Source organism: Cryptomeria japonica, chromosome 7, assembly GCF_030272615.1.
Source record: "Cryptomeria japonica chromosome 7, Sugi_1.0, whole genome shotgun sequence".
In the NCBI taxonomy this organism is placed as follows: Eukaryota; Viridiplantae; Streptophyta; class Pinopsida; order Cupressales; family Cupressaceae; genus Cryptomeria; species Cryptomeria japonica.
In genome coordinates this window covers 828723768-829012125 of record NC_081411.1, presented here as the reverse complement: position 1 = coordinate 829012125, position 288358 = coordinate 828723768, and the positions used below count along the sequence as shown (strand labels likewise).

The 288358-nt window shown below is 38.0% G+C and overlaps 1 protein-coding gene across 4 annotated transcripts; it reads right to left on the bottom strand.

The window, feature by feature from the left end:
- Positions 1-94746: 94746 nt before the first annotated feature.
- LOC131038970 (solute carrier family 40 member 1) lies at positions 94747-234471 on the bottom strand. Of its 4 annotated transcripts, none has more exons than XM_057971597.2 (8): positions 233806-234470; positions 225989-226139; positions 225601-225794; positions 216363-216860; positions 216028-216199; positions 161937-162074; positions 96421-96531; positions 94747-95065 (listed from the first exon to the last, which is right to left on the bottom strand). In XM_057971597.2, exons 1-8 carry the CDS (start codon positions 234015-234017, stop codon positions 94919-94921), a joined length of 1623 nt encoding a protein of 540 aa, XP_057827580.2. In that variant the 5' UTR covers positions 234018-234470; the 3' UTR covers positions 94747-94918. The 4 variants fall into 4 exon arrangements, 3 of the variants coding, with proteins under 3 accessions (XP_057827580.2, XP_057827581.2, XP_057827582.2); XM_057971598.2 differs by lacking the exon at positions 94747-95065 and adding an exon at positions 95808-95954; XM_057971599.2 differs by lacking the exon at positions 94747-95065 and adding an exon at positions 136029-136163 and having other exon boundaries at positions 96420-96531; positions 233806-234471.
- Between the last annotated feature and the right edge of the window lie 53887 nt (positions 234472-288358).

The following is a 288358-nucleotide window of genomic DNA, read 5'->3' as shown; positions in this document are numbered from 1 at the left end:
AAAGAAAAAATAACTTGGTCCAAGAATCTAATTACCAAAGTGTGGCAAGTGCAAATACATACCAGAGTGTCAATACCCCTGATAGCTATGGTTACCCTAAAAGAGGTGAATCTTTGATGATTAGAAGAGTATTAACTACCATGAAGATGGCTGACAAAGAACCCCCACAGAGAAAGTCTCTATTCAAGACCATTTGCAAAGCGGGTGGAAAGGTATGCAAGGTTCTAATAGATTCTGGATCAACTGAAAACTTTGTGTCTCTAGAAATGGTGGAGAAGATAAAATTAAGAAGACTACCTCACCCTTTCCCCCACAAGGTCTCATGGCTCACCCAAGGTCAGCAAGTTGTTGTGGAAGAGCAGACTTAGGTAGAATTCCAGATTGGAGCCTATAAGGATAGGTTGTTGTTTGACATTGCAAAGATGGATGCTTGCCATCTCCTATTTGGGAGACCATGGCAATTCAATTTTAAGGCACAACATGATGGTGCTAGGAACACATATTCAATCACCAAAGATGGTAAGGTGATAGATTTGTTACCTTTGATGGAGAGTGAGGAGGAAACAAAAGCAAAGGAGGCCAAGGTGTTGGTGGTAGGAGGAAAGCAATTCATGAAGAAGATATCAGATGAAGGAATTGTTTGTTATGCTCTTATTCCTAGTCCCAAAGTGACAAAGGTGGAGAAGTTTGAAGACAAGAAAGGAGACAGATTGAGGTTGGTTGACCCTGCAGTGCAGCAGTTACTAAACAAGTACAAAGGTGTCATCTCTGATGGAATGCCAAGGACACTACCTCCTATGAGGGATATAAATCATTGCATGGACCTTATACTCGGATCCACCTTGCCTAACAAAGTATCATACAAGCTCACCCCGGATCAGAATGTTGAGATGAAAAAATAGATTGAAGAACTATTGGAGTCCGGATTGATTGGCAAAAGTTTGAGCCCATGTGCAGTCCCTGCAATCTTGGCACCCAAAAAGGAAGGCACTTGGAGACTTTGCATAGACTCAAGGACTATCAACAAAATTACTATCACGTATAGATTTCCAATGCCTAGGATTGAGGACTTGTTAGATTGCTTGGGGGATGCTAGATATTTTACAAAAATTGACTTGAAAAGTGGCTACCATCATATTAGGATTAGGCTGGGAGATGAGTGGAAGACTACATTTAAAACAAATGAGGGGTTGTATGAGTGGAATGTCATGCCCTTTGGCTTATCTAATGCACCAAGTACCTTTATGAGGTTAATGAATGAATTTTTGAGGGATTTCATAGGAAAGTTTGTCATAGTTTACCTAGATGACATTCTAATTTTCAGTCAAACCAAAGAAGAGCACCTAAAACATGTAGATCTGGTCCTAAGGAGATCGCATGAAGAGAAATTAATGATCAATTTGGAAAAGTGTTTGTTTATGCAGGAAGAGATCATCTACTTTGGATTTGTAATCTCATATGGTGAGTTGAAAATGGATCAAAAAAAGGTGAGTGCTATATTGTCTTGGCCTACACCTAGAACAATGAATGATGTTAGAAGCTTCCATGGTTTAGCCACATTCTATAGGAAATTTATAAGGGGATTTAGCCATATTTGTGCTACAATGCTTGACACCATAAAGGGAGGACAAAAGTGCAGGTTCAGTTGGACTAAAGAGCCAGATAACTCCTTTGAAACACTGAAGAAGAAAGTTGCAGAGCAGTTGGTCCTTGCCCTACCTGATTTCAACAAAATCTTCCAAGTGGAATGTGATGCTAGTCACATGGCTATTGGGGCAGTTCTTAGTCAGGAAGGAAGCTCCATTGCCTCCTTCAATGAGAAAATAAATGAGGCAAAGAGGAGGTACTCATCCTATGACCTAGAGATGTATGCTCTAATGCAATCCTTCCTAGCAAAGGAGTTCATAGTTTTCACAGACAATCAGGCCCTCAGTTTCATAAATAGCCAAGAAAAGTTGAACCATAGGCATATAAAGTGCGTAGAGACCCTACAAGCCTTCACTTTCACTCTTAAGCATAAGAAAGGGGTCAAGAATAAGGAGGAAGATGCTTTGAGCAAAAGAGTATTAACCACAAATCAGATCCAGTTGGAGAGTGTTGGAATAGACTCCTTCAAGGCCATGTATGAGGATGATGAAGACTTTGGAGAGATCTACCAGGCATGTGCATCTTTTGATGAGCGATTTCATGTTGATTTCTCTAAATTTCTGATATAAGATAGATTTTTGTTTAAGGGTGCAAAGTTGTGCATACCCAAGTTCTCTATGAGACTAAATATAATCAGGGAGAAGCATTGTGGAGCAATGGCAGGCCATTTTGGCCTTGACAAGACACTAGACTTGGTGAAGAGGCACTACTTTTGGCCCTAATTATAGACAGATGTCAGGAGATTTGTGGAGACATGTGTGATATGACAAAAAGCAAAGGGGAAGTCCACCAGTCCAGGCATATACCAGCCTTTACCCATTCCTTCAAGACCATGGGAAAGTATAAGTATGGATTTTGTTTTAGGATTGCCTAGGACAAGAAAAGGTTATGATAGTGTTTTTGTAGTGGTGGATAGGTTTAGTAAAATGGCACATTTCTTGCCATGTAAAACCACCTGTGATGCTTCTTATGTTGCAGATTTATTTTTCAAATAAATTGTTCGAATACATGGTTTGCCTTTGACCATAATCTCTGATAGGGATGTGAAATTTATTGGAGACTTCTAGAGGACTCTTTGGAAGAAGCTTGGCACAAATCTAGCCTTCTCCTTAGCCTACCATCCCTAAACAGATGGCTAAACTGAAGTTGTAAATAGATCATTAGGAAATCTACTAAGATGTTTGACTAGGCAATATGGAGAGAAGTGGGATAGCATATTGTCTCGAGCAGAATTATCTTATAATGATATAGTAAACATAAGCACTGGTAAGTAACCTTTCCAGGTTGTGTATGGCATCCACCCAAGGGGTGTGTTGGAGTTAAGGGAGCTACCTCAAGGAGAAGACATTAGTGCAGATGGAGAAACCTTTGCCACTGCCATAAAGGAGATACATGACCAAGTTAAATCTTACCTTCAACAATCTATAGGGGGTATAAGGCTCATGCTGATAAGAAGAAGAGGGATCTCCAGTTTGATGTGAGAGACTTGGTGTGGGTTCACTTGAAGAAGGAAAGACTTCCAAAAGGCAAATATACAAAGCTTATGCAAAGAAAGATTGCCTAGCCTTCTCTTTAGCCTACCATCCCCAAACGGATGGCCAAACTGAAGTTGTAAACAGATCATTGGGAAATCTACTAAGATGTTTGACTAGGCAATATGGAGAGAAGTGGGATAGCATACTGTCTCGGGCAAAATTATCTTATAATGATAAAGTAAACATAAGCACTGGTAAGTAACCTTTCCAGGTTGTGTATGGCATCCACCCAAGGGGTGTGTTGGAGTTAAGGGAGCTACCTCAAGGAGAAGACATTAGTGCAGATGGAGAAACCTTTGCCACCACCATAAAGGAGATACATGACCAAGTTAAATCTCACCTTCAACAATTTGTAGGGGGTATAAGGCTCATGCTGATAAGAAGAAGAGGGATCTCTAGTCTGATGTGGGAGACTTGGTGTGGGTTCACTTGAAGAAGGAAAGACTTCCAAAAGGCAAATATACAAAGCTTATGCAAAGAAATATTGGACCTTGTCAAATCTTGAAAAAATATGGACAAACTGCTTATGAACTCCAACTCCCACCTGATCTTGGTTTGTCACCCATTTTTAATCTATGTGACTTAACTCTTTACAAATGTAGTGTTGATGCAGGAGAAGAAACAATTTAGGTTGTAGCAGATGATGACATTCCCAAACATGAACCACCAAAGTTGCATAAAGTTTTGGACCCCAAGGTTGCAAAGAGGACAAGGAAAAATATAGATATGGAGTATTTGGTAGCCTGGAAGGGACAACCGGATTTTGATCCAGTCTGGATGACTGAACATCAAATCAAAAACCATAATGCAGACCTGCAAACTCTCATCTCAAGTGGACTTGAGATTTCTTCTTCTGGGGAGTATGGTGCAGAGGAACCCCTTCAACATGATCATTCAAGATTAGAGGAGGAAGGATAAGACCTTAAACATGTCTTAGGATGTTTTCCTTGTGTTTCAATCATGCATTTTGTGTTTGTAATAAAGGACCCCATCTTGTGAGCCAAACTCCTATTTTGGCATGTTGGTAAGCCAATTAGGACTTTTGGACAAAAAGGGACTAAGTGTACTTAGGATATGTTTGTGCTAGTGTTTTTAGTTTTTTTATGTTCTTCTAGTGTGTTTAGAGGTGTTAGTCTTGACCCAATTCATTTGGGTGCAAGAAATGACATTTTTGACAACTTTGTCAAAAGCTGTCATGAGCAACTTTTGTGCAAATTTTTGAATTCTTGTTGGTCTAACTCCTCCAATGGCTCTAACCTCTTGTTTTTGGTTGAGAGTAGTTATAGAGGGGTATAAACACCTTTAGGACACAATTCCCAAGGTTATACTATACAGAGAAAGATTTTATGATTACAAAAAAAAGAAATTCTAAGTTTTTCTTGCAAATGTGAAGTTTTGGCACAGGGTACGGAGTTGTACGGATTTGGGACCAATCCCCAATGTTGTGATTTTGTTAGTGTAGTGAGTTACCAATTATTTGATCTTGATTTGAGGTCTTGATCATTTATTTTGCTCCATATATCCAAGTTTTGTTGTAGGTACCCGAAAAACTAGGGTTTACCTACGGTTTTGCCTTTCCATGGCCATAACTTGCAACCTATCCATCTAAATTTCATGGCAGCAGGTGGAATGCAAGTGTGGCCTATGTACTCTATTATTCCAAAATAATTTTTCAAGAGGAGCAAGCGAGATGTGTGTTTGATCAGGCCCTAGGTAGACATCTCTATGTGGCTACCTAGCCCTTAGATTGCAATAGTTACCCTAGAAGATAATTGGCAATGATTCCAGGCATGTAACCCTAGAATCTATGATGGTTTATAGTTACCCACATTCTCATGGGGTTTTGGTTGTAAGGTATGTCCATTTTGATATAGTTGCTTCACAAATGGAGGCCTAATTAGCCCTTTAGGACAGTTGGTCATCAACGGGTTCAGACCTTTCCTTGGCAAATCTTGAATTCTCCTCTTGCAGGATTGTGTAAGACCATAAATGGTATCTAAATCAGTGATTTTTTTTCCAAGGTGTTTGGAAAAGTTTGTACTTAAGGTCCCATTACTCGTCTCCAAGGGCTACAAGCAAATAGGCCTAATTGTGAGGTGTCATAGGGAATTGGGTTAAATCCTTGAAATCAATGTTTGGTCTAGTCCTTGTGAGTATTGTATGATCCAAAATAGGTGTTGTGAAGTTCAGGAACCTTAGGAGGCTTCATGATACATAATAGAGCAAGTTACCCAATTTGAGTAGTATGAATCTTGGAGTGAAATGAGAAGTTGGAACTAAGATTGTAGAGCCTTGCTTTGTAGGATCCTATTGGTGTTTTGAGGGGTCAGTATCATACATCCTAAAGTGTTTGAAAAGATACAAGGAGGGCTCTACATCAATGCATGAATTTTTCTTAAGTCTTCATAATAACCCTGACAAATCTTTTAAGTTTTATTCATTGTTAATGCATATTGTCTTGTTTTATGGACAATACAAGGGGTTAGTTAGGTTTTTGTTAGTTTTAGTTTGCACAAATGAAAGGGTGTGTCCTTTCATTTATGTGTTTTGAGAAACATATATATAGGGAATCATTTTGTATTCTAATGGGGGACGATAATAATAATAGAAAAAACTATTATCTTTTAGATTGTCTGTTGGGACTAGTAGTGATATGTAAAACAAGTCTATAGAAATGAAGATTCATTTTGTGCAAGCAAGTGTATCATGAAATACATGTGAGTCTGTAGTTTTTTCATGTCCATTATTCCAAAAGTTAATATATGAGATTTGTTGTCTTTATCTTCATATCGCTTCATGTTATATGATGTTGATGAGTTAAAATCTTTTGGATAAACCTGAGTAAGGTTTGTTGCAGTGTTTTATCACTTGTTTTTATATAGATAACAAAATTGTTTTTGTTGTTCTTTTAGCATACATTTAAGTCATTGCAGTGATAGTCTTGCATACTTGTGAATTTTCTCAAACTGTCTTCAAGGACCACAAACATTTGTCCATTAAGTAACATGTAAATTGTCAAATAAGGCACTAGTCTGTTATTAGTTTTTTGTGAATAAATTTGGTGTACACAAAGTCCTCACCAGAGAAAAATATTTATAGTTTCTACTAGCATTTTTCTTTCATAATTTCTCATGGTTCCAATAGCATTCTTTTATAAGCTTTGTTCATATTCAATCATATTCAAATTTTCAGATTAAAGTAAGTTAAATTGCAAAAGACGTCTTGTTATTCTTGTAAACAGCTAAACTGATAAGTTTAAATTCACTATAAAGAAATCTCTTTGTGCTTTGGCGATTGAGGTATACCCACCTAAGTCTAGTGGAGCCTAAAGTGCAGAGGAATTTGGTCTTTGACCATTCCTATTTGTTGGCCAAGGCTGATTGAGAAATCAGTAGGAGAGGTGGCAAATCTCTAGGATTTCCAATTTGTGGTTTTGGGAACCAACATATTGGCAACTCTACTGGGGAGTTGTCATAGGAAGTGTTCAGAACCTTTGGTGGTTTGTTTCAGACTCTACTGGAGGAGGGAGCCCAAAAGATTAATAAAAAATATTGTTCATCTTAGGACGTGGCGACTCTACGTCTAGTACATGAATAATGATTGGTATTTTGAGAAATTAAGAGAGACCCCTAGGAATTTATCAATAAGATTAATGCGAGGGAGAAGGTCTCTCCACAAGGGACAAGATAATTTTGTTCAGTTGAGTCCAAAAAGGAAATACGAGCAAAAGAAATCAGCACCAAGTATGGAATTTGGGGCTTATAACAAGTTCCCTAGTAGAAAGGGTTGTTCTTCATCTAGTTATAAAGTTTATAAAAATATGGAGGAAAATCCTTTCTATACCTAAAATATAAAAGATAACAAGGACAACCACAATGAAACCCTAACTATTGAGGAATAGGAGAAAAGGCAATGGGATGCAGTGATACTTAAAATGGTTGACTTAAATGGAGATGAATCCAAAATGGAAAAGGCTCTTAAGAGACAACCAAACTGGATATTGCAGAAGCTCGGATTAAAAAGAAATACCATTCAAATCCCTAAGTCAAACAGGGTTGAAGAAGAGAAAGGAAGAGGTGAGGGAAGTAGACTAGCAACCCCTAGGTATAGTCCCCCTCACATGAGAAACATTGAACAACCATTTAAGATCTTTAATAATCCATTGTCTGATGTTTTGGCTAATAATTATGAGAAAAGGGATAAATGGAAAAATATACCCTACATGAGAATAACAGCCATTATAATAATAGACAATACAATAATCATAATGTTGAAAGAAGATCTAGTAGTGGGGAAATTACTGGTAACTAGAACAATAGAGATGGGACCAACAATGTAGGTAATAATAGAGGTAGCAACGGTAATAATGAAAATTATGGAAATAATGGTAATGAAAATAACAACAATCAAAATGGTGGTGGAGGCAACAATGGGAACAATGGTAATAATGGAGGAAATGGAAACTACCAAAATAACAATTATGGTTGCAGACCACCTATGACTATTGAAAGGTATAAACAGTGGGATTTTAGTGGGATAGTTGGTTATCCAAATCATATTTCAAGTGATTTAAGGTCAGCCATCCCTAGGTTTACATGCAATGAAACTGATTTTGCAGAACAACATGTGATAAATGTAAAAAATACCATTGAAGAATTTGAAGTCCCTTATGAAGATGTTTTTATGAAACTGTTTGTTCAATCTCTAAAAGAGGATGCTGGAGAATGGTATAGGAATCTTCCTCATAGATGCATTGGTAGTTGGCAGGTTTTTGTGACAATATTCTTAGAAGAGTTTGGAGAACATAATGATACTTCATTTGCATCTCATGAGTTGACTAGCATAAAGAAGAACCGGAATGAATTAGTCTCTGAATTTAATAAGTTTAATAAAGTACTTAATAGAATACCAAGAGATATTAGACCTCTTGATTCATTTTTTATTCATTTCTATTTGAGTGATTTTGACAGCAAGACTCATTATGAGATCCTATCTCACAAATTTACCACCTTGCAGCAAGCATTTAAGACAACCACTACCATTGAAAATAATAGAAAAGTTGTTGGGAGAATTTGCAAGAGAGATGATCCAAAACTATATCATCCCAAAGAAATGAAAAAGGATGAGTTTAGCCAAATCATGGACATGCTGAAAGATATGAAGGGTAAGCAAAATCACAATGAGAAGCCATCTCCATATAGAGGAGGTAAGCCAACTAATTATAATAGACCAAGATTACATGACATTCCATATAATACAAACTGGAAAGATGGTAAACCGATGAATGCAAATCTAAGCAAAGAAAATCTTGATCCATTGAAGAAGGTAAACAATTTTGTGGAAGAATATCCATGGTGTGAAGTTTTCAATTTACCCCATGTTGCAGAACAATGTATGATTGCTCGGGGTTTTACAGAAGAGAAGGACCATGAGACTGAATATGAGCCCACAATGAATGTACTTTCATTAGATCTATTTTGGGGTAGGGATGAGGATTCATCTGAGGATGAGCAATCATCAGATGTACAGTGGAGAAGAGAGAGTCAGCAGCACAGTGTACAACAATTTTTTATTGATGATGATGCGGACATCCCATCCCTTAGGAGATTGTTCCATAATGGACGGTCAGTGCATTCCTTGAGAAACTTAATAGATAAAGAAAATAAAGCCTATATTGTGGCAGGAGTAGCTTAGGAAAAAAGCAATTATCTGCTAAGGACCAGAATAGTGAACCCAGAGCAAGGTAAGCCATCCGGGATATTTGCAAAGGTTCCTAAAGCTAGTGGAAACAAAGACACCATCACTAACAAGGAAAAGGAAGGTGTAGTAGAAAAGGTCAAACAAACAAAACCTCTTAAATTAACAAAGCCAATCGAAAAGAAACATATTAGTAAGCCACTTTCAAATTGTGGATCATTTATGTCTCAGGGTTTATCACAAGTGAAAATGTATGTGCCCTTGCTTGAAGTAATGAAATTTCCTGATTACAAACATGAAACAATCAAGATTTTGTCTAACGTTGGTGAAGTTAATAAAGAGGATCATAAGCCAAAAGGTGAAGATCTACCTGTTGTCTATTTGGGAACTTATATCACTAAGAATCTTACCCAGATTGATCATTTTTATCTGACTTTGATGATTAACAATAAAATGGTTAAGAATTGTATGATATATTCAGTGCAGCCATGAACATAGTGCCAGAAGATGTCATGAAAGAACTTGGGATGCATGTAGACACTCCCTATGGGAAATGCTATTCTATGGATAATAGATCAGTCCCAGTTGTTGGAATCGTGAAGGATGTGGAGTTTTGATTTCTAGCATGCCCAGATACGTTATATAAAATAGACATCACCGTTGTGCAAGTTCCACCAAATTATGGGATGTTACTATCAAGGAAATGATCAAATTTGGTGGGGGGACATGTCCAGCTAGATCTTTCATATGCGACCATCCCAGTAAAAGGGGTGAATGTAAAGATTGATAGAGAGCTGAGATCATTCTACTTGATAGAGGAAGTTGATCCAAATGAGACAACATGTTTTCTCCAAATAGATATTGATAACTTTAAGGTAAGTATTTATAAACCCATTCGATGCAAAACTAATAAGCTTGAAAATACTATTGAATCACATGAGGATAAGATTTGGAAAATGTACTTTGATGGTGCTTGCAGTAAGGAAGGAAATGGAGTTGGTGTGGTTTTTATTTCTCCTAATGGGAAATCATTCAAATATTATTTCTTGTTAGCCTTTGAATGTACAAACAATGATGTTGAATATGAAGCACTCTTGTTAGGCCTTATAATGGCAAGTAAATATAACATTAAATTACTAACAGTTTATGGTGATTCAGAGTTAATCATATCTCAAGTAAGGGAAAAGTTTGCCACTAAGAATTTAAGGCTTCAAAATTGTAGAAATGAGGTGTAGGTTTCAATTGAATTATTTGATGCATTTTCTATAACATGGATTGAAAGATCTAACAATATTTTGGCTGATTTTATGGCTAACCAAGCAATTAAACATAATGATATTCTTTTTTATGACATCACCCAAGTTGAAATAAAAACTAGGCCTGCAGTACCAGATAACATAAAAATTTGGTAGATATTTAATGATGACAGGGATCTTCTAAAGTTTTTATTTTGTGAAGATCAGTATGAAGGCCAACATATGGATTGGAATGCATATGTGGAAGAGGAGAGTGGTAAGGAGTCTTTATTTGGAAAAAATATCTTACAGCTTAAAACAAACAAAATTCCAAAAGGGTTAGTGGAATTAGAGAGGATGTTTGACAATAAGGATATGACAAATTTCAAGCCCAACACTGGAAGTTGTGAAGAAGTGGAGAAAATAAAATTGGGAAGAGAAAACAATCCTAAAGAGGTTTACATTGGCAAGAAGATTACACCAAAAATTAGGACTGCGTTGGTCAATCTGTTAAGAAAATACAGACATGTTTTCACTTGATCATATGATGACCTCAAGGCATACAGAGAGGATTTGCTTCAACGTGAAATCCCACTGAAATCATATGCAAAACCATTTAGGCAAAAGCAAAGGCCTATAAATCTCACATTGGCTCCCAAGGTGAAAGAAGAGTTGATGAAGATGAGGAATGCATGGATTATAGAGCCTATAAGGCATTCTACATGGGTGTCAAACTTGGTGCCTGTTAGAAAGAAAAATGGTGATATCAGATTATGTGTGGACTTTAGGAATTTAAATATATCATCTTTAAAGGATAATTATGCTCTACCTAACATGGAAGCTTTCCTGCAAAAGGTAACAGGGAATGAATTACTTTCTATGATGGATGGGTTCTCTGGTTACAACCAGGTGAAGGTTAAGGAATCATAAAAATACAAAACAACTTTCACTACACCATGGGGCACATATGTGTATGTCGTGATGCCATTTGGACTTACCAATATTGGGGCTACTTTTCAAAGGGCGATGGATGTATCCTTTGAAGGCCTCATTGATTACATTTTAGTTGTATACCAGGATGATTTGACAACATACTCCAAGAAAGCAGAAAACCATTGTAACGACCTAGAGAAGATTTTCATCAGAGCACTGGAATATGGTATTTCTCTAAATCCAAAAAAGTGTTACTTTGGAGTCACTGAAGGTAAATTGTTGGGCCATATTGTATCTAAAAACGGAGTAAGGATTGACCCTGAGAGAATTGCATCTATTGAAAAAATTCAGATCCCTAAAATAGTCAAGGCTATTCAATCATTCTTTAGACAAATTAATTTTGTTAGAAGATTTGTATCAAATTTTTCTGAAATTGTAAAACCTATTGCAAAGATGTTGAAAAAGGGTGCAGAGATAAAATGGACTAATGAAGCAATTGAGTCCTTTGTGAACATCAAAAGGGCCATCAAGGAAGCACCTGTACTTAAATCTCTTGATTTCTCTAAACCTTTTCAATTATTTTCTTTTGTTTCATTTCATACTATTGTTGTAGTTATGTTACAAAAGAATGATGAAGGTCATGAACAACTAGTAGCATTTTTTAGTAAAACACTACAAGCTTCTGAGTTAAATTATGATATAAATGAGAAGCAAGCATATGCCCTAGTAAAAGCTATAAAATATTTTAGACCATACTTAGTGGGAGCTAATGTCATTGCCTATGTTCCTAATGTAGTAGTCAAAGATATTTTTAGGCAGACTGAAACTACTGGGAGAAGATACAAATGGATCAATCAAATTCAGGAGTTCAACATTGACATCCAGATTACTAAATTGGTAAGAGGTCAAAGATTGGCTAAACTAATGATAGAATCAAATTTGGAAGCAACATAGATAAATCAGATAGAGTTAGAGGAGGCTCAAGTAAGCATTGAGATGTGTCATTGGTATAAAACTATTGTCTATTATTTAAAACACATGAAATGTCTAAAGGATTTAAATGATAGTCAGAAAAGAACACTTAAGATTCAAGCATCTAGGTATGTATTGCTTGAAGGTGATTTATATTGGAAAAACAGTGATGGTATCCTCCTATTTTGTTTGGATGTTTATTAAGCACAATCTGTTTTAAAGGAATTGCATGAAGGTGTATGTGGGGGACATTTTTCAGCAAAAACTACTGCCCATGAAATGCTCAATGTCGGTTACTATTGGTCACAAGTCTTTAAGGATTGTCATACTTATATTAGAAAATGTGAGGCTTGCCAAAAAAATTCAGGAAAGCTTAAATATGATGGAGCTCTTCTACTTAGACCCATGCAAACTGAAGAACCTTTTCAGATGTGGGGTGTTGATTTCATACAAGAAATTGCAAACAAATCTAGTGGAGGAGACAAATGGATTTTGGTAGCCACTGATTACTTTACCAAGTGGGTAGAGGCAATTCCTTCAAGGCAGGCTACAAGTAAGGTGGTAACAAAGTTTATTTTGAAAAATATACTAACAGGATTTGGGATTCCCCACAAGATTTTTGTAGATAATGGGATGTGTTTTAGATCCAAATCATTTGCTGATTTTTGTGAAAGTTATGGAATCACTTTGTCATATTCATCACCTTATCATCCCCAAGGGAATGGACAAGAAGAATCTAGTAACAAAAACTTATTAAAGATCATTAAGAGGATGTTAGGTGACAACAAAAGGCATGGGATTCAAAGTTGAATTTGGCAGTATGGGCAGATAGAGTAACGATCAAGAAATCCACAAGCTTTGCTCCTTATCAGCTTGTTTATGGTAAAGAAGCAAGGTTGTTTTTGAACAACCTGCTCCCAATGTATAAATTTGTTTTAGAGGAAAATTTAGAAGATGTTCACTTCTTGGAAGACAGACTGATCCAATTGGTTGAATTGGATGAGTACAGGAGAGAGACTCAAAAAAAATATATACAAAGGCAGAAGATGGTAAAAGCATTACATGATAGGAAGGCTTCCGATAGAACTTTTGAAGGAGAGTGGGTACTCAAATGGAATGCAAAAGACCAGGACAGGGGCAAGCATGGAAAATTCGAAGCACTTTGGCTAGAACCATACATCATCATGGATAAAGGAGGAGAAAATTCATATTTCTTGCAGAACACTGAGGGTGAAATTCAGGAATTTCCAGTACATGCTCAATATCTCAAGCATTTTTTCTCTTAGGGAGCAGGGAGTATTCTTGTACTATATTAGTGTAGTTTTTTATTTTGTTGTTTGTTTCTATTTATTTTTAGTCTTCTTTCCAGAGATAGCTGAGATCCTAGTGTTAGCACATATTTTTGCAAAATATTATGTGCTATTTGTTTGATGTTTTATATGTACATTTTCATCATAAGAGCATTTATTGTTGGTTGCATGTGCAGGAGGTATGATGCACTATCAGAAAAATCCTATTTTGACCTGTTTTCAAAATTGGACAAGTACCGCTAGGGCATGCTAAGGGTTGGCACTAAATAGGGACTACATGAGAAAATTTCATCATGACAGTATTGGGATCCTTATAATGGCATTCTTTGGGCCTATGTGATAGATTCTGTCACTTATTAGCACATATAAAGTTTCCATAGAAGGTTGGAAGTGTAAACAATATATGAAGAGGAGCTTAATTAGAATAATTATCAAATTTGAGCTATCGGTGTAAGTTACCTCGACAAGACAGACTAGCCAAAACAATGAAAGAACCTATCGGCGTGACTCGGACTGACCACTCCGAAGGAGAACCAAAAGAAAGTTCAAAAGGAGGGTTAAATCGACATAACATTCACTATCGGGGGCATGAGAAAAGTGTTGCGCTGATAGCCGATGAGGCTATCAGTATAACCTACACCAATGAAGGAGAATGCGAAGTAAACAGCAGCAATATTGTCGGGTCATCAGAAAATGTCATAGTACACTACCCCGATACCTGATTGGCTAGGTGGTGAAGGCAGTGTTATCGACATATCTAACTCTGATAAGGAAATACCAAAAGGAGGAAAATACTCAATCATTAGGGTAACTTAAACCATCGTTGAGAGGTGTTTCAGGTTATGTCGATACCCGATGAGGAAGACAAGTCGGGCACAAAGAATGAGACTTCATTGGGATGAGTTACACCGATCAAAGATGAATTCATTGGGATATCATCACCTCATTGGGAGGAGACATCTTTCATTACACCAATAACCGATGAGAAAGCAGAGATAGGTGCCAACAAGGAGATCTCATCGAGGAAACATATGCCGATAAACCAGAGGAAGTAAAAAAGATACACAAGTGCGAAGGCGATGATGTCAGGTCATCAGAGAAACATAAAATGGGTTGTTTCGATACCCGATAAGATGACCCAATGTAACAAATGAGATGTGAACCACGAAGGAGGACTCATCAAGATAACTTCTAACCATCGAAGAAACATATTTGGAGCTATAACGATACCCGACAGGAAGAATGCCATGGAGGAATAGAAGGAGGGTACATCGGAATAACCTATGCCAATATGACATAAAGGTGAAAGTAAAACCTAACAAGAAGGCGGCATCATCGGGGAAGCTATAACCATTGGAATGAGGGAAAATGAGCTATGTCGATGCCCGATGGAGTGATCAACAAAACCTATACTGATAAAAAGGATGGGTGGTGCCAAGTAATTGAATCTTCGAGAGGAGTTATGCCGACTACCCGTTGCAGAATCTGATTTTAATGAATCCACCCACCATTATTAAATGCAGGCAATAGATAGGTCTGTGCTTATATGAGGAAAATCATAGCACCATTTCAATTGAGTAAATTCTCCTGATGTATTAAATCTATATAGGAAGTTGGTATAAAAAATGTGCATAACAGATTCAAGAGAACAGAGAGACTGAAGCAAAACAAAACTGCAAAAAATTAAATTTGAGAAAGCTTGAAGGATTCAAATTTGGAGTGTTCTAGTTCAAAGGGCAAGAGGAAGGCCATTGAGGTCTCTGAGAGCACTTCGAAGAAGTCTAAAGGTAGAGAATGTGCGCAGAAATGAAAGTTAAATCAAGATATGATTGACCAAATGAGCTCACTAGGAGCCAAATCCCGAAGATCTAAGACTAATTTGCCTATCTATGACCAGCTAGAAGATGATTTCAAGGAAATTGGTGATGTATAGACCAGGGTTAGAGGTCACAAGTTGTTCTTGTATCATTATTCATGAAGATTAAGCCGACCCCAATCTCAAACCCGTGGGCAACTGGATTTGGTAAACATGAGGTCCCTAATGTCTTTGTGAATATTCAATTGATGAAAACATTGGCTAGGGCTTATAATGCCACAAAAAGATGTATTCAGTTACCAAATGGTGATGCATTCATCCACCTTTCAGTGGCTACCATTCATGAGGTTTTTGGTTTGGGTTTCGAATCTGATGTGCCTCTATCTTTTTAGAAACTGGGAGAAGAATATAAAAATATGGACACTGTATACAATGGGTGGAATTTGGCCATACATAAGGCTAAGAAATGAAAGTTGACATATGAAGACGGGCCCCCGTTTGATATCAATATTTTCAGGCAGTATCTGCAGTATACGTATATGGTATGCGGACAAGTGGGAGGAGTTGAGGTTCCAGATGTAGCTCAGATAGGACCTTTGGTACTTGCTGCAGACACACAGATGCATGAGCCTAGACAATTCGATTATGTTGCTTACATTGTCGAGAAGATGCATGAGGGTTTCTTAAGTCTTCATAATAACCCTAACAAATCTTTTAAGTTTTATTTATTGTTAATGCATATTGTCTTGTTTTATGGATAATACAGGGGGGTTAGTTAGGTTTTTTTAAGTTTTAGTTTGCACAAATGAAAGGGTGTATCCTTCCATTTGTGTCTTTTGAGTAACATATATATAGGGAATCATTTTGTATTCTAATGGGGGACGATAATAACAATAGAAAAAACTGTTATCTTTCAGATTGTCTACTGGGACTAGTAGTGTTATGTAAAACATGTCTGTAGAAATGAAGATTCATTTTGGGAAAGCAAGTGTATCATGAAGTACATGTGAGTCTGTAGTTTTTGTATGACCATTCTTTCGATAACTCAATGATAAACAGTGAGTACCAATCCGGTACTGAGATGGGGGGGTGAATCAGTACAGACACAATATCTTCTCCTGAACCGGTTTGACTACAAACAGTGCACTTGACTGGAAAACACTAACACCGGTCTAAACCAGATTATTACCAGTTAAACACAATGAGACTGTGAAAAGACATAAACCGACAACACTTAGCTTTTCACACAACTTACACCTTCATTTCCACTTTATCCTTATGCATAAACAGGTAATCTACCATCAGAAATATAATAACTTGCTAGTTCAACAAGATTCACCACTTGACAGAAAATAACAAAGCATCACATGAAAAGGCATCACACATGACACACATATTTTTCACGAGGAAATCCAAGTAGGAAAAACCACGGTGGGGATGAATAGCCACAAGCTGTTCTTGAACTCTTTAGAAGTTTGCTCTGTTAGGAGCCTAGTCCGGTTAAAGACTGTTACAACAGGTTATGTTAGGAACCGATTCTGTTAGGGATCACTCGGTTAAGGGATGGCTAGAATGCCCGGTTAAGGGTTAAACCTTGTTAAAGGTTACCTTGTAAGAGGATTTTAATAACTCAATGGCTTTGAGTCATCCTTTTAAAGGATTTATAGAAACCTGGTTAAAGCTACCCTATTAAGGGGTTTTCCATCTATTGAAGTGGTTAGAGATCAACAGCTATTACAATGATCTGGTAATAGCACTCAATGCCAATGCAAATCCACTTTAGTTCCTTCCTTCTACGCACACACTCTGCAGGTATCAATTCTCTTATCTGGTCTGGCAAGAATCGTGTATCTCTGCACTTAGATACACACACAACATTTGCCAACAACCTCAACATGAAACACAACATCGACCTTATAGGAAACAGATAGGTCGGTAGCATAAACCCTAAACATTTAGTTTAAGCAATTTAATCGGTTCAATCCTGACCATTGAACACTTTGCATTGAATACAACGGTCTTGAATAGATCTCAAGACGTTCTCCATCATTCGTTTTTCACCACTTCATGGAGGCGATAACCCATCACGCATTCTCCACCATTTACAGAGACTTCGCACATTCCCGAAATAGATAGGATCAATCTCCTTCATGCAAGAACCTTCACGCGCACAAGGCTAATCGTGGCAACACAATCTGTTCTACATTACAATGCTAACTCATCACACGATGTCATCGGTTGAATCACACAAGCATAAAGCACTTCAACTGGAAACCCTAAAGCTAAGACTACCAACCAATAGTCATACCATATGAAAACCTTGATAGAAAACATTCCAAATACTGGTTCACTTGGATAGACATACCACTTCACCTTTTGCACATATACCAGTTCTCTTTGCCAATTGCTTAACTTCAATATACCGGTTCACTCCTCAGCATATTGACATCAATGACAACATACAATATCATCGTGTCATTATGTTTAGCACATATGCCAACAATCTCCCCCTTTGGCATTGATGACAATATACAAAAATATCACCCAGCATCACATCTTCTCCCTGTTGCTGTAGATATCTTCTCCGCTTCACATCTTCTCCCCCTTTAACAACAATGTCAAAGTGGAGGCACAACCTGCCATGTTCCATTATGTTGCTTCCCCTGAGGAGTGGCATCCTTCAACACATCAATCCTGAAAAGAGATATCAATGTAAGACCTGACTGATGTGGAGCACAAACCTTTATTTTACCTCTTGAAGGGGAAGCACCCCTAATTCACCTCTCAAATAGGTAAATGTAGTCTTCGGTAGAGGCTTGGTGAATATGTCTGCTAACTGCTCCTTACTAGAAACATGTTCCAATACCACCTCTTTGTTCTGAACCTTTTCCCTCAAGAAATGATACTTGAGTTCAAAATGCTTGGTTCTAGCATGTAAAATCGGATTCTTGGAGATGTTAATCGCACTTGTATTGTCACACAATATACATACCGGTTCAGATACAAGAATTTTGAAGCCATTCAATACATGCTTCATCCAAATAGTTTGGGTACAGTTCATAAAAGCTGCAACATACTCCACTTCTGTTGTAGACTGAGAGATACAACTCTACTTTTTACTCATCCATGAGACCAATCTTCCATCGAGAAAGAATGTACCACCGGTTGTGCTCTTTTGGTTATCCACATTACCAACCCAATCAGCATCTGTGAACACTCTCAGGTTGAAATCATTATTGTACGGATACCATAATTCAAGGTCAATAGTTCCCTTCAGATATCTAAGAATCTGCTTGACTGCTACCAAGTGGGATTCTCTTAGGCTTTTCTGGAACCGAGCAGTAATGCCTACTGCATGTGCAATGTCTGGTCTACTATGCACTACATAATACAACTTACCAATCATTGATCGGTATTCCTTCTCATTTACCAATGTTGAGTCATCCTCTTTTGATAGTTTACAACCGGTCACCATTGGTGTACCAACCGGTTTGTTGTCTTCCATGCCAAAGGTCATCAACACCTCTTTGACATACTTGGACTGAGTGATAAAGATTCCATCTTCCATTTGTTGAATCTGCAGTCCAATGAAGAACTTAATCTCCCCTATGAGTGACATCTCAAATTCCTTCTTCGTCTCATCTGCAAAGTCATGACTCATCTTGTCATCTCCAACAAAAATTATGTCATCTACAAATACTTCACAGATCAGAATCTAATCTCCTTCTGATTTCAAGTAGATATTGCTATCTTCACTTGTTCTTTCATATCCAATCTTTACAAGATGGGAGTGCAAGCGTTCATACCATGCTCTAGGTGCCTGCTTTAGTCCATACAAGGCTTTATGTAGCCTACACACCATGTCACTGTCTTCTGATATGGAAAACCCATCTGGTTGCTCTATGTGCACCTCCTCTTCAAGTATTCCATTTAGGAATGCAGATTTTACATCCATTTGGTATACCCTGAATCCTTTAAAATCTACATATGCAAGAAGCATATGAACTCCTTCTAATCTGGCTACTGGAGCAAAGGTTTCTCCATAGTATTCTCCTTCTTCTTGAGCATATCCTTTACACACTAGTCTGGTTTTGTTCCTTACCACTATGCCATCCTCATTCAGCTTATTTCTGAAGACCCATTTGGTTCCAATGACATTTTTATGCTCTGGTCTAGGTACCAAAGACCATGTACCATTCTTTTCTATCTGATCAAGTTCCTCTTCCATTGCCTTGATCCAATCTTCATCTTTATGTGTCTCTTTGAATAATTTAGGCTCAAATTCATAGATCATGCATGAGTTTTCTCTGACCTTTCTTCTTGTAAGGATTCCTGCATCCTTGTCTCCTATGATCTGCTTTGGATCATGATTGAGTTTGACATACCTAGGTATGTTCTTAACAGATTCCTCTTGTTATTCTTCTTCATCAGCATCAACATCCACCAATGTAGGCGCACAATTACTGGTACTGGGCTGATTTACAACCGGTTCCCAGAACGTTACTACCAGTTCACCTCCTACTTGGTCACTGTAGGTTTCCTCAGGTTTCTCAGAGTTTTCATCAACTCTAACATTGATACTTTCAACAATTCTCTGAGTCCTATTGTTGAAACATTTGAGAGCTTTACTCTTGGTGGAATATCCTAGGAATATACCCTCATCACATTTTGCATCGAATTTGCTCTATGTTCACTCCTCTTGATATAACATTTGCTACCAAACACTCTAAAGTAGCTTACCACTAGTGTCTTATCGGTCCAGTACTCATAAGGAGTCTTATCCTTACCCTTTTTGATGAGTAGCCGGTTCATTGTGTAGACTGTAGTGCTCACCACTTCTCTCCAAAAGGTGTGAGCAACCTTTCCTTGGATCAACATAGTTCTAGCTACTTCAACCACAGTCCAGTTATTCCTCTCTACTAAGCCATTCTATTGTGGAGTCTGGGGGGCAGACAGTTGTCTCTTGATGCCATTCTCTTCACAATATTTGTTGAATTCACCGAAAGTGAATTGCCCTCCTTGATCAGTTCTAAGGCATTTGATTCTTCTACCACTTTCCTTTTCTACCAGTGCTCTGAAAGCTTTGAACTTTCCAAAGGCTTCAGACTTGTCCTTCAAAAATATGACCCACATCATTGTTGAGCAATCATCTGTAAGAATCATAAAATACCAATCTCCCTGCACACTCCTAGTTTTCATAGGACCACACAATTCAGTATGCACAAGATCAAGTAGATTGTCTGCAGTGAAAGGTTTACCTGTGAAGGTTGAGGAAGACATTTTCCCTAGTTGACACTCTCTGTACAAAGGATTTTTCGGTTTGCTCAGCATAGGCAATCCTCTAACTGCCCTGATCTTACTGGCCTTCACAATATTGTCAAAGTTTACATGGTAGAGTCTCCTATGCCATATCCAGCTATCCTCAAACTTAGCCATAAGACATGTACTAACATTAGCATTTAGCTGAAATAGATTACCTTTGGTTTGCATACCGGTAGCCATCAGTTCACCATTCTTTCCTTTGATTTTGCACACTCCATTTTTTAATTCAAGAGTGAGTTCATTATCATTCAGTTGAGCAACACTCAAAAGGTTGTGTCTGAGACCTTCTACCCAATACACATTGTCAGCACTGCTCTTTCCATTCAGAGAGATAGACCCTCTGCCTTTGACCATACATGGTGCATCATTAAGAAAACGGACAACACCGCCATCATACTCTTCCAGAGATAGAAACTTACTCCGGTCACCAGTCATATGGTGAGAATAGCCATTGTCAATAATCCAATCATTGGAATTATCAAAGCGAGAGACAAGAGCCTTCTTGTCTGACACATCTTCCTTGACCGCTACAAACACAATATCTTCATTTTCTTCATCTTCTGATTCCTCATCAGTGACACCTTCATCAATTTCTACAAAACAGTTTCTCCGGTTTCCTCCTTTGAACTTCTTGAACCTCTCTGGTTTATCCTTGTTGGCACCATTAGGGCAATTTACAGCAATGTGTCCTATCCGGTTACAAAAAAAGAATTTCAAAGGAAGCTTACCTCTGTATTTACGGGTTCCCTTGGCAAGTCTCTTGGCAAGAAGAGCTTCAAATTCCATCAGGATCTCCTCATTATCCATTTTTCTACTTTGTCTTGGTTCACCACTGGTACTGGCTTCTTTGCCTTTTCTAGATGGTGTAGTAGATGCTCTGAAGGCTGATTCAGTCTTATGAATACTGCCATCATAATTATTTAGCTCATAAGTTGTTAACTTTGCAATGATGGAGTCCAGGGAGACCTTTGTCTTGTCTACAAACCTCAACTCCTGAATAGCAGCAACCCTTATTGCATAGACTAGTAGTAAGGATCTCAAAACTTTGCTAACCACAGTGGAATCTTCCATTTTACCACCTGCACTCTTGATATCTCCAACAACAGTTTTGATTCTTATTCCATATTGTTGAATGGTCTCTCCTTCAACCATCCGCATGTCTTCAAACTTTCCCCTAGGGCTTTCTTCCTTAGCTTGTTTCACATGCTCATCACCGCCATAGATATTCTCAAGGGCATCCCATACTTCTTTGGTATTCTCTTTGTCCTAAACATCAATAAACTCAATGTCAGATAAACTGCTAATTAGGGATTCCATGACTTGCCCATTCTCCTGAATCTCTCTCTTTTGATCATCGGTGAGAGTACCGGTAGGGATAACATAAGCATTCTCAACATAGCTCCAATGTTGAGCACCCATGCTTCTGATGTATATCTTCATTATGTCCTTCCATATTTTAAAGTTGTCTTTGTTGAACTTTGGACCTTCCCTCTTCATCATTAGAGTAGGATCTTTACCTCAAGCGGTCAAGCTTACAACACAGAGGACTTGGAGGATGCTCTGATACCAATTGATAACTCAATGATAAACAGTGAGTACCAATCCGGTACTGAGAGGGGGGGTGAATCAGTATAGACACAATATCTTCTCCTGAACTGGTTTGACTGCAAATAGTGCATTTGACTGGCAAACACTAACACCGGTCTAAACCAAATTATTACCGGTTAAACACAATGAGACTATGAAAAGACATAAACCGGCAACACTTATCTTTTCACACAATTTACACCTTCATTTCCACTTTATCCTTATGGATAAACATGTAATCTACCATCAGAAATATAATAACTTGCTAGTTCAACAAAATTCACCACTTGACAGAAAATAACAAAGCATCACATGAAAAGGCATCACACATAACACACATATTTTTCACGTGGAAACCCAATTGGGAAAAACCACGGTGGGGATGAATACCCACAAGTTGTTCTTGAACTCTTTAGAAGTCTGCTCTATTAGGAGCCTAGTCCGATTAAAGACTGTTACAATAGGTTCTATTAGGAACCGATCCTGTTAGGGATCACCCGGTTAAGGGATGGCTAGAATGTCCAGTTAAGGGTTAAACCTTGTTAAAGGTTACCTTGTAAGAGGATTTTAAGAACTCAACGGCTTTGAGTCACCCTGTTAAAGGATTTATAGCAACCTGGTTAAAGCTACCCTGTTAAGGGGTTTTCCAACTGTTGAAGTGGTTAGAGATCAACAGGTATTACCATGATCTAGTAATAGCACTCAATGTCAATGCAGATGCGCTTTAGTTCCTTCCTTCTGCGCACATACTTTGTAGGTATCAATTCTCTTATCTGGTCTGACAAGAATCAAGTATCTCTGCACTTAAATACACACACAACATTTGCCAACAACCTCAACATGAAACACAACATTGACCTTATAGGAAACAGATAGGTCGGTAGCATAAACCCTAAACATTTAGTTTAAGCAATTTAATCGGTTCAATCCTGACCATTGAACACTTTGCATTGAATACAACGGTCTTGAACTGATCTCAAGACATTCTCCATCGTTCATTTTTTACCGCTTCATGGATGCGATAACCCATTACGCATTCTCCGTCGTTTATAGAGACTTCGCACATTCCCGAGGTGGACAAGATCAATCTCCTTCATGTAAGAACCTTCACGTGCACAAGGCTAATCGTGGCAACACAATCTGCTCTACATTACAATGCTAACTCATCACACGATGTCATCAGTTGAATCACACAAGCATAGAGAACTTCAACCGGAAACCTTGAAGCTAAGACTACCAATCGGTAGTCATACCATATGAAAACCTTGATAGAAAACATTCCATATATCGGTTCACATTTCAACATACCGGTTCACTTGGACAGACATACCGCTTCACCTTTTGCACATATACCGGTTCACAACATCATACCAGTTCTCTTTGCCAGTTGCTTAACTTCAATATACCGGTTCACTCCTCAGCATATTGACATCAATGACAACATACAATATCATCATGTCATTATGTTCTGCACATATGCCAACATATTCTGAAAGTTAATATACAAGATTTGTTGTCTTTATCTTTAGATCATTTCATGTTATCTGATGTTGATGAGTTAAAATCCTTTGGATAAACCTGAGTAAGGTTTGTTGCAATGTTTTATCACTTCTTGTTATATAGATAACAAAATTGTTTTTGTTGTTCTTTTAGCATACATTGAAGTCATTGTAGTGATAGTCTTGCATACTTGTGAATTTTCTCGAACTGTCTCCAAGGACCACAAAAATTTGTCCATTAAGTAACATGTAATTTTTCAGATAAGGCACTGGCCTGTTATTAGTTTTCTGTGAGTAAATTTGGTGTGCACAAAGTCCTCACCAGAGAAAATATTGCTAGTTTCTACTAGCATTGTTCTTTCATAATTACGCATGGTTCCAATAGCATTCTTTTATAAGATTTGTTCATATTCAATCATAGTCAAATTTTCAGATTAAAGTAAGTTAAAAGCATATAATAAAGCATACTTGCAAAGGACATCTTGTCATTCCTGTAAACAGCTAAATTGTTAAGTTTAAATTCACTATAAAGAAATCTCTTTGTGCTTTGGAGATTGAGGTATACCCACCTGGGTCTAGTGGAGCCTAAAGTGTAGAGGAATTTGGTCTTCGACCATTCTTGTTCATTGGCCAAGGCTGATTGAGAAATCAGTAGGAGAGTTTGCAAAGCTCTAGGATTTCCAATCTATGATTTTGGGAACCAACATGCTGCTTGCACTATATCTGGTCTAAAAGCAGTAAGATACAATAGGTTGTCTATCAAGGATCTATATGGTGTCTGATCCACCACCGGTGATTCATCATTCTTGCTTAATTTGCTTCCGGTCACCATGGAGGTACTTACCGGTTTGTAGTCCTCCATTTGAAATTTCTTCAACATATCCTTTGCATACTTGGTTTGTGAGATAAAGATTCCCTTATCTTGTTGTGATATCTGCAAACCAAGTATGTTAATTCTCCAAGCATTGACATCTCAAATTCTAACTGCATCTGATTAGCAAATTCTTTGCAAAGGGTGTTCTTATTGCCTCCAACAATAATGCCATCTACATACACAACCACAATGATCATGTGGTTTCCATATTTCTTTATGTATAAATTGTTGTTAGCACTCCCCTTTTTGAATCCTTTCTCCTTTAGGTGCTGATCTAGACTTGAATACCATGCTCTGGGAGCTTGCTTTAAACCATACAGGGCTTTCTTCAACTGGCACACAAAGGTTTCATCATCATGTAGCAGAAACCCTTTTGATTGCTCCATGTACACTTCTTCCAAATTTTCATTTAGGTGGCAGATTTTACATCCATTTGATATTACTTTATAGCCCTTGTAGGTAGAAATGGCTAGAAACATTCTAATTGCTTCTAATCTAGCTACCCGTGCAAATGTTTCTTAAAAATCAATGCCCTCTACTTGAGATTAATCTTTGCACACAAGTCTAGCTTTATGCCTAACAATTTTACCTTCTTCATTCATCTTATTCCAGTAGACCCATTTGGTGCCAATGTTATTCTTGTCTTCCAGTCTAGGGACTAATTCCCAAGTCCTATTCTTCTCAATTTGTTGCATTTCTTCTTCCATGTCATCCATCCATTCCTGTCTTTTGTTGGTCTCATTGAATGTTTTAAGTTCTACTTCAGTCATGAGGCAGAAGTTGAATTGTCCATCATTTCGAGCAAGTCTTGTCCTACTCTACACACCATCACTCTTATTACCTAAAAAAATTTCTTCTGCGTGGTTCATTTGCACATACACGTTAGGAGCCTTTCTGGATGCTTCTTCTAGTTCATTGTCTGACTGAGCTTCTTCACCTTCATCATCTGAATCATCATACTGGTTTACCTGTGATTGTCTTCTTGTGTGCATATCCTCATCAACTCTTACATGCACACTCTCAATGACTCTTCTTAGTCTTTTGTTGTAGCATTTTTAGGTCTTGTTGTTAGATGAGTAACCAAGGAAGATTCCTTCATCACTCCTGGAATCAAAACTACCTAAACCATCCATATCTCTCTTGATAAAACACTTGCTTCCAAATACCTTAAAGTGTTTGACTGATGGTTTCCGGCCATACCACAACTCATAAGGTGTCATTTGGTTGTTTGTTCTAAGTTGAACCCAGTCCAAGGTATATGCAGCAGTATGAACCACTTCCTTCCAATATATGTCTGGCAAACTGGATTCATTTAACATGGTTCTAGCCATCTCCTTGACTATCTTGTTCTTCCTTTCTACTACATTTTATTTCTGGTGTCCTAGGGGTTAAGTATTGCCTTCTAATTCCATGTCTTTCATAGTATTCTTCAAACTCATTTGATGTGAACTCTCCACACCGGTCTGATCTTAGACATTTCAGCTTGCACCCACTGTCCTTCTCCACCATCTTCCTAAAAAATTTGAATCTGTCAAATGCTTGTGATTTATATTGTAGGAAAGTGACCCATGTCATTTTTGAATAGTCATCAATGAAGAGCATAAAATATCTTTCACCGGCAAGAGCTCTTGTCCTAGTCGGACCACACAGATATGTATGTACAATTTCTAGTGGTCTTGAGGTGTTGTGTTCTTTTATTTTGAAGCTCACCTTGGTCTTCTTCCCTTTCATACATTCATCACAAAACATGCTTACCGGTTTGATGATGGGCAGAATATTTCTTACACACCCCTTTTTGCTTACTACAACTAAGTTATCAAAATTTATGTGGCCTAATCTTCTATGCCACAACCAGCTTTCATCCACTTGTGCCAACTAACATTGGGATTCAAAACATTCTTTCAGATTGTATACATTACCATCTATCCTCTTTCCTTCGGCTACAATCTAACTAGTACTCTCTTTCTTTATCTATCAATCGGTAGAATTAAATGTGAATTTTTAACCTTTGTCACACATCTGACTCACACTCAGCAGCTTGTTCTTTAGGCCTTCCACATAATACACATCATGTGCCTTCAGTTTTCCATCAATATTTAGAGTACCTTTTCCCTTTATTTTGATGGATGAGTTGTCTATGAATCTTACCGAACCACCATTCTAATCTTCAAGCTTGATAAATTTATTTAATCATTGGTCATGTGGTTGGAACAACCACTGTCTACAACCCATAGATTTTTCCTTTCATCATGTAAGGCAGTCTGCACTATCAGACTTGATTATGCCTTGTCATTTTCTTTCTCAACCCATACTAGTTTGGTTTCCTTCTTCTTGTCAACTGCTATTTTGTGCTTCGGTTTAACTATCAGTTCTTGATCAGGGTTTGTCCTCTTCTACTTGATTTTTCTATTTTTACAAAAAATTTCTATATGTCCAAACTCTTGACAGTTATAGCATTTCACATTTTCATTTAAGGATGAATCTTTGAAACTATTGTAGGACACCGGTTTACTCTTCCTACATTCAAAACTGCTATGACCAGAACCATTGCACTGATAACAGACAACATTCACATGTTGGTATTATACACTCTTATGAGAATAGTTGATGTTGTCATTGATGGAAACCAACTGGAATCCATCTGGAAAACAACCGGCAGATACCGGCACCAGCAATAGATGTCTACATACACTGGCAGGCACTTCACCGACATCAACAACAATGCATACTGGCACTCAGGCAGACATGGAATAAACTTTTGTTTATTGTATTTTAATGTAAATATCTTTTGTAAGCTGACATGGTATATTGTAATAGACTCATATATGTATGAGATCTTATATAGGTCATTTTATGTAAGTAGATGGATGAGAAGTATATGGCATGAGAGATAGAGAAGAGCGAGATATGATGTATAATTTTGTATAAGGTGATATAGTTGACAACAAAAGTTTTAGTTATTGACTGAGCTTAAACCGGTACTGAACTTGGCATATGAGATGTTTTGAGTAGTACATTATATTGGATTTGATAATCCATTTTGTAGTCAGTGTGACTCCTATTTTGTGATTGAGCAGTGAGCTCTAGGCTGTTGATATCCCTACATGCGTAGGCCCCTCATTGTAAGTAGTATTTATTCATTGGTCAGTGAGTAAATATTGTGGGTCACAAATCCCACTGAGGTTTTTCCCACACCGGGTTTCCTCGTTAAATATCTTGTGTTATGGTGTGTTTCTATGATGTCTCTATTATTCTTATTTGCTGCATTAATTCTTATTTACCGCTACATTGTTTTGGGATGCAAAGTTTTAAATAAGTTTAAATATTATGTAAACTGATTAGACACTGATTAACCCCCCCCCCCCCCCTCTCAGTGTCTTTGGGATTGTCATTGAATCTAACAATTGGTATCAGAGCCAAATCCTCTATTTTCAAAAGCCTAACAGCTTGAGGAAGATTTTGACACTGGTACAGATGGAGAACTTAAGAAAACAGTAGGAAGGAGATCTTGAAGATTTTGATGCAGAGAAATTGAAGAATATCAAACTTGAAGATGATCTGAGGATTGCATAGGAATTCATTAAAGGACTTTAGGAGAACTTTTCTATAGCACAAAATAAAATAAAAGAACTTCATGAGAAGATATAGAATGATGATGATGAAAAAGAAACTCTTAGAGACATTGCAAACAAGTTGAGACAAGAAAACAATCATATAAAGAATGAAATGCAAGATATGACTATGAAGTTATGTAAAGATATTGAAGACAGGAAAAAGAATGAAGAAGACTCGACTAGGAGACTTAATGATGCTGGAAATAAAAATCTAAGACTTAGTCATGAAAATGATATGTTGAAGACAAACCTGATTCACATGCAACATGATTAAACTGAGCTTATGAGACAAGTTGGAATTATGGAAAATGAGTTGGCTACTACAAATAAACACAAAGACAAATTCAACAAAAGTTCAGAGGAACTTGATGACATGCTAAAGAAACAGAAACCTAATGGAGATACAAATGGACTTGGATTTGAACATGGAGAAAGTTCTGGTACTGCAAACAATCAAGATCTGAACAAATCGGTAAGACAACCTAATGCTTATAAATTTAATGGGAAATGTTTCAATTGCAATAAATATGGTCATAAAGAAAATCAGTGTAGATTTAGAAATAACCAGAATACAAACTCACCAACCGGTCAATGTTCCAAATGCAACAAAGTTGGTCATAATTCAGAAAATTGCAGAATGAATGTGAAATGTTATGTTTGTGGAAGATTTGGACATTTATCTAATCAATGCAGATCACAAACCGTTCAAGGATATGGAAAGGCTATTCAGAGGAATAATGTAACTTGTTATGCATGTAACAAGATTTGACATATTGCAAAATTTTGTAGAAGCAAGAATGCACCGGCAAACAATATGAGATCTAGCTTGAAGGGAAAAGAGAAGGTAGAAGAAGTAAAGAACGAATTTTCTAAACAGTGGATTAAGAAAAGAGATCAGAGAACTAATGAAATGATGAAATGATCTCTGCACCAGTAGAACGGATTAACTCTCCACCGGTAGGAGATTCTTCATCTAACTGAGGAATAATCCCTTGGGGGTATGACAACGAATTGAAAAACGTGCATTCTACCCTCGGTTGATGGTGAGAAGATACATTTCTTCTTTACCGGTAGGTGTGTTAAGTTTTCACTTAACCAGCGAGCACTTAATATTTTTTTAGAGAACATTTTGGCTATAAAGCACCGGTTGGGAAACCCTCATTTCAAACTCATCGAGCATTCAACCTTTCTCTGAGCGCAAAATCGAGAAAAGGCATTCAAGGCGAATCTGAGAAGTGTTATTCAAGCATTCAGTAAACATCTAGATAAGAGGTATTTTTCATAATGGCTGCTTCATCTTTTGTTCTTGAATTTATTCTGAACCCTACCATTGTGGAGAATGTGAAATACCCTAGGCCCGTATTCAAAATAATTCCCGAGATTGTGAAGCAAGACGACTCTGTAGGAGCTTTTTCAAAAATACCTAAGGGTGTACAATTTGCAGAAGACCCTAGGATTTACATACATTGCAATATAGAAGACCTAGCATCTAAGGAGTTAATGAAAATGTTTAACAAGGTCATTTGTGATGAACATGGAATTGTTAAACCCGAACATAAAATTGTGGAAACTTTAAGTTTTGTGGAGATACTCAATATCCCTCAATTTTCAAAGGAAGTGGTAAGGATTGTATTGAGTAGAGCACATGGAAAATTCTTATGGTTGGATTGTGTTTATAAGATAACCCAAGCAATTAGGGCAGTTATTGGTTTACCCTCAACCGGTAGTAGACCTGATAAGACAAAGAAGATTCCCAACAAAATGGTGACAAGCCTAATCGGAGAAACATCTAACAATAAATCACTTAGAGTAAATGACATTAAGGACATTAATGTGAGATATGTAAGTATGGTCCTTGGATACAAAGCCACACATGCTAACAGACTCAATTTTGTTTCTAGTCTTTGTATTTATAGTGCATATGAAATGATAAACAACAATGCTAAGATAGATGTGTGTGAATGGTTAAAAGATGAGCTTATTGATAACCTGAAAAAGATTAAGGGAGACAAAAAGGGTACTTTCTGCTTTGGAAACCTTCTGGTATGTTTGATGTTATATTTCACCAAAGAGATCCTTGGTACATGACAAAAAGACTTTGGTTATGATATACCGGTAGGAAAACAACTACATGAAGCTTAAACCAACAGAGAAACAAACTGAGGCAGAGGTGCACATGGAGACTGAGAAACCGGCAATCATAGAAACATTGAAATAGCCTGAGAAACCTTTAAAGGTTGAGATGCAAACACAGACTGGTCCACCAGAAGAAAACACAAGCAAAATGGACACATCTTATGGAAGCAAAGAGGTAATAAAAATGATTGGTCAGACATCTGACACATCTACAGGTGAATTCAAACCTACCAATGTTACAGAGGTACTCTTGGATTCATTAAGAAGATAACGAATTGCAATGCATTGGCTCATAAGGCAATTGACAACACTTTAACTATTCTTAAGTTGATTGCACCAAATTGTAAAATAGATCACATTACTGATTCTTTGGGTAAATTGGACACATTGTCCAAATTTATTGCTGATAATGTAATAACTATTGATACTGTGAATGAGGACACAATTAAGGAGAGAGTTGAAAAAGAGAAAAACACATTCTTTGAAAACACAATAAAGAAATGTACCAATCATGTAGATACATTATTACTGGTACTTAACTCTATAATTTTGGAGTACAAGGAGCTATATAGGGAAACATGCAAATCTCACCTTTTGATAGAGGACATAGATGAGGAGATCAGAAAAATGCAAAAAGAAATTGATGACATAGCTGATAATATAATTGGTTCATCCGGACATATATCAGTTTTTGAGAAGGAAATGGCAGTTTTTTAGGAGAAGTTAGAAAAACGTGAGAAAGAGAAAGCAAGGATAAGATCAAATGCCCGAGAACTTAAAGATAAACTCGGTCCTAAGTTGGCAATCTTATCACTCAGAAAATTGAAACATCTAAGGCATTAGTTCAAGGAGAGCAATCATCGAAGGAACACATGCATTATCTCACCGGCATGATCCAACATATTGAGGCAACTTTGAATGATAGCAAAAGGTTTATGCAGGGTCTAAATTTAGTTTTGGCAGATATTTTTCAGATTGTAACCAACCGGTTATAGACTTTGAGGTGAAATTTTTGAACTCGTTTGATTATTTTTGACAACCTTTGTCATTGATGTCAAAGGGGGAGTAGTGGAAAGAAAAAAACTTGTACAAAGGAAATCACTTGCTCGGGGGGAGCACATCTTTTTGGAATCTTTTTGGACTTCAGTTTTTGGAAACAGTTTTTGGATTTTTCTCATGAGTGTTGCCATCAATGCCAAAGGGGGAGATTGTTGGCATTCTACACTCTTATAAGAATAGTTGATGTTGTCATTGATGGAAACCAACTGGCATCCATCTAGAAACCAACTGGCAGATACCAGCACCAACAATAGATGTCTACATACACTAGCAGGCACTTCACCGACATCGACAACAATGCATACTGGCACTCAAGCCGACATGGAATAAACTTTTGTTTATTGTATTTTAATGTAAATATCTTTTGTAAGCTGACATGGTATATTGTAATAGACTCATATATGTATGAGATCTTATATAGGTCATTTTATGTAAGTAGATGGATGAGAAGTATATGACATGAGAGATAGAGAAGAGCGAGATATGATGTATAATTTTGTATAAGGTGATATAGTTGACAGCGAAGGTTTTTGTTATTGACTGAGCTTAAACCGGTACTAAACCTGGCATATGAGATGTTGTTTTGAGCAGTACATTGTATTGGATTTGATAATCCATTTTGTAGTCAGTGTGACTCCTATTTTGTGATTGAGCAGTGAGCTATAGGTTGTTGGCCTCCCTGTATGTGCAGGACCCTCATTGTAAGTATTATTGATTCATTGGCCAATGAGTAAATATTGTGTGTCACAAATCCCACCGAGGTTTTTTCCACACCGGGTTTCCTCGTTAAATATCTTGTCTTATGGTGTGTTTCTATGTTGTCTCTATTATTCTTATTTTCTGCATTAATTCTTATTTACTGGTACACTGTTTTGGGATGCAAAGTTTTAAATAAGTTTAAATATTATGTAAACTGGTTAGACACTGCTTCACCCCCCCCCTCTCAATGTCTTTGGGACTGTCATTGAATCTAATATCATATCCTAGAGTGCATTAAATGGATTTCTCATAACTTATAGTGGGCTTATTGGTTAATCTATAGTCAGCTATCCTATGTCCAAATTTGTTACGCTGGTAACAATAACCCTGAAATTTTGTAACATACCAGTTAGGTTGCCTTGGTCCTACAAACGAATGTCTCACCAAGCATCTTCCTTTCATGTTGCTAACTTTGGTGAATCCTTCATTATCAACTCTTGCATTTCTCCTTAGATCTTCATGTTTGTACATTGAGTGTGGCCTTCGGTTTATTGATTGTGTATACCGGTTTGTGTGGCGGTTTCTAACAACATCTGCATGTCTTCTTACTGGTATCCTTGCTTACCGTGAATGTCTTCTTCTCTTCAGCTTAACTTGAAGAAGTGAAATTTATCTCCTTATTGGATGTTTCCTTGTTGTTTGAACTTTGTCCTTCAAATCCTAAGCCATCGGTATCTTTAGATGGCTTTTGTTTGCTTAGCATCTTGTCCAAGGCTTCAGTGTTGCCTTCATATTTTCTTGTTATTTTCATTTCTTTCTTACTTTTTTCAAGCTCCTTTCTAAGCTTCATTGTTTGTTCTTTCATATCTTGATGCTCCTTTTCCTTCATCATCAGATCAGAGGAAGTAACTTCACATATCATCTTGTCTTCTTCCAACTGGAGTTTCAAGTTAGATATAACTTGATTGGACTCATCCAAGGATTTCTTCAAGAGTCCTTGTTCATCTACTGCAACAAGCTTGAATTTCTTGAGTTCTCTTTTTGTTTTACTCAGCTCCTCAAGAGAACTTATGAGCTCACCTTCTAGATCCACTTAGGCCTCAATATCTTCTTCTTCTTCCTCTTCATCAACTAGTTCATCAAGAGTCATAAAAAGATTAACTTCTCTTTTATTCTCATGGTAGTCATCTTCTGATACGCTTTCTTTGTCTGTGGCATCATCCTCAAAAATGTATAGGTTGTTTTTCTTGTGGTAGCCTCTTCTTCCTTGTTGGTAGACATTTCTTTCTTTGTCTTTATCAACATATCTGCTAAAACTTCTTGACTCATCTCCACCGGTTTCATTATAAAGATATTTTGCAGCAAAGTGTCCAACTTTACCACAGTTGAACATTTGAGTGGTAACTTTCCTTTATACTTGTCAGATACTCTCTTGAGATATTTGACAAAATTTCTACCTCTGCATCTGAGTCTTCACTATATCCTTTATGAGCAACCTCTTCCTTGTCGTTTTTGGTGGAGTTGAACGTTGCCTCTTTCCTTGAGGATGTTTCACCGGTTGTTCTCATTTCATATGTTGTTACTGAGCCAAATAGCTCATCCATTGTGAAGATCTTCATATTCTTGGCTTCCTCTATGGTAGAAACCTTAGTGTCATACTTAGGTGTGAGAGATCTAAGTACCTTCTTGACAAGAATCTCATCTCCAATTTCTTCTCCAAGTCCTCTGATGGTGTTCATAGTTTCATCTATTATGTGAAGGCAGTCTGCAATCTTTTCTTCATCCTTCATCTCGATGCCTTCAAGTTGACCCCTTAGTGCTCACAGCTTGGCCTCTTTGACTTTTGCATCTCCTTCAAATAACCTCTACATTTTAGACTAAGTCTCCTTGGTGGATGCACAGTGCATGACCTTGACAAACTCATTATCAGACAGCTCGCTTAAGATAGCATGTTTATCCTTTGCATTATTCTCATACTCCTTGGCATCCAGATTAGTGGGAGGAACACTAGGGATATTATACCCATTCTTGACAGACACCCACACATCAAAACCAAGGGAGGAAATATAGGTCTCCATTCTTCTTCTCCAGAAGGCATAGTTAGATCCATCAAACATGGGGGCTTTTGAGGAGAGGCTAACTCATTTCTTTTCATTGTGTTCTAATACCATAATCTACCCAATCTTTAATCAACCGGGAACCTACGCTCTGATACCAATTGTTGAACACAATGTACCACTAAGAGGGAGGTGAATGAGTGGTATATAAATTCTTTTCCTTTTAAACAACCTTGGTATCCCTGTTATCACCCTAAGCACTAAATAATTAAACCGGTTAGACAAATATGGATATCAAAAGAGGCAAAAACACAAATGCAACCCACAATACTAGATGTACAAGGAAAACCCACTATGGAAAAAACCTCAGTGAGAAATGTTGTTGGAATCTACTGTTCCAATCCAGCCTCACAATGAAACAATGGATTACAATGATTTAGGGCACCAACCCAATGAGCACCAACCCCTGCACCAAGCTCCAACTCAATGATGTATAATGAAATACAATTTTGATACAGTTATAGCACCTGGTTGGAAATGAGTACTGCAACATCTAATCAATAGATTACTGTTGATTAACAAACTTCTCTTCTTCACTAGTTCTCACACTTCCAGTTATCACATTAATCTCTCTAATCACTCATCGGTTACTCTTAGCCTCTCTTCTTTCTCTCTCGGCCTCATGCCACACTATGTCACACTCAGATGTCTTCTTGATCAATCTCACCTCACCGGTTAGCTTAACTGTTAGACCTGCAACAGTTTACCGGTTACTCTGTCTCTACCAGTTAGACCCTCTCACTGGTTTGCCTGCCAACTCACTCTACAACTTTCTTAGAATAAACTCTAAGGAGGATGATCTTTCTCCTTGCTCACGCTCTCTTCTCTGTCACTCTTCGTATCAAGAACCAACTCATTTCAATCTCGAGCTGACATATTTATCTTCTAGGTTTCCCGTCAAAACAACATTCAAATAGTGTCGTGTTAGGTTTTGCCTTCACCAACTCAATCCATATTGGATTTGATCCGATCTACTTTTCCAAAGAGATGATCTGCATGTCATCGATCAGCACCGCCAACACCTCGCATTCCAATGTGTGTTTTTTATATCTAGAGGTCTACACCATCCTTTTCTATGTTTCTTTGACACACACCATTAATGGCTCTGTTGTTTCCTTTAGCGAACGTGTATGAAGATCAGATCTTCTTGCAAGATAAGTTCAATCACTTGCCAACTTGTCTTCCTCGAGCCGTAATCTTCTGCCATCCTCCCATGACTTGCAAGTTCTTCATAAAAGTCGACCTGCTTGCTGACTGTTACGTCAATGCACACTTCACCGACCTGTTCATGATCACCACTTGGCTTCCAGCTATCATCTTTGTTGATATCCTCCTCTAATTGGTTTTCCATGTCGGTTTGACATTCTTTGTTGACCAAGATTGACTACTGGTTCAACTCACCTTACTGGTATAACTTAACTCCATCGGTAGGCCTTCATACCTACAAACCTCTTCTCTATCAGTGGATCAGCTGGGCCTTCCATCAAACATGTTGGTCCTACTACTCAGTCTATTTACCGACAGCATTAACCTTCTCTGATTATACCGGTTTACATTCTTCAGTTCTTCTTTTTCTTGCTTGTTTGCCTTACTGGTGAGCCTGCTTTACTAGTAGATGATGCATTTCTTGTGTAGCAGTAGCCTACCTTATATATGCTTACACACATATGGATTTACAGCATCATGTCTTCCTTCTCCTATACCAGTCACCACTTCTTACTCACCGATGACCATGCCAAACCTATTGATATCAATGACAACTTAATGCCAATAATGCCAACAATAACTAGCTCATCCCAATCGAATGTCAATGCATAATTTTCATACTTTACACTACCTAGTGGGACTTATGGAACACAACTACATGGTGAGTTTACATTTCAAAAAGCTCAAAGGTACTCCAATACTATCCCTTTTGTGGGAAACGCCCATCAAATCAATACACCATTGACGCAAACAGAGATTCTGACTCAACAAATGGAGAATCTTCATAGATGACCAATATGCAAACAGTCAATGATAAAAGAGTTATACAATGGACAATCTTCATCCATATCCTTTTGACAAAAAATTATACATGCCACCTTTTCCCACGCATTTTGAAACTCCAAGGTTCAAAAAATATAGCATGAAAAGTGATCCTCAAGATCATGTCTAGAATTCTTCATGGCATGTATCGAGGTAGCTCACGATGATACATACTTAATGAGGCTCTTTTCTAAAAGTCTTGGAGGGATAGCATTAGAATGGTTTTCACACCTCCCACCTAAGATTGCTTCATGAGGTGAACTGGTTGAGTTATTCATATCAAAATTTGCATTCAATATAGATAATCTAGTTACCTTGATGGATTTATGTGCAAAAAAGAAAAAGGAAGGAGAAACCTTCGCTACATTCTTGCAAAGATGGAGAGGTTTATACAGCAGATGTCTTAGTCACATCCCTGAGGCTAAGCAAGTAGACATTTTCAATGAAAATCTTGTACCTCCAATTAAGTATCCATTACAAATGCAATGCCTAAACAATTTTAAAGATATCACGGAAAAAGGCATCAAATGTGAAAGAGGCCTATTAGAATAAGGGATACTGAAACACCACAAAGATTGTTGGCATTTTGATGATGTTTTGATTGTCATTAATGGACACACACTTTCTTGATGTATGAGTTATGCTCAACCGGTAAGTGTTCCAACCGGTATTATGTATTATAGTCTTTAGACTATTGGTGTTTTGCAGAAGATGTTTACCGGTCACAAATTGACTGAAGACCTCAAGCGGTATGGAGAACCCAAGCGGTATGAAGACCTCAAGCGGTTCAAGGATCTCAAGCGGTACGAAGGAACAAAGCGGTAGTTAACATTTTCCAGTTTTCATTTTTTACAACCGGTAATCGGTATATTGTATGAACCGATATTGCTTTGTGATGAGTTACCAACCGGTATTTCTGTGATGAGTTATCATCCATCGACACTTTGGTAGTGATTTTGTGTCGTGTTACCAAATGTGTCTAGATGCACTGAACCTAGGAACTTGTAGTTTAATCCTGTTGGACCGAAATGAAATCAGTTTCCTTTATAAGGACATCATGTCTAGGGTTTGCATATGTGTGAGAGATGTATGATGTATGAGAAGGTTATGTGCGATCTTTGTAGAGAATATGAGGTCTGTGTGAAGAGTTAGAGTGTGGAGATATTGAAGACTAAAGTAATGCTAAAATGCATTAACAATGAGCTATCAAGGATCTAACCAAGCATATTGTGCTAGTATCTAGATCACTCACTTGTTGATTACTCACATCTTCGACAAGTCTGAAACCCTTAACCGGGTAGGCCCAGCAAAGCTTTTGTAAATCCTCTAACAAGGTGGTTCACAACTGTGGATCTGGAATCCTTTAACAAGGTAGTCTTTAACAAGATTTATCTCCTAACAGAGATCTAGATTCCTAACAGAATCTATTCTAGTGAAGAACATTGTATGACCTTAATCAGTCTGACCTTAACCGGTCTAGTTTCTATTCTGCAGATAGTTACTTGTAAGTTTCTACTCACCGTGGTTTTTCCCATTTGGGTTTCAACGTCAAATATCTTGTGTTATGGTGATTGTGGTTTTGTGGGTCAATGCTTTATTTGCTATTTGGTTTGCATTTATCTTGACCGATTTATTAGTGAATCTGTTATACTGGTTATCTGCTAAATTGTTTAAGGGTTTGAGTTCAGTAATTCTTGGTATACTTATTCACCACCCCCCCTCTTAGTATTCATCAAAGATAATGGGCCAAACACAAGTACAAATAATGAAAGGCCAAATGAGAATCTCACAAATGATGGAGTTGTTGATGCACATGTTGTAAACAGAGCTCAACGAGCAGTATCTCTGCAAGGACCAGTTGATTTTGCCAATAAGAATCAAACTCAGATAAACAACACCAATGCACTACAGTCAAGCAATCCAAGACCACCGAGGGAAAGCATACCCAGAAGAAGCTTTACACCCCTTGGTGAACCTATTCAATCAGCACTCAAAAAATTGATACAGAGAAATGTCATGACTTTACTAAAAGCTAGGCCATATGAACCAGGTCCATTCAAGCCCGCTTAGTGGAATGACAATGATTTCTGTGAGTACCACCGCAATAAAGGTCACAAGAAAGCCAATTGTTACAAACTAAAGAACCTCATACAAGATCTCATTGATCAAGGCAACATTACTGTGGATACCAATAAGGCACCAAACACAGATCATACCATCTTCAAGGATCCTTTTGTCAAGCATGACAAAGGAAAGGCTTCTAGTTCCAATCCACAAAATAGCACTGCCAATTATACTAATGTCGCATTTGATTATGTCATAAACACACTTAGTGCAGGAGATGACATAGTGGCTAAAATCACAATAAATCCCACAAAAAGAGACTGTGTTGTCATCACTAGAAGATCAAAGGTCACATTACAAGGGGTACCTTCAAATCCCCCTTCAACAACTAGCAACTACAATATGGTGGATCAGTTGAAGCAAACTCAACCCAAGTTTCATTTTTTGAGTTACTGTGCATCTCGCCAGCTCATAAGGCAGTCCTTGACAAAGCATTACAAGATTCAGTTGTTGCCAAAGATATCGATGAGAACACATTCCAGTCCATGGTTGGAAACTTGGCAACTTTCAAAGGTCGCATTTCACTGAGCAGGATGTACCTACAGACCGACCCATGCATAATGATCCCTTACACTTGGAAGCTTTGATTGACCAAAAGAAAGTTTGAAGAGTACTTATAGATGGTAAAGTCGGCCTTAACATATGCACATTACATTTGATCAAATCTCTGGGATATTTCAAATATCATATTGATTCTACCAAGAGAATCAATACCAAATCTTATGATGACGAGGAACGCCCTTCTAAGGGTGTAGTGAATTTGTCAGTACACATAGGACCAATTACAACAGACATCACCTTTCAAGTCCTACATAGAGAATTGGGGTACAATATGCTATTAGACCGCCATGGATACATACCATGCAAGAAGTACCATCAAATTTTCACCAATGCGTGAAGTTCCCATAGAATGGCATTGAGATCATCGTCCATGGTGACCCAAACCCTTTTCAACAATGCAATTATTTAAAGGCAAGGACAGATAATCAAGTACCAAACAATCAGGCAAATCCACTTCACTTACAAATGAAATCATTATCAATCATAGAAACAAAAAAGAATGCACCCACCACATCTCCTTTATAGATTAAGGAAGTTGGTTATGGGGAATATTCCATTTCGAGTACCCCGATTGGAAAACAAGCATCTCTTTCTCCCAGGTCTTTTGAGAAGCCTTAGAACATAGTAATGAATAAAGATAAAGGAAAGGAGATAGTGAAGTATTTAGATTCATGTTCTTTTATTAGATGGGGAGTCTTAAAAGAAGAATCCCTAGATGAAGATGTCAATCATTGGATATATAGAGAAGAAGACGACATGACAATACTCAGGTTACCTCTAGACCAGTATGGCAATGGCTTCAAGATACTACAAAAATATGGGTACGATGGTACCATGAGATTGGGATTACAGAAGCAAGGCAGATTAGAACCTGTTCTACCACATGAAAACCCAAAGAATCAAGGGCTAGGATATAAACATGTACCAAAGATAACCGAGGCAAGGCAACGTACACTAGATATACTAAAGAAGCCTAGGTTACTCTCAAATACATACCTCAGAATCAATTGTCAACACAAGAATTTCCCTCTTCATCTCATAGAAGCAAAAGAGAACCAACATCTCCTAGTATGGAATCAGATGGTGAAGATATGAGGCAAATTCTACAAGAAGCTAACACAGAATCATCTAGCAATATAGTACCAGAAACATTTGAACAAGCAAATATGGTAATAGATACATGCTTAGCACCAACAAATGAGCCTATCCTTGGTTATTGTCAATACTTTTGCCAAGAGAAACAACTCCAGCTCCTCGATTTGAATAAGATGAAGAAAGACTACAACGAATAATACCAGGCTTGAGAAGGGTATCCACAATACAAAGGAGGTCCACTAATCAAACTCAGCTACAAGAACAAGAGGAGATGAGTGACATAGTCTCAGAAAGTGAAACATACATAGAAAGTTTGAAAGATTCTCATGACTATGAATTCCCATCTGATAATGATGACATCCCACAAGCAATTTATGATGAGGACATATCAGGTCATCCAAATAACCAAGTATGCATGTTATCAGGATCTTCTATGACAGAAGGGAACAATGACCTACCCCTTATGCATCCATATTTGATTGACTGGGGACAAAAAGAAAAGCCACAATTAGATTGGTTCCAAAATGATGAAGCTTTAGCGGAATTATTGGATGCAAGGGATGGACTCCCTCATGATGATCACAAGATTGGCTTTGCAATAGATCTAGACAGAACTGCATACTTTGGAGAAGCAAGCTCCTCTTCTAGTCAAGACAATGGTAATGAAGCAGAACACATATCTCATAATAGAATGGATACTCTTCCTCTTGATAATGAACAATCAACATTATTGTTAGAAGAAACGGAAGAAATCAACATCGGTAATGCTAAAAAAGTTCATAATATACACCTAGCAAAGTCTCTGAATCCAATAGAAAAAGAGAAGTTTATCAAATTCTTTAAGAAAAGACCCATCAATTTTGTATGGTCTTATGAAGATATGCCAGGGTTAGATCCTAAACAAGTCTTACATCATTTGTTATTACTTCCAGGAGTAAAACCGTATAAGCAAAAACTCAGGAAGATGCACCCTCACATAGTTTTGTTAGTCAAAATTGAGCTACAAATATTGTTAGATGTGGGTTTCATTAGGCCAATAGACTATGTTTAGTGGATTTAAAATCTAGTCCCAGTATCCAAGCATAATGGAGGTATCAGGATCTGCACTGACTTTAGAGATCTCAACAAAGCTTGCCCAAAGGATGATTTCCCACTCCCTAACATAGACATGATAGTGGACTTGACAGCTGGAAATGAAATGCTATCACTCATGGACGGTTTTTCTGATTATAATTAAATCAGAATTGTACAAGAAGACCAACCTAAGACACAATTCACTTGTCCGTGGGGAACATATTGCTGGAATGTGATGTAATTCTGCCTTAAAAATGCAGGCGCTACTTATCAAAGGGAAATGACCACCTTATTCCATGACATGATACACACAATCATGGAAGACTATGTAGATGATTTGCTAGCAAAATCCAACACAAGAGATGGTCATCTAAACATATTGGCTAAAATCTTTGATAGACTTGAGTAATACAATGTATGGCTCAATCCAAAAAAATGTGTTTTCGGAGTAACATCTGGAAAACTCTTGGATTCATTGTATCCAATCGTGGCATTGAAATAGATCTAGAAAAAAAAGTAAAAGCCATTTTAGACATGTCATCACCCAATACACTCAAGCAACTCAGAAGTCTGCAAGGCAAATTACAATCCATAAGACGTTTCATTGCCCAATTGGTAGAAAAGTGCTACTCATTTCAACACCTTTTAAAGAAAGGTGTCACAATCAAATGGACACAACAATGGAAAGAGGCATTCTAGAAACTAAAAGAATATCTTTTGTCCACACCAGTCTTGGTTCCACCCATGCACGGGAAACCATTACTCATGTATATAGCTGCAACAAATTCCTTCTTAGGTGCTCTTCTATCACAACATGATGAACAAGGAAAAGAGAGAGTTGTCTATTACATCAGTAGAACACTCATTAGCTACGAACTCAATTACACACCAATAGAAAGAGTGTGTCTTGCAGTAGTTTTTGTATTATAAAAACTGAGACATTATATGTAAAGTCATAAAGTCTAGCTCAGTGCACACTTCGATCCACTCAAATACTTGGTGAATAGAGCAACTTTAACTGGAAGGCTTGCCAAGTGGGTCTTGATACTTAGTGAATTCGATATTGAATATATCAATAGAAATACCATTAAAGGACAAATCATAACAGGTCAACTTGTAGAAGCACCCCTACAAGACAGTCATCCAATGGTGGTAGATTTTCCAGATGAATCAGTATTTACACTGACAGCACAAACAAACTGGAAACTCTTCTTTGATGGGTCTCACACAAATCATGGAGCAGGAGCAGGAATTCTATTCATAACTCCTCAACGAGATTCAATTCCCAAATCATTCACGATTAGCTTCCTTTGCACCAATAACATCGCTGAATATGAAGCCCTAGTGGCAGGACTTCGTACTACACTACAATGGAAAATCATGGAACTTCAAGTCTTCGGAGACTTACAGCTTATTATTAATCAAATCAATTATGATTACAGTATAAAAGATGATAAGCTAACACCCTACAAACAATTAATAGAAGAATACAAACAACACTTCACCAAGGTAACATTTGAACAAATACCAAGAGCGCAGAACAAGGCAACCGATGCAATGGCAACAATAGGCTCTCTCTTGGATATGCCACATGATGGAACTCACTTTGCATTTCAAGTGGAACAACTCATTGTGTCAGCTCATAAAATACCATCCACTGAATATATATGTATGATAACAGGACTCGAGTCCCCATGGTACAGAGATATATATGCATACATGCATGATCAATATATACCTCCTGATCTTTCACAGAATCAAAGGAAGGCACTCATCCGACAATCGTCAAGACATTCAACCATTGCTGACACTTTGTACAGAAAAAGTATAGATGGCACCATACTCAGATGCCTCAATGTTGAGGAGGCACAAATTACCTTGAAAGAAGTTCATGATGGCATATGTGGGGCACATTCTTTTGGACCAGCCCTAGCAAAAACAATGTTACAAACAGGTTATTATTGGTCTACAATGGAAAAGGACACTTACAAGTGTCCAAAGATGAAAGCAATGCCAAATGCATGGAAACCTGATTCATGCACCTGCTCAAGATCTTCAGACAATAACATCACCATGGCCATTTTCACAATGGGGATTAGATCTTGTAGGGAAAATAAACCCTACCTCCTCCAATGGACATAAGTTTATTCTCACAGCTACCGAGTACTTCACAAAATGGGTTGAGGTAATCCCGATGACCTTCACAACAGGGAAGCAAATAGCTAAATTCATTTTGAATTATATCATTTGCATATATGGAGTTCCCATGTGCATTATAACTGACAACGGAAGACCCTTCAAAAATCAAGAAGTAAGTGAACTCTGCAACCAATTTCACATCCAACAACGTTTTGTGACACCCTACTATCCCCAAAGCAATGGTCAAGTTGAGGCAACAAACAAGACTATTCTAAAATTTTTAAAGAAAGTTGTCAATAATATTGGACGAGATTGGCATCTCCAGCTAAATCCATCTCTTTGGGCCTATCAAACTAGCGTCTGCACAACCACTGGTACCACACCTTACTCTTTAGTTTATGGTTCAGAGGCTATTTTACCTATCGAAGTAGAATTGCCATTAGTAAGAGTCTCTCTGAAAAACACTATCTCAGAAGAAGACTACAGAGTAGCAGGGTTACAACAACTAGAATTCCTAGATGAAAAACGGCAAAACACTCTAAATTATTTACAAGGATATAAAAACAGAATGAGAAGAAGCTACAATAAAAGAGTAAACCCACGTTTCTTCGATGTAGGTGACATCGTTCTTAAAGAAAATCAAAGGAATCTCGTTGAACGCAAAAAACCAAGAAAGTTCAAGCCTAACTGGTTAGGTTCTTTTGTTATAACCAAAGTAGTTGGAAATGACATTTATCATTTGCAAATGATGGAGGGAGATCCACTCCTCAATCCCATTAACAGCATGCACCTAAAAATATACTACATCTAAGGGTGGGTTCACTTCAATTTTCAGTACTGCATTTGCATATTTCTTTATTGCATTGCATATCACCATTGCACAACATATAGTTGCATACCATTATTGCTTTCTCATATAGTTGTACCAATAGATACACAAGATGATTGTCTAAGTTGTTCACCTATTTGCAATGAAAGGAAAGAAGGTGGACTATTTCCTAGATACTTGATCATGAAGTCTTTAGGAGGCCTTTAGTCATTCAATTTCAAACATCGCCTTGTCATTGAGCTTTATCTATGGTTGAGTAGAGGTTTCACTATTGAACATGTGAGATTTTGCCAAGATCAAGAGCTCAATGAAAAGTACAGAAGAGAGACAAAATATAGGACAAGAATAAATTGTATTCTCATCAATGAATGTTCATACAATGAATATGAGCCTGCATATATAGGCAAGGCTATATGGATATGCGAGCACACAAACAAGACATGTGGCTCAATAAGAAACATGGGTAGGTAGGAAATAGGTGTGGTAGGTAGGAGAAACAATAAAATATTCTACATGAGGTGGATCACCCACCAAAGGTGGAATGTAACAACAAGATCAACACCATACAAGGTGGAAATTCTCCTATACACACTATCCCAATGTGACACAAACACCCAAGTGTCTCATACCCAAACTACTATGAAATGCATTATCCTAAGTAAACTTAAGTAAGGTATAATAATATCCATGATGAATAATTATTTACACCAACATAACCTTGTTACCCAAAATCTATCATTTGTTATACCTCACACATCAATCAATGCTCTAAGTCATTACAGATACCTGGTTGGTCATGTGGCTAGTGGAAAATCCAAAAATCTACTTCAGCGTCGTTGTAATTATCATACCCACGTAAGTTTCATTACTTACAAGCCAAAGCAAGAAAATGAAGAAAAAGAAAAGAAAAATACTATGTCAATTTCCATCAAAAGACAAAATAAAAAATGATATATTACTAAAATACCATGCATACAAGTGTGATAATAAAAGGCTTGACTATGGGAACATACAAATAACTCCATCAAGGCTATGGACATCTGCTAGCAATGGAGCAATATTTGAGAGATTACAGTGCATAACCTCGTCGGAGCCCTAAAATCTTGCTCGTAGCGAGGCTCTATCCAAGATGCTTTTGAAGTTAGAATAACTTATGTAGCTAGCCCAATAGGGTTCCAAGGGTCTTTGATGGTTATAAGAGTCGGAATGAATTCAAATGCACACACATTGGCAAAAGAATATCAAAGTTTTAAGAATTGATAGAGAAGTTTTATGCGTCTCTGTTCATAAATCTTGGTTACACAATGTATTAGATTGGATGATCTAAAGCCTTCTGAGAACAGATTGAACTCCTATCTCTGAAATGTTTCACACCTTCAATTCAATCAGTAAATTTCAGAACGAGGGGCACACACATTCATCCTTGTTTAGGAATTGCATCTTCATATCGCATATTGCATTAACATAATTTGCATTTCAAAAATTTATTGTCTCCACCACATTCTATAGATCATCATGTCATCACAGGTTTGCATACTTGGGGGCATAACTGAAAAAATCTTAAACACTTAGATAAGGTCTTGAAAAAAAAAACATTCAGAAAAAGTCCTGAAAAAATCTTAACCATTTAGATAAAGTCCTAAAAAAACCAAAAAAACATTCAGATAAAGTCCTAAAACATCTTAAACATTTAGATAAATTCCTAAAAAAATCTTAAACATTCAGATAAAGTCTTGAAAAAATATTAAACATTCAAACAAAGTCCTGAAAAAAATCTTAAACATTCAGATAAAGTCCTGAAAAAATCAATCCAAAAATAATCAAATATTGTTCCACAAAATCAAAAAACATTCAAATATCAATTAAAAAACTTGCAATAAATTGTCTCACAAGAATCAAACACCCTAGCAAATATATATTAAACACTTCGCACGAAGTTAAACAAAGGATACAACTATCTTGTCAAAACATCTGCAATCAAGTTGATCAATTGTCTAATCTATCGAATCACTATCAAACTATCGATGTGATCACCATCTTGTCTTAAACAAAATCGGTACACTCGAAGCCAGACAGGTCAGTCTTAAACGGGGTCCAAAACTTCTAAAACTAGACATTATCAAAAACACATCAAACATATCAAAGCAAAGACCCAGTCAGTCCAACTGCTAAGTTTTGTCTATTTTGGTTGACGCTTATATCAAATTGGTGAAAATCATTGCTTTTAGCTACTCAAAGATGTCCAAAAAAGTGACTAGAGGAGTCATGATGGGCATGATCATTTTTCTTTGTTTCTTATTTGTGGTTTGAACCAATGAAGTTCTGGAGCAATTTCTCTAGCGAGTGTCTATGATAGGAGCATTCGGCTTGTGAATGTCACACATACCTCGACCCCTAGCGTAATTCCCAGAATGGAGGGTTCAATCCTTGTCTGCTACTTGTTTGTTTCTTTCAATGAGATATCTATACATCTTGGTTCCTCATACCCTGGTGTAATAAGCTTCATTGTTACATAATAAGGCTCAATGATAATAATGTATTACACTACGAATAAAGCAATGAAGACTTTTTCATCAAAATCTTATCAATCAAATTGTTTCCATCATATCTACTTCTGAAATAAATAAAGGTTGGTTCAATTGATTTATCATTTCATATCATTTCTTCTAATCTATTCTCCATCTAACAACTAACAATTCTTCCAATTTCACCTATTTTGACACAACAAAAAATTTCACTTTGCATTATGTATGATAGGACGAAATATAGCCATGTGCTCCCATGCCCATATCTGGAGCAAGGTAACACCACATCCAATGGATTTCTGTTGCAAATATATAATCCCATGAATCTGATGATATAAAGTAGCAAGAAGACGGGGACCCCAAGCAAGCACTTGTCTATCAATAACCATATCGTGAATCACTCGTCTCCATCCAATAGGGAAACCATGGGTACATCTATCAGGGATCAATAATCCAGTAACATCGCAACCAAGAACAATGGTGAGGTCATCATAATCAAAATCATCCCAATGAATCTCATAACGACCACGGATATGAAGATCATCCTCGGAACACTCAAATAGCGCACACAAAGTAGATACCCTATCACTGCAGTCAAAAGTAACTCAGGCACCAAATATGGGAATGTGCAGAACACACCACACATCCTCAAGTGTGATAGACGCCTCACCTATTGGAAGATGAAATGAACAAGTCTCTAAAAGTCACCACTCAATCAAAGCAGTAATCATGGTCGTGTTGGTTGTAACCTCAAGCAAGTGCACTATATGATACAATCCAACCCATCGAAGCAAAGCAGTATCCTCTGCATCTAACTCATGACGTCGATCAAGACCATCTGGCCTAGACTATCTCGCCATCAAGACTAGATAATTCTCCTGCATCTTTGAAAAAACATAATGAATAAGATACGTCATTCGCATCACGAGAAAACACAAAAATAAATTCATATTATGTCAAATGCTAAGTGATATAAGCATATGTGAACTGATATAAGAAAATGCGAATTAATATTTTCAATTGCAAATCAATTAAGGCAAATGCGAACCAAAATTAGCAAGTGTGAACTAAAAATTTCAATTGTGAATCAATTAAGGCAATTGCGAATCAAGAAAAGCAATTGCAGCCAATTTAAGCAAGTGCGAATTTACTATATCAATTGCGAATTATTATTATCAAATGCGAATAAATCGATCATCAATTGTGAATTAGATAATTTTGACTCTTCCAAACAAGGATGAAAAATTTGGAAAAAAACAAACAAAAAATGACATAATTTTTTAAAACTCACCATGTCGCCAGTGCCAGGTCTTTGATACGATCGCACTCGCTCGAACAAATGCAAGCTCGCTCTATGACCCACCATCTCACTCCAAGGACACAGAAAGCACTATAATCTTGAGGAATTCTTACAAACCAAATGAGTGCAAATGAGCTCAAATCAATACCAATTTTCAATATAAAGCTCAAAATTAGGATTTTTGTCACCCTAATGGTCGTGGACCCTTGCAACTTCAATGCAGTTGTAGCCATACCAAATAAGATTCAATTTTTACCAAACTTCACATTATCGAGTACTAGCACAATTTCGAAAAAAAGGTCTTTGTTCCATAAATTTTCGACCACTTTTTCCGAGGGGGCATATTTTTACCCTAAATGTCGTCGAAGCATACTAGGGCAGAAAAAATTTCGTTTTCTTTGAAACAACATCGTTTTGACATTGTGTCAAAGAGGGGCAAATGTAAACACCTAAAGATGTCTTATTAATTCTACACTAATTATTCGTCTATTTAATTAAGTAATTCTTTAATTATTTGATTAAATTAAATATTTCTTCTAATCATCACATTTAACATTTCTAATCATCAAATTCCTATCATTTAATCAATTAACCCTATCTCAGTTGTTAATTAAATATCAATTATTTAATTAATTGCAACATTTTGCTTAGTTACATAATCTTTATTATTTAATTAATTTAATTTCCTATGATTAAATAATTTCATTTAAATTATTTAATTAATTAATTTAATTCTTCCAAATCCCCAAATTATAATTCCAAATAATTCCATCTAATTTCATTTCATTTTTCCCCAAATTCGAATTTCACTTCATTTCATCCAAATTCATATTTCATCAAATTTGAATTTCAATTAATTTCATGTGCATTTCAGCATTCGAAAGACCAAATTCAAATCCAAATTGAAAATGAAAATCAAATTCAATTTCAAAATCCTACAACACGTGCTAAAATCAGAACTGATTGATCAAATCAGTTATCTAATCAGTCAACTCATCAATCTCCCATTTTCACTCAAAATCAACTTTTTATGACTAATCAATCATTTCAGTTTTCTAATCCATCTATTTAGTCTACTGATCAATCAATCCACTTATCTCTCCAATCAATTCAATCATCTGATTCATCAACTGAGTCAACTAACTAGTCTATTCAATTCACTAGTCAATCTATCTTGTTGACTCCGCAATCAACCTTGTTAACGGATCAATCAAAATGAGTAAACAAATCAATCAATTTCAGTTGTCTATCAATCAACACTTGACTTCAAATCATCCCTCCTTCTATGTTGAAAAACTATATAAACAACATCATTTTATCAATTCAATCTAGAATCATAATCTTCAAAATTGTTGTCCATCTTATGCTGGAAATCAAGTGCAATACCTGAGAGTCACCCACACCAACAACAATGGAGAACAGCAATGGAAGCTTCAATCACATCAATTGAGGGAGTTTAAATTAGATTTAATTTTATTATACAATTGATTTGATGTTATTTCATTGTAATTTAGGAGTAATTTGATTAGGTTAGAGTTGGTGATTCGCTCTGATAATCTAATTATGTTATTTACGCTTCATTTACCCCTTGATACAAAGACATGTGTCAAAGTGTTGCAATTATTTCATTGGCCAAATTGAGTTTGTTGTAACAAACCCTAATTAGGGTTTTTATTGTAAAATATCGATCATTGATCTCAAATTGATCTGAGTCATTGAATTGTATTGAGAGTATTATAAAAGGCTCAAACTCTTCATCTCTAAAGGTTAATAGTGCTAGAATAGTTAATAGTTAGAAAATAGTGAATTGTAGTAGGAGAAGAATAGGAGATAGATTTGAAGTTACAATAGATTAGGAGAAGGAAGAATTGTTGTTATGACTTGTAAATGAGATACTGTTTTCATTGAAGTTGTGGTGAAATTTGTTATTTCAACAAGCCTCATGGTTCTACTTCTCAATTTGCTTTCATGTTGATTAAAGAGGATGTTTAGAATTTGTTGAATGTATTTGTATGGGATCCGTTTAGTCTATACCACTAGCCTCTTGCTGATTGTAAGTGAGCCTTGTGTGGTCAATTGGAGTGATATGAGATTAAATTTGAATTGTTATGTGTCCATTGTTTATGCATTAACTTGAATGGTGAGAACTATTTGATGGTAATGATTTGAACATCTTTTAATTGTCCTTAGAAGATTGCACGGAGCTTGTGTCAAATTGTTCAAGTTGATGGTGAGACCACGCCCAGTAGTATCCCATCTAATCATTCACTCATCTTCTTTCATTCTAGGTCTTAGAATAGACTCTCTCGACCCTTCATCTTTTGTCATTTTTTTAATTCAAACTAGTTTAGGACAAAAGCATCACAAGATTGCAATATCAGATGATGAAGTTCCAACGATTCAAGCATTCAACAATTCAATGAAGTCCCTTTGTGATACCAACAATCACATCAACCAACTGTGATTATCCACAAGTCATGACATGACATACCAAAGCCTTGGAGTTGTCTCAAGTGATCCTTAAGCCAATCTTCAGCATCTGAGAAGCTTTGTTCAAGAGAGGATAAGATACTTTTGGGTATTTTATTTTGCGTTTGCATGTGCATAAAAAACACATCAACAGAAAGTATTATGTTGCAATTCAATTCCATTTTCATTTCAATTATTATTTCAATTTCAAGGTTAATTCCTAAACTAAGGTTTGACCCAAGGAAAACCCCTATCCACAATCATTTTCTCTCTCATTGTGTAGGACATTGATTTAGGTGTTGAGATCGAAGATTCCTACAAAAATAGATGTCAACAAATAGGTTCAGTATTTTGAAGCACAAAAGCAAAGGACCGAGTAGCTCCCACCGCCCCAATCCCAAGAATCTTGCTTGATCTTTTGACAATAAATTTTGTCTCCCTGTCGGGAAAATATCTTGCTTGTATGCTCGGAAAATGCAGGACCAGGGCGCCCCACCCTCCTAGTCTTGAAAATTTGGCTTGAATTTTCAACTACAGGTTCCAATTCATTTTCCCTTCTCAAATCTGTCTATAGCTCTATTTGAAATCTAGAACACTCTGTCATTGGTGTTTTGCTTCAATTCCCCATTATTTACACTAGATCCAACTTTACAATTTAAATACAACTTCAACTCTAAAAGAGAAATCAAATGCACGAATCTAATTAGCATCTCAACCATTTCTTTAATTGAATTGTGTACATGTAAAGGGTTAACCTCGTGAATTTAGTGGTTTTACATACATTTTTGTGAAGCCTTAACTTTCCACCCTTCACAGGTACCAAAACTAGTACTAACATGTTGAAGCCCAAAAAGAAAATAAGTGGTCATGTTTCTGTACAAAAACACTTAACACTAATGAGAGGAGAAGGGTCATTATCAAGGGGTTCATCCTACCCTTTTGGAAGTTCCCAACCATCAAGAATGGGCTCCCAAACTATAACGGTGTTATATTTTTCTTATTTTTCTTCTTGATCAAGAGGAATTGTTTGAGCACGTGAAATATAGCAAGGTCTAACTAGGGGAATAGTTAGCAGAGTAAAGAACACAACAAATTGGAGAGCAAAATTTTACAATACACTAGATTAGGATTGCATGACAAGGATTAGAGCCATGCAATGTGAAATAAACCAAAGTTAGTTAAAATCTTGCACAAAATTCTAAATATAAAGCATACCAAATTTAATGTTTTTTACATAAGTGTAATTTGCATTAGATAAAATTTCCATCTTCATTATTATTCCATCAGCTAAGTACCTAGTTCCTTAGTTTTTTATCTTCTAAAATGGGATTTATTTATATGCTTTATAAGCATTTTGTGTTGTAAAACTAAAGTCACCTTATTTTGGAAATAAAATAAGATAAAAATACAAATAATTCCAAACATATTAGCATTTTAGTCTTTTTCAAGACATCTCAAACTGAAACGCTATGTGAGGTGAAACTTTTCTTCAAATTTTTAAGGGAAACTTATTCAGAAACTAATCCTAAGCACTATGTTATTGACAAAATACATAGTTATTAACACTAAACATTATTTTTGGGGAGTCTTGCAATAATAGAATAAGGAAATGATGTTTTCCCTATCATTTTGTCTTGTGTATGAGCACAAGGTTGGTAACAACTCATCTCACAAGTGAGTATATAGATTTGTAAATTAAAAAATTTAATTTAATTTTACAAAGATAAAACATACCTACCAACTAAATATAAAAAATCGATAAATAAATGCACATTATTTTAAAGGAATAGCAACATTAACCTAGAGATGATACATTGATTATCAACCTAGGCAAACTAATGACCTCTATACAAAGCTCAGTTCCATTATATGTTTTTAACATAATCAATGAAATCACATTAAAAGAGAGAAACATATAATGTTTTTAACTCGTGCTATTGAAAATCAATGTTCAATGAGAAACACTCATGAGAGATCTTTCCTACATAGAAAACTTGAAAAATCTTGTCAAATATATTCAAAGAGTAAAGAACTAGAAACATAATCGATGCATGTGGGTATCTTTCCAAAGTTGCTTTTGCCACTTGAACCGTGACAATCAGTTGCCTGGTGCGCTTCATCTAAAGTTTCTTTTGCCACTTGAACCATGGCAATCACTTGCTTGATGTGCTTTATTTAGGCCTCTATCACTTAAACATGGTATATTTGTCCTAGGTGTACCCCTAGATGATGATTGACACTTTTATTTTGGTCCTATGCTCGTAGATGCACTTCAAGAGGGTGCTTGCCACTTAAAAGTGGGTTAATTTGGTTTACACACCCTCCTAGATTGTATTTGCAAGCTTAAAACATTGATATGGCCAACTCGGCACACTTCTCGACTCTCTTTACCACTACTCATTTGTCCTCATCAAGAATCATTTAACTTGAGAAATAATATCTAAGGTGCGCTTCATCTAAAACATTGACACCTAGACCTTGAAAATTCACTACCAAGCGCACTCCTTGATGGATATTGCCACTTAGAGACATGAGGAAAACCTTCAACTATAGTTATCACTTAGAGAAACACAAGGAGCACTCTTCAACTATATTTGTCATTAAAACCTTGTTAACTACCTCCCAATCTTGCTTCTAAAAAATTGTAGCCAATTAAACAAGCAAATTGATGCCAAACATGTTTTGATCACCTTGACACTTGAACTCTAACAACATCTACCCACATGTGCTCCAACCCCAATATTGCCACATTGAACATTTTCTTCCACCCATTGAGAGCACTTCACACTTGTCTATGTAAACTATGTTACTCAGTTTCACATGCTATCTAATTTTCATCCTTCATCCCTTCTCTAGTTCTCAATCACTAAGACAAATCTTCTTCCATTTAACAATATTACATGGCTTCTTGCCTACACACATAGCATGACAAATATAGATAGAACCCTAAAAATTGCATGCCACACAAAAAAACAAGATTAGTGTAATGTCTCACCCTTTCTGGAACACAATAATCTGCACTTTTTGTGTTTTATTTCTTTCTTTGATTTATTGCTTACATGAAATATATTAAAAACAACTTATGAAAACATATACTAGTTATCTAGAAAAATTTATCATCTAGAAATGTTGGGAATAAGTGCAAACAACAAAATACCACTTTCAACAATAATTTTCTAGATTTATTGTAGGTCTAAAATTACAAGATTTATGTATATTTGAGTACCCCAGTTCAAAAAAGTGTTCTACATATCAGATTTTAACATACCCAAAAAAAGCCCTTTGATAGTTTTATGAAAGAAGCTTTGAAACAACCAACTGTAGGTCTGAAAATAGAGGTAGCAGCCAACTAGGTGACTCGGAAAACAAGTTCCAACAACCTCAAACTTGTTGTCTCAACCCAAAAAATTGTCTTAACAAGGAAATATGACTTGGGCGCCTCTAAAGCATATAAATAACCATCCAAAACCTAAGCGATTTGGCTTAGGAATACCATGCCTTGAAGAGAAATGTACGGCCTAGTTATAGGCAAAAAATTGTTGATAATGATCTCACAAACCCTTAAAAACTATAAGAACAATTGTCTTCTCTGTTGTCAAGAGAAAAAACTTAAAACCCACATTGATAGAAGTAGATATGACCCCTCCAGCACTCTAAAATGATGCCCAAATGGTGTGGCCAGGAAAGGAGGCAACTCGCTTAGAAATCACAATAAAAAACTCCTCAAAAGTGGACTTTCTTGATGCTCAAATGAAACCCCTGAGTTGAGATTTCCACAACACCCTAGAGAGATCTTTCACTCTCGTAGATGCACTTCTTCATGAAGGCTTTCATCTTCACAGAGTGCTGCTATAAACCCTAAGGCTCGGTCAAAATCCTTGCGAGGAAGAGAAATAATAATCAACATAGTCTAAAATGAACTCCAAATGTCTTTTAAATAGCACTTACATTCCTTATGCCCTAGCTAGGGTTTCTCTCCTTTCCAACGCCACTTTAGGGTTTCCCACTTAAGTTGGTTTTAATTTATCCTTTCAATATAACTTTATCTCACCAAAAAAGAGGTATCCCTATGAGGGTTAAGTGACTTAATATTATAAAGTCACTTTAGAAAACATATCTAAGTTTAATATTAAATAAACTTAGTAACTTTTGGAATATTACAAAATAATTTCTGAATTTTCTCCAAAAAACTTTAAACATGTTGTCTGAACCTCGAGACAAACAACCCAACATGGGTACTCTAATCATCCCTATTAATATATGAGAACCCAGAGATAGACTAACCCTAATAACTAAATTTGGTTAGGAAATGGACATTACAGTCCACCCTCCCCAACATTGCTTGCCCACTAGCAATCTCAACTCTAGAAGATGCAAAATCGGATTGCTCTCCCATGTTGCATCCTCCAATGGTAAATTCTTTCACTTAACCAAATACTCTCTGATGGTTCTCTTCCACAAAGTGTACTCTCTAGTGTTAATGATAGCCTTAGGTACCAAAACCAATTTCCCTTCTTCATCAAGAGGGGGAAGCTCCACAAAAGTTATCACATTATATCCCAATGCCTTGTCGAGGTGAGACATTATCCACACTACTCTCCGCTAGTAACTCTAATCCATAAACTACTTCTCCCACTCTTCATGAGATCCTGAATGGGCCATAATAACGTGATTTAACTTCTCTGCACCACTCTTCTTGAGAATGGATTGTATGTATGGTTGCAGCATCAAATACACCATATCCCCTACCTCAAAAGAATGCTCAACTTTGTTTTGATCTACATATTGCTTCTCTTGGTTCTACAGCTTTTGTATGTTTTCCTTTGAGGTCTTCAATATATCCCGACTCTTTTGAAGCAAGTCCTTCATCTTAGGCACTCTATTGTCCCCAAATAACAAATCTAGGAAGTTGGTTGTCTCATACCCATAAAGATCCATGAATGATGTCATCTAAATAGACATATGATAAGTGGTATTCTAACAATACTCCACCAAATGTAACCACTTAACCCATGCCTTTTTCTTCCCTACTATGTAATTCCTAAGTTATCCTTCCACCCACTTGTTAACAATCTCAATTTGCCCATCTATTTGTGGGTGATAGTTGGTTCTTGGAGTGAGCTCAGTCCCACTCAATCTAAAGAGTTCCTACCTAAAATGACTCAAGAACTTACTGTCTTTGTCACTAACTATGCTCAGTGGCATCCCATGAAGTCTAAATACCTCTTTAAAAGACAAATCTTGCATTGTTGTATATGTGGTTGAAACTACAAAGAAATGAGCAAATTTTGTTAATCTACCAACCACAACATAGATACAATCCCTGCCTTGGGCCTTGGGCAAAACCGTGATAAAATCCATGAAATTCACTCTCATTTCCAATCAAGAATGGGTAAGGGCTACAAAAAAGAAACTGGTAAGGAGTGTTCATGTTTGTTCTGTTGGCAAGTAGAATACTCCCTTACATACTTAAGAACTTATGTCGAGTCGTTTCCAAGTAAACCGCTCCCAAATCTACCTATATGTCTTGAAGTAGCTTGGGTGACCCTCCATGGGAACATCATGAAAGGCTATCAAAAATTTCTTCTTCATTGTTGATCCCAGTACCAACAATATCATCCATTTGTAAATGATAAGGTTCTTTACAACTGTATGCCTATCATCCTAGATGGTATTGTTCATGTGATTATACGCACGTGCGAACACAGAATAAAATACCCAAAAGTATCTTATCCTCTCTTGAACAAAGTTACTCAAATGTTGAAGATTAGCTTAACGATCACTTGAGACAACTCCAAGGTTCACAAATATCGGGTCACGATACGTGGATAAGAACAATTGGTTGATGTGATTGTTGGTATCACAGAGGGACTTACGTGAATTGTCGAATTCTTGAATCGCTGGAACTTGGTCATCTAATGTTGCAATATGATGATGCTTTTTGTCCTAGACTAGCTTGAGTTTGAAAAAAGGGCAAAAGATGAAGGGTTGAGAGAGTCTATTCTAAGGCCTAGAATGTAAGAGGACGGATGAATGATTAGATGGAATCTTACTGTGCAAGCTCTCGCCATCAACTTGAAAAATTTGACACAAGCTCAGTGCAATCTTCTAAGGACATTTCAAAGATGTTCAAATCATTACCATCAAACATTGCTCACCATTTGAGTTGATGCATAAACAATGGACGCATAACAATTTGAATTTAAGCTCATGTCACTCTAGTTTACCACGCAAGGCACACTTACAATCAACAAGAGGCTAGTGGTATGGAATAAACGGATTCCACATAAATGCATTCAACAAATTCCTCCATTCAAACTAATACACATGAAAACAAAATGAAAAATAGAACCATGAGGCTTGTTGAAATAACAAATTTCACCACAACTTCAATGAAAAGAGTATCTCATTTACAAGTTATAACAACAATTATTCCTTCTCCTAATCTACTCTAACTTCTAATCTATCTCCTATTCTTCTCCTACTACTATTCACTATTTGCTAACTATGAACTATTCTAGCACTATTAACCTTTACGAATGAAGAGCTTGAGACTTTTATAATGCTCTCAATACAATTCAATGGCTCAAATTAATTTGAGATCAATGGCCGAGATTTTACAATGAAAACCCTAATTAGGGTTTGTTACAACAAACTCAATTTGGCCAATGAAACAATTGCAACACTTTGACACATGTCTTCTCTGGAACATTCGACCAAGATGATAGGGGTAGGTGTCTCAAAGTTTGTGCCATCATGGGTGAGTCTGGTACATTGAATCTGGACGTGCTGAGGTGTAATTCATCTAATTGGTGGGATGATGACTAGGATTTCACCTTTAACTTCCACTTTGTAGGCTTGATAGATCATCATGAAGGAATTATGAACTCAACATTGTCTAGCTTTTGTGATGATGATGCTATTCTAACTTTAATTAACTCTTTTAAAACTATAGTGATGCAGGAGCATCCCCGGTTCTTGGCAATCTTCCATCAACCAAAAACATTTATTTTCAGTTTGTTTTTTTATTTTGCAATTTCAACATTTCTTTCTGTAATTTCTTGCATTGGCTCACCGTATCTTGCAGAGCTGGATTTTACTTGAGGACATGATCATCTTCCTTATTCCTAAACCGCGGAACATTTGGATCATTTTTCAGCAAGTTATCAATTCTAGATTCCGAAACAGTTCTCTGGATTTGGACACAGGAACCGCCTGGACCTATTTTTCTTTTGGAGAATCTTGCAGACCCTTTTCGTAGCTTGCGGAGCCTCAGTTCGTGGATTCCAATGTTTCTTGGCATGTGGCAGACCTTCCTTTGATCCGCACTTCATCCTTTGGATTTTCTGGAGGAATCTCTTTGGCGGAGGCCGACCTGTTGGTTTACACGTTTGATCTTGTTCTTCGGCATTTGATCCCTTTTCGGTTGACCGAATCTTCTTGGATCACATAAATCATTGTAATTGAGCATTAGAGATCAAGTCAGATAGAACATAGAAGATATATCTTAGGATTTTGGGGTCCGAAGTCAACCAATTCTGTAATTGAGCATGTATGTGGTAGGTCAGTGAGTTGAATCTTGTAACCCGGATGCAACCGATTATCTGTAATCAGTTTTTATGATTTAATTCATTCAAATCTGCATTGCCTCCATCATATCTTCTTGTTTCTGTTGTGTTTACTCTTGTTGCCCAGTCCGGAATGATCTCTTTGAGGTCCCTCCTTAACAGTTATTGCACCATATACTCTTGACATTTTCAATAATGGAGGTGGAAGGTATAGATCTTAGTTTCAAAGTATTGAAGTTGCCTTAGAATGAACTTTTGTTGTCACCACTGTCTCTCTCCTTCGGAATTCCTTCTCTTGTGACTCCCTTCATGTCGTAGATGTTGTGGATCATGCCCTTGTTTAAATGAATGCGTCTTGTGTAATCACCTTCTTATATTTGTCTATCAAGTTCCCTTGAGGATATCTTCCTTGCATCTTAATCTTGACGTTGAAATTTAAACCTCGAGCGACTTGTTTCATTCCTCCTCCAATGCGATCTCCTTGATTTCTTTGTTCATCTCCTGCATAGCAAACAAGCAAGCATTAAAACACATGATATTCCTTCTATTATAACCTCCTAGTTTGATGTAATTATGCGATTTCATGTGATTTCCAGGTTTACCAAGGGCATCTATAGAGGAGGCTGCTCCTTGGTTTGAGAAAATTTGTTGTCTCCTTGAAGAATTCGCTTCTTCCTTTGTGAATTTTGCTGTCACTATCGATTGGAGTTATCGCTTCTGATTCAAATTTGATGTCGATGTTTGATTGAATTCGTTGTAGCTAATGATTGAACTCACTGGCTGGCTGATAAAATTCACTAATTTGCTCCTGAAGTTCGTTGATTAGAGAGGAGTTGGGTTTGATTGGTGTTTGAAATTATTGCTTGAGCTTCCTCTTATAGGCGATTAGGCGAAAATTGTGTATTTTCTCATATAGGCCACCTTAGTATAATAAAATAAAATTAGTAAATATTTTCAAGTTGGCCGACTTACTATTAGATTATTGAGAGAATTCGCTCATCTATCTTAATCCCTGAAGTGCGCTCATCTAGGTTCAAACATAAAGTTCGCTCGTGCATCAAATCTTGAAGTCTGCTCATGTGGCTTAATTTGTGAGTTTCCCTCATATAAGTCAATTTATGAAGCTCGCTCATATAGGTCAATTTATGAAGCTCGCTCACCTCCCTTGTTTCTTGAAGTCGCTCATATAGCTTGAAACATGAAGTTTGTTTCAAATTAAATCAACTCACGGCAAATGCTTTCAAATCTCCTTTGCCCCTCAAATTATAACATGAATTTCGCTCATCTAACTCAGATTATGAAGTTAGCTCATGTAGGTGTGTTTATGAAGTTTGTTTGAACTTTTACCTTTCATCTTCTTAACTTAAAATGACTCTTCCCAAACATTCAATCTTCTCAAGGTAGTGGTCTTGCAATCTTCTTTGCTCTCCTACTTCCAGACATAAAGTTGAAATCCAAACTTGAAATTTAATAAATTATTTTCTCGCTCCTTTCAATTCATCCATTCAAGTGCCTCAAATGTTGCTCAAGAAGTCCACATCGCTCCCAACTATGAGCAATGGAAGAAGATTTCACTCCAACCAAGGAGCACTTGAAATTATCATGTACTTAAACAAACCTGTCCTTTCAACCGACCTCTCAATGTAAGTGCAATCAGATCTCTTGAATGGTAGAGGAAGTCATTTCTGAACAGCTATCTTCCAGCTTGGTGTTGTCTTGAAATGTGAGTTGAATCTCAATGTGACTTGTCTTCCATGCTTCCTTGGGTGCTCATCTTTCCCTTTTCTTCTATCTTCATATCAAACCTAGAAAGCAAAAATATTTTGCATCAAAACATTAGGAATGAGAATATTTTTTTGCAAAAATCAAGCTTCCTACAACCCATTCAATTCTAAACATGGATTTCTAAGGTTGGCCATGATGTTACTGATTGAATCATAGACAGGATGTATCTAAAAAAATTGCCAGAATCAGGTCTGATCTTAAAATCAGAATTAGGTCTGCTAAAATTGCTGATACTTTACATCAAATTAGAACCTTGGAAAATGATCTGGAATTCCTTCAAAATCTGCCCCTTTGCCTTCAAAAGACTGGACAACAATGTCCTTAAATCAAACAGCATCTTGAAGAAGCATTTGATCAATGTGATGATCAAAATCTTGTTGCCAAAATCGTTGATCTCTATCACTAAAACTACTTTCTAAATGTCTAATCAGAATGTTGTTAAAATGATGTGAAATACTCCCTTTATATAGGCGTTGGAGGTTAAGGGTTTGTTTTACTTTGTTCTTGTCAAAGTGACACATCCTCATTCAAAGGCTAGCTCCATGTCTTTTTTATGCCACACCTTGCAAGGAAATGGTGAGGTGGACACTTTCCTTCTTTAAAAAAATATGCCTTAAAACTTTTTTCTTCAACTTAGGGTTTGGTGGGGCCCAATCAAGGCTACGTGGTAAAGGAAGTCAAAGGAAATATTATGTCTTAAAAAAAGCTTTCTAAATCTCCATTTCAGATTTTGAGGGGCCCAGCAAGATAGTCCTTTAAAAATCTTATTTAATTCTCCATCTTGAGTTTAAAGTGGGGCCCAACATGTGATGTGGTAAGGATGGATGAAGAAATGTGAGGTGTTGTGGGGGAAGGGAAGAGTGGTAGGGGAAATGCCACGTGAGAAAGGGAAGGAGAGGACGTTTGGGGAAGGGAGACATAAGGAGTATGAATGTGGGGAAATAGGTAGAGTGAGTGCTACACAGGGGTAGGGAAGTTTAGGATGTGGGAGGTACAAGGGGTAATTGAAAGTGGATACGGCATTATAAGAAGTGTTGCGGTGGGAGGTAGGAGTTAGGAAGGAGAATAAAGGGGTAAGGAAGGCGGTAAAGGGGGTAGAAGGTGATAAGGAAGAGTTTGGGTGGGAAACGGAAGGTATGCTAGGATAGGATAGGGATAGGAGGTAGAATGGTAGGTAAGGGAAAGTGTAGGTTAAGGGAAGTAGAAGATTAAGGGGTGTGAGATGGAGGGTAGAGGATGTAGGTGTAAGTGTAGGTGAAGGGTAGTGGATGAGTATACTAGGATGGGGAGAGGGTTAGGTAGGTAAAGGTATAGGTTAGAAAGTGGGATGTAAGGTAAGGGAGATGTGGTAGGTTATGTAGAGATGTGAAGGAGGTTAAGGTATGGGGGTATGAAAGGTGGATGGAGGATAGGAAGGTAGGTGAGTTAGAAGGTATGGTAAATGGAAGCAAATAATGGTAGGGGAGGTGGAAATGGAAGGAAATGGAATGGTGGAATGGTGATGGTAATGGTGAGGGATGAAAATGAGTGTGATCGGGTTTGGGCACCCACTGACAGTGTTGGGAGAAGTGGAAGGGATTATGCCTTCGGTGGGCAAAGGGAGTGTTGAACCTCCCTTCATTCTTAAGAGGGAGACTTGACCAGCTCTTGAACAACTACAAACAAAAGGTTAATAGAAAAGACTCTACAACAACTAACAACTAAGCTAAGAGGACTAACCTAGAAAGCGAAAAATTGGGGGTCCCCATTTGCAATGGGACGATGAGTGAATACATCACAACATCTAGAGCCACCTTGAGTAAATTTTCTTGAACACTTCAAAGATAAACATTCAATCCACACTTAGAACCTCCGGAAAATTCATCCCAACTTATCAACAAATTAGAAAGTACATTTCAAAGTGGAAGAAGAATCCTGTATCGGATCAAGCCACCTCGTCTTTGATTACCTATGTGTGTGCGAGTGTATTCATTTCGCTCAACAAGAATATTATGACTTCCAAGTTCCATTGTGATTAGCTACGTAGTTTGTCTAAACTTCATAAGCATCATGGATAGAGCCTCAGTGCCAGCCGGACGTCTATAGCCCCGACGAGGTTATCATTGTAATCTCACGAATATTGCTCCATTTCCAGTCGGGCGTCCATAACCCCGATGGAGTTACTCGCACGTTCCGATAGCCAATTTTGTTATTTCATTTCATTCTACTTTTCTTTTTCTCTTGATTTTTTTATATTTTTTTATGTTCTCATTTTCTCTCTTTTGACATTGCTTTCTCTTCTTTTATTTTGCCAATTCCTTTGGCTTGTAAGCAATAAAGCTCACTTGGGTTTGACGATTATAGTGGCATTGAAGCTAGACTTTGGATTTTTCACTAATCACAGCTTCACGTGGAAACCATAATGACTCGGAGTTTATTAACATGTAAAGATATAGTAATCAAAAGATGTCGATATCAAGACATAGAGAGTGATTCTCTTCCAAGTCAAGTATAAGTCCTAACCAAATGATAAAGTCGGAGAGGAACAACCTCGAATTCAAAACACTTCATTAATAGATATCTAGGAAATGAACTAAACATAAGCTGCTAAATGTTGCTAGTGCGTGAGAAAACAACACAAATGTCTTTCTCACAAATGAAGGTTCCCACTTAGGACTCCTAAGCTAAGCAAACCAACTGACTCGAAAGAAAACCAAAACTAAAGCACACAAAGGCAAACCAAAATCAAACGAACCAAAGAAAACAAACAACTAACTATTTGAGCCACCCAAGAATCATGAGTCAAATGACCCAAGGCAAATTAAGAATAAGGCTCAATAAGACCTCTTAAGCTAAAACACACGAAAGGAAAACCTACTCTAAAGTTATATACAAGACTCCTAGACTTGACATGACTTAAATAAACGAGATATGTACATGACTTTACATGATTCCTCAAGGTATGCAACATGAGCATGGCAAAAGTGATAGTTCGCAGTCAAGCAAATTCATCTTTAAATACAAAAAAGAAATCTTTCACCATGCGTCTCTCATATTCAAGCAATTCTTCACATAAGATAAGCAATTGAGGCAACTCATTAGGACCATGATCTATCCAAATGCAAGTTGTTTTTCCTAACCCTCCATAATCAAAATTGAGAGCAAGGAAGGAGACAACCTGGTGTTGTTCATGCTCGAATAGAAGTGCTTGTTCAAATGGAAGTGTTTGTTCGAATGGAAGTGTTTGCTTGTCATTCAGTGTATTGTCGGAAGCAATATCATCCACTGCATCAACAAGTCGCCATTGGTGATGTACCATTCCATGAGCATTGACAACATGTTGATCTTCGCTTGTGAGCTCTTCTTGAAACAAGCTTAGCACCCCCTCGAATAGCTCAATTTTCTTTGCTTTCACCATAACATCTTGCTCATCTCTATGCATAAACCATGCATCTTCATGAAATTCCATGAGCATATCTTCAAAAATTAGGGACTCCTTGATAGACTGAGCTTCAAAATTTTCCTCTAGTTGATCAAATGCAATCTTTGCTGGTATTTTATCCTCAAGCACTGTCTCGGGAGGCCAAAGTTGATGATGAATCACATCACTTGCAATAACTTATTTGTCTTGAAAAAAATTTGGCAATGATTCCATTTGTACTTCTTCCATAAGATCTTGCAGCACACCCTCGAATAGCATTATGGTAATTATGTCTTTGAGCGTCCAGTCGAATTGATCTTCATACTTGGGCTCACTTATGGTGATTTGCAATTCTTCATTCAACATTTCTATATGATTGTTTTCTTCAAGGGTGCTATTTGAAACTTCTTGCATCTCATTCTCAATGATCTCCTTTTGTAGTAGGATTGAAAATTCCTCAAGGAACTCCTCTTCTTCTTGCTTGATTGTTTGCTCAACACTTTGATCACCACTGTTACTGATTGCACATTCTTAATTTTTTCTTCAACTTTTATTCCATTGTACTCCTCTTCAGGTGCAAGGTATGGCGAGTTATTTACTGCAATACATTGATCATCAGGTGAACTTGTATTATCGACTTGTAACTGCCTTCCTTCATTGTCTGGTGATGTAGCAATGTCTTGTTCATATGTTCTTCTAAATTCAGCTGCAAGGTGTGCAATCCAAGATCCATTTGCAATACACTCCTCAAATAAGGTTGGCATTCCAAATTGATATCTGACTTGGTTGATAGCTATCTCACACAATGAGCAAGTAAATTCGGAGTGAGGTGCATTGTGAATACTACACCACAATGGTAGCAATATGTCTTCTAAACGCATTTCACCATTCAAAATAAGTTGACTTTCAATCATCCACAAAAAGCTCGAAAGAGGATCTTTTCTCTCTGGGACACTGAAATTGTTTTCTTATGTTTCTGGCTTGGAGACATCCCAAAAGAAGATGTTTCCTTGTGTTGTTGATTCTATCTTGGATAGGTATGTCAAGCAATGCATTTCATCATGTTCGTTCGTTTCATGGATACTATAATGTCCTAGCCTTGCAAACTCGAACAAGCAACGCAGGTATAGTTGTATATTCAATCTCCACCAAAGTTGAGGAATATCAACTAGTTGTTCATCATGAAATTGTTGTTGATCCATCAAGAAATCTTTCTTTTTTTATTTTCTATTTTTCACTTTTTTTTATTTTTTGGATTTTTTCTTTTTTTTTTAATTTTTGGAATAAAAGAGATCTTGCAAATCTTAAATTCAACTTGAAAGCTCAACTGGTTCCAACTGCGCGAACTGCTTCCTTCCTTCGCAAATCCAACGTTCTTCTCTTATACAAATTTTGTTGGTGACTACTATAAAAGGGTGACTTCCAACATCAACTACTTCATTCATGTATCCGCAATCATGCCTTCCTTGTACTTCGTTTTGTTGATCACGAAAAGGAATACGTGAGTCCTTAAGATTAAACCTTGCAAATATGAATTGAAGTTCAGCTGTTCAAACTTGTGCAAATTTTGTTGACCGTTGAAGATGATTCTCCATTGATCTTCCTTGGATTCACCTATTCAAGAGTTCGCATTTGTTGTAAAGTCATCCTTCTAGAGCCAATTTTGTTGATGTGTTTTTTACACACATGCGAACACAGAATGAAATACCCAAAAATATTTTATCCTCTCTTGAACAAAATTACTAAAGGTTGAAGATTAGGTTAAGGATCACTTGAGACAACTCCAAGGTTCACAAATATCGGGTCACGATACGTGGATAAGCATAGTTGGTTGATGTGATTGTTGGTATCACAAAGGGACATACGTGAATTGTCGAATTCTTGAATCGCTGGAACTTGATCATCTGATATTGCAATATGATAATTCTTTTTGTCGTAGACTAGCTTGAGTTTGAAAAAAACGCAAAAGATGAAGGGTTGAGAGAGTTTATTCTAAGGCCTAGAATGTAAGAAGATGGATGAATGATTAGATGGAATCTTACTGCGCAAGGTCTCACCATCAACTTGAACAATTTGACACAAACTCAATGCAATCTTCTAAGGAAATTTCAAAGATGTTCAACTCATTACCATCAAGCATTGCTCACCATTCGAGTTAATGCATAAACAATGGACGCATAACAATTTGAATTTAAGCTCATATCACTCGAGTTGACCACGCAAGGCACACTTGCAATCGGCAAGAGGCTAGTGGTATGGACTAAACGGATTCCACATAAAAGCATTCAACAAATCCCTCCATTCAAACTAATCAACATGAAAACAAAATGAGAAATAGAACCATGAGGCTTGTTGAAATAACAAATTTCGCCACAACTTCAATGAAAAGAGTATCTCATTTACAAGTCATAACAACAGTTCTTCCTTCTCCTAATATATTCTAACTTCTAATCTATCTCCTATTCTTCTCCTAGTACTATTCACTATTTGCTAACTATTGACTATTCTAGCACTATTAACCTTTACAAATGAAGAGCTTGAGGCTTTTATAATGCTCTCAATACAATTCAATGACATATCAATTTGAGATCAATGGTTGAGATTTTACAATGAAAACCCTAATTAGGGTTTGTTACAACAAACTCAATTTGGCCAATGAAATAATTGCAACACTTTGACATATGTCTTCTCTGGAACATTCGACCAATAGATGATAAGGGTAGGTGTCTCTAAGTTTGTGCCATCACGAGTGAGTCTGGTGCATTGAATTTGGTCATGTTGAGGTGGAATTCCTCTAATTGGTGGGATGATGACTAGGATGATGACTAGGATTCCACCTTTAACTTGCACTTTGTAGGATTGATAGATCATCATGAAGGAATATTGAACTCAACATTGTCTAGCTTCCGCAATGATGATAACCTTCTAACTTTAATTAACTCTTTTAAAACTATACTCTTGAGGTTTTCAATAATGGAGGTGCAAGGTATAGATCTTAGTTTCGAAGTATTGAAGTTGCCTTAGAATGAACTTTTGATGTCACCATTGTCTCTCTCCTCTGGAATTCCTTCTCTTGTGACTCCATTCATATTGTAGATGTTGTGGATCATCCCTTTGTTTAAACGAATACATCTTGTGTAATCACCTTCTTGTATTTGTCTATGAAGTTCCCTTTAGGATATCTTCCTTGCATCTTAATCTTGATGTTGAAATTTGACCCTCGAGCGACTTGTTTCATTCCTCCTCCAATGCAATCTCCTTGATTTATTTCTTCATATGTTGAATAGAAAACAAGCAAGCATTAAACACATATGATATTCCTTCTATTATAACCTCCTAGTTTGATGTAATTATGTGATTTCATGTGATTTGCAAGTTTAACAAGGGCATCTATAGAGGAGGTCGCTCCTTGGTTTGAGCAAATTTGTTGTCTCCTTGATGAATTTGTTTCTTCCTTTGTGAATTTTGATGTCACTGTTGATTGGAGTTGTTGCTTCTGCTACAGATTTGATGTCGGTGCTTCACTGAATTCGTTGTAGATGATGATTGAACTCATTTCCTTGCTGATAAAATTCACTAATCTGCTCCTGAAGTTCATTGATTAGAAAGAAGAGTTGTGTTTGATTGGTGTTTGAAATGATTGTTTGAGCTTCCTCTTATAGGCAATTAGGGGAAAATTGTGTCTTTTCCCATATAGGTCGACTTAGTGTAATAAAATAAAATTAGTAAATCTTTTCAAGTTGGCCGACTTACTATTAGACTACAGAGAGAATTTGCTCATCTATCTTAATCCCTAAAGTTCACTCATCTAGGTTCAAACATGAAGTTCGCTCGTGCATCAAATCTTAAAGTCCGCTCATGTGGCTTAATTTGTGAAGTTTGCTTATATATGTCAATTTATGAAGCTCGCTCATATAGGTCAATTTATGAAGCTCGCTCATATAGGTCAATTTAAGAAGCTCCCTCATATATGTCAATCTATGAAGCTCGCTCATATAGGTCAATTTATGAAGCTTGCTCACCTCCCTTGATTCTTGAAGTCGCTCATATAGCTTGAAACATGAAGTTTGTTTCAAATTAAATCAACTCAAGGCAAATGCTTTCAAATCTCCTTTGCCCCTCAAATTATAACATGAATTTCGCTCATCTACCTCATATTATGAAGTTAGCTCATCTAGGTGTGTTTATGAAGTTCGTTTGAACTTCTACCTTTCATCTTCTTAACTTAAAATGACTCTTCCCAAACATTCAATCTTCTCAAGGTAGTGGTCTTGCAATCTTCTTCGCTCTCCTACTTCCTAACATGAACTTGAAATCCAAACTTGAAATCTAATAAATTATTTGCTCACTCCTTTCATTTCATCCATTCAAGTGCCTCAAATGCTGCTCAGGAAGTCCACATCACTCCCAACTATGACCAATGGAAGCATATTTCACTCCAACCAGGGAGCACTTGAAATTATCATGTACTTAATCAAAACTTGTCCTTTCAACCTGCCTCTCAATGTAAGTGTAATTAGATCTCTTGAATGGTAGAAGAAGTCATTTCTGAATAGCTATCTTCCAACTTGATGTTCTCTTGAAATGTGAGTTGAATCTCAATGGGACTTGTCCTCCATGCTTCGTTGAGTGCTCATCTTTCCCTTTTCTTCTACCTTCATATCAAACCTAGAAAGCAAAAATATTTTGCATCAAAACATTAGGAATGAGAATAATATTTTGCAAAATTCAAGCTTCCTACAACCCATTCAATTTTGAATATGGATTTATGTTGGTGTAAATAATTATTCATCTTGGATATTATTACACTATACTTAAGTTTACTTAGGAAATGCATTTCATAGTAGTTTGGGTATGAGACACTTGGGTGTTTGTGCCACATTGGGATAGTGTGTGTAGGAGAATTTCCACCTTTTATGGTGTTGATCTTATTTTGTTGTTACATTCCACCTCATGTGGAATATTATATTGTTTCTCCTACCTACCCACACATATTTCCTACCTACCCTTGTTTCTTATTGAGCCACATGTCATGTTTGTGTGCTCACATATCTATATAACATTGCCTATATAAGCAAGCTCATATTCATTGTATGTAACGCTTGATGATCCAGTTGATCAGTATTTTCATCTTGATAGAATACAGTTTATTTCTATCATCTATTTTGTTCTCTCTTATTTGTGTTTTCCATTGCCTCTTGATCTTGGCAAAATCTCACATGGTATCAGAGCTAGTCAAATTCTCACATGGTATCAGAGGCATTAGAGTGTCATTGGTTTGCCAATTGAGAGAAATTTGATGCTACTTGGGGTTTGCATTTTGGAGCTTTCTATTTCAGGTTATTATTGAAGTTTCAAGGGTCAAATCTGAGGTCACCATTGGATTGAGGAGGTCCAAGAAAGTTAGTTTCGCCTTTTGTTTCATCCCAATTGAACTTTGGAGGCCAAATCTAGAGGCATTTGAAGTTTGAAGACGTGGCGGAAATTTTCTAGAAATTATAATTTTGCAGGCAATTTTCAAATAGCGATATCTCACTCATCTGGACTCCTTTTTTCAAGCAATGTTTTTTGTTTTGGGGTAGAATTTCGTGATCTGTATAGTGGTGCAGGAGTTCCCTGATTTTCAGATACATGTTTTTTTTAAATCATGAAATCCCGATTTTTACAACTTTTGGAGGCTTCGTTTGGGCTCATATGGACTCTTTTTCAGGTGCTGTTTTTTTTTAAGTGCATAATTTTTTGTCTACTTTCATAATCTGCCATTTGTTTGCAGTGATTTTGAGTAGAAATTGTACTTTCAGTATTTTGTCATTTTTTGGCCTATTTGGTACTTGTATTTTGCTTGGATCTCAGTTTAGATCACTAGCAGTATTTGTTGAAGTCTCTTATATCTCATTTTGAGAAGTTGTAATCATTGAAATTAGAAGTCCACTTTGCCATTCTTTGAAAGTGCCAACATGATCTTTTTATGGGGGGTCAGTTGTTTATTTATATCTCTCAGTGAAATTCCATTCGGAGGCATCTTCATCTGCAGTATTCTACAGGGCTTCTTTGTTGGTGGCATCATTTTCATGTTTCCACATCTGAATATTTTATCATGATGTATGCTCTTCCTTGAGCAATTTTGTACTCGCACTATCATAAAGTGCCACACCTCTTTGTATCTTGTCATTGTTGACTATTTGATGTAATCCTCGTGTACAAGTAGATTAGGAATATCTTGTGAGACTTGGTGCATGGCTCCAATTGAGATTTAGATTGTACACATTTGTGCATGGCTCCCGTGAGACTTTGATTGTACCAGTATTTCTGCTATTTCTGAGTATCCAGATGATGCTCACAGCAAGTTGTCTCCATGCCTGATCTTCATTTTGTTGCAACGAGTGATTCCTCGTCATCGACATTGGTACCTGGTTTTGTCACACTTTGACATTTTTGGTGCCGCTTGGCTCTCTTCCTTCCTTATGGGGAGGTATTTTGGTCATCATCATTGGACAATCTTTCCAGGAGATTCGACATTGACGGGGGGCTTCCTAGTCTCTTCTTCTCTCTTATGGGGGGGGGACTTTTTCCTCTTTGAGGTTTTGTCCTTCTTCTGTGAGAGTCTTTTGTACATTCATCTCTCTTTTGGGGGGGGTTTTTTTCCCACTGGGTTTTCTCCCTTTCTCTATTTATGGGAGATTGCATCTGCATTTGTACATGGGTACCTAACATGGCCTCGTAGCTGGGACCCATCTTGCATTGCTTAGTTGCATTGTAGACTTAAGTGCATTCCCCTAAGTTGCACTTAAGGGGGGGTGTTGGTGTAAATAATTATTCATGTTGGATATAATTACACTATACTTAAGTTTAGGAAATGCATTTCATAGTAGTTTGGGTATGAGACACTTGGGTGTTTGTGCCACATTGGGATAGTGTGTGTAGGAGAATTTCCACCTTTTATGGTGTTGATCTTATTTTGTTGTTACATTCCACCTCATGTGTAATATTATATTGTTTCTCCTACCCACCCACACCTATTTCCTACCTACCCTTGTTTCTTATTGAGCCGCATTTCATGTTTGTGTGCTCACATATCCATATAGCCTTGCCTATATAAGTAGGCTCATATTCATTGTATGTAACGCTTGATGATCCAGTTGATCAGTATTTTCATCTTGATAGAATACAATTTATTTCTATCATCTATTTTGTTCCATCTTATTTGTGCTTTCCATTGCCTCTTGATCTTGGCAAAATCTCACAATTTCTAAGGTTGGGCATGATGTTACTGATTGAATCATAGACAGGATATATCTTAAAAAATTGCCAGAATCAGGTTTGATCTTAAAATTAGAATTAGGTCAGCTAAAATTGTTGATACTTTGCATCAAATTAGAACCTTGGAAAATGATCTAGAATTCCTTCAAAATCTGCCCCTTTGTCTTCAAAATACTGGATAACAATGTCCTTAAATCAAACATCTTGAAGAAGCATTTAATCAATGTGATGATCAAAATCTTGTTGCCAAAATCGCTGATCTCTATCACTAAAACTGCTTTCTAAATGTCTAATCAGAATGTTGTTAAAATGATGCGAAATACTCCCTTTATATAGGCGTTGGATGTTAAGGGTCTGTTTTACTCTATACTTGTCAAAGTGACACATCCTCATTCAAAGGCTAGCTCCCTATCTTTTTGATGCCACACCTTGCAAGGAAATGGTGAGGTGGATGCTTTCCTTCTTTACAAAAATATGCCTTAAAACTTTTTCCTTCACCTTAGGGTTTGGTGGGGCCCAATCAAGGCTACGTGGTAAAGGAAGTCAAAGGAATTTTGTCTTAAAACAAGCTTTCTAAATCTCCTTTTCATATTTTGTGGGGCCCAACAAGAGACTCCTTTAAAAATCTTATTTAATTCTCCATCTTGAATTTAAAGTGGGGCCCAACATGTGATGTGGTAAGGATGGATGAAGAAATGTGAGGTGTTGTGGGGAAGGGAAGAGTGGTAGGAGAAATACCACATGAGAAAGGGAAGGAGAGGATGTTTGGGAAAGGGAGACATAAGGGGTATGAATGTGGGGAAATAGGTAGAGTGAATGCTACGAAGGGGTAGGGAGGTTTAGGATGTGGGAGGTATAAGGGGTAATTGAAAGTGGATACGAGGTTATAAGAAGTGTAGTGGTGGGAGGTAGGAGTTAGGATGGAGAATAAAGGGGTCAGGAAGGCGGTAAAGCGGGTAGAAGGTGATAAGGAAGAGTTTGGGTGGGAAATGGAAGGTAGGTTAGGATAGGATAGGGGTAGGAGGTAGAGTGGTAGGTAAGGGAAAGGGTAGGCTAAGGGAAGTAGAAGGGTAAGGGGTGTGAGATGGAGGGTAGAGGATGTAGGTGTAAGTTTAGGTGAAGGGTAGTGGATCAGTATACTAGGATGGGGAGAGAGTTAGGTAGTGTTGACGTGTATTTTATACACAATCATACACAGAATAAAATACCAATAGGTATCTTATCCTCTCTTGAGAAAATAGTCTCTAACTGCTGAAGATCTGCAAAAAGGATCAGTTAGATGGACTCCAAGGTTCTTTTAGTGGGGTCTCCACGTGTGGACAAGCTTTTTAGTGGTATGATGTGATTTGCTGTTTCCTCCAAGGCGTCTTACGGATTCCAAAGGCTCGAAGATTTTACTAAACTAAAGGAACTTTCAAAAAAAAGCAAAAGAACAGGGTTTAAGGAAGTCTAATCTAGCCTAACCCTATGAACGACTTAGCATGAATGAGATTTGGCAAGACTCAACCAACTTCAATTTTGCCATAAGATAACAACTCAATTGAAATTAGTGCGATCTTCTAAGGTAATAATGATGTTCAATGCATCAAAGACCAAGGACACTACTACGAAGGTACATATCCTAGATACGAAAATGCTTGAAGGTTAAGGACTCAAAATGTTCTCCAGTCGACCACGCAAGGCGTTCCTACAATCAGCAAGAAGCTAGTGGTTTGGATAGCGAATCCTACCAAATATCAAATCTCACACTTAGTCTTTCAAATTAACAAACTACTTTGATTGAGCGTGATTCAAGTACATCCAACAACCATGAAGATAACTTAAGAAATTTGCAACAAAACACCATAACTTCAATATTTTATTGATTTCCAAGTCATCATATACAACAATTGCTTGAATTTCTCTCTTCAAGACTCAATCTTGCTACAAAATAAAAATTGCTTCTAACTCTAATCTCTCTATTTCACTCTTATCTAACTATTCGACTATTAACTATTACCAAATGAAATGAAAAATGGGGGTATAAATAGCATCCCCAGTTACAATGAAAGGTCCAGATTGAAAGTAAATCAACGGACAAGATCATGACACCTAAACCCTAATTAGGGTTTGTTACAAATGACCTCCTTTTTACTGAACAATATTAAATACATAGCCAAATATTAAATTTGGCACAAAAATCTAGGAGGTATCAACCAATGAGAAATAAGATGTCATGTCATCTGTAACAACCTTTCATCTAGAATCTTATTCCCTTTCCAATTCTCTTTCTTAGCATATGCAATGAATTTTGTCACGATTCCTTCGATTTCTGTGATTGGAATCTCGGGAAGATTATTGATACTCTCTTCTAAGTGGATGACCTGATCGAATGCATCTAGAAGAGCTGCGTCCCAAGTAGGTTCAAGTTCCTTTGTTCTATCAATCAGGAGCATGGTGGCATACATCTGATCATACTGCTCATCTGTAACATCTGCGTCCTTGCGAAAGATGATCTTGATTCTATCCTCAAATTCTTGTATATCCACATCTGTCTCGACCTCGATCCTTCTGCCAAGAATGGTACGAAGTACCTCAAATACTCTGTCCTGGATCGGATTGATCACCTCCTCAACTTGACCACATCTAACACTGATGTCCTCGAAGAGAACACTCTTTATATGGAGTAAGGTTGACCACTGAAACAAACTGTGAGAATCACCTTCTAAGATCCTCTCCTGCGTTAAAATTCTTCTGGATGTGTGTCTTATTACTTTCAAGACAGGGATGACAACGTCCTTGGTATGGGCAAATGCAGCTACTGTTGCCATCAATCTGTGGATTATCTCAAGAACTTGGATAGCCTGATGAATGATCTTCGACATCCTTGTAACAAATTCTATAGCCACTGTATGAGATCTATCCATCCAACTACATGTACGCTGGACCAGGTTCCTGAATCTTTCTGCTTCATTGATCGATTGAAGGGGCAATGCCTGCACTGGTGATCTAACTAGATCCTGATGTCCCAAAGGTTCATTGATGTGACTGAAATATGTCCTCCATGCACCGACCTCTCTCTCAAGCTTTCTATTCTTTTCCACCTCTTCTCTAAACTTGTCCTTCAATGCCTCAAATGTGTCGGTGGCATCATCTAAAGTCTGCTCTGCTGTGGATGGTCCTAACTCAAAAGTCTGTATATCATAATCCTCTGCTAGGATCTCACCCTCATATTTATCTGCTGCCGGTGTAGCTATCTGCAGTTTTCGGGATCCAGTCTCATCTCGAATCATCTTGGACATCTTTGTAGCCTTCTTCTTCTCTGTTGTCATATGTGAATGTCCAACAAGGCTCTCTAAATCAATTGCACTGTCCTCGTCCTCAATTACGATCACCTTAGTCAATCTTTCCTTCAACCAATCTGGGATATTCGATCTTGTCTCTTGAACTTGAATTTCTTTATGTACTATTTCTTCTTGTCTGGGAGGAGATGTTACTTCATTATCTTCTTCTAAATCATAGTCTTGGAGAGATCCATCTGACGAAACATGTTGTGCCTGTCCTTCCTCCTGCCTGTCATTTTGTACCATCGACTCCATGGACTCTTCCACTCGAACTGTTCTATTTTCCGGTCTGGAAGAAGTACCTGGTGTTTGATCTTTGCTGGCACCTTGCTTTTTCTTGGAAGACTCCTTCTTTTCTGATCTTTCCTTTCTTTTTGAACCTCTCGAATGGAGATTGCCCTCACTGGCACATCGAAGGTTACCTTCACCTGAATTCCTAGGATTAGGATTGCCTTCACTAACACTGGCTCCACCTTCGGCTGGTTTTTCTTCCAAAGTAAAAGACATAGCTATGCCTTGTTCTCTCAGCTTCTGATGCTGAACGTCTACCCATCTGCGAGTACAAGACAAGACTGGTGCCATCAAATCATCTAAATCCACGACCTCGGGCTCATTCCAATTCAAACTTATTGTTTTGCTTTCTCTATCATATGAAGACTGGATGTGCCTGCCATTGTCCTGAGCTTGGTCGGCCACTCTGTAAATCCTACATTTCCTGATGAAATCCAAAGGCAATCTAGAATGTATCTTACGTTTCACTTCAAGATCATCTAGGAGGTTCATCATAAAATCTTCAATTTGGTGCTCATGTCTAAATCTTCTACCGACCGTCTCCTCTAAATGTCCATATGGATCAAAGCTCTCTCTCCAAGCAAAAGATGAAAAAGAATAAAAGGCTAACTCCTTCTCTGCGTCATCCATGGCTAAGACATTAGGACATACCTCAACTGAATTACCCAAAATAATAGGTACCTGAACTCCATTCTGATGTCTGTGTCTGAATGCCTTCACATAAGCTGCCAACTGCCTTGTTACTTCAAGTAACACAATTCTGTCTGTCGGGTACCTCGGCAACATGTATGGAGGTAAAGGACATCCATGCACTCTAATGTAAGTGAACTTGGGAAACTGAATGAACCAAGCACCGTACCTCTTGATGAACTCCTGGGCATCTTGACATAATCTGTTGTGAATTCCACCTTGCAACGTCCTCGTGATGTTCATCGTGAAAGTATCATTGACTAACTTGTAGTTCTTCCCTAGCGGATGATGCAAGTAGGTATAGGATTCACAAGCTCTGACCTCGCCGGGTCCTCTTCCAATCACTCCTCTGTGAGGTAGTCCTGCGTACTCAACGCTCCTGATTAAGGCATAGATGACGTATGAACTCATGTGGAAGGACTTAGTAGCCCTGAGTCTCCTCAACTGTACGTCTAAGCAATGGCTAATTATCCTAGCCCAATGTATTGTACCCTTTCCTTGAACAATCACCTTGCTTAGACGGGGACGACTCTTGAGTAGCCAGTTCTTGTTGATTATGCTTAGGCAAGCATCTGGATCATCATCGTACACTGATCTGGCTCCTTCAATGCTCTTGTATATCATGTCCCTGTGCTCTGGAAGATGGAAGGCTTCACTTATGGCTTCCTCTGAAAGGTACGCCAAAGTGTTTCCCTCATTGGACACAATTGTCCTGGACTGTGGATTGTAGTGACGGGCACACTCGATCATCAACTCGTGGCACTGAATAGCTGGAGGAAAACCGGCCGCCTTGATGATGCCACTCTCTATTATTCTCCGGGCGACAGGTGATGGCTTGCCAATGTAAGGGACCTCTCGAAACTTCTTCGTGCTAAAGTTCCCCAAGTTGGTATCTCCAATGTTGCTCCATTTAGACACGATCTTGGTCTCCACTTCTTCGGTCTTCTGATCTTCTTTCATGAGAGCCGAGCGGCTGGTGGATGCTCCCGCCTTCGAGGTCGCCATACCTACACAACATTTCATTATAAGAAATAGATTTTGCAATAAATAACGTAAATAAAAGAGACAAATTTTTTAGGAAACATCATGATAAGTCTCTAGAGTTATCATTTCCTAAAAACAACGATTGAGCTAAGAGAAATTCAAAAATCAAAATTTCAAAACTTGAAATACGACGATGAATGAATAAAGCAATAATAATAAATCGCCATACCTCAATAGAGAACTAACTCTAGAATGCAAAAACAAAATTTGCCTAGGCAAAAATTGAGGTATAAAATAGTCTTCAATGTGGTCTCCTCAAAATTGACTTTGCCACCCTTGGAGTGAATGTGATCTTCAAGTATCACCTTAGACATGGTCTTAAATGATCTTCAAATTTGTCCTTGACAAATCGCTCAAACAAATCCTCCAAGTCTTTAGCAAATTCGCCTTAATGTATCCTCAAGTTCGCATTTGATGTGGTCTTCAAATTCGCACCACCCTTGATAACTAAGCGCCACCCTTGGTTTGAATTCGCACCACCTTTGAACACACTTCGCACTATATTCGCCTCTTCTTAATTCGCATGAAGAAAGGTAAAAATGATTATGTGAAAATGAAATCTCTCACCCTTCATATATAGCGCGCTCATCCTTTCACCCCTTAGGCCGACTTGCTTAATAAAACCATTTTTTAAATGATTTGCAATAAAATAACAAGGCCGACTTGCTTAATTGAGCGCTCCAAATCGATTTTTATAATTAATTAATTAATTAATCATTAATGCCTTGCGTTTTTTAAATGTGAATTTCGATTTTTAAATAAAGGCAAAAAATAATTAATAAAAGATAACGCCATATTAAATGCTAAATAAAATGGATATTCAATTTTTAAATTGATTTAGCATTTGAGGAAAATTCGAATTGCTTACTTGGCGCCAAAATTGGAAAAAGGAAGGGACGTACCTCATCGCTCTGGTCCCTTGGAGAGGGACAGGAACGATCTATGATTTTGGTCTTGATTTTGCATTTCTTACGTCCAACTCCTTCATCTTCGCGTTGAAAATTGATCATCATGATGAGTCCTTCGAATTTGATCATCTTGCATGCGTACTTAAATGTCTTTTGAGTGTTCATCGCCCTTGTCCCTTGGAGAGGGACAGGAGCGATCTCCAAATTTCCACGTTCAATATGCATCTTTGCTTCTCGATCTTTTAGCGAATAACATCTATGCTCATTCCTTTTGCGCTTATTCGATTTGTCTTTATTATGTGTTTGGACGTATTAAAGGGACCATCGCCCTTGTCCCTTGGAGAGGGATAGGAGCGATCCACGTTCTTTTCCTTGACCTTGGCAACTTTACACTTTGATCTCCTTTGCAATGTCCTCTAGATGTCGTCCTTCACTTTACCTAACTTCGCTTTGCTTTGATCTTGAAGGAACGTAAGTATTTTGATAAGATCGCCTTGGTCCTTGTCCAAAGGACAGGAGCGATGTGAGCTTTTACCTTGATTGGCAATGTTTGGATGTTCAACACTCTTGCGAATTATCTTCAAACGATGCCTTGGACCATATGCTATCTTATGACGTCTTGACTTAGCTTGAACTTGAAGCAAAACGAGGAATCCAAAGCAAATCGCCCTGGTCCCTTGGAGAGGGACAGGAGCGATATAGTCTCCATGCTCAAAATGATGATCATTTTACGTTCAAAACCCTTGTATATCATCTTTTTATCATACCATGGACCCTCTAAAACATTGCAACATCTTGTCCTTATGTAAATTTTGCATGAAATGACCAATGCATTCAACATCGCCCTGGTCCCTTCCTGAGGGACAGGAGCGATCTAGGCTATAGGGTGCGAATTTCATCATTGCGACGACCCTTGAATGTTTGTGCTTGCTAAAAAGGTCTTAAAGTGTCCCTCGCCACCTTGTCCTGACTTGGATCGACCTTGAACTTGCATAGGAAGTAACATCACCATTGTATCGCCCTGGTCCCTTGGAGAGGGACAGGAGCGATCCTCCTTTTGTAGCCTTTACCTCACTTTGCCAGGTTCCAAGTTTATATTCAACGGACTCGTCCTTCTTCACTCCATTCGTCCATGCCTTGACATCATCTGTAACTTTGCAAGAAAATCATTTATATCAAAAATCGCTCTGGTCCCTTCCTGAGGGACAGGAGCGAACTAGGCATTTAGCACTGTTATGGACGTCCCAAAAATCTTCAATTTATATTCAACGCATTTATCTCATGTTTTTCCTTGTTTTTGAACGTAAACTTGCCTTGACCTTTGTCTGGATTTTGCATAATGAAGGAAATCGCTCTGGTCCCTGGGAGAGGGACGAGAGCTACAAGGTACCTCGCCCTGGTCCCTTGGAGAGGGACAGGAGCGATTTGGTCAATATAGGTCATTCTCCTTCGTTTTTGCATCTCAAATTATATTCATTTGGCAAAGCATCTTCCTTTTGTCGTCCTCAAATTGTTAAGTCATCAAAATCTTGCAAGGACAAGGCGAAATTTGAATTGTAGCTCCGGTCCTTCACTGAGGGACAGGAGCGATTTTCCTCCTAGAGGCATTTCTGTGCTCATGAAAATCTTCAATTTATATTCAATGGAAAGATATCGCCGTTCTCCATCACTTCCAACTTGAAATTTGTCTGGACTCTGCAGGGATGATGAGATATTTGAAAATGAGCTCCTGTCCTTCACTGAGGGACAGGAGCGATTTTGCTCCTACAGGCCAAAATAACATGATTTTAAACATTTTAACACTTCACGAGGTGAAAACAAATCAATTCTAATGCCCAGGATCAAAATCAAAAAAGGTCAAAATTTGGTCAAAATATTCAATCGGACAAAAATTCACATTTCACTTTCAACACTTAGACAAATTTAAGCTCTGCATCAACATTCCAATTGAAAATAGACCATTTTGGCGAACTCATTGCATTCAAAATTTGCATCCTAGAAAAGGAAGCTCAAAAGCTCTCAAAAACGACTGGATTTTGGCTTGACAAGACAAAATTTAAAACCCTAAGGCTTGACCCTAAATCCAGACGACCAACTGACTAGCAAAATCCTAAAAACGAAAGCAAAAGCGAGCGAAAGACAAGCAAAAAGAGGGGGTCCCCATTTGCGATGGGGCGATGTGTGAAATGGTCACAACAGGTAGGTAAAGGTATAGGTTAGAAAGTGCGATGTAAGGTAAGGGAGATGTGGTAGGTTATGTAGAGATGTGAAGGAGGTTAAGGTATGTGGGTATGAAAGGTGGATGGAGGATGGGAAGGTAGGTGAGTTAGAAGGTATGGTAAATGGAAATGAAGAATGGTAGGGGAGGTGGAAATGGAAGGAAATGGAATGGTGAAATGGTGATGGTAATGTGAGGGATGAAAATGAGTGTGATCCGATTTGGGCACCCACTGACAGTGTTGGGAGAAGTGTTAGGGATTATGCCTTTGCTGGGAAAAGGGGGTGTTGAACCTCACTTCATTCTTAAGAGGGACACTTGATCATCTCATGAGCAACTACAAACAAAAGATTAATAGCAAAGACTCAACAACAACTAACAACTAAGCTAAGACGATTAACCTAGAAAGGTAAAAAGTGGGGTCCCCATTCGCAATGGGGCGATGTGTGAATACATCACAATGGGTACCATCGATAATACCTGAAGACCATTTGTCCTTTATCATACTTAGTTGTATTTCACTCTCTCCAATCAGTGACAATCTCTCCCAAACAACACAAGTTAGGTCTTCTTGAAAGTGCATCAACAACATTTGACATATGCAATGTCTAAGTCATAGGCTCAGAGCTTTCTCACCCACTTATTTTGTCTATCATTGAGGTCACGTTGATTAAGGAAATGCTTGAGGTTGTTATGATCATTCTTAACAACAAATTTTCTTCCTACCAAATATTGCCAAAACTTAGCCAAGGCGTGCATTATGACTAACATTTCCTCCTTGTAGATATTGTAACCTCTCTCTACACCTTGCAATTTCTTTCTCTCAAAAGATTTTGGGTGCTTGTCTTGCACTAATACTACTCCTATTGCCTCTCCTAAGGAATCATCACATTCAAGCTCAAAAGGTGTAGTAAAATCAAGTATAGGCAATATTGGGCATTAACTCATCATTTGTTTGAACTTGTCAAAACACTATTGTGCCTTACTAGAGCAAATAAATGCCCCCTTCTTCGTCAAGTTTGTAAGAGGTGTAGCTTGTTGTGAAAACCCAAAGCGGTGGTAAAATCCACAAAGACCAAAGAATCCCTTGAGCTATGTGAGATTTTTGCATGGGAGGCAATCAACAATAACTTTGTCATGCCAAAAACACACTTGGATTCTTTGTGTCTCCAGAATGCTCAACACCTCAATATGTGTGAGGTGCTCCTCCCAAGCCCTGCTAAAAATTAGAATAGCATCAAAAAATATGAGGACAAACTTCCTCACCGGATCTCGAAACACCTTGTTCATACAAGACTGAAAAGTAGTTGGTGTGTTGGTTAAACCAAAAGGAATAACTAGAAACTCAAAGTGTCCATAATGGAAGTGAAATGTAGTCTTCTCCACATCCTTCTCTCTAACCTAAATATGATGATATTTGAATCTCCTATCAATCTTGGAGAAGAAGCATGCTCCATGTAGCTCATCAATGAGCTCATCAATATGTGGGATAGGGTACCTGTTTTTTATGGTCTTTTTATTCAATGTCATGTAGTCGATATGCATCTGCAAAGTCCCATGTTTTTTCTTGACCAACACAACTGAAGATGCAAAAGGACCTTTGCTTGGTCTAATATGCCCTATCTCTAGCAGCGCCTTGATTGCCTTCTCAATCTTTTCCTTAAGCCTCTTAGGATGTTTGTAAGGGGTGATAATCACTGGTTTAGGCACTTCCTCTAACTCAATAACGTGCTCTATTCCTCTATCAGGTGGTTTCCCAGGTGGAATATTACTAAACACCTTACTGTGTTTAGTCATCAAAGCTTGAATATCATGTCGATAACTCTACTTCTACTAATTCGTTGTAGGCATAACCAAACATTATGTTGCCCATTCGATTGAGACATTCTTTTAAATGAGACCATACACAAACCTCCATCTAACATTCCTCTAAGCATGTGCTTTCTCCCATTTACCTCAAACTTCATTTCCATGGTCAGCAAGTTAAGGTAAAATTCACCAATAGCATGAAGTCATTTCATGCCTAAAACTACGTCCATCTCTCCCATAGTAACAATAGAATAATCTGTTTGAAACCCATAATCACTTAGCTAAATGGTTAGAACTGGAATCCACCTTGTGCAAGTGAGAATAAACCATATGCAACTCTCACTCTAAATCCCTCAAACTATTATGTTTTAAGCCTCTTTTGGCAACAAGTCCTTCATCAATGAAATTATGCACCTATATCCAACAATTTGATCACCCACTATCCACCTAAGACTCCACGAATCCTAAAGGAACCCTCTTTCTAGATACTAGAGAGTTGTGCCATGGGTCTATTATCTTCTTGTTCTTTCTCGAACTCTTTAGAGGCACTTCCTATTTCTCTTTCTTTTGAATCAGATTGTTGGTTTGCATTTTTTGAATCTGATTCTTTAGTAGAAAAGTACTCCATTTGGTTGGCTTTTCCCTTCATAGGACATTTATGATTTGGGTCCCATGGGCACTTGCATGAAGCATAGTTTCTTCTTGCTCAAGTTTTTAAGTCTCATCATCAAGTTTTGAGGTGTTTTTCTTTAGCTTCTTTGTTTCTTTATGGGAATATTTCTTGTCCTTCTTGTGGGAGAAAGACTTAGGTGGAACTTACTCCTTGGGGCAAGATCCATAATTCTTGCTTTCCTCATAACCTCCCATAAGGCGGGAGAATCAAATGCCTTGAGCCATACTCGTAAGGGCTCCATGAGTCCCTCACTGAATAACACCACTCGTCTCCTCTTTATGATGCTAGGTACCATAACTAATAGTCTCTAAAACTCTGATATGTATGCTTTGTTTCTTTATGGGAATATTTATTGTCCTTGTGGGAGAAAGACTTAAATGGGAACTTACTCCTTGGAGCAAGCTTCATGCTTCTTGCTTTCCTCATAACCTCCTATAAGGTGGGAGAATCAAATGCCTTGATCCATCCTCGTAAGAGCTCCATGAATCCTGTTGTGACCTAATTTACACATCGCCCCATCATAGATGGGGACCCCTATTTTTGCTTTTTAGGGTTTTGTCTTAGCTCTGCATTTTCATAAACCTTCATTTGTAGAGAAATAAGAGTTAGAGTTAGAGTTTTGAGGTCATTTCGGGCCAAATTAAGAATTTATGCTCAAAATTGCATTTCAGTGTCATTAATGTGTTCAGAAGGATCTAAGGACGAGGATCGCAATTTCTTTGGGTCATTTATGACACCCTGCTATTTTTAGATTTTTTTGCTTTTTTTGCTTTTTTGAAAGTGACATCTGGAGATTTTTCTTTGAGCTATTTCATTACTACCCATTTAGTCGAAATTTGAAAATCTCGCCTCTAGATATAAAACTAGGGCTTCAAAATTTTTGCTTTTTTCTGAGATTAGGGTTTTGTTCTTTAAGTCATTTTGATCTTGCCCATGTCTTCAAATTTGAAAAATTTTGCTTCTAAGTGTAAAAAGCAAGAGTTTGAAATTTTTGTTTTTTTTTAGATTAGGGTTTCAATCCTCATGCCTAAATATTCCTACCCATGTTCTCAGATTTTGAAAATTATGTCTTTAAGGGCAAAAAGCAAAATGCAAACCCTAATTAGGGTTTTGTTCCAAAAGATCAGCCATTTTATCAATACCCATGTTCTCAGATTTCGAAAATAAGGTCTCCAAGTGCAAAAAGCAAAATGGAAATCCAGATTAGGGTTTTTGTTCAGATGAACCAGCATGGTATGAACATGGCATGAATATTGTTGATCAAGTTCAAGGTTAAGCAATTGGGAATGGCACATTAAAAACTTCGCCCAAGTTGAAGAAGTAAAAATAGCAGATAAGTTCGACAAGGCTCAAAGTTGGGCAAGTGGAATGGCAGATGATCAGTCAAAATCGTCCAAGGATGTCAAGCATGGAAAATGTTTAAGTAGAATCAATGTCTGCTAAGGCATAAGAGAGTTGTCCAAGTAAAATTGTCGAACAAATGTTAAACTCCTACCAAGGGTTAACCGATCCATGGCACGAGTTACTCAAACTCCTACCTAGGGTGAGGCTCATTCATACACAAAAATGTCTGACAAATCTTCCAAGTGCACCTCATAGCCAAGCTAAAATTGTCCGACAGATGGCAAACTCCTCCCGAGGGTCAACTGACTCATGGCGAAAGTTAACAAACTCCTATGTATGGTCAAGCTTGGATCAAAGAAGAAATGGCTAAGTGTATGCAACTTTCATCATGCCTTCAAAGTACACCTAGACAAGGTTGGCCATGGCACAAGAAATATGAACAAAGTTAGCTAAAACTTGAGGAAGAATGTCTAAGGCAATGTAGGGCCTACTTAGGCAAAATTGAAGATGGCATGGCAATAAAAAATGACATAGCATTCCAAAAGGGTTGAAGATAGCAAAGATGAAGACTTGGCAACTAAAGCAGTAAAACATGTGACATGTCTTCCTCAAATTCGAACTTCTAGAAGGAGATTTAAAACAAATAAAACTTTCTAAAACATGATGGAAGCTTCTAAGGATAAAATTTGAACTTCTTAGAGGATGGAATAAAGCATTAAAACTTTCTAAATTCTCAAATTCCTTTCTAGAAGAAAGCAATGAAGAGTTTGAACTTTCTAAAGGAGCACTTAAAGCATTAAAATTTTCTTAAAATCACTTTCTTGTGTGTCAAATAATGAAATTTGAACTTCTAGAAGGAGGAATAAAGCTTCTAGAAGCCACTTAGGAGGTTATAAAAGAAAGTTCCATCCCATTATCACCTCTCTTTGCCAAACAAGTTCGAACTTCTCCCAAAATTGCTAAGGGAAATCAAATTAAGCAGCTTTCAAGCACACAAGATTACCAAATTCATGCCAAAATCTGATCATATTATCAATTTGGCCTTGCAAAAGTAAAACAAATTCAAAGGTTTTGAGGAGAGAAATTTGAATTCTTCCTTGAATTCATCTAGGAAGCTGTTCAATCATCAAATTTTCAGAAGGGTTTGCCATGAAGATGAGAAATAAAACAAATTCAAGGATTTGAAGAAAATAAGTTTGATATTTTCTTTAAATTCGCCACTGACAACAGTTTGAAGGTGTAAATTCCACCTTGATACTCTCCAGAATTCACCATAGAAAGGAGAAGTAAAGCAGGTCCAAGGGTTTGAAAAGGGCAATCAAAAGTTCAAAGTTCGCCATTAACAGGGTTTGCTGATAAAATTATGAGTTCACCATTAATCTGCCTTAGGAGAAAGAATCCAAATCTGCACATAATAATCCTTCAAATCTGCAAATTGAGGGTTTACTAAAGATAAAACTTTCATCACTTATCATATCCAAAATTCACCTTATCTGCCAAAAAAGAAAAACTTATGACAGATTATGTGATGATCTTTCAAATATGATACAAACCTGTCCAAAGCCTATAAAATTCGCCATGGAGATGAGAAATAGAGCATTCCAAGGGTTTGGAAACCAAGCAGAATTGTTTAAACTATTATCCAAAGCAGCAATCAAAGAAAGTTAGAAGATTGGAGATTCACTGGACACAAAGGAATACACATGTTTGCCATAAAGAAAAGTATGAAAAAACTTAAGAATGTGTCCAAGCACAAAACTTGTCCAACAATGTGGAATGTCCGCCCATGTCCAAGGAAGAAAACTCTCGAAATTTGCTAACAAAAGCATTTAAACTTCCTCCAATCCTGCCTTAGCAAGGATTTTGTCCAAAGAAACCAAGCACAAAATTTGTCCAATAAATTGAGAACTTCGCCTTGTCAAGAGGAAGACATTAAGCATGAAAACTTTTCCATAAAAATTTGACATAAGTTCACCTAAGTTCACCAATCAAACATGACAAAAGAAGAAGTATGCCAAATGAGCAAAGATCAAATGGTCTGATTTTGTTCCTAAATCTGCTCATGACAAAAGACATGTGACTGTTCAAAAGATCTTCCAAGAACTGATCCGAGACATGACTGTAAGCAAGACAAATTATCTGACTGTTCAAACCCCACTAAACTCCAATCAGCAGTCAGTAAAGATGGCATTAGTTAACCAAGCTCCTACTTAGAGTTTAAAAGGATAACATATTGAAGGATAATTGTCCAGACTCCTTCCAAAATCCGATCCAAGACATGAAATGGCAGGACAAACAAGATTCAAGTTCAAGAAAGTTAAAGGAAGGTGATTGTCCGATTGATATGAAACATGCCAAACCCAAAGGCATGAAGAAATTGTCCAAACCCTTGCAAGTCAATCATACATTGACACGTTGATTCATCCAGGCATAAATGGAATATGTGAAGATACCTAGCCAGAGACTTAAAATTGAGAATAAATTTGCCATGCCAGAAAGATGAAATTATGGTCATCATAGTTTTAAAACACATGGACTCGCCACGGACTCACAAGTCCATGGGAGCCACGAGTTGACTCGCCAAGGACTCGCGAGGCGAGTCTTGGCGAGTCAACTCATAAAGACTCGCAAATCTTTTGCAAGGACTCGAACGAGTCTTTTGCACGGACTCGCGAGTCTTTCAAATGGACTCGCGCGACCCAGGAAAAACGTCATGCAAGCTTTAAAAGTGAGTTTTATTTTTATTTTTTTACCTTCATTTGGCGTAATTGAGGGAGTGAAATATCTCATGAAGGATTTTTTTGCCAATAGAAAATAACACCCGACGCCAATATAAAATAATAAAAGTATTTTTGGCGATGCCCCTTGACCCCAACTTGGGGGCCTTGACCCCAACTTGGGGGCATTGCCCTCAAACCCCTGTCGAAAAATATAGAGGGAAACTGCACTGATGGAAGTAGTGAAAATTTAACCTCCAAGTCTGATTAGGCTCCATATAACAACATAATTAGCATTGAAGAAATCTGGGTATTTAGATTTAGTATTTCAAATTTCAAATATTGCACGTTTGTAGATCATATGACATGTGTAATGTTTCAATTATGGCTCTTATGTTCTCTAAATGCATTATTTCTTTATGTTTTTTTGTAAAACTACGGGTTTTTTTTTTGTCGAGTCCTTGCCGAGTCTTTCGCGAGTCTTTCACGAGTTCGAGTCTGAGTCCAAATTTTTGGTTTGCCGAGTCCGTGGCGAGTCTGAGTTTTTAAATTTTGATGGTCGTAATTCACGAAATATTTTTTGATTCTCAACACTAAGAAAATTTTGTCAAAATTCAAAATTTCTAGAAAGTTTTAGAAGGTTCCTCGATAAAATCGAATTTTTGAGAGAAGAAATAAAACTTTCCATTTTGGAAAGATTAAAACAAAATATATATATATATATATATATATATATATATATATATATATATATATATTTTATTTTTTATTTTTTTAAAAACAATAAAACAAATCAAAAACTTCTAAATTTAAGAACCCTAAACTCTATATATTTTCAACCAATTCACTTTCACAATTCATTATTCATGTTGAAAATTTTGGAGAGCATCGAAGAGAAGTTTTCTCTCAAAATTTATAAACTTTGGATTTTGAAGAATAATTGTCCAAAAGAAAATTCTTCTAAGTGTTAAGGGTCTAGAAATTAAATACTTTTCTCTAATTTTAAGGCAGATTTTCAGAATCAGAGGTAAATTTCAGTCATAAGAGGATTCAAAAACTCAATTTGACTGCATTTCTTCATCTTTTTGTCTTATTTTTCATTAATTTCTTGATCAAACCCTTCAAAGACTTAGTCTTTTAACAGGCTGAAAGTAAAATTTTCAGAAAAAGAATTTAAAATCTAAATTAAAATCTAAAAAATAACATGGAGTTTTCATGTGTTTTTACAGGTAGCAATGAAGTTCACCAGCAAGGGAGCGCAGTTGAAGTCAAACTCAAGTCCAAGTGAAAGAATATCACTGACACAGATCTCGGGCATGTTGATATGGAAGAATTTAAGAAAAGAATGTATGGACATGATGGACACGTTCCTACACCTATTGCACGCAACATGATGCAAAAGCGAATTGTCCAGGCATCATGATTCCCACCAACCAAAGAGTGTGTCGAGCTGATTGTCGAATGTGCCTTGCACTATAAAGAACAATCTAGAGAAATCATTGCACCAGATGGAAGAGTCCTCACAAATCTTTCAGAATTGTCCATCCTAGAGACATTTGGTATACCAAAGCACAGTAAAACCACCTATAAAACTAAGGAGCAGGCCCAGAGGGTCTATGATAGTCAGTCTGAACTCTGTGTTGCAAATGTGAACAAGTTTTGGTTGGAGAAGAAAAGACCTCAAGGAAAAGTGTTGAAGTATTTGTTGCATCCATTCTTCAAGGAAGAGTGTGGTGATATCATCCTACTGTTGAATAGAATAATGGTCAACCCTAAGGGTCATCTATTTGAGAAATGGATGTATTATTTCATGGATGAAATCACTTCAGAAACCAAGTTATTTAACTAGTCCCGCATAATCAGTGATAACCTTCATGAACAGTTGATGAACCTGGAAAGGACAAAGACATTTCACATGAGTTCTTACATAATTTATCTGTTGGCCGCAACTTATAGATATTCAGGACTGATTTGCAAAAGCATAGTAGGAGGAGGTGAGAACGAATTCCGATCATATGATTGTTATCCTCAGCTATAGCTTAAGGAGAAAAAATTTCGAGCCCGTGATGCATTCCTGATGTATATAACAAGAACACTGCAAGGAGGCACTCATAACCGACTTTCTCATGAATCTAAAAGTTTGATCAGCCGATATGGATCCTAGTTTATCTAGTTTCTAAAGTTCGCCTATATCAAAATCCAAGGTTTCACTGACCATCCCTACCGATTGCCAATCTACCCAACCAATAGGATGGTCCTGTTGAAAGTTCTCAGACAGTTGGAAACATATTAGTTTCAAAAGAGTAAGGCAGAAGGCAGCCATATCTTTTCCATTCTTCATTGGAAACATGGAAGAATCTTGTTCAACTACACAGGCAGTTGAGGGTGCCAAACTTGAAATGCAGTGGTATCCTTTTACCTTCTACCAATCCAGAACCAATTATGATCCTCACAATAACATCAGATCAATAAAGGAGGAAAGATTTAGACATAAAGTAGATATAGAAGATTTCTGGGCAAATGCTGCTGATGAGTATGAAATCATAAAAAGGCTATATTCCAGGCTATCTGTAAATTTCATCAAAGAAACTCAACTTTTTCTCATACCATATTAGTTAGAAGATAATGAAGAGCATACTCAACCTGGTTTTGATGAGCATGCACCTCTTCCTCCTATCAAGTGGTCAGAGCTAGATCATGTAGACTTAACCACCCTAATGCGGCCAGTCATGAAATATACCAGGTGGTGGGTTAATCAGTGGTGTCACAGGTTGAAGCAGAAGAATATAACTTTGACTTATAGTCTAATGGGAGTAGCAGAAGGATATTCTTCAAATGAAGAAGCAACACAAAATGTCAGACCAAGCGAGAATGCTAAAAGGAAGGGGAAGGCGGTTGAGAATGAAGAACCTATTCAGGAGAAGCAGAGGATGGAACCATCTTGTTCCGCCACTTCAAGGAATGAGAAATACATATTTAATATTGATGAGTCATTGGCTGAAATAGAAATTCCTTCTTTAGTTCATGAAGAAAATGCAGAATCAGTCCATCAGGGAGATGAACAGCGACCATCTCCTACTGGCACAGAAATCCTAGAATCAGAACATGACACAGATATTGAAGAGGAAGAGTTTCAAGAAGGGATGATTTCTTCTCTCCGAGGAATAGCACGACATAGAAACAAAGGATGACCAGGAGGTAGAAGGCATTGAGCAGCCCACTGTTCCGGAATGGCCGAATGAGAGATTGAAGATGAATACACCAGTAGTAGAAGAACAAGAAGAGGATGACATGGCAGATTTCTTGGCCAGATTAGAACAAACTGTTGTGAAGAAACCAGCAAAGAGATTTTCTACCATCTAGAGAGATGAGACAAGCAACCACACAGTGCATATAGTTGTGCCTAAGGTGAACAAAGCAAAAGGAGACATTGCTCCTCATGAGTTTGAGATCACCACTTTTGACTTAGGCCCAATCATAAAGACCCAAGCAAAAGATGACTTAGATAATTCAGTTGCTTCCATAAAGGCAAAACTGGATGAGGAGACAGAAAAGAAGAATAAGCATAAGAGAGAAGTAGAACGCCTGAAAGAATATATTCAGCAGTTGACCACCAAGCCGCTTAATCAAGCTAACCCAGAAGTTCTCTCACTTTTATATTCGCAGCAAACAATCAAAAGTTCTGAGGAAGATGCAATGACAGCCAGAGAAACCAAGGATTGGCTAGAAAGTACAAAAGAAGAGGCAGCCAAGTTCATGGAATAAATATCATCAGCATATGAACAAACTTCTTCTTTGCTTTCCAAGATTGAAAACATGTCAGAAATGTGGGTTGACTTCCAGGACGTCCAGGAAAGAATCATTTCGTGCCTTTGAGAACTCAAAGGAATCTCATACCAAGAGTTGGTTAATCAGAAGATAATTGAAGCAGGGGCTGCTTATGATTTCCACAGTTGGCTCTGGACATTGGTTGCACGGAATGAGGTCTTGGAAAAGGTAAAAATTGATACTGATAAAATAGAAGAACAGATAAGGGCCATTCAGGACAAGATTTTCCTCACAGTTGCAGAAATACTTGAGAAAGAAACAATCCGAGAAAGGGATATGCAATTGGAAAATTTGAAGATCAAAACACAAGATACCTTCTTTGCCATCATAGGACCGATCTTGAAGAGAAACCTGGGTAGAACATAGAACCTCCTTTCCATCAGAGATGCCTTTCAAAAGCAACAACTAGATTGAGAATTCACCTTTGCTCCTTGTGTAGATGACTTAGAAGGATTGGAATTCGAGGTCAACCTATTGCCACATGTCACGATGGAGGAAGTGGACCAAATTGTGTCTAAGTTCAATGAATATCAGAAGAAAGAGATACAATCCTTAAAAATAGCATCTTGTGTCACTTGTCTCTTTTGTAATTGATCTTTGATATTATTTTGGGAAACTCTATCCAAGGTTGGTTTGTTTAGATCTCACTCGTTGATCTTAAATCGATCTCGGCTATTTATTTTTCTTTCAAAACTCTATATAAACCCCCATTCTCTCATTCCATTGTGTTGTGGAGAGATATATGAAATTATCGCACAAAGCTATTTGAGTAATAAAATATTCATTATTAGTATTGTTTTGAAATCTTTTTATTGCTAAATGGTTGCATGGTTACATACTCCCTTCAACAATTAGATTAGATTTTCTTAAGTAATTTGTTTTCAAGTTGTTAGATGAATGATACATTTGATAGTGTTGATTGGTGAAATCTTGCTCATACTTTTGTTGGATGGATGATTTCCTTTCAATGTGCAAAGTTAGCCTGAGCTTTTAATATGGATGTTTAACTTCTACTTAGAATGATATTGTTCAATTGTTGGTATTCTTCCTAAGTGTGAAAATCTTAAGCATAACCCCAGAAGATTGCACCCTCTTTGCGTAGTTGTTTGAGTGGCGAAACAAAGCGTCGTTACCAGTTTCACCTAATCTTTACCATCTCTTGGGTTCATAGGAATAGCTTAGAAGTAGCATAGAATCCCTAAACCCTCATCCTTTTTTATCTTTTTTTTTAGTCCTAAACCAAAAAATCCAAAAACATAGAGCATAAATTGTCAAATCTGCCTAAGTTCAACTCGTGAATGATACCAATAGATAAGCATAAGTCCCCCTTGAGATTTTCAACATACACTACCCAAGAAGCTATCCCACTAAAGTTGCTTGTTCGCACATATAGACCTTGGAGTCGCCTTGTGGTCTTTCTCGCAATCTTGGCACAAGTAGTGATTTTGTTCAGGAGAGGGTAAAGTATCCTTGTGGTATTTTATTTTAATGTTTGGTAGATGATAAAACAGACACCAACAAGTCCCTCACTAAATAACACCACTAATATCCTCTCTATGATGCTAGGTACCATAACTAATATTCTCCAAAACTCTTATATGTATGCATCCAAGGTACCATATTGTATCAACTATGTGAGCTCTAGAAAATACAACTTTAGATCCTTTTTATCAAAATGCTCGATGAGTTTGTTGGTGAACTCATCGTACGTGGTGATCGAGTTGTGCCCGAGTATTAGTGGGCCATAGTACCACCACTTGTGTGCCAATCCATCTAAGTGCACAGTGGCAAATTTAATCACCACCTCCTCAAGCATACGTCTCAAAGATAGGTAGTTGTCAATTTTTTGCACATGGAGTACACTTGTCACTACCATCTAAGTGTGTCAAGGTGACCTTTCCCACAACTTGCTATAAATCTCTATGCACATGCAGTGCCATGTACTTTGTTCTCCCAACTCCACCAGGTCTCTATCTCTTTTGGTTCATGAGTTACTCCAAGGTTTGTATATCTCTAGAATCAAGTGGTAGAGTCATGTACTCTGTATAATGTAACTTGATCTCCTATACCATGGATATCTGCACCTCCTGTGCAAGTGGTAGTGTAGTGACTTCCCTTCGTGTGAAGGTAGGCTGAAGGGGTTAGATGACTTCCTAACGTTGTGCCCATCATTCTTATCATTACTGATAGTAGACTCACTTGCCTCACCTTGGTTGATCGGTTGTCCCCATGGCTATGATATGTTTTGGTCCATTCTTGATAACAACTATGACATCATATCCAACATTGTATCAAACTTCCTCTCTTCTCTGCTATTAGGCTAAGTGAACTAGTTCGTCCCTTGTCTTTTTCTTCCATATTCTCAACTAGGTCAGTATTGTCACTCGGAGAACTCAAAAGGATCCCAAGAATACTTGATGCAATCTCACCTTTTGGGATCTATGGGGGTTGTCAATGCTTCTTGAAGTCCTTGGTGAAGTAACTCCATTCTCTTTTGCTCATAAGCCAAAACCACACCTAATGTCTGGATTTTTTTTTGAAAAAAAAAAGCTGGCAGGAAAACCAGCTCCAATACCATTGGAATGTCCCACCCTAATCAGGAACACTATAATCTACAAATTTTGTGTTTTTTTTTTTTTATGTTTTCTGATTTATGATGTGCTTACATGAAATATATTTAAAATTCATGAAAAGATATACTAGTTACCCGAAAAATCTTATTAGCTAGAAATGTCAGGGATAAGTGCAAACAACAAAATACCACTTTCAACAATATTTTTCGAAATTTTATTGCAGGTCTAAAATTACAAGATTTGATGTATATGACAGTAACCCAATACAGAACAGTGTATTACGTATCAGATTTTAACATACCCAAAAAATGCCCTTCGATAGTTTTCTTAAAGAAGGTCTAAAACAGCCAACTGTAGGTCTCAAAATGGAGGTAGCAGCTAACTAGGTGACTCAAAAAAGAAGTTGTGGTAGCCTCAAACTTGCTGTCTCCACCAAAACACTTGTCTTAACAAGGAAATCTGTATTGGGCACTGCCAAAAGGCAAAATTAACCATCCAAACCCTAAGCGATTTGGCCTAGTAATACCATGCCTTGAAGGGAGTTGTACGGCCTGGTTATGGGCAGAAAACTGTTGATAATGATCTCACAAATCGTTGAAAATCATAAGAACAATTGCCTTCAATGCTGTCAAGAGAAAAATCGTGCAAACCCACACTGGTAGAAGTAGAGATGACCCCTCGAACACTCCAAAATGATGCCCAAATGGTGTGGCTAGGCAAGGAGGCAGCTCACTCAGAAATCACAGCAAAAAAACTCCTCAAAACTGAATTTTCTTGATATGCTCAAATGGAACCCCTGAGTTGATATTTTCACAACACCCTAGAGAGATCTTTCACTCTCGCAGATGCACTTCTTCATGAAGGATTTCATCTTCACAAAGTCCTATAAACCCTAAGGCTCAACCAAAATCCTCGGGAGGAAGAGAAATAATAACCAGCATAGCCTAAAATGAACTCCTAAAGTCTTTTAAATATCACTTTCATTTCCTACACCCTAATTAGGATTTCCCCCCTTTCCAATGCCACTTTAGGGTTTCCCACTTAAGTTGGCATAAATTTATCATTTTAATATCTTTATCTCACCAAAAAGGAGGTGCCCATATAAGGGTTAAGTGACTTAATAATCTAAAGTCACTTTAGGAAATATATCTAAGTTTTATATTAATTAAACTTAGCAACTTTTGCAATATTACAAAATAATGCCTAAATGTCCTCCAATCAACTCTGAACATGCTGCCTAAACCTCGAGACAAACAACCCAACATGGGTCCTCTAATCATCCCTATTAGTCTACGAAAGTCGAAACCCAATGATAGAATAACCCTGATAACTAAAGTTGGCTAGGAAGGGGACATTACAACTAATGTCATGACACTCAACCTATTTGTGGCACTGTAATAAATGGACATGAAAAGGCATGAAAAAGGTTGTGTACCATTAAAAGATTAGTAGGGATGCAATGCATTCACCCCTCACAATTGGAATGGATTCCACACGCTTGACTCACCTTAATCTAGGTCGGCTCTCAACCCACGTTTGCACTTTATTACATACTCAAGTCGGCCCATCTTCACATTTTCAATACTTGCATTGCACATACTTTGAAGGGATTTTATACTTTTAAAAACAAGTCGGCCCTTTACATGATTCCACCTATCCCACACATTTTGGAGGCCTATTTAAACAAGGTTGAGCACTTTATTTTCAAGCAAACACACTGCTTATTCATTTATTTCTGCCCTGCCCCTTCAGAAATTTGGAGATTTTGGGTGATCAAGAACTAAATCTCATACTGATTTCAGAATTTTTGGGTGCTCTGTAACAGAATTCTTACATTAATTCGGCATGGAGTGGAAGTAACTTTTTTAATGGTGACTACCAATAGGTCCAGCATGACAACGATCCTGATCTACGTAAAGAAATCACTATCTAGCATGCAGAAATTACATTGCCAAACACGCAATGTTGCATTTTGGACTTCCTACATCCAGATATCTATGAGAGACTCGTATTATCAACAATGTAAACCTCGTGGACACATTCCACTGAGAGATAGATACATGGTACGTTTGTATTGCATAGAAGTCTCCTTCAAGGTATGCCCTGAATTTCATCCTAAGGATTCTTTGGAAATGAGTAGCATTATTGATTATACCAAATAAAAAAATAGCAAAAGGTGTACATCATAGTGACCATATTGAGAAAGTCAACCAGATATAGGGAACCTTATTATAAAGAATGAAGGTAGCACAAGCATCATACAAATGTGCCAGTCTTTCACTTCCTTCCTTCCGGAACTTTGGATACACCTTCCAGTTTGATATTCACAAGACTAGATTCTAAGATAGGGTTGATCTTCAACAAACTTGCATATAATAAAGAGAATGAAATATGCCTTGGGGATATCTGCTCCAATACTTCTAGATATCTACCCAGTCTTTCGTGCCATCAGCCATAAACTATACAAACTTTCAATGTTCAATAAAGATACAATCAAGTGTGAAATGACCACATGTTCATAAAAGTTCAAACCCAACAAACAAACGCTTCTACATTAAGACACCATTTCCAAACAAAAGAGCAAGAAACCAAACAAGGACTTGATCTATGTGGCAGCTCAGCACAGGAGCCTTTTCAGTGTGTGCCATACCCAGTCAAAATTTGATTTCCTTATGGATGTGGACACCTCACAAGCAACACTCATGCTTGACATCTATAATCAGAGATTGGATATGCAACAGATAAGTTGCAAAATGGGAGTCTATATGTTAAACGTTACATAATAATTTGATTACGTAAAGCAGCAGAGGGTTTTCATATGTGAACCATAAAATCTATTCTCTTTCATGCATGACCTATATAACTTTCAATGGATTTAGATTCCAAATACATTGTCTCAATGAATATTACCGTCTAGATTAGTTTGGAAAAAGAAAAATGAATGCTAATGCTTTTTAACCAAGGCACCGATAAAGGTGCAAATACTAAATCATTTGTGAGACTTATGATGCATTTTATCTGAGACTTGTAGACAACAGTTGTTTTAGTTAAATGTCTATATTGAGACAGCTTAATTATGGATTTCAATCAGTAACTGAGAACATACATAAGCGAGAAAATGTCCATCCACACACCATAAATCTCTTCGATTGCATAGAGAAAATTTGTAACAATAGGATAAATTCAAAAGTTTAAACTAAATATTGAAATGACAACATAAATTATGATGACATAAAATTTTAAATAGGGAAAAAAAGTTTTCATAGTCACAATATCGCACACATTGAAGCTCTAACTACGTAGATTTTTTATCCCTATCATTGCACAAAGGCGATCAAAGTGAAAAAGGTGTCTTCTGACTTGATATGTATGAATAGAATAAAGTATTGCTGCACATGTCACTGACAGGAAAGAGGCCAATACTAACACTCCGAAATCCTGCACAAGAAAAATATAACCAAAAAAATATGCACAAGTTATCCATCATATTTACTCTTGCAAGGAGCTAAGATCATCTATGTAAATAGTATTTGCAAAAGATGTGTAGAAGGATATATATTAGAAATATTAATATATGTTACTGCCAACATGTTACTGCCAACAATACCAGGGAAAATTACATTCACTATGAATATGTGGAAATAGAAATCTATTTTCATCATATTTAAATCAACAAGATAAGATAAAATATAATATAATTTGTCATCTTTCCAATCTCTCCAAAAGTTTCTTCAAAACAATATTTTCAATATAATAGTCAAAAAGAGGCAAACTACAAGAACAAAAACTGGAAGAGTACTAAAATCAGTTGCAATTTATACTTGTCATCTAATAAGGGTATTCCCATAGATTTGATTTAATGATTATTATGCATATGATCCTCATTATACTACCATGCATATATCTTCAAAACCAGTTGCATCTAAAGCTTAAAAGGAAATGGCCTCATCAGCAAAATCATAATATTAAACAACACAGGAAGTTAATTTTTTCCAAGAAGATTACTAGTTGTAGGAATATAAAATTGTTTCCAATTATATTAGTTTGATAAGGATTGATAGATGATTTTTTGTCATCATTAAGAAATGCTTATAATCCACACTTCGTTTGTAATGTTCATTTTTTGTACCCATTTATTTAGCAAATGAATTTGATCCATTTGCAAGGGGAAATAGGATATTTCATTTTTCACAGAAGCCAAAAACATCAGGCTTCATGAAAACACTTTGTACAATCAATGTAGATGTGCTCTGTGTCCTTCAGCATCCCCATTGCCATCTCAAGGATGCTAACAAGGAAATGTGTTTTACTGGTCTTGAAGTTGCATCTATCAAGTAAAATGGACATTTGTGAAAGCAACCATGTTGTGAACCCTCTACATCCTAAAATATAATAACAAACAATGATGACCTATGCCAGTTGTATTTTTTAAACAATGGGTTAGTAAGCAATGTTAGGATTTTTGTCAATTTAGTCCATTAACTTCTTGTGTTACATATTTCATATCGGTATGATACTATGAAGTAGGAAGAATCAAAATCCAAGAGCACTACACTTAAAAAATTAAATGATAGTTAAATACAAGTTAATTAATATAATATCAAAATGACAAAACCTTGGTTTGATAGTAAGGCCATTAGATCATTAGGATTATGACAAATTTGAAAAACTACAGTTTTTTAAGAAAGCAGAGCAAAATGTGCAATTTATGTCCTCCTTCATTAATCATCTACTAATATAGATCTTCTAATGGCTAGATCGCTTAGAGGAATGTACATTACAAAGAATCTTACCTTGGGATCTGAGACAATGATTCCCATGATATAAGTCAGCAAGTCCATGAATGATTGAACAGAGTTTTGAACACCTCCCACCACCCCACGATCTGATTCTGGAACAGAGTCCTGCATCCAAATTCCACAAGTTGGTATGGAAAAAATGCAAAGTGTAAAATTACCATGCTTTATCTGCAATGACATCAGGTATTTAGTCCAATTTGATGACGCATGTAGGCAGAAAACATGACTATTTATTATTCTTCAAGTTATCAGGACTTGGGCAGATGTTGGGGCTCATCCAAAGAAATATAACCAATTAAACACAAATAATTGTTATTTATGAAAGTGTAGAGAAATAATGAAAAATTGTAATGTCCCAACCCTGATATTTTTTTTTTTGAAATGTTTTTCTTGCAAGTGTTTATTTCCAATGAAGAGGTTTGCTGATGTTTTACTTTCAGTTTTGCAAATTGATGTATAAGAACATAAACATAGATTTTTGCAACAATACATAGAAGTTAAATTGCTGATTGAAAACAAGCCTTCATTCAAACTTCAACATACACTTACAAATCATTATAAATATGCTATAAGCATAATCAGACCTGAAAATAGCCTCCAAAGACAAGAAAGGATTGTTCAAATATATTTCAAGCTCCATGGCAAGACATAAAATGAACACAGGCAATTTTTATGAGTTCCTCCAAGTCTCCAAAACACTACCAAACTGTTTCCAACTTCACACAAACTCCAACAGTAGTCTGAAAATCCAAAGTCGGGTGATTTCCAGCCAGCCAAAGATGCAGGTCTGTCATTCACTTTGCCACACGTGCTAAATGCAAGTGTACAGCCCTCTAGAATAGCGCGATTTGCATTAATAAATCAGTACTTCATCAAAGCTTCCATATGAATGCTCTGTTTTGGACACCCAGCCAAGAGGAATACTCAGCAAAAATACCCAGAACAACATCTATCCATCACAGAGAGTCATGAACAATTCTTTGGTTCCCAGGTACTTAGAAAATAACACTTCTAGAATTCAAGAAATCACCAGCACTCAGAAATTGAAGCTAAACTCACCAAAAACTAAATCCAAACATCAGTAAACCACTTGGCACACCAAAACCAACAAAACCCACATCAAAATACTGTAAAGTTCTTCATCACACCAAGCCAAAAACCACCAAGAAGCTCCAAAAACACAGAAAAACCTGCAACTATGAGAAACAACCAGCTAGGGTGGGTCTTTCACCACTGAAACTAGTAATCTAGATGAGGGATTTTGTCCTCAACCCATCAAATGGTGAACTCTAGAACCATTCCAGCAGCATAACAATAAGTTGTCAATTCCAGCATGTCAAATGAGAGCTCAAAACATGAATATATAGAGTAAAACGGAGATTAGGGCAGCCATCCTTCAATTTGAAACCTTTTCCCTCTAAAACCAAAACTTGAAATCCCGAGAAAAGTCCAAACTTTTTTGAGTTCTCAAATAAAACATTTAAAATTCACTTAATGTTTTATTTTCTTCCTAGACATCCCCTTTGGAAGCATAATATTATCTCAATAAAATACATATTTCTCCTCTTCCTTATGCATCCATTTTGGATGTCAAATGGCCCCTCTTTTGAAAACAACTTCATGTTACAAGGGAGGAAATTTTTTAAAAGGGCACTTTATAAAGTCTTATTGAATTAAATTAAATAAATCTCTTCTGAAAGCAATATAACTCACCAAGATCAACTGAAATCCATTGCGCTGAACTAAGAGAGGAATTGAGACCATAGTCAAGTGCTAAAAATAGCACTTACTAAAAAAAGAAATATGCCAAAAATAGAAAGTTTGTTAAAAACTCTGGAAAAACACTACAAGAGCTCACATCAAGACAGTGAGTCCCCTAACCAACATCCACTTAGCCTACAAGAACCTTGGAATAAGCTAATGGAAAACTAATGCTGAGCTAGGCGCAAGAAGGGGACATGACAAAAATATGCGCAATATTATTGGAGGAACCTGCCACAAAAATAAGCATTTTCCTTTTATACTAGATTTTTTGGAGCTATAACTAACTACAAATCACTTAACACAGTTATTTCTATGACTCCAAGAAGACCTTGAACACAAGACAAGCCATTCAAACTGACCAAAGAAATTCTCAGATCAGATACACAAGAAAGAGCCAATTTAGATCCTTTAGGAAGCAATAACTGCATGATAACTCATTCATACTCTCATTATCACATCTCCACCCATCTAAGATTAAATTTCTAGTATTTTGAGTATAAACTTGTGTACTCTTCTCCCAGTTAACATGGTCATCTAAACAATTTTTAATTATCCTTTACAACACACTAGGTTGATCTATGCCACATGAGAGCAGATAAATCACATTCAATATATTAATGCATATAAATTTCAATAAATGAACCCTATCAAATACTCATTCAAGTGAACTTGAAACACAAGGAAAGCAGAGTCAGAATAGGAAATTAGGATTGTTGAACTTGAAACACAAGGAAAGCACAGTCAGAATAGGAAATTAGGAAGTAATCTGTAGTTGTGCTGCTTTATTGGCATAGCTGAGGGTGACATTTATGTTGGATATTTCATCATTTCCACGTAGATAGTTTGTTTAGATAGATTGTTTAGTTGTTATAATTTGTTATTGTTTTTAGGATATTTGTTTCTAGTTGGTTTTATATTTGTTTCCCGTGGCACGGGTTTTCTATTCTTCCTTGTATAAATATTTCACATAATGCAAAGGAACGTATTTGATTGCTCTGCAAATGATAATATGGTATCAGAGCCAGATATGTCTGCAGATTTTTTGGAGTGGCTTTAGGAATTAGGCATAGGAAAGAGATATCTCCGATTCATATGCGGAATAGTGATAGTCGGCCCTTTGCAATGTTTGCAAGCAATGTATTAGCTGCTTAGCTTGTGTTTCGCCAATTGATTGGGCGGTATCTACCTTGGGTCACTGTTTCTTTTGTCACAATCAACCTGTACATTCCATATTGTGTGAGGCGGCTTCTCTGTGTAGATTGGGTGTCTAACTACCAATCAGGTTGGCAGTGATTATTGATAGACTCTTCATATTTCTGTGATTTGCCTAATTTGTATGGAATTTGACCCATGTTTGAGGTCGATGTGATCAACAAATTAGCATCGATCAACATTACTGGTTTTTTCTTAGTTTGTGCCGCAGCCTCCCCTTCATACTTGGCAAATTGATCTTTGCAATATTCATTGGATCAAGTGCTTATTTGCCTTGATCTTACTGTTCTCAGCATATCTATCATTTATTGGAATCGGTTTATGGTTCTTGGATCAACGTTTGGACTCGATGCCATGGTATGAGTGCCAACCATTCTAGGAAGAGGTCACATCATTGTTAGATCATGCCGTATCTATTTTTGCAAACCACCTCATATCGAGAAGTTTTGAGTGATCTATGGGTTCAATATCAGTGAACCTTCAATTATTGGCATAGTTGTGCAAGTAATGGAGCCTGCTCACGACATCCAAGGCAATCTGTATTCTCAGCTTCCAGCTCAAGCAAATGGAGTGGAGTGAAGGTTGCGTCTTCCACGCTCACTTGGCATTACGGTGAATACCTTTGGTCATTACCCTGCAAAATTTGTATTGGCCAGTTTGTTTCTTCTTACCAGCATAATAGTTGACTTATTCATCCATGGTCATATTGGTGCATTCGCAGGTGAACATTGCTACCACTGTTCCATTATCTCCTTTGGACTGTCTTTGCATGAGGATTCGTGACTTCACCATGTCGTTACCTTCAAAATGATGGTATATCTCATTTTGTTTAGAACGGTGCCACAGGCAGCTTTCCTCAGGTGCAATTGCAGGTCAAGTACCATTATAATTAGAATATGTGGAGGGGTCCCACAATTTTCGGTTGGTAATTTTTATTTTTTTTGTCCATTTTATTTTATCATAGCTGTCAAAATGAGATATACCGAGGAGATATGGGACAAGGTCTCAAGCTAGATTTGTTGGCATAAATTTATAATTACACAATCATAAGTCTGAATTTAGGATTCACTATCAAGGAGAGTTCAAAAGTAAAAATTGTACGTCTATGTTTTAAACAAACTTGTGTAATTTACAATTCTTCAAAAGGGGGGGTTGTTTTTCTTCCTTTGTAATCCAATGGCAAGCAGTTCTCCTAAATTTCTTCTTCCAGACTCTTAGCTACTGCATGGAAATAATTACTCCACTTAGAAGATCAAACTCAAAACTCAGCCCGAATTTGAAGAAGTTTGGGATGTGGTCAATGGAACCACAACACGCCATAAAACTGATGCTGATGAACAGAAAAAATTTGATTAGGCCGACAGAAAGGGCAAATTGATCATTTTATTTAGTGTGTCTGATGATGTTCAGGCCTTTATTCGCGATTCACCCTCAGCCAAAGATGTGTGGGACAAACTCAAGACGGTGTATGAGGCGAAGAATCAGAATCAGATCCTGAATTTGCAGAGTCGGCTACATAACCTGAAGATGAAGAATGGAGAACAATTAGAATCCTTTCTCAAAAGGATTGCAGAGTTGAGAGCTTCCTTACAAGCATTGGAAGAAAAGATTAAGGATGCATTTTTTATACCTATTGTTTTATAGGCACTGCCTCCCAAATATAAAGTATTTGTGACGACTTTGAATGTCACTAAGACAACACCCACTTTTGACAAGTTGGTGAATCTTCTCCAGAAAGAAGAGTCTATAAGCCAAGAACATGCTCAAGATGATCATGCAATTACCACACGACATAAAGGCAAGAAGCCTATGAAGCAGTCTAGTGGGCTTCCCAAATCTGGTAATTCATCCAGACCTCAAAAGAAATGTCCAATATGTGAACGAATAGGACATGATGTAAAAAATTGTTGGTACAACTCCTTCAACAAAGGGTCATCCAACAAATCACATCAAAAGAAACCATTTCCAAGTGAAAAACCACAATGGGAGCAAAAGAACAAGCAGAAACCACAAAGCAATGTTGCTGAAGCAAAAGATTCTCCAAATGAGGAATACGTGTTGTCAACCCACACTTCAAAAGATGGTTCACAATCAACCTCAATATGGTATGTGGACTCAGGTGCTACAAAGCACATGACTGGATAGAAGGAGTGGTTTCTCACATTGAAACTCCATTATAGTAATATCACTCTTGGAGACGATACCACCCATGAAATCAAAAGTATTGGTGACACCTCTTTGAAGTTTGGCATCAATCGTTGTAGGCTTGCTAATGTCTTATACGTGCCAGGACTTACCAAAAATCTCCTTTTTGTTAATCAATTTCTTGACCACAACCTTAGGATTAAGTTTGATAGCAATCATGATAAAAAGATTTGTCTAATCAAAGATAAGTCTAAAAATGACAAGATTGTTGCCAGTGCTACTAAGATTGGCAAAATATTTAGGCTTGATACAACTGCTAACAATCAAACCTTAGTGACTAAGTAAAATGATCTCTTCTCTACTTTCACATCATAGATTTGGTCATTTAAGCACAAGTTACTTGTTAAAACTCCATGTAAAAAGCATGGTCAAAGGGCTTCCATCACTTGATAAGTTGAGTGTTGTCTGTTCTAGCTGTATTGCTGGAAAACAAGATAGAGCACCCTTCTATCCCTGTGAGCATCGTGCAAGCCAACCTTTGCAGCTGGTGCATGCCGATCTATGCGGTCCCCTGCCACCTAGTCACAATGGATACAGGTACTTTCAGCTTTTTGTTGATGATCATACAAGGAAAATGTGGGTATATTGCTTGCCGCATAAAGATGACGCTCTTTCCTATTTCAAAGAGTTTTGCACGCAAGTGGAGAAAGATGTTTGCCCTCTCGAGTGAATACTTAAAGCATGAAGTACGTAATGCAGAACAATGCCATAGATATTAGACAAGTATCAAATATGTTATTCCATTCCTAATTCGTCTCCTTTACAAGTTACAATGAGGAGTATATAAAGACACCGAGGGGGTGCGAGCGCCAACCGTCGCATCACAACTGCCACCCCTCGGGTGCCAACTAACAAACCCAATTACGACTTAATTAACTATTTGTATTCCCGTATACAATAATGCGGCTAACATCATCCCCCCCAAAAAGAAAAGTCGTCTCCAGGCGACTTACAACAAAATGGAGAATACATGGAGCTCGCAAAATCCAGAAGAAGAAAAAAAACTAAGGAAGTGCAAAAGGCGTCCCTGATGAAGAAGGCATCGGTGGTGGTGTAGCAGTGGACGCCAAGCGCCCACGGAGCTCATACACCTGCTCCGTCCTCCTCTTGAGATCCCGTTCCGCGACCATCTGCCGCTCCATAGCAGTCTTTACCATGTAGGCTGCCTCGAGCACCTCCTTATCCTTCTTGTCCACATTTTCCAAGGCACTGACCAACCGAGTCTCCAACAGCTACCTCGAGGCCCTCTCCTCCTCCAACTGTATCAGCAAGGCAGACTTCTCTGCTACTAAAATGTCCACCGCTGCCTGATTTTGTGCCATGGTAGCCTCTAGCTCGCGAAACCTGGTAGCCAGCTCCTCCCGAGCTGTTACTGCTGCCACCCTCAAAGCCTCAACTGCAGTTGCCGTCTGTTGTGACCTCCGAAGCTCCAGATAACCTTCACGGAAGGCCTGCTCTACCTCTCTCACCAACGACTGCATCTGGGTCTCGCCAACCCCCTCAATGAGGCACCAAGCCTCCAGCATCGCCAGGCTCTCCGTGTCCGGCCACCCGGCACACTCAAAACACCTCTCAAACTCAGCTCGACATCCCATGCGAGCAAAGGTCAACAACCCTTCCATCCGCTCAACCATGGTCGCATCGGCCTGGAGCGTGGCAGATGACACAAGCCGCTGTGCTCCCAGAGTCATCTCAGTAATAAACTGATCCAACTCTCCACCCTGCTGACTTCCCACTGGTACCTCCTCTGCTCTGTGCGAACTGGTTACTACCACCGCAGGGGGGTGAAGCAACCCTCTGAACTGCCCTGCTGCTCAGGGAACTCCCTTCCTCGAGATCAATGACATCTAAGGAATACGTGGTCCGCCCTGGGGATAGAGTGGCCTCTCCTGGTGCCACGGGTGCCATTGGTAATGGCTCAACCAGCTAGTGAGGTCATCATGAAGAGTGCCTGTTGTCGTCATTGCCTCCTGCATATATCTGGGTAACCCTGGCACATTCTGTCCTGTCACATCCGGCACCTCGTGCACCATGGAAGCCTCTGCACTCGCCAAGGTCTCCACCCGTAGTGGTGTCATGGCTATCGTCGCCCGAGGCTGCCCGAAACTAGGAACTGGTACCGTGGTGACTACACTCACTGTCCCGAAGGACCGCGGCACCGCCAACTGACAAGTCTCTGGTAAGCGAGCTGGTGTAAAGTGGACCTGCACCTGTGATGCTACAGTAGACCCTACTGTACCTGCAGACTCCACTACCCCCTCTTCAGGCAACTGGTCGCCCCTTCTCCCTGTCAGTCGGAAACTCCCTCTGCTTACCTGGGAGGTGTCTGCAGATTCCTCCTGCCACTGTCTGCATCCTCAGCCGCGGACTCTTCCGTGTCGGACTCCGTATCGGACATGGAAGCCTTCTTTCGTTTTGTGCCCAAACGTGCCATGTGCCAAGACGTCTTTTTACCAATAGAATATGGGCGGCTGGTCTGGTGCAACACGGCCCTATGGCTCCAATGGCTGTGAGCCCGGGGTGATCTGTGTGTGGACTGCGTCCAGGAACAATCCAATGGCGTGATGCGGCATGTAGAACTTCTTGTATTGCAGCGTCATGAACTCATCCATCCTATCCGCCAATAGTGACGCCCAATCGTATACCACTCCATTGTGCAGCCTGTTCATCAGTACTATCTATGCAATGGCTATGTCCAACGCACGGGTGGCACCTGTGAGGCGACTCTTCACCTCTGACAACAGGCATCGCCATACTCCCTTGGCAAAAAATTGTTTCTTCACTCCCCGACTCTAGCCTGCACTCTTGAGGCTATCTTTCTCGCCTTGGGTAAGGTTATCACGCAACATCAACTGGAGCAGTGTGGCACGATTCTCTGGGGATATTTTCTGGGAGGCGTCTATTTTCTTTCCTTTTATCCCCGGTATGCCAAATACCCTAGTGAACTCGCCTACCGTGAATGACACTATTATCCTCTGATGTTGATAATCAAATACCGACTGGTGGCGATGTCTGTCATAGCTGCCAATCATGGCACGCAAAACCACCTCAAAGTACTTTATCGAAAAAACTGGCATCTGGACGGCCCAATGTACCTGTGCCTGGCGAAGGCTTTTCTTTATTAAATCATCCTGAGGTGTCTTTGCTCACCAGTTCCGACAGTCGATTCCATTCAAACCCTCGAACATAATATTATCTGCTGTTATTTCATCTCTGTCCTTTGTCGCCAAGGGTTTGGGATGATGCTTCTTGCTTTTTTGACCGGTGCTCATACCGAGACTACTTGCAATGCGCACCCCAGATGGTAGAATCCGTTTGCTTGTGTCTACACTGGTTCCTTTTTTCCCTCCCTGCAACTTGTCTTCTAATGGTTGCAACCGCTTCCGCCAATCTGCCTTGTTCCTGTTTGTGTCCATTAGTACAGATTACTTCTTCAATTCTGCTTTTATAACCCTTTTTTTTTTCCCAAAATGAAAACAGTTTGCCCGTAACGGCACAGACTCGTGTAGCTTGGTGCGTGCGGGCTTGTGTCGGCTGCGCGTGTGGGGTTGTGCGCGCTGTGCGGCTGCGCGTGTGCGGCTGTGCGGGTGCGGCTGCGGCTGTGCGGGTGCGGCTGCGGCTGTGCGGGTGCGAGTTGCACGCTGTGCGACAGCTGTGCGACCGGGGGTTGCGCAGCTGTGCTGCTACGGGCTGTGCGTTGTGCGGCTGCGCGGCTGTGCAACTGCGGGCTACGCGCTGTTTGGCTGCAGGAGTTGCGCGGGTTGCCGAAGTGTGCGGCTTCGGAAGTTGTGCGGGCTACGGAAGTGTTCGGCGCGAGTGTGCGGACGGGAGTTTTATTTTTTTTGTTTGCCATTGCCGCGGGGTTTTATTGAGGTTGGCGATTGGCGGTTGGCGGTGTGCGGTGACCACTGCACGGTGGCATCCACCGCCAGTGGCCCCACCGCATGGTGGTTCCACCGTCGGTGGTCTCACTGTCGGTGGTCCCACCGTACAGTGGTCCGGTGGGACCACCTTTTTTTTAAAGTCTTTTAAGCATTTGTCATGGTCCGGGCTCCCTCCATTCGTGGTAAATTTTTAATTTCGACCCGTTGACGGCATCTGGTATCTCTTGCCCGTCCAGCGTCCACAACTTAATTGCCCCGTTGGTATTGACCTCCCGTACCTTGAATGGTCCTAGCCAACGCACTTTGAATTTCCCAAGTTTGATTTCTTTCCTTTCGTTGAATTTCAATACCAACTGCCCAAGAGTAAATTTCATTCGCTGGAGATCCTTGTCATGCCAAACCTTCCGTCTTTGTTGGGCTGTCTCTGTCGCCCATTGAGCCATCATCCTTCGTTCGTCCAATTTGTTCAAAGCATACAGTCTCTCCCTCAGGCTTTCCATGTCACCAAGTCGATTATCGATAGCAATCCAGAGGCTCGGCACCATGAATTCAACTGGCACCACGGCTTTTTGTCCATACATTAGCTGGAAGGGAGTTTGTCCAGTAGTTACCTTGTAAGTTGTTCGGTATGCCCAAAGTATTGCCGGTAGGCGCTCCTCCCAGTCATCCTTCTCCACTCCGCAAGACTTCTATATCACCGACATTATTATTTTATTGGTCGCCTCGGCCTGCCCGTTCACCCGTGGATAGTAGGGGCTTGATAAGGAGTGGAAGATTTTAAACTCCGTTGTTAACAGTCGGATTATGTGATTTACAAAATGGCCTCCTCTGTCACTCGTCAATTGGATTGGAATCCCATACCGCGTAATGATGTGTTCATAGATGAATTTTGCTGTGTTGACCGCCAAATTGTCGGTAAGACCTGTGCCTCCACCCACTTGGTCAAGTATTTTGTTGCCACTACAATGTATCTGCATCGTCGAGCTCTACTTGGTTTTAATGGTCCGACGAAATCCAATCCCCATCTCTCAAACAGTTCCTCGGCATTCGATGGGTTGAGGGGAATAAAATCCCTCTTTAATGGTCGTCCGGCCCGTTGGCATGTATCACAGCTTGTTACCCACTCCCTGGCGTCATTATGTAGTGTCGGCCACCACAGTCCTACCAACAGAACTTTCCTCGCCGTGGTGTCGGGCCCCATGTGTCCACCTGCGGGCCCTTCATGTGCTTCCCTTAAGACGCCCGGAATTTCCTCTTCTAGGACGCATCGCCGTAGGATTTGATCGAGTCCCATTTTATACAATAGGCCATTAATGAGTTGGAATGTCCTGCTCCTCAATACTAATTTCCTTCTTTCTCCTGGTGGCATCTCTCTCGGGAATCGTGATGTCGACAAATATTCCCCCACGCTTGCGTACCAGGCGGGGAGAACCGCGATGCGAAATAAGTGAGCGTCTGGAAATTCTTCGTTCACTCCTTCGGCTGGTTCTCCTGACTGGATTCTCGACAGCTGGTCAGCTATCACATGGCTCTTCCCAGGTCTTACTATAATGTTGAATGTAAATTCCTGCAGCAATAGCAGCCATCGGCTGATTCGTCCTTGGATAATTGGCTTGTTTACCAGATACATTAAAGCCTGGTGGTCCACATAAAATGTGAACGGGGTGGCGAGCAAGTAATGTCGAAATTTCTGGACGGAGTACACCATCCCGAGGGCTTCCCTTTCTGTGGTGCTATAATTTTTCTTTGCCTTCGACAGGAGTCTGCTTGCAATGTAGACCGGGTGATCTAGCTCATGGTCGCCAACCTGCGCTAGTGTGGCCCCTATGGTAAAGTTGGATGCGTCGACGTGTACGTGGAACTCTTTGTCCCAGTCAGGATATGTTAGGATTGGCGCACCCACCAACCGTGACTTCAATTCTTGGAAGGCCTCCTCCTGAGTCGTCCCCCATATATACCGTTCACCGTTCCTTGTCAGCTTGTCCAAAGGGCAGGATACTCGAGCAAAATTTTTGATAAATCCCCTGTAATACCCTATGTGTCCTAGGAAGGATTTGACTCCCGTGACATCTGTGGGTGCCTCCATTTCCACTATCACCCGAATCTTGTCTGGGTCAGTCTTGAGTCCAGCCTTACTATGTGTCCTAACAGCTTCCCTTGAGGCACCATGAATCTGCATTTTTGGGGGTTGAGTGCTAGGCGAGCTCGCCTGCATCTCTCCATGCATTCGCCCAGTGCGGCCAAATGTGTATCTTGGTTACTGTAGATGGACTAGTCGTCCAAGAACACCCTATAGTTCCCTACTGACATCTTTTCAAATATGTGAAGGATTATCCGTTGAAAGGTCGTTGGTGCGTTGCATAATCCGAACGGCATTCAATTATATGCATACATGCCATCCTCCACTATGAAGGTGGTTTTTAATTTGTCTTCTTCGGCGATGGATATCTAGTTATACCCAGAAAATCCATCCATGAATGAATAAATTTCATGACCGGCCACTTCTTCCAAGATGCTATCCGTAAATGGTATTGGAAACGGGTCTTTTATGGTGACCGCATTAAGGCATCTGAAATCCACGCAGATTCGTATCTGGTTTGCCTCCTTTTTAAGGGATATCACTATGGGCGATACCCACTCGCTCGTCTGTACTTTAAAAATAATCCCGACTTCGAGCATAAGTTCAATTTCACCATTCACTCTTGCCGCATAGTTTTTATTCATTCTGTATGGCCTCTTCCGTACAGGTACGGCCCCAGGTACGAGTGAAATTTTGTGTACGCACAGTTCTGGCGGCACCCCTTTGAGGTCCTTATACATCCAAGCGAATACATCCTTGTATTCCATGAATATTTTAAACGCGGCGGCTTTCGGGACTGGGTTCCAATCGTTGCCAAGCAGGATGTTTCTTGGCTCTGCTTCCGTGCCAAGGTTTGTAGGTTTTACGGATTCTTCGTACCGGATTGGTTTTGTCATGTCAAACCTGTGCTGGTACTTTGTTGACCGAGGCATCCCCTTTGGTGTATTCCCCATACGCTGGCGGAAATTCGTTCTCGTCCCGATCCTCGTCTACCTACAACATGTTACACCCATACAGCAACTCGTAGTCCTCCATTTGCCAATGGAAAAGCCCATTAAGGGAATCAGTCTCGTCCTCAGAACATCCTTGGATTCCGAGAACGCCTTCCTCGTTCAATTCCCTTCCGTACTTTCCTCCGTCAACTCCGCCTTCGCCGTCTGATTCCGACTCTGCACAAGTTCTTCGCTCACAAGTTGTGTTTTCAGGTCGATAATAAATTTTCTCTCTGCTTTCTCCATTGACAACGTGTTACGCTTCCAGTTGTGATTCACTCTGGCTGCCACCAACCACCCTCTGCCCAGAATGGCGTCGTATCCTTTCTTGGCTAGCGGAATCACCACGAAGTTGAGGACAAATGGTTGTGTCCCGATGGTCACTTGTTGCGCCATGAGCGTTCCAAGGGGTTTGATACCATGTTGATCCGCTCCTAGTAAGTTGAAGGTTGACGGCCATAGTGTTGGTTTGCCAAGCTGTTTCCAGGTTTCTTCCAGAAGCACATTCACTCCGGACCCGCCGTCGACAATAGTGTCAGTCAAAATGGTGCCCAGTGTTCCCATTTCTACCACCGCCGGGTGCCAGCCACTGTATAGTGTCAGGACCAATGGGTCTGTAGGTGTTCTACCAGAACCATCCGTATTCCGAGTTGCCTGACTGTGCGGGGTTACTTGGACCGTACGTAGGAGTGTCGTACGTAATTGCGGCATCGTTTCCAGGAGGTCCTTCATTTTCACCGGCACTTCAATCTGCAGCATTTGCTTCAGGATATTTTCCTCCGCCTCAGATCGAGAAGAACTTACCGCTTCCTGGGTGCTCCTTTGTGCCAACATTTCCTTCGCCACTTCTGCCTTGGCCTCCAACGCCCGCTGCTTCTCCGTGCGAGGGTCCGGGTATGTGGCCTTCTTTGCCTGCGACCATGTGATTGCCAGTACCCGTTCCTCCGTCCTGTCGATGTTGAGCAGGTTCACTCCAGACTTTGGGCACGTTCCATCATCGTGGTCTCCAGGCCCACACCATTTGCATAATTTTTGTGGAGTTTCTTCTGAGGTGCATTCTCTAGCAAAGTGGCCCCATTGATTGCTGGCTCAGCACTGGATCATTGGCCGTCCCTTTGCATCATATTGGATTTGGCTCCTATTATTATTATTGGTCCTCCCCCCTCGCCGATTGTTCCAATATCCGCCAGGTGATGCATTATTGTTGGCGGTTTGCGAAGTTCCGGCGGCCGGCTGCTCTTGCGTGAAGAGAACTTGTTGGTTCCTGGTTTTCATATTGTAGGGACATTCCTTTGTCAAATGTCCCGCAATCTAGCAAATGTCGCAGAAAGCCTTCTTGGGACATGACCCCTTGGTCTGTCCGTCACTCCTACAATCGGTACACCACACGTCATTTTCTTTCGTTTTACTTGTACTCCCTTTCATGGCTTTGAATTCTTTCAGCATTCGTTCCATGTCCTTTTAGAGAGCGTGCACGTTTTTACTCGATTCGCCACCACTACTGCTTTCCCCGTCAGAATCTTCATCATCGTCAAATGAATATTTATTACTTTTCTTCTTCCTTGATGTTTTGTATTCGCTCTCCAGGTCCATCGCCCTATTATAGGCGTCGTCATATGACATTGGGGGTACAATTTTCATTTTTTTCCGTAGGGAGGATTTCAATCCTTCCACGAACCATCGTTTTTTCAAGCCCTCAGCCGGTTGGCTTTCCATTTTACCCAACAATTCCTTCAATCTTCGACTGTATGCCTGTACTGTCTCCTTGGTACCTTGTTTGGTACTGTATACCTCTGTTACAATTTCGTTGTCATCACGGAGCAACCGAAACTCCTCCGTGAATTCCTTCTGTAGGTTGGCCCACGTGGCCACTTTTTGCTTATCTACATCGGAGTACCAATCTATGGCAACTCCACGTAACGTGGCTGGGAACTGCTGTACCCAGTCATTCTGGTCTGTCACTCCGTTGGCAGACCAAATGGTTTCACATGTACAGCAGTGCTATAAGGGGTCTTCCTTGCCGTCCCCTGTGAACTTTGGTAATTTTTGTTTACTCGCCATCCCAGGTCGTCTTCCTGGGGGCGGTTGTGTCTGTGTCTATGGCCCTGTGCTGCTTCCTCCGGTGGCATTGGTGGTGTGTCCTACGTGGGCGACTGGAGGTACGGTGTTTTACCTGTCATGTGTGGCACCTACACCCGTACGGTTGCCCTCCCCTTCGCTCTCACACGCGCCTACTCCTAGTTCCCGTTGGTGATCTTCAATCTGTGGTGTAAGGGATAAGTTTCTAAACTGATCCCGGGTCTCCTCGACTAGATTTCGCCGTAACCTTGTTTCTTCCAGAAACTCTTCGTGGCTCTGCGTCCTACGATGATCTGGCAACGCATAGAAATTTCCGTCGGCCTCTGCACCCTCTGTGACACCTCCTTGGTTCCCCTCGAGCCCCCCTTCGGCAAGTCGTCCTTCGAGAAGTTGCCTCAGCCTCCGTCTACGTTCTACTTGCTGCTCCAGAATCAAGGCCCTCTGCGCAACCTCCCACTCGTCTGTTTCCGCTTTTTTATTTCTATCTTTATTCAATAGGTTTGGCATTAATTGTTGCACATTTCCATAACTCACAATTCATAAATCAAAACATGTCTTTATTAATTCATCTGCTCAAGTACAACTCGTGTCAATGACACTTTTATTTGAAAAATAGAAAGTTCAACTTTCAATTCCCTCCTGGCCTGGCGCCATCCCGTTCCGTTTCCCGTTAGCTGTTTTCTTCGTAGTTGCGAAGGATCTGTTGGCGTCACTCTTCCTGGGCAATCTCCTCTAGGTGAGCCTGTTGTGCCAGTGATGCTTGTGCAAGCAACCGAGGGAGGTGGTTCATCAACCAGTTTACTGCCGGGCTAACCTCCAAAGCTGTCCACACGGCACTTGGTGGGATTTCCGCCTCCGCCACCTCTCGTCGGACGTAGGTCTGGATGGCTACCTGGAGTAGAATTAAAAATTCTCTCGTTGTCGTGTCTTCTCCTGTGTAAAGTTCCGTTTGCGTGTCGTCCGCCTCTGGGTTTATTTCACCAACTGGTAGGCCCATTGTGTCTGTGCGCCATCCGTGTCTTCCATTCCCGAGTACGTCTAGGCAACGGCGCCAAATGTTTGCCCTCTCGGGTGAATACTTAAAGCATGAAGTACGTAATGCAGAACAATGCCATAGATATTAGACAAGTATTAGATATGTTATTCCATTCCTAATTCGTCTCCTTTACAAGTTACAATGAAGAGTATATAAAGACACCGAGGGGGTGCGAGCGCCAACCGTCGCATCGCAACTACCACCCCTCGGGTGCCAACTAACAAACCCAATTACGACTTAATTAACTATTCGTATTCCCGTATACAATAATGCGGCTAACAAAAGATACGAATCAATGTATTCGTGCCCTCCACTCAAATCGAGGGGGGAATACACCAACACAGAATTCTCCACATATCTAAAGGAAAATGGGATCTGATGTCAACTAACTGTAGCATACACACCTCAACAAAATGGTGTTGCAGAACGGAGAAATCGCATCATCATGGAGATGGTCTGAAGCATGTTGAAAGATTCTCAACTAGAGCATGCATATTGGGCTAAAGTTGTTCACGCAGTAGTTTATCTTTTGAATTGTGCACCAACCAAAGCCCTTGATGGCATTACTCCAAAATCATGGATAGGGGTAAAGCCTTCTATATCACATCTTCGTGTTTTTGGATGCACTGCCTATATGCATATTCCTAAACAAAAAAGGAAGAAGCTTGATGAAAATTCAATGCAATGCATTCTTGGATATAGTAATGAATCCAAGGCATATCACCTCATGGATCCCAACACAAAGAAGATTTACATTAGTAGGGATGTAATTTTTGATGAGAAAAGTGAGTCAAGTTCTCCTCCCACTTCATCACCTGCTACAGATAGTGCTCCTATGTTCAACCTGGATGGTAAAAATGTTCAGGATGCACTAGAATCAAAGCCTTGGAAAGAGGCTATGGATGCAGAGTATCAATCTCTGATGAAAAACAACACTTGGGAGCTTGTTGATCTACCACCTTGTAAGAAAGTAATTGGTTGTAAATGGATTTTTAAAACTAACTATAAAGTAGATGGTAGTATAGATAAACATAAGGCTAGAATTGTAGCCAAGGGTTATGCCCAAAAAGAAGGGGTAGACTATGAGGAAACATTTACTCCCATTGCAAAGATAAAAACCATTAGAATGATGCTTGCTTTAGCTACACAATATGGATGGAAACTATACCAAATGGATGTAAAAGTGCATTTCTTAATGGGGACCTTAAGGGAGAGGTCTATATGACCCAACCAGAGGGGTATGTTGCACATAGAAAAGAAGAAAAGGTATGCAAACTTGTTAAGTCCCTATATGGTCTCAAATAGGCTTCAAGAGCTTGGTATATCAAAATTCATGAGCATTTGCTAAAACATGGTTTCACTAGGCATCCATATGATCCTAATCTCTACATCAAAGATCAAGGGGGGGATATTGTGATCATTAATGTATATGTTGATGACTTGGTTATCACAGGCAGCTCAGAAGAAATGGTTGAAACAACCAAGAATGATCTCAAGAAGGCTTTTGATATGACGGATCTCGGGCTATTCAACTATTGTCTAGGCTTAAAGGTATGGCAAACAAATCACCGTATCTTTGTATCATAGAGAAAATATGCCAAGACACTACTTGAGAAGTTTAGAATGGTGGATTCCAAGCCCATGTCTACACCTATGCAATCAGGTTTGCAGTTATCTACATTTGATACATCTTCTCAAGTGAATGCAACTCTCTATCATCAGATGATTGGATGTTTGATTTACCTGACTTATACTAGATCAAACTTTATTTTTGTTGTTAATTATCTATCAAGATTCATGCAAGAACCAAAAATGTCCCATTGGACTGCAGCAAAAAAGGGTCTTAAGGTATATACATGGTACAATGGATCATGATTTGGAATATAAAATTAGTGATCAATTCTTCTTGACAAGATATGCAGATGCAAACTATGCAGGTTAGTTGATGATAGGAAATCCACATTTGGATTTGTTTTCTTTCTAGGATCAAGTCCTATTTCATGGGGAAGTAAGAAGCAACCCACAACTACTTGTTCTTCAACAGAAGCAGAGTATTGTGCAGCAGTTTGTGAAGCAATTTGGTTGCGTCGCATATTAGAAGGATTGGGGATACCTCAAAATCAGCCTACTGTCCTCTATTGTGACAATCAGAGTGTTCTCAAGCTTGTTCGTAATCCAATGTTTTATTAACGAACCAAGCATATTGAAGTTGACTGTCAATTCATATGAGAACATGTTCAGCAAAACAACATTCAACTCCAATTTTGTTCAACACAGGAATAACATGCCAATATCTTCACCAAGCCTCTTGCATGTTGATTGTAACTAGGTAGAATGCAGATTCCAATTGCCTTAAGGCAACATTGGAATCCGCCAAGGGCTGGGCCCTTCTCTCCCTTCTCACACACCACACTAAAGGGAAACGTGTTCCCTCTAATAGGGTCGACCCTATAACTAAAAGACATGCCACTCAAAAGGGAAACGTGTTCCCTCTAATAGGGCTGACCCTATAAAGTAATAAAACAAATAAAAAGGGATCAGCACCAAGCCGACCTCAAATAGGTCCTCTTGCCTCATATAAATAAACAACTACTTGACCTCATTAACACAATGACATTACATGCGATAATCATTCTGCAAGTGTGAAAATCAGAAAGAAAGAATTCTAAATGCGAAGTGAAGGAAGTGTGCATTGAGGCGATTGTTAATACAAGGGTGAACTTCAATAGAAGATGCGAATTGCAAGACATATGTGAAGCCACAGACAATTTCCAGATCTGCTCATCTGAAGGTCATCTTGTTGTTATATGCAAAACAGATTCAAGAGGTGTATTGTTGTGTGAAAGGCTTCGACAAATTGGTGTGTCACATCAAAGCTACCAGCTAAGTAATGTACTGTTACAATTAGATATAATTCATAGTCAGATCTGAAGATCTGTTGGCTAGGTTTTTCCTCCTAGGAGGTTTTCCCAGGGTATTTGTGTGTTGTGTTCATTTTGTTCAATTTTTGTTTATGTCCAAGTCTGAAAGTAATTAAACTAAACAGCAAATATATTGATTTAGTAATTAACTTCAGTTTTCTGAGTATAGGTTGAATCTGAAAGTCTAAAATTCAACATGGTATCAAAGTCAGGTTCATACTAACCAGTGATCAGATTTAATCATGTAATTTCAGTCTCTTGTTCCTTTCTTCTTTGGTGACAGGTCCAAATAGAAATCAAATCTGAAGCAACAATGAAACCAAAAGAAAGAATTAGGTTATGGTGTGTTGATCAATGAATTAGGTCTTCAAACTGTGAACATCTTCCTTGGGCTGGAAACAAGTTTCATTGATCAGCAAACCTAATGCAAATGAGGGCGCAGTTGCAACAATTAGGATATGATTCACCTTCGACCAATGGAGAAACCTGTGTGGTAGTATTTGCAATTCGTGTGGAAGTCTTCGTCGGGTTGATAGTGAGTCTGACACATTCAGGTGTATTCTCTCGATAATTTAAAATAAAAGATTCGTTCATTTAACATTTAATGTTTTCATTGTCATCAAAGTCGTCTTATTGAGAGATCCTTATATTTACTACTTTTTAAAGAATCTTTATTTAGTACTTGTTAAACCGAATATCATAAGAGGGTTCTTGGTTAATTAAGGTTGTTGTTAAGGGCTTATCATTTCATTTGGGTTGCATATTTATGTAGTGTTTAAGATCTGATCTAAATAAGAATTGCAGATCTGATCATGAAAGGTTGTGTCCCTTTCAAAGGGCAGATATAATGAAGAGTTGCACTCTCTCAAAGGGTGCTAATTGTGGAAAGGGCATACATGATGAAGAGGTCTGTCCTCTCCCTCACATTGAGAGATAAAGGAAAGGAATCAAAAGCATCCAGTGACATCACCATGGATTGGATCAGATCACAACCATTATTAAGTTACAGGCAGTAACATCTTTGTTCTTTGTGGTATGCATGGGGATGAGTTGAATATGTATGCTTAATATATGAAGCCTGATAATGTTCTTATGCAGAATTTAATAGTAAAATGTATGACAGTTTAATAATGCTTTTCTAACTGTTCATTTGACGATTAAGTAAATTATGTGATGGAGTTTGTAATACCTTTCAATCTCACCATCCAATTATGGAGCGAGAATACAAGGAAGCAAGAGTACTAGGCTCCAGCAGGTACGCCAACCCCAAGTGTGGGCCAAGAGGCCAAGTTGATGGGTCCTTGGTGCTCTTGGGTTTGTTGGAGAGGGATAGTCTCGAGGCACCTTGGGTGATTCTCCTTGAGCTCCATAATGGGAACTGGTGTAGGGAGAGAAATGGTTTTTCTAATCCTTCATATAACTATGATATGTATATAGTCTATCAAGGCATAATGGAAATGTTGACTAATCTGTTGTGCAGGGTCCAGACCAAGCTTAGTTGACAATAATGTTCCCATATTGTAATCACTATGCACAGATCTTAATTTAAGAGGGTCCCATTAGGGGACATTACTCACACACACACACACACACACACATATATATATATCACCAGCAATTGTTGGAGTATGGAGTGCTGAAAAGGGCAAATCTGAAAATAATATTAGACTGTTGTTTTATGCTTGATCCGAAGATTAATTCCTTCGATGTATTTGTTGTTGGATGACTAGAGGTTTGATCTAAAATACCTTTATATCCTTTATCAGAATTATTTTGATTATATACTGCATCTTTCTAATTGCTATTGATTCATGGAAGTATAGTTCTCTATCAAGCTCTCACTATCATTGCTTGGTTAGTATCTTCATTGGTAAGTATACTTCACTTTCCTTGTAAACATTCTATGTCACCATCATGTGGTACTTCATTATTAAAAGGTATTAGTACTTCCTCATCTATGATCTGATTGAGTTTTGATTATCAATTGAATGATTCTATATTAGTTACATAAAACTGACATTTTCAGTTGAGTATTTGTTATCATGAAGTATGAAGTATTATGGAAATTAATGATCTACACTATATCCTCATTTGCTAACTTAGAATTGTTCTAGTTGATAACTATCGTACTTTTGTGAGCTAATTGTAGACTCTATTAGGTCATACTAATGGTTGAATGCATGTACTCTCAAATCTGTGGAAACCCTGGTGAGGCAGAAAATGAACATAGCTTAACCCTTATGAGTTTCTTTGTACATCCTTCATGAAAAAAAAAATTAGATTTTTGTTATAACCTATATGGTGATGTACAAGTTTCAGGTTGTATGTTACTGGCTGGCTTTTTTTTAAATTTGTGTCACATAAGTATTGTCTCAACATTCTATGTATCATTGGTTATATTGTTAAAGGGATGCATCTAACTTATCATGAATGTTGTGATCCTCACCCAAGGTCATTTTTACGTAACCTCATATAGTAGGTGATGTATATCGAGGGCCAAGGCCATACTGACATCAGAAATCCATAAGCTTGGATTGATATGGCTTCAAAGGGAGCTTTGAAATAAGGCATAAGGATCTTCACACTCAATTAGAAGAAGGTTGAAGATATGTCATGATCATAATTGCGCCATGGGTCCAATTCATAAAAGGTGAAGTTGGCATTTCTCATCCTTGTTTATGAATACTTATGATACTATGATGCTTGGCTATCAGTCTGATATTGAGGATTAAGAGGGAGCCCTATGATCTTCAATAAAACTCTTGGTATGAAAGAGTACTTGATAAGCCTAGGGTTTTGTAAAGATTCTAACTTGTTCCTTAAAGTATTTGAAATGCTAATTTTGATTCCTTATGTGGATGATCTAACTCTGACTGATAAAGATAGTCTCATGATTTAATATAAGAAAGAATTAGCTCAGAATTGAGATGGAAGATCTAAATCTGAAATGCATTACTTCTAGGTTAGAAGTGTGGCAAGGATCTAATGAAATTATTCTAAGTCAAGTTTTCTATTGTTATGTTAGAATTATGGATTGTAAACTTATATGGAAACTAACTTGAAGAAGTTGAGTATGTCTGCAGCCAACTATGATCTTGCAGATTCATCTGAATAGAGGCAGGTTGATTGGTGAGTGCTTCAGCTAATCAAAGCTAAGCATATTGTTGCAGCCAAGCATATTTTGATATATTTGCAAGACACAATTGATTATGGGCTGAAGCTCCCATCATTAGAAGACTACTTAGGTTCAAATTGGTCAAGAAGTGTTACGGACAAGGAAAACACTTCAAACATTCACCCGCTGCGATCTCTTGGACCTACAGGAACAGTCCTTAGTTGCATTGAGTATTGTTGAAGCTAAATACATTGTTGCAAGTGTTGCATCAAGAGAAACAGTGTGGTTTCTCAAAATTCTTGTTATGTTGTTTTGATTTATTATCAGGGTTGTATAGAGATACCTGACAATTCAGTGTTTTATGGCAGGACAATCCTGTGTTGCAGATGTTCTCACCAAGTCTCTTGAAGCTTGAGTACTTCAAAAGATAGACTTGGAGCTGTGGAGAACACCGCCTTGGTTGAGAGGGAGTCTCAACCTCAGTGATACATTGTGTTGTATCAACCACCCTCTACGAGCAATGTAAGGTGGTAGTGTAATCTTCTCAGGGAAAAGAGTAATTGTTACCATCCTCTGCGGGCAATGTAAAATGGTAGAAAAGATCGTCTCCACCCTCTGCGGGCAATGTAAGGTGGATCCAGTCTATACTTGTGTGCGAGCTGGAAGACTATGTTATGTAGTTCCATTCTATGCTTGCGTGCAAGATGGAAGACTACAATATTCTGATTATGTTTATTCCATTCTTTGCTTGTGTGCAAGATGGAGGATTATGTTTATTAGATTCCATTCTATGCTTGTGTGCAAGATGGAGGACTATGTTTTCATTCTATGCTTGTGTGCAAGATGGAGGACAATGGTTATGTAACTCCACTCTATGCTTGGGTGCAAGATGGAAGATTATGATGTTACATTCTTCTTTGGGAGAAGACTGAGGTAAAGGCAATGAATGATGGACATGCGTGATGGATGGCATGGAAAGACTCCATGATGTGCATGAATAATTGTGTATGTATTCATGACTTGCAAGTGTGCATGTTAAAGTTTTGGATTCACCCTCCACAGGCAGTACAAGATGGATACTATGGGCTACTATTTGTGGCTACTTGTTGTGATCCTCTCTAAGGAGTATTTGCAGTTGACAGCTAAGTTCAAATTACAATTTAAACATTGTATGTATTACTTAGGGTTGGGATCTAATCTTGTAACCGGGTTGTAAGATTATCTTTCTCCCTAGTTAAGAGGGAGTGTTGATTGTAAATAGGTAGAATGTGGATTCCAATTGCCTTAAGGCAACATTGGAATCCGCCAAGGGTTGGGCCCTTCTCACATGCCACACTAAAGGGAAATGTGTTCCCTCTAATAGGGCCGACCCTATAAAGTAATAAAACAAATAAAAAGGGATCAGCACCAAGCCGACCTCAAATAGGTCCTCTTGCCTCAATAAATAAACAACTACTTGACCTCATTAACACAATGACATTAATAATCATTTTGCAAGTGCGAAAATCAGAAAGAAAGAATTCTAAATGCGAAGTGAAGGAAGTGTGCATTGAGGCGATTGTTAATACAAGGGTGAACTTCAATAGAAGATGCGAATTGCAAGACATATGTGAAGCCAAAGACAATTTCCAGATCTGCTCATCTGAAGGTCATCTTGCTGTTATATGCAAAACAGATTCAAGAGGTGTATTGTTGTGTGAAAGGCTTAGACAAATTGGTGTTTCACATCAAAGCTACCAGCTAAGTAATGTACTGTTACAATTAGATATAATTCATAGTCAGATCTAAAGATCTATTGGCTGGATTTTTCCTCCTATGAGGTTTTCCCAGGTATTTGTGTGTTGTGTTCATTTTGTTCAATTTATGTTTATGTCTAAGTCTGAAAGTAATTAAACTAAACAGCAAATATATTGATTTAGTAAATAACTTCAGTTTTCTGAGTATAGGTTATATCTGAAAGTCTAAAATTCAACATTGCACGTGTGAAGTTTGAAATTTTTCAGGGTTCTTTCATTAGTACTTTAAAGAAATGATGTAATAAGAGGGGAATGTTGGATATTTCATCATTTCCACGTAGATAGTTTGTTTAGATAGATTGTTTAGTTATTATAATTTGTTATTGTTTTTAGGATATTTGTTTCTAGTTGGTTTTATATTTGTTTCCCGTGAGTTGTGTTTGTTACACAGGTTTTCTATTCTTCCTTGTATAAATATTTCACATAATGCAAAGGAATGTATTTAATTGCCCTGCAAATGATAATAATTTAAAACTGCCACAATCAACCTGTACCTTTATATTGAGCTGTTGATCATTGCTCGCTAAAATGAATAGAAAGCTTGCTCTTTGACCCTTAACCTACAATACAGATATATTTTTTGACTCATTTTTTAAGGTAAGTTACCTGTGATCTTATTTAACTATTGACAGGGTTTTTGATAAAGAATTAAATGTTGTTTACAATTTTTGGAAAGGACTAAAAACAACTTTAATGCCATCTTTGACAGCCATATTGGCTGGTTAAATATAGTCATACATGCTGATTCATGTATGACAAGTTATCTAAATAGTTGAATTCCATCTTTGACAGCAATATTGGTTGGTTAAATATAGTCATACATTCTGATTAGTGCATTAAAACTCATTTAAATAGGTTGATGTATGCCACTGAGAGCAGATAAACCACATTTAATAAATTAATGCATATAAATTTCAATAAACGAAACCTATTAAATGCTCATTCAAGTGAACTTATCTTTGTTGAAACACAAGAAAAGCAGTCAAAATAGGAAATTAGGAACTAATTTGTAGTTGTGCTGCTTTATTGGCATAGCTGAGGGTGACATTTAAAACTGCCACAATCAACCTGTATTTTCATATTGAGCTGTTGATCATTGCTAGCTAAAATGAATACAAAGCTTGCTCTTTGACCGTTAACCTACTACAGATATAGATTTTGGCTTAGTTTTGAATCTTGATGGTAAATTATCTGTGATCTTGTTTTACTATTGACAGGGTTTTTGACCAAGAAGTAAATGTTGTTTACAATTTTTGGAAAGGAATAAATGGAACTTGAATTCCATCTTTCACAGCCATATTGGCTGGTTAAATATAGACATACATGCTGATTACTGTATTATGACAAATTAAATTGTTGTATTGGCTTGTTCCTAGTCAAGACATTTGTAGGTTGTCCTATTGGGAAACATAGAAAAATTTGAACCGAATATAGAAAGTAACATCTTAGAGAATATTGAGGGTCTTGCTCTTGCCTGCACAAGCCATAATTTTTCCAAGAAAATCAAGGATACTCTTTCTTTGAAGTATTTTCTGGTTTCAAATTGTCTTGCTATTGATTATTGATGCATTATCTTGCCACTCTTGAGGTCTAAATTTATTATTTGTCAATTACTTTCTATTGATGATTGAACCGAGAAATAATTATTGTGCCTTCCCCAATATTTATACGGTCTTTCATATAAAATATCATGAATTTTCCCCTTTAATAAAATTTTCATGCCTCCTTGGTGTTTGAAGTTCCTTGTTATAGCCTTAGTTCAATCAAGATGTCACACCCCAAATTTTGATTTGCAGTTACTTTTAACTTTTACGTTAAATATGTGTTTAATTATGCATGAATATGATTTCACTTCAAACTGATGTCTAGATAAAAGCATAATGCAATATGAATGATTTCATTAAAAGATTAGAAAATTGTGATGATTATTTACTTTTGATTAATGATTATGATATCATGGCTATTAACATACTAAACATTGTGATTACTTTCTAAGTTGAATGCAGGAACAATTTTTCCCTCCTGGGTGAAGAGGGAGAGCATCATTAGAGAGAGGTGTATAGACATTTTGAAAAAATGAGTGATTTCCATCTTAAGTCAAACACACACACGTAGGTGTTGCGTCAAAAATCTGGGTATGTTGTTTAAGTTTTCTAGTGTTGTCAAAGAGTTACCTTGTGACTTGACTTGTGTGGTCTTGTCATAAGTCTATGTCAAAACTATACTTGTCCAATGGCTTAGTCACTAGCAATGGACGAGAGGCGATATCATTATGTCATGGTCGGCATGCTTGTTTAAATGTTCATCATCAAGGTTTATATTATTATTACTCAAGTATATTTAAAAATTAAATAGCTATATTTATTTTAAAAAGGCATTATTGTCAAACATTAAATGTTTCAAGATATTCTATTTGCAAAGAGAATGGGAGTCCTACATGGGAATTCAACAAACTAATCCCTATAAGAAAATTCTACAAGAACTTGGTTCACCCTTTTTGTCTGACCATCTATCTCAGGGTGATAGGCTGAGCTTATATTAAGCTGAGTTCCATGTGCTGAAAACAAGGTTTGTGAAAACCTCAATGTCATGTGTTCATCTCTATCGAAGATAATCTTCTTAGTAATTCACCGCAATCTAGAAACTTCTTCGACAAACTTGTGAGCTATTATCAGTGCTCCATCCGCTAAATTTCTAGATATAAAATGGTGAGTTTGCCACCACTACTAAGATAGCATTATGTCTATTTTGAGACATAGGGAGACCTTGCACAAAGTCCATACTAGTGACTTGCCATTTCCACTCTAGAATATCATGAGTACAAAAGTCCTTTTGGATGTTGATGTTCAACCTTTACTCTTTTGCATTCTAGACATCCTACCACAAATCTCGCAACATTACTCTTCATCCCTTTCCAAAAATAAAGTGATTTCACATTTGCTAGGAGTATTGTCACTCCTGGGTGTCTTGAGCATGGTGCAAAATGAACCTCTTTCCACACAAGGTTTCTTAACTCTGCAGTGTTTGGAACATACATCCTTCCTCTATACCTTGAAATTCCATTTGATTCAAAATAGAACCCAACCTATCACGAATCTTGGGGATTGACCGAGAGAGCCTACTTAACTTGTTCATAATATTCGTCTCCCACTAACTTTTGGAAAACTTAGTCCTTGAAATATAAATGAATGGAGACTACTGAGGAAATATGTCTCTACCAACTCAAGACATCTACCACTTGGTTTTCTTTGCCTTTGATAAAATTTATTTCAAAGTCATTGTCGGATATCAATTCCAACCATCTTCTTTGCCAAGAATTGAGATGTGGTTGGGAGAATATGTACTTGAGACCTTGATGGTCTGACTCAAGTTCAAAAGGATTCCCCAACAAGTAGTGTCAGCACATTTCAAGAGCATGAACTATTGCTGCTAATTCTATGTCATGAGGGACATAATTCTGCTCATATGACTTTAGCTTTCTTGACTCAGAGGCTATCACTTGCCCTTGTTGCATAAGCACACCACCTAAACCTTCTCTTGAGGCATTGGTGACTACAACAGACTGACCTTTTGGATCAAGAACCTTCAATATTGGAGTCATAGTCAACTTCTCTTTAAGCTAATCAAATGCCTCCTAGCAACCATTCAAAGTGCATCCCTTTTCTTTGAAGAGAAGTGATCCGGTTGGTGATCTTAGAAAATTTTGACACAAACTTTCTATAATAAACTGCTAATCCCATAAAACTGGGCACTTGATGTACATTTTTCAGCATTGGCGATTCAAGAATGGGTTAGATTTTTGACAGATCTACTGCAATTCCTTTTGCTGAGATTATATGACTCAGATATTGTACTTCTTTTTGAAAGAAAGTAGATTTAGAAAGCTTCCTATAGAGTTTGTGTTCCCTCAAACGTTGGAGAACAAAATGAAGATACTGGTAGTGCTCTTCTTCATTCTTAGAGTATATAAGAATGTCATCTAAAAACTCTAGAACAAATCTATCCAAGCAATTGCTGAAGACACTATTCATCAAATTCATGAATGTTGTTGGGGCATTCGTAAGTCCAAAAGGCAAGACTATGAATTCATAGTGTCCATACCTTGTTCTGAAAGTTGTTTTATAAATGTCTTCGTCTTTTAGTCTTAATTAATGATAACCAGATCACAAATTGATCTTTGAGAACACTATTGTGTCACACATCTGATCAAAAAGATCATCAATGCATGGTAAAGGATACTTATTCTTTATCATTGCCTTGTCAAGAATACAATAATCTATGCATATATGCAAGGCACTGTCGATTTTAACAAAGATTACCAGTACTCCCCAAGGTGAAACACTAGATCTAGTTAACCCTTTCACCAATAGTCTTGCAATTGAGCCTTCAGTTCCATCAACTCCGTAGTGGTCATATGGTATGGTGCTTTCGATATTGATTCAAAACCATGAATTATGTCGATGGAGAAATGGAAAGCTCTTTTTAAGGGCAACCCATTAAGTTAATCTGGAAAGACATCTTGAAAATCTTGAAGGGATGGTTCTCTACAAAGGTTTTTATTTGATCATCAAGATCTGCAACCCCATGGAACTTCTGTGATTCACAAAAAATCAAATTATCTAGAATAGTATGCTCTTTGAGTTCTAGTTTTCCATTTTAACCACAAAGAGTTGACACCCTTTCTACTTGGGCCTCTTAAGTTGCATGGCAAAAATCTGTCTATCCTTGACTTCTCTTTGAGTGCCTTAAAGGAAGACCTTGTTTCCTATGTCGTTTAGACACACTACTGTTTTTGCAAAACAGTCCACCTTGTCCCTATGCCTCCATAACCAATTTATCCCTAGGACAACATCATAGGAACCTAGAGGGACTACGTACATATTCACTTCGGCTAAGAAACTTGGGAGATCAACTCTAGCTTCAAACAAGAATTGCTCTACTTGAGCTTTTGTCTAGTTGCATATTCAACTAATCAAGGTCTAGCCATAAATCTAGCTCTTCTTGGATATTTAATCAATACCATTGGTGCAATAAAACATTTTTTGCATCAAAATCAATTAGAAAAGAAATGGGAAGTCCAAATAAAGTACCTGTCATCTCTATGGGAGTAATCCGGCACTCTGGTTGAGTCCAAAGCTACATGAATCCTTTGTTTGAAAGATGCTTGTTGGGTTGGTAATGGATTACCTCGATGTTTAACTCCTTGGTTCTTATTCGAGCATTGGTTTGCATAGTAATCACCTCCATAAGAGAATCATCCTAAAATAGGTCCTCGCTTTTCAGAAGGTTTACCAGAATTATCACCATTCCTCTTGGAATGTGTTATTTTTCTTTTCATTCTTGGACTCATTATGGTTATCTATGAATCCTTTGTCATTTTTCCTTCTCGTTTCCTGCTTGTCATTTCTTTTCTTAAATGATAGAGAAGACTATGACCAATTGTACTTTTTCTGATTCTTATCATGACAAGTGGAGATTGACTTTAGTTTTTGTTCTTTCTTAATAGCCTTCTCAAACACTTGATCCATAGTGGTTGGACCATGGACATCCACTTCTCCACTTATCGGGGCACTCAATCCCATGATGAATTTCCTGATAAACCTTTCATATTTCTAGTATTGGGGCACATACTTCAAAAGACAAGTAAACTTCTCCCAACATTCTATTACAAGAATGCCTCCTTGATGCAAATTTTGGAAACCTGCTAGCTTTTGGTCAAAGCAGAATTGAGGTAACCACCTTTGTCTAAATATGACCACAAACTAGTCTCATGTTAAACTTAAAGATCTTAACACCAGTTCCAATTTCTTATTCATTTACCATGTGGATGCTTCTCCCACCAACTGATAGGCACTCTGTACTACTTTAATTATCTTAGAATAGTTTTTGATCTCAAAATACTTCTCCATTTTTGTCATCCAAACTTCTACAACATCTCCGCTTGTTGTTGTGTAGCTAGGTCGGATCCCTTCTAGGACCGACCTAGTGCACAAAATGCCAAGTGGCCTGTCGGCCTTGGCATTTGGATATCTCAGTTGTATGAGTCTAATTTGGGGCAGGCCCTATTTGGGCGAGCCACTTGTGTGTAACTTGTGATTAAGTTAAATGTAACTTGCAACTAAGGGAGACTCATATGTAAATTGTAATATATAGATCTGACCCTATCCTGGGCGCCAAAAGTATATGGCCGACTTGAGATCTATTAGGAGGTATTGACTCATATATATGCAAGGTCATGATTGCATCAATAGCAATGAATTCAATAACCTGAAGATCATGTAGTGTGCTAGGGAGTGACGATAAGAGCTTATCGTCTATGGTTGGGAAGGTGTTGTGACGTTTTCACACATCGCCCCATTGCAAATGGGGACCCTTGCTTTTTTGCTTTTTAGGGTTTTTTTTTTGGTTTTTTTTTGGTCTTTTAGGGTTTTGTTAGCTAGCCTTTGCATTTTGAATGTCGCCCAGGTGATCACATGGATAAGCAAGTCCAGCTTGAGTGATGTCCTGATCCTGAAATTTGGCTAAGTCTGGAATGTCCTGATCCTGAAATTTGACTAAGTCTGGAAACTGAAAAACCTCAAAAAACTAGATTTTGCAATATAACTCCTGGAGGTCTGAAACCACTCTCAAACATCCTGAAAGTATATATGGAATATAACTTAAAGTATAAGAGAGATCTCTCTTATACTTAAATGTTATATTCCATAAAAATTATCCTGATGGAGAGTTCAAAAAGTCAAATTTCGCTCCTATCCTTCACTGAGGATCCAAAGCGAAAAGCGCTCCTGTCCCTCTCCAAGGGTCCAAGGCGAATCGCTCATGTCCCTCACCAAGGGTCCAGAGCGAAAAAGCTTAGTGGAGTCATTCCTGACCTTGTTTGGACAAATTGAGACATCAAAGGCATGAAGGAGGACGTAATCAACCCATTGAAGATAGTTTTGAAAGTTAACAAGGCATAAATGAGCTCATAAAGGCCAGGGCGCTCCTGTCCCTCTCCAAGGGACCAAAGCGATTTTCCCTCAAGACAAGTTTTTGGCAGAAGGAAGGCAAGTTTTGCGTTTGAGGTGGGTGAAGGAAGACGCAATCGATCCGTTGAAGATAATTTTCGAAGCTAGCAAAACACAAGTGAGCTTATAAATGCAAAATCGCTCCTATCCCTCTCCTAGGGACCAGGGCGAAAAACACATTAGCTAACCTTCCTCTCCAAATTCGGACGAATCCAAGTCAAGACGCAAGGTCAAAATGATGTTTAAAAGGTTTCACGGAGGAATGAAGTAACAAAGGCCATCAAGTTGATGAAAAATGGCTAGGGCGCTCCTGTCCCTCTCCAAGGGACTTCAACATGCCTAATAGCCTAACGATTGAAATACCATTTCTCATTTTCACGTCTTAAGATAAAATGGAGAAAGCATGTTTTGTGCCTTAAAGGTAATTCAAGGACGATGAGATCAAGAATTTGCACAAACAACTAAATGGCGCTCCTGTCCTTCACTCAAGGACCAGGGCGAAAATCTTGGGAAAGCACATTTTTGCCTTGAAGAAGCGGGTTGAACATGCATAGAAGAGATGAACGAAGGTCATTGCTTACCTCCAAATTTGATTTGGCGACCTAAAGGACAAAGACCAAGGACAAAAGATGAAATCGCTCCTGTCCCTCACCAAGGGCCCAGGGCGAAAATGCTTTAAAGTGCACTCATTTCAAAGATCGAATAAATTGAACTCGAAATTCTAAGTAAAAATGCCATCTTGGACGTCAAAAATGAGGTCTTGGACGTAAAAAACAAGAAGTGTGAGGTCCAAAAGGTATAGGCGCCACTGTCCCTCTCCAAGGGACCAGAGCGATCTTGTTGATATCTATTATTTTCCCATGCTTGGGCGCCAATATCCTTCAAATTGCATTAAATGCCAAATTCAATAAAACCTTGAAATATTTTGAAATTAAATTGACATTTAATGATGGCGCATGGCATTTAATAATTAATTTTGAGCCTTAAAATCGAAATTTTTAATTATAAAGGCATTTGAAATTAATTATTATTAATTTAAAATCAAAAAAGAGGGCGCTTGGGGTATTATCTATTATTTTTTGCAAAGTCGGCCTCTTTCTTTTTATTAATTTTATCTATTTTGAGGCCTATTTCACCAAGTCGGCCCATGGGAAATGAAATGGTGAGCGCTCTATATATTTGGGGTGTGTTTTTTTTCATTATTCAAATCATTCACTCATTGTTTCAAGTGCGATTTGGAGAAGAAAGGAAGGAGGTGCGAAATCTAGCTTGTGTGGAGCGAATTTCTACCAAGTGTGGAGGCTAAGGAAGGCGAAATTCATCTTGAAGGCTATTGGAGAGGCGTATTTCTTGCTAGATTGGAGGATAAATTCCAGATGTTGTGAAGACATTTGAAGGCGAATTTCCAGATTTTTGAAGAGGAAGGTGGAGTTCTTTTCCAAGCTAAAGGGGGCGCATTTTGCTAAAGGGAGTCTTGATCTACATTTTGCCTAGCGAATTCTCCTATTTTTGCATCATTTTTTTAGAATTAATTCCCAAGTGGAGGTATGGCGTAATCACCTTGGCACCATTTTTGAAGATTTAAATTTTACTTTGAAAATCCTAAATTAGGAAATGATAACTCAAGATTTATCATGAAGTTTCCTAATTAAAATCTTGAATCTTTTTTTTTTAAAGTTTAATTTTTAGATTTCAAGATATATTATTAATTGTGAAATGTTGTGTAGGTATCAAGATGGTGACTCCAAGCTCGAAAGATCTACAAGTCGGAAGACTCTCCTCGAGGAAAATCAAGCCAGATCAAGGACGATCAAGCAAGGACAAGGACGACCTTCTTCGATCCAGCCTAGCATCGACAAGGACGGCCTTCTTTGGACTAACGTCATCAAGGGCGACTTCTCCAATCCAGTATTCCAAGGCGAGGTACATCAATCATCCTGCACATCAAGGACACAAGAAGTTAGAACAAGGGTTCGTTGAAGAAGCAGATAGTTCCAGATGAATTAATTAAAGCTAGCTTCTCAACAGCATCAAGTTGAATATCTACCAAGTTACAAGTGTCAGACGAGGTGGCATCCTAGTCATCACTTCTCCAGTCAGTGTGGTCCACCTCAGCATTTCCAGATTCAATGTACCTAACTCATGGAAGGTGGCACAAACTCCGATGTACCTACCCTAGCTATCCATTGGTGGAATTTTCTAGAGAGGACATGTGTCCAAGCAATACAATTTTATCATTGGTCAAGCATTAAATGTTATGTAATGGTTGTAACAAACCCTAATTAGGGTTTTCATTGTTGAATCTTGGCCATTGATCTCGAATTGATCTAAGCCATCGAATTGTATTGAAGGCACTATACAAGCCCTGGCATTTCATTTTGTAAAGGCAATTTAGCAATAGTTAGAGGGTTGAAAATAGTTAGAATAGTTAGAGAATAGTTGGAAGCAATTAGAGTAGAGTAGAGAGAGAAGGCAAAGATTGTTGCCAAGATGTTGTTGTAAAAGACTTGTAACTTCATTGAAGAAATGGTGAAATTTATGGGTCGATTCGACAATTTGCATGGTCTTTATACTTCTCGTGTTTGATTTCATGCTATTAGATGAGTGGAAGAAATGTTCTTGATTGATGGTGAAATTCGTATATCCATACTACTAGCAGTTTGTTGATTGCAGACTTGCCTTGCGTAGTCAACTGGAATCATTTAGCTTAAGCTTAACTTCAATTGTCGCTTCTTCATTGATATGCATCAGCTTGATGGTGTCTATGCCTGCAGTGATGATTTGAACATCATAAAGCTTTCCTTCGAAGATCGCACTAGCCTTGTGGAGATGGTCCTGAGATGTCAAAACAAGACTTAGTTAGAATTTCATCAAAGATCAATCATTGCTCTTACGTTCTTAATGTTAGGATTAGATCCTTTCCTCGCCCTCATCTTTTTTCCTTTTTTCAAATCTAAGCTAGTAAGAGCCTGTGTTCCAGCAATATTCAAAGCAGATCAGACGTTCAATCATCGAATGTAAGTCCCCTTGTGATTCCAGCAAATCACATCATACCACAGAGAGCTTATCCACATGTAGAGACCCTACATACAAGAACCTTGAAGTCATCCCGATTGATCCTTTTCGCGACATCTTCAACATTTGGAGGCTTTACTCAAGAGAGGATAAGGTACCTTTAGGTATTTTATTCTGTGTTTGATAGTGTACAAAATACACGTCAACAGAAGGCAACAGATCTGATGTTTGCCTGTGGTTAACGAGCACCACCATAAAATCTACATTGTATCAAAGCAAGGTTCTGTAATGTCCCCTTCTCATTGATGTTCTTTCAGTGGTCCATTAAGCTATTCCTGAGACCCGTAGGCTAGGTGGAATGAGTAATCAGGGTCTAGCATCGATGAAACGAGGACTTACTATTTTTAGTAAGTCAGGGGATGACCATTCTGGTGCCACTGTCCTACTGAGCACTCCTTGCTTTGCCTCTAGACGCGATGATCATATTTTTCTGAGCATTAATTCTTGACTTACTATTTTTAGTAAGTGGCTGGGTGGCACATTTCTATTTTTGGCAGTAGACAGGGGTCTGAATTCTGCAACAGTCTGTGGTCGTCTGGGCTCAATTTCATCTTGGTGGTGATAATAATCAGTGCGGGAGACATTTGCAACATAATTAAATATTATTTCCTTATCCTAAGGTTAATATTTAATTAATCTATTTATTGGCTACTGGTTTATTAAATTTGGGATTAATACCTGTTTAATCTTAAGTTTGAGCGAAATTCAGTTGTTTTATGGAATGTGAAATATTTTTAAAAGGGATATTATTTCACTTTACATCGCCATTATGTGCCTAAGTGTCCAACGTGGGTCCTCCCCCTTCTTGGGCGTGAGTTTTGACTTAGGAGAATGGGCGCTACACTTGGGTCCACATGTAAGTGGAAATGAAATTCAAATGCAAGCGTGGAATTTGGAGGGATGTCATTTGAATTTAATGAATGAAGTTATAAATATGAGGCTTGGGTTCCCATTTGCATTATCTTGAAAATCTGTAATGTTATGCTGCCGGATTGGCGACAGAACTTGAGGCTTCGGAGTGCGTCTCCCTAGTGCTACCCGGTTTCGTACTTGAAATACAGTACCTAGTTGTGCCTTGTATTCCTCTACCGTTTTCAGAGTTTTGCCATTGACATCTTGGTGTTGCAACGATTCTGTACTTGCTGGTTTTGCCTGTGGCTGAAGCATATTTTTGCTCACATCTCTCTGTTGGAGCGTCTGACAGTTATGGGTATCAATCCTATCTTCCTTCCCAGCATTGGCGAATAAGTTTGTAAGTTTTTAGCACGTTTGTTTGAGTTTTGAATTAATTATGCAATATCGAAATTCCTGGTCTAAGCGTGGGTTTTCTGCCTTGCATTGGGATGCGTGCAAAATAAATAAGGGTCTTTTTGGGGTGTTGTTTTGATTGGTTAGCATTGCATATGTTGAACGGTGGGTTTGGGACTGGTTTGAGCTAAATCGGATGTAAAATGAGGGAGATATGAATATTTTGGCATTTATCTGGGCTGTTGGTCTGTGTTTCCAGCCTGCAGATTTGGTTGTAACAGAAATTTATATCTTTACTATAGAAATCTGCATTACTCTCCTCCTATCTTTTCTATTATTGTAAGGTTAGGTAATAGTACTACTAACCAGTTCTCTCTTTGTAATTCTCATCCCGCTGAATAAGTGGAAGAGGCTGGCTTGCCGCCTGATATGCAATAATTTGTAATTTTCAGTCCTCCCGCTGAATAAGTGGTCGAGTGATAAGTTCAATGTTTTTGGTCCTCCCGCTGAAATATGCAGTAGAGTGATTGTTAATGTAATGTCCTCTCGCTGAAATATGCGGTAGAGTGATTGAACTTTTGTTTCTTGTAATCTTTTCCTTGGTCGGTTCACCACCAAGAAGTTTAGTTTCTATCCTGCTGGATAAGCAGAAGGGGATGGCTTGCTGCCCATGCAATTGTAATTTTCAGTTTGTTTATTGATGCTGACGATCCCCGGAACACCGTATGCTCTCACTCTCCCAGTCTGGGCTCTCGGTGAACAAAAGGTGGAAGGGTTCCCTTTCAATTGTTTTGCTTATTACTCTAACCTTAACGGGTTAATTGTTGTGGATGAATTGCTATTGGCCTGAAGAAAACAAAAAAAAATTTAATGGGTTATTACAGGTTCCTTCTATAGAGCCTAACCACTTGAAGGTAGATCTTGTGCTTTTGAGAGAGTTCAATCAAATAATTTGCAAACTGAGAAATCTAAGTGCAGGCAAAAGACAATTACTTGAAATTCGAGTTGCAGAATATAGACGTGAGCATCGCAAATGCCCTGCGGTGAGTGATGATCGCAGAGGTGCCGACGATCACCATAGACCTGGTGGAAATCAAGAACAATTCGTCAGTGCTCAATGATGAATTCATTGCACACCGGGTGGGCCTCATCCCGCTCACCTCCAAGCACGCAATGGAGATGAGCTTCTCCCGTGACTGCGACTGGTGCGATGGCAACGCACAGTGCGATAATCGCTCTATTGAATTCACTTTCCTCGCCAAATACGATAGCCACCGAACCCTCGATGTCACCTGCTTAGACCTCATGTCCTCTGATCAACAAGTTGTTCCCGTTGATGTCGCCAACCGTGTTATCGGCGACTACGACCTGACCGAACAGAGGGGCATAATCATAGTTAAACATAGCCAAGAAGGGTATTGGCAAGGACCATGCCAAATGGTCATCGGCTGCAACAGTCACTGTGTCCTTGAAGATAAAGTCATGCACTTAGTGACATTGAAATAGAAGTGGTGGCTAGGAGATCGTGACCATTGTTTGCATTGATTCTTCCATTGCAAACGTTCCACGGGAGCAACTGAAGGTCAAGGATTTGTGAGACTTGAGGACCTGTGCGGGTAGAGTGTGAGGTGGTGCAAGCCATGGAAATCAAAGCAGCAAGAATATATCGATTTGGTTGCTTCCGGAGCATCCATTTATTTTCGGCACAAGACTCATTTGTGGCATCGTTGAGTCACTTGTGGAAAGATACTTTGAAGCTTTTTGTTCCAGTCTAGATTGTGTATGGTGGTTCCCGTGAAGTTCAGACATAGAGATCATCAATTGTCGTGGATTTTCGACTATGTTTCAGATCTGTGAAATCTGAAGGGAATTGTAGACTAACAGTTGGATGAGCTGCGATGTTAAGGAAATATTATATCCTTGAACGACATATATCCATATTGAATGCATTAGAGATTCATGCTACTTTTCTAGCCTGCGGGACCTGACTGGAGAAGCTTCTAAGGAATATTGGCTGCTGTTGGAGAAATCTTGCGGGTCATAAGGAATATGGTAGTCTTGTTTTGGATGATATCAGCAAGCATCTATGACATGCTAAATATGGACGAATCAGAGATTGCATTCAAGGAAGGAAGATTGCTTGCATTTCTTCGCAGAGGAAGAATCAACATTCAGAGGGAGTCTAACATATCGTGAAGAGTAACCTTGGACGAAGAGGTCAAAAGATTGATTTAAGCTTCAGAGGGAGCTTGAAGCTTTAGCTTTAGAGAAAACCTGGCATTTCACCTTGAGAGGGAGCTTGAGGAAGCCTAACATTTCAGCTTCAATGGGAGCTTGACATTTCAGCTTCAGAGGGAGCCTAACCTTCCAGCTTCAGAGGGAGCCATGGTATCATGAAGATTTGGTTAATGAGTTCTTCTCTGTGAGGGATAAGTTCGAGGTGCAATCCCTTGTTAATGAGTTCTTCCCTGTGAGGGAGAAGTTCGAGGTGCAATACCTTGTTAATGCATTCTTCTGAGAAGTTTGAAGTGAAATCCCTCATTCCACCCTCTCCGAGTAGGTATGGTGGATCCACCCTCTGCAAGTAAGCATGGTGGAGATGCATTCTTCTCTGGGAGAAATCTAAGGTTAGAGCCCTCGTTCCACCCTCTGTGAGTAGGCATGGTGATAATGCACCCTTCTTTGGGAGAAGGTTGAGGTGAAAGCCCTCTTTCCACCCTCTGCGAGTAGGCATGGTGAGCCCACCCTCTGCGAGTAGCTATGGTGAACGTATTATTCATGGGAGTAGCCATGGTGGTAGTCACTATGTGACTTGGTTATTCAGAAGGAATACTCCCTAGCTAAGAGGGAGTGTTGTTGTGTAGCTAGGTCGGGTCCCTTCTAGGGCCGACCTAGTGCACAAAATGCCAAGTGGCCTGTCAGCCTTGGCATTTGGATATCTCAGTTGTATGAGTCTAATTTGGGGCAGGCCCTATTTGGGCAAACCACTTGTGTGTAACTTGTGATTAAGTTAAATGTAACTTGCAACTAAGGGAGACTCATATGTAACTTGTAATATATAGATCTGACCCTATCCTTGGCACCAAAAGTATATGGCCAACTTGAGATCTATTAGGAGGTATTGATTCATATATATGCAAGGTCATGATTGCATCAATAGCAATGAATTCAATAACCTGAAGATCATGTAGTTTGCTCGGGGGTGACGATAAGAGCTTATCGTCTATGGTTGGGAAGGCAACAGATCTGATGTTTGCCTGTAGTTAACGAGCACCACCATAAAATCTACACCGCTTACTATCCCATCAAACTTGGTTGGTGTTACTTTCTCCATATCCCTTGAAAACTCAAGAGCAAGTTGATTCTTTCTTTCATTATGAGTTTTAGTTTCAGCATTGTTCTCCCTTCATTCACTTTGTGTGTTGTGTTCATGCATATTTTCATCACACATTTCTTGTGTTGCCTCATTGTCTCCTTCAATTTTGCTTTGACCCCTTATTGAATTTTGCAACACAAGCACCTACAAGATCAAACAGCAAACAAAGAACACCTTTCACAAACAAGAGCAGCAAGAAAGATATGATATATTCCTCAAAAGTAAAAAGATATAGAATAAATGACAAATAAATGGATAAATGTTTATAAAAGCATAATGATGTAACCCTAGATGCAAAAACCCTAAAGAAAGATTAAATTATCTAGTGCCAAGTGTCACAATGATAATGAATGAAACAACTTAAGCTATTATTAGCCTAATTTAATAAAGGTAAAAAGAACCTAAGTTTAGCTAAGTGAATAAAGTAATAAGGACTTAATTATATAATTAGATAATGTCCTAATTACTCCAACACCCCCCCCCCCCTTGAGATGAACTCAGTGAGTAACTAAAAATCTAAGATGAATGCATGCATGAATGGGCCCCGACAACAAAAGGCCCGATTAGGTACCCGTGTGCAAACTAATGCAAATCTTTGGCAAACGTAGAAATGGAGAAAAACCCAGTGGGATAAAACTCCTTTCCAAAAGAGAGAAAAAGAGAATGAAGGACAAAGAAGCCACCAAATCAATGTCCCAAAAGAATAGAAACATGAACATCCTATGAAGCATAATGAAGTTGTAAGCAACTGTCAAACAAAGAGATTGCTATAGTGTTGATTCTGTTGAATGAAGAACCTCCTCTAAAGACAATAATCTGCATGAGTGCGCCCAACAACACTACTCCAACAATCAGATGGCAAACAAAGGCAAACATTTGTTAACTGAAGATGCAAATGGCACACGAATCTGCATGAGTGACCCCAATGACATTACTCAACCATGCAAGAGTAAACCGCTAGTCAAAAATATAGGTGCCAATAGTCTAAAGAACGGATCAACTGAGGATAAGTCACCTGCACAAAACTGGAATGCAAGTGTCTATATGGCAAAATCTCCATCTCACCGAAATACAACCATTGTATTCGGCTAGTACATAGGAACAAATATTATATATGTAGCTCACTCCAAAGAAAAACCAAGGAAGCATTAGAACCAATAGTAGAAACCCCCCCATAATGCTGACAAGGAAGACATATTGACAGGTCCACTAAAATTGTTAACCAAGTAGTGCATGAAGGAGAATCTAAATGTGCACGCGAAAGTACCTTCAACTTAAAAAGGGTATGCAACCAATGCACACACGTATGGGACAAGAAGCACTACACAACACCCCCATGGCACTTTATAATATAGTGCATGTACAAAATAAGACACAAGAAAATGTCCAAAACCTCCCAAAAACCAGAGAGGTGCAAACAAAAGATGCTCAAAATGTGTCTACAAACACATTTATCTCAATGTGTCTACAACAAGTCAATGCAAAAGATGCTCAAAATCTAATAACCCCTATTCAATCTACTCCTTAATGTGTGATTTTACTAGTTTGGCATTTTGTCAAACGCTTGGCATGCAAGGTGAATGAGTTCTGATTTCAGAGTGTTTATGTTTTTGCTTCCTTGTTTTTGATTGATCAATTTTCAAAACAAACAATTGCCAATACATAGAAATGATTTGCAACAGATTTGCATAAACAAATACTAAGTATTCAACCTCAAATCTGATTTTTTTTATTACTAAAACAGGTCTGAATACAAAAGATATCAGGTCTGATGCAAATTATTTCAGACTACAACTTATAAAATGGTCATACCCGATATTATGTGATGTAGGAGACTTAAGATTCGCAAGGATGGTGATGTCGTATGATCTTCAAATGCTGAAATGAATTGTCCCTTGCATAGGCTAGAAATGATTCCAAAAATTGCTGCCCAGATTCTTCCAATGTCTGCAAATAAAATAACTGTAGACACTAAAAATTGGTTTATGCCTGTGTCACAAAACCTTAATTTTTAACATGCCTTCCATGTCACATTTGATTTTTCATTGTGTGTTGACATTGGATCATTCTTCCTATTCTATCTAATTCCTTTCCAACTCTAACGAACCTATTCAATCACATTTGGCCCAAAATCATCATGATTGGCCGTATTATCATTTGATCATTTGGTCCTAAATCAACCTTTATTGATAATTAATCAGTCATTAATTATCAAGCTCGTCAATCTTTTTATCAAATCCTTTTCGATTATCTTTAATCAATTTCCATCAGTCTTCTGTCAATCAACATTATCAATTTAAATCAATTGCAATGTCAAAATTAATCATTTTGACATCTCATTTGCCTTTGTGGCGTTCAATCATCTTGTCATTGTCATCATTATCAATTTCTTGGTCTTATCAAAAAACCTTTGGATTATGGTCTTTTTGATCATTTTTCCTTGTTAATTGTCATCAATTTTGTCAGTAGTGCCAATCAGTCATTTTATTTCAGTCATAATTTGGGCCTAATTCGATATTGGGGTTTGTGAGATTTTGCCAAGATCAAGAGCTCAATGAAAAGTACAAAATAGGGAGACAAGATATAGGACAAGAATAAATTGTATTCTCATCAATAGATAAATGATCAATAGTTGTTCATACAATGAATATGCGCCTGCATATATAGGCAAGGCTATATGGATATGTGAGCACACAAACATGACATGTGGCTCAATAAAAAAACAAGGGTAAGTACGAAATACGTCTGGTAGGTAGGAGAAACAATATAATATTCCACATGAGGTGGATCACCCACCGAAGGTGGAATTATCACTCACAATAAGTGGATATGATAGAGTACTAACAAGATCACACCATAAAAGGTGGAAATTCTCCTACACACACTATCCCAAAGTGTCTCAAACCCAAACTACTATGAAATGCATTATCCTAAGTAAACTTAAGTAAGGTGTAATGATATCCAACATGAATAGTTAATTACACCAACAGGATTGGATTCCCGTAATCATTCCATCAATTTCTTCATTTCAATCATGTCATCTTTATTAACATTTCTTCCTAGGTAAATGAATAGTCCTCTTATCCTAAGTTCACAATTAAATGATTTATTTATTTAATTGGCTAATTTGAAAATGAGGAAAAATTAATAATTTACAATTATTAATTTCCACCTCATTTCCTTTCTTCACTTAACTCTTCCACCTTCCAAAAAGCACCTCATTTCACTTTTCGTTCAAAAATGAAAGCTTCTCTTTTCACTTTTTGTTCAAAAATGAAGGTTTCCCATTTACCCCCACTTAACTCTTCCTCTTGACTAACATGAGCCATTGATCATTTTTCAATCGCAACTATCCATTTCGATCTTCTTCCTCTATAAATTCGAATCATTTTCCTCTTATTCAAAAAACACTTCGAACACTTGACATATGAGATCATTTTCATACCCTTGCTTTCATTTTCATAGCTTCTAGTATTCTCGATCATCATTCGCCCTTGCTTCGTTTGAATGCGTAAGGGATTGAGCCAACATACCAGCATAATTAGAGAAGAAAGGAGGAGCAGCGAGGCCTTCGTCAAAGGAGTTTTGATGGTTTGATTGTTCATTTGTTTATTTCGTTTATGCTTCGTTTGATGATCTTGTTGTGAATGTGCCTGACTTTACATGGTTTCATGTATTTTCTTGCTCACACTAACAATGGTGGCAAATACTGTAGCAGTACTGTAGCAAACACTGTAGTGATTACTGTAGCAAATTACTAGTTACAACAGAAATATATTTCTTGAGGCTCAAATAACTTTCCCAAAACTGATCAATGAAGCATAATGTGAATTTTGAAAGTGAATCCACCCACTAGGCTGATAATTTATTTCTTCTTCAAACCCTAGCTGATTGAAGCTCAAATTGATTCCAAAACTTGCAAATAAGCCCAATGATGAATCCATCTCTCTACGTGGAGTTGGGTTTCCCTCCAATCCACTAATTTCCAAGGGTTTTCGTCCTCAGAAATGGTTGTCCCTGTCAAGACCAGCAACTATGGAGAAATATCATAATCAAATAGCACAAAATCACACATAATTCCCATTGGAAGAGGTAGAGGACCCTTTTATAATAATTTCCCAAACCGCCCTGGACCTCAAATCTCAATGTGAGATTTTTATTGAATTTTTCCCTCTCCAAAAGGGTCTGCCTAGCCTAGGAGGAAAAATAATTTTAATAAAATCTCTTTTCTTTTACTTCCTCTTTATGACTTTATTATTATTTTATCTTAAGTCACTTTAATTTTTATAATTTCATTTGATAACATAAAGTCACTTTATAACTTTATTATTATTTTAATAACTTAAATCACTTCAATTTTTTATAACATAAAGTGACTTTTCCCCTCCACATATTAATATTAAACCCAATAAAATAATATTTCGCCTTGTTATTTCTCCACCAATGAAAATTAATGACAAGTCCAGCTTATCACCCCGTATGCCTCCAAATTAGCCTATCGGGATGACATGAAATAGGCTAATCAACTCACATGTGATAACTGAGGAGAAGGGGACATTACAGTCCTCCCTTCCCAAGATTGCTTCTCCTCAAGCAAATGCAATGCTAGATGCTACAAAATATCTTCACCTTCCCAAGTGGCATCCTCTAATGGCAAATCTCTCCAATGTACCAAATACTCCCTGATCACAAGACTCCTCTCTCTCTCTCACCTCCAAGATCTCTACAGGAACCAACACCAATTTTCCCTCCTCATCCAAAGGTGGTAAATCGTGAGAAGGAACAACATGCTGCCCAATTGCCTTTTTGAGGCAAGATACATGAAAAACGATGTGAATCCTGTTGTTTGGTGGCAACTCAAGCTCATATGCTACCTCTCCAATCCTCATCAGAATCCTATATGGACCGTAAAACCTTGGCCTAAGCTTTTCTACACCACTCCTCTTCAAGGTGCTTTGTCTATATGGCTGAAGACGCAAGAAAACCATATCACCAACCCCAAAAGATCTCTTTGTCATGTGTCGGTCTACATATAACATCTGTTGATTCTGAGCCTACTAAATATTATCTTTGAGGGCTCTAAGGATATCTTGATTATCCTGCAACCAATCTCTAGCTTGAGGTGCTCTATTTTCATCAAAGGCTAAGCTTACGAAAGACAAAGAATCATAACCATACAAGGCCTGAAATGGCGACATACCAATAGACATATGATGGGTGGCAATGCTCTCCTAAATACAACCACCTGATCCTTTTGCTGCCTGTTGTGACCATTTCACACATCGCCCCATCGCAAATGGGGACCCCCTCTTTTTGCTTGTCTTTCGCTCGCTTTTGCTTTCGTTTTTAGGATTTTGTTAGTTAGTTGGTCGTCTGGATTTAGGGTCAAGCCTTAGGGTTTTAAATTTTGTCTTTTCAGGCCAAAATCCAGTCGTTTTTGAGAGCTTTCGAGCTTCCTTTTCTAGGATGCCAATTTTGAATGCAATGAGTTCACCAAAATGGTCTAATTTTCAATTGGAATGTTGATGCAGAGCTTTAAATTTGTCTAAGTGTTGACAGTGAAATGTGAATTTTTGTCTGATTGAATATTTTGACCAAATTTTGACTTTTTTTGATTTTGATCCTGGGCATTGGAATTGATTTGTTTCCACCTCGTGAAGTGTTAAAATGTGAAAAATCATGTTATTTTGGCCTGTAGGAGCAAAATCGCTCCTGTCCCTCAGTGAAGGACGGGAGCTCATTTTCAAATATTTCATCATCCCTGCAGAGTCCAGACAAATTTCAAGTTGGAAGTGATGGAGAACGGCGATATCTTTCCATTGAATATAAATTGAAGATTTTCATGAGCACAGAAATGCCTCCAGGAGGAAAATCGCTCCTGTCCCTCACTGAAGGACCGGAGCTACAAATCAAATTTCGCCTTGTTCTTGCAAGATTTTGATGACTTAACAATTTGAGGACGTCCAAAGGAAGATGCTTTGCCAAATGAATATAATTTGAGATGCTGAAACGAAGGAAAATGACCTATATTGACCAAATCGCTCCTGTCCCTCTCCAAGGGACCAGGGCGAAATACCTTATAGCTCCTGTCCCTCTCCAAGGGACCAGAGCGATTTCCTTCATTATGCAAAATCCAGATAAAGGTCAAGATGATGTCAAGGCATGGACGAATGGAGTGAAGAAGGACGAGTCCGTTGAATATAAACTTGGAACCTGGCAAAGTGAGGTAAAGGCTACAAAAGGAGGATCGCTCCTGTCCCTCTCCAAGGGACCAGGGCGATACAATGGTGATGTTACTTCTTATGCAAGTTCAAGGTCGATACAAGTCAAGACAAGGTGGCGAGGGACACTTCAAGACGTCTTTAGAAAGCACAAACATTCAAGGGTCGTCGCAATGATGAAATTCGCACCCTATAGCCTAGATCGCTCCTGTCCCTCAGGAAGGGACCAGGGCGATGTTGAATGCATTGGTCATTTCATGCAAAATTTACGTAAGGACAAGATGTTGCAATGTTTTAGAGGGTCCATGGTATGATAAAAAGATGATATACAAGGGTTTTGAACGTAAAATGATCATCATTTTGAGCATGGAGACTATATCGCTCCTGTCCCTCTCCAAGGGACCAGGGCGATTTGCTTTGGATTCCTCGTTTTGCTTCAAGTTCGAGCTAAGTCAAGACGTCATAAGATAGCATATGGTCCAAGGCATCGTTTGAAGATAATTCGCAAGAGTGTTGAACGTCCAAACATCACCAAATAATATAAAAGCCTCACATCGCTCCTGTCCTTTGGACAAGGACCAAGGCGATACTATCAAAAACACTCACGTTCCTTCAAGATCAAAGCGAAGCGAGGTTAGGAAGAGTGAAGGACGACGTTTGAAGGACATTGCAAAGGAGATCAAAGTGTAAAGTTGCCAAGGTCAAGGAGAAAACGTGGATCGCTCCTGTCCCTCTCCAAGGGACAAGGGCGATGGTCCCTTTAATACGTCCAAACACATAATGAAGACAAATGGAATAAGCGCAAAAGGAATGAGCATAGATGTTATTCGCTAACAATGAAAGATTGAGGAACAAAGATGCATATTGAACGTGGAAATTTGGAGATCGCTCCTATCCCTCTCCAAGGGACAAGGGCGATGAACACTCAAAAGGTATTTAAGTACGCATGCAAGATGATCAAATTCGAAGGACTCATCATGATGATCGATTTTCAACGCGAAGATGAAGGAGTTGGACGTAAGAAATGCAAAATCAAGACCAAAATCATGGATCGCTCCTGTCCCTCTCCAAGGGACCAGAGCGATGAGGTACGTCCCTTCCTTTTCTCCAATTTTGGCGCCAAGTGAGCAATTCGAATTTTCCTCAAATGCTAAATCAATTTAAAAAATTGAATATCCATTTTATTTAGCATTTAATATGGCGTTATCTTTTATTAATTATTTTTTGCCTTTATTTAAAAATCGAAATTCACATTTAAAAAACGCAAGGCATTTATAATTAATTAATTAATTAATAAAAATCGATTTGGAGCGCTCAATTAAGCAAGTCGGCCTTGTTATTTTATTGCAAATCATTTTAAAAAAATGGTTTTATTAAGCGAGTCGGCCTAAGGGGTGAAAGGATGAGCGCGCTATATATGAAGGGTGAAAGATTTCATTTTTACATAATCATTTTTTCATGCGAATTGAGGAGAAGTGAAGATAGTGCGAATATTATCGAAGGTGGCGTAGACACTCCAAGGGTGGTGCGAATTCAAACCAAGGGTGGCGCTTAGTTATCAAGGGTGGTGCGAATTTGAAGACCACACCAAATGCGAACTTGAGGAGACCACATTGAAGACTATTTTATACTTCAATTTTTGCCTAGGCGAATTTTGTTTTTTGCATTCTAGAGTTAGCTCTCTATCGAGGTATGGCGATTTTAATTATTATTGCTTTATTCATTCATCGTCATATTTCAAGTTTTGAAATTTTGAATTTTGAATCTCTTAGCTCAATCGTTGTTTTTTTTTTTTTTTAGGAAATGATAACTCTAGAGACTTATCATGATGTTTCCTAAAAAATTTATCTCTCTTATTTACGTTATTTATTGCAAAATCTATTTCTTATAATGAAATGTTGTGTAGGTATGGCGACCCCAAAGGCAGGAGCATCCACCAGTCGCTCGGCTCTCATGAAAGAAGATCAGAAGACCGAAGAAGTGGAGACCAAGATCGTGTCGAAGTGGAGCAACATTGGAGATACCAACTTGGGGAACTTTAGCACGAAGAAGTTTCGAGAGGTCCCTTACATTGGCAAGCCATCACCTGTCGCCCGGAGAATAATAGAGAGTGGCATCATTAAGGCGGCCGGTTTTCCTCCAGCTATTCAGTGCCACGAGTTGATGATCGAGTGTGCCCGTCACTACAATCCACAGTCCAGGACAATTGTGTCCAATGAAGGAAACACTTTGGCGTACCTCTCAGAGGAAGCCATAAGTGAAGCCTTCCATCTTCCAGAGCACAGGGACATGATATACAAGAGCATTGAAGGAGCCAGATCAGTGTACGATGATGATCCAGATGCTTGCCTAAGCATAATTAACAAGAACTGGCTACTCAAGAGTCGTCCCCGTCTAAGCAAGGTACCGAACACACCGCATCGGATTGATTTCCAGGAGGAGTACAGAAATTTGATTACCATGCTCAACAGAGTTACAGGAGCACCTCATGCCTTCTATTTTGAGAGGTGGATGTTTTACTTCATCCAGGTGATTGTTCAAGGAAAGGGTACAATACATTGGGCTAGAATAATTAGTCATTGCTTAGACGTACAGTTGAGAAGACTCGGGGCTACTAAGTCCTTCCACATGAGTTCGTACATCATCTATGCCTTAATTAGGAGCGTTGAGTACGCAGGACTACCTCACAGAGGAGTGATTGGAAGAGGACCCGGCGAGGTCAGAGCTTGTGAATCCTATACCTACTTGCATCATCCGCCAGGAAAGAACTACAAGTTAGTCAATGATACTTTCACGATGAACATCACAAGGACGTTGCAAGGAGGGATTCACAACAGATTATCTCAGGATGCCCAGGAGTTCATCAAGAGGTACGGTGCTTGGTTCATTCAGTTTCCCAAGTTCACTTACATTAGAGTGCATGGATGTCCTTTACCTCCATACATGTTGCCAAGATATCCGACAGACAGAATTGTGTTACTTGAAGTAACAAGGCAGTTGGCAGCATATGTGAAGGCATTCAGACACAGACATCAGAATGGAGTTCAGGTACCTATTATTTTGGGTAATTCAGTTGAGGTATGTCCTAATGTCTTAGCCATGGATGACGCAGAGAAGGAGTTAGCCTTGTATTCTTTTTCATCTTTTGCTTGGAGGAATAGTTTTGATCCCCATGGACATTTAGAGGAGACAGTCGGTAGAAGATTTAGACATGAGCACCAAATTGAAGATTTTATGATGAACCTCCTAGATGATCTTGAAGTGAAACGTAAGATACATTCTAGATTGCCTTTGGATTTCATCAGGAAATGCAGGATTTACAGAGTGGCCGACCAAGCTCAGGACAATGGCAGGCACATCCAGTCTTCATATGATAGAGAAAGCAAAACAATAAGTTTGAATTGGAATGAGCCCGAGGTCGTGGATTTAGATGATTTGATGGCACCAGTCTTGTCTTGTACTCGCAGATGGGTAGACGTTCAGCATCAGAAGTTGAGAGAACAAGGCATAGCTATGTCTTTCACTTTGGAAGATAAACCAGCCGAAGGTGGAGCAAGTGTTAGTGAAGGCAATCCTAATCCTAGGAATTCAGGTGAAGGTAACCTTCGATGTGCCAGTGAGGGCAATCTCCATTCGAGAGGTTCAAAGAGAAAGGAAAGATCAGAAAAGAAAGAGTCTTCCAAGAAAAAGCAAGGTGCTAACAAAGATCAAACACCAGGTACTTCTTCCAGACCGGAAAATAGAACAGTTCGAGTGGAAGAGTCCATGGAGTCGATGGTACAAAATGACAGGCAGGAGGAAGGACAGGCACAGCATGTTTCGTCAGATGGATCTCTCCAAGACTATGATTTAGATAATGATAATGAAGTAACATCTCCTCCCAGACAAGAAGAAATAGTACATAAAGAAATTCAAGTTCAAGAGACAAGATCGAATATCCCAGATTGGTTGAAGGAAAGATTGACTAGGGTGATCGTAATTGAGGACGAGGACAGTGCAATTGATTTAGAGAGCCTTCTTGGACGTTCACATATGACAACAGAGAAGAAGAAGGCTACAAAGATGTCCAAGATGATTCGAGATGAGACTGGATCCCGAAAACTACAGATAGCTACACCGGCAGCAGATAAATATGAGGGTGAGATCCTAGCAGAGGATTATGATATACAGACTTTTGAGTTAGGACCATCCACAACAGAGCAGACTTTAGATGATGCCACCGACACATTTGAGGCATTGAAGGACAAGTTTAGAGAAGAGGTGGAAAAGAATAGAAAGCTTGAGAGAGAGGTCGGTGCATGGAGGACATATTTCAGTCACATCAATGAACCTTTGGGACGTCAGGATCCAGTTAGATCACCAGTGCAGGCATTGCCCCTTCAATCGATCAATGAAGCAGAAAGATTCAGGAACCTGGTCCAGCGTACATGCAGTTGGATGGATAGATCTCATACAGTGGCTATAGAATTTGTTACAAGGATGTCAAAGATCATTCATCAGGCTATCCAAGTTCTTGAGATAATCCACAGATTGATGGCAACAGTAGCTGCATTTGCCCATACCAAGGACGTTGTCATCCCTGTCTTGAAAGTAATAAGACACACATCCAGAAGAATTTTAACGCAGGAGAGGATCTTAGAAGGTGATTCTCACAGTTTGTTTCAGTGGTCAACCTCACTCCATATAAAGAGTGTTCTCTTCGAGGACATCAGTGTTAGATGTGGTCAAGTTGAGGAGGTGATCAATCCGATCCAGGACAGAGTATTTGAGGTACTTCGTACCATTCTTGGCAGAAGGATCGAGGTCGAGACAGATGTGGATATCCAGGAATTTGAGGATAGAATCAAGATCATCTTTCGCAAGGACGCAGATGTTACAGATGAGCAGTATGATCAGATGTATGCCACCATGCTCCTGATTGATAGAACAAAGGAACTTGAACCTACTTGGGACGCAGCTCTTCTAGATGCATTCGATCAGGTCATCCACTTAGAAGAGAGTATCAAGAATCTTCCCGAGATTCCAATCACAGAAATCGAAGGAATCGTGACAAAATTCATTGCATATGCTAAGAAAGAGAATTGGAAAGGGAATAAGATTCTAGATGAAAGGTTGTTACAGATGACATGACATCTTATTTCTCATTGGTTGATACCTCCTAGACTTTTGTGCCGAATTTAATATTTGGCTATGTATTTAATATTGTTCAGTAAAAAGGAGGTCATTTGTAACAAACCCTAATTAGGGTTTAGGTGTCATAATCTTGTCCATTGATTTACTTTCAATCTGGACCTTTCATTGTAACTGGGGATGCTATTTATACCCCCATTTTTCATTTCATTTGATAATAGTGAATAGTTAATAGTCGAATAGTCAAATAAGAGTGAAATAGAGAGATTAGAGTTAGAAGCAAATTTTATTTTGTAGCAAGATTGAGTCTTGAAGAGAGAAATTCAAGCAATTGTTGTATATGATGACTTGGAAATCAATAAAATATTGAAGTTATGGTGTTTTGTTGCAAATTTCTTGAGTTATCTTCATGGTTGTTGGATGTACTTGAATCACGCTCAATCAAGGTAGTTTGTTAATTTGAAAGACTAAGTGTGAGATTTGATATTTGGTAGGATTCGCTATCCAAACCACTAGCTTCTTGCTGATTGTAGGAACGCCTTGCGTGGTCGACTGGAGAACATTTTGAGTCCTTAACCTTCAAGCATTTTCGTATCTAGGATATGTACCTTCGTAGTGGTGTCCTTGGTCTTTGATGCATTGAACATCATTATTACCTTAGAAGATCGCACTAATTTCAATTGAGTTGTTATCTTATGGCAAAATTGAAGTTGGTTGAGTCTTGCCAAATCTCATTCATGCTAAGTCATTCATAGGGTTAGGCTAGATTAGACCTCTCAAACCCTATCTTTTGCTTTTTTTTCGAAAGTTCCTTTAGTTTAGTAAAATCTTCGAGCTTTGAATACGTAAGACCCCTTGGAGGAAACAGCAAATCACATCATACCACTAAAAAGCTTGTCCACACGTGGAGACCCCACTAAAAGAACCTTGGAGTCCATCTAACTGATCCTTTTTGCAGATCTTCAGCAGTTAGAGACTATTTTCTCAAGAGAGGATAAGATACCTATTGGTATTTTATTCTGTGTATGATTGTGTATAAAATACACGTCAACACTGCCCTACAACATTATTACGAAGATAGGCCTCCACCCACTTATTCACGATCTCAGTCTGTCCATTTGTCTGAGTGTGGTAACTAGTGCTTGAGGTCAACTCTGTACCTGCTAATCTGAATAGCTCCTGACAAAATATGCTAAGAAACCCGGTATCCTAATCATTGACAATGGCCTTAGGGAGTCCATGTAGTCTAAACACCTCTCGAAAGAATAACTCTACTACCTAAGATGTTGTATAATCGACTACAATAGCAAATAAGTGTGTAAATTTCGTCAACCGATCAACCATTACAAATATGCAATCCTTACCCTGGACTCTAGGAAGACCTGTAATATAGAAACACTCTCCCACTTTTGCTCTAGAATTGGTAAAGGTTGCAATAAACTTGCTGGGAAAGTATGTTCAAACTTGTTCTGCTAACAAGTCAAACACTCACACACATGCCAAAGGACATCATCCTTGAGACCCCTCCATGAAAATCTCTCTCTAATCTGCTAGTAGGTCTTAAAATACCCTAGATGTCCTACAAGTGGTGTGTCATGAACAACTCTCAAAATATTATCCTTTAGCTTAGACTCAAGCACCAAATATATCATGTCCTTATAGTAGATAACATCATCAATCACCTTGTATCTATCATCTTGAATCTTGCCATCCACAAGCTCACACACAAAGAGATTCTTGGAATACTCAACTAGAAGTTGATACTTCCAATCAGCTGAAATCTCAAAAATAGAGCAAAGTGTAGAAATAGTAGGTCTCCTAGAAAGTGCATCAGCCACAATATTCTTCTTACCCTTTTCATATGATGACATGGACTCCATTGTTGAGAAATAAGAAATATCATAGAAGCCAAGGAACATGACCCAACATAAACATTTTTCAAAAGTGTGCAAAAAGTCATCGTTGACTATTGGAACAAAATGACCACTCTCCTACATCTCTTAACATTTGTTTTGTCGCCAAAGTATTATAGCAAAGAGATACTTCCCCTACCAAGGAGGGTTCCACCATATAGGGATGAGGAGGTTGCTATTGGCTACAAGACTACATTTAGAAGGATATTTCTAGATGAAGATATCCAAAGTGTTGTCTTGATTGAGTTTGGCCACTTCATATCTTCAAGGAATCATGATATTGATACTCTTTGAGAAAAATACATGAAAGATGCTCATGATTGGTGCAACCTCGTGCAATTGAAATTCTCTCTCAAGTATGTACCTTTTTATTTTTATTTTTCTCGTTTTTCATTATGTTACATATTATATTTTATTATAATATAATTATATGCTTTGAATTCATTATTTTTTTTACTAAATGTTGCATGCAAATTCAACAAATTGTGAATTCTTCAGCTATGCGGAGTTGGAGTACATAATCCTCCATCCACTCGGTTAAGCACAATCGTTTGAGTGCAAAAAAAATGGATGATTTGGTCTATGTACACTCTAACCTTCGTCGCTTGTCACATAAGACACCTAAATACAATGAGGGTGTGGCAAAGAATTGGGATCTAAGTCCTAAGTGTACTGATTTAGATCCTACAGTTTTATAGCTTTCCAAGTCTCTATAGATGAGGCAACTTCTACATGTGACATAGCTGGTGGGAGTGGGACTCCAATTGATTGTGGCTCAAATGAAATTGAACCAAATTTTGCTTTTGATGAAGAACTATATGAGGACTATTAAATATAGACTATAATTTTGAATTTTTATTATTTAATGACATTTTGATTTGATTATGAATTTATGAGTATTTTCATTTTCGCAAATTATGACACTATGAAGTATATAAATATTCTATTTATTGCAATTATGAGTATCACCCTTTTTATACTTTATAATTTAGAACTTTGAACATACATATATAACCAAATCTATACCCGTACAACAATATGAAGACTATTGAATATTGAATATTGATTGTAATTTTAAATTTTTGTTATGTAATGACATTTTGATTTGACAAATGATTGAATTATGAAATTATGAGTATTTTCATTTTTGCAAATTATGAATATGAGGTATTTAAATATTCTATTTATTGCAATTATGAGTATTGCTGTCTTTTATATTTTATAATTTATTACTTTGAGCATATATATAGCCAAACCCATACCCGTACCCAAGAAAAAAAATTGTCATACCACCAGCTTCTACACACTTAACTCCATCTTCTATATCTCAACCAAGGAGATTGAAGTGAGAGACCTCATTGTTCAAAAAATGCAGAATTATAGGACTAGTAGGGGCAAGCTCTTTTCTTTGGCACTTGCTATATGAGGAAGAACCACTCAATCATCAAGTACCAAAAACTGGAGTCTTTACATTACAAGCATCTTACAAATTACAAATTTCAAATGTACAATTATTGATAAAATATGGTTTCCTTACTGACTCTTGAATATCTTATTTTCTAGGTTCTTGGTGGGTAGGTTGGAGTGCAAATACCACAAATCTTCAAATATTAGCCCTCCACATTTTGTGTCAAGTTTGATTGAGTCCATTCACACGAAGAAATGGAATAAATTAACTCAAAAATTTCTCAATTACCTTAGCTTTATACAATACAACCTTTAGCTTCACACAAGAAAGGTAGAGATCAAATCAGACAAAGTCATTCATTTGGATGATATTGATCCTTATAGCAATTGGACAAGACAATATGAGGAGGCCCCATTATTTACTGCAAATGAGATTCTTGATTTTGCAAGGTAGGCAATGGAGGATGTGGCTGCAAAAGAAGGAGCTATTGGATTGTCATTGAATGACATTGATTAGGAAAAGGAGGCATTGTCATCTAGTAGCAAGATGGAGGTTGAATCAAAGACACAAGCACAACCTTCTATGTCAAGCGAGGTGCCACAACAAAGTGCGCGGATTAGAACCTCTCCCCAAGTTTTCACTAGATTAGGCAAGAGGAAGGTGTAAAATGTTGTAATATGCAATTTATGAATTATGATGATGATTTTCAAAGGCAATCATTATAAATTCATAATAGTTGTTAGCTAACTATTGTAGTATTGTATCAAGATTCCACATGATGATGTGATTACGTTCTCAATTTGCATTAAAATTAATCAAATATAATAGAAAACACTTCTTTACTCATTTATGCACTCAATAAATACATTTTGTCATTGAAATTTGCGAAAAAAATATGTTTTTAAAGAAATTTAAGCAATTTTTTAAGTTGCCAGGTTTTTCTCAGGTTGTTGCCAAATCACAAATTTTGGGTATGTCAAGTTTTTGCCGAGTCAAAGTTTGCCAACTATGGGTCACAACATGGACCTTTGAAGACAACAAGGACAACTATTTTGATATTGATAACATGCAAAGAATGACATGATCTATGACTACAAACTTGACTTAAGACAAAGTTTGGAAGGGACACCAACATGGGTACTAGAAGATAAGATTATTCTTACTTGTACTACTAACAAGGCTAAGTAAGTCTACACTTTACTTCTGTTCATTCTGGCATATATGAATTTGAAATATTTTATTAGTTCCATGATTAGTTTAAGCCAGAGAAACGAGACTCGCCTGAAATCGCCCAAACTCGGCGAGTCCGAGTCCGAGTCAGGCCAAACGAGTCCCAGGGGCTCGGACTCGGACTCGGCCGAGTCTAGAGAGTAAACTCGCCAGACTCGCCGAGTTGGCGATTTTGGCTCAAAATCGCCAAACTCGGCGAGTCCTGAGCCCCAGACTCGGCTACTGGCTGGGTTAATAAAATGACAAAAAAAAAAACATTTTAAAAAGTTTTTTTAAAAAGTAATAAGTTTTTTTGGAAGGGCGAAATTTGACATTTTGGTCTCTCCGTCAGGATTATTTTATGGAATATAACATTCACTTATACTTTAAGTTATATTCCATATATACTGTCAGGATGTTTGAGAGTGGTTTCGGGCCTCCAGGAGTTATATTGCAAAATCTAGTTTTTGGAGGATTCTTCAGTTTTCCAGACTTAGTCAAATTTCAGGATCAGGACATTCCAGACTCAGCCAAATTTCAGGGCATTTGAAGATCAGTGACATTCCAGACTTTATCACTCACCAACTTGACCTAGCTTGGACCTTCAAGAATGATACTCACTCACCAAGCAAGACCCAATTAGCAACAAGAGCAAAACCAGGCCCTAAGGAAGACTCTCAAAGAAACCCTAATTCAGACTTGTAATAAGTTTTTTTGGCCTCGCGGGGCGCTGCCCCTCGACCTCGCCCTGTATTGCGACAGGGAGCGCGCAAGGGGCGCTGCCCCCAAACCCCCGTCGAAAAATATGGGGGAAACTGCGTCGATAGAAGTAGAGAAAATTTAACCTACGAGTCTGACATTGATTGGATCGACCAGGTAGATATAGAGGTTGAGACTGTAGCCATGGCAGAGGAGGAGCGGAGAGCACAAGCACAGACAGGAGATTCAGAGGCAGATAGTGACACGGGTGTTCCTGATGTTGGTGAGCATGGCATGGTGTCACGGGGAGCGGCTATGGCAGTCGAATCATCCAGGACCTACCTTAGACACCTTCGTAGGGGGCTGGAGCCGGAGGGTGCAGGCTCCTCTGAGCCATAGACTTGTAGTTGTATTTACCTTTGGTATTTGTATGAAACATTTGATGATGATCATATGATGACATGGATTTTTTATTCCATGAGTTTTGTAATATTGTATACATTTGACAATATTTATATATCTATGTTTGTTATTTTCTTCAGCTACAATTTGTGTTTATGCTTATGTGATTGATGTATACTTGTGTATGTAATCAAATGAGCCGAGTTTGATGATGTTATTGTGTCTTTAAGGTGTATTCAATAAAGGGTGTCTGAAACAAGTTTTAAATATTTCAAAATCTCTAAATTTCTTGAGTTTTTCACTATCCCGAGTCCAGACAAGTCTGGAGCCGAGTCTGACGCCGAGTCCCGAGTCCGAGTCCGAGTTGGCCTTGCCGAGTCCGAGCCGAGTCCGAGTCCCGTTTCTTTGGTTTAAGCTCTTCAACCACATTGGCAATCCTCCAATTGCTAGGCCCTTTTGTATTGTGTTTGAAAACATGAAAACAAGGATTGTGAGTTCATTTCCAATATAACATCTTCAAGCCTAGATCTTTAAGCCTTGAGAAAGCCATATTTGATGCCCAATGCCTCAACCAAATTAGTGGTTTGCATAAGGAAACCCAAGATTCTGTTATAAGCCCTATTATATTAATTTTTCACCCTGTTTGTTTTAGCCATTACTAAATATTAGAAGCTATTTTTGCTCATCTGCAAGTATGCAAAAGATAATATCAATAATCTCATGACTTTATCTATTGGCCTATTGTCATTTTATGACACCCTTAGTCCATTAGTGAGAACAGATCAGAGATATGTTCCATGGACCAGTTTTGCACCAGTTAATCAAGCGCCAAGCCAGGGAATCAGGAAAATGCTTAGGTGTTCTTTTGTCGTGGGTCAAACTTCGAGCCTTCTCCCCTTACATCTTGCCTTCAGTACCTTGGGGTTCACTAACCAACTCTCCTTCCCTTAAAGGATGTTGGATTTTGGAATTTGGGGAACTGGTCTACGCCTTACTCTTTTGGTAAGCATTAGACTATTTCCCCAAATCCTGAAATACGAAATCCCTTCCTTTGTCAAATTTCAGAATTCAAGGAACTAATCTAACCCTTACTCTTTTGGACAAAGTTAGACCGTGTTGACGTGTTTTTTATGACAGCGTCCAACACAGAATAAAGTTGCCCAACGGTCACTTCACTCTCTCTTGATCGAAGTACGATTGCATGCTGATATTGCAGGAAGATCAGACAATCGACTCCAAGGTTCCTTTATGCTACAGACGTGACTCAGTTGACTAATGTGATTGCTGGTAATCCAAAGGGCCTTACGTATGTCGAAGAAATTTTATGCAAGCTCAAGAATTCTTTATACGGATGATTTGCAATAAAGCTCTTAGTTTTAGATCTTCGGGTTTTGAATTATGCAAAAAGTAAATAGGAATAGGGTAGAGAAAGACTAAACTAAAAGTAATCTAATCCTAGGAACAAAGAGACGGGGTCACTTGCGCAAAATCCAACCACGCTTCGCTTTGCCAGCAACGCGCAACTACACGAAGGCAGTGCAATCCTCAGGGGGTGTGTTAAAGATTTTCAAATCATCAAGAGAAACCATCAAATCGAACAATCTCTTCTGATAATCAAAGTTGAACATACACATATAACGGAGGCTCAAACTAACTTTGCACGGTATGCAACAATCAGCTGCACACCAAAAGTATGAGCACGGATTTGACATCAAGCGATCCTATCAAATCCAGTTCGCCTAATAGCATGAAAACAAATCTAATCTATGAAGAGAGTGAGACCATGCGAGCTCCAAAACAACACAAGAACACACCAACAATCGAACAATGTATTAAGTGTTTGCTTCAAAAACTCTTAGCAACAATCTCTGACTATAATCTCTCCTGATTACAAATGAGGGGGTCACCCCCTTATATAGGCCTCAAACCCAGATTACATGCAAAACCCTAATTAGGGTCTGCCCTAAAGATTCCCCACTCAAGGTGCAACAAGGTGGGAATCTGCATTAAATAACCCATTGTGCCCACTTACAATAAATTTAAAAGGGCCTAAAATAGCACCCATGATGATGATCATGCCTGGAACATAACTGACGTCGTCATAAATACCCATCACTCTCCAAGCGACGGCGACATGCAAGAAGAATCCGTCATACATGCAAGAAGATTCCCTTATCCTGTGGTGGCACGCGTTGACCGGTCCCACGCCTAGTCAATGTTTCCTTCAGCCATAAATACACCATTATTGTTCAGTCAAAAGACTTTCGTCCAAAAACAAACGACCATTATCTTGCTCATTAATGGCGTATGCAATGAACCTACCAACGACGGCCTCCAATTCTTCGATGGAGACACTTGGCACATTCTCGAATTTGAATTCCATCAAGGCAATCTCCTCTTCACTTCTGGAAAAGAAACTTTCCCAATCCGCCATGGCTTCCTGTGTTTCCTTCATCATACCGGAGAATGAAGAAACATTTGCAAAATGTTCCTTAGGAAACGAACCGACGAAGAAGAAATCATGCAACTGGGATTTCAAGGAATTCACTGTTATTCCCCCATCGCCGAGTTTCCTTGAAAATAAAGCTTCCATGGCACTGAGGATTTCTTCCTGTATCCCTCTGATAGATTCCTTCAAGGTGACGGAATCAATGCTGAATTTATCAAGGGTGTTCTTCCCTGAACAGATGGCGTAGAACCATCGGGGAAAGTCATAGGCTTCATTCTCCTGGATTACTTTCCCGTCTACCAGTGTTTGCCTTGGGGTCCTCATCAGAGCCCTGAGTCGAGAAATGGTTAAGTCTTGGTAGACATCAACATCTTCCTATAGTCCTTCCGCCGTTTCCAACCTACTTAGGACGAATCTCGAATGGAGCTGAGCTAGATCTTCTACAAATTTCCCTGCCTCAGCATAAACATCTTCTACCCATTCTCGGGAATTTTGTGCCATTGCCTTTGTAAGTTCTGCATCATCAATTACTTCCTTGGGAAGGAAGGGAGGGGGAGTGGATGAAGAACCTGCTTCCCTGAGGGGTTTCTTGAAACTCCTGACATACCCGCATAGAAGTCCGTTTTCCTCCTTCAGCCGCTTACATTTTGCTTTTGACTTCAGCAATTTCTCCTTCATGGCAGAGGAAGAATCGTCGAAATCTCCCATTACTTGACCGATGGAAGCATGGCCAAGATCCACCTGTCTGATGACGTAATCTTCTTGCCTAATCTCACTCCTATCCTTATCCACCGCAAGTTCAGCAATGTGCAAGGTCCGGGCTCTAGATTCTTCTCTGCCTACCTTGGAAAACTTCCGAGGGGCTTTTCTTTCCGGTGGCTGATCCATCCTCTTCAATAATTCTTCTAATTCCTGAGCAGGATTGGGCTCCCCTCCTGCTTCATTTCCCCATCTGCCTACCAACCAATCTGGCACGGGGATGGAATGGCTGTAGTCCTCTGCATGCTCCCGTTCTTGAGATTCCTCTTCCATTTCGCCAAGGATAGTCTCTATGAAATTATCCTGGCGAGCCTCTTCCAGGTGCGGGGAAATTCCCTGTCTCTGACTTCTTGGCTGATGACGGCCCTGTGAAGCATTGATGCTAAGTATATCAGGTGCTGGAATGTTCCCTGGAAGTGGGCCTGCAGGATGTGGGAACATTTCTACTTCTTGTACACGCTTGCGGAGCTGACTGGTGAATGTTCCCTTCCTGTCCTCGTTCTCTTTTGTGGAGGCTCCTCCTGCTGGGCTTCCTGTTGAATCTCGCGCAGGATTCCCTGTTGGGCATCTTTTATCTTTGTTACCCTTGGCCTCTTTGGGGCACTTTTTCCTTTGTCCATCCGGGCCTCTCTTCCTACCTGACCCTGTGAAGAATCTTCAGTTACCTCGCTGTGAGAATCCAGATTCCCCATCAGCTGGTATGTCAGATGGACATGGTTTTCCACCAACTTTCTTGTCTGCCTGTCAATCCAGTGCTTAGTAAATTTTAGCACTGGCCTAGCCAAGATGTTCAAATCGTCTACCTCAGGCTCCGACCAATCTGGCAACAAGATAGGTTGGTCCTTTATCCCCTCGAATTCGGGTTGCATCAAATCTGAGTCTTCCTTCACCTGGTCTGGCACCTGATGTATCTTACTTATTCTGATGGTGTCGAGGGGCAGTCTGGAGTGCATTCTTTTCCGAACCTCAAAGTCATCCTCGGCACCTGCCCAGTAATCCTCCAAGTGAAATCTATGTATGAATTTGACACCGGCAACCCTCCTGATCTGGCTGTAAGGATCATATTGGGCCCTGGAAGTGTAAAATGGTAGGCGGTAGAATGCCAACTCGCTTGCTACACTTTCAGCGGCCTCCAATCTTGGGCATATCTCCATGAAATCCCCCAAGACAACTGGAAATTCAATAGATTGCTTCTTCTTCTTCTTTTGCAGCTGATCGTAGGAAGTCAATTGCCTCATGAGCTCGAGCAATATAAGCTTATCTGACGGATATCTAGGCAATTTGTAAGATTGGAAGGAGAAGACCTGCGTCCTGATGTAGGTGAACTTGGGGAACTACAAGAACGCGGCGCCATACTTCTGGACCAGAGCACTCGCTTGCGGAGACAACCTCATGTGCAACTTATTTTGCATAAGTCGTGTCAGGTACATGGTGAAGGTGTCATTCGCCAACTTGTAAGAACTCACGTTGTGGAGATGTAGTTGAGGGTAACATTCATGCACCTTCAGCTGAGTTGGCCCGCAGCCCATGATTCCTCTTGCTGGCAGCCCATCGAATCCTCCCCTTCGTGCAAGCATGTAGAATAGGTAGGAACTCATGGAAAAGGACTGAGACCTTTTCTCCTGCAGGTTCTTCAATTGTTCGTGCAAGTAGTGGCTGATCAATCTAGCCCAGTCGATCAGTGTATTAGAATTCATGATCTCGCCAATGTAGAAGAACATCCAAGGCTCGAAGTTCACCGAGTGTGAGCATCCCATTACTCTGCTCAGCATTTTTATCATGTCCACATATTCCTGCTTGAACTCGAAGATTGTGAGAGTTTTGGGCATCTTGGAAACGTGTAATCTAGGCTTCAGCAACCATTGCTTGTTGATCAAATCAGCACATCTGACGGGGCCTGCTTCATAGACTGCTTGAGCTCCACTACTGGTCCTGTACGTCATGGAGTAATGTGAAGGGATTCCAAAGGCTTCACCAATCGCCTCTGGAGTCAATGTTGCCAGTAACTTGCCGTCTGGTGTTGAGATCGTCTTCCGCTCCAGGTTGTAATGTGCTGCACATTCCAAGACTAGATCTGGGCATTGAATGGCAGGAGGAAAGCCAGCTGCTGCAACTATTCCGCTTCTCACAACTTTGACAGCTGTCGGAGATGGATTGTGCCCTGCAGTTCCGAACATTCTTATCTTGAATGCAGCCCAGTTGAACGTGCCGAAGTTGGTATCACTGATCTCTTCCCATCTTGAATTCAACCGAGAATGGGGAAGAAAACCCTTCATCTCTGCTTTGATCATTGCCTGCCTGGAGATAGTAGTTGTCCTGCTAGGTTCCGCCATCTTGGGAATACTTCGAAATGATGAAATAGAGACTAAGTATAAAAACTTTTCACTTCTTTACTCTTCCTTTCCTGAATCTTGCATGTGAAAAATGAAATGTTTTTCCCAACTTATATAGAATTCCCAAGAGGTATCAAATTAGTAATTGCATTTATGGCGCGTCATACTTTCCTTAATCACTTCGACATGCAAGGGCAGTTTCCCATGCGTGTGAGTTCAAATTTAGAACCTTCCTTAAATGCTCCCAGTCATGCGTCATACTTGGAAGATTCCTCCTGCCAACTCATTGATTTCATACTTTCCAATTTTGGAGAGAGATTGCAGGATCTTTCTCGGGGTTTGCTCAATTCCACTCCGACTTGTCATCTCGTGCTGTCGAAGGAACTTTCCCGGCTTTTCTCCATATCCCTATTTTTTAGGGATCTTCCTAAATTTTAGGAGTCAAGTGCATTGGATGGGGAATTTCGTCCTGATTCGGAATCTATAAAAATTTCTATATTTGGCCAAGATTTGATGTCTAAAAATAGCATAACTGAAAATTCGCCCGAGGGGAATTTCTGCTTTTTATTCCTCCTTGACTTCTTGGATTCCATGCCTTAGGCAAAATTTCAAATTTTCTGCTTGGGTGAAATTTTACCAAGCCAAGGATTCATGAATTTTCCACTTGTGAATGCCTTCATGGATTCAGCGCCCTAGACCAGACCTGGGCGCATTTTGGCTTTGTCCATGGAGAGGCGGAATATTGCACTTGTGAATTCATCCTTGGTTTCAGCGCCCCAGCCCTGACCTGGGCGCATTTTGGCCATGTCCATGGAGAGGTGGAAAATTCCACTTGTGAATGTCTTCTTGATTTCAGCACCCCAGACCTGACCTGGGCGCATTTTGCACATGTCCATGGAGAGGTGGAAAATTCCACTTGTGAATGTCTTCTTGATTTCAGCGCCCCAGACCTGACCTGGGCGCATTTTGGCTCTGTCCATGGAAAGGCGGAACATTGCACTTGTGAATTCATCCTTGGTTTCAACGCCCCAGCCCTGACCTAGGCGCATTTTGGCCATGTCCATGGAGAGGTGGAAAATTCCACTTGTGAATGTCTTCTTGATTTCAGCGCCCCAGACCTGACCTGGGCGCATTTTGCACATGTCCATGGAGAGGTGGAAAATTCCACTTGTGAATGTCTTCTTGATTTCAGCGCCCTAGACCTGACCTGGGTGCATTTTGGCTCTGTCAATGGAGAGGCGGAATATTGTACTTGCGAATTCATCCTTGGTTTCAACGCCCCAGCCCTAACTAGGGTGCATTTGGCTCTGTCCATGGAGAGGCAGAATATTGCACTTGTGAATTCATCCTTGGTTTCAACGCCCCAGACCTGACCTGGGCACATTTTGCACATGTCCATGGAGAGGTGGAAAATTCCACTTGTGAATGACTTCCCAACTTAGAATATTTTGACCTTCCACTTCAGGGATGATTCTTCAGATTTAGCCATTTTAGACCCCTGCCTGTCTGCTTTCAACTTTCCAAATTTAGAAATGATTGTGCATGTTGACTCTCCGCTGTCTGCTAGCTTGATCCTGCCACAAATAGACTTTCCCAAAATAGAAACTTTCCAAAATGTCAGAGTTAGAGCCCAAGACAAGACGCAGGATGACTTACTAAAAATAGAAATTTACTAAAAATAGAAATTACTAAAAATAGTAAGTTTGATTTTTGGCAAAATGGTGACATTCTGGGACTCGGAAAAATCCCTAAAAAGTAGAGGCTTTCTAAAAATAGAAACCTAATTTCACTAGGAGGTCCCTTGAAGGGTCCCGACTCCAGTCGTATGCTTAGTTTTTTCGAAACCCTAACAGGAACCCCTAAAATCTAGAACAAAAGGCAAAACCCTAGAAAAAGGACAAAACAGGCCCTAGACCTCACAGAATTTGCTTGACAGAGAAGCAGATTAACCCCAACTGACTCCCAAACACCCGTATCGCGGAGAGATTGAAGAGATTGCCACTAACACACACCAAAACAAAAGCCAAACGACCAAAAGGGCCTAAAAGCTAAGGGGGTCCCTATGTGGGATGGGGTGATGTGTGATTAAGTCACAACAGACCGTTTCCCCGAACCCTGAAATACGAAAACCCTTTGTCAGATTTCGAGATTCAGGGAACTGGTCTAACCCTTACTCTTTTGGTAAGAGTAAGAATCGTTTCCCTGAACCCCGAAATCCCTTCTTTAGTCGGATTTCAATATTAGGGGAACCGGTCTAACCTTTACCCTTTTGGTAAGCGTTAGATCATTTCTCCAAACCCTGAAATATGAAATCCCTTCCTTTGTCGGATTTCGAGATTCGAGTAATTGGTATAACTCTTACTCTTTTGGTAAGCATTAGACCGTTTTCCCAAACCCCGAAATATGAAATGTCTTCCTTTATCGGATTTCGGGAACTAGTCTAACTCTTACTCTTATGGCAAGTGTTAAACAATTTCCCCAAACCCCAAAATACGAAAAACCCTTCTTTTGATGGATTTGGGATTTGGGGAACTAGTCTAACCCTTACCTTTTTGGTAATAGTTAGCCTATCTCCCCAAAACCCAAAATTCCCTTCCCTGTTGGAATTCGGGATTCGGGGAACCAGTCTAATCCTTACCTTTTTGGTAAGAGCTAGCATATCTCCCTGAACCCCTAAACCCAATGTCCTTCTCTCACCTCCCTCTCATTCCTTCAGTCTTTCAGACTCTGGGGTTCCTAACTCCTCATCCTTAGCATTTGTTTCTTGAAGGCCCAATGCCCAATCTTTGATGACCAACAACACTTTGAAAGATCCCCAACTCAATTCTAACCAAATCTGATCCAAACCAACTGTTTGTTTTGCTGATAAGGTCTTTGGCCAGCATATGTTAAGTAAGGGTTTGACTGATTTCTTTGTTTTGTTTGGGTTTTTGAGAGTTTTTGAATAATGTTTTGAATGCTAAGTGAAAGAAATAGCTGATACAAGATAGAATATTGCATGACACATTAAGAGGGCAATTAAGATAACTTTCTTTCACTTAAAAAGACCGATGTACATATCTTTAACTGAGTATAAAGGTCTGATACAAATTTCCAGCAGATAGTATATAAAAATCAGCTCTAATATTAGCTTCAAACTCCAATTACAACCTAGGACTTGATGCCCTTCTTCCCAAAATGGAGCGGTTGGCTAAGAATAAGCTAGATATGAGTGATATTGACCTCAAAAAGGTCTCCCCTGCAATTAATTGAAGAAAATCTACCCTCACACTAATAATTCTACACTCAAAACCCCAAAGAAGGCTACCAACTGCACAATGAAGCTGGACACTGATGTAACCTGTCCCCAGGGGAGATGGATTTTCGTCCAAATCTCCGAATTCTTCCAGAAGTTTGCGTTCCTGGAAGCTCCAAGCTGCTGAAACCCTCAAGCAAGCTGCTGATTTGAAAAATTGGAAGCATAAGTATGAATCCAAATGATAGACAAAATGCCTTTTTATCTATTTTGGGGTTACTATTTGACCTTAAAAATCATAAAATATCATTGAGGGTCTAATTCCTCATTGTGAATATGGCCCCCTTTTAAAAGCATCTTAAGTTATTAGGATGGGGGGCACTTTTTACTATTCATCTTATGTTTCTCTATTACTATTCACATAAAGCCAACTTAAATATTTCAATTTTAACCATGGATTCAACCCCAGAACTCCAATTTGAAAGGCCCGAAAAGCTCCCTGTTGAGTTCCACAACCCCCGATTGGGTCCCCAAACCACACTGCTGACCTATAGGACCCTAATAATAGGCCAACGTCCGCTCAAGTCTAAGATGCCTAAGGAAGGGACATTACACACTTCCAAGTGGCATGATCAACATTCAAGGCTCTTAATGCTTCACCAACCCCTACAATTTGTCTACTTCAATTTGTGGAGCTAAAGGGGCACATTTAATGTATTTTGCAAGTTGCCATCAAGTTAAGTCGAAGGCAATGCCTATTTATGGTTTCTTAATGGTCATCATGTCAAGTTTGCATGCTCTGACCTTGGATTGTTAGGCATTCCACCTTCTAGAAGTACTTTTCTTCTTGGGACTGCCTTGTCAGGGGATGGTCTATTTTCTTGCATGCACACTCATGTCAGATTCAGCCACTTCCCATCTTCCCAGACTAACATTCTCCTGTACACACCAGAGTCAGGGTTTCCCCTCTTTGACCGTTGGTTTCTTCTCTACGCCCAGTTTGCTATAAATAGGTTGTTAAGCCTCATTGTAAAGGGTTCTCTCCCTGCTAGCTTGAGCTATCTTATGCTCTTTCACTTCTCTTGAGGATTTGTATATTTTTCTGCATTTCTACAACTTTAAGTCTGGCCATAGGCCTATGAATGAATTGAAATCATCATTCTTGCCTCCCTTCGACTATGCATGTTGTGTATATCTTCTTGCCTTCATGTCAAGTGTGTATTTTGTGGCTTTCTCTCACCCATATGCTATGTTAACTTGTTTCTGAGTGTGATTTGTGGAAAATCTTCTTCCATTTTGGCATTCAACAAACCCTAACCTGCATGCATGCGTTTGGTGTCATTTATACAATTGAAGTTTGTGCATCTCCATGGTATTTTGATTGATTCCTTGTGTCATTTTGGAGCAGGGAAAGAGACATTTCTTATCTTGCTGCATCACCTCTTTACTTTCTGCATTTTCCCACCTTTTTTCTCCTACAAGCTGTTAGAGTAGGTTTAGGAGTAGAATTTGAAGTGTTGGGTTGGTTCAACACATGCAACTGGATAAGGAAGGAAGCCGGCCTTCTCCGGAGATTCAACCCCCTTGCGCAAGGTCCCACACTTCAGGGTTGTTTCTATGTTTCACAAGGTGGTTGGGTTGATAGCTCAGCAAGCATGCAAACTTTTGTGACAACATGGCCTATAAAAATTTTAATGCAAACATTCATTAAAATGTCAACATAAAAAAGAAGAAAGACGGTTCAAAATAAATATTCTTAAAACAAAAACTTTAGAATAAACTATTCTTTGTGACCTTCATTCTAACTCAGATCATTTTCATATACAAGTACATTCGAAACTAGAATAATTACTGTGTTCTATAATTTTAATTAATCAATACCATTTCTTAATTGAATTGGCAATGTATTATATCTGTGCCTATAAATAACAAATTTATTCCATAATCAAACACAAAATATACCTGCATTATCTGTACCACAGAAAGATCAAACATCCATAATCCCAAACGAGATGCAGCTACTCCTCCCATCAACATCCAAGCTGATACTAGTTGATTTTGAACCCAAATGGAAGCCACGCATATTATCAGAATGCCCCACTGAGAAAAAAAGAAATATATATTGGAAAAATGGTCAGCAACAGATTAAACAACCTCAGATCTGAAAAGTGTAAAGCCCACTAAAAATAATGGCATATCTATAAATATGATTTACTTCTCTATAATACAATATCCATAGAATATAAGCATTGAAGCATACTTGATATTATGTACTATGTTTCTTGCTACTGTTACCTTTTCTTAGATGTCTCATTTCTTTAAAAAATATACAAAATAAAATACTATCCAAAATCGCCAGTTATGGGGGCAGTTCATTGTAAAATACTTCAAATATGTTCAGTGAAGATGCAAAGGAAACGTGATTCTTGTATTGGAAATTTATTGGGGAAAGCCATAAAAAGGTATCTAGCTCCTTCACGAACTCCTATTGAAACAAAGTAACACATGCAACAAACCAGGTTAGGATGTTAGGGAAAACACAAGGAATCCATTCTGAGAAAAGATAAAGCCTCATGAAGCTGTGCAGAAGTTGATGCCAAGTCTAGGGAATATAATTCACCATAAACATTTTCTATGGAATTAGTTCATCAAAGCTAATGCCTATGGCGACTTCCAGCAAGGTAAAGATGGGGTTCGCAGACCTATATTTGTCCAATTAAATATCACCATGCAATTCCGTGCAATTTTGTAACCTCATCCCAGATTTAATGAAGAGACCTACCATCTATCAAACTGAGAGCAGCTTTGGAATAGAGACTGAGAGGAAGAACAAGGCATCATTGATTTTTTTAATTAGTTCTGGAAAGTATAGCAGAATACAATCGAACAAATTAGGTGCTTGGTCTTCATTCATGGATTGACATTTTGAAGTGGGAATCCAAGATAAGAGTTTGTCATGTCCCCTTTCCAAAATTAAACTCACGGGAGAACCCATAGCCTATTTCTTCACTTCTCATAGGCTAATAAATAAAATGAGGGGACTGATTAGTATATGATATTTTAAGCTAGGCCATGTTGGGACTCAATATTTAGTCTCAAAACAAGTCCCTCTTAGTTTGTACACTTAGGTTCCTTCTACCCCTGTTTATAACCAATCCGAGAAGTGTTTGTATGGGCCTCCATTTCTGTGTTTTGCCTAAGTATGAACCCCTATGTGTGTTATTAAACCCAAAAATATGCCAAGTATGGGGTGTTTTCTGAGTGTTTCCTATATTTTGTCAAGGCTGCAGACTTTTGGGGTTTCCTTTGATGTCATACATGTTGCGTGTTGTTGTCATTAATGTCAAGGTCTTTGAGTTTGCTGATGTCATTGATGTCAAGGTTGCAGAGCTAGCGTTGCAAAAAGTTGACATGCAAAAGTTCTAAAGATATCACTGATCTTTCTGATCATTACAGAAGTTGTTTCTGTTGTCATGGTTGCAGAAAAATGGCATAGATCAGATGGGTAGATTGTTGCAGTTATTATAGTGTGGTCAAATCAGCTGAAATAATCTTACATGGCCCTGAAAATCATTTTTTCATTTGTATAGGGTTCCTATTTTTCCCTAAACCCTAAACCCCAGTTCTTCAATTTGGCATTGTGCACTTTTCTTTTAATTCTATGTTGACTTGCTATTGATAGTTGCTTGTAACTTAAGTCTTTGGAGTCATGCAATCACTGGCCCCTTTACCTAGCAATTATCAATTTGTCTAACCACTTCCATGCTTTAATATATTTGAAATCTAATATTTTGTTATCTGAGCTATGCAAGATCTATGATGCAAGGATGATCATGGAGATCGAACGGCTAGCACGCGTTTGCAAGAATTTGGTGGGACCTATGTCTTGAGGTAGCACATGCGTTATATCTAGACATATCAGCACTGGTTTCAGTGGATCAACAATGAGTGTGCAAGTGCACTCTAAATTATGTCAAAGCCTCTTTCAATCAAAGCATTGCACTAACATGCCATGTGTGTCTATGTGGCAGTCTCAGCCTTGGTTTCTTTGTGGAATTGTAACTTTATGGTTTGGATTGTTAACCATTCTTGATTGGATGAAGAATATTCTAAATCTTATTGGACAACGACTTTCAACATTGAACATCCATGCAAGACAATTTATTTAAAATTTGTAAATGCATCTTGATCATTCAATTTTGCCGCAAATGGTGAGGGCAACGATAGAGATTTAAACTTGTTAAATAGCTAGTCCCTAGTTCAGAACTTCAAATTTCTCAGGTTAACAAGGTAGTGATAAGCATGCATTTTCACAGGCTAACCTTCAATCAAGTTAATGTGTGTTTTGATGATTCATGGCAGACATTGGAATGTTGTATGCTCATGCAGACTGGTATTTAAATTAAATATCTGATTTCTTGTGCGGGTGATGTGCACATAAGTTCACTAAGTGTATGTCTGTGAACAGATTGTAACTCTATTTGAGCACTTCATGTTTTTTTCTTCCAAGCAAAGTTGGAGTATATGGAGAGAAAATTGTGGATCAAATCAAGTCAAAATGACAAAGCAAAATTAAGTATGATCATTCTACTTTTGTGCAAAGATTATTCTCAACAATGTTTTTGTTGTCACCTTTTTTTTTTGTAGTCATTTCAGTGCAATCTGAGGTAGGTGCCTCTTGATTCATGTGAGGTTTGTGCCTCTTACTTTCTAGGTTGGTGCTTAGATTGTGGATTGGAGTCTCCTTAAGTGTCTATAAATTGAGTAGGGGATTGGTGTCTCTAGTGGGATAGTGCCTACAAATGATCTTTGCAGCTTTCAAAATTCATTTTGTGAGGCTGGGTTTGGGCAATAGATCCAAGCAGCTTTCTCAATATGATTTTTCCCTTCTAAGGGTTCCACATAAATCTGGTGCTATCTTGTGTGGATGTGCGCGTTGCTTGAATTGTTGCTTCTAAATGTTCTTAATAAATGCCTCGATGATAATTGGTATATTAATTGAAGTTAAAATCTGTTAATATATTGATTCAAGCAACCCCCTCTTAGTATATCTGTTTGTTCTACAATAAATTTCACTCACTTCTCAACATCCTTGCCATTATTCCTTACAAAATAATTTAATACCCTTATGTCTCCCTAAAAACTCCACACCCACTTTCGAATGCACATTATTAAATAATGAAATATTTCATTTTCCATTACTTGGGCACTCAAACTAAAGTCATATTTTTAATATTAAAAATTAAATGCTAAAAAGTGCATGGCATTAAACTTTAGCATTTAATTAAAAATTGACCCAATTAAGTTGCAAAAAAGACAATTGATCATCAAATTGCAAACTGAAGGTGCTGGGGTGCTACTAATGAGGAGGAAGTCAAATTGACCTAAACATAGCAACTTACTAAATATGGACGTCCTCTCCAAGACTCTTGGAAGACACATCAAAAGCCAAAAATTTCCCCAAAAATTGGCATGTGTCCTCAAGATTGACTAACCTCATTCGCAATGACAAATAACCCCTTAGGAAAGACAAACATCCACCGCTTAGGTCGGAGCCAATTGCAATGCAAAGACACCCTAAATTGGGGACATTAAAGCCCTCACTCCCAAAAGATTGCTTGTCCTCAAGCAATGCCTACACAGCACCAAATTGATCTCAACCGCAAACCAATGTGAACCTAGGGTCCCATATCAATTTCAGAAAAGAACCACCATGCTGACGTTGTGCCACTCTAATCATAATTGTGAATCCATCATGCCAAATCTACACTCTACTCTCCTAGAACCCAAAAAGTAATCATCATTTAAATCCAAGCTAAAATACCCGCTAGGGGTGAAATCTAAACCATGATACATCTACTACTGAAGCATCCCAATAAGGTTTGTAACTGCAATCCCTATACCTAAACGATCCTAGGCAACAGGAAGAAAAGTCTGCTCAACCCAAAACCATAATCCTCAGCAAATCTCCTAGTCACAATTGCAAATGCTACTCCCTCCAATATTCTTGCTTAAAGGAAAGCAATCCATTGCATGAGTTCAACAAACTCATCATCATAACACCAAATGGATCTAACATGCCTCCTCTATACTATGCTAATGCAACCATGAAGACTTGTGAAAACTCTTATTGTTCCAACTCCAAGGGTCTTTGAATGGTGAACCAAAGCATGCGAAAGTTCGTTGTCTATAACCAACATCAAGAGTAAACTATCAAAGTTTACATCACAAACCTTCATAAGATGAACTCTTCGAGTTTGGAAGGTCTGAAGAAACAAATAATCACTTATGTTCAAAACTGAAATCAGCAAAGTACAATCTGATTTTAGTGCTCTACACAAGGGGACAACAGCAGTACCAATGGAATTCCCAATTTAAGCATGTGAGATGAGCATTATTTTGCACAAAAACAACTCAAGAGTGGCTGGAAAATACTTCCAAGCAATCTCCAACTGAAATGATTTACTTCCTTGACAAGGAATAATGTGACAACTCTCTTGAATGAGAAAAAACCAAAATGTGAGGTGACTAACCTGCAATCAAACAGCAAGCTCAAGACTAAAAATCTGACCCATTTTTTGCCAAGGAACACTCCCAAGGGTAACCATTCGTTCATTGCTTCAATCCCTACTTGAAATCTCTCTCCAATCCATTTGAAGAAGAGCAAATAGAATCACAAAATGGCTTGCAAGGAAAGAAACAACACTTTTAATTCTGAAATTTTGATCCTTATCCCTCCAAAGATCATTCCTACCATTCCCAATAAGCCCTAAAAATCCTTGTTGAGGACTCCAAGCATGGATACCCAACCAAGAATGATCACCAACATACCTAGAAGGGCACATATCATAACTCCAAGTGCCATCCATAATATCATGCTCATCATGGATGTTTGTGACCTTTTTGGTACTCTCTTGTAACTCATCCATGAAAGCATCAACAACTAAGGTGCAAGGAGCAATTGTTGTCTTCAAAACCAACCGCAAAGAAAGATTAGTGCAAGATAAAACATCACTCAATCCAAGGAATAGATTGTCAAACATGTAGATATCATGTTTTAGGTCCTTTCTGCAAAACTACATAAGTAACAAGCTTGAAACCTCCTTTCATTGCTGCTGTACTGAAATTTTTAGCAACTAAAAAATCACAATTTGATAACTTCTTAATGTCAAAGATGTTGAAGTCACCATGAAATGTTATGTCCTATGCAGAAAATTTGATCTCCAACTACATATAATGGGCATGCATTACAGCTCATTAACTCAGATTGTTGGTGTAATTAAGGTGTTGTACCTTGGTTTTTCTCACCTAGGTCCTAATTACACGTCACTTAAGCTTACTTAGGACCACATAGGAGCTTGTTGGAGCATCTCCATTTTAGGTGGTGTTATCATGTTATCATTTCCACTTTATGTGGTGTCTCCACCTTTAGTGATTTTATCACATTATCACATCCACCTTGTGTGGTTGCACTTTTCCACCTTAGGTGGGTGATCCACCTTTAGTGGTGTTATCACACTATCACTTTTCCACTTCAGGTGGGATGATACGATATCACTTTTTGTCTCCTGTCATAAGCTTATAACACTTGTCATAATCTTATGCACTCCTATGTTCTCACCTTGGTCTATTTAACCAAGGAGTCTCCTATGTACATTCATTCCAACTGAATCTAGTTGAACATATTATATTGCATCATTGATGAGAATACAGTTTTTTCTTGTCAAATTGTTTCTCTCTTGTTCTTGTGATTTCCATTAGGCCTCTAGATCTTGGGTGGATACCTTCATAGACAAATCTTACATAGTATCAGAGCCAATAGGGTGCCATTGGATAGTCTTTTGAAAGATTTTTTTGTGCATTTTGGGGTTAGTGTTTTTGTGGCTTTATATTGCAGTGAAAAATTGGAACTTGTTGGGCCAAATTTGAGGCCACCACTGGATCCAGAAGGCTGTTTTTAGTCAAAATCACCTTTTCGTTTGCTCAAATCGGACTTTGAAGGCCAAAGTTACAGTCGTTTGAAGTTTGGAGTTCATTACAAGATCTAGGACACACCTACAATTTATAAGCACTTTGGGCCAAAACCAACCTCGCCATCGTGATCGAGAGGGCCAAATCAGCTAAGATCGCCTGTCAATTTGTCCAACTTGGACAAAGTTGATTCCAAGGCAAAAAAAATTGCAAGTCGGCCATACAATCCTACCTGCACAGACTGGTACAATTTTATTTTATTTTTTTTAAATTAATTTTTGTAATTATTTGTAAAGTTATTTAAATTTTATTTTTTTTAATCGCAGAATTTTTTTCAACATTGTATAATTTTTTTGTAAATAAAGAATACTCTACATCTTTTTGGGTCGGGGTGCCCCCGTACCCTGTCTTTGTCTACAACAATACTCTCCCAGCATCAGTACTCTCCAAGTGAAGGTGTCACATCATGTACAACCACCCGCTCAAACTTCCAACCATTCTTTTTCCTGCGTGCGCACGGCATTCTCCGACAACTCATGGCTCGCGTTAAGCTCTGGCCACCCATTGGCAATCTCTCGACCCACCAACTTTTGATCACTGCTCTCTAGCATTCTAACATCTCTAACATCCATGATGCTAGCTTATTCGGACAAGCAGGCAAATCTTCTTAAATGGCCATCATGCAGCATTAATTCATTAGCTGGCCAACAGACACGTCATCCAGTCTATTAGCATGGCAATACACATCTACAGGCACGTCAGCAGGATTCTAAGCCATGCAAGGGCCACACAACACATTATTATTTGTTGTCAAATGATACAGTGAGTACGATCACCACATAAACAATCCAACTCAGTCGGCACATGGCAGCGTTTGATTTGCCCACATCACTACTTCAGTACACACAATCAGTTGTACGGATGGTATAGTCATCATCCACATGTAAGCCCAATCACCAACAACCATACTGCCACGTCAGCCTACACAAGGGTTTTTCTCAGGACGACCATTTATAGTCAAATTTAAGCTCATTATGTACTGACGTTACCACTACAGTAACACCCTTTTGAAATTTGTTCCCCCCTCATGGTTTAAATTTTTGATTTCACAATCTAACTTTGAAGGCTCATAACTTGCTCATTTGAGGTCTTTTTCAAATTATTATTTTTTTATTTGAGCTAGAATTGCATGCCCTTCGTAGTGGTGCAAGTGGTTTTTCATGATGATGTATTTTCCAGGAATTTGGTTTTTTGCCAGGTGTTGTTGTCTAATCCTCGTTTTGCAACTTCCAAGGCTCAATTCAAACTTATACGAACTCCTTTTCATGTGCCGTTTCTTTTGAAAGTGCATGATTTTTCTTCTACTTCACATTGGTGCTATCAATTTGTAGTGATTATGAGTAGAAATTGTACTTTCAGCATATGGTCTTTTTTGGACCATTGTTTTGCAAGTGGCTATTGTAAAAGCACCAAGTATAAAGTGCCAAATCATCATTTTTTTTTTAATTTTTTTTTTTTTGGGGGGGCGGGGGGTGGTTTGTTCTTGATTGAGAGAATTGGGAGGTGTCTTGTGTGATTGTGCTTTCCTCTCTCTTGTGCTCTTTTGATTTTTAGTTATGGGTTCTCCTAAATTTCCACTTTTAACTCCACATAATTATGCAACATGGAAAATAAATGCATGGAATAAACCTAAGTTACCGGTTCGGGTTCGGATTCGGGTACGGATTCGCAAAAAAAAAAAAAAAAAAACTTGGGTGCGGGTACGGGTTCGTCTGTATATATATATACATATACACACATTTATTATATATATGTTCAATATATACAATCCATACAAAAATAATATATACAATGTGACTTTCCATACATAAATGATAAATCATAAATCATAAATCCATAATTGCCAAAGCCAATAAATATTCATATATCGCAAATGTAATCAGTAAACTAATAACTAAAGTCTAATATCATCTTCATAATTTGCAAAAAAGATAATATTCAAGTTTCCAAGTCTTTTTTAAAAAGTCATAAAGGGGCGAATTAGAGTTTTATTATAAAAAAACTATTTTAAAAAGTCTTTTTTTATTGTTTTTATTGTTTTTTTGACCCGTGGGCCCCGTTATTGGGAACCCACGGGCCTGGGTTCATGCAGGTCCCCCTGGGTCCTTCCCAGGTGGCTGGGTTCCCTAAGGGTCCTACGACGCAGGACCCATAGGGAACCCGGCCACCTGGGAAGGACCCGAGAGGAACCCAAGGAGAACCAGGACCAGGCAAGAACCAGGACCCAGACCCAGGCCAAAAGGGAAAGAACCGGTATCTTAGGAGTAAACTAATGCAAAAGGGATTAACTCACTACATTGATGGAACTATTCAAGAACCATCATATGCTAATTTGAAAATCGATTGGCTCATTAAAAGTACTATGGCTCTTGGAACATTGAGAAAATATGTATCAGTTGATCTTATCTTTCACATTGACAAGTGTAAGATAGTTAATGAATCTTGGGATAAACTTGCTCAATTGTATGGCAAAGTTGATGAGATTGGGGGTTACAAGCTTGACAATGATCTCACAAATTTAGATCCTAAGAATTTTGATAAAATCTAAGACTATTTAACTAAAGCAAATGAGCTAAGAGCACAACTCAAGGATTGTGATATTGATAAGAAGGATGCACAATTGGTCTTCAATTTGTTGGACAAGCTTCCTTTAGAGTAAGAAGCTTTTGTTTCTAGTTTCCACATCATTGATTGACAATGGGAAGTGCCTATGCTACACCATCCTTTGATTCATTCACTAAGATGTTGATTCTTGAACAAGCAAAGCTAAGCACAATGGGCGTTCTCAAGCCATCTGAGCCACATGCTTTGGTGGCTAATCATGAAAAAGGTTCCAACAAGAAACATAAGCAATCAAAGCCAAAGCCACAAAAGGATAGAGCACAATCTTCCTCTCCTCAACAAAGGGATTCTACATCCTCTCCTAAGGGGAAATCATCTAGAAGGAGAAGCCTACTTGTGCATATTGCAAGAAATTGGGCAATGATTAACACCAATGTTATCTAAAACAAATTGATGAGTTGAAGCATCTTCTTAAGAAGAATCAAATCAATTTTCCTTCAACAATGTCAAGGAGTTCATCCTATTCTTCTTCTTCATCATCATCTAAGCTAGAGAAACATAAGGGGGAAGCACTTGTTGCAGTTGCAGATTCTAATTTAGATAGGTGGATACTTGATTCAGGAGCTTCACATCATATGGCTTCTTCAAAGAATATGCTCTCTTCATTTGAGTCTCATTTATCACCACAAATCTTGATGGCTAACAACACATATATGTAAGTTTGTGGGAAGGGATCAATTGACATGGATGATGGAGTATTCAATGATGTTCTATGTTTGCCTTCATTGTCAACCAATATCCTTTCTATCTATCAAATCACACATGGTGGAGCAGGAAAGAGTGTTGACTTCACACTAGATTTTATCATCATTCGGGATTCGCTATGCAGAGATATTGTTGTGGTTGGAGAGGTTGATCATCATTCTCGAGTCTACACCTCACAATTTGCTCCTATTGTTGATTTCGTTGATGGACACACTATGGCATCTAGCGTGGACACATTTGAGGAGATTCAGTATGGTCGTTTAAATCTTGGAGTTCTCTCTACTGAGGTTCTTGAGATGTGTTGATATTCCATCTCCTTCATCGATTGTTGTATTTGATGATACTTGTGTTGCTACAGTTTTGGCTCCTTGTGATTCAGTGCAACAACAAACACCGTCTCCTAGACATGGTTCCTTGGGATGACTACTTGACAAACATTGCAAATTTGTTTGTGGAGTCGTGTCTTGCAGATTTGGGAGACACCATTGATGACATACATCTTCTCTTTGATGGAGATGATCCTTCTTCAATTATTGTGAGGGACCACTCTAACCCTCCTGTTCATTCTCTACATGAACATTTTTTTGAGTTTGATGTAATTGTGGATGCTTATGTACAACATTTGGAGAAGGTCTCTTTATCTTTAGAGTAGACATTTGAGTCTTTGGATCATATTCTACATTCATCTTTACTAGATCATGTATTGTCGTTTTCAGCAGTGTGGCCTATTCCACCTGATTTGGAAGGGGCAACTTTTAGCATCAACATGGGGACACTTGAGTAGCTTTCAAAGACTCGGTACATTTTGATATTTCTTCCTTCATCTTCCATTCAGGATTGGGGAAACTCCATACATACACCTTTGGTTTTGTTTCATCCTAAGGGGAGGAACGTTGTTCAACGCTTGTAAACCATTTTCTACATCCAGTTTGGAGCATCTACCATTGGTGCATATTTTGCGTTGAGGGGGGCCTTCATGGTCTCTCTTCTTCTCTCTTATGGGGGGAACTTTTTCTTCACATGAAGTTTTTTTCTTCTCATTCTTCTTTGAGAACATTTTGCATTTTCATCTCTCTTTTGGGGAGGAGTTTTTTCCCACTGGATTTTCTCATTTTTTCCATTTGTGAGAGATTGTCTTGCATTTTTACTTGGGTACCTAACATGGCCTAGTAGTCGGAACCCATCTTGCATTGTTAGCTTTTGTGGACATTCTCTTAAAGTTGCACTTAAGTGGGGTGTTGGTGTAATTAAGGTGTTGTACCTTGGTTTTTCTCACCTAGGCCCTAATTACACATCACTTAACCTTACTTAGGGACCACATAGGAGCTTGTTGGAGCATCTCCACTTTAGGTGGTGTTGGTGTTATCATGTTATCATTTCCACCTTATATGGCATCTCCACCTTTAATGCTTTTATCAAATTATCACATCCACCTTTTGTGGTTGCACTTTTCCATCTTAGGTGGGTGATCCACCTTTAGTGGTGTTATCACACTCACTTTTCTACTTTTAATGGAATGATAGATTATCACTTTTTGTCTCATGTCATAAGATTGTCACACTCGATTGGCAGTAAGTAAGACCAAGGCAAGGCAGGTTGGGCACTAGGCTAGGTTGCAGGGATGCACTCCTATGTTCTCACCTTGGCCTATTTAACCAAGGGGTCTCCTATGTACATTCATTCTAGTTGAATCCAATTGATCATATTATATTGCATCATTGATGACAATACAATTTATTCTTGTCACATTGTTTCTCTCTTGTCCTTGTGCTTTCCATTAGGCCTCTAGATCTTGGGTGGCTACCTTCGTAGCCAAATCTTACACAAATAGTTTACGAAATGCCCCACTTGTTGGCCAACTCCAACACTCAAGACAAAAATTCATGCAAGAACGATGCAACTCAAAGTGAGTACCAACAATGAAATAATCCTAAACTAAAATCATCAAATTGCATACCCAAGTTACCTTCCAATTGCTCATGTAGTTAGGGATGATGATGTCTCCTAGTGTCATCTCACTCCAAATGCAATCTTCTTCTTTCTTCTCATTTTCACATTTCATCTCCTATGGTCTTCCAAGAGGTTAACCAATCACCCCATAATGTGAACTTAGATCAACAACACGTAAAAACCCACACAACCCACACTCCAACTTGACTCTAAAACTTCTCCCAAATCTGATACCAAGTTGATTGTCAAATTAGATATCAACACCAATCTCAAACAATGGGTTATCAACTAAATGAAAATTATTGTCATCTCCAAACTCAAACCAATCCTCCTACTACACCAAGCTTCCATTTTCTGATTTCTTAGAACAATGGACTAAATCATAAACCTCCTATATGTTATCAAGTTTCTCGATTACCTACTTGATCTCCTTGACCTTTCTCTGTTATCCCATTCCTTGAACTGCTCAATGACAACAAGCTGATTTTTTCCTTCTAGAAGAGCCCTTTGCATATTCTCCAAGGCCTCCTCAATATCCTTAAGCTCCAAACTAAGCTTATTAACTCCATCCTCTTTTACTCTCAATGCATCAGCTTACACTCCAGCAATCTTGAAGAAATGATCCCTATCTAAAAGTCTTTTCCCTTAAAAACCATTGTTTCAGCTTCTTTATTGTTTTTCCATACTTCCTTGGTTGTTGATTTAACGGCGAACTCCAAATCAATAGATTCTTTGATCTCAACACTCGTGAGTATCAATGCACTCCCTTCCATTGATAGAAGCACATGAAGAACTAGCTTCATCCTCCTTTGTGGAAGCAACAAATCCTTCAAGATCAGATTCTTCATTTCTTGTTCCCCTGCAAACTTCCTCAAGAGATGACATGCTGACAATGAATTTTTCAATATGTTCGTCTACTAAAATGTCTCGAAGGGTATTGTTGTGTTGTTAACACACACACCCCATTGCAGGGGGGCCTCTTTTTCTTTTTCTTTTTAGCTTAGGTGTTTCACTTAGTTTGCTTAGCTTACTAGCATTTTGGGTTTCTCAATCTCCTAGCTCTTATAAGTGGGTGGTGATGTCTTGTTCATCCAGATGGGAATGCATTGTTCAATCTATGGAGTAAGTGTAAGAGTCCGTCCTTGGAAAGGTATGTTCAAGTCTGGAATAGGTGACTCAAGTCACGAATTCCAAGTCTCAGATGAGGAATGAGCGATTAGTCCTTAAGGAAAAACCGAATGTCATGAGAGTTCCAACACTTAGATGTGGATGAAGGAAGAATTGCTAAGGTTAGATAGGGAATGGAATGAGAATTCCAAGGTTTGAAAATGGAATGAACAAATTTTCCAAGGATTGAATTTTACAATGTGAAATCCATGTTTGAGGTGAATTCACTCACCTCTAGGTCACGATCTCCTTTATAATCTGGAATCGGGATGAGGATTAATGGAAACTTCCTAAGTTGATAAATGGGAATCCATGTTTGAAGTGTAGAAATTCAAAGGTCAAATATGGAATTCCTAAATCAGAATATAAGATCCAATGTTGAAATGAGGAATTCTTGAATTAGAATGGAAAAAAAAAAAGCAATGCAAGGTCCTGTTGATGTGTTTTTTATGCACATAACATTTCAGAATGAAATACCAAGGTAATTTACCCTATCTTGAACAAAATCACCTCAGATGCTAAGAATGAGATCAACTAAAATGATTCCAAGGTTTCTACATGTCAGGTCTTGACGAGTGGGTAACTCAATGGTCGATGTGAATTGTTGTGTTCACTTGGGGACTTACGCAAATGTTTGGATTATCATGGATGATGCGGAATAGGTGTGCTGACAACTTAAGATTTATCAATATGGCTCTGGATTTACTTCTTACTAAAAAATGGGCAAAAGGAATAGGGTTCAAGAAATCTATTCTACGCCTAGGAATGTAGGAAATGATGAATGGACCTAGTGGAATCAAACTAGGCAAGGTCTCACAAACAGGTATTGACACAAGCTTAGTGCAATCGTATAAGGTATACTTAAAGATTTTCAGGCTATCACCATCAAACGTAGACACCATCCAAGTTGATGCTTGTCAACGGACGCGTAATAGTTCAAGTTAAGCTTACTCAAATTTCCAGTTGACCACACAAGGCGCACGTACCAACGGCAAGAGGCTAGTGGTACGGATTAAGGATTCCACACAAATAAATTCAACAAATCTTCCACTCAATCTAACATACATGAAAATAAATTCTAATCTAAATTCTAATCTAACTTGGAGGAATTGAGAACCATGAATGCAAATACAACACTTGAAGAGCAAAATCACCAACAATTGAACAATGATTATGAAATAGCTGCAGCATATACCAACAATTCTACAAAAAATTCTCTCTTACAAATGAGAGACAAGGAGGCATATATAGTCTCTTACAAAATGGAGGACCAAGATTGATACAAGATCAACGGCCAATATCATGCCAACAAAACCCTAGAATTGCCCTAATTAGGGTTTACATCAAAAATGGCGCCACCAACATATGGCCCAATGAAAAGACACCTAATCATCAAATAGGGAATCTTCTAGAAGATCATCCTTGCATCTCTCTCTCCTAGCATACTCCAAGAATCTAGCCAATACTGAATCTAACTCCTCCATGGAAATGCTAGGCAAGGTATCCTGTTGTAAATCAATCACATCCAATGAATCCAAGCAAGCATCCAAAGTGTTCTCCCATTCTGGCATGAGCTTCTGCGAACTATGAACATGAATCAACAAAGAGACCAAGTCGTCTATCTGACTCTTCTTCAAAAAGTCCAACTGGCAAAAATACATAAATTTCATCTTGTCTCTTGATTCGGCTAAGTGTAAACCACTAGCATCACTAACATCAATACCCAATAATTCCTCAATCGAGGCAAGGATCTTCATCTGAATGTCGTGAATCAATCCCTCCATCTCCATACAACTCCACTGGGCGTTCTCATAAGTTGATTTCTTCACGGCCAAAGCACAATACCAGCCATGGAAATCATATTTGTCTCCACTGTGCACAATGTTCTCGCTGACCAAGGTGGAATTAGGAATCTTCTTCAAAGCCTGGAGGCGTGGAATAGTCTTCTCTTGAATAGGCCGGAATTCTTCCCAAACTCCCTCCAAATACTGGATTCTGAATACGAGCCCAGTTGTCCTATCATATGCATGGACAAACTGAGTAAGGAAATCATTTACCTGCTTTCTTGTATTCTCAATCCACTTTTCCACCTCCGAGAGTGTACCTCTCGCTTCCTCATAGTGTGAATGTATTCCATGGTCAACTGCAATAGAGGAAATAAGGGTGGGATTTTCACGCCTTCAATATACTCTCCAAGTCTGATATTCTCTTCTTTGTACCTTTCTTTCTCCGCAATCTCTCTGTCTAACCTTGCATCGATTGCCTTGAGGTTTTCACCAACAACCTGAAATTCTTGCTTTCTGGATGTACGACCAAGGGCAACTTAAGTGACCTGGAAATGCATAGGAGTAGCAATGTCCGTTGTCACGCCTGCAATAGGAATAGCAATCTGCGCAATCCGCATTCTTGTCTCATCTCTAACTATATGCGACAAAATCTTCGCTCTCTTGGGCTCTTTCTCCTTAGCACTCCTAGCTAGGTAGTCATCAATGTCGTCAATACGTTGTACCTCTATCATTTGTTTACTTTTCTCCATACTTCTCATCAACCATTCAGGAATAGCGACCATCTCCATACCATCATCGAGACATATTTCTCGATCAAGCCCTCTCAATGCCGAGATAACATCTTCATCATCGTCATGATTATTCCTAGTCCAATCATATACCTCATTTCCCAAACTAACTTCCAAAAGGACAGTAGGGGATCCCGGCTAATCATCATTATCATTCGGAGGTGCAGATGTCATTGTGGCATGAAATTCCTGAGTATTCCCTGGTAGTATTACTGTGTTGGAACACTGTTGGGTTTCCTTGTTCTGCTCTGTTACTTCAATCACTTCAATTGATGAGACACTGAGAGGGGGTTAAGGAGTGATAGGTGGAAGAATGATAGTCTTTTGTTTCTTCTTCACCTCCTCGATCTTCTTCCCTCTGGCCTTGACTTCTCCTAGCATGTTCTTCCTTCTCTTGGGAGCTTGACTCTCTTCGTCTGCATGAATCCTGACATCACTAACAGTCCTCTGATCATCCTCGGAAATAGACTCTTTCGGCTTCATCCTTTCATAAGTGAAGGGAACACCCATATCAACTAACTTGTTCATCTGTATATCTACCCATGCACGGGAGAAACTCAAGACCTCTCTCATCAATACATTCAAGTCAATCTCTTCTGACTTTGACCAATTTGGCAATAAGATTGCCTCCTTCATTTCACTCTCACACTGTGGATGCGTATGATCTTTGTTATCTAACACTTGATCAGGAATGAGGAAAAGTCCACACTTCCTCATGAAATCCACTGACATTCTGGACCACATTCTGGAAAACATTCTTCTCTTCACTGCTTGCTCGTCCATCGGGTTGGCCCAATAATCTTCTATGTCAACTTTGTGAATGAACTTCTCTCCCCTAATCCTTCCTACTATCTTGTCTGGATCAAATCTTTCTCTTTTCTTGTATGTAGCAAATCGATAGAATGCAAGCTCCTCACTTGTAGTGCTGGCGGCTATGGCAGACTGGCAAACCTCTGATGTCTTCCCAACTAAAATAGGGAATATCATGTCTGTCCTGTGCTTCTCTCTCTGAATGGCATCGAACTCTAGAAGTTGTCTCACCACTTCCAACAAGATCATTCTGTCGGTCGGATACCTAGGAAGTCTGTAGGGTTCAGATTGAAACCCATGAATCCTAAGGTACGTGAAAGTGGGAAACTGAATGTACCACGATCCATATTTTTCTATCAACTCTATTGCCTCCTTGGACAATCTTTTGTGGATTCCGCCTTGCAGCATTCGTGTGATGTACATAGTGAATGTATCATTCACTCTCTTATTGTATTCAATTCTATACATGCTCAGCTAGGGGTAGCATTCATGACTCCTAAATTGTCCTTGCCCATTCCCGACTTCACCTTTGCATATCAATCCTCTGTATGAAACAAACCGTGCAAGCAAGTATACCAGGTAAGAAGTCATGGCGAATGACTTGGACCGCTCTACATTCCTCAACTGAAAGTCCAGATTGTCACTTATAATCTTCGACCAATTTAGCAATGTTCCTCTAGGACAATCCTGGATGAAGTAGAACATCCATCCATCGAAAATTGCTCCCTACGACATCCCCATCACTCTGTTGAGTAGGAATATTAAGTCGCTATAGTCATCCTTGAAGTCTACGCACATGAGTGTCTTGGGAGCCTTGGAATGATGAGACCTAGGCTCAATCATCCACTCTTTGTTTATCAAATTCTTGCATACACCCATCTTCTTCATATATCTGTCTGTATATTCTTCCTTGGTCACATCCTTCATATCTGTACCGCATGGAATTCCGAACACTTCAGTAATGGCGTCCTCAGCAAGGTAGGAAATAACAACACCCTTAGGAGTCTTGATCATTCGCGTGAGCGGATCATAACATCGTGCACACTTTCACTGCACTGTATAGACTGTGGAAATCCAGCGGCATGAAAAATGCCACTCTTCATAATGTTCGCATATGCTAGGGAAAGAACTTGATCTCCGATTCCAAACATTTGCTGCTGCATCTGGTCGAAGTCTAGGAAATGCATGTTTGTATCTGTGATCTCTTTCCATCTGGATGAAATGTTAAGCTCTGGATAGAATCCAGTCTCCAGCATCTTCAATAGTTCATTCCTTTCCTTATATCTAGACTTCGACATCGTACCTATACAAAGCTTGAAGTTAGACTTCGAAAAATAAATAATGCTCTTAATAAAATTCCTGACTTTCTAAAGATTTTAGCTAATTAGAGCATGAAGTCAGGAAAATAATCCATACACTTTGTAAATTTTAACAATTAGATTCAAGTGTGACAACGCTAGGGCATGGAAACCCTCTATAAAATTCATTAATACCTCCTTGTGCTTAGAAAATATGCAAGCTAAAATGCAAAGGAGTATACCGGATCAACGATGACTAAGGAAAGGTGTGAAAGGTTGTGTTTTCACACAAAGGTATGTTTGAAGACACCTTCCGCAGTCAACAATGGAGGTCAACAATTCTAAAGACAACCAACACCTTGCAAAGTAGATAAAAATCCCTGAAAATGATGGAAAAGAGCTAAGGAATCAGCTCCAAGCAAAATCGCCAAAGCAGTTAGGTGGCTCGAAATGAAAATTTCTAAGGACAACCACCTAACAATGGAGTTTTCAGACTTGCAACAGCGATAAAATGGTCTGAAAATGCACTAAAAAACTCCACAAAACACCTCCAAATGCAAATCGCCTAAGTTGGAATTGGCTGGGCAATGAAAATTGAAGTCTAAAAATCAATGGGCAGCCATAATGAAGGTCAAATTTGAAGACAAACCTCAGATCTGAAGCGAATCAGCAAGCTGGGAATGATGGCAGCCACCAAGCATGCATGGAAAATCACCAAAATGTGACACCAAACCCCTCCAAAACCAAAATCGAAATTTCTCCAACTATGGTGCCATTTTTAAAATTCTGAAAATGTCATCAATGGCAGCTCGGATCTACAACAATGGAGGTTGGAACAGCAAGCAACAATGGAAAAAAAAGTCGCCAAATTCTCCAACACAAAAATCGCTACCTTTCACCAAAAATCGCCAAATTTGGAAAACAATCACCAAACTTGGAAAATTGCTAAAATCTGGAAATGTTCTTCAATGGCAGCAAGAGAATGGAACAGCAAACTGGAAAAAATGGGGGAAAGAATCCTCAACCCAACACTTCACTTCAGCACTTTGCCAAAATTCGCCAATAAGGGAGAAAAATTGCCTTTCATGGAGACACCTGGTAGATTTAATAATAAAATAATGTTGGAAGCTCCTCTCTTATACTTGCTTTTACCTCACACTTTCACCACACAAGCAATGTGGGATAAAACACTTGCTTAAATACTTGTTTGGTAAAAAACTGTTAAATATTAAATGCTTATTGCAAGTTATTTAATTTTGCTTTTAAAATTTTAAATAATCATTAATCATCATTAAAAAACAATTAAAATGGGGCTTACTTATTAAAATATTGCAATTTAAGTCTAAATTAAGCCTCCAAGGGAAAATCGACTTGGGTTGGGATTGAAAAATCGCTTTAAAATCATTAAATTGTCAAAAGTTTCCCCACAAGGGAAAATCGACTTTAGCTTGGACAAAAATCCATGCTCAAACTTCATCAAAATGCACATAAATACTCCAAGGGAAAAATCGATGGCAATCTAGACACAAAATCCACATTCCAAACTCACTTTACTTGCAAAAATCACTCCCTGGTGGGAATTCGACCTCAGTCTGGATGAAAATCCGGACTTAAAATTCATCAAAATGCACTCAGTGGAAAATCAACTTGGGTATGGACTGAGAGTCTACACAAAAATCCGCACTAACATGTCACAAAACATCCTGGTGGAAAATTGACCCAGGCATGGAATCATCCTCGACGTTGTCCGCACTATAGTCCGCACTCCAATCCGCACTCCTAGTGGAAAATCGATGGCAGTCTGGAAAAATCCTGACACTTAGCCAAATTTTAGCTCTTCCAGGGGAAAATCGATCCAGGCATGGATAAACAACGGTGGAAAATCATAGCCAGTATGGATTTCAAGGGAAACCCATGTGTAGTGTGGATTTTGAGTGGGGGAAAAGGGTGGGTAGTCTGGAATATGAGGGGAAAAGCACCTCTAGCATGGAATTTGACCTTCTAACCCTTGGAATATGGATTTTCCTTAGGGATTTGGCGTTTTAACCACTCAAAATCACTTAGAAACTTCAAAATTAGACTGGACTTAGGCAAATTTTCAAAAAAAAATGAGCGAAACACTAGGAAATTATTCGGATAAAGTGCGAAATCAATTTAAATAGTAGCTTAGGAGCGAGAAAACAACTCCAAAAGGTCTAGGAATACCTTGGCACTTTAAAATCACTGATGCGTGTGTTTAAAAACACGTTAACACTCAAAAGGTCAACACTTAGACAAAATTTAGGATCATTAAAATATCAACGTTTGCAACTTGATTCTATAACTTCAAAAACCCATGACAGCACTAGGCATGATCAAAACTCCAAGACTCGGGCACGGGAAACGCAAAATTGCCCACTAAGCAGCCAAAACCCTAACCTAACAATGCAGAAAGCCAGAAAAGAGGGGGTCCCCATTAGCAATGGGGTGATGTGTGAAAAGGTCACAACAGGTCCACATCTTCATCATGGAATTCCACCTCAAATTTCGGCTCCAACATGAAATTGCACTCAAAAAGTCCTTCACAACCTTGGATTTGTACCCTAAGCAATCCATGACCACCTTGCAAACCCACCTTCATAAGTCCTCGAACACATCTCAAATGCACCTTTCTAGTCATTAATCACATCTTAAACCCGCTTTGTTGTCCTTGACAACATCTCAAATGCGCCTTTGATTGTTCTTGTCAAGATGGAATTTGCGCCTTCATTTGTCCTTACACACCCCTCATTTGCACTGGACAATCCCTCTCTACCTTGAATTTGCACCCAGCAATCCAAGACTGCCTTTAAAATGTGCCTACTAATCCTTGGATGATGGGCGAGTTAAGACATGAAGATGGCCAACTTGGTTAAGACAAAGAAATTTTGAAATTTAAACAAAGCAAAAACAAGGATACATACTTGGCCGATTTGAGATAGGTCAATTCAAATTTCAAATGCAAACAAATTGTTGCCTAGGTCAGCCTTATCAATGATTTAAATTCCTATGTGTGGAGCAATATAAATGTTGAGTTAGTACTTCATTTCTACATCACAATTCAAACACAAATTCAAAAGCAGACCTAAAGGTGCAATTTTCTAGGCAGGGATAAGTAATGTCCCCACTTTAACAGTTGACCAAGTATATGTGCGTTAGCCTAGCTCTACATGGTCCCGAGAGCTAACGAAGGGTTTAAAGGGATCCTGGAGTGTTTTGGCCTAGTCATTTCCAGTTTAGGCCAAAACGGAGTTGATTTACTTAGTTTCAGGCATACTTACTAATTTTAGTAAGTCAACAGGACACAACGGAGGCTAGTTTTGGTGATTGGATTTGATACTCCTTGGCGAGAGCTTTCCGACGAGTTATCAGTCACGCTATTCGGACTCTGATTGCTAGTATATTTTAATGTCTGAAGTGTTATTAAAATAACATTTAATTTAATTGTAAAATATTAAAGTGTTACTTTAATATTTATTTTATGGGGATGTGTGCAAATCAAAGGGGCATCCAAGGGAGACATAAGTGAATATTTTAATATGTTTTATATTGCACATGTTTTATCCCACATTGCTTAAGTAAGTTGGGTCGACCCTTGGAGAAAAAATAAAAGGAAGCTTTTGTGGCTTCATTCAACATGTTGAATTTGAGAAGAAATTGATGTGTGAGTTGCAGATCCGTTCTTGGCATTAGAGGACGTCTATCCTCTCGTGTGACATTCTAGACGTCATTCCGTTAGGGTTTGGCCTTTGGAATCCATTGCTTTCAGCTTCATTAACAGGCAAATTGGGTGCATTCTGGGTGCATTTCCAGCTACAAGCAGCAACACTATTTGGGTGCATTTTCAGCTATAGGCCGCAACACTATTCACGCGGGTACTATTCATGCGGCACTATTCATGCGGCACTATTCATGCAGCACTATTCACGCGACACTATTCACGCAGCACTATTCATGTCATTGTAGCAGCAAGATTGGAAAACATTTGATGGAGCATTATGTCAAAATTGCTGGAGTATTTAGTGAGTTGAAAAATCTGCCATGTATTTGATTAATTCTGAAAATAATATCATATCAGCAGTAGTTCAATTTCCAGTTTGCATATTGTTGTAGTTTCATTCTTGTTCATATTCTGTGATTTCAATTCCATGTAAAACAAACCAACATTTCATTTCCGGAGCCACGAGGGAATTTAAAACATTAAATGGAGAAATAAGGAGTTGGATGCAAACTGTTTGATAAAATTCCTAGCAGCAGTTTGTATGGTTTTTGGGCATTCCGGGGTGCCCATTACAGTGGTATCAGAACTTGTTTTTCCTGCCATCCTGTGAGGGTTTCATGCGTCCAGCACATCAGTATTACTTGAGGAGAAACAGGTCAAACACAAACCTACAGAATTCACCAGAGATTGAAGAGGGTGGTAACCCTTTTTCAGCACCAGCCATGGGTAACAGAGATGGGGAAAGGGGAGACCCTAGCACTAGGGAGATGCTCAGTGATCTTGCTAGGGGTCAGAGGGAGCTCCAGGCTACATTGCAGCAGATGGCTATAGCATTTACACAACATTTGACGAGAGCAAATCAAGGCAATAATGGCAACCAAGGTAATAATACCAATCAGGGTAATAATGCTAATCAGGGAGGTGTACAGGGTAATGGAGGTAATGGAGACGCATTGGTTAACAGGAGAACCAGGACATATGCTAGAGCAGGTTCTTCTACTACGAGACCACTCATGCCACAGTTTCCTTCGAGACAGAATGACCAGAATAATGTCGGTCCTACACAGCAAGAGATTCAAAATATGATTATGGATGATTGGAGGGACTCTAGCCCTGAGTTATAGGCTGAGATGACATTCAGGGAATATATGGATGTTAGACTCAAGAATATGCCCATGAGAGGAAACCGACAACAGAATTACGAGATGAGGAAGAAGTTGGGAAAGCTGTCTATTCCCTACTATGATGGTACAGGGAAGGCTTCAGCACGGACATGGGTCCAGAAATTAGATACTTATTTTCAGCTTAATCCCATGCTTGAGGAGGATGCGATTAAGTATGCTGCATTGCACTTGGATGGGAGTGCACACGAATGGTGGCACCATGGTATGGTCACATTGGGCCATAATCAGATAGACACATACGCAGAGTTCACTGAGAGGTTGATTGACAGGTTTGATACGAAGGATCCAAAACTCCATTTCAAGGAGTTAGCTCAGTTGAGACAATGGGGTCCTATCGACAGTTACATCTCAGATTTCCAGAGACTATCAGTGTTGGTTACAGACATTTCGGAGAGGAGGTTGATTGTACTGTTTGTGGATGGATTGTCAGAGCCTCTTCGTGGTTGGGTGAAGGGACATGATCCCCTCACATTGCAGGATGCCATTTGGAAGGCGAGAGATCTTGCACCTTCCGCTTCTAGCAGTAAGTTCACTCCTAAGGATCCACACTTCAAGAAGGATAAGGATAATAAACCTCTACATTGGGATTCTCAGCCTCAGAAAAAGGAATCAAAGAGGTTAGACAATGAGACACTGAACGAGTTGAGGCAGAAAAAACTATGTTTTCAGTGTAGGGAACCGTGGGATTTATCTCACAAGTGTCCCCTGAAGGCTAAGGCCAACCAGATGGAGTACTTCTCTGCTGAGGAGTCACAGTCAGAGGATGAGGAGCAGCAGTCAAACTCTGATGGTGAGAGCAGTGCCACTGAGGAGGGTTCAGGGAATGAGAAGTCCTTAGCTAGATTGACAGGTGCTCAAAAGGCAATTACTTTTAAGGTGCGTGGCACCATACAGGGATAGAAGGTGGTTGCTTTGTTGGACACTGGGGCCACACATAATTTCATAGATTCACAATTAATGGCTAGGAGAGGGTGGCAAACTGAAGAACATCCAGGATTCCGAGTCATGGTAGCTAGTGGTCACAAGTTACTATGCACACAGAAGATTACAAATCTTCGCATCAGACTGGGAGATGGTTATGAGCTTCAGGATGAGTTCTATGTTGTGGACATGGGTGATTATGACGTCATCCTAGGGATGACTTGGATGGCATCGTTGAGAGAGTTTACTCTCAACATGGAGAGAGTAGAGATGAGGTTCCAGCATGAGGGCAGGACCGTGGTACTCAGAGGATTATCAGATGGCAGTTGTAGGGTAGTTTCTTTGAGGAGGATGGAGAGGTTGTTCAGACATGATGATGTTGAGTGGGCAACGAAGTGCTTGATTATGCCAGCATCACCAGAACCACAAGTTAAGAGTCATCCGCCTGATATGCAAGACATCCTTGATAGACATGCCAAGGTATTTGGCAGTATTCCACATGGCATTCCTCCAGATATGGGAATAGAGCATGTCATTGAATTAGAAGAGGGGGCTAAGCCCATTATGATCACACCCTATTGTCATCCAAAGAAACACAAGGATGAGATAGAGAAAACCATCAAGGAGTTGTTGGAGATGGGGCACATTAGGCCAAGCAAAAGCCCTTTTGCTTCAGCAGTTGTTTTGGTTAAGAAGAAGGATGGAACAATGTGCATGTGCATTGACTACAGGGCCTTGAACAAGAAAACCATTAAGAACAGGTACCCCATTCCGAGGATAGATGAGCTGATAGATGAGCTACATGGGGCATGCGTCTTCACAAAGATAGATTTGAGATCAGGGTATCATCAGATTAGTATGAGGGCAGAGGACATTGAGAAGACAGCTTTTCGGTGTCACTATGGTCATTTCGAGTTTCTGGTTATGCCATTTGGGCTAACCAATGCTCCTGCTACTTTTCAGAGTTGCATGAACCAGGTGTTTAGGGGGCAATTGAGGAGATACGTTTTGATTTTCTTTGACGATATTTTGGTCTTTAGCAAATCATGGGGGGAGCATTTGCAGCATCTTGAGGAGGTACAATCTACTTTGGAGAGAGAGTCCCTGTATGCCAAGGAGTCTAAGTGTGAGTTCAGGATGACAGAGCTTTTGTACCTTGGTCATATTATCAGTGCAAAGGGAGTTCGGGTGGACCCTGAAAAGATTAGAGCTATTGTTGATTGGCCCACGCCTACGAACCTTACTCAGCTTAAGGGGTTCTTTAGCTTATGTGGTTTTTATAGGAGGTTTGTTAAGGGGTTTTCTCAGACAGCTGCTCCCTTGACAGATCTTACTAAGAAGGGGGCCTTCGTGTGGACAGAGGCAGCACAAAGGTGTTTTGAGCATTTCAAGCAAGTGATGTCTTCATGTCCAGTTCTAGCTCTACCAGACTTCACGAAGCCTTTTGAGCTTCATTGTGATGCATCAGGTGATGGGATTGGAGCAGTATTGATGCAAGAGAAGCACCCCATCGCTTTTGAGAGTAGGAAGCTCATAGGTGTGGAGAGGAGCTATTCTATTTAAGGTCGTGAGATGTTGGCCATCATGCATGCCTTGGCCAAATTCCGATCCTACTTGGTTGGAGGGAAGTTTGTGATCAAGACGGATCACAACAGCATAAAGTATTTCATGAGCCAGCGAGACTTGAATGACAGGCAGCAGAAGTGGGTCACTAAATTGCAGGCTTATGACTTTGACATTGAGTTTGTCAAAGGGAAGAAGAATGTAGTAGCTCATGCCTTATCCAAAAGACCTCACATTTGTGCTCTTGCAGAGATTACAGGAGATTGGAGGGATAAGATTATAGCAGAGTATGTCGGAGATACTTGGGCTTCTGGTTTGATTTCAGGTACTATACAGGATGATCGCTATGAGGTGATAGATGGATTGATCAAATTTCAAGATAGGGTTTACCTGATTCCATCATCACAGTTGAGAGAAGCGATACTTAGGGCATTTCATGATGCGCCTACAGCTGGGCATCCGGGGGTCTTCAAGACCTACAGGCAGATCCGAGAGCGGTTCTCATGGAGAGGGCTCAAGGATGATGTTCAAAGGTATGTCAGGGAGTGTGTAGTTTGTCAGCAGAATAAGGGAGAGCACACGTTCCCTGCAAGTTTACTACAGCCCTTGCCCATTCCGGACAGGAAATGGGAAAGTATTTCAATGGACTTTATCACTGGGTTACCACGAGTGCAAGGGAGAGATTGCATCTATGTGGTGGTAGACCGCTTAACGAAGTTCGCTCACTTCTTTGCTATTCCATCCACTTACACAGCAGCACAAGTGGCAGATCTTTTCTTCAGAGAGATATTCAGGTTACATGGGCTGCCTAGATTCATTGTCAGTGATCGAGATAGTAAATTTATGAGTATTTTCTGGCAAGAGTTGTTTAGGTTGTGTGGCACAGATCTTACACCCAACACTAGTTATCATCCACAAACAGATGGGCAGACAGAGATTGTGAATAAATGGGTGGAGGGATATTTGAGGAACTATGTGACTACACAGCAGAGGGTTTGGGTTAGATGGTTGCATATGGGAGAGTACTGTTACAATACTACATATCATACGTCCATCAGGATGACACCCTTCATAGCACTTTATGGTTATGAAGCACCAAGCTTCATGGATTTGGTTTTGGGGGACAACAGGGTGCCCAAAGCCAAAGACTTATTGCAAGATAGTTAGGATATCTTGAGAGCGCTCAAGGAGAACATACAGTAGGCTCAAAATCAGCAGAAGTTGTATGCTGATCAGCACAGGGTAGAACGCAGTTTTGAGGTAGGGGATATGGTGTACTTGAGGCTACAACCATATAGGCAGTCATCGCTCAAGAGGAGCGGAGCAGAGAAGCTGAAGCCTAGATTTTATGGTCCCTACAGGGTGATTTGCAGAGTGGGCGAAGTCGCCTATGAGCTTGAGCTTCCATAGGGCAGTCAGGTACACAATGTATTTCATGTGTCTAGGCTTAAGAAAGCTATTGGTCAGAGTGTAGTACCTTCTGCAGATTTACCCCCTTTGGATGAGGAGGGGAAGCTCGTGTTAGTACCTGAGGCTATTCTGGACACTAGAGAGAGGAAACTCAGAAACAAGATAGTGAAGGAGTATTTGGTAAGATGGAGAGACCTGCAAGAGGAAGATGCTACATGGGAGAATGAGCAGATGATACAGCAGGCTGGACTGAGATTGCTTGAGGACAAGCAATTTCAAGGGGGGCGGACTGTAATGTCCCCACTTTAGCAGTTGACCAAGCATATGTGCGTTAGCCTAGCTCTACATGGTCCCGAGGGCTAACGAAGGGTTTAAAGGGATCCTGGAGTGTTTTGGCCTAGTCATTTCTAGTTTAGGCCAAAACAGAGTTGATTTACTTAGTTTCAGGCATACTTACTATTTTTTGTAAGTCAATAGGACACAACGGAGGCTAGTTTTGGTGATTGGATTCGATACTCCTTGGCGAGAGCTTTCCGACGAATTTATCAGTCGCGCTATTCGAAGTCCGATTGCTAGTATATTTTAATGCCTAAAGTGTTATTAAAGTAACATTTAATTTAATTGTAAAACATTAAAGTGTTACTTTAATATTTATTTTATGGGGATGAGTGCAAATCAAAGGGGCATCCAAAGGAGACATAAGTGAATATTTTAATATGTTTTATATTTCACATGTTTTATCCCACATTGCTTAAGTTGGGTCGACCCTTGGAGAAAGAATAAAAGGAAGCTTTTGTGGCTTCATTCAGCATGTTGAATTTGAGAAGAAATTGATGTGTGAGTTGCAGATCCGTTCTTGGCATTAGAGGACATCTATCCTCTCGTGTGACATTCTAGACGTCATTCGCTTGAAGTTTGGCCTTTGGAATCCATTGCTTTCAGCTTCATTAACAGGCAGATTGGGTGCATTCTGGGTGAATTTCCAGCTACAAGCAGCAACACTATTTGGGTGCATTTTCAGCTACAGGCCGCAACACTATTCACGTGGGTACTATTCATGCGGCACTATTTACGCGGCACTATTCACGCGACACGATTCACGCGACACTATTCACGCAGCACTATTCATGTCATTGTAGCAGCAAGATTGGAAAACATTTGATGGAGCATTATGTCAAAATTGCTGGAGTATTTAGTGAGTTGAAAAATCTGCTATGTATTTGATTAATTCTGAAAATAATATCATATCAGCAGTAGTTCAATTTCCAGTTTGCATATTGTTGTAGTTTCATTCTTGTTCATATTCTGTGATTTCAATTCCATGTAAAACAAACCAACATTTCATTTCCGGAGCCATAAGGGAATTTAAAACATTAAACGGAGAAATAAAGAGTTGGATGCAAACTGTTTGATAAAATTCCTAGCAGCAGTTGGTATGGTTTTTGGGCATTCCGGGGTGCCCATTACAGGATATTTGATTTCAAACCAAGCAATGCATTCCCAAGTGAATAAGGGGCAGCAAAGGCGGAATTCCAGCAGATTAGAGGTGAATGGCAGTGAGAGGACAATGAATTCCAGAGGAGAAAACAAAACAACTTCAAGGGTAGAAGACCAAGTTCACATCAAGAGAAGTGAATACTAGCAAAAACAAAGCCAGCAAATTTCATGATCAAATTTCTAGCGAGTTCCAGGACTCAAAATGAGTTTCAATGGAGCAAAAGTGAAATACAATCAGTCAATACAATCTGAAACAATTGAAAGGAAATATACATCATTGACGGTTGAAAGAGAGGATCAGACTTGAAGGAATTTCACGAATTTCCAAATCTGAAACAAGAGTTACAAGTTCTACAAATGTCATTCCCAGACCTGAAGTGAAGTTGTTTGAGAGGGATTTTCAGAGATTTAAAAGTGCATTTCCAGTTTTTTCAAAGTGCCATTTCCAGAGTGTAGGGAGGGCTTTGTGAAACAAATTTGCATAGTTTGAGGACTCTCCAAAACTCTCCAAACTACCAAGTCCTATCTCTAGCCCAGTTCACTTGCCATTGACTCCCGAGGCAAGTCCGGAAGAGTTCTAGGGAGTACTCATCGGAGTCTCCCACAAGGGCTCTCTGAGTCCCTGACTCGGACTCTCGAGTTTTGGGCATGGACTCTCAAGTCCACTTGGGTGCCGCTAGGGAAGTAAAAAAAACATAAAAAGGTGACTTTTTGTCCAATCTTGACCAAAACAGAGCTGAACACCAAAATAGGAAAGGAGAGGAGAAGAGAAGAGGAGCATTTGAGATCCAAAAAGACAATGTTGAAGAATCAATTCATCATCATTTTTATACTGTAGCACCTTTTAGTTCAATGCCAAACAAATTTAGTTACATTAGAAGGGGAAAGGGGAAGATGTAGATTGTGTTTGGTTGTTTTTCTCATTTTGAAATATCATTATATGCAAACATTTATAAATTTACGATGCTGTTATACATTTGAAAGTTTGAAAGTTTGAAACTATGAATATGAATTATGAAATTTCAAATATTGACTGTTTGAAGATCATATGTGTAATGTTTGAATTATGACAAATTGATAGTCAAATTAGGTTTTCATGTTCTCTAGATGAATTAATTTCTTTTTTTTATGGTAAAACTATTGTTTTCTTTTTTGCCGAGTCCTAGCCGAGTTTTTTGCCAAGTCTCGAGTCTGAGTCCTATTTTGGGCTGCTGAGTTCGAGTTTTCAACTTTGCGAATTTGTATGAATTATTAAAGTTATTGCTGAGGTTGTTTCGCAAAGTTTTATGGAAAAATGATTTTCATAAGAATTCTTTCAGTCCTTCAGCATAAATTCAAGAATGCAAGAAATTGAAACTTTCATTGTCATGCCTTAATTTCTTGCATTTCACTTTCCTAGGTTTTCATTTATAATCATGATCCAAAGTGTTTTCTTTGTCTTTTCAGGTTTGATGTAAGGAATGAGGCACATGAAACATGGAGAAGGACTTCACAACGTGGGAGAGATCAAAACATGCAAGGGAACAAGAAGATAAAGAGGACTAGTTCAAGGTGTTCAAGGAAGCGGATACAAAGAAGACAACAATGCAAAGGACAACATTCACAATTCAAGAAGGATTTCAAGATGATGATAAGAGGGAGCTGTTCAAGGATTGCTCTACAAGGATGAAAAACATAACAATGACTTTGGATTTCCATGGGAATTCCAAGATCAAGGTTAAGGACTCAACAAGATCAATACAAGACATTAAGATGCACAAGCACAAGACATTACAAAATGAAGGATACAACTACAACAAGAAAATCAAGATAAGATGACATCCAAGGAGAAGAATTCCAAAAATGAAGAAGGATTACTACGAAGATGAAGAACATTCAAGGAGATGATGCAATTTGGGAATATTAACCATCACAATCAGTCAAAAGACCAGATGATGTTGACTATAAAGAGATATTGCAAGGAGAAGAAAGTTACAAGATATGCGAGCTGAGGTGGCATTCATTTATCATCCACCAATCTAATAACGACAAGTCAACATGTCTGGATTCATTAAACCTGACTCATCCTACGAAGAAGACGAGGACATGTGGATGCCTTATCCTTATCTACTCCTTGAAAATTGTGTCATTAAAGCTATATCATTTTTTCATTGGTCCTTTTCCCTAAAAGGACAAACATTCAGTACTTGTAATTTTCTCATTGGAGGATATTAAATGTAAGGAGGTGTTAGTTATAACTACCTCACTTTAGGGTTTCTTTGAATTAACATCGCCATTGATTTAGAATCAATCAAAGCCCTTCATTTGTAATTGAGAAGTCTATATACGGCTTGCCCTTCTCATTTGTAAAGGTTGATAAGGGAGCATTAGGAAACAGCAGTAGTAGCAATAGGAGGAGATCAGAGATTGTTGCCAAGGATATGCTGGAATAAATACATGAATTTCATTGAAGATATGGTGGATCTTTGTGTGTTGTTTCAAAATTTTGAATGCTTTCTACTTCTCAAATTTTAGTTGAAGTGCACTGATTTTGATGGATAAATGTGATGATATTTGATGGAATTCTGGTTCATATCATTTGTAGTTTGTTGATTGCAAATTGAAGTGTGGTTAGTGTGAACCTAATTTAGCACTAGTTTGATTGTGGAAGTTCATATGGATTGTGCCAGTATTGGGTATTTGGATGAATGTTTACATTATGAAAATCATCCATTACCTTGGAGATTGCATCAATTTTGTGTACTTGTTTCCTCATGGCGAAGCAAAGCTTGATTTATGCAATCCATCTATCTAAGCATTATTCATTATTATCACTAACCTTAGCTTCTTAGATTAGATTTCTCTAACCTTATCTCTTTATCTCTTTTTGTCTTTTATTTGAAGATCAAGTTAGTTTAGTACTCTAGTTTCAGTGTAAGCGTAAGTCCCTTTGTGTAAACAGCAAAATCACATCATTCACTGAGTTCATCCATCGTAAAGTCGCGTTGTTCGCATTGCAAACCTTGGGGTTGCCTTATTTGATCACATAGTTTAGCATTTGAGGTTTCCTTGTTCAAGAGAGGATATAATACTTAGTATTTTATTCTGTGTTGGCAAGTGTCATAAAACACGCATCAACAAGTATCTTGACAATTTTTTTGTTTCCCCTTTCCAACCTCTCCTTCTGTGTCATTTTGTTCTTCTTCTGGCACCTTCACCCTTTTACCTGTGTGCATTGGTGATTAGGTTTCCAAGTCTTTTTGCATGAAAAGAAAAGGTTTTGTCTTCTTAGTTCATTCTTGCTGCCTTCATTATTTCTAGCACTGAAAGAATTCTCTTCGTTTGTCTCTACTTTCTTTTCAACTGATGAGTGAGGTTCCAACAACTCGGGCAACTCAAGTTGCTCTAACAATTTCATTAGAATCTTGTCATATTTTTGAAAGTTGTGCAACAATTCTGCCATGAACTCCTGCATGGACTTCGGCTTTCTCACTGAAACAACCAACATTCAACTGCAACTGATATGGATAAGTGTTGGTCACATATTGCAGGCAGTTCTGAGAAACAATCTTTCACTATTAAACCCCTCAGGTTAGCAGGATGCATAGCTCTGCTACCACTGTAATGTCTAACCCCAATCTGTTTTTGATTTGTACGCCAAAGTGAAGTTGTTTCTTGCCAAATTGGAATAAGTTTAATGCATGTGTTTGAACAGAGGTTTACATTCATTCATAGTGTCATTCATAGTGCATTGAAGCAAGACTACAAAACTCAAAGATTGCAAATTGAAAGAACCTACAATTCACCCAACCTTTAAAGACAAGAAATACCTTAATTAAAACTTCCAAATAATGACAAGTCTGATTATAATGAATCAATCTTGACAATCAGCTAGATCAGACTAATCAAAGCTTAATCCATATAAATTCATCCTCTGAGTGTAGTGATAAACCTTCCCAATGCTAATTCCACTCACGATCCCTTTAAGGTCTGCTCAGAACTTAATATTTTTGTCTTGAATAAGGCTGCGACACTTTCAGATACAATGCAAAATGAACACTTGCTGCTGCATCACCTCCTACACAATATAATAGGAAAGGAAAAGCTAAAATCTCCCCTATTGAACAGCAAAATGACTCCCAATTCACACTAAGATTCAAAACAGCAGATTTGCATTTGTCAAACAGCTCTAGAAAAGATATAATCAAGTTCTCACACACCACAAATTAACTCCTTGACCACACATGACGCACAGAATGCATTTCCAACAGAAGTGTTGATGGTGTTTTTACGCACTATACAACACAGAATAAAGTATTGAATACTGATACTCTATCCTCTCTTGAACAAAGACTTCTCAAATGCTAAAGATTAGCAAAAAGGATCACTTGAGATGACTCCAAGGTTCTCGACGTCAAGTCTTGACGTGTTGGATAGCTTCAAAGGTATGATGTGATTTGTTGTACCTATGAGGGGACTTACATAGTTGTTCTTCAATTCAAGCTTAATGGTATGACGTTTTCGAATGATATTGCAATGTCGCTCTCTTCTACTTCTACTGATCTTTGATAAAAAATGAAAAAAGGAGTAAGGTTTAGGGATGCTATGCTAATGCTAGGAATGCGAGACAATGGACAATCTCAAGTGAGCTCAACTAAGCTTTGCTTTGACATATAGTAAACATCTCCAGAATGCTAGTGCAATCTTCTAGGGATGGCCTGGTGATTTTCAAATCACTATCGCAAGCATAGACACCATCAAGTTGAAGCATATCGATGAGTGAAAGATGCATGTGCATGATTGACTGCCCACGCTAAGTCTTTGCTCTTGTAGATCATGTTGTTGAATTCAAGAATATGGAATGCCTCCCTAATAGCATCTTCGGAGAGGTAAGCAAGTTCCCTACCATCAGGTACCACTATCATCCTCCTCCTTGTATTGTTAATGCATGGTAGCTTATGCAAGATAAGATCTTCCTAACCTTCGTTGTTCTGTTATTCATCTACATGCCTCATGTCTGATTTATATTACATATAATTATCGGATTGTACAAACATTGCTTATCATTAAGTTATCGGGTTAAATTAGCCGATACATACTTGCTATCGGATGCATAAACATTGGCACCGATTCACATCTGTTATCGGGCTTAATTATATCGAGCATATTTGTTATCGGGTTTAATGAATACACCGCTTCATTTGGCATTAAACATTGGTTAACAAATGCACCGGTTGGATTATATTCATCGTGCACTTTGAATCATCGATGTTTATCTGAACCAATTCATTAAATAGATCAGTCATTATATTATGATATTACAATATGCTATCGGGGGTTTTTGAACCGATAATCAGCATTGTGTTAATGGTATAATTGTAAAGGCACCGATCAATGGGTGCATTGATCGGTCATGCCTAAAAGGCATGACCGGTCAATACACCAATTGACCGGTTGCCTAAATGATATATATGCCAATTGAATTCATTTGGAGAAGACATAGAAAATATTAAATGATCTCTCTCCTTCAGACCTGCAGATAAAAATAAGATTTATTAGATATTGACATAATTCCTCATATCCATATATAGCAATCATAGTTCATAACTTGTTCTTCAATTAAAATTGAAATAACTTTACATGGTATCAGAGCCAAGGTAATCGAACCTTAGGCTATTCAATTTTGATAAAATTCAAGGACTAAGTTACAAACTACATCACATTTCCATAATGGCCAACGCTATCAGATTCGAAGATAGACTCAGAGGTAGTGAAGATTTTTCAGCTTGGAAGTTTAGAATCAAAATGATTTTAAGAGAAAACAAAGTTGATTCATATGTCCAAACTGAAAGTGCACAACCAGAAGATGAAACCGAGAAATCCACATGGATCGAGGGAAATGATAAGGCTATTAAAATAATAGTGGATGGGGTAAGAAATAATATAATGCCCATCATTAGAAAGCAGGAGACGGCTTATAAAATGTTCAAGGCACTTGAAAGGACATTTGAGATATCAAATGCAAGTCGTACTCTAGCACTAAAACGAGAAATAAATCATATCACCATGAACAAAGGGGAGACAATCAACGCCTACTTCATGCAGATATCAGTTCTAAAAGATGAACTTGCAACTCTAGACTACAAGATCCGAGGCAAAGAACTAACACTCATTGCTTTAGATGGGTTGCCTAGCGGATGGAGCACATTCGTCCAAAGCATCAGTGCAAGGTCCAAATATCCTAAGTTTGAAAAACTAAGAGATGACTGTCTACAAGAAGAATCCCGATTGAACAAGGTAGGAATAAAACAGAAGAATATAGATGAAGACTTGCAAGTCCTAAATACAAACATCAATAAGAAGTACAAAAAGAAGCAATTCAGGAAAAGAAAAGCTAAACAAGGCAAGAACACTTCTAAGAAAGACCTATCACATGTTCAATGTTATAGGTGTGACAAATTCGGACACCATGTTGCAAACTGTCCGGAGAAAGGGAAGCAAGCCACATTTGCAAAAGTGAGGAAATCTAGAAAAGAAAATGACTCCGAGAACTATGTCCTCTACTCAGCACTTACAAGCCATACTTCAAACAAATCTAACTCATGGGTGATCGACAGTGGTTCATCCAGACACATCACTGGCTTTAGAGAAATACTAGACTCCATGATAGAGAAAGATGATGAGGAAGTAACCATCGGAGACGATTCTTCACATCCAGTCAAAGGAATTGGAACCTGCACCATCAAACTGAAGACAGGCATGTCACTACGACTTGAAGAAGTACTATATGTTCCAGGCATCAAAAGAAATCTAATCTCCATATCAACACTAGAAGATCAAGGATACAGAGTGACCTTCATGGAAAACAAGGTGTTGGCTTGGCCAAAGAGATCCTCCATCAAAGACGCTAACGTCATTGGTCGAAGACAAGGCTATTTGTATGAGCTATGTACAGAGCCCAATCTAGCATTGATCCATGAAGCAACTAATGCAAATGAAGTATGGCACAGGAGATTAGGCCATCTGAATTATGGAGCTTTGTCAACCATGGGAAACCTTGTCACAGGTCTACCTAAGTTGAAGCAATATCATTCAGAGGCATGCAAAGGGTGTGCCTTAGGTAAAAATACCAAAAATGCATTTCAGAATAGTACTAGGAAAACTAGCAAAGTTTTGGAGTTAATTCATTCTGATGTATGTGGACCTATGTCCGTACCCTCGCTAGGGGGATTTTTGTACTATGTAATTTTTGTTGATGACTCCTCTAGGAAGACGTGGATCTACTTTCTGAAATGTAAAGAATCAGAAGAGATCCTAAGTAGGTTCAAAGAGTTTAAAACATTAACAGAAAATCTCTCTGAAAACAAAATTAAAACCTTAAGAACTGACAATGGGGGGGAATACACATCAGGACTATTTAAAGACTTTTGTAGAAATTCTGGGATTAAGAGGGAGTTGACAATACCTTATAATCCACAACAAAATGGAGTAGCTGAAAGGAAAAATAGGACCATAGTAGAAGCTGCCAAAGCCATGATACTAGATCAAAATCTAAACTTGAACCTTTGGGCAGAAGCAACTAACACTGCTGTGTACATACAAAATAGATGTCCTCATTCACACCTTGAAGATAAAACCCCTGAGGAAGTCTTTACCAAGTCAAAACCAGATATCAGCCATCTTAGGATATTTGGGTGTCCGGTCTATATTCATGTACCTAAAGAGAAAAAACTAAAACTAGAACCCTCTGGAAAAAGGGGAATACTTGTAGGATACAGTGAAACTTCTAAAGCCTACAGAATCTATGTACAAGGGCAGAGAAATATTGAACTCAGTAGGGATGTAATCTTCGAAGAAGATTTAGCCTTCAAAAGGGCCCAAAATACAATAGAACCTGAAATTCATAATCCTACTCCTAACCTAGAAGAAGAACCTACTCCTGAGCTTCAAAGGGAGTATCTTGAGGAAACTATAAGTGAAACACAAGACCCACCTATAGATAATTGCAAGAAAAGACCACTATGGGCCACCAAACCTATAGCAGAAGCTCAAAAGTTCGCTGCTCCTTCAGGAACCTTCAAGGAAAGCAAGAGGCCTAATAAATTCATCAACTATGTTGCACTTATGAATGATCTCTCTAAAGCTGAACCTAACAATGTTTCAGATGCACTCAAATATCAAGTATGGATAGATGCCATGACTGAAGAATATTAGTCCATTATGAAGAATGATGTTTGGGAGATTGTTCCTAGGCCAACCAAGAAGTCTGTCGTGTCTTCTAAATGGTTGTTTAAAATCAAGCATGCTGCAGATGGCAGTATTGAAAAACACAAGGCCAAATTTGTAGCTAGAGGGTTCTCACAGAAGGAAGGAATAGATTACGAAGAAACATTTGCACCTGTTGCCAGGTACACATTAGTAAGAGTTGTCCTAGCCATTGCAGCAGCAAAGGGGTGGAAGGTACATCAGATGGATGTTAAGACAGCATTCCTAAATGGCAAGATCATGGAAGAAGTCTACTTAGAGCAACCTGAAGGGTTTGAAATTCATGATGCAAAGTCTCATGTGTGTAGACTCAAGAAAGCTCTTTATGGGCTCAAACAGGCTCCCAAAGTTTGGTATGAAAGAATTGACACCTATCTCTCAAAGTTGGGTTTCTCTAAGAATGATGCAGATCCTAATCTCTACCTCAAAAGAAATAAAGGTGATATGTTAATATTAATTTTATATGTTGATGACTTATTAATTACAGGAGATGATCACCTAATAGATCAATGCAAGAAAGATCTATCCACAGAATTTGATATGAAAGACTTGGGGCTTCTTCATTACTTCCTAGGATTGGAAGTATGGCAAAATTCTGATAATATTGTACTGAACCAAGGGAAGTACACCTTGGACATATTGACAAGATTTGGAATGCTAAACTGCAGACCCATGACCTCTCCTATGGAAACCAACTTCCATAAACTTAAAGAAGCAGCAGCAGAATCAAGACCTACTGACCCCACTCAATACACGCAGATGATTGGGTCCCTGATGTATCTAGTAAATACAAGGCCAAATATCTGCTATGCTGTTAATGCCTTAAGTCAGTTCATGTGTGAACCTAAGGATTGCAGTAAAGCATATAATGAGATATCTACAAGGTACCGTAAAGCTTGGTCTTAAATATGAAAAGGTTGACATAGATCTACATGGATTTACAGATTCAGATTGGGCTGGCAGTGTGACTGACAGAAAGAGCACTTCAGGGTGCTGCTTCAGTTTAGGGTCAGCCATGATATCCTGGATCAGCAGAAAACAATCTTCAGTAGCTCAGAGTTCCACAGAGGCTGAATATATTGCAGCTTCAATGGCTGCCCGAGAAGCAGTATGGCTAAGGAAATTGCTCGTGGGATTATTTGGAGAACCTATGAAACCTACAGTCATTCAGTGTGATAATCAAAGCTGTATAAAACTTTCTGTAAATCCAGTATTTCATGACAGGTCCAAACATATTGAGATTCCATATCACTATGTACGAGATATGGTTGACAGGAATGTGATAAAGTTAGAATATGTGTGTACAGGAGATCAGACTACAGATATTCTGACCAAACCACTTTCCAGAATGAAGGTTGATCACTTCAGAAAGGGTTTAGGTATGATAGAAAGGTAATCTGCTTTGTAATCTATACTTACATATATTTAAGATGTTTAAGGTGTAAACTTCTTTGTCATGTTTGGACTATCTCTTGGCTTCTTGCTACCTGTGTTCATATCTAAGAGGTGACGATCTCTCAGATACTGAACACTTGTATGTAGACATCATAAGGTGACGATCTTATGATAGTCAAACCAGTAATCATGTTGGATCACTGGTAAGTCATGGATGTGCCATGACTATGTTGTGATACAACATTTGTACAAATGTTATTGCATTATCACAACTTGGATATGATGAGAACTTAGCACTTCTCATATGGTTATCCTTGTGTTGCATGTTAGGCAATACTGATATCACGTGTAGGTGATATCTCAACCATTGATCATGTTGGATCTCTGGTAAGTCATGGATGTGCCATGACTATGTTGTGATAAACATTTATAAATGTTATTACACTTATCACAACTTGGATATGATGAGAAACTAACCTTTCTCATAGACTTATCCTTAAGTATTACGTATTAGGCAATACTAATATCATGTGTCAGGTGATATCTTGATGAATCTTACAGATCACATGTTTTGGTGATTTCTCACATGATCAGGTGATGATTCTCTTACTTTTATCACATGTTAAAATAATACTTTATGTCACATGCTCAAGTGATGTTCTTCTATTTTGTATCATATGTCTTGATGGTACTTCTCATGTATAAATGATTTTTGCTGACTGACATTATCTTAGTTATGAAAAGGAAATGTGATGCAGGTTGCCTTATCTATCTTCCAAAGCTAAGAGGGAGTGTTAATGCATGGTAGCTTATGCAAGATAAGATCTTCCTAACCTTCGTTGTTCTGTTATTCATCTACATGCCTCATGTCTGATTTATATTACATATAATTATCGGATTGTACAAACATTGCTTATCATTAAGTTATCGGGTTAAATTAGCCGATACATACTTGCTATCGGATGCATAAACATTGGCACCGATTCACATCTGTTATCGGGCTTAATTATATCGAGCATATTTGTTATCGGGTTTAATGAATACACCGCTTCATTTGGCATTAAACATTGGTTAACAAATGCACCGGTTGGATTATATTCATCGTGCACTTTGAATCATCGATGTTTATCTGAACCGATTCATTAAATAGATCAGTCATTATATTATGATATTACAATGTGCTATCGGGGGTTTTTGAACCGATAATCAGCATTGTGTTAATGGTATAATTGTAAAGGCACCGATCAATGGGTGCATTGATCGGTCATGCCTAAAAGGCATGACCGGTCAATACACCAATTGACCGGTTGCCTAAATGATATATATAATTCATTTGGAGAAGACATAGAAAATATTAAATGATCTCTCTCCTTCAGACCTGCAGATAAAAATAAGATTTATTAGATATTGACATAATTCCTCATATCCATATATAGCATTCATAGTTCATAACTTGTTCTTCAATTAAAATTGAAATAACTTTACATGTATCATAGCGCCTAGCGCACTCGACGATCAATTCATTGCACTGCACTGCTAGAGGGAAGCCTGCCGCTTGCATTATTCCACTCTCGATCATCTTCTTAGAGTACTCGGAAGGATTGATGGTGTAAAGCAGTCCTTGGAATTTCTTCATGTTGAATTGACCAAGGTTGATATCCCCTACATTGCTCCAAAATGAAATAATCTTGGAATCCATTGCATCTCCCTTTAAGTCCTCCTTGATGAGAGTTTGTCATGCTCCGGCCATGTCCTACCTATGAGAGTTGTCTAAGTTAGCATTATGATACGGTATGAACGCTTGCAAAGAGAAATTAATAACCTAAGATGAGAATTTCAATATTGTCTAAAACCCCTAGGTCCATATTCAAAACCCTATTTTGCAAAACTTGAACATAATCATCTAATCAGTAAATTATGTCTTGGAACACATTTAGATGATTGAAATGCTATGAAGTAAATCCTCCTATACTAAAAATCCCATAAAAGCAATAAGCAATGAGCTGGATCAGTCTTAAACAAAGTCTGATTCTGTGTAAAAAAAACCATGAAATGAGCCCTATTCCAGACCTGTGAATTGCTTTAAAACAGATTAGGAACATCAATTTGGTTGTTTCTTGACAAAATTGCCCTTCTAATTGAATGTGCCTGAGGTCAATTGCTGGAGTTTACAAGGTTACTGATGTGAATTTGATAATTTTGCTTCCAGAATTCGCTAATTCAAAAGTTCACCTAATGTAGGTAATTACCAGATTTGATGTCTTGAATATCTTTGCCTCAGTCCTAGTCAAAATCGCAATCCTTGGAGACAAATTCACTATGAAAGATGATCAATTCAGATTCTTTATTGACTTCACCTTGTCTTTGATCAGAATCGCTTTGCTTAGGAGGAGAATTCGCAGTATGAAACAAAGAATCGCTGCCTTCAATAAGGAATCGTTTTGGTTTGATCAAATGAAATGATTAAACTAGCCTTTATAGATGCTTTAAGGGGTGTGGTAACTCATCACAAGGCCGACCTCATTTAAATGTTTGCAATGAAATTCTTAGGCCGACTTGAATCCTTAATTTCAAATTTAAATAAAACGTTTCTTGTCAAGTCGTGGGATCCATCAATCACAAATTCTTTAAGGCGCACAGCTTGGGGAGCAATGACTAAGCGTTGATCCTTAAGGCACACATCTTGGGGGTCAAAGGAAATAATGAAAACCTTAAGGCACACTTTTGACCTATCAAAGGAAATCACTTGATTCCTCAAGGCGCACATTTGAGAAGGCAAAGGAAATAATGCATTCCTTAAGGCGCACATTTGGGGTAGCAAAGGAAGTGCCTCTTATGATTGGAAATGCATCGCCTAATTTGCTGATCCTTTCCAGCGAAGGGGAAAAATCTCTAAGTCACAGATTTGGGCATAGCAAGGAAAATGCAACCCAAAATGCACAAAATGCCTCTTGGGAGTTTGATCACTCACCATATTGATCTTGATCAACAAATAAAATCCTTAAGTCGCTGATTGGGGAGGGCAAAGGAAGTGCTAAAATGCTTAAGGCGCACTTTCAAGGTGGCAATGACTGGGCTCAGAACCTTAAGGTGCACATTTGAGGGGTCAATGACCGATCTCCAAAGTGCAAACATAGAATGCCGATCCTCCAAAAGCGAATTACCTTAGCCAAATTTGAGTCTAATTCCAACGAAATGATATGAATTCCTGACCCTTAAAATGCCATCTGTGAGATCAACTCAAAACTTTCCTAATGCTAAGAGGATCATTCTAGCACTCTAATCTAACAAACCCCTAAAAATGAAGGCAAAAGAGGGGTCCCCATTTGTGATGGGGCGATGTGTGAAATGGTCACAACAAGAGGGAATACTAAAAATTAATTAACAGCAACCGTTCAAGTACTACAAGGTCCCTTCCTGAGTTTTCTGCTCCTTACACCCACCTTGGCATCCCTTTTGGCACCAAAAACCCAGCACTTACAACCTCCAAATAACCCATGAACTATTGCAGAATAAGCTTCAACTATGGCACGGATAGGAAAGCGGTAAAATAAAATCAGATTTGAATTAAAACTCCTCACAAAGTAGAAGAATCCAGTCGCCCACACATTTGGAAGCCAAAGGAAAAATACCTATATTAAAAACTCTACATTCTTTACCATAAACTCACACAGGATACAGATTGCAATCAAAACAAACTGAAAATCTTCATTTTTTCAAACCCCGATGCTGAAAACTTAACAAAATCACCAACATTGAACACCAAATTTAGCCTCTGAAAAATACTAACAGCAAATGACCCTGGAGAGATCTTTCACCCTTGAAGATGATAATCCCAAGGGAGGATTTCACCGTCCAGAAGCTTCTATAAAAACCTGTAATATTTCTTCTCCCAAGAAAGTTCACAGACGCATACAATGCAAATGTATCGAGGTCCCTTTTATTTCCTCAAACTCCACACCGAACATGAGAGAAATAAGATAATAATTTTATTCCCTTATGTCTCCCTAAAAATTATTATCTAATTTGATAATGATTTTACATGAGGTTTGGCATGGGGTTTGGTCAATTCTATGGAATTATCAAGATAAAAAGAGGCCATACATGAAATAAACATTTAAGTATAATATTCTTTCTTATAATTTAAGTTATATTCCATGTAATAATGTTTGAGATGGGTTTCGAATATTTAGGAGTTACAATGCAAATTCTATTTTTTAAGGATCCTACCAGCTTTCAGACTTGGTCAAAATTCAGTGATCAACAGTTTTCGATGTACTCTCAGTGTGTGTTTAGTTTGTTATGACCTCATCTGTCGTGATTTTGGACTATGTTTGATGAAATTTGAAGTGATATTTAAGCTTATGCACATGTTAGGTGTGTTGGGTGAGAATTCATAGGTTTTCAAGGGTGTTTGCTTGCTGTTCATACCTGTAGCAGCATGACATCAAAGCACTTTCAGACCTGTTTTAAGCGTTCACACCATCCATACAAGGTATCACATTTTTATTTCAATTGTTGGGTTGTTGGATATTGGTTTATTGGTGTTCCTTTTTGTTTTGACCACCAATGGGTGTACTTCATGTTAGAGCCAAGATCAACTGGATGCATGATAGCACTTTGTTGAGCTGCGAAAGTCAAGCATTCATATGCTCTGCAATAGTTAGAAACAATAGTATGCAAAACAAAATAGATGAGAGAAATGACACAATTGATTGAATAGAAGTGAGTAAAATGTATGATGTAGGCTTGCATATATGGACAGCTAGTGGAGGTAGGCAAGTAGTAAACAAGTGGCTAATCCTCCAAATGTGGGACAGTTGTGAGCACACTTGACAAGTGTGTGAGCAAGTGGTAATTGTACATGCAATTGGTGTCTCACTAATTGAGTACACCTATCTCAACCACATGAAGTAAGACAAATCTCTAAAACAGCACTAAAAAACTTTAGCAACGTGAATAGGACACTCTCTAGGTTGGCTAAAAGCAAACTAGTTTGATAAGTCACAATTTACACCAACACCCCCCCAAGTGAAACTTTGGAAGTAATGTAAACAAGATGATGATGGACCCTGGCAACTAGCCATGTTAGGTACCAAGTACAATATAAGTCTCCCATGAAGAGGAGAAACATAGAAAAACAATGTGGGAAAAAACTAACCTCCAAAAGAGAGATGATACAAATATGCAAGAAATGCGCCCCCCCCCCCATAGGAGATAGAAAAGGGAGACTATGTAGGCCCCCCATAAAATAATGTTTGAGTACTCCATTTGTTATCCTACTAGAAAGAACCTTTGGATTCTCTTAGTGAAGCATCTTTGAACTCTGATGCAATAGTTGATGGTGGAGATGAACAATACATACTAAAAGTTGTGAGTGCATGACCCTTAGATTTATCCACTGCCTTAGAATATTTTAAACTTGATGAAAACTCTATGTTGGATTCAGAAATCCCATGTTGCTCAATAAAATTCAATAGGTGGTGAATCCTTTTCTGCATACATTTGTTCTCATTATGTCCTGATTTCTTGCAAAAGGAACATTTCACCTTTCTTGTCTCGACTTTCCCTTGATTTAAAAAAGTGTAAATTTGATCGGTAGATTCTTGTCATCCTTCGTTTCCTTATCCTATTGATATTTATATTTATCCCCTTTGTTTGAAGCCTTATGTTTCCCTTTTCTTGCAATGAGGCCTTGAGGTTTATTGTATTAGAATAATTCTTTATTATTTATTTAATGCTCAATTATGTAATATTATGTAAATATTTCTAATAAGATCTTTCTAATCTTATTTGCAGTTTCTTTTTAGAAACTTGCTTTTATGTACATTGTGTAAATCTTTATATTGAACGTATTTGCTCATCTGTTGATATGACAATATTTTTTTACCAATTACATTTCCGTAATATGGTATCAGAGCCATCAAAGCAAAAATAATAAAAAATTTGAAATCTTTTCTTTTGTTTTCCAAAATTTTCAAAAGGAAATATTGAGAAAAAAAAATTAAAAAGTTTTTGAAGATCTTTTTATGGGCATTTTTGTCTCTTTTTGTTCGTGGGTTCGTAGAATTTTTCTCTTGAATCTGAGCGCAACCTCTCCTGTGTGTGATTTTCAATAAAATCGCATCGCGTTTTTTAGGTGCCATTTTTTCTGCAACTTCACGGCTCTGCACGATTTTCCTTCCCTCGTTTTTCTTTGGCTATCTCGGTTTTATTTCCGTTGGATTTCTTTGAAAATCGCAACTTATTTTCTGCACCTTCACGCCTATATCCGACGTGGTTTTTTTTTTCCAACAACGGGATTTTTTTGGCGATTTTCTTTTGTGGCGACGGTTCTCAGCTGGTCACCTGTGTATGTGTGGCGACTAGGGTTTTTCTAACCCTCTTAACCCAGAAAATTGTTAGCTTTTCTGCTCGAACTTCGTGTTTTCAACAACCAAGGTTTAGCCGACAAGGGTTTCCAAGAAATCCTTTCATTTTTTTGTCGGATTCAGATTTTGACCTCATATTTGTGGTGGATTGTTTGTACCCTCAACTGGATCACTGTCCGATTTTTTTGGGTGCATCGTTTTTCATGCCTCAAATTTCGTGCCAACGGATTTCAATTCTGATTTCAGATTCTTTCTGGGCTTTTCGCAAGGATTTCTGGGTTGTCTTTGGATTTTTTTGGGTCAGTCGGGAAAATTTTCTCAAAATTTGTGTCAGTCGTACTTCATCCGTTTTTTGAAGTCTATACCTATATCTGCTTTTGTTTTTTGCATTGCGATTTGTATTCTGTGCTATCGCCTCTTCTTTGATTTTCGTTTTCTGTGCATTGGGAAACGCACAAGATGGCGTCATTGACCAACTTGATGTTGGAAGGTAGTTCGCGATTCAACAGCAAAAATTATAACACCTGGAAGCAACGAATGTTGACAATCTTCAAATATTGCCACCTAGATGATCTTGTCTTGGGAAAAGAATCTCGTCCTTCTACAGTCGGAGCCAATCAAGACAAATTTGATGACCGCAATAGGGAAGCTGTGATGCTTCTCAAGCTCTCTGTCACCAATGACTAGCTACCTCAGATTCCTTCTGGCCAGTCAACCTCAGAAATTTGGAAGCATCTGAAGGAGTTGCATGAGACATCCGACAAAAGTCGAGCATTCTTCTTGAAGAACTAGTTGTCCTCCATCATGATGGATGAACGCATGTCCTTACAAGAGCATCTCACAAAGATTAAGGACATTCGAGATCAGCTCGAAGCTATGGGTCGGAAAATGGAGGAAGAGGATATGGTAGTCATAACCCTCAAAAGCCTACCAAAATCCTACGAGCACTTCATAGAGACTCTCAACATTACATCTACGAATGTTGATCTGAAATTTCCAGAGTTGTGCACCAAACTTCTGCAGCAGGATCACTGGAAACAACAGTTGGTAGCGGTGCCACTTAATCCTCCTCTGAGCAAGCATTTGCAACCTAATCCTTTCACGAGGATAAAGGCAAATTTCAGTTCTCCCAGTCATCTCAACAGAAGGGCTCTAGTCAGTCACAGGAAGGCTCAAAAAAGAAGGTTCAATGCAATTATTGTCACAAATATGGCCATCTGATTAAGGATTGTCGCAATTGGATAGCTTCCGAACAGCGGAAGCGGGGAGGGTCTTAGCCTGAAGCCAATGTCGCTGAGCACACAAAGCAGAAAAAGTCTGCCTTTTACACCTTCGTGGCTAAAAGACCTGTAGACCATGTGAAATCTTCTACTTGGTATATTGATTCTGGTGCTTCTCGGCATTTCACTCACAGGCATGATTGGTTTACAAAATTCACTCCCTATACTGATTCGGTTATTTTTGGAGGAGGTAAGGAGTATACAGTTGTCGGCAAGGGCAACATTCAGATACAATCTGGTGGGAGGAATCTCATATTCCTCAATGTGTACTACATTCCTAGCATGGAACTGAACCTTCTCTCTGTGAGTCAGATTATGCAGCATTCTCCTTAGCTTGATGTCATCTTCAGTGCACATAAGTGTTCTATTATTGATCGTGCAAGACGCACTACAATTGTTGTTGGTATTGAGGATCATGGTCTTTATAGACTTGTGGATACAAGTGATTCTCTTGAGCATGCCTTCGCAGCAAAATCCTCCTCTATCTCTCGTCTATGGCATCAACAATATGGTCACCTGAACATTCATTATCTTGCTCAGCTTGTTCGGGAAGATTTAGTACATGGCCTACCTGAAATTCAAACTCAAAATCAGCGAGTTTGTGAAGCTTGTCAGGTTGGCGCGCAGAACAGGACACCGTTCAAGGATGGTAACTCATGGCGAGCCTCTAAGGTACTGCACTTGGTCCACGCTGATGTATGTAGTCGAATGAATACTACTTCTATTATTGGGTGCAGGTATTTCTTACTTTTTGTTGATGATTACAATCGTAAGATGTGGGTGTACTTTCTTAGACAAAAATCAGATGTGTTTCCTGTATTTCAAAAATTTAAGGCCTTGGTAGAGAAAGAGTCTGGTTGTTCTATTATTACTCTTAGGTCTGATAATGGGGGGGAGTTTTGTTCTACTGCTTTCTCCACTTTCTGTGATACACATGGCATAAAAGGCCAGTTAACCACACCATACACCCCTCAGCAAAACGGTGTTGGAGAACGTCATAACCGTACCATTACAAAAATGGCTAGATCTATGCTGGAACACAGAAATGTTCCTAAGAAGTACTGGGCAGAAGCAGTGTTTACTGCAGTCTATCTCCTTAATAGGTTTCCCACTCATGATGTTATAGGGAAGACTCATGAGGAGCCTGGACTGAACGCAAACCCAGGATCAGTCATTTAAAAGTTTTTGGCTCTCTTGCATATGTTTGGATTCCAGATGCCAAGCGCTCTAAGTTGGATTCCAAGAGTCAGAAGCTCATGTTTACAGGATACAGAGACCACCATAAGGCCTACCGACTGATTGATGTAGACACCGATCGTCTCATCTTTAGTCGTGATGTTGTCTTTAATGAAGATCGAGGACCATTTCAGCTTTCCTTGTCTAAGCAGAATTCTGAGGATCTGTCTTTGAAGGCTTCTGATTTAGGTATTCGTCTTCCATTTGGTTCACCTAATGGGAGGGATGATGCAGAATCTGAATTTGGTGATGCACTAACTGAATTTCCTCCAGATGATGCTAATCTTCCACCTATTACCGATCCTCTTCCTCCTCCCGTTCTAGTTATTCCTCCTTCATCTGATGTTGGCACATCTACTCTTCGGCCTAAGTGGTGGGCTAAGACCATCAGTGATCTTCGTCCTGATGAGTTCATTGAGGGTAGATCTTCCAGAAATAAGGACAAGCAGCAAAATACAGTTAACTTTGCTCTCATGGCCAACATTCACAACATTTATGAGCCTCAGACCTATACCGAAGCAAAAGGGATTCCAAAGCGAGAACAGGCAATGGATGTAGAATACCAAAGCCTTCTGAAGAACAACACCTGGGTTCTCTCTAATCTTCCTCCAGGGGAGAAACCCATTAGTTGCAAATGGGTCTATAAGGTCAAGTATCATGCAAATGGTACCTTAGATAAATACAAGGCCAGCTTAGTTTCTCAAGGATTCACAGCAGGAGGGCATTGATTATGAGAAGACATTTGCTCAAACTGCCAAGATGAGTACCATTTGTCTTATTCTTGCTATTGCAGCTCAGTTTGGATGGAAAGACCATCAAATGGATGTTAAGAGTGCCTTCCTCAATGGTGAGTTGCGGGAAGAAGTCTACATGACGCAGCCTCCTGGTTTCAAGGTTGTTGGCAAAGAACATCAAGTATGTAGACTCGTTAAAGCACTCTATGGACTTAAAGAGGCACCTCGAGCGTGGTATATTAAGATTGATCAGTACTTGGTTGCTCATGGTTTTCACCGTTGCCCTTCTAACAGTAATCTAGATATCAAATACTCTGGTGATGATATTCTCTTTCTTGTTGTCTATGTGGATGACTTAATCATTACTGGTAGTTCAGCACATTTGATTGCAGAAATCAAACAAGATCTGTGCCAGGATTTTGATATGACATATTTGGGGCTTCTCCATTATTGTTTGGGTGTTGAGGTTTGGCAGACTGATGGTAGCATTTTTATTTCTCAGTCTAAGTATGCCAGGAACTTGCTTGACAGGTTTCGAATGCAGGATTGCAAACTTGCTTCCACACCTATGGAGACTGGCTTGAAGTTGTTAGCCAAGTCTGATTCTCCTCCTGTAGATGAACCACAATTCAGGCAACTAGTGGGCAGTCTCATCTATCTTACTGTTACTTGACCTGATCTCAGTTTTGCAGTGAGCTACATTTCACACTTCATGACAGCCCCCAAGGCTGATCATTGGGTAGCAGCGAAGCGTGTGCTGCGTTATGTGAAAGGCAACTCTGATTATGGACTTCTTTACACTAGGAGTCATGATCCTAGACTTAGTGGGTTCACAGATTCAGATTGGGCAGGTTCGGTTGATGTCAACCTCTGGATATGTGTTCAGTTTGGGATCCGGTGCAATCACTTGGACTAGTAAGAAGTAGCAGGTAGTGGCTCTCTCCTCGATAGAAGCAGAATATCGGGGAGCAGTTAAGGCAACTTGTGAAGCAGTTTGGCTTCGTTGGATGCTTGCGGATATGCAAATAGCTCAAGCAGGTCCGACTCCCTTGTTCTCTAACAATCAGGGAGTTCTCAAACTTGCCAAGAATCTAGTCTTCCATGAAAGAACCAAACATGTAGAGCTTCATTGTCATTACATTCAACAGTTGGTTGAAGACGGATCCATTCAGTTGCTATATGTTCCTACAGCGGAGCAGCCAGCAGATATTCTCACCACCAAGCCCCTCAGTCCAGATAAGTTTGTAAAATTCAGGGGGTCTATTGGTGTAGTTGATAGATTGAGCATTAAGGGAGGGTATTAGAATAATATTTTATTATTTATTTAATGCTCAATTATGTAATATTATGTAAATATTTCTAAGAAGATCTTTCTGATCTTATTTGTAGTTTCTTTTTAGAAACTTGCTTTTATGTACATTGTGTAAACCTTTATATTGAGCGTATTTGCTCATCTATTAATATAACAATAATTTTTTACCAATAACGTTTCCGTAATATATTGGTCTTCAAGGTGCCCATTTGAATTAAGTTATCTTGCTCCCTTATTAGGTCTAAATAAAATTATTCAAAGATGGCATTTTCCATGTGGGTCCAAGAGCTCTCTTAGTGGGAATGAAAGGTAGATACAAAAATAAAATATTCAAGACTTGTCTTCAAAGATGGAGAGGATGAAATGATCCTCTTTCTTGTCTATGCCACATTCTTTGAGTTGCAACCTTAGTGATTTGAATTTTGTGAAATAGTCCTCCAAGGTGTCAAAGTCTCTTGGACTTAAACTTGGAGTTCATTTTCTAGCTCGTGACTCCGTAGTTCATCAACCTTCACAAAGAGTTGTTCAAGGGCTAGCCAAACTTCATTGGGAGTTTTCAAGGCCTCTACATAGAATAGACATTTTGGAGATAGATTTAAACACAATAAACTAAAGGCTTGACCATAATTAAACCACTTTTCCTTATCTTTTCCTGCATTGAGTTCTTTTTTTGTACCCATAGTTACCTATTTAACACTTGATTCTTTAACATTAGGGAAATGGTTAGTTTCCATTCATGATAATTGAAGGGTGTTAAAGGCTTAATAGATTTGTTAAACTCCATGTTTAGTAGATTTGGTTGCAAAACTTAATGTGAAAAATGAAATGCTGAATGGAAATGTGGAAGTGTTCAAAAACACGATTCATGGAAGTACTCAATGGCACAACTCAAGACACCTCCCCTTGATGCAATATTTGGTGACCCTCCAGTTTTTGGCACTTTATAACTTAGTGCATTTACAATGCAAATAGGTCCAATGTGTAGGAAATGTGAAAACATTACCTTTTGCAAAAAACGGTACTCAATTTCAAGCTACCAATCAAAAGTTATTACATAAACAAGTTCCCATAAAATTGACCTAATTTAATACATCAGCACTAAAAATCAGCAAAAAATTCCTAAGGTGAGATCCAGCCTATCATTCCAGCCACTCATTCGAATCAGCAAATAAATTATCTTGTCAAAGACTATTCACAATCGAAAAAAGATCCCCCCATTTGCAAGTTATGCAAAAAAAAAGAAAAAATCCCTCCTTTTACTAGCACTTATAAAACTTCACAGTCCACTAACATTAAATATTACAGGTAATTGTAAACCTCTGACTATTAGAGAATGTGAGTAGAAAGTTTAATTAGGTGGGGAAATGTTGCATGCGTGTGGAAAGTTGTTGATCTGTTGACCAAGTCCAATGAAAGAGGAGCCGTAGAAATGGCTAGAGCTAGGAGGCTGAGTCAACTGCTGAACTGCTGGCGAATTTAATGGCAACAAGTTGCAAAGATTGGACGACTATAGATTGCTTGCCTTCTCTAGTAAAAACTTGGCACATGTGATGGAGCCTGCGTGCCACAATTCTTAATGCAAAGCACACAGCACAAATGCTATCAAATTTGTATTGCAGACTGATTTGGAGGAGTATGGGGATGCGTGGGGGTCCAAATGAAGCCGCCTAAGTCTGCAGATCTTAATAAAATTCTTGTTGAAGTGGCACTGACTGAGCAAGGGGCATGGGAGCTTAAGGCACCTAAGGAGGTTGTTGTTGTTGAAAGAAATTAATGCACATTAAATAAATACATTAAATCACCAAACTACCAAGCTTTCAAGACAAACTTCTGCAACTTTGGTGCAACTACCATTCAACAACATGCATTAAACTCCAATCTCCAATCATTAAAACTGCAAAATGCATATGCATGCAAAACAGTTTAATCCATGCAACACATGGACTGTTGCTAATAAAAATAAATCTAAATAGATTTGGCATCTTTCAGATTGCCCACAGTAAAAATATCTTTTGACTGATGTGAATCGGCCTTCCACCTTCTTTTAGTCGCTATGCATGATAGAGGGGAGCTCTTTTAGTGACTCTTTGGATTGTTCGATCTGAAAAAAAAAAAATTTGATGGCAATTGACACTGATTTCAACTTGTCCACTCAACATATCAAAGGCCAAGTATACCAAGAGAGTAGGCAGCAAAAAAAACATGTTTTGGGTGCTTAGATCACACCCTTTGTAAATGCATTAAAATACACAGAAATGCAACAACAAATAAATATATTGTATGCACCACTGTTTCCAAATAAACTATGCATATTACCAGACTAGTAATCAAACCAGCAAGGATCTGATATACCATGTTAAACCCAAGAAAAACTGGATGCATGATAGCACTTGGTTGAGCTGAGAAAGTCAAGCATTCGTATGCTCTGCAATAATTAAAAAATAATAGCATGCAAAACAAAATAGATGAGAGCAATGAAACAATTGATTGAATATAAGTGTGAGTAAAATGTAAAATGTAGGCTTACATATTTAGGCAAGTTAGTGGAGGTAGGCAAGTCGTAAACAACAAATGACTAATCCTCCAAATGTGGGACACTTGTGAGCACACTTGACAAGTGTGTGAGCAAGTGATAAATGTACATACGATAGGTATCTCACTATGTCACTATGTGAGTATGTAATGTCCCCTAATAAATAAGTTGCAAAAAGTAAATTTGAAACAATATTAATTATTTTATATTAATATTCCATTCATAGATTAATATAAATAATTAATATTATTAAAGCATTGTTGAATAAAATGGAATAAACACCGTAATTATTTAAGTAATAGTTCTCAACTATTATTTAAATAATAAGGTAGTTTCCTACGGGAAATAATAAAACCAACTTATTTTGAGAATAAAGGCATGACATTGCATTCGACGTTTATGCCTGGAGAAATATTTGGAAGATTTTTGGTAGTTTCTGAAGAATTTGTCCGAGGACAAAAGACAAAAAAAGAAATGATTCTTTTCGTCAGAATTTGAAGTCTGGCCTATTGGAATTGTTGAAAAAAATTAAAAAGGAGACCATTGACAAAGATAATTATCTGTGCCACCTTTGACAGTTGATACAAATATTTTATCTGTGCCCGATAACCATTGTGAGAAGCCACAGTCACTTAATTAATGTTTGTGAAGAATGGCACGATTATTCTAGAAGAAGCAGTGATCAATTAATGGACATAATAATATGCGGAATGGCCGATAAAAGGTGTGAAGCAGTAGACGGAAGAGAAAACACATGAGCAGCGTAATTAATCTTTGTGACGTGAAAAGCCACCTAAGCTCTTTCCGCTAAGATAATCGAATCAGCCTGCTACAGCCACACGGCAATCTCCTTGTGAAGCTTTAATTCCGTGAAAGTCCGAAGCTTTAATTCCGTCTATTATTCAGTTGGAGTCATTATAGGGATATGTGTTTGTTTGCGGTTTGTTATCGAAGGATTGAAATAGCAACTATGGGCTCGAATCTTTCCCCGTGGAGATCACCAGAGCATTCAACAATTAATCTAAGGATTTCTAAAAGTTCCAGGTGCACAATAAAAAGAAATTCTCTTACCAGTTTCTTGGTGGAATATTTAATAAACTGTTATCGACTTCCTTGAATAATGATTGTTCAAGTTTCTGTTGGCAAATGCTATGTCTATCAGTAATTATGAAAATAGAATTAGAGTCACTGTGCATTGAACAAATAGGGAAGACTCCAAATAAAAATACTGTATGATGATGTTCCTTTGTATTCCAATAATCCACCATTGGCTGTGTTGTACAAATAAATTTCTTTTATATCCTGGGTTATACAACTATCTGCAATCAAATCCTAGTTAAGGAACTTTACAGAGTACACAGTCTCAACCACATGAGGTGAGACAAATCTCTAAAATAACTCTAAGTAAACTTAAAGTGATGTGAATAGGACTCTCTCTAGGTTGGCTAAAAGCTAACTAGTTTGATAAAGTCTCTTTTTACACCAACACTTCAGACCTGCAACAACTCCTCTAATCATACCGTACCTACTACAGTGCATGCTACAACTAATTTGGTGATTTACAAACCTGTCCTTAATCATACCAGCCATATAATCTTGAGGTAAAATGGTCAATTTGCACGTTGGGTGTTGGGTTTATGTATTTTGGCTTTAGAAATGATTTTATCAATGCCACTTTGCATCAGCACTAGTATCATATACCATTTATTTGTAACAGCACTTTATGACAGTAGAGATATCAACGTTGATATGTTGTGTTGAGTTTACATATTGTTTTCAAAAAAGAAAATCTAGGGTGGTTATTACAAGCATTAAATTTACAAGTATTTTTAAACACTATTAATGTATATAATAATCAATAAATATTAAAATGTAAAATATATGTTAAAATCAAAATTTTAAATTTTAAAAAGTTGCTGCTCAAATTTAAATTTCAAGCTAGGCCCAGTTGCCTTATCTAGCATTGGCTGGTTGCTGGAGGGGTATGCTGGCTATTTTGGACAACTTTCGAGTTTGATAACACTTGTAGAATGAAACCCTTGTTTGTGAGATGAGGTTGGGATGAAAACCTTAACCTGCCATCAATATCCCTTTCCCTTCTGCAATTTTATGATTTATTCTGCTCAAACCTTGTGCAAGTCTGGAGTAATTGTGAGCAGAAACATTGTATCAGAGGCCTTGTTAAAGAACAGTTCCATGTCTACACTAGCAGTGAGAAGACATCTTCAGATCTGAGAACACTGTTAATTGAGAGCAAATCCAAGTTGGGATGTTCTATCGCCATCCCAGACATAATTTCACTCAGCCTACTAGTATTAGAACATCCATCAGACACAGGAGGTCCAGCTGGGCGGTATTCACAAGTAGATCCAAGAATCGTAACCAGGAAACTGTAAAGCAGATGCAATTAGGAAGCTAGAGCACCCAAAGTGCAGAGTCTTCCACCTAGTTCCTAGGCGAAGTACAAACTGAATTCCAATAGTGAGTAGATCCAAAAACCCTACCTCTGCAATGCCCAAATCTGGCGATTATCAAGCCAAGCTATAGCAGACAACTCCGATCAGGTCGCCAGCAAGTTACAGGTCAGAGGATATATCCAGCTGGGGCATGAGGGTTTGAGAATTTCACAACTCAAACCCATGAGAGACATTGTTGTGAGCTGACTGCACACTTAGAAAGGCAACTAACCCTTATTTCCATGTGCTACTAGTCAGAGAAACAGATCACGGGATTGAGAGGAGACAAGGTTTTGAAGCAAGTGGGAAGACCCGATAAAAGCCTGTTGGCTCCAAGAAACAATTGAATCTTTGTTATAATCCATCCTAACTTTAGGGCCTACGAACATAAAAATTCATAAGAACTTGGAATTCTGAAATTTATAATCATACAGGAAACTCAATCTTGGAGTGTCTGCTACAAATAAATCTGTTTACTGGAATTTGTTTGTGACTGCTAATCTGTATGTCTGATTCATTGAAGTGACCAAAATACTGTGCTGCTTCAAACAATTGTCTGTTTCAATCATAGTAGGTGATCTGCAGATCGGTTAACCAATCCACTAAACCTTGGGTCATAACAAGAATAGGCGAATAATCTCCAAAAGTGTCTTCCATTTCCAACTAAAGGCAAGATTTCATTATTCGTGTCTTTTTTGCTCTTGCAATTTATTTCCCACATTGTGCAAGTTAGAGGACTTATGTCATAAAATCTGACAAGAAACAAAATTTCCTTTAATTGATAAACAGTTATATACGCTCAAATAACAAACAAAGGGAAGTATCCCTGATAGAAAAGCATACTGGTAACTTCTAAATGTCAATTGCATGCACGTCCAAATTGGATTTCTATCTTCAGAGGTTGCTGCATCAATAAATTTAGAAATCATGACTCTCTCAATCCATGTCATATAGATGAATAGATTTCCTCTTGCTCCAAAATCACTAGTAATAGGAAATTAAGAAACACCAGATACATACCTGAGTCCAAATAGACCAAAGTCCTGTGCGGAGTGATTGCAGATGAGAATGTACTATAGGATAGAGTAGTGTTGCAGAAATACCAATAACAGCACTCACTCCACGAGCAAGACCTAGCACATATGATTGGATGCCCTTCCATTTTAAAGCTGCTGTCATCAGTGTACCAAAACTGCAAGGGAGAAGCAATGCTCTATAAGGGATCAGGTCAATGCATCTAAAGAAACAAACAAAATTCTATATTCTCAAACAACTAACTCAAGCTGCAGCTTCGGCAGAGTGTATTGAAGATTAGATTTTAATAGCAAAGACATTTGTAGCAAGAATAGAATCACCTGAGCACAGTAAAGTAGAGCATAGCTAGGGCAAAACCTGCAAGCACTACATCCTGCTGGAAATAGACTAGCCATGCTTCCACAGTAGGAATGTGCAAAAATTTTTGCAATAGCTTTCTTCGCCAACTTTTTAATTCAAGTTTCTCCTGGAGTGAAGTGTTTTCTTCGTTGGAAGTTGAATGAACTATGCTTGTTTCCTTGCCTGCATGATCAAGTGACTCATCAAAAGAAACATTTTCTCCCCTTTTCTCCTTCTCTGTTCTTCGATTCAAAGCGGGAATGGCATGATACACAGAAGATAAAAGCCAATATTCCAAGACAACAGAAAATACGTTCCAAAGAACTAGACAAATGGCAGATGTTGCCATAGACGCATAACTCATAACGAATCCAGCAGCAACAGGTGCTAACAACTTGCAGCTAAGGTCAATTCGACGTGTGACTGCATTCATTTGAGTAAGAAGGTCAGGTGAATGACCTTCAGATATCACTACAACCCTGAAGTTTAAGAAACAAGAAACAAGAATTATAAGTGCACATAGCATGACCTATTTATAGCTTATAATTGCCCAACACTTTTGAGCTACAATAAGCAACCAAACAATAATGAATGATAAACATACTTAGTCGAGCTACATGGCATATTCTCTGCATAATGTTTCTTGTTTTATTCTACATTAAAGTTTTTATGATTTAAGAGTGGAGGAATTATAGCGAACTCAAAGAATGTTGATCCATAAGAATGAGTTATTTACTAAATCTATATCATCTTTGATTAGCATTTTATCCATTTAAGGAGATTTAAATAAATGTATTGATTCAATCTTGACGCACATCTGAAAATTCTTGTCTTATTGCTTATTATTAAATCTCAAAGGATTTTCAATTAAGACTCTAAATATAGAGAAGGATATTACTAACTCAAACATGTTTCAACTTCCAAGTCAGTGAGTACAAACTTGGTATCATAATTATCACACTCCCAAGCATGAATGCCATAACTCATAAATATTAAAACTATGGGCGTTCACTTAGTAATCAATGGATACCTTAAGTAAAAATCATGTACCACTTGCTGAAGCAGAATCGTCCAAAGCACAAATAGAGGACACAAACATAGTTAATTCATTGGTTATTGTAGCTAAATTCTGTACACATATTGTTGAGCCAAAATTTTATTGATCAGTAGGCAAATGCTTATAGGATGCTGTCTGGCCTTGATGCACTTTGGCACTAAATTCTGAATATTTGCTAGCGAGTTTGGATTTTACTATATGATTATTTGATGATTTATAATGATCAGCATTTATGATTATGTTGATGATTTAACATTATCGTTGTAGTGATTTATTTGAATGGATGCTGCTGATTTGGATCAGTTTCAATGTGCAGGAACAAAAGTTCAAAAATCACGCTTATGTGGTGTGGTGGTGGTCTGGTAATGACACAACTTCCCCAATTCAAAATGGCACCATGTTGACGTGTCTAAAATCGCTGAACTTGCGACTTCATCCGGCCAACGCAAAATAGAATGTACTCGCTGAGTATCCCATCCTCTCTTGAGATAAGGAAATCCCTAATGCTATTTTTTGTTTGATAAAAGGGGAGGACCTCAAGGTTTTGATTGTCAGGTCTTGACTGCGGGATTACTCAGTGGTCGATGTGATTTGTTGGGAACACAAAGGGACTTACGATTTGCAACAAGCTGGTCTACTGTGATTCTCGAATTACGCGATAAAGAGCAAAAGGAAAGGTTTAGGAGATGTAAAACTAACAACACGAGTATGCGGGTAGATGGATTCAACATAACCAATTCCTGCTTGGCCAAAATAGCTCACAACTTTGCAGGAACAGTGCAATCTTCAAAGGGACTTGGAAGGTTTTCAGACTGGAGACGCATGGCTAAGCACCCAATTCTGGTGCAGCTCAGACGGACACCTGCAATTGAACTAAGCACAATTAAAGGCTCAGGTTAACCATACAAAAGGATACACAATCAGTATATCCTCAATGGTATGAGCCTGAATCTATCAAATACCTGCACACCCAAAACAGAAAGATCTATCTAAAATTCTGAGAGAAACCATGCAAACAGGATGAAAACAAGACAATAAACACCAAATCAATGACTATATATTGATTTCAGCTGCCTATTACAACAATTTTTGCAGCATCTCTATGCTACTGCTTAAAATCTAACCTATTCTAACTCTAAAATCTAACTCTCTCACCAGATTCTAACTATTTAACAATCTCTAACTATCTAACCATCTAACCCTTTACAAAAGAAAGGCCTCTACCTTTTATAGTTTTTTACAATTTTGAATCAGAGGCCAGGATGGACTGCATCCAAGGGTCCTAATCTGCCTTCCAGAAACTAGCAACCCTAACCCATGCCCATTAAATTCTCACTCATCCATTCAACCACAATTTCAACTAACTGCCACTATTTGGCTTCAATTTGAGTCTATCCGGTAGTTGGACATAACTGTACACAACTGACTTGTTTCCCCTTTCTTTCAAAATATCTAAGTGGGACCTACAAGCAGTTTTACAATAAAACAATTTCAGCCTTTTAGAAATTGAATTCCTGGAATTAAATCCAACTGTGTGCTTTTTCTTGAGAATGCATAGACTGAGTGTTCTTTTGCTTTTGGTCTTCAATCTTGCATGTGGACTTCAACTCTGTGGTTCAGGTTGTGGCGCGCTTCCCAATGCTTCGTCTTGCGCTCTGCAACACATTCCTCATTCTTGATCGCTTGTGATCGCGTCTCCAATTTGCGCTTCAGGTTGTCATCCATTTTTCCTGAGAATGCATGATTGTTGAATTTGGAATGTTCTTCGGTCTTTGGTCCTGGGTGGCATGCTTCCCAATGCTTCATCGCTTTGATCCTACATTGCATCTTTCTCCTCCAGCTTCCAGCGCTTGGCCTTGGATTGCGATCCTTCCTTGATTTGCGTTTGAGGCCTTCTCCTGGTTCTTCAATGACGTCTTGCGATCAATCAACCAATTTCACTTCATTAAATTAATTAATTAATTTAACAAATATTAAATTTAATTACGACGTCTGGCTTGAGAAGCTCTTTGTGAGATGTATCTTGAAAATGCTTCTCCTTTCTCTTTGAATGTGAAATCTGATCCTTGGTCTTGATGGTGTTTGGGCGATTTACTTCTGCCTGATTTTACCTTTGGAGTCTTGGGCGTTTTGAATGGGTTTATGGCGTTTTGAAAACTTCTTATAGCGCGACTCTAGAGGTTTGAAGAGCTCCTGCAAATTTTAAAATCCTAACACTCATCCCCTTTCTAGTGAATTTCGGAGAATGGGGGGGGGGGTGGTTTATCAATTTTGAATTCCCTATATTTGGGCCTGTGCATCGCAATTTTCGGAGAAGTAGGGGACTTTGGAATTTCAACTGCGTTTTATCTTCCAACTTCGGACCCTTTGGCGAATATGGAGGCCCTTCCAAAACTTATACTTCGCATTTGCCCGACCTGCGTGAACTTCGGAGGCTGCATTCTTTTCGGACCTTTTAACGTTTTTGGCGACTTTGCAAATTCTAAAACTTTGCCCTTAGGGTCCGAAGTTCGGCCCATTCACGCCTTTCGGTGACTTTAAATATTTTCAATTTCACCCTTGGGGTCCGAAGTTCGACGCTTTCATGCCTTTGGAGTTTTCGCGATTTTTAACGCCTTTATCAATTTCGGACCTTCAACGCCTTTTGGCAAATTTCGGAGTTCTTGGATGAATTTTAAAGCTTATCAAATTTTCGAATTTCGGCCCCTGGGTCCGAAATTGGATGACTTAAGTGTATTTCGAACCTTTAGGGGTCTTTTGCAAAACTAAAAAGCATTTTCGGACCTTTTAGACATTTTTGCTAACTTTTGAATTATTTTTTTTAGCCCCAAGGTCCGAAATTCGGCCCACTAGGCAATTTTGGCAACTTTTAAAATTTATAAAAATCGCGATTTTCCCCTTTGAAATGCGAACTTCGAGGGACTTATCCTTCTAAGTCGCAATTTTTGGCAGATGGGGGGGGGGCTTTTGCAAATTTTGGCGTTTTGAAGTATTCTGCCAACTTTCGCCCTTTCTCACATTTTGGCTTAAAGGTCCGAATTTCGGGGTTTTGAACGTTTTGGCGAAATGATAGCACTTTGAAAAATTTGGATATTCTTTTGGTCCACTGAGGGATTTCACACGAATGCTTTCCTTTAGCGATTTTTGGGAGATCGCAAAAAAACTTGGGGGTCCCCTGCACTAGGGGTGTGTGTGCGGGCACAACAAATGGCAACTCGACTGGGAAATGTTCCTAAACATTTCAAGGATGACTATCCGGATCGAACCCGAGAATCTCTGGTATATACCCCACAAAACAACCCAAATGACAAAAGACAGATTCAAAGTAAAAAATGAGGTTGCAAACTGAATAAAGTCACCAAACCTGAGAAATCAAGTGCGTGCAGTGAGGTTCATTCCTGCTTAAAGAAGGTTGAGATATCATTGTTTAGTTAATGCAAGTTACGTAGAGCAACTCTAACTCCAAAAGCAACCTGGATAGAGCCCCGCTGCCAGCAAGTGTCTATAGCCCCGGCGGAGTTATCGCCTATAAGCTCACAGAGATTGCTCTGTTTCCGATAAATTTTCTTGTTGAAAATCGGCAAGGTGTCTGCATTCCCAAAGCCGAGCAACTTGATATTTCTTTGCTTTTCAATTTCTTTTCTTTTGATTTTTCTCTTTTATTTTCACTTTTTCACCTTGGCTGGTAAGCAATGAAGCCTACGTGGGATTGAGCGTTACAGTGGTTGCTGAAGCAGAGCTTCAGAATTTTTTCACTTGCAGTGACCTCCCTTTGATAAAACGACAGACAAGCATTTTTAAGCGTTTAAAAGTGCAGTGATCACAACGTTGGTGACAAGACGCAGTAAGCAACTAAATTTTTAGACTAACTAAGCCTTAAACCAAAATGGACTGACTACGGGGGCAACCGTCAATTAGGCGCTCTACCAAAGTCGGCATCCAAGAAATGAGCCGGAAAAAATTTTCCAACTTCGTACACCAGAGCTGGGAAAAGCAAACAAACCCCTTCAAAAACTGACAGGGAGACAACCCCTTCCGAAAGGACACCTAAACTACGGAAAGCAAACTAAACTAAAGCAGAAAACAAGAAATCTAAGCTAAAAGAACAAAAAAACGAACAAAAACCTAAACTAACTATGTACAAGAAAAGACCGATTGTACAAAAGGTGGACTATATGCATGCGTTCCTGATCCATGATGATTTCTCAGTATATGCAGCAGTAACAGGGTAGTGGGAACAGTTCTCAGTTTGGCCTGTTTGTCTTTATAATCTGAAAAGAAAATTTTCAGTTGGCCACTCTCAGGTTTAACCAGGACGTCGGGTAGAATTATTAATTGAGGGAGTTCATTAGGTCCGTGGTTAATCCATTTACAGGTTGTTTTTCCAGAATATTCAAAATTAAACAGAAAATTTTCAGAATTAACAACAGGAGGGAAAGAAACAACCTGGCAAGTTTATGAGTCATGCAAAGTTTTGTACGGTGGGTTGTGCGGCGGGAAGGCTTCAGCAGCTATATCAGGAGGTCGCCATTGGTGGTGCAGCATCTCGATAACGTCTAGTGTATGCAAATCAGCATCACATTCCACATTAGGTTGCGTAGACTGAAAGTTGATCTCAAAACCGAACTCAAACTCAGGAAAGAGGGGTGCATCATCTGTCAGTGAATCCTTGGGTTGTATGAACAATGCGGCCTTATGCACTTGTATCAGTATTTCCTCAAACAGCAAAGACTCTTTGATTGATTGGCTCTCAAAAACATCCTCGACAGACTCTTGGACTGCATCGTCCATTTGTGGGGCTGCTGCAAACTGCTCTTCAACCTATGGCTGATCCACAAAGCTCCCTTGATCGTCCTCTTGAACACTGTTCTTATCAGTTGCAGGGATAATAAATTCATCTGCTACCTTGGTTTGATTGACTGGTTCATCTTGCTCAGCACTTGATAGCCCCAACTTAACATCGTCAGAAGGTGTGGTGCTATATTGATTTTGCGATCTTCTATACTCGTTTGGAGCAAGGTAGGCACTCCACACTTTGCTGGTGATGCTCTCCTCTGGTTCTTTCGGTAGTCCAAATTGGGCTTTGACTTGACTGACTACTTCTATGCATAGCGAGCAGGTGAACTCTGAATGTGGGGTGCGGTGAATTCTACACCACCAAGGTGACAGCACGCTCTCCAAGCGTAATTCCTCTTCGAGACCAAATTGGTTCTCAATCAAATTCTTGAATCTTGTAAACTCCTCGCTGCTGGATGGAGGACTAGGAATATCCGGCTGTACGATCACCTCTGGTTTGGGGACATCCCAAAAGAATATCTGCCCCTGTAATGCGAACTCGACCCTTGACAAAAATGTCAAGCAATTCAATTCATCGTGCGCTGTGGTGTCATGAATTCTGCAATGAGCTGCAGATGCAAATTCGAACAACCGCTTGGGATATAGCCGCAAACTCAACCTTTGCTGGATCTGAAAAATTTCGGACTACAGACAGTCTTTATGAAACGACTGACTCAACATACTTACTCAGAAATATTTTTGGTATTTTCAGGTTTTCTAATTTTTGGCTTTTCTAGTTTAACAGGGATCTTGCATATCCCAAGTATAGCATTTAAAAGGTCTCAATTAACTCAACTTGCTGCCTGGATCCTGACAAAGGCCCCCCTAGCGCCAATTCTGTTGCGCGTGGAGGAGGTTAAAAAAGCTATAAGGTTACTCCTCACAAATATGGATTGATATGATCTTGAATTAGCTGTCTACACATTTCATCATACCGCCCTCCTTCTAGCGCCAATTCTGTTGACGTGTCTAAAATCGCTGAACTTGCGACTTCATCCGGCCAACGCAGAATAGAATGTACTCGCTGAGTATCCTATCCTCTCTTGAGATAAGGAAATCCCTAATGCTGTTTTTTGTTTGATCAAAGGGGACGACCTCAAGGTTTTGATTGTCAGGTCTTGACTGCGGGATTACTCAGTGGTTGATGTGATTTGCTGGGAACACATGGGGACTTACGATTTGCAACAAGCTGGTCTACTGTGATTCTCGAATTACGCAATAAAGAGCAAAAGGAAAGGTTTAGGAGATCTAAAACTAACAACATGGGTATGCAGGTAGATGGATTCAACATAACCAATTCCTGCTTGGCCAGAATAGCTCACAACTTTGCAGGAACGGTGCAATCTTCAAAGGGACTTGGAAGGTTTTCAGACTGGAGACACATGGCTAAGCACTCAATTCTGGCGCAGCTCAGACGAACACCTACAATTGAACTAAGCACAATTAAAGGCTCAGGTTAACCATACAGAAGGATACACAATCAGTATATCCTCAATGGTATGTGCCTGAATCTATCAAATACCTGCAGACCCAAAACAGAAAGATCTATCTAAAATGCTGAGAGAAACCATGCAAACAGGATGAAAACAAGACAATAAACACCAAATCAATGTCTATATATTGATTTCAGCTGCCTATTACAACAATTTCTGCAGCATCTCTATGCTACTGCTTAAAATCTAACCTATTCTAACTCTAAAATCTAACTCTCTCACCAGAGTCTAACTATTTAACTATGCGTTTTGTGTGTGTTTTATCATGGTCTATGCTTTTTGTGACCTAGTATGTTGCTCTCCTTGAGGGACCCTTGTGGTTGATTTGTTTAAGAAAGGTTGCTTCTATAGAAGTTACATTGGTTCAGATATAAATTTGACTAAGGGGAACTTAGCTTAATGTATAGTCTTCTCCAAATATATGATCAAGTTGATTATGCATGAGCTTGGCAGGAATTGTGATGGTTTGATATTTTTGGCATTCCAAGTGCATTAATAGCATTACATGTCCATTCAAGTTCAGGTAATTGGCATTTATAGATTTGTATCCCTCGTGAACATGGGAGTTAAAGGTTTTGTGAGATAAGAGTTTTTTTTTTTCATTTTTTGTTGCTTCATGCCAAAATCATAGGCAAGGCCTTTCAGAGTTTCTATTGGAAGAGATCATGCTTGCTTGAGTGATATGTGCAACTTCAGCTGCCTGTTGAGAGGATTAGTTTTCTTGGGGTCTTGAGGTTTCAAAGGAGATTTGATTATCTTATGAAGGGATAGTTCTAGGAAAAAATATTAATGTTTCTTTTGGTAGAAGGCTTTGTGAGATTCATGAAGTGGGTGGTCTAGTTTTGGAACCCCCTAAGGTGTTGGTCTTCTGATTATTGAAAGAGGAGCTGCGATTTTTATATTCTTCTGGGTTTTCATGAAGAAGAATCTTCATAGAGGGAAACTTGAAACCAGGTTGAGCCAGTAATTCTTCATTCAACTTGTGATAATTTTCTTTTGTGCAAGTTTCTGCTAACTTTTTATACCCTAGGGCTTCTTCATTATAATATTTTAAACTTGGCTGAGATCTTGATATGTGATATTGAAGATTAAGAAGTGGGTACAGGATTTTTGAAATCCTCGAAGGGTATATAGTATATTTTGCAAGGTCTCAGTTCCCAGCATAGAGGTAACACAGTACCTTACTTCCATGGGTTTGTGATAACCAGTCCATGGACTAGACAAAGTTATTCTTTATGATGAGTAGTGCACCTCTATATTAAATTATATAAATATATAATACACTAGTTCACATAAAAAATGGGTGGAATGGAATCACACGATATAAGTCCAGAAACAAAAGAAGTGGTCACAGTGCTATATAAGTAAGTTATAACTTACGCCAACAGGTGGAAGAAGGTTGCGATCAGGGGGGTCACCCCAACCATCTTGGAGATCCCGGCCATCAAGAATGAGCTTCCAACCCATGATGGTATCCTTTTTGTCTTTTTCTTCTTCTTGGTCAGGACTCAGGACTGAATCAGTAAAACCCAGCTGGCCCAAAAAATCCATATCCTTTAAGATTTGATATTGTTGGTGAAAGCATAATGTTTATTAATGAATTATTTTCTAAACAATTCTCAAGAAATAGATTTATTTGTTGGGGCGCAATTGATTTCTGTGTCAAATTATGGAACTATGGAAAGTAAAAATGCCAAATGAGAGTTTGCTTTTACTCTCCATAAATAAATCTGGAAAACTAAATGTCTACTAGAACTAGTTAAACTTAATACTATACTTCCATAGAATTCAGCAGTTATTTCCATTGTGAACCCAAAAAGATGAGACGCTTACCAATCTCTCTCTATCAAGATAGCAGCTCCAAGACTTGCTAATGCACCGAGAGCTCCACTTGCATTTATAAGACTGACCAGTAAAATAAAATTTAGTTCTTTGGTTGTTGAACTAGGATAAATCAGCAATACTGCTACCGCTCCTCCAGCTACAATGAAGGAAATATTTTGGAGCCCCACCAGAACTTTTAATACCTGCATTTTGACATAATCAATTAATGTTCTTGCTATGAGAAATGACTTTCATATGTACACATTCATTCAAGTACAACCTAAAGTGAAAGTGAATAATTCGTTTTACTTTACGTACGACCAGATAAGCATGTGTACATGAGCATTGCAACTTTAGAAAAAATTTATGTTGCAAAGACATCTCAAGTCATACAGACCTTGATATAATGTGTTCTATCAATCCAATCACCAACACTAGGGCCAAAAATTGCAACAGAGGCAGTCTCCACAACACCATACACAGCAGGGAGAAGCAGGGAGCTTGGCCATACATCTAACATGAACAACCCCACTGAGAATTCCCACATTCTGTAATTAAGACAAACAATGAGGAAAACTTCTATCAGATTTTTAAATCAATCTAAATGTAATTGATTTGTTTAGAAATAAAACGATCACTTCAATCAAGACAACAACTGAAATAGTTGAAGATAGATTAAAGTGTATAATAAGTACATAGTTGCATCCAATAAAAACTTCAATCAGGTGTGAAGCAATTATGTGTCGGCATTAGAGAAACAAAATTGCTTAGGAGATATAAAATAAAATGCAGGCATATTGTAACATGCCCATTGTTCTACCCAATCAATTTACTAAGTTTAACCCACAAGAGAAACCAATAAATTCTCAACATACAAGTAATAAAATTTTCCTTTTTCCATTTTATAAACAAGATGCATATTTAAAATATATCCCATTTCAATTTTTCCATTTCATCATGAATCATATTCAATATTATATTCATGACCGTATGAAAGTATTTACATTTTCCTTTTCAAATTTCCATTTACTTTAGGAATATTTGAATACATACAAAGCTTCTATGAGCTTAATGAAAATTAAAAGAAACAAATGGTCCAGATGTCCTTGCTGGAATACATCCTCAAATTTTGGCCGCCAACTGCATGAGGAAGAGCATCACTCAAACGCTTTTCCACCCAACCAAGATTTTACAGTCACCCGTGCAGAAGCCAACCAACCCTTCGACAAAGAGTTTGGTTTGGTGACCTCATAATAAGAGCCTTATGAGCATAGTGTTGTGTCCTACATAACTAGAGCTACGATACATTGGCTACAACCTACATGTATGATGTTCCCTGTCTAGCATGTAAACCTGGATCACAGTGAACCAACAATGTAGACAGTGGCAACCTACACTACTTTGGCCAAAGAATTCATAACCCAGTACTTTGAGTGTGAGTCATATGTCCACCTACTTCATTGCTCTATTTGGTATACTAACCATTTATTCTATTCCCATATCATTCCCATAAGGTTATAATAGAATGACTAACTAGGTTATTCCCATCCACGGATTGACCTAACCCCAAGATTAACCAAATCAATCATTCCTATATACTAAAGATACACACCACTGCACAGCTCTAACTTAGCTATTACATACATATACGTAAATCTAATCATAAAGATTATCAAATTTCTATCAACTCAAGAATGCATATCCTACTAGAATACCACATACTTATCAACTAAGTCTACTCTAACTATTTTACGCATGTTTATTTGCTATGAGTATGGTTGTGCTTGCACATATGTGCTTGCATTATTAAATGGGTCGATTTGGTTGGTCAAATGTATCGACCACTATGCACTACATCCTTCCCTTTTAAGTGGGGGTCTATTTACACTTAGCGCTTACCATGTAAAGCGCTTACCTTATGCGTTCATGTAAAAAGGTGGCAGCTTTTACCACCACTTCTCCCTCCTTTGGAGTAGGGTACACCAACTTTCATGGTGGGCACCCCCTCCCCAATCCTCCCTTCCTACTTACCACAAGGTAAGTATCGTGGCAACACCAATATGTGGTGTTTGACCAATTCACCTATGGTAAACGTGGAATTAATAAAATGCAGGTCGATTCATATATAAATATATGTGCCTTATTGAGCTATCACACACTCACATCTTAGTTGGTCGAGTTGAGTTAAATTAGTGGGTATAGTGGTAAGTTACCTTTTGTCGAATTAGTGATGTTTCGTAATGTTATAGTTTGAATATCCTTGTTTGGAATGTTGGATTGAATCTCTATGACAGGTTTAAATCTTCGTGGTAACATTCTATATATATACATATACATATATTAATATTTATATATTTATATACCAAATAAATAAAGTATTAATCTAAATCATTAAACATATATACACACACACACGAGTATATGTATGTATATAAATATGTAATATTTTATTTAATATCCAAATAGTACTTATATTTATTGGTCGATATATATACATTAATCGTACATATATTCATCGATTAATATATATATATATATATATATTACCACGAAGATTTAAACCTGTCATAGAGATTCAATCCAACATTCCTAACAAGGATATTCAGACCATAACATTACGAAACATCACTAATTCGACAGAAGGTAACTTACCACTATACCCACTAATTTAACTCAACTCGACCAACTAAGATGAGAGTGTGTGATAGATCAATAAGGCACATATATAAGATTACCAAACCAAGTTCTTCTCCTGACTGATACTCTTCCTCCCTTCCGGAGGCTTGTTCATTTCGTGCATCCAACTTAGCACATCACAACAGTAATCAGCTATTATTAATATATATATATATATATATATATAGATTTCATCTTTTAAATACTCAAAATATCACATTGATTGCATATTCATTCATCAGATTTCTAATCAAGATAAATATATTTAAAGTATTTTAACTAAACAAGATAACAGTAAATAAGTAATATCACAATGGGGGGGTTCACCCCGCAGCGTGACGGTAAAAGTCACGAACCCCAGAATGGGGAGGTCCCATGTTCGACTCACACCGCCACAGATGAGTCGACTTAGCACCAAGCAAGGATGGAGTGATAAGGAGGCCGCGCTTCACGGGTGGAGAGATAAGGAGGAACCGTGATTGGTGGAGTGACAAGGAGGTTTTCGCTCGCGGCTGTGGAGGGATAAGGGAGATGGCCATTGTTGGAGAGATAAGGAGGAGGAGACGACTGCTAATAGAACTAATGCGTAGAGGTGTTAATACCTCAGATATGTAAGGCGGGGATGAGGCCCCCGGTTTGTGGCCTCACCTAGTGATTGGACCAGGTTAAAAATCCATGTCACCGATCAAAAAAAAAATGTAATATCACAATGGGGTGTAACACATATTTATATCTATCTTCTAGAGAGATATTAAAGGTGTGATACAACGGAGGGTGGGAAAGGGTGCAGGGAAGAGCAGGAGAAGAAGAGAAGTAATAAGAAAAGTTAAATCATTGGGAAGGAAGACAATAAATTAAATACAGAAAAGTGTACAACCTGTCTCCCATCGTATCTGTCAAGGAGATGTTTACAGAAGTGAAAATAATATGCACATTCTAAGTTCAGACTTGAATGCACTATACCATCTGCATAAAGTTTAAACTCTATATTCAAATCATAGCACCATAGATTTTAAGATATTCAGAAATTGTGCACCAGAAAAGTAGCAAGTTGTGAATGGTTTCAAATTGAGTTTCTCAAAGTTCAAACATACTACAGAGTCATTTGTTTTCCCTATAGCAAGCATATTTAATGAGAAGGTTTTCTCTGGATTTTCCCTCTCTTTCTCATGGCACATTACTCGTCCTATTCATATGTTGACAGGATATAGTTTCTATACAGAAAAATACAGAACTATCATGGTCAGGAATAGATTTGACAAGATGTAGCTCGTAGCATTGGACATGGAAGCCTTTTGATTGTTTCAAGTGAGGTAATTTAAGAGTGAGGGTACAAGAAGGCTCAAAAAGAGATCTCTAGACTACAATCATATTTTCACTCCTTTGTCTATCATTGAGAAGGTTTATAATTGGTTTTCTAAAATCTTTTCCTACCTTGTAGACTTCAAGTTTAGAAAGACATTTGAAATTTGAATTTTCTCCTATGAATTGGTCATTCCAAAGACCACAGACAATTGGTATATCAAAGCTCATTATAATCATCTTCATGGGGATTTATAGGAAAATTGATGGTAACATTTAGACTTCTTATGGACTCTCTACCTTTCTCAAGAATGTTATTGGATTCAAGTGGGGGTGCCGTCTCTCACCAAATCTCTTTGGGAATCACATAGTTGTGCATAAGTATTTCCTTCAAAGAAACATGTGTTGATGATAGCATATATCACCATATTGTATTTCTTTGGATGTCCTCCTCTATCTTTTGTTGTGGTTTTATACAAGTATATGAACTTACTCTTGTGCAAAAAAAATTAATGTTTAACCTTGGAAACTAGGCTCACGGTCCTTAATACCTCTAGAAAAGCTCTATCTAAGTTCCATTCTTCTATTACGGGAATCCTATGGCAATCACAACATATTATACTGGTTTGAAAATCTAGTTTATAGGTCCAATTCTCACTAGAAAGATAACTACACAATTGGATCTTCGCAATATATATGGCTTCCTTTCTAAAATGGAGTTCAAGTTTTTCAGATTTTTAGGATATCTCTTCAAAGGTGTATCTTTAATGTAGTTATTAAATTCACATTTATAATGTATGGTTGAACATCCAAAGGCTCAATTTGGGATTGGTTGACTCGGCACATTTTGAGGAGGTTTAAATTATCTTGCTTTAGGATATGATTTCTTGCAAACAAACAGTTTTTTAATGCATTTTTTCAATCCATGTTTTCTGGCCCAGCCCCTTCGTCTTGAGAATATCTTCAAACTCAAATTTATATCCTCATAGGCTTTATCTAGTTAGCCTCAAGTTTTAAGAGATACCCAAATTTAGGTATCTTATTTGTAGAAAGGATTGTTGGTATTCTAAAACCAGATTGCTCTTCCATAACTTTGGCCATTTTATGGTGCCACCACAAACAACTATCCTCGAATCCCAATTTATTAACAAATTTACAGATGCTGAATCCCCAATCTCACTCTGCTGCTTTAAAAGAGAAGTAGGTAACATTATGCCAAAAACTAGTACAGTTGAAGTAATTAACCAATTGTTAATCTCTTTCTTTTCTAGCAACCAAATTAATTTATGAATTACTCACATCAAAATCAATGTCCTATTCTATTGATGCGTAATCTGAACTCTTCATCTCTTTTTCCAATATCATATGGAATGAAAGGAAATAGTGAATGGATCCCCTACCATTGCACAGGCTTCCTGTTCCTCCCTCCTGAACAAGATGCAACAAATACTATTTGTTGCTTGAACCTAGGAACTCCTACTCTGATGTTCACACTTATTAATTGGATCATTCATCAACAAAAACATTTTTGTTATGGGCATAGACAATGATGTTGTGTGCACTGACAATGCTACTCTGTCTATTATAGGCATCTGCAATGGGAACTATAGAAACAGAACTAAGTAAAAGGCTCAAATTCTAGTTCATCAATAGGAATACTCTCCGTATCAACAAGGATAGGCTAGATATCAAAATGAAACTGATTGAGAACATTGCTAGGCTAATCTTTGACATCCATAGCATAAGATTATGAGGTTATATCAAGGCCAACATCATCTTTAAGGTTATTTAATAGCTTCACATGAAGATCTTAGGTACCACTAATAGCAATATGTTTTTGCTGATTGATGGCTACATCAAAAGATGTAAACGAAGGTACCAAGGTATTGGTCATAGAGAGTGAGCAAGAAAGGGTGATTGTTCTTCCTCGAAGGGTCTTTCAATGTACTAATTTGCAATATGCAAGGCAAAAAAAGAACACGAGGGGAGGCTAACTGATGTGTGTGACTCCTCGAGTAGTGTCTGATATCCACTTGACCTCCCCCACTCCTTGATCTTTGTTGACCACTTTTTGGCATCCTTGTTGCCATCACCATTGCCATTCCTTCCATACTTGTCACTTCATCTAAATATATGGACAAAGCCATCCCCTCCCTTGGATGGTTACTTGTAGGTTTGACCACCACCTTCTCCTTTCGAGTTAAATGTACTCTCAGCATCCACTTCTTATTTGATAATACCCTTCTTCATTTGACGAACTTCCTCCTCCACTTGATCCTACCACTAAAGGAATATTCATCCTCTGTTAATCAGCATAACTAGAACCACTCCTACATTTTCTTCATCGATTAGGAAAATTCATCTGGAACCCTACATAGTTTTCCAGTCCAACCTGAATCTTTCTACTTCTGGATTGCTATAGCTTATCTTATGATCCTTTCAAAGTCGACATAAGTTATCTGATACTTTTTAGTCTTTTACAGCAACAATTAAAAAGAGATGTAAACAGAATTTGGTTTACTTCATTAAATTAAATTAATCTTAAAATCTGTTATTCTTTAAATTTAGAATTTTCTCTAACGCAACAGTTTCTCTCTGAAGTCATATTTTACAAAATTTTCAACTTACAGCTTCCGGAGATCTTACGCTGCAAGCTACATTATATGTCGTCATTAGCTTGTCTAGGAAAGGCCTTATTTCCCTCCATATAAATGAAAAGAGAGCTTCAACGAGAATACGTGGTAACATGGGATATTTGAAAATCTACCTAATCTCCAGTGTTGCTAATTGCAGCTAATCTCAGCAACTTGGGAATCACAGGTCCTTCTTTATTCCCCTGACACCAAATTCATAAAGTATCTATTATTTTCCAAGCAAAATATTCTCCCTGGTTGTCACTTGCAAGCACACGATACATCTTCTTTTAGATTTTATGAAATGTCCGAGCATAAATCGTGGAATTACTGAAAAATCTAGAAATTATGGTTGTCTCGAAACCAATAAAAGGAAGGGCTCTTGATGGATGTTTATTCTGATTTACCCTCACAAATAGATTCCATCCTTCACGTAACTTTGTTTAAGTTATATGTGCAGGCATGTACTTGGGTTACATAAATTTCAGCATGGTGTCTGTCAAATTGGGTAGATGCTAAGCTTCTCCTGAATGTCAGCACCAGGAAAGATAGAAAATGTCAAGGCTCTTGGAGCATAACACTCTACATAGCATTCCTTATTGAATCAGTTTTGTCAGAAATCATATTGTAAAAGATGCACCCTACCTGCTTGAACTCACTCAACCATAGTCCCCAACTTCTTGCCGAAGGATTTGACCAACTTCCTTTGGGCAGCAAAACAAAGCCAGGGTATGGCTGGGAGAACCTCACGCAAACTAAAATAAGTTACTCATATACACCTTACTTGGGTATAGCATAATGTTCGGAACCGCCTCTCGTGGAGCCGAGTATGCCCTTCTTCGTATACCCTGTGAATTAAGTAACCAGATAAAAATAATTTTACATTGACTAATGGTCAGTATTCAGATGAGATAATTTTAGCCTCTCAAAGGGTACAGATTAGAGTCGCATTCAAATTAACATTCTACCCAGAAATTCTATATCAGTGTCACTGGCTACATGGGGCAGGGTTCCATCCTTACTGAGGCAGGTAATAGCGACAGGCAGAGTACTTCAAAATTTGCTTAATGCTAATTTATTTTGGAAAATTAGGAAACAATACATCAGTAGCACTTTGTCAATATAGGAAACCTTTTGGCTAATAAATACCCTGGACTTGCACCGGGTTTCAACCCATTCTGAACCAGGAAATTGTCATGGCTATTGGTCCTGTCTTAGCCCAATACCATAACCCTTTACATCTAACTCCTAATACATACCTTCAACGAAACTTTCTACCGATAATTTTTTGACTTCGCACCAAGTATAATCAATTGCACCTAACAAGTTAAAAGTCTGTTCAAGTATAGCCTTCCTCCTAGCATAATCAGTGTTACTCAGAAGGTTAAAATTCTGTCCAAGCGAACAAACTAAGAGAAAAAACATTTGAAAATCTAAACCTCACACCAAACAACATATTAACCGAGAAAAACTGATAAGGCAAAGAGTCAGTTCCCGTCAAGAAGCTTGTTCAAATGCATAAAGCCAAAGAATTATCAGATCAAAGGGAAATAGAAAGAAACTGCACTTGGATCATGACCATATCATTGAGATTCTAAAATACCTTGCTCCCCATCTAGCTAAAAAATGACCCACATAAAGATATCTCAAGATATGAGCAGGCACTTCAATTCCACGGCCATTTTGTGACTCCACATCACAATCCAGCCTGTCTGATTCTTTCGAATGTGAATTATTACTTGTTACCTCAATGATTTCTTCTTCTTCCAAATTAGTTTCTCTCTTAGGTAGAAGATGTTCCTCCAACTCTGCCATGGATGATCTAATATTAAGACACCAATTCACGGAATCCCGTCCAAACAAGCTATAAATATGTATGTCATAAACACTCTAAGACCACATATTGCACATCCTGCTTGCCAAATTTGATCGACCAACTTTAGTTTTTAGCAGATAAATCAGGAATTCCATGCTGGGTAATGCTCGTTATGAATCAATATTGACCTGAGATGAACTTAAGCGATGAAAAATATCACATTATGTGTCTATAACCATAATCCAATCTCAGCTTGAATCAGTTCATTTATTAACTTCCATGCATGACCACCCAGGATTATTCTCAATTACAGAAGCTATATGGTTGGTATACTCTAGAAGAACATATATGATTGTATCCATACAGACAAAACCATGTCCATGGCTGCCTAACTGTTGCTACAGAGATATTTTTTGACTTCTATATCACAAATATAATAATTATGTAGCTTCCGTCTTATGACTAACTGATTGATATATATTAAAATATATTTACCTAATAAAAAATATTTTTTATTTTGATTAACTGATTGATATATATTAAAATATGTGTACTAAGATTTCGAGGTAAGCTCTGTGTCTGGGTTTCCGCACATGGCTTTAAATAGAATGCATAAATGTGCATGCAGAGATTATAAAACTATAAAATTATTTTTTATTATTTTTAAAAAATCTTTTGTACTAGAAAGAAAGGAGGCTGGAATATATAGGTAATTGAAAATGTGTGGCAGGTGACAGGTCAATCAAATTTTATGTGTGCGTTTTTCATGTGATTTTAATTATTTTTTTAGTGAAGATCGATAACTATTTTTCTTAATGATGAGATTGGAGTTGAATAAGCCTACATTATAAATAATAATAATAATAATAATAATAATAATAAAATCAATTCTACCGGTCTAGAAAGAGATTGATTTTCCTAGTTATTATTAATTTTTATTTATATTTTTCTAGTAGAGTTGACTTCACTATATTTTTATTGTATCTTGAAATAATTTTATGAACATTTATTATATTAATTTTTTTTTATTATCATACATAATAGTTATTACATTAATGACAATTTATTTTGGTATTTAAGAACATTTACTACATTGATGTTTTTAAGATATGGTATTAATACTTTTATGATGTCGGATTACATGTAATACAAGTGATTAGTAGTTAAGTAAATGAAAAGGTCAAATATGGATATATCTTACTTATATTTATATTTATTTATTTATATAAGATTATTATTATGTATTTATTTAATAGTTTTAAGATGATAGGATTATGTAATACAAGCGATTAGTAGTTAAGCAATTTTTTTAATATTTAAAAATAAAAAGGTCAATTATGGATACATATTACTTATATTTTATATTTATTTATATAAGATTTATTAATATGTAATTATTTTGGAGATTTCCTCTACAATTTTGGAGGTGATACATGTTAGGGTTTTACCCCGGCACAAGGGTCCTTCGCGAGGGTGTGGAAGAGGTCCGACCATGATAAATTGTCTTGCTCTTTGTTCATGTTTTTCTCTCTTCATTAATTCTTGTTCGTGTTGGTTGGCTCTTCCAATTTCCAAGGTAAGGTGTGATTAATGTGTTCGTAAGGATGAGACTCATAGCAATGAGGATGTAAATTCGGCTCCTCGTGTTAATAATAAAGAAGATGCCCTTGTAAATGGCATCAAATCCATCAAATCGGCTTTAACCAAAAACCCATTTTTTGTGCCTGGTTTTGCGAAATTCGATGACAATCTTTTCATATCTGGCCTTACTACTTCTAATCATGAAATGATAGGCTTTAAATAATGAGAAGATACGATTGAAAAACATTATTGTGTTTCTTGTAGCCGTGGATATCACTAAGTGCCCGACCCACAAATTCTTAGATGAATGTTTTAAAAATATCTGGATTAAAAGATTAGGGTTTCATTTTTCATTTTGCAAAATGATCAAAAAAGGGCTTTTTATTATTATTTTCAATGACCCTAAATCCCAGGTGACAATGGATGAAAAATAGTTTTAGTCCATTGGAAACTATACTTTTAGGGCTCTCAAGTGATCGCCCAAGGCTATTTCTGATGAGATATTGGCTTTATCTTGCCCTAAGTGGATTGTGGTTAAAAACCTCCCCCTCTGCTTTGGAATTTCATACCCCAGTTGTTGAAATCCATTGGCAAGGTGCTTAGGGTGGATAGCATCCCTATCTTTGTTTCCTCATATGGATGCTAGAGTGTTAATCTTTGTTAATCCCAGAAAAGATCTCCCCATGTTCTTAGAAATCAAGGTCAATGATGACCCCTTGGTCTGCATTATTGAAGCCCTTGGTAGAATTAATGTCTATTTTCTTTGTAGATGAGAAGGTCGTATTTAGAGGAATTGTCCAATTTTATCCAAATGAAAACCCCTTGATATACCTAGAGGTTCCCCTGAGACAAGATGTTAGTAATCCCATTCCATCTTCTTAGACTCCACTCGAGGGTTTTGCAAAAGGTACTCAACTGCCACTATTGAAAAGCCTCAATTATTTGAAGGAGGTAGTGAGGATTGTTATTATTGCTTTGCCTATTTTGATAAATTCCTTAAAATTGGGGAATTCAATGTTGACCCCTTGCCTCATTCGGCCATTGTTGTCTTGTTATCTCAAATAAGAGATAGTAAGAACGATCTACATGGCCAGTTTATCCAACCCGGGGCTCACAAGTCTAGGTGCAATAATGCTCAATAGCTTGCCCTAGAAAAGCTTAAGAAAAATAGTGATTGTTCAATGAAAATCACACAATCCTCTACAAATCCCCTCTTGTTGAACCTATCTTGATTCCAATGGATGATGATTCTCAATCTCTGGCCCCAATGGTTAGCGTGACTAAAAGAACTAACCATTCTATTGTCAAAACCATAGTTAGGGATACTGAAGAAAGGAGATAATTCTCTACGATGATGGGTGAGATGGTTGATCTTACTATCCCTAATGGGAGAATTTCTCTCTTGAAACTCTCAAATAATTTTAACACTCTTGTGGAATCTCATAATGAGACCCCTCAAGATGTTGAAATTGATTGTGATTCTCTTCCTCTTGGAGATATACAGGTTAATCCTTCATCCCAACCTCACAAAGAATTGAGTCCTACCAGTAAGAACCATAATGCTAGTATTGACAAGGATGATGCCTTGTTTACATTGTTGTTGTCGATCCTCTTATGGAAAATGAAGCTTCTTCCAAAAACCATGACCTAGCCATTGTCTTGTATGATAAAGCCAGGGTGAGCCTCTGAGTAGATAATTCTGAAACTCGCCCTTTAGAATCTGACCTAGAAACTAGGTCAATATCTTGTGAGTCGGTCTGTACAGAGCAGCAAAGTTATCATGTCAATCCAAGAGGAACACGAAGGATGTGTGGAGCATAAAAATGGAACCAAGCAACTAAGACCTAATCCCACTCTCATGTACACAGTGGAATACAAAAGAGCCTAGGGAGATATCTCACTTTGACTACTTCTTGTAGGGAAGAGAGAGTCAAGGAACATCTCTTGGGGTTTCTATTCTTTTGTTGTAAATGAAGAGTAGATATGAAAAATATGATGCAACAATCAACTATGCTAATAAATGAGAGATAAAGTTCACATAAACCGAAAATGCAAATTATACCTAAACTGAAACTGAAATACTGAAAGGAGGACTGGAAAAGGGACTCAGAGGTGCACCTACTACTAAAATCTTATGCAAATTGGGCAGGACCAAGGCGCTGGGCCCCTTTGTCCCTGACCTGACAGGAAGCTGGAACTGCAGATCTGGGGTCCTGAGAGCCTGAGATGCAAATTTGGCAAAAAATGCAAGAAAACTGAGAGGACCAGGGCATCATGCCCTAGTCTCTTAAGACTAACGTCAAATTTTGAGATTGGATTTTTATTTGTGTGTTATGTTGGTCCCGAAATTCGTGCATGCATCGAATTCTTGTACCTGCACTTGCAACTTGAAAAATGGTGTCTAGGTGGCTATATAGGGTTTTTCCTTAGTCAAACCCCTTGTTTTGGTGGTTTCCACCTCCACAAATAGTCGATAATATCCTAAAAATGTGTGTGCAAGAATCTTGTGTATATGCAAGATCCTAAATGAGAATAATTAAGAATTCAAAGTTCTATCCTACGCTTTCAAAAGCAAACCCTAAATTCTTGTAAATGTAAATGCAAATGCTTCAAATCATAAATGAACTACAAATATAAAGCATGAATGTAAATTGAAAATGAATGTTATAAAGCTCATACAAAGACATGAAATAACATGAAACCATACCCAAACCCTAAGGGAGAGGTGCAAGCCAATCAACAGTCGTTGATCTCCTATTATTCAATGTCTTCAAAACTCCTAATTATTGTTGAATATGAGGCTTGATAAATGCTTGATTTTCTATTGTAGACTACCCATAACCTGCACTTTCACTTCACAAGAGGCTCCTTCAATTGCTAGATCTTAGATCCTTCAAATGAAGAAAGGAAAGGTTATATGTAGGAGACCCTAACTTTGTTTTGAGTTATAGGCCGACCTTGAAATAATATTTTCCACCAATCTCTTGGATTTGAATATTAAATTACCGCCACAACATGCTCCCAAAATTCAGGGAGAAAAAGTCGGGAACATGTTTTTACCAACATGGTCCGAACACACGGTCCGACCAACTTTTCGCCAAATTTTTGGGGAAGCAAGATATTGTGATTTTAAAGCAAATTTCAAGAGTATGTGGGAATTTGCAATGTTTAGATATGTGAAATCAGCCCTTGAAGGTCGAAATATGACATATTTAGGGTATTTGTGTTAGCAACAACCAAGAAGGAAGAATAAGAGGGGGGGGGGGGGTGAATCAGTCTTCACCGGATACAGAAAAACTTAATCACAAAAACAGATCTGATAAACTGCAGCAATAATGAAGATACATAAATTAATAGCATACCACACAACACCAAGATTTTTGACGTGGAAAACCCAATTAAGGGAAAAACATGGTGGGAACCTACCCATTGTAAGATGATACTCTGCAGTAGTATGTGAAAATATTACAATGGGGAATGCACAAGCATTCAGGCACACTGCCTAGAGCTCACAACTCAAATATAATGGTCCAAAAGGCTACAACCCTCAGGGAAGTCTCATTGACTTGCAAATTATATTTGGACTACAATCCAGAAGAAATGAACTGAAAGAATAGCATCTCCAAATGCCTGATTACAGTTCAGGTTAAGCACAATTGTCTGCTCTGCAACACTAATCTCTCAACAATCACAATAGCAAAAGATAGATCACTTGATCACACATAAACTTCTCTTTGATAGTGTAGACACACCACTGATACCTAAATTACATGAATATATCACCTATTTATACAATTCATCAACCTTGATAACAAGGTTGGCTAAACCCTCAACCCTCAATTACAAAATTACATCATACAATACAAAGATCGGTCACCAGACCAATACAATGATTTACATAGCATAACATGGACCTAATTCAAATTCCCAAACACACAACTCCACCGTAAATCACGTCAAGATCAACCACAACACGCTACACCACCAAAAATACCACATAACACGCAAATCATCACCGATTGATAGAAACCACAAAAAACTTGCACAACGATCAATGCAAATCACCAAAATAAATAGGACATGACTAGGAAACATCGACAAGCATGTTAGGATCATCAAAAATAGGTACCAACACCACTTATCAAATCTTCATCGATCAACATCTAAAATCTCAAGAACACAACCAATTGACAATTGTCATGAAGAAAGATAAATTTTGGAGCACCAAATCACAAACCATCTGAAATGAAGATACACAATACCATCCCAAACAATATCTCAAAATCTCGGCACAAGATCTGATCACACCAGAATATACCAAAGGAAATATTGAACTTTGCAAAACAGTGATGAGCAAAACAACACTGCAAACCAAAACATAAGATCTTCCCAATCTACGAACACCATAGCAATACATAGGAATATGTTGAAATCAATGACAATAACATATCCTAGCAGCAACAATGACCAACAATATCCAACAATTTGATGAAATGATTAATTGGGAGAATAAAATAAAAAGGGGCATACTTAGGGTAAAGGGCCTAATTTTATGGTGTGTAGAGTGATAAGAGAAGATCTTTAATTTAATTTAATTAATTAATTGAATGCTTAAAGGGAATTTGAAATTTAAAATACAAACACACTAAGGCGGGTGCTAACCTAAGCATGGAATTGTACCACCCAATTAAGGGTGTACAATTTACGATGCTACATTTAGCTCCCACTTTAGCGGTCATATGACACTATGTGCATATGTAATCTAAAATATAGAAAAAAAAACATTCATGAAAAAGGATATATCCATAAGGTGTCGGACGAAGCCTCCAGCGATATCTACAGTATACTGTTAGGAACCACACCCTACAAAACCACATTTTAGATAAAATCACAAAATCACCTAATGCTTACTAGGGAAGTAAGGAAATTATCGGGTAGCTATATGCCCCCCTTGTTTCAGCTTGCTAATCTAGTGAGGTGAAATAGGGTATCATGTTTACCATAACGAATTGTGAAAATAGGTGATGGAAAATGCTCACAACAAAGCTTGATACAAGATCGAAGCACATTATGAAACATTTGGTAAGAAAGAGAATTGAACCCAATTTCAACATAACCAAGAGTATGAGGATTGGAACTCTCTAACACAAGATGAAAGATTAAGCATGAAAGAAATGCCAAATTAGGGTTTAGAAAATAATTACCTTTTAAATTATGAAAAAAGGAGGAAGAGAATTATCAAAGACATCCACTTTCAAGAATAGAAGGGATCTTTGATAAAGATAACATCTTGAAAGAGAGGAGAAGCAAAATAAGAATACACACCTTCTCCAATATTTATTTAGGAAAAGAGGATTCTTAGCGAAGGATTGCACAATTTCACTAATGAGAGAATGTTCATGAAATATGTATCATTTCGAACAGTGAATAGGTCCTAGATAAGGAAGACACGTATTCTATGCAAGAAATGACATCAAATGAATAATACCACTCAACAAAGGAAAGGTGAATCTTTAGAAAAAGAGATAAGATTGAAATATCTCCCTTGCCCCCCAAGTATAGAGGCAAGGACATCAAAGAGAGATCGTTTATAAAAGAAACATTCTTCTAAAAGAAGGAAAGAGATCCTCATCAAGGATATGTACATTCACATTATAGAAGGGTTCCTTATAAAAGATACCACTCAATGAAGAAAAGAATTTGATGAATGATTAAAGACTTTGTACACTAAGGAAGATGTCCAATTAAGGATATGTACTAAAGATCCTCATTAGGGATACTTGTTCCAATATGAGAGAGGGAGTTCCCAATAGGAATATACACCTCTATAATCGATAAGAAATCCTTATAGAAAAAACTACTTCGCAAAGGGGAAATTTTTTACCTTAAGAAGGAGAGATGTTTGAAATCACTCTTGCCCCCCAGATGGGATAGAAATAGGCTTTTATGTTGCTTCCAAGGTATGATTGCACATGAAATTTTACTATCATGAATGATAATGAGCCCCCAGTAAGTGAGCTACCAATGTCACATAATGATGAGCAACATAATAGCCACTAGTGTTATTTGAAGATATGAAAAATTGGATGAAGAATTTGATTATGACATGTTAAATTATCTACCATCTATGAGATTAAAAATAAGTATAAGATGCTAAATATTGAAAAGTCTTGATCAAGAGAGCAGTTTGTAGGAGAAGTTTAGGCCACAAAGTCATGTTCCTCTTGCAGACAAGAATCCTTAGAAGAGGGATAATCATATTTTATTAGGGCCTTATTTCTAGAAGAGATGATAGTAGAATGAATAGAGGATAAGGCCTCATAGGCGGGATTGGAAATCTCTTGGGGAGATTCATAAAGAGGCTTACAGTCAATCACCACAATTTCCTTACGAGGGGGATGAATGCTGGGATATATATAGGATGATCTAATTGAAGTGAATTTATCATCACTACTAAATATAGAATTTACATTGAGAGATGGTCTTTTAGATGCTTTGGTGGGCTTTGAAGGATTATATCCAAGTCCAAATGAAGATTCATGCATGTTATTTTCTAAAGGAACTTTGATCACTTGTTCATTTGTTCCACAACCATTACAATTATATCCACTCTTAGCTAAAATGTGAAAACTATGACCATAAAGGGATGCCAAATCAGAAAAAGATTGTGAGGCCTCATAGGTCCCAATGCCATGATTAGATGAATAAGAAGATGATTGTGGATAATTGCTTGAATTAGAAGCAACCACAAAATTATTACTTAATTATTTAGACAAAGTGGGTTGCTTTTTAGGTCCATCCTTGTATTCTCCTTCTCAAATTTAGACCCTTTCCAAGAGACCCTATATTCTCCCACAAAAGTAGGGTTAAAGTCTAGAGATCCCCAATCATCATCTGAGAGTAACTCTTCGGGAGAAAAGATAAGAGGACTCATATTGAGTAGAATCCTTTTCAAGAATCTTGGAATCACTAGGGGGAACAAGGGTATTCAAGGAAATCGGCATAGCTGGAGATGTAGGAGTATTTTTAGAAGGATTGGAAGTAGTTGAACAAGAAGAAGAGGTTTGCAATGGAGCTTTTGGATTGGTATCAGCAAGCAAGGTATACATCTTATTGTTGTAGATGAACTTAAGCTGCTTATGCAAAGTAGAAGGGACAACTTGCATACAACGAAGTCAAGGTTGTCCTAATAGAAGATTGTAGGTGATCTTATCAAGCATGACATGAATAGGTGTGGGTAAAATAATAGGTCCTGCCTTGATAGGTAAGGTTATAATACCTAACGAAGACCTAGCAACATTATCAAAACCACGAATAGTAAGGGAGTCTGGTTTAATAAGAGATATGTCCACCTTAATCTTATGTAATAGATCAATGCTACAAACATTAAGGCTAGAGCCATTGTCAATAAGGGTTCATCTTATAGCATTACCATTGATAATGACAACAATCATAAGGGGATCATATTGTTGTTTAATCTCATGGGAGGGCACCTCATCTTAGGTGAACACAATTTGAGCTTTAGGAGTATTTATAGGATCAAGAAAAGAAGCCATATTATTAGGTGTCACTGCAGGTGGGACATCTAAGTTCTTTAAAGAATCTTGTAACATTCTATGACGTGTCGATGAAGTTTGAATTAAATCCCAAAGAGATATCTTAGCAGGAGTAGCTTTAAGTTGTTCAATAATATCATACTCCTTACCAAGAGTTTGTGAGATATGAGGTGCTTGTGGAAGAATGGGTTGAGAAGTGGGAAGTGAAGAAGGGATAACCAGAGAAGGATTAGGTTGCCTATTGTTCAGTGTATTATACATGTAGGCAACTGAATTGTAACGGTCTCGAGTTATTTGTTTAGCACACTCATAAAGACTCTTAGTGGGATATCCTCCTTGCACAATAATAATAGGTTTGTTAGGGGTGCAAAAGGCATCATTACTATAACCACCTTGAACCACAAAGAGAGGATTAATTAGATTTGGAAAATGACTAGCACCTTGAATTGTGAAGAGAGGTTTATTAGGTGTTTCATAACCATTCACATGCACCATATTGATTGAAGAAGGTTTGGGAACATGTAAAGAGGATCTAGTAGAGATGAAATCATGAGATGGTTCATAAATAGACTTATCATCCTTAAACATTTCTTCATGAATAATTTTTTCTTTGGATTGGATGAAAAGGAGATTCTCATAGAAGGGAGTATTAAAGATAACAAGCCTTTGTGACCTAAGATCATTCTTGTGTTCCAAATTATCCTTACAAGGGGTGCACATTTTAGGAGAAACATCAACATAATTTATATGGTGGGAATTATTGAAAGAAGTGTTGATAGTCTCTTCTTGCACCAAAATGTTATCATGGGTAGGATCAATTTTGGGAGAAGGAATACCATTAGCTATTAATGCTTCATCAAAAGAAGGTGTAATGTGACTAAGAAAGGTAGCTATAATTTCCTCCTCTTCCAAAGGATCCACATGGGGGAGGTACACTCTAGGAGAATGATTACTTTTCAAAGGTTCATCAATGAGAGGGAGATATTTGAAAGAAATATTAACAATCTCTCCTTGAACTAGGGTATCCTCATGAGTAGAACCAAGTCGGGGAAAGGCATATACTTCATCTTTAGAGGAAAAATTATTGAAATCAATAGAAGGTGAGGTGTTATTGAGGGAATTGTCAATCATATCACCCTCTTTATCATACTTTCATCCTCTTTGACCAAGGTACTCTCATCGGGGAGAAACAAATTAAGAGAATAATCAACATCATCATCCTATGGTTAATCCCAAATAGTGAGATCATTAGGAGTGTTAAAAATATCTTCTTGCATAATGATGTCCTTATGGGTAGGGTCACTTTTGGGAGAGGGAATAGTACTATTTTTTAATGTTGCATCTTTAAGTGGGAGAGCATCATTAATAAAGGTGTTATTGAAATAATCCTCTTGCCTCAAAATATCCTCCATAGAATCTATATGCAGGAAAAGTGGGCCAATAGAACTCAATATGTGAAAAACAGAGCTCTAGGGAGCCTTACTCACACACCCATAGGACTTCTTGGTGCAAGCTACGAAGTCATGAAGTATGGCTTAGCTTCCCAAGGATGGTTCCATGGTTCTCTATCTTACACTGTCCCTCAAACCAATGTTTTTGCTTTCAGATCACTGAGCAAAATGGTTTAGGGATGGCAAATGCAAGAACGAGGGATGCTTTAATGGATTTTAAGATGAGATGCATCTTGAGCTATGCATGATGCTACAAATGCAATAAACTAGCTATAAGATGACAAGGTTAGTAAACAAGACTATCCTCGCATGCTATATTAGTCTATGATTAAGCTAAATGATAAGGAACATACTCTAAATTAGCATATTTAGATTAATTCCTGTTTAAAAGAGAAGCTAAATGATTGAACATAAAATGAGATATGAAAGCTTGAATGGATTTAAGTATAAGTGTGATGCTAAAGACTTGGATGATGAAAATGGAGGAACGAGAGCTCTATTTATAGCAAAAATAGGGCAATGAATGGCCAGGATTGAAAGAGTTAATCAAGCGCCAAGTTTGAAAGTTGGGAATCCATGTTTGCAATTGGCACCAATGAAATGGTGACAATTGTCAACATAAGGTTGGTTGAGAGGAGATGTAAGAAGCATTAAATGCTTGAGAAGACCTCATGGTTACCATAGGGGTTAAGGGTTAAGGTTAAGTTAGGGTTATCCATTGGATAAAGCTTTTACCCAAAGGATAAACTCTTGTGCAAAGGTTTAAGGATAACCATGGTCAAAGCAATAAATGCTTGATGAGACCCTTGGGTTAGATGGAGGTTGAGTTTATAGAAATTCTTTAACCATGTAAGAGGGTTGAGTTAACCATTAATGGTTATGAAGACTTTGGGGATAACTTTGTAAGAGTCCTTCCAAATTTGGGGGCATTCAGCTTGTTGAATGGATAAAGGCTTTAATGCAATTTGAAGACTTTACTCCAAATTTGAGAAGTGACCTCCTCAAATTTAGGGAAAAGGGATAATGGATGGGTTTGGGTTAATTAATTAGGTTTAGAAGAATCTAGAAGAGGTTAGAGAGAGGGTTAGGATGCAAGTGGGAGGTGTAGGATTTTGCAAGTGGGTGAGGGAAAATAGGTTTTAATTGAATTTAATTCATTTTGGTTGTAATTGGGGAAATTAAATAAATTAGATTTATTCAATTTAGGATAACTATTTTAATTAAATTTGAAGCTAATTAAAAAGTGGATAGGGGATTTAATTGAATAAAATGATTTATTCTTTTAAATGGTAAAGTGAATTTAATTGAGTAATTTACTTAATTAAATAGAGGAATGTGGATTATTTAATTAAATTAGATTTAATTAAATAGAGAAATGAACATAAAATATTCATTTAGGAATATGGTCATTTTTATATGTCTACAGGATCATTAGGAAGGGGGTGAAGTTTTAAAACAAGGTCTAAGAAACTATCACGATGCAATGACAAGTCGATCGAAGCCCAACGTAGGTAAAGTGGGGTTTGGGGTAACACCTTGAAAAAAAATTAAACATGAAAATATTTGAAAATTGTCCTTTATTTTTTACAAAATGTAATGAAAGAAACAATGGAAGCAAAGACAGTAAACTAGATGTGTAAGATCGAAGCAATTATGTGATACAATAAATGTAAGCATAAAAGTGCATAAACTATGTGAACACACAATGCATAAAACAATATTTTGGGGTTTTTTATATTTTTGATAGAAATAAAACATGCAATAACAAGATCTAATCAAAAAAATGTAAATCTAAGAAGGTTGGATTCACGTCGGGTTCACCAAAATGTGGAGCATAAAAATGGAACCAAGCAACTAAGACCTATTCCCCCTCTCATGTATACACAATGGAATACAAAAGAGCCTAAGGAGATATCTCACTTTGACTACTTATTGTAGGGAAGAGAGAGTCAAGGAATATCTCTGTGTTTCTATTCCTTTGTTGTAAATGAGTAGATATGCAAAATATGTTACAACAATCAACTATGCTATAAAATGAGAGATGAAGTGCACATAAACCGAAAATGTAGATTCTGCCTAAATTGAAACTGAAATACTGAAAGGAGGAGTGGAAAAGGGACTCAGACATGCACCTAATACTAAAATATAATGCAGATTGGGTAGGACCAGGGCGTTGGGCACCTTGGTCCCTGATTTGACAGGAATCTAGAACTACAGATCTGGGGTCCTGAGAGCCTGAGATGTAGATTTGGGGTCAGTGCAAGAAGATGAGTCCACTTTTTGGCCAAAAAGTGGAAGTGTTTTCCCTGTTTTTCAGATTTTGTCTCACTTGAGCTTAAATTTTGAAACACTTAGAGATTGAATCTTGAAAAAAGTCAGTAATATAAAAGATAGCTCTCTGAGTGTACTTTTCAAATATGTAATTTATTTTAATACCCACATAATAAAAAATAACTTTTTGAATGAAGTTCTAAAAACTATGTTTTAAAAATGCCTGTTTCAGGACCATACCATGCATGTGTACGACCCACACTTTTTGACACAATTAAAATTATTTTCTCAAACCGTTTTGGGAAATGGTTTGTAACACACTGAAGATTGATGAGCATATTTTTCTGTTTTTTTTCAAATATTTTTTTTTTAATTAATTTTTTAATGACCGTAATTATCTTTTTAAAAGTTTGACGTGTACGACCCACATAATTTGACGTAAACTTAGTATTTTTTGAATTTTTTTTTTTTTAAATTGAAAAGAATTTTGTGTAGATTGATGACATATAATTTTTTTTTCAAAATTCATTAAAATAAATAAGTTATTAAATTAAGAAAATTAGTTAATATTTCAAATTTATGACCCTGATTTAGTATAAATTAAATGAAAAATATTTAAAATAATCAATTTTTAAATTAATTTACATATTTAGAATCTAGACAGTATAATCTGAAATGGGTTTCAATTTCGTATAAAAATTCTTTGATTAAAGGCACGTAAACTATTTCATTTCATCATATTTGTGCTTTCATTCATGGAGCTTTGAATTTGCAGGTTCATGTCTCAGGTGTGGCCATCCCAGGCCTATCCCAGGCCTAATCCCGAGGCAAGTGGCGGGTTGTGAATTCAAATTTTACATAACGGGCCCCCGTTTTATAAACGGGGGCCCGTTTCATTTTCTGCCCGTTGGATTTAACAACGGGCCCCCGTTTTAATAACGGCCCCCGTTATTTAAAATAACCGTTGCTGTAAAAAAAAAAAGATTGCATCGATTTACTACAATATCATTGAAATCCGTACTGACAAAGATTTTTTACATCATTTGGCAGTACTTTTTAATAATTTTTACGCGATTTTTTGAAGACAAGTTTGTAAAAATGGGTTCTAAGCAACGTCAAAAGAAAAAAAAGAAGACAATGACAGTGGACGAAATTCAAGCACAAAGAGAGAAGGAGGCAAAACGCCAAAGAGATCGAAGATCACAACAACGGCAATTGAATAACACTTTTGAAGCATCTAGTTCAGTGCCCATTGTAGATGAGACCATTGAAGACATCATGATGGATGCAAAAAATATAGAACCACACACGGGTATGACTGTTGATGCAAATGTTGATGTGGATGCGAATCCTGGTATGTTTTTAAATCCTGATGACTATGATGCCAATCAAATTGCTGATTTAAATGAAGCTGGATATAAATTTCATACACCAATACGAAAAGAAATAAAAATTGAAAATATTACACCACCATCTCTAAAAGAAAATGAATGTAATTTGTTTACTATTGATAGCAATGTGCTAGATAATCTTAATGGGTTAGTTTCTTGGAGACAAATCAGAACACATGCAAACAAATTATATAAACAATTTTTCTATAATAAAAAGTTAGGATTCCAATGTCAATTAATGCTACAATTAATAAAAATGTTAAAAATGCGTAAAGTCATGAAAAAAATAGGTATTTATGCAAAACCAAAAAGAAAAGATGAATCATATAAGCAAGTTGTATCTACTGTTGCCAGTGCCATCGATTCTATAGGAAAAACAAGTCGATCTAAAGATAAGAATGCAGCACGTAGAGTTATAACGACTGCTATAGTTGACAAAATGATTGTTAATAAAAGAATGTTAAGTGATATAAGTGGCTATTTGAACTTACATCGTAGAACCTTGTCAAGAGCGGCCAAAAGAAGAGACACAATTGAAATTGATCCACTAAACCATTGTTGGAGTTTTAGTGGTAGACTTCAAAGGTCAGACATGAAATTAAATGATGAAACTAAACAATTAATTACAAAATTTTGGCATGATAACACTAGAGTTTCATCAAATGTTAGAGATGTTTTAAAGTTAAGGGTGGGATCAAAAATTCGTGATCCTCATCCAAAACATCTTCTTGACATGACTCAAACTGAATTCTTTAAAAAATTTAGTGATGAATCTGTGTTAATGAATTTACGAATTAGTCAAAGATCATTTGAAAAATGCAAACCCTGGTATGTTAAAATCAATAAACAAAGAATATCTTGTTGTTGTAAAACTCATGTCCAGTTTCGTTACTATTATGATGTTTTTCGATATATTCGTTGTATGTTGCATGGTAATGATCTTGTGCAGGATTGTGGTGTTTATGTTCCACCTGAAACTATAAAAGATTTTATTGGAAGTTTATTTTGTAAACCACCTAATGAACAATTATTTCTTTCCAGTTCATGCATTTATGGTCTTTGCAATTTATGTGGGAACTATTCTTCGATAGGTGAATGTTTGCATGAACATGTTTCATCTGAGTTTGGACAAAAAATGGTTGATGTTAGGAGATTTAAAAATATAGAATACCCTCTAAAGGATGGAAAGATGGGGAAACGTTTAGAATTGATTACAGAACAGAATAGTGTGAATGCATTTATTAGTGAGTTTAAAACTCATATTGTTCCAAAATATGTGAAACATTCCCAACATGCCCGATGGCTTGATGGACAGTTTCGCATATGCAAGAACACATTTCCAATTGGAACAATAGTATCAGTTGTGGATTTTGTAGAAAATTATACTCTAAAACCACAAGAGGAAACTCAATCACAATACTACAACTCAGTGCAAGTGGCCATATTTGTGCACATTATATATAGACATGACCATGACAGTACAGAAGATAATAGAAAAATTTTGAGGGAGTATCATTTCTATGTTAGTGATAATCGATTACACTCTTCAGAGTTTGTCCAACATTGTTTCGAGGTATTTTATGATAATCTTAAGGAAAGAGAAATTGACATGAAACAACATATGATATGGTCAGATAACTGCACTGGACAATTCAAAAATGCAAGAATGTTTTATTGGCTATGCAAAGTTCACAAGATAACCAATGTCCAACATTTATGGAGTTTTTTTGAAGCGGGACATGGTAAGGGGGAACACGATGGAGCCGGTGCCTGTATAAAAAGAGCTCTTGCTAGAGAACAATTGAAATTCGAGGATGCAGTGAAATTCAGAGATGCTCGTGCAGTTGTAGATTGGTGCAATTCAAAGTTGTCAAAAGGATCAACTGAAAACTCTGCAATTCGACGTTTCTTCTGGTTGATAGAGGAAGATAGTATTCCTATTCGGCATGATTGTAATACCATCATTGGATCAACTAAATGGCATTCGTTTAAGAGTTCTAATTCAAACACATGGACTATATTCACAAGGCAACTTGCTTGCTTTTGTCAGTTTTGTGTTTCCGGAGATTGGGAATTTTGTGAGAATAAAGAATGGGTTGAAGAATGGCAACAAAGATCATTGACACCCATAGATGCAAATGATCCGCATGAAAGAACTGATGAAGATATGGATCAAATGTTTGCATCAAATGACTATGATCGCATTTCAGATCTTATACAACAAGGTAAAATTATTTTTGAAATTTGTTTTGATTTATTAAATAGTACATAAATTTATGAAATCTTACACTGTATATTTTTGTTTTTATTTCTTATTAAATATTAAAATAAAATTGTTTTGTGCATAGGACATGTCTATGCTGTTGTTGCACCAGAGGACAATGAAGAGGGGACAGAGTATTGGTTGGCTCGATGTGTAGAGCCAAAACATAAGCTAACTACTCCTCGAGTAGATGATGATGGTTATGACTATCCAACAGGATCTGTGGTTGTTGTTGGCACTTGGCTACGCAAATATCTAACAAGAAAGAATGGATTGCCCGCATTTGAAGATTATGAACTAGAGAAAAAGATTATACATTACTCACATTTGGTAGTGGCAACTAATATAAAATTGGATAGATATCGTGGCAGGCCTGCTAATAAACAATTATGGACTCTCTCTATGGAAGAGCACGAGACAATTATAGATGCTTTGCAAAAGAGAGAGGATGCAGATGGTATAATAGAATGAATATCAAGTAAGTTATAATTTGAACCCTTAATCCACCTCCCTTTTAAAAGTCGCGATGCATATTATATATAGTATTTTAAATCATGAATCATAATTAAAAAATCTAATCTACTAAAATTTTGTTTCAGGTCTACCACAAGTAGAAGGCATCAATGAAAACAAAGTTATTTGTGCATACTTTATGTTTCATTTTGAATAATTACAAGTAAGTTAAATTTTTGTACCCTTAAGGCAAATCCATTTGTATTTTAAATTCAATGTATTCTGATTATAAAAACTAATCATATGTATTTACTTTTTCTAGGTCTCTCAGAGTAGACTTGGCCTCAATGACTACTATATTGTTTGTGCATACTTTATGTTGTATTTTAAATTCAATGCATCCTGATTATAAAAACTAATCATATGTATTTTTTTTTCTAGGTCTCTCATAGTAGACTTGCCCTCAATGACTACTATTGTTTGTGCATACTTTATGTTGTATTTTGAGAGATATAAATCCTTATTATTATAATTTAAATAGACTGTTTATTTTATTTTAGATATGTCTTCTTGATTACATTTTGTGTACAATATACATAAATGAGAGACTACTGGTCAAATTTATGAATGAGATAATTATGTTTTAATCAAGTTCTATTCATTATATTTGTTAAATGATACTTTTTGATTTAGAATATGTTATAATTATAAGATATGTTTGGATACTTAGTTCATGATGTATGCACATGTAGTTTATCTAATCACAAGAACTATTTAAATAAAATTCCAAAAATAAAATTACAAGTCCACATAATGCCTATAAAGTTGTTTAAGCACAACTTCCATAAATAAAATTTCAAGTCCACATAATATATAAAGTATGAGCAAAATTTCAAGTCCACATAATTTCAAGTCAATATATATGATCTAATGTGCACATAATTTCAAGTCCACATAATATCTAATGCGCACAATACACATAAAGTATGCACATAATATATATGATCTAATCCTATTATGAAACTATCCATATATATAAAGTATGTGTGTGCACGTGTAAACAAATATGTAAAGCCCGTAAAATAGTACATATCAGAGCCAAATAAATAGTAAAATTTCAAGTCCACATAATCCATATAATATCTAATCCATATATATGTCTAGATGGTAACATGATGTTCACTCCACATAATATCTAATGTGCACAAAATATATAAAGTATGCACAAAATATATATGATCTAATCCTATTATGCAACTATCCATATATATAAAGTATGTGCACGTGTAAACAAATGTGTAAAGTCCATAAAAAAGTACATATCAAAGCCAAATAAATAGTAAAATCTAAGTGCTATCATCAATAACATCTCGTGGTCTCTTGTCCCCAGGACGTGGTCCAGATCCACCTGTCTCATGCTGTACAATAAAAAAATAATATTAAAATATTACTTGAAATTAACTATTAAAAGAATCATTTATCAAATATAGTAGAATTCGTAAATTAAGTTACAAACTTACCATATGCTCATCAGATCCTGTAGCAGTATCTCTCTTGTCCCCAGGACGTGGTCCAGATCCACCTGTCTCATGCTGTACAATAAAAAAATAATATTAAAATATTACTTGAAATTAACTATTAAAAGAATCATTTATCAAATATAGTAGAATTCGTAAATTAAGTTACAAACTTACCATATGCTCATCAGATCCTATAGCAGTATCTCTCTTGTCCCCGGGACGTGGTCCAGATCCACCTGTCTCATGCTGTACAATAAAAAAATAATATTAAAATATTACTTGAAATTAACTATTAAAAGAATCATTTATCAAATATAGTAGAATTCATAAATTAAGTTACAAACTTACCATATGCTCATCAGATCCTGTAGCAGTATCTCCTCTAGCAGTATCTTGTGCAGTATCAACACCAAATGCAGTGCTAGCTAACTCCTGTACAAGGTCAAATTCAAAGTGTCCAATTAAATCTTAAATTAAGAGTCAAAATAAGATCAAATTAAGTATTACATATTAATACCTCAAAGGATGTCGATGTGCGTTCAAATTGGCTCTGATCAAAATTATGAGGATAACCTATCCTAATGGTAGTGTCCACCTGCATACATGCATTTAATGAAATCATATTTAGTGAACATATATATGTGTACTAAATAATTTCAAGTAAAGTTACAATATTGTAAGAGTTCATATTTAAGTTAAGAATTATAAGATACATACCATAGATGGTGTCACAATAGTCAGACCCTCTTCTCGATGTGATGTAGAGGGTCCCTCATGACCTGAATCCTGGAGAAAGAAGCATTCAATGTATCAACATGAAAATTTATATAATATACGACGATAGCATATTAACTTAAAAAGATCTAGTACAATGTCTAGATAGAAATTTATACTATACCCCACAAGGTGTGCCGAGTTGTCTTCCAGTAGATGCAATATTAACTCTAATATTAGGCGTAGTCCTTATCTACATAAACAAAATTTATTTAATGAAGTATTAGATTGTATAAAAAAAGAGATGCACTTAGTTTATACCTATATTTAATAAAGTACATAAAAACATTGACATGTACATGTATATTATATATATCTATACCTGGTCAAGATGAACATCCGAGCAAAGAAAATCCATATAAGATGTCATCATACTATCATCTGCTGCATCATGCTCATCTGGAACTGAAGTAGATCCTGCAGCAGTAGTAGGACCTACACACGTCTCATGACAACTCGAACACATATGTGGCATCCATCGAGGAGCAGATGCCATGTGAGCAGCTTGCTCACTCAGGTTCCCTGTGAGGGAAGTCAAAGCATCTAATGTCGAAATGAATGATGTATTTTGGACATCTGCAGGAATCGATGGAGCAACAAGTGGAACTATGGGTGGATCTGGTAGGGGATTATTACTCCGTGCCCCTAATCTATGCTGTGGCATTCCACGACCAACACCCTGGAATGACTTAATATCAAAATAATTTGGTTTGTGGTTCATTACAAACTCACAGTATAATTTCTTCAAAAAATAAAAAGGGACCTCATAATTACAATGTGGTGGATAATCAAAAACCATCCACCATCTATCCCAAAAGTATCTAGCCATTTCTGGATGCACACACCACCTAATTGAAATTCTTTTCTGGTTAGGTTGCATTGGTTCTCTTGTTTTTGGGTTGGTAAAATATGGACATAAATGAGCTTTGGTTATTTTCAAATCTGTGATTTGTCTATAAGTTAAACCATCGGCATAAAAATCACGCAACTCTTGTCATCGTCTATGAAATTGATCTAATTGAGAATCAACAGATCTAACTGACTCGACAACAGTTTGCATTGATTTTGCAAACTCTACAAGATGGGGTGGCGTGACTTGCTCATTTTGGATAGCAGCAATGTTTTGTTCAATCACTTGTAGGTTTTCATTAATTCGTTCTCTTAAACGAATTTCATCCAATCTAGGGGGTTGTGGTGGTGGTGGTGGTGGTGGTGGTGGTGGAGGAGGAGGAGGAGGAGGAGGAGGGGGTTGTGGTGGGGGATTTTCACCTAATAGTTCATCTATGTCAAAAACATCCATGATGGCAAAGAACTCCTGCATATATAAAGATATACATGAATTATATACAACTCTATGTCAAAGAAGAATCTATTTTACTAAATTAAAAAAAAACATTTATAAATAGTAACATTTCTATGTTGTTGAATGAGATACACATGAAATATATAATATAATATTGAACTTAAAAAAATATACATGTACATACTATTGAATCTTGAAATATAAAATTTGCGCATAAAACTTAATAAAAACTTTCAATGAAACATCATAAATCTATTAGAATTCAATTACGTAGTTTTGAGATAATTGTCATCAATTCATATTACATTGATTAGTCTTCAAACAATCTTTAAAAAAAACTAATCTCCCATGACTATAAATGACATACTTAAAACATATTATATTCTAAGTGGTTGTCATGTAAAGACAAAACATCAAAACTTTTGAAGAGTTAAGCATATTTCACCATTAAATTTCCCCCATAATCAAATCTACACAAGATTATAATTTACAAAAGGTCTTCAAAAAATATTATTTCCTATAAATCATTTATTATAAAACTCCACAATCATTTGTTTTCATATATAATCTTTCTATAAAATTTAAGATATCAATCCATACACAAATTCTCTTACAAAGTTGAATAAGAAATGAAGGATAGAGGATTAAATACTAAGATTGTTTTGAGAGATCAATGGAGTAGATTGATTGAAAGGATTGTGTGCATTAGAAGCTTCCAAGTGGCAACTTAAATGTTTGGTGCACACGAGGAGTTCATGATCCAAGAAAGTTTTGAGGAAAAGGTCTTCTTAGGGGGGTATACACCAAGATGTTGTAAAAAAAGGTAGCCAAATGACCAAAAAAAGATAAACACGAGTGCGTTATTGGGAAATTCATTTAACGCATTTGAGGTCTTTTTTGTAGTGTTTTTTTCTTACACTATACTAGGCTTGTTTACACTATCGTAGGTTCATTAGGACTATCCTAGGTTCATTAGGATTGTCCCAAGTTCATTATTGCTTTCTTAGGCTCATTAGGACTTTCTTAGGTTCATTAAGACTGCCCTACATTCATTAGGATCATTTGAGGCTCATTGGGACTTTCAAAGAAATGTTGCTCTCTCATTAGGCAAGGAGGATATAGACCCTTTAGGTTCTCTCATGTTTTATAGACATTTGATAGGTTTTAAATTCGAAATATTCATTAATGGAGTTAGTCTAGTGTTTCTTGGTTAGTGAGGAGGATCAGTAGATGTACATCATTAAAGTTTACATAAGGGTTGCATTCAAGTCTTGAAATATTCCATCTCTTGTTCAAATATATGTAAGAAGGGGAGAACATTGGATATATTACATCATTAGATAGTGGATATAACCATTGAGTTTTAAAATTAATTAGCCTCAATAAAAAAATCTCAATTTCTATATATTTCATAAATGCATAATTAGATAAATTATTACTTATAAATAAATCAATATGCATTTCTTTCAAAGAAACAAGAAACATACAAATAATAATAAGTTGTGATCTATATATCTAAATATGAAAATAATTCCATTAAAACTTTTACCTAGGTTAAGCATAAAAGTGATAATAAAACATAATCACCATGTTTTATTTCAACCTTAAAAGTAAAAGAACTCTACATATCCTAAAATTAGGACTTAATCACATCAAATAATTCTAATATAACTCAAAATACTCCTTCAACATATAAGATGATCTATGCTAGATGGCCATGTCTTACTTTCATTCCATTTATGGATTTCTTACATAGTAATACAAAAAATAACTTTCATCGAAATTAAGCATCTTTAACCATGAGATTATATATATCCTCAATTGTATATTCAAAATACTTCTTGGGAATTATATTTTTCAAATCTTTCAGATGTATATATAATTAGCACCCCATTTAGAAAACTCATTATCAATCAACATTATAAATCAAGAATATTTTTTATTTTGTATTAATGAATTATATATTTGGCATATTAGCTTCCTTTATGAACCTATGTAAACCAAACTCCAATTTTAGTAACTTATCTAGTTTTGCTCTAAAATTTTGTCCATAATTGATCCTTTTATACCATCACATGACATAATAGGACCTTTATGCCATGACATGGCATAAACCTAAGCCTAAACTTTCATATCTAAAATTTGAAAAACTTAATGTTAATTACTTTCAAGGTTATACTAATTTAGTGGTAACTTTTGTATTGCCTAATGAGGATTAAGAACAATTTAGGTACATATGTTCGGTTTTATGTCAATTTCATTTTCGAACATTTTTGTTTTTGTTTCCATTTCATTTTTGGTTTTTTGTTTGTGTCGATTTCATTTTCGAACGTTTTTGTTTTTGTTTCCATTTCATTTTCGGTTTTTTGTTTGTGTTGATTTCATTTTCGAACGTTTTTGTTTTTGTTCCCATTTCATTTTTGGTTTTTTGTTTGTGTCGATTTCATTTTGTTAATTATCTAGGTTTGGTTTTGGTTTCTAAATTTGTTGATTACGGTTTAGGGTTAACTGTTCAAAAATATTTTACATCAAAATCAAGAATTTACAAATATAAAAAATAATTTATTTATATGCTACTATTAAAAAAAACTAAAATAATAAAAAAAAAACTAAATAATACACCAAAAAAAGAGAAAAATATACAAGAAAATTATGAACTGTGAAAATAGGTGACAGAATGTGCACCTGGGATAGTGGTGGAGGTTTGAAGTGGAAACCACAGCACGGGGGCCCGTTTTCGATATCTTCTTGTGCAACAGTAAAATGAAAAATTATCCCAAAAAAAAGGGTAAAAATAGCTTTTCAAAACGGGGGCCCGTTTATTAAAAAACGGGGGCCCATTTTATCTGGCTTCGGCACCCCGTGACCTTTTGGCTCGGGAGCCCGAACCATTAACGGGCCCCCATTTTGCGGAGCGCATTTTCCAACGCGCAGACTTCCGCGAATTTGTGACTCATTAGCTTGCACATACCCTTTGGCAAAAAATATAGGAAAACTAAGAGGACCGGGGCTTCATGCCCTAGTCCCTGAAGGCTGAGGTCAAATTATGAGACTAAATTTGTATTTGTGTGTTCTGTCGGTCCCAAAATTAATGTGTGCGTTGGATTCTTGTACATGCATCTGTAACTTGAAAAATGGTATCTAGGTGGCTATATAGGGTTTTGCCTTAGTCAAACCCCTTGTTCTAGTGGTTTCCACCTCCACAAATAGCCGATAATCTACTAAAAATCTATGTGCAAGAATATTGTGTGTATGCAAGATCCCAAATGAGAGTAATAAAAAATCTAGAGTTCTATCATGTGCTTTGGAGAGCAAACCCTAAATGCTTGTAAATGTAAATGCAAATGCTTCAAATCACAAATGAACTACAAATCTAAAGCATGAATGTAAATTTTAAAATGAATGTTATGAAGTTCATACAAATACATGAAACCATACCAAACCCTAAGGGAGAGGTACAAGCCAATCAACAGTCGATGATCTCCTATTATTCTTCAATGTCTTCAAAGCTCCTAATTATTGTTGAAGATGATTGATTAAGGCTTGATAAATGCTTGATGAATGCTTGATTTACTATTGTAGACTTCACATAACCTACACTTTCACTTCACAAGAGGCTCCTTAAATCGCTAGACCTTAGATCTTTCAAATGAGGAAAGGAAAGGTTATATGTAGGAGACCCTAACTTTGTTTTAAGTCATAGGCTAACCTAGAAATAATATTTTCAGCCAATCTCTTGGATTTGAATATTAAAATATTGCCAAAACATGCTCCTGAAATTCAAGGAGAAAAAGTTGTGATCATGTTGGTATCAACATGCTCCAAACACATGGTCCGACCAACTTTTCGCCAAATTTTTGAGGAAGCAAGATATTGTGATTTTAAAGAAAATTCCATGAGTATGTGGGAATTTGCGACGTTTAGATATGCAAAATCGGGCCTTGAAGGTCAAAATAAGACATAATTAGGGTATTTGATGAAATGATTAATTGGGAGAATAAAATAAAAAGGGGCACATTTAGGGTAAAGGGCCCAATTTTATGATCTGTAGAGTGATAAGAGAAGACCTTTACTTTAATTAAATTAATTAATTAATTAAATGCTTAAAAGGAATTTGAAATGCAAAATTCAAACACACTAATGCGGGTGCTAACCTAAGTGTGGAATTGTACCACCCAATTAAGGGTGTACAATTTACGATGCTACAGGATGAATGTGAGGTATCGATTCCTGTTGGTAATGGCCTCTTCACTACAGCCAATAGGAAGAGGGGGAGACCTAAAGGAAAGCAGTCTCCTCTATCTAAGAACAAGGATAATAATTATAAGGAGCTCCCTAAATGCTTTGACAATTTAATACTACAATGGACATTATCCAATAATGTTTCTCGTGAATTTAAACTATATTTCTGGAAGGATGCTATCCCCTTTTCTACGAATGATGATAAAGGCAAGGGGAGAGTTGTCATTTTGATAGGGGGCAAGTGGAAGAATAAGGTTGTCGATAATGGTTTCGCCCCATGAAATAGGGTTGTGTGGACCATTGTTTGCGATCAGACACTAAATTTAGGGTTTTCTCCCTTTATGCATCTAATGATTACAGAGATAGGATTAGTTTGTGGAAGTGGTTATGCACTCTCTCAGATGTACCCTGAATTATTGGAGGAGACTTCAACATGATTGAGAATCGGGAAGATAAATCAAGAGGCGTGGAATTAGAGTGGAAATATGGGGAGAAACTATACTACTCTAGGATGAAGGAAAAGCTTAGGCTATTTGATCCCCTTGAAGGAAAGAATAGTGGACATAGGTCCATATGTTACACCTAGTGTAACTACCAACAAGGAAGAAGGAGAATTACTCTTAGGTTTGATAGGTTCTATGTTAATAAAGATTTATTCTCCTTCCAACGGGAGGATGATGGATCCACTATTAGGGTATATCCATACAGCCTATCAGATAACCATCATATCAAATCTCATATAGCATTGAACTTAAATATTGGCATGCCTATTAAGAGGGAGGATAACTTTATCCTCAATACTAGATTTCTTAAGGACCAGGATTTTAGATATGTTATTTATATGATTAAGTAGATTAATAAATGGGACTGTCATTCTAGCTTGACCATTGATACATAGAACAAGAATGTGAATAATTAGAGGATCCTATTGCAAACAATAGGCAACAAAAAAGCTATGGATGATAGGAAACTTGAAAGGGACTTGGTTGACAAACTCATGAAGCTGGAAGGTCAGACTCAAATGGACCCCGCTAATCAAGATCTAGTGCAATTATTGTCTCAAACCAGAAACTATCTTAGGGGCATTCAAAATCATAAGATCGGGGGGTTCAAGGTAATGGACAAGATTAATGGGTTAGAGAAGGGGGACAATGGTCCTAATTTTTTCTTTAACCTCCTAAGACAAAAGGAGTTCAAAGAAAGGATTGATGGAGTCTGAGAAGAAGCCAAAGAGTTGGTGGACAACAATGACATTAAAGATGTATTTTTTGTATACTATAAAAAAAAAAATTCCTTTGAAGAAAACTCCCCATCCATTAAACTTGCAAGGGATAGGTTCAAAACACTTATACCAAAGAAAATCTCAGATAAGGAGGCTAGTATGCTCAAGAAAACAATCTCAACTGACTAGATCCTTAAGACCATCACCACTCTTAACAATGGCAAGGCCCCATGCCCTATTGGCTTACCTATTGAATTCTATACAGATGTTAAAGAGTGGATGGAACTAGACCTATTACAGGTGTATAAGGAATCCTTAAAAAAGGTTATTTGGGGCTTGAGATAAACAAAAGGGTAATAAAGTTGTTCCCCAAGGATGGGGACACATCTCTTATTAAAAATTGGAGGCCTATTACTCTACTAAATGTCTCTTATAAAATATTAACCAAGATTATAGCTCTCAAATTGGTGGACATCCAACCCAGCTTTGTGAGTAATACTCAAAATAGTTTTACCAAAGGCAGATACGTACTTGAAAATCTTATTACCAGTTGGAAAGCAATGCATTGGGCCAGATGCACTAACCAAAGAGTGGCTATGTTTCTTATTGACTTTGGAAAGGCATATGATCAAATTGAATGGAGTTTTCTTCTCATGATGTTGGAATCACTTGGGTTTCCTAAAGAGTTCTACTAATTGGTTTGGATCCTTCTTAAATATGTCTTTGCTCAGGTGGAAATTAATGCTTCCCGTACTCTAACCCTCATTTTAGAAAGCTACATTAGGTAGGGGTGTCCTTTGGCTCCATCCCTATTTTCAATCACATTTGATGTTATTTTGAACCTACTTAGAGACTCTACTATCTTCTCAAGGGTTAAAGGCATCACCTTGCCCAATAAGGAGGACCTGGTTAATATATAGTTTGTTGATGATACAAATCTTTTCCTAGAAATTGATGAGGAGAACATAGACTCCTTAATGGTGGAAGTGAATTTATTTTGTGATGCTTTAGGAGCTAATATTTTGTATGCCAAATCCACCCTACTTGGGTGGGAAGATTCTCCCTTGCCTGGTTCAGCAAGTATAACTATCAATTGGTGGGGGCATATTGGGTATACCATTTGCAGTCAACCCATGTCTACAGGATATGCAAATATGGATAAAGGGGAAGATTGAGAACAAGTTGGCTAGATGGAATAAGTATTACCCATCCATTCCTGGAAGGATGTAGGTATGCCAGAAAAATCTCTCATCTTATAGTCTTTACTATGGCTTTGTGTGGATTTTTAACAATTACCAAATCAATGATATCTAAAAAGCAATTAGGAACTTCCTTTGGTCGTAAAAAGAAATGTCATTCTATCAAGTGGTACTGATGTTGCCTAAACAAGAAGATGGGTGGTTTGGGCTTAAAGGATCTTAGGATGCATAACATTGTACTAGCTACTTAATGGATCCTTTATGTTGGGAAAAATGGTGTCTCAATCTTGCATTTATGCGAGATTACTATTTATAGTAAGTTTTCATTTGAGCACGAAATGGTGCGAAACTCTCCTTGAAGATTCTGGTTGGCTAGATAAGCATTCCGGTAAAGTTGCATCGCAAGGTCACAACTAGTTTTGAAGATATTAAAGTTTTCGTCTTGGAGGGGTGCAATAAAATATTTAAACTTAATTTTGGGGAATTTAGAGGCTCCAAAACGCCCTGAAAAGTGGCCATAACCAGTGAAGCGGGTTACGAGGTGATAGAGCACTTCGCGAGCTTTCCGGCGCTTCAAACGGTTCGTCAATCGGACACCCGGTTCTCAAGTTATGGCCTCCGAAAGTTTGTACTCTTGAAATAGGAAAAATAATTTGTATCCAATACATAAATGAGCTATAAAAAGGGAGCGACATGTGTTGATGTGTGCTTTAACATTTCATAGAAGGGAGATAAGGTCGGCTACACCTTATTGGGTGGTTTTAGCCCATGGTTTTGTAATACCGTTTGACGGTTTCCTGTATTGTATCTCCTATTTATGAGGTGTGTGAGATAGAGGTTGTGTGTAAGAGTCTTATGGCTATTGAGTTGCCTCTGAATCTCTGATTAGTGCTACTCCTACGAAGAGCTTGCTCTGCAAGTATTTTGTAATCTGTTTTTGATTGCTGAATAAAATATTGAGCTGCTTTTGGAGGGTGGGGTTTTTCTCCCGAAAGGGTTTTCCCCACATAAATCACTGTGTTGTGGTATGAATGCTATTATATCTATTTCTATTTTCTGTAACTGTTGTAATGATCTGAAAAAGTTTTGCATTACCCTCCTCTCAAGGTTAGTGTAGGAAGTTGTTTCCGCTACTTTACTTTCTTACAAGTGGTATCAGAGCCTGATCACCTTTGGTTTCAATTGTGGGCAGTTGGGTTTTTTGAACTAATCCAGATTTGAGTGGGAGCTTGTGCAGAAGACACTTTTTGATCTTGTTGCAGGAATATTCAGATGGCGAGTTCGTCGGGGAGAATAGAGGTGGAGAAATTTAATGGAAGTAATTTTGAGATGTGGAAGTTGAAGATGGAAGATCTGCTAATAGATCGAGATCTTTGGGATGCTGTTGATGCGAATGTCCAAAGGCCCTCAGTTCCTATTGCGGCAGCTCAGTATGATGTTATGGACCGAAAAGCCAAGGGTCTAATCAGACTGTGCCTGGCAGACTCTGTTCTAATCAATGTCCATGAAGAGAACTCTGCAAAGAAGCTATGGACTAAGCTTGGTGAGATGTATCAAGTGAAATCTTTATTAAATCAAATTTTCTTAAGAAAGAAATTGTATTCCTTAAAGATGGAAGAGGGTGGACAAATTGCAGACCACCTAGAAGCATTCAATATGATTGTGGCTCAATTAGTATCCGTCGGTGTTAAGATGGACGAGGAGGAAAAATGTCAGATCTTGCTTTGCTCTTTGCCTGATTCGTGGGATTCTCTTGTTATGGCTATCGGTAGTACTTCTGTTGTTTTGAAATCTGAAGACGTGGTGGGTGCCCTACTCGGTGAAGAGATGCGAAGGAAGGTATCCATCAGTTCAAAGGAAGCCCTAACTGTTCGTGGAAGACCTAAGGAGAAAGGCAAGAAGAATGAGAAGCGTGGCAAGTCCAAATCCAAAGGGAGATCGAAATCTCCTGGAAAGTCCAAAGTCATTTGCTGGAATTGCGGTAAACCGGGTCACATCCGTAAGGACTGCAAAGAAGAAAAGAAGAAGAAAAAGAAAAAGTTCGATTCTGATTCTGAGTCCGACAAGGAAGATGGCGATGCCTTTATTGCGGCTTTGGCGACTCATGTAGGTAATGATGCCTGGCTAATTGACTCAGGTGCATCTTTTCATATGACTTCCAATAGAGATTGGTTTTCTGAATATGAAGGATTTAATGGAGGTAAGGTGTACTTGGGTGATGATTCACATCTAGACGTTGTTGGTCGAGGTAAAGTTAGAATTAGGTTTTCTAATGGTAGAATAAAAGAGATTAATGGTGTGCTACATATCCCTGGATTAAAACGAAACCTGTTATCTGTGAGCAAACTGATAGATGCAGGTGTGCAGGTAGTCTTTTCTGAAGCAGGATGTAAGATGATTAAGGGTGCTATGGTAGTTGCTAGAGGTGTCAGGTTTGGCACTTTGTATAAGCTTGAAGCATACACTGTTGAGTGTAATAGCACTTCTGTAAAAAGTAAATCTACGGATACTTCACTGGAAGATTTGAAGGTTTCACCTTCAGCAAATGGTAATGGTTTTTGGGTACCTAAGGGTGCTCTTTCGTCTGAAGCAAAGTTACTTGCAGAGAAGACTATGTTATGGCACCAGAGACTTGGCCACATTGGAGAAAAGGGTCTAAGGACCTTGAAAAATAAAAATCTTGTTGAAGGTTTGAATGATTGTAATCTTGACTTTGATCTCTGTGAGCATTGCATTTATGGAAAACAAAACCGCGTTCAGTTTTACTCGAGTTCTCATAAAACTTGTGGTGTTTTAGATCTTATCCATTCTGATGTGTTTGGTCCAGTAGATGTCTCTTCGATTGGAAAATCCACATATTATGTTTCATTTATTGATGATTTTAGTAGAAGGACATGGGTATATTTTCTAAAGAGTAAATATGAAGTTTTTAGTCGTTTTAAAGAATTTAAAGCAATGGTTGAGTTGCAGACTGGAAAGAAAATAAAATGTTTGAGAACTGATAATGGCGGTGAGTTTTGCTCTAATGATTTTGATAGATTTTGTAAAGACTGTGGAATTAACAGGCAGAAGACAACTCCGTATTCTCCACAGCAGAATGGAGTTGCAAAAAGAATGAACAGGACACTGATGGAGAAGGCTAGGAGTATGTTGAGTAGTGCTAGTCTCGAACAAAAGTTTTGGGCTGAAGCTGTTGCCACTGCTTGCTACCTGATTAACAGGTCTCCTACATCAGCTCTTGTTGATAAAACGCCTATGGAAGCATGGTCAGGTCACAAGCCTTCATTGAGACATCTTAGAGTTTTTGGTTGCGAGGCATATGCACATGTGCCAAAGGAGAAGCGAACAAAGTTGGAGAACAAGGCTGTGAAATGTATCTTCATCGGGTATAGTTATGGTGTGAAAGGATACAAGCTTTGGGACCCTTTTGCACAAAAGGTAATTCACAGTAGAAGTGTTATTTTTAGAGAAATTAAGTCTCCTTCTGTTACATTGCAGCCAGAACAGACTAAAAAAGAAGATGTGATTCAACTTCCTTCTACACCTGAAAGAGTTGAATCGAGACCCCTAGATAGGCAAGAATTTGAGGAGAGCTCGTCTAGCTCTGAATCTTCAGAAGAGGAGGAAGAACCTCCAACTCAGCTTGTTCGAAGGTCTACAAGACATAGACAATCACCTGAAAGGTATTCACCTGATGATTGGAGATGTATTTTTGCTCTGAATACTAGTGTGGATGAACCAAAATCTGTAGAAGAGGCATTAGGTATGAATGATGCAAAATCTTGGAAGATTGCTATGGAGGAAGAAATGGCAGCTTTGAAAAAGAATGATACATGGGATCTTGTACCATTGCCTGAAGGACGAAAACCTGTTGGTTGTAAATGGGTGTTCAAGAAAAAGATTGGTTCAGATGGAAGCATTGAGAAGTATAAAGCAAGGTTGGTTGCAAAAGGCTACTCTCAGGTTGAGGGTGTTGATTACGGTGAGATATTTTCTCCTGTTGCAAAAATGACGTCCATTAGATTTTTGCTTTCTATTGCTACTGCTTATGATTTAGAGGTTGAGCAAATGGATGTGAAAACTGCTTTCCTTCATGGTGATTTGGAGGAAGATATTTATATGACACAGCCGGAGCACTATGTGGTGAAAGGCAAAAGTAATTTGGTCTGTAAATTGAAGAAATCTTTGTATGGCCTCAAACAAAGTCCTAGGATGTGGTACCAGAAATTTGATACATATGTGTTGAGTTTGGGATTTGAACGTTCTAAATCAGATCACTGTGTTTATTATAAATCTGATGGTGATCATTTCTTATTCATTACATTGTATGTTGATGATATGTTATTCATTGGTAAAGGGAAAGGTATGATTTCAGAACTGAAGTCTCAGCTCGCTGCTAAATTTGAAATGAAAGATCTTGGTGCAGCAAAGCACATTCTTGGGATGGAAATTAGAAGAGATAGGGCAAACAGAAAGCTATGGCTAGGCTAGAGTAAGTATGTGAATTCAGTGTTACAGAGGTTCAACATGCAGAATTGTAGACCATTGAGTGTTCCTTTTACAGTTAGAATGAAACTATCTATTTCAGATTGTCCTACATCCCCATTGGAGATGGAAGACATGAGCAGAGTGCCTTACCAGAGTGCGGTTGGAAGCTTGATGTATGCTATGGTCTGTACTAGACCAGACATTGCCCAAGCAGTGGGAGTACTTTCTAGATATATGTCTAATCCTGGTAGAGTTCATTGGGATGCAGTCAAAAGAGTCTTCAGATATTTGAAGGGTACTTCAGAGTATTCTTTGTGTTATCATGGTAATTCAGTTGGAGACATGACTTCCCTTGATATCCATGGTTATGTGGATTCAGATTGGTGATATTGATAGCAGAAGATCCACCAGTGCTTATGTGTTTACTTTGTTTGGTGGTGCAATTAGTTGGATGAGTAAGCGACAGGCTGTGGTTGCTTTATCCACTACTGAAGCAGAGTATATGGCAGCTACTCATGCTTGTAAAGAGGCCATTTGGCTTAAGAGACTGTGTTCGGATATTGGAATAAAACAAGGTACAGTGACAGTTTACTGTGACAGTCAGAGTGCAATTAGCCTAGCTAAGAACCCGACATTTCATGCCCAGACCAAACATATTGATGTTCAGTATCATTTTGTTAGAGATATGGTCGAAGATGGTAGGGTGAAGCTAGTTAAGGTGGACACTTTGATGAATGTTGCAGATGCTTTAACTAAGGCTGTGAGCACAGAGAAGTTCAGATGGTGTTCAGAGTCTATGGGCCTTATGGCCCCTAGCAATTGATTCATTGTGTTGACATTCCCTTCCGCTCATGCAAGGTGTTCGACAAGTGGGAGATTTGTTGGGAAAAATGGTGTCTCAATCTTGCATTTATGTGAGATTACTATTTATAGTAAGTTTTCATTTGAGCACGAAATGGTGCGAAACTCTCCCTTAAGCTTCTGGTTGGCTAGATAAGCATTCCGGTAAAGTTGCGTCGCAAGGTCACAGCTAGTTTTGAAGATATTAAAGTTTTCGTCTTGGAGGGGTGCAATAAAATATTTAAACTTAATTTTGGGGACTTTAGAGGCTCTGAAATGCCCTAAAAAGTAGCCGTAATCGGTGAAGCGGGTTACGAGGTGATAGAGCACTTCGCGAGCTTTCCGGCGCTTCAAACGGTTCGTCAATCGGACACCCGGTTCTCAAGTTATGGCCTCCGGAAGTTTGTACTCTTGAAATAGGAAAAATAATTTGTATCGAATACATAAATGAGCTGTAAAAAGGGAGCGACATGTGTTGATGTGTGCTTTAACATTTCATAGAAGGGAGATAAGGTCGGCTACACCTTATTGGGTGGTTTTAGCCCATGGTTTTGTAATACCGTTTGACGGTTTCCTGTATTGTATCTCCTATTTATGAGGTGTGTGAGATTAGAGGTTGTGTGTAAGAGTCTTATGGCTATTGAGTTGCCTCTGAATCTCTGATTAGTGCTACTCCTGCGAAGAGCTTGCTCTGCAAGTATTTTGTAATCTGTTTTTGATTGCTGAATAAAATATTGAGCTGCTTTTGGAGGGTGGGGTTTTTCTCCCGAAAGGGTTTTCCCCATGTAAATCACTGTGTTGTGGTATGAATGCTATTATATCTATTTCTATTTTCTGTAACTGTTGTAATGATCTGAAAAAGTTTTGCATTACCCTCCTCTCAAGGTTAGTGTAAGAAGTTGTTTCCGCTACTTTACTTTCTTACACTTTATGCCTTGGAAGGTTCTCATTAGGAATAATGTTGGACTTTCTATTCTTAAATAGGCCAAAATATGGAAGTTGCACCCCTTTAGTGACCTCATAGTTGGTGATTTCGTAGTTTCTCCAACCAGCTCATATGTGTTCAAAGTGATATGGAAGACTTGGGAATGTATTTGAAGCCTTGTTTCCTACAATAGAATCCTTAGTAATGATAACTCCTTATACAAGGAGAGGTCTATGATGGTATGATGAAAGAATAAGGATACGATCAACTATTGAGAGGGGGGGTGAATCAGTAGATAGAAAACTGATATTAACTTTACCAATCTCATAAATAACCTCTTAAGTAAACTTTGAAACTGGCAAGTTAAACCACTAAACTATAAATGCAATACATAGTCAGAATAAAATTGTCAGGATAAACCAGTTGACTATTACAAAAGATAACAGTAAATAACTTTAAACTCACAATCATCCAGATATTGTTACTTGACATAAGTAAAACCTTATTTCATATTGTTACCAGTTAACATAACTTATCAAAGTAGATTAAATAGTTAATAAATTCAGCCATAGAAACATAACCACAAAAACATTCACCACTTGACACAATATTTTTGATATGGAAACCCAAATGGGAAAAAATGCAGTGAGATGGGACTCACAAGATAACTATCTGAACTCTTCTAAAGTTCGCCTTGTTAGGAGCCAAGCCTATTAAAGCTTTTACAAAAAGTCCTACTAAGAACAGATCTTGTTAAGGACCACCCGGTTAAGGGATTGACTATAATACCTTGTTAGAAGCAATACCCTATGAGGAGTAACCTTTGTAAAGGATTTAAAATCCAAGCTAATGGATCACCTAGTTAGAGGATTTGAATAACACCAAGCTTGTTAGAGCTTACCTGGTTAGGGGAATCTAACTGTTGTAATTGTTAGAAAACAACAGGAGATTGTTGATCTGTTAGAATAGAACTACACTTGCTTGTTCAAATCCTTTTCATGCTCCTATCTTCCTTTACTCAAACTACAGATATATCATCTGGTTTGGCAACCACACACTCAATTCAACTTTGCCAACACACTTAACAAAAACAACTCATCAACCTTATAAACAAATCAATAGGTTGGTAACACAACAAAAACCTAATTCTCTCATAGAGATTACAAACAAGTCAGTTCAGGTATGACCTTTGGGTTACATAACAATCTTTGCACATCATTCAAGAAAGCCTCGACCACTCCTTGATCACTACTTCATCGAAATCAGTAACTCATCACGCGCTTTGCATTACATGCAATATACTTGCTCATTCCCTAGATAAAAAACATTAACTCAACACACTAAAAACTCTTTGAAACTCTCTTTATACAATATGCATGCGTGTCATAATCATTACTGCTCATCGTCAGATCATAAACCAATATAACTAATTCAACAGATTTAATCGGTTAGGGTTTATCAAAACAATAGGTAGGGTTTACCAGTTCAACTCTCCAATAATTAGCAATATTGGTTCACTCCTCAAACCTACCTATCGGTTACAGTTCCTTTCACTAGCTCTTCCTACCAGTTACAAAGCATAATTATAACAATAAAATTACTGATTTATTGACATCAATGACAACATAACAAATCATTAATGCAATCTTCATGCAAATGCCAACAATCTCCCCCTTTGGAATTGATGGGAATACAAATATCAATACCATTGATTGTTGTAATTGTGAATAGGAATCCTGGTTTACATTACAATTCTTCACCTCCAAAAATCACATGGTTCTTCTCCCCCTTTAACAACAATGCCACATTGAAAGCAAAACATGCAATGTCAAACTCACTATTCAACATCAATAATCTGCAACTTGATGCTCCCCTTGTGGAATAACTCCACTCCACCAATCCTACTGTAAAATTCTACAAGTAGCTCTGGGACTGATGTAATCTACATCATTCTTAATTGACCTCATGAAGGGGTACAACCCCTAGCTGACTTCTAAGATACTCAAAATTAGTCTTAGGTAGAGGTTTACTAAAGATATCTACAAGCTGCTCCTTGATAGAAACATGCTCTATGATCACATCTTTACTCTGCACTTTTTCCCTCAATAAATGATACTTCATTTCAATGTGCTTGGTTCATGTGTGCAAGATAGGGTTCTTTGAAATATTTATGGTACTAGTATTGTCACATAAGATCTTTACAGGTTAGGTAAACTTCATCTTGAAACCTTCCAAAATGTGTCTCATCCAGATAGCTTGGGTATTATTCATATAAGCAGCAACACACTCAGCTTTAGCAGTAGACTGTGAAATACAACTCTACTTCTTGCTACTCCATGAAATAAGTCTTCCTCCCTGAAAAAATGCTCAACCGGTTGTGCTTTTTCGGTCATCAGCATTACCTGCCCAATCTACACCTGTGTACACCTTCAAGTTCAAGTAAAAGTTTCCTTCATATGGATACCATAATCCATAGTCAACAGTACCTTTCAAATATTTGAATATCCTCTTGGTTGCTATCAAATGTATTTCCTTTGGATTCTTTTGGAATTTGGCAACTAGACCAACTACATGAGCTATATCCAGTCTGCTATGAACAATATAGTGCAATTTTCCAATCATTGACCTGTACTCCTTTTCATCAATAGATGTGGCATCATCTTCCTTAGACAACTTACAACCTGTAAGCATTGGTGTCCCAATTGGTTTGCAGTCACTCATACCAAATGTCTTTAATACCTCCTTCACATACTTAGATTGTGTAATGAAAATACCACTCCTCATTTGCTGAATTTGCAAACCTATGAAAAATTTTATCCCTCCCACTACAGACATTTCAAACTCACTTTTCATTTCATTTGCAAAGTCATTTCCGATGTCATCATTTCCTCCAAATATGATATCATCCACAAACACTTCACTAACCAGTATCTTATCTCCTTCAGATTTGAGATATATGTTGCTATCTTCAATGGTTCTCTGAAAACCTATCTTCATTAGGTGTGAATGAATTCTTTCATACCATGCTCTCGGTGCTTGCTTTAATCCATATAGTGCCTTGTGCAACTTACATACCATGTCCTTTTCATTAGTTAAAGCATAGCCATCTAGCTGCTCAATGTATACTTCTTCTTCCAGTATTCCATTCAAAAATGCAGATTTCACATCCATATGATATACTTTGAATCCTTTATGAGCTACAAAAGCCAATAAAGTTATAACACCTTCCAGTCTAACAACTGGTGCAAAAGTATCACCATAATCTTCTCCTTCTTTTTGTGCATAACCTTTGCAAAGCAATCTAGCTTTGTTTCAGACTACTACACCATCTTCATTCAGCTTGTTTCTGAAAACCCACTTAGAACCTATTACATTTTTATTTACCGGTCGAGGTACTAGAGTCCATGTGTTGTTCTTCTCAATTTGATCAAGCTCTTCCTCCATAGCTTTGACCCATTGATCATCTCCAAATGCTTCCTTAGTAGTTCTAGGCTCAATAGTGGAGATCATACAAGAATTTTCTCTAATTCTTCTTCTGGTTAGTACTCCAACATCCTTATCTCCAATAATTTGTTTAGGATTATGATTGAGTCTCACACACATCAGAATAACATGATCATTATCTTCAAGTTCATTTTCTTCATTATCATCCTCTTCTTCTGAGTCTACATGTTCCAGTTGAACTGGTACATCAGTATTTGCTTTACCGGTTTCAAGTTTCACAGGTTCTGGGTTCCTAAAACAAAATGCAAGGATCTTCATTCTTTTTCTCCACACTAGTTTCTCCTAAGACTTCAGGATACTCATCCACTCAAACATCAAAACTCTCTATGATTCTCTGTGTTCGGTTGTTGTAGCATTTGTAGGTTTTACTCTTGGTGGAATAACCAAGAAATATACCTTCATCGCTTTTAGCCTCAAACTTGCTAATATAGTCACCTCTCTTAATAAAACATTTGCTACCAAATATCTTGAAATAACCAACATTAGGTGATCTACCATACGAATATTCATAAGGAGTCTTATCCTTACCTCTTTTTACCAAAATCTTATACATTGTGTAGACAATTGTGTTGACAGCTTCTCTCCAGAAAGTCTTTGCTACACCTCCTTGTATCAACATAGTCCTAGCAGCTTCAACAATTGACCGGTTGTTCCTCTCTGCAATACCATTCTATTGTGGTATCCTCGGTGCAGAAGTTGTCGTTTGATACCATTCTCTTCACAATATTGAGTGAATTCCTTAGAAGTAAATTCATCGCCTTGATTAGTCCTCAGACATTTTATCTTCTTGATGTTATCAGTGTTTAAGAAATGGGTTTTCTTTTCCCATGATTGGCTAGGTTTTTGAAATTTTGAGTCAAGTATGCTTTTAATTGCTTCAAATCTGTGTTAGGTCTTTAAGGGTTAAGGGTTTTAGTTTTAAATCGCTCAAATGTCTGATCAAAACCCTCTAGTTTCTTTTCCTGCGTTACTTTATTCACTTAAGTAATGGGTCTTGGGGTCGTGTGAAGTGTCCCCCCTTGTTATCTACCTAGGCGGTCGTTAAATAATCGTAAAAAATCTATGCCTTATGTCTTCTTCCTTCTAATGTTGTCGGGTCCAGTAAGTGTCGCGCAACTTCCAGATGAATCTACGACTTTCACCATTTCGTTAGGTGAAGTTGCGGGTGTGTTAAGCTATGCGAAATAGCGAAAGGAAAAGCATGTTCAACTATGTGCATTAGATCAAGTTTAACGAGACTCCATCTTGCTCAAGATCTAACGGCTGGCATTGATTCGCAGCCAAAATGAGCAAGTAAATTACCTTTCGCAAAATGGCGAAAAGGTTTGGCGGGGCCCAGTGGTGAAGACTTTTCCACAGATAAAAGGCGATCAAGTTCAAAAGAAATCGACGGCTCGCGTTGTTTCGTGGCTGATAGATGCTCACATGTTATGCCCTATGAAACAACGAAAGGTTTTTGGCTTGGGCAAAAGAGGTTTATAAGAAGCATAACGGATGCATAGGTTCTCAAAGATCTAATAGATAGCAGAGTTTTGCAGGAAAAAGATGCTCGAGAGATAGCTTTTGCGAAACAACGAAATGACATGGTGTTCCAAGAAAGTAGTCCAGTTGGTTGAGATGGTAAGTAAGATAATGACACGTGGCCAAAGATCAAAGTGGTCAACAAATTGGATTCAAGGATTAAAAGGTGGGTCCAAGAAGATGAGTCATGCTGTGGGATAATAAGTGACTTGGCAGATACAGGTGGCAAGGATAAAGTGGATCCCGATGTTTTCTCTCAGCGAATAAAAAGTTGGCATGTCAGTTCTGGAATGACTAGACACCAGGTGGATAAAGCTGAGTCAGATAACCCACGTCTGCCGGATTCAAGTAGGTTGTTAAGCATCGAGCAAGTTTGATATGATCTAATGGTTCGCGTGAGTTCGCAAAAGTAAGATGCTCGTGTTTTAAGGTTTGCGAAATGGCGAAAGAGCTAGTGGGCCCGAAGAACAGATAAAGCATAAAGGTAAAAAAGGATCAACTCTGTTTTGATCCAAGGGTTCTCGTTGTTTCGTGGCTACAAATCAACCGAGGATTAAGGCCTGAGAAATGGCGAAAGAGAAAGAGAGGTTCTTCCCAACATGACGTGGAATGACAACTGTTGCTTCTTGTAAAGCTTGATGGTGATGTGTCGATTGACATGTAGTTTCAAAAGGTGATTAAGGGCCCGCCAAGGTGTAACTGGCAGTTATGCAGGAAGTAAGACATGTGGTTGACTCTGAACTAAACCCAAAGAGTTTCCCAGAGCTAATGGTCGAGTGCCATGTGGCATTTGTTAACCGATAAATAAGTGGGGTAAGTAATGAAGGTCTCACTTAAAAGATGTTCATCTCAAGATTGATCCAACGCTTCTCGTTGTTTCGTGGGCCGAAGGTGTAAGCAGATTAACCTCTATGAAATAGCGAAAAACCGTTAGCTATCAAGATGAGGCGTGGTTAGTGAAAAAGTTGACGGTCCCGGTAGGGGTTAAAGGTCAGGTGGTTAGAGTTCCATCTAACGCTTGGCGTAGCTTCGCAAAAGGAAAATGCTCAGGGAATAAGGCTTGCGAAATGGCGAAAAGGAGGTAGGGCCCAGATGCAAAGGCAAAGAGGTTAAAACAGTGTAAAGATTGACCAAGTCTCATTTGATCAGACGGCTGGTGCAATTTCGTTGAGCGAAATTGTGAGGATGTTATGCTCTGCGAAATGGCGAAAGAGTGAAAAGGAAAATACGCAGGCGTGTTATGACCCGTTGGAGCGAAATTTTTGAATTCTTCTATGAATTCAATTCTGAAGAGACGACTGAAGCATGCGGTATCAATGTCGCAGTTAAGAGCTTGACTACCATATATGATTTCGTATCAATTGAATGAAGGCATCATTTTGAAGAGTAGTTATAGAGAAGCACTTGTAGAGCAAATTTCTTCACTTGCAGAGCAAATTTCTTCAGTTGCAGAGTGGATTTCTTCAAGCAAAAAATAGGTTCTCTTGTACTCCTATTTGGCAATTACTTGATAGTGTGTTTTAATTCGGGTCTTGATTTGTCACAAAACAGTTGGGGTTAGTAATTAAATTGCTTGCATAGTTTTTAAGATGGCACCTAAAAGAGAATTCTTAGGAAAGGTTAATTACCAGGAGAGGGCTATCTTTGATGATTTCCTTGAACAGTTGACATTGTCAACTAATGTGGCAGAAAAGGTAAAAAAACTAGTGCCAAGAGCTCCTCACCTAAAAATAGGAGAGGGATTATATGATAAGGGTAACTAGCTAAGAGACCCTCAAATTGGGTTGTCTGGGTTGGGATTATTTAAGGTTGGATTTGGCATGAGAAACTCCCCAGCCCTAATGAATAGTATCTGGGAGTTGGATGTAGGCAAATTGGTGGTCCCTGGAGTATTCATGGATGTGGATCTCCTAACTCAGATTGCATACAACTATGACCCAATCACAAGAAGTGTCAAGGATATAAGTGGGAAAACTCTCATTGAAATAAATAATGAGGAGTTCAGAAATGCTTTTGGGCTTAGTGAGTTTACAAATTTTCTAGAGCCTATTAATTTTAAATCACTAGCTCAGGTTTACAGTGTGCAGAGGAACCACCTTAGAAATGGGCCTCTTAAAGAATTCTTTGTGAAGATAGGCGGGTTAACAGTTGTAGGACCCAACACTAAGGAGCCTTTCTCTTTAAATCTGTTTACCCTTAGGGCCAAAGGATTATACTGGTCACTCTGCCAAATTTTAGGAGAAGATGCCGAGGCAAATATGCCAACTCATTACATGCTAATGATTGCTCAAATTTTGAACCCTTCTTTGGCAGTAACCTTTGACTATGCTTCCTATATCACTAATGCCATCCATGAAGGACTGATAGGAATAAAGAATGGGAAAGTGGATAGGCCTTTTGGATGGTACTCCCTCCTTATGCATTTATTTTTGTTCAAAGGTGGTGACTATTTTGCAAGTGGAATGGATATTGTGAAAGAGAAAGATGGAGAGAAGATGCCAGTGCAGTTATGGAGTACATTGCTGTCATGCGACAGAGAAGATGCAAGCTTCTTGAATTTTGATAAATGTTTTGCATCTAAGATTAGGACTCTTATCTATTCAGAAAATCCAAGAGTCCCTAAGGTTCTTTTGGAATTCATTAGGCCCAAAGAGTTTGCCGAAAATATCAAAATTGTCCACAATTGGGGTGATATCTATTTATACCTTGTCTCCATAGTTTTCAGAGTATATGGCTTCAAAGGCACTCCATTTTTGTTGCCCTATCAGGTCCCTCTTAAAGTGGGAATTGCAGAGATCCTCAAGCAGATTGGTGGTGTGCAAGAGGCAGAGTTAACAGGCAGAGGTAAAGGGATCATTTTCCCTACAGTTACCACAACACATCAATTTGTAATAATAAAAGGAGGTTGGAAGTGTTTTGAAGATTTCCTTCAACCATAACATTTGTCAACTGCAGTATCCTGGTGTGCTGACCTTGAAGACTTCTTCAACGACATGTTCAGAAAGAGGGCAATATGCAGAGGTAGACCCCACCAATTCCAGTTTCTTGAAGACATCATTAGGAATGAGTTTGATTTAGATGAGCAAGAGCTGAGGAAGGAAAAGTGGGTGGCCTAAAAAAAGGCTTTAGACTTTGTGCACCAATTTGACACTAGCTATGACCCTTTGTCTAGCTTTCACCCCTTTGAAGAGAAGATAAAGTTCTTAATTCTTTGTTTTGAGGATGTGATGCAAACATTGAAAGAAAAGAGGGAGGTTGTAATCAAGAACAACCCTGAAAAGGCAAGACTGGTTCTAAATAGGTCTGCATTTGCCAGAGCAATCCCTCCTGGTGACTACATGTTGCATAAGAAGTCTAACTATAGTTTGTTGATGACAACAACAAGGGAGCCCTCTACCTCGAAAGGGAAGAGGAAGATACAGGATGCCATTGACATTCAAGATAGCCCAAAGAAACAAAGAGTGGGAAAAGAAGTACAATCTGATGAACCCTTGTATTCCCCATCTCAATCCCCTATTCATATAGGAGATGAACAGGCAACAGCTGAGCAACTGTTACAGTTAGGCAGTCTTGGAGAGATAGCATACACATATGATGAAGTGGAAGAGGGAATGTTAGAAGAGCCCCTTATTGTTGAAATGAGTATTACTACTAATGAGTTCAAAGGCCAGGAGTGGGATCCTGAGATCAAGCAAGCCAGTGAGGATTTCTTGGCTGACAATAACTTTGTCACATCAAGAGCTTTCATGCAATTTGTGTGGAAGCAGAATATTGATAAATTTAATGCTAGGTGCGAAAAGAGGAAAGGTGAGCAACCTCACAAAGATCCAGCTGTGGTGGAGGAAGAGATAAAGCAAGAAATGGTTGATGAGTTTAAGACCATCATTCCTAAGCAGGGAAGAGACATGGTAGCACAGGCTGGGGTACTCATTCTCCCCGAATGGGACATAGCAGATGCCTTGGTTTTAGAGGCAGTGAGAAAGGAGACCAAACCAATGGAGGGAGTCACTTTTAGCAAAGATAATGTTGCACTGGTCATGTGGTCTCTTAAAAGAGATGAAAATAAAAGGAATAAGGACACCCCAGGGTCAAGTTACCTTGGAGGAATGATAGTGAGAAGAGTGCAGAGCACTGGGGTAGTGGAAGTTGCTAGCACTGTGCTAGAGACTGCAAAGTTTAGTGTTGCAGTAGTAGAAAGAGAGGCTAAGGAAAAGGTAGATCTCCAAGTTAAGTTGGAGATAGTTTTAAAAGCTTACAAAAATGCCAAGGAAGAGGTAAGAGGTAAAGATAACATCATCGCCAAGCTACAAAGCCAGTTAGCAGGACAATACCATCAAGGTGAGTCCTCAACATTGATGATCTCCTCTTCTCCTGCAAGACCTCCACCTACCAGCCCCATTATTGAGTTCCCACCATCTCTAGCACCTTCTAGTTCTCAGTTGATTGAGATCACTCCCCATGAGTTGGAGAATTTAAAATAGGCTCAAGCCTTATATGCAAAGAAATATGAAGAGAGAGTAAAGGCTACAATTTTAAGTTTTGCTGACACTATAGGGTCTTCACTAATGTATAACAACATGAGTAAGATTTTGGAAATGTGGAATGAGTTAAATGGCGACAAGGCTATATTGATGCCTATTTTTGATAAATGGAGACCCAGAGAGTATGATATGGAACTGATTTGTGTATCCTATGATGAGGCAGGGGCTGACCCCATTATTAAATCTACAAATGATATGACAAAGGATTTAGTAAAGTTGGCAGAAGGAGTAGATAATGCAGATAGAAAGATCAACTTGTACAAGAAAGAGTACACTGATCAAGTTTTTGAATTACTCCCAGGAGGTTTTGTCAGCCCAACCCAATTAAAGGACAAACAAATATGGCTTAAGGAATTGGAAGCCAAATTGTCACTTAGAATAAAAGGAATTGTCAAATTAGAGGATGCCTCCATATTTGTCAAAACAATTGAAGAGATTGAGAAAATCAAATCTCGTTATGGTTTCTTGAATTCAGAGGTCAATAAAATGAGGAATTCTTGGAAAAGATTAGCCAAGACAAAAACAAGAGTGATCAACTTCTCATGGCTTGCTGATGAGGTGTATCAGGAATGGACAAGAAAGTATGCAGTGCTTGATGTGGAGTAGTTAGAAAATGTTGCAACAGAACAACAAGAGGAAGAAGTCGTGGATGTTGAAAGAGACTTGTAACCGCATTTGTAAAAGGTTTTGTAACTTCTTCTTAAGAAGTAATGATTGTAACAAACTCTCCTAGGAAAGTTCGAAGCTATGTTTGCATCCATATTGTTATAAATGGATACCAGGACTAGTAAAGAAAGGATCGCAAGGAATTGTAAGAAAATGCTGCAGAAATTTATCTGAGCTTTTTTCAAGTTTTGATGGAGAATATTCGAATGTTTTTGTAATACTTTCATAAGAAATATTAATACACAGACCATTGGTTTTGAGTTTAAGCTTTGTGTTGTCTTCAAGTATGTTTGCAAGTGTTTACTATTTCATTCTGAGTAATCTAGGGTTATTTCGTTTGAATATGGGTTGTAAGGCAACTTTCAGTAGATATGTTTCTTAGCTTTTCTCTTCAGGAGGGGAATTAAATACGCAAGAATCATTTTCTACTAGTAAATTCTTTGTGGGATACTTTGAATTTTGATGAATACAGCTTAGTATGGTATGAATAAATTTTTATGTGTGTTAGGCATGTATAGGGATCTGCAGAAGCCAAACTGGTGGAATATGTAGAGATGTTTGATTGTGGAAGTATTGTTTGAACTTAGATGACTCTGTGACCTTGGATAAGGCACTGATATCTATTAGGGTTATCTTCTATACATCTTGTCAATCAATACTGAACATGAGTACAATTTTCTTTCCTTTGTTTCAGTTAGTTTTAAGGTGATTAGATCCACTGGTTTTCGGATTGGTTTGCTATGGATTTATCTTTTAAAAAGTGTGAATTCAGTTCACAAAGGTATACCCACCTGAACTGTGGATAAGTTCGAAGTGTAGAAGGTTAATCAAACCTTGTCATATGTTGTCCTGAAAGTTTCCTTCTCTTTAATCTCTCTTCTGCATACAAAGTTATCATATCATTATAAGGATTTTAAAGGTGAATCAGATTTTGAGAACAACACTTACCACTCTCCTTTTCAGCTAAGGCCCTTAATGCCTTGAATTTACTAAATGCCTTCATTTTATCTTTCAAGAATGTGACCCACATCATCCTTGAGCAATCATCAATGAAGATCATGAAATATCTATCACCTTGAATACTTTTAGTCCTTATTGGTCCACATAGGTCTATATGAACCAAATCTAACAGATCCTCTGCTGAAAAAGACTTGCTCTTGAAAGTTGAGGATGTCATCTTTACCAACTGACATTCCTTACATAGAGCATTAACCAATTTGTCTAACTGAGGAAAACCTCTCACTGTTTTGGACTTACTCACTTTAACAATGTTGTCCGATTATCATCTATTTTACCAATTAAAAAATTGCTGACTTTAGGATTCAGGTGAAATAGGTTACCTTTAGTCTGCTTGTCGGTTGCAATCAGTTCACCTTTGCTCCCATAGATTTTGTACATACCGTTCTTAAACTCCAATAGTTATCCTCTATCATTGAGTTGAGAAACACTCAAAAGATTGTGTTTTAGACCTTCAACCTAGTAGACATCATCTACACTGCTCTTTCCATTAAGAGAAATAGTTCCCTACCTTTAACCATGCAGGGTGAGTCATTACCAAATCATACAACTCCGCCATCAAATTCCTTCAAAGAAAGAAATTTGCTCTGGTCACTGGTCATGTGATGCGAGCAACCACTATCAATGATCCAATCATTAAAATTATCCATGTGAGAAACCAAAGTTTTCTCATCAGATGTCTCCTCTTTAATGGCTACAAAGACAATGTATTCATTAGCATCACCATCAAATTCCTCATCAGTGATACCACTATCAATTGCAATAAGATAATCTCTTTTTCCTTTTCCTTTGTACTTCTTGAACTTCTCTCGCTTGTGCTCATTATCACCATTAGGACAATTAGCAGCTATGTGTCCAATCTTGTTGCATGCAAAACATTTCAAAGGTAATTTACCTCTATATTTACTGGTACCTTTGGGAAATCGCTTGGCCAAAAATGCTTTAAGCTCAACCAAACTGTCTTCATCATCAATTTCTCTATTGGATCTAGATTCATGACAATGACTAACATCTCTACTTTTCCTCATATATGGGTTAGAAATAGAAGCTCTAAATGCTGATTTAGATTTCTTAATACTACCATCATAACCATTTAATTCAAAAGCAGTAAGCTTACCAATGATGGAGTTAAGGGTTACCTTGGTTTTGTCAATAGAATTTAGCTCTTGAATGGCTGCAAATCGGATAGCGTAGACTGGTAGTAGGGTTCTCAACACCTTACTAGTGTGGCATCATCCATTTTACCACCAGCACTCTTGATCTCACCAACTATCTCTTTTATCCTTTGACCATATTGTTGGATATTCTCACCTCCAGCCACCTGCATGTCATCAAACTTCCCTCTTAGATCTCTTCCTTCGCAATCTTCACATGTTCATCACCAATGTAAATCTCTTCAAGTTTCTTCCATACCTCATGTGTAGTTTCCAGACCATGAACATCAACATATTCTGCATCAGACAAAGAACTGATAATATCCTCCAGTGCTTAGTTGTTTTCTTGTTTCTCTTTCTTCTGATCATCAGTCATAATCCCACTAGGTGCAACCTATTCAGTATTAACATGTTCCCAGTATTGATTTCCAAGACTTGATATAAATTTTCATTATGTCACTCCATATTCTGTAGTTCTCTCTGTTAAACTTCGAACCTTCCTTCTTCATCATGTTCAACAAGATCTTTACCTCAAGTTGTTAGGCTTAGACCTCAGAGGACCTGAGAAATGCTCTAATACCAATTGATTGTATGATGAAAGAATAAGGATCCAGTCAACTACTGAGGGGGGGGTGAATCAATACAGAGAAAAACTAATATTAACTTCACCAATGTCAAAAATAACCTCTCAAGTAAACTTTAAAACTGACAAGTTAAACCACTGAACTATAAATGCAATACACAGTCAGAATAAAACTGTAAAGATAAACCGGTTGACTATTACAACTGATAGTAGTAAACAACTTGAAACTCACAATCATCCAAATACTTTTACTTGACATAAGTAAAACCTTATTTCAGATTGTTACTAGTTAACATAATTTATCAAATTAGATTAAGTAGTTAAGCAATTCAACCATAGAAACATAACCACAAAAACATTCACCACTTGACATAATATTTTTGACGTGGAAACCCAAATAGGAAAAACCACGGTGATATGGGACTCACAAGATAACTATTTGAACTCTTCTGAAGTTCACCCTGTTAGGAGCCAAGCCTGTTAAAGCTTTTACAATAAGTCTTTTTAAGAACAGATCCTGTTAGGGACCACCCAGTTAAGGGATTGACTATAATGCCTTGTTAGAAGCAATACCCTATGAGGAGTAACCTTTGTAAAGGATTTAGAATCCAAGCTAATGGATCACCTGGTTAGAGGATTTGAATAATACCAAGCTTGTTAGAGCTTATCGGTTAAGGGATTTTAACTGCTATAATTGTTAGAAAACAACAATAGTTTGCTGATTTGTTAGAATAGCACTACACTTGCTTGTTCAAATCCTTTTCATGCTCCTATTTGCCTTGACTCAAACTGCAATACATCATCTGGTTCGACAACCACACACTCAATTCAACTTTGCCAACACACTTAACAAAAACAACTCATTGACCTTATAAACAAATCAATAGGTCGATAGCACAACAAAAACCTAATTCTCTCATAGAGATTACAAATTAGTCGATTCAGGTATGACTATTGGATTACATAACAAGCTCTGCACATCATTCAAGAAAGCCTTGACCACTCCTTGATCACTGCTTCATCGAACTCAGTAATTCATCACGTGCTTTGCATTACATGCAATATACTTGCTCATTCCCTAGATAAAAAACATTAACGCGGTGCACTAAAAACTCTTTGAAACTCTCTTCATACAATATGCATATGTGTCGTAATCATTACCGCTCATCATCAGATCATAAACTGATATAACTAATTCACCAGACTTAATCAGTTAGGGTTTATCAAAACAACAGGTAGGGTTTACCGGTTCAACTCTCCAATACTTAGCAATACCGGTTCACTCCTCAAACTTACCTACCGGTTACAGTTCCTTTCACTAGCTCTTCCTACCAGTTACAAAGCATCATTATAACAATAACATTACTGGTTTATTGACATCAATGAAAAAATAACAAATCATTAATGCAATCTTCATGCAAATGGAAATAGTCTATCTGGCAGAATTTATCCCACAAGGGTAGGCCTCTTGCCCCGATTCAAGGATGTTCTACTAGGAATTGGAATTCTACTTGGGTATATGTTGTTTCAATGATGTTATTATTAATGGTCAACTAATATGTTGGAATGCTCTTAGTCATAAATATCAATTGCCTCCTCACTGGAGGACCTATTTTGTGTTGCGAGAAGCTTTTAGCAACTTGGATCTGACCAAGTAGTGTTCGGTGGTAGAAGACAGGTTCACATCATTGACATGGATGTATTGTACCCTACTGAAGAATACTAAGGATAAAGCTATTTATAATGCTCTTTATTGTAATACTAACTTGATCGGTCATATTAATTCTTTTTGGAACTTGAATTGTAACTATAATGATTGGCAAAATGTTTTTACCATGTTGTGGGGCAGTGTTACCATGCCCAAGAAGAAAGGGTTTAAGTACTTATTCATTTTGTATAGATTGCTTATTAACAATTTGCAACAAAATAATGATATTTGTAGTATTTGCAGAGTTTTTGAATCCATTAAGCATATTTTCTTTGAATGTATTGTGGATAAGAAAATTTGGAATCTTTTTGGTATCAATTTCTCTGGTAAATTATCTTATTGTGATGTTATGTTTGGGTACATTAATGGTATAAAAGAGGAAATTAATCTTTTTTGGCCTCTTTTATCATGTGAAATACTTTGGGCTATTTGGTCACTCAGGAATGAAGAGAAATTATAGGGAAAGGGTGGACTACTTATTGAGTCTTTAAGAAGACTCAATATTTACAATGTTGCATAGTAGGTCACAATTATAATGAGGCTTTTGATGAAAAAGTTTGAGTAATTCATTAAAGATGGCACAACTAGAGTTTACCTCTCAGAGCTCTCACATGGATACACATGGTCCAATTTTAACGTGGAAAGATCCCCGTTTGTCAATGCACTAGAAGCTTTTATGCATGAAATTAATGAAGGCAAGTGAGTGGAAAAGGAATATCAGGCTCAACAACTAGATGTCGTGGAAGTAGTAAAATAGAACAAAAGTATCATTTGGATGGAAGGGACCTTGGGGAGGACAACCTGTGTTGATAACTAGTCTTTGGTAAATGTCATTTGATTCATGCAATAGTCTCTTTTTGTATGGTTAAACATTGTATGAACCTATATATGTGTAGCGTCGTAAATTTTACACATTTTATTACTATGGCCAATTTCACACTCTCCTAGCACCTATTTTAGTATTTCCCTTTTCTCTATGCATTATAGGACCTTTATTATAAGTAATTAATATTTAATTCAATATTAGGGTTCTTATTCAGATACTTTATTACATCATCACACTCTTATTTGGACCCTTAATTATAAGTGTGCCCTTGATTATTTCATCCTGATTTTTCATTAATCCTACCCAAATTTCAACTCTCAAAGCATATTTTTTATATCTACACATCTTGGGTTGGACCACCTTGATGGATTTAGTATTAAAATCATGATAGCTCGCATCCCTAGAAATTTGGAAAAAGTGGTCGTGACTAGAGCGCCTGTCGCTCTGGTCTCACGCTTTTTTCCCCGAATTTCAAAAGGATGATTGGGTGGTTGTATCTTATTCAAAATTATCTATGTGAGAAAATATATTGATTCTAAGTTGGCCTAAAGGTGATTTTTTATGAAATCCCTATGTAAGGCATCTTTCTCAACTCATATTGAATATAAGCAATTCTAAGACTCCAAGCATTCAACCTAAAGCATTCAAGCATTGAAGCGTTAATAATCAAGAATTTTTAGAGATCTTAAAGGCTACATTTCCTTCATTCAACCATTGTGGATAAATTACAACATTCATATGCAATCATGTGTGTGTGATTAGGGTTTTTTCATGTTCATACCATTTCATAGAACATATGTGATTACATTCAAGAAGCAAAGCATCATTATCAGTCATTGCAGATTTGAGGTATATCTTTCCATTGTTTATTTCAAGTATTTGCAATATTTCATTCAAGGTTAAATCCTAAAATGGGGTTTGACTTAAGAAAACACCTCTTTCTCCTCCTTTATGTGTAAAGCAGGTACGCAGTTGCGATCTTCAAGATAAGCTTTATTTATAGTAATGAATCGATCCTCCATTAAACTACAAAAAGTTCAGAGGACCAAAGCTTTATTTATAGCAACAAATTCAACTCATGGGAAAGAAGAGGCTCATCAAAGATCCCTAGAATCTGATCAAAATCTAGATCTATTAGGTTTAGATCTATCAAATTCCTATATTTCCCTAATGTAATGGTCCTTAAGCAAAATTAGTGGTTTTACTACATCCAATGGTGGAAACCCTAATTTTCACGATTACATTTTGGTGAACCCAACATCTTACACTTTTATTTTATGATTTATATTTTTAAATCCGAGTGTTTATGCATTTCAAATTCAAATTTACATTTACAAGTTTAATTTATTATTGAATTTAAAAAATTTAGAGGTTAACTTCACAAAAACCCTAATTTTTAAATCTAAAATTGAGCTTGTGGGTTGTCTAATTTGAATTTATCATTTTAGATCTGATTATTCATTTAACTTGAAATTCAAATTCCCCCCTAGATCTAATTTTCAATTTGAATTACATAAATTCAGTGGTTGAATTTATAAAAACCCTAATTTATAATTCTAAATTTATCTTGTGGGTTGCATAACCTTTCAAATTAATTTTCAGATTTGATATTTTTGATGTGTTATGCTATGATCTAGATGCATTTATCTTTCAAATTCATAAATCAAATTTCTTAATTAAATGGTTAATCAATCATTTTCAAATAATTTGGTATTGTTTAATCATAATTTTTAAATTAAAATGGCAAATTTATTTTTACAAGAGGAGGTTCTTAAGTTGAAAGGATTTAAGATATATGAAAATCCCTTTTATGAGTCTTTCAATGATTCCTCTCCCAAAGTTTCCCTCCCTAAAGAGGACATATTGATGCGATAAAATATTTTTAACACTTCTCTCAATGATCTCCCTATTTGGGATGAACCATTGGAGGATGGTGTGGATTATTCTCTTAATATAATACTCCTAGGTACCTTGGTGAAAGAGGATGATATTATGGTAAAATAATTTAATGAGTGAGAATTATTTTGATAACACTTCACCTTCTATTCATTTCAATAACCTCCCCACTAGAGATGAAGCATCAATAAGAAATGATTATCCCTTTCTTAAGGTTTGTCATGAAGATACTTTAGAACAAGAGGATAATACCATTTCTTATCATGTCTTCAATGCTCTCTCTCCTAAAGATGAAGAACCTAACCAAGATCCAACCAATGTTATTGATGTTGTTGAATAACCTAAAATTGTTGTTAAGGATGGGGTGACTTGTCAACTTGGTTATCATGCAATTCCTTATGTACATATAATGATGAAATTTTTTCTTTGGAAGTTGACAAGAATATACAAATGGAAGCACAATATAATTTTTTAGTTCCTACAATCCTCTCTCCAATTCAAACAAATACATCATCTCCTACTAAAGAAACAGAAAAACACTTGGAGGATGATTGGGGCTCGTTAGATTTCACACCTTCTTTTTGTAGAAAATCTAAGATGACTAAATTTGATACTCAAAAATTTAATCCTAACACATGTCTAGTTATTTATTGTGCTCGTTTAAACTTCAATCTAATTCCACCTAAGAGAAAACCCTCTCCTAATCCTACACATGGATATAATGGATAAGTTTTCGGTTGTGTGCAACAAAGTCATGAGAAATCAGACGTTTCTAATGAAAAGTTAGGTTTCCAACCATTTCCTTTGTCAACATCCCCTCCTCCATTGTCTAGTGGATTTACATCTTCTCACTCCCATATGACATCCCAACAAGCTAAGTCTTATCCAATCCTTTTTATGCAAACTTGAATTCACTTATCTGTTATAAACTTAAGCCTAGTATCCAAGGACCAGGGCACTCAGCACCCCTATCCCAGGACCAGGATGCCCAATGCGCTGGTCCTCCTTAGGACGAAGGTGCCCAATGCTCTAGTCCTCAGAACCAAGGTTCCCAACACTCCGTTCCTCAAGACCAAGGTATCCAATACCCTGGTCCTCCCTGAAATTTTTAGATTTCTTTCCAGACTCTTTCAAAATCTGGATTTCTAATTTGCAGTTCTGAAGACCATAAAAATAACATAAAATTAATAGGTGATGATGGGTGGCATATTTTCATGATCATTTCAAATAACAGTCAAGTTCCTATTATGTTGCTCCTCACTATGTGACATTGCTAGCTTACCTATTGGGGGCTCATTGTCATTCATGGTGGTATAATTTCAAGTGCAATCATACTTAGTGAGCGACATAATAGTTTATTTATTCTTGTCGCTATGCTTGTGTGGCAATAATATTATTTTATATTATCTCTTTCTTCTCTAATTTTTCACTATTCCCTTTAGGGGTTGCATTGTTCATGTATTCATATCCTTTCTTGCATAGAATGGTATGTATCTTATGATTAATTTCTCCTTAGTGGAGTATGTGATCCTTCATCTAATATTTTCTCTCTTTCTCTTTGAATATTACCTCTTCTTTAGAGTAGAATTTTACATATATTAATGTATTTTCTTGCATTGAATTTTCCTTCATGTGAGTACATTATGCATTTGATTATGTCTAATCTCTCCTTAGAGGTTGTGTAATTATTCTCATTGTCCCTACTCTTGGGGGTCAATGATCTCTCTCTCTTATCCTTTCTAATTGTGAGATTTTGTCAAGATCAAGGGCACAATGAAAAGCACATAAAAGAGAGACAGTAGGATGACAAGAACAAACTGTATTCTCATCAATATACAAATGATCAACTAGATTAACCAATACAATGAATATAGGCCTGCATATATAGGCAAGGCCAAATGGATATGTGAGCACACAATCATGACATGTGGCTCAATAAGAAACAAGGGTAGGTAAGAAAAAGTAGGGGTAGGTAGGAGAAATAATATAAAATTCCACAAGAGGTGGATCACCCACCGAATGTGAAATGTAACAACAAGATAAGACCACAAAAGGTGGAATTTCTCCTACAAGCATCATCCCTACGTGCACACTTCCCTAAGTGTCTCATATCCAAACTACTATGAGATGCATTATCCTAAGTTAATTTAAGTAAAGTGTAATTATATCCTATAAGAATAAATAATTACACCAACACCCCCCTTAAGTGCAACTTAGGGGGATGAAGACTCAAGTCAACAATGCAAGATGGGTCTCGGCTACTAGGCCATGATAGGTACCCATGTACAATATGCAAATGTAAGCAAACCTATGCAATGCAATCTCTCACAAAATGGAGAAAGGGAGAAAACCCAGTGGGAAAAAATCCCCCCCCCCCAAAAAGAGAGATAAAAGTACAAAAGACTCTCAAAGAGGAAGGAGAAAACATCAAAGAGGAAAAAGTCCCCCCTATACGAGAGCAAGGAGAAATCAGTTGACCCCCCTAATGAAACATCCCTCACCCCCAAGAGAGCTCGCAACTGCTGGAACTTACTCTCAGTGTAGGCTTAGGTGAATATGTCTGCAACTTGCTTCATTGTAGGACAATACTACAAATCAATGCCCTGCTCCTGAATCAGCTCTTGGATGTAGTGCATATGAATCTCGATATGTTTGGTCCACTAATGTTGAACCTGGTTCTTCAAGATTGCAATAGCACTATGATTGTCACAATGTAGAATTGTCAGTCATGGAGTGGAGAACCCAAACTCTGTGAGAATATGCTGAAGCCAAATAGTCTCAGTCACTGCATTAACAACCTCTCAATACTCAGCCTTAGTCGAAGAGAGAGCAATAATATGCTGCTTCTTGCTCTGTCAACAAATGGGGCCTGAACTAAGGTGGAAGCTATAACTAGAAGTAGACTTACTATCATCAAGATCGCCATCCCAATCGGAGTCTGTGTATCCAACCAAGCAAAGTCTTGTGACTGCTGCATAGCGAATCCCATAATGATGTGCACCCTAGATGTAGTGTAGGATGCGTTTGATGGATTTCAAATGAAGCTCATGTGGTTCCTGTATGAAGTGGGAAACCATGCCAGCCGCAAATGAAATGTTAGGGTGTGTGTGAGTCAAGTAGATGAGACTATCCACAAGATGATGATACAATGTGGCATCAATTGGTGGAGAAGAGCACTTAGCCTCAAGCTTGACTCCTGAAAGAAAGGGAGTTGATGCAGGCATACAATCAACCATATGAAAGCGTGCAAGTAGATCAAGAGCATACTTGGGCTATGAAAGTGTAATCCTGGAAGGTGACTGTGAAATCTCTATCCCAAGAAAGTAGTGCAAAAGACCCAAGTCATTCATAGCAAATCTATCATGTAAAGCAGATTTGACACTACTAATGATGGATGAGGTACTCCCTATAATGATCAAATCATCAACATAGAGCACAAGTATCA

Excerpts from the sequence above, each read along its gene's own strand:
- LOC131038970 (XM_057971597.2), bottom strand. The coding sequence starts at position 234,017 with ATGGCAGAGTTGGAGGAACATCTTCTACCTAAGAGAGAAACTAATTTG. Across the intron at positions 226,140-233,805 it reads TTAGCTAGATGGGGAGCAAG|AATGTGGGAATTCTCAGTGG; the intron begins GTATTTTAGAAT and ends TCTTAATTACAG. Across the intron at positions 162,075-216,027 it reads TTTGGTCTATTTGGACTCAG|TGGGGCATTCTGATAATATG; the intron begins GTATGTATCTGG and ends TTTTTTTCTCAG.